The sequence below is a fragment of the Callithrix jacchus genome, chromosome 1, assembly GCF_049354715.1.
Source record: "Callithrix jacchus isolate 240 chromosome 1, calJac240_pri, whole genome shotgun sequence".
Taxonomy (NCBI): domain Eukaryota; kingdom Metazoa; phylum Chordata; class Mammalia; order Primates; family Cebidae; genus Callithrix; species Callithrix jacchus.
In genome coordinates, this window is record NC_133502.1 from 164,166,514 (window position 1) to 164,410,306 (window position 243,793).

Here is a 243,793-nt window from a genome sequence, read left to right on the forward strand (position 1 = left end):
CCTGGCAATACTAGACAAATCAAAGAGACAGAATATTACAAATATCCAGAACTTGAACTCAGATCTGGACCACGAAAACCTAATAGACATCTACAGAACTCTCGGCCCAAAAACCACAGAATATACATTCTTCTCAGCACCACATCACACTTATTCTAAAATTGACTACATAATTGGAAGTTAATCACTCCTCAGCAAATGCAAAAGAATGGAAATCATAACAGTCTATGAGACCACAGTGTAATCAAATTATAACTCAGGATTAAGAAACTCACTCAAAATCACACAACTAAATGGAAACTACACAATCTACTCCTGAATGACTACTGGATAAATAATAAAGTGAAGGCAGAAATAAAGATGTTCTTCAAAACCAATGAGAAGAAAGACACAACGTACCAGAAACACTGGAACACATTTAAAGGAGTGTCTAGAGGGAAATTTATAGCATGAAATGCTCAGAAACAAAGAAAGATATAAAATCGACACCCTAACATCACGATTAAAAGAACTAAAGAAGAAAGATCAAACAAACTCAAAAGCCAGCAGGAGGCAAGAAATAACTGAGATCAAAATCAAAGCAGAACTGAAGGAGATAGAGACACAAACAACCAAAACAAAAAAGCAAAGATGTTCCTCCAGGAAAAAGTCAATGAATCCAGGAGCAGGTTTGAAAAGATCTGCAAACTGGACAGACCACTAGCCAGACTAATAAAAAAGAAAAGAGAGAAGATTCAAACAGATAGAATAAAAATGATAAGGGGGCTATCACCACTGATTGCATGGAAATACAAACTACCATCAGAGATTATACAAACACCTCTATGCACATAAACCAGTAAATCGAGAAGAAATGGATAAATTCATGGACACTGACACCCTCCTAAGTTTAAACCAGAAAGAAGTTGAATCCCTGAATAGACCAATAACAAGATCTGAAGTCGAGGCAGCAATTAATAGCCTACTAACCAAAGAAAGTCCAGGACCAGATGGGGTTACAGCCGAATTCTACCAGAGGTACAAAGAGGAGCTGGTACCATTCATTCTGAAACTATCCCAAACAATATAAAAGAGTGAATCCTCCCTAATTCACTTTATGAGACCTACATCATCCTGATACCAAAACCTGGCAGAGACACAACTAAAAAAGAAAATTACAGTCCAATATCCATGATGAACATTAATGCAAAAATCTTCAATAAAATACTGGCAAACCAAATCCAACAGCACATCAAAAAACTTATCCATCATGATCAAGTCAGCTTCATCCAAGGTTGCAAGGCTGGTTCAACATACACAAATCTATAAATGTAATCCATCACTTAAACAGAACCAAAGACATAAATGTAATCCATCACTTAAACAGAACCAAAGACAAAAACCACAGGATTATCTGAATAGATGCAAAGAAGGCCTTCAACAAAATTCAATAGCCCTTTATGCTAAAAACTCTCAATAAACTAGATATCGATGGATAGTAACTCAAAATCATAAGAGCTATTTACAACAAACCCACAGCCAATATCATACTGAATGAGCAAATACTGGAAGGATTCCCTTTGAAAACTGGCACAAGACAAGGATGCCCTCGCTCACCACTTCTATTCAACATGCCATTGAAAGTTCTTGCTAGGGGCCATCAGGCAAGAGAAAGAAATAAAGCCTATTCAAATAGGAAGAGAGGATGTCAAATTGTCCCTGTTTGTGGATGACATGATTGTATATTTAGAAGACTCCACTGTCTCAGCCCAAAATCTCCTTAAGCTTGTAAGCAACTTCAGCAAAGTCTCAGGATACAAAATTAATGTGCAAAAATCACAAGCATTTCTATACATCAATAATAGACAAATAGAGAACCAAATCATGAGTGAACTCCCATTCACAATTGCTACAGAGAGAATAAAATACCTAGGTATACAACTAACAAGGGATGTGAAAGAGCTCTTCAAGGAGAGCTACAAACCACTGCTCAAGGAAATAAGAGAAGACGCAAACAGATGGAAAAACATTCCATGCTCATGGTTAGGAAGAATCAATTTTGTAAAAATGGCCATACTGCCCAAAGTAATTTATAGATTCAATACTATCCCCATAAAGCTACCAATGACCTTCTTCACAGAAATGGAAAAAAACCACCTTAAACTTCATATGGAACCATAGAAGAGCCCACATAGCCAATACAATCCTAAGCAAAAAATAATAATAATAATAAAACAAAGCTGGAGGCATCAGGCTACCTGACTTCAAACCATATTACGAGGCTGCAGTATTCAAAACTGCATGATACTGGTACCAAAACAGAAATATAGACCAATGGAACTGAACAGAGGCATCGGAAAGAACACCACACTACAACCGTCTGATCTTTGACAAACCTGACAAAAACAAGCAATGGGGAAAGGATTCCCAATTTAATAAATGGTGTTGGGAAAACTGGCTAGCCATATGCAGAAAGCTGATACTAGATCCCTTTCTTATGCCTTATACAAAAGATAACTCCAGATGGATTAAAGATTTAAACATTAGGCCTAACACCATAAAAAATCTAGAACAAAACAAAGGCAATGGCATTCAGGACATAGGCACAGGCAAGGACTTCATGACTAAAACACCAAAAGCAATAGTAACGAAAGCCAAAATAGACAAATGGGATCTAATTAAACTTAAGAGCTTCTGCACAGCAAATGAAACCCTCAATACAGTGAAATGGCAACCAACAGAATGGGGAAAAAAATGTTTGGAATCTACCCATCTGACAAAAGATTAATACCCAGAATCTACAGAAAACTTAAACAAATTTACAAGAAATAAAACAACCCCATCAAAAAGTGGGCAAAGGATATGAACAGACACTTCTCAAAAGAAGACATTTATGCAGCCAACAGACATATAAAAAAAAACGCTCATCATCACTGGTCATTAGAGAAATGCAAGTCAAAACCACATTGAGATACAACCTCATGCCAGTTAGAATGGTGATCATTACAAAATCAGGATACAACAGATGCTGGAGAGGATGTGGAGAAAAAGGAATGCCTTTACACTGTTGGTGGGAGTGTAAATTAATTCAACCATTGTGGAAGACAGTGTTTTGATTCCTCAAGGATCTAGAAATAGAAATACCATTTGACCCAGCAATCTCATTACTGGGTATATACCCAAAGGATTATATAAATCATTCTATTAGAAAGACATGCAAATGTATGTTTATTGCAGCACTGTTCACAATAGCAAAGACATGGAACCAACCCAAATGCCCATCAATAATAGAATGGATAAAAAAAGAAAAGTGACTTATATACACCATGGAATACTATGCAGCCATAAAAAAGGATAAGTTCATGTCTTTTATAGGGACATGGATGAAACTGGAAACCATCATTCTCAGCAACCTGACACAAGAACATAAAACCAAACACCATATGTTCTCACTCATAAGTGGCTGTTGAACAATGAAAACACATGGACACAGGGAGGGGAACATCACACACTCAGGCCTGAGGGATGGGGGCTAGGGGAGGAATAGCAGGGGGTAGGGGGACTAGGGAGGGATAGCATTAGGAGAAATACCTAATGTAGATAATGGAGTGATGGATGCAGCAAACCAGCACCCTGGCATGTGCATACCTATGTAACAGACCTGCATGATATGCACATGTACCTTAGAACTTAAAGTGTAATAAATAAATAAAACATATTTCACATGTCATAGAGTTAGAAAAAGACACATATGTTAACTGAATCCAGATTTGTCTTATGCCAAAACCAGTACTCTTTCTACTGCTGATTGCATTGCTTCTAAGAAACTAAAGGAAAATAAGTGGCAGACTAGGTATAAGACTATAGAGTAAAATGAGGACTCAAGATGGCGCTGTGAGAACAACCCAGGATTGGAGCTCTCGTTGAATCCACAAATGGTAAGTTGGACCTGCATTTCCAGACTGATCTTTGTTGCCCACAAAACGGGGAAACTCCCAAGTATAAAAAAGACATGGGACGCCAGGCAGTAGGTCTGCCTGGCAAAGCTAGCAGCCGGGGCGGCGGCGGCCGGCCCTACCCAGCAATCCCCACAGGGCGCACTTGTCCGGGTGCCCTGTTGAACCGGCAACCTGAGACTTGAGAGGGCTGGACTTGAGAGGGCTGGACTTGAGACTGAACGAGACGTGGACAGTAGGCCAGCCCAGGGGATTGCAGGGACAGATCGTTTGGGACAACCAGTGGGACGAACAAAACCGCGATTTCAAACTATCCCGAGCAGACGGACCGAGACGCTCTGTGGGGGAGGGGCGTCCACCACTACCGAGGCAACCCGCTCCTACTGAGATACACGCCCACTGCTGACGCAGCCTGCCGTTGCTGAGGCAACACGCTACAACGAAGAGACTCCACAGCAGGGTGTGGCGGAGACCACAGCAGAGCCTGCAGGAACAGGGCGAATCACACAACAGCAGGGCGGAGACTTGGCAGCCAAACAGTGGCTAGTCTGCCTTCTAGCTGGGCAGGACACCTCATCAGACATCGAAAAATAAAGCCCGAACCCCCCAACACAGAGCATTTGAGAAAATAAGGGTTTTTTTTAATGAGCTCTGTTGCAGCAGAATCAAACATAGCAGCCTAACAGCCCTGAATGAACAACAGAGCTCACAGCTCAGCAATTGAGCTCCAAAATAGTACAGACTGTCTCCTCAAGCAGCTCCCTGACCCCTCTATATCCAAAAGACTGACATTTGGCAGGCATCATCCTGGGACAAAGACAGCAGAAAACGAAATGGGTAGCATCCCTCACTGTGCCACAGCTGCTAGAGGTGCACCCCAGACAAGCAGGGCCTGGAGTGGACCTCAGCAGTTGTACAGCGAAGGGGCTAGGCTGGTAGAAGGAAAACCAAGTAACAGAAATACTTCATCATCAACAATCTGGGTGTCCACTCAGAGACCCAATCGAAAAGTCAGCAACTACGCAGACGACAAGCGGATAAACCCACAAAGATGGGAAGAAACCAGCGGAAAAAGGAGGAAAACACCCGAAACCAGAACACCTCGCCTCCTAGAAAGGACCAAAACTCCTCACCAGCAAGGGAACAAACCTGGACGAAGAATCACTGTGACGAAATGACGGAATTAGACTTCAGAAGGTGGATAATGAGAAACTTTGGTGAGCTAAAAGAACATGTATTAATCAATGCAAAGAAACTAAGGAACTTAAAAAAAGATATGAGGAAATGATAACAAGAATGGATAACTTAGAGAGGAATATGAATGAATTAAAGGAGCTGAAAAACACAATACGAGAACTTCGTGAAGCATGCACAAGTTTCAATAGCCGAATTGACCAAGCAGAAGAAAGAATATCTGAAGTCGAAGACCAACTCAATGAAATTAAACGAGAAACCAAGATTAGAGAAAAAAGCACAAAAAGGAATGAACAAAGTCTCCAAGAAATGTGGGACTATGTGAAAAGACCTAATCTACGTTTGATAGGTGTACCAGAAGGGGACAAAGAGAATGAATCCAAGCTGGAAAATACTCTTCAGGACATCATCCAGGAAAACTTCCCCCACCTAGCAAGACAGGCCAACACTCAAATGCAGGAAATACAGAGAACACCACAAAGATATTCTGCAAGAAGAGCAACCCCAAGGCACATAATCGTCAGATTCAACAAGGTTGAAATAAACGAGAAAATACTAAGGGCAGCCAGAGAGAAAGGTCGAGTTACCCACAAAGGGAAGCCCATCAGACTCACAGCAGATCTCTCGGCAGAAACACTACAAGCCAGAAGAGAGTGGGGGCCAATATTCAACATTCTTAAAGAAAAGAACTTTCAACCCAGAATTTCATATCCAGCCAAACTGAGTTTCAGAAGTGAAGGAAAAATAAAATCCTTTGCGAACAAGCAAGTACTCAGAGATTTTGTCACCACCAGGCCAGCTTTACAAGAGCTCCTAAAAGAGGCACTACACATAGAAAGGAAAAACCAGTACCAGCCATTCCAAAATCACATTAAAAGTTAAAGAGCATCATCAACATAATGAAGATTCTACAACTAACAGGCAAAACAGCCACTTAGCATCAAAATGGCAGTATCAAATTCACACATAACAATATTAACCCTAAATGTAAATGGACTAAATGCACCAATCAAAAGACACAGGCTGGCAAATTGGATAGAAATCCAAAACCCATCAGTGTGCTGTATCCAGGAAACCCATCTCACATGCAAGGATACACAAAGGCTCAAAATAAAGGGATGGAGGAAGATTTACCAAGCAAATGAAGAGCAAAAAAAAGCAGGAGTTGCAATTCTCATCTCTGATAAAATAGACTTTAAAGCAACAAAGATCAAAAGAGACAAAGAAGGCCATTACATACTGGTAAAAGGATCGATAAAACAAGAAGAGCTAACGATCCTAAACATATATGGACCCAATGCAGGAGCACCCAGATACATAAGGCAAGTTCTTAATGACTTCCAAAGAGACTTAGACTCCCAGACAATAATAGTGGGAGGCTTTAACACTCCACTGTCAATATTAGACAGATCAACCAGACAGAAAATCAACAAGGATATCCAGGGCTTGAACTCAGACCTGGAGCAAGCAAACCTGATAGACATTTACAGAACTCTCCACCCCAAATCCACAGAATATACATTCTTCTCAGCAACACATCACATGTACTCTAAAATTTACCACATAATTGGAAGTAAAGCACTGCTCAACAAATGCAAAACAACTGAAATCATAACAAACAGCCTCTCAGACCATAGTGCAATCAAGTTAGAACTCAGAATACAGAAACCAACCCAGAACTGCACAGCCTCATGGAAACTGAACAACTGGCTCTTGAATGTTGACTGGGTAAACAATGAAATGAAGTCAGAAATAAAGAAGTTCTTCGAAACCAATGAGAACGAAGACACAACATGCCACAACCTCTGGGACACTTTTAAAGCAGTCTCTAGAGGAAAGTATATAGCAATAAGTGCCCATATGAGGAGAATGGAGAGATCCAAAATTGACACCCTATCATCAAAATTGAAAGAGCTAGAGGAGCAAGATCAAAAAAACTCAAAACCTAGCAGAAGACAAGAAATAACTAAGATCAGAGCTGAACTGAAGGAGATTGAGACACGAAAAACCCTTCAAAAAATCAATAAATCAAAGAGCTGGTTTTTTTGAAAAGATAAACAAAAGAGACAGACCACTAGCCAGATTGATTAAAAAGAAAAGAGAAAACAACCAAATAGATGCAATAAAAAACGATAAAGGGGAAATCACCACAGATTCCACAGAAATTCAAACCATCATCAGAGAATATTACAAACAACTCTATGCACATCAACTAGTAAACCTGGAAGAAATGGATAAATTCCTGGACTCCTGTGTCCTCCCAAGCCTAAACCAGGAGGAAGCTGAAACTATGAATAGACCAATAACAAGGTCAGAAGTCGAGGCAGCAATTAAGAGCCTACCACACAAAAAAAGCCCAGGTCCAGACGGGTTCACAGCTGAATTCTACCAGACACACAAAGAGGAGCTGGTACCATTCCTTCTAAAACTATTTCAAACAATCCAAAAAGAGGGAATCCTTCCCAAATCATTTTACGAGACCAACATCATCCTGATACCAAAACCCAGCAGAGACCCAACAAGAAAAGAAAACTTCAGGCAATATCCATGATGAACATAGATGCAAAAATCTTCAATAAAATATTGTCAAGCCGAATGCAACAGCAAATCAAAAAACTTATTCACCATGATCAAGTAGGATTCATCCCGGGGATGCAAGGCTGGTTCAACATACGCAAGTCTATAAACGTAATTCACCACATAAACAGAACCAAAAACAAAAAACACATGATTATCTCAATTGACGCAGAGAAGGCATTTGACAAAATTCAACAGCCCTTTATGCAAAAAACCCTCAATAAAGTCGGTATCGATGGAATGTATATCAAAGTAATAAAAGCTATTTATGACAAACCAACAGCCAATATCATACTGAATGGGCAAAAACTGGAAGCATTCCCTTTGAAATCTGGCACTAGACAAGGATGCCCTCTTTCACCACTCCTATTCAATATAGTTCTGGAAGTTCTAGCCAGAGCAATCAGGCAAGAAAAAGAAATAAAGGGTATTCAAATAGGAAAGGTGGAAGCCAAATTGTCTCCATTTGCAGACGACATGATAGTATACCTAGAAGACCCCATCACCTCAGCCCAAAAACTCCTGAAACTGATAAGCAACTTCAGCAAAGTCTCAGGATATAAAATCAATGTTCAAAAATCACAAGCATTCGTCTACACCAATAACAGACTTAAAGAAAGCCAAATCAAGAACGAACTGCCATTCACAATTGCTGCAAAAAGAATAAAATACCTTGGAATACAACTCACAAGGAAAGTAAGGGACCTCTTCAAGGAGAACTACAAACCACTGCTCAACGAAATCAGAGAGGACACAAACAGATGGAGAAACATTCCATGTTCATGGTTAGGAAGAATTAATATCGTGAAAATGGCTATACTGCCCAAAGTAATTTACAGAATCAACGCTATCCCCATCAAGCTACCATTGACTTTCTTCACAGAACTGGAAAAAAAACACCATGAACTTCATATGGAACCAAAAGAGAGCCCGCATAGCCAAGTCAATTCTAAGCAAAAAGAACACAGCGGGGGGCATCACACTACCGGATTTCAAACTATACTACAAGGCTACAGTAATCAAAACAGCATGGTACTGGTACCAAAACAGAGATATCGACCAATGGAACAAAACAGAGGCACCGGAGGCAACACAACATATCTACAACTATACAATCTTTGATAAACCTGACAAAAACAAGCAAGGGGGAAAGGATTCCCTGTTTAACAAATGGTGTTGGGAAAACTGGCTAGCCATGTGCAGAAAGCAGAAACTGGACCCCTTCCTGACACCTTACACTAAAATTAACTCCAGATGGATAAAAGACTTAAACATAAGACCTGGCAACATAAAAACACTAGAAGGAAATCTAGGCAAAACTATCCAGGACATAGGAGTAGGCAAGGACTTTATGAACAAAACACCAAAAGCATTTGCAACAAAAGCCAAAATAGACAAATGAGACCTAATGAAACTCCACAGCTTCTGCACGGCAAAAGAAACAGTCACTAGAGTGGATTGGCAACCAACAGAATGGGAAAAAATTTTCGCAGTCTACCCATCTGACAAAGGGCTGATATCCAGAATTTACAAAGAACTCAAACGGATTTACAGGAAAAAAAACAAACAAGCCCATTCAAAAGTGGGCAAAGGATATGAACAGACACTTTACCAAAGAAGACATATATGAGGCCAACAATCATATGAAAAAATGCTCATCGTCACTGGTCATCAGAGAGATGCAAATCAAAACCACATTGAGATACCATCTCACGCCAGTTAGAATGGCGATCATTAAAAAATCTGGAGACAACAGATGCTGGAGAGGATGTGGAGAAAAAGGAACACTTTTACACTGTTGGTGGGAGTGTAAATTAGTTCAACCATTGTGGAAGACAGTGTGGCGATTCCTCAAGGCCTTAGAAATAGAAATTCCATTTGACCCAGCAATCCCATTACTAGGTATATATCCAAAAGACTATAAATCGTTCTACTATAAGGACACATGTACACGAATGTTCCTTGCAGCACTGTTTACAATAGTAAAGACCTGGAATCAACCAAAATGCCCATTGATAATAGACTGGATTGGAAAAATGTGGCACATATACACCATGGAATATTATGCAGTAATCAGAAATGATGAATTTGTGTCGTTTGTAGGGACATGGATGAATCTGGAGAACGTCATCCTCAGCAAACTGACACAAGAACAGAAAATGAAACACCGCATATTCTCACTCATAAGTGGGTGATGAAAAATGAGAACACATGGACACAGAAAGGGGAGTACTAAACACTGGGGTCTATTGGGGGGAAAAGGGGAGGGCCAGTGGGAGGGGGCGGTGGGGAGGGATAGCCTGGGGAGAAATGCCAAATGTGGGTGAAGGGGAGAAGGAAAGAAAAGCACACTGCCATGTGTATTCCTACGCAACTGTCTTACATGCTCTGCTCATGTACCCCAAAACCTAAAATCCAATAAAAAATTAAAAAAAAAGACTATAGAGTATAATTGACTTTCCACTTTAATTCATTGATACTTCTCTATAATCTTATTTCTGCTTAACATGGAATGATACATTGTTTTTAACATCCAGACTTTGAAATTTTCCCTATTTTTTTCTTTCCCTGGGCAATGTAGGAAGCCATGTTATAGTAGAGAAGTACCTTCCAAGAATATACACTTGGTAAAAAAAAAAAAATTATTGTGAACTCATTATAAAATAATGGATGGCAATTTTTGTCCAAGTGGCATATAGAGGGCAACAACTCAGTTCAATTTAAGAAACATTTATTGGTTGGGCGCCATAGTTCACACCTGTAATTCAAGCATTTTGGGAAGCCAAGGAAGAAGGACTGCTTAAGCCCAGGAATTCAAAATCAGCCTTAGCAATTTTCCCAGACCTTGTGAGCTGTGTTCATGCCACTGCACTCCAGCCTGGGGTACAGAGTGAGACCCTGTCTTAAGAAAAGATTATGGAGCACCTATTACAAGAAAGGCACTATGAGTCTTTCAGGACACAAAGAAAAAATAGAGTTATCTCTGATCTCCAAAAAAATACACTAAAACAGATCACAGTTATATATACCCGTGCCAAATTAATGTTGCACCCCAGGAGCTTGGCCAGCATAGCAGAGGGGAGTCTAGAAGTGCAAGGTGAAAATAAAGAGGTGGCCAGGGGGAGTCTGGAGAAGACGGTTGATGTTGATACATTGATAACAAGAAAGAGTCAACTGGATGGAGAAAAAGAAAGTTCTTAGAGAAAGTACTGTGAGCAGAGGCCTAGGGGCAAGAAACATGTGGAGAATTTAGAAAATGGTGATTAGATTAGTTCACCTTGAGCTTAGAGGTCTTGTCGAAGTCTAGTGAGAAATGATAAGTGGAGGTTTTTCCTGTAAGGCCCTTTAAGTGAGATTGAAGAACATGTGATGAATTCTCTGGACTGAGGATGGGATCATTGCAATTGGATTGCAAGTGGGAGCTACGGATCAGCAGTGTTCTCCTTTCTCTATTGTACATAAGAGAAATCTGCATCTCAGAGAGAGAAAGTGACTTTCTCCAAGTCCCACCTCCAGTCAGTTGGCAGTCATTTATTCAGCCATTCAATAAATACAATAGTTATTAAGTGCGGACAATGATAAGGATATTGCAAGACCCACAATGTGTTACCTTATAGATTTACCTACTACTGAGCATTTTAAAATAACTATCATTTATTGAGCTTTTACAATATACCAGAAATAGTGATGAGCTATTTAAGTAAATTATCTTAATTTTAATAGAATTATTTTAATACATAATTCTTTAATAGAATTATCTTAATACGTATTTTTTTAATAGAATTATCTTAATTTTAATATGATAATTAGCTCACATTTTCTACTTCCCACTAGATTCTAAACTTGTAAGAATCGGTGCCCTGTTTTATTTCATTTCATTGATATATTTTCAGAGCCTAGAACTGCTCCTGGCATGTAGTAAGAGCTCAATAAATATTTCCATTAAAAAAGGCCTCTTTATTAATTGTCCACTTTTGTTAAACCCATTTTTTCATTAAGATTAATAATCCTGCTGACTCCCAGGCCAGGGTTCTTGGCTCTGAGCAAATCTTTCCTCTCCCCAGTACCCATCCTATCTCTCTTCACTCTCTGGCAAGCCAGATGAACAACTGCAAATATAATCTCATTTTCAAAGAACTTGATCTTTCCTCCCAAGGCCCTGACCTAATCCCCCAGATGTGCAGGAAGCCAGGTGTGTTTCCCAGAAGCCCCTTCTAAGCAGGAGGCAATAGTCCCATGGTATGGCTGTGCAGGTGGTACATATTCTAATCAGGGAGACAGAACTTTGAGGGAATGTTTCAGCTTGGGACAGGATGGTAGAACTCTGTGAGAGAAGAGTCCCAGGGAACTCTGGAAGAAACACTGCATAGAAATCTGAGGGTGGTTACAAGGTCCCACCTCCAGAGGCTGTGGACCTGATGTAGAGATTGAGATGTCATCAACCCTACCGGGGTGCATGTTGTGTGACTGTAACTTTGTGCACATGCTACTCTTTCAGCCCTCTGTGAGATTCATCTGTGACCCACTGCTGCTTACAGAATTCCAACTCACAATTGGTACCACTTGACCCCCATAACCCCATTCTTCACTGCATTCCACATACCCCCAGCCCACCCTGACAATCCTCTCCACCAATCCTTTGACTTTTCCTTGAATACTATGTTTAAAATATTAAAAGTGCATTTGGAATCTATGTAGTTATATGATCTCAAAGTTGGAAAGAAGCAAAAAGGTTGCTGAGTCCAATGTCCCGTTTATGCAGGAAAAAAAACAAGCCCTTCGAAGTGGCTTAAACCTTGGCTGGTTAAAATGTTATGAACGAAAGCAATGTTTATTAAGGAAATGTTTGGTTTTTTCTCCTGATACATGGAATAAGCACACCTCAGAAACAAGATGAAAAAAGAGGGAAGTTTTGGTGAACAAAGACTGACTGAAACAGCAAAGGTTTTTCTTTTAATTTGACTGCACATTAAGCTGGTGGTTGAGTGAATAATTTACAAAGTAATGCACATGACTCCATAAGTGAATGGAATACTTTATATAAATAAAATTATAATGTTTCTTGACCTCTTTCAACACACACAAAAAACCCCAGAGAAGTTCATTGAAATAACTGAAATATACAGGACTAAAGACAATTATAATTTATTGAGTTATCAATAGAATACATTAGATTTTTAATTTTTGTCAAGCTGTTAGACGTAAAGTGGTCTGTCACTGTTGTTATGTTTGTTTCTGTTTTGGATTGTTCATTTTTACTTTTCCCTTATTACTGGTAAGGTAAAGCATATTTTTATATTTTTTAGGCCATTATAAGCCATTATGTTTTCTCTTCTGTCAAGTGGCTATATATAACCTTGGGTCATTTAAATTGACATTTTTATTGATTTTTAAGGTTCTTTATGTATTATGGATACCAATCTTTTATCTGTCTTTTCCTTCACCAAAAAATATTTTTAAAAGACTTACCTTAACAAGCCCATTAAAGTATTTATTTTCCCCAAGAGACATATTAATTGTTACTATTTTTGTCATTAAAGATGATGATGAGCAATAAGTAGCAACTTTATTACATAGGGTCACATCCTTGCAATCTAGATTCATGGATGAGTCTGCATACACCCAATTTTTTCATGGAAGGAAGAGCCCCAGTCACTGGTTCTAGAGATCTCCTTTGTCTTACGATTTTCTTTCTTTGAGGAGTACAGGTTGCTTCTGAATCCCCTAGCACTGAGCCTTTGGGAAGAGAAGTAAGAGAAATAAACCAGAGACTATATTAAATTCCACATATTTTTTAAATATAATTGTTTTATTTTTGTTTAATTGCAATCAATAAATATTACTCAGTATATATTTAAGATGCACAATGTGATAATTTGATAAATGTGTACATTGTGAAATGATATCAACATCAAGCTAATTTATATATCTGTCACCTTCTTTTATGTGTGCGTATGGTGGGGGACACTTAAGATCTACTACCTTAGCACATTTCAAGTATACAATACAGCCTTGTTAACTATAGTCACCAACATCATTATGCTATGTTTGAGATCCTCAGAAGTTGCTCATCTTATAGCCGAAAATGTGTACATTTTGACCATCTCCCTATTTCCCCCACCTCCTACCCTCTGGCAATCACCTTTCTACCCTCTGCTTCTGTGAGTTTGACATTTTTACATTCCACATGTAAGCTAGATCATGCAGTATTTGTCCTTCTGTATCTGGTTTATTTCACTTAGACTACTTTTCTTCATGTTCATCCCTGCTGTAGAAAGACAGGATTTCCTTCTTTTTCCTTCTTCTATCAATTAATCCATTGACAGACACTTTGGTTGTTTCCATAACTTGGCTATTGTGAATAATACTGCAACAAACATGGGTGTGCAGATATTTCTTTGACATTTTAATTGCATTTACTTTGCAATGGAATTAATAGCCGTAAGTGGGATTTATGGAGCATACAGTGGTTCTACTCTTCATAAGAACTTCCAAGTTGTTCACCTTAATGGCCATGCCAATTACACTCTTACTAATAGTGCACAAGGGTTCCCTTTTCTCCACATCCCACCAGCATTTGCTATCTCTTATCTTTTTGATAATAGCCATCCTAACAGGTGTGACGTAATATCCCAATGTGATTTTTATTTGCACTTCCCTGATTATTAGTGCTGTTGAGCACTTTTTAACATACCCATTGGTCACTCATATGTCTATTTGTGAGAAATATCTATGCAAATCTTTTGCCTATTTTTAATTGGCTTGTATGTAGTTATTTGGTTTTGTTTTCTTCTTAGAATTTTGCTAAGTTGTGTGGATTTTTAATTTTTTAATATAAATTCCTTATCAAATGTATAGTTTTCAATATTTTCTCATATTCTGCTGGTTGTCTTTTCATTTTGTCAATGGTTTTCTTTGCTGTGAAGAAATGTTTTAGTTTGATATAGTCCCATTTGTTTGTTTTTGGTGTCTGATTTTCATGTCATATTTTTAAAAATCATTGCCAAAACCAAAGAGATTTTCCCCTATGTCAAAGAGCTTTTCCCTTATGTCTTAGTCTAGACATTTTACAATTTCAGTCCTTACATTCTTTCATTTCTAGCTAAGTTTTGCCTGTGATATAAGAGTTCAGTTATATTCTTTTACATGTGGATTTCCAGTTTCCCAACACCATTTATTGAAAGACTGTACTTTCATCATTGGATATTTTTGGAACTTTTGTCAAAGATATAACCTTATAGGCATGGGTTTGTTTCTGGGTCCTATATTCTGGGCCATTAGTCCATATCTCTGTTTTTGTTTAATGCCAATGCCATATTTTTGAAATTACCACTGGTTTGTAATATAGTTTGAAATCACGATGTATGATTCCTCCAGCTCTGTTCTTGCTCAAGATTGTTTGGGCTATTCAGGGTCTTTTGTGGTTTCAGGTGAAGTTTAGGACTGTTTTATCTATTTTCATGAAAAAATGCCATTAAATTTTTTATATGGATTGCATTGAATCTTCAGCTCGCTTTGGGTTGTATGAATATTTTAACAATATTAATTATTCCAGTCCATGCACATAAGACATCTTTCCATTTAGTTGTACCCTTTTCAGCTTCTTTAATCAATATCTTATAGTTTTCACTGAACAGGTCTTTGATTTCCATGGTTAAATTTTTTTCTCTAAGTATTTTTTTATGCTATTGGTAAATGAGAATATTTTCTTAATTTTTTTTCAAGTAGTTTAATAGTATATACAATTGCAACTGATTTTTGTCAGCATCTCTTAATGAGGACACTGAGGAAGAAACAGAAGAACTAATATGTAAGTAATAATTGCAGTAAGAACACAAATATTCTACACAAACTGAGATTTAGAATTTGCAAAGCACTTTGTATTATTAGATCTTATCTCATTGGATCTTCCTAGAAATAGCCTTAGTATTTTCTATATTTCACAGAGAGGGAAATCAGTTTGGGGGAGTGTCTGACAAAGTTCATACAGCCAACAATTAGCAAGGCAGGGGTTCAAACTTATCATCTTCTAGGCCTAGATCCTTTCATCTGTTATTTGAGGGCAGATACATTTTGATGAATTGGCATATAAGCTTACTCTGCTAGAGCTTCAGTTCACTAACAGAATCACAAAATACATTTTATATGTAAATTGCTTGTTCTGTTAAAATTGCAATTACTTTCCCAACTTTTAAAAAGTAAAATGATGAGAGCAAAAGCCAGTAAATTATAAGTAAAATTATCTTCAAGCCGACCTAATAGATGAGAGTCCAGATTTTCATCAACGATTATTGAAGTCCATTTGCACAAGAATTTCCTTGCTCCACACAAGCAGCCACATTAATTGTTATTGTAATGATAATGATTATAATAAAACTTGCTTTATTCATTCTTCACTAACCAGCCTTGATACATAAACCATACAGAATGGTTTGCTTCCCTCAAATACACATTTTGACATATGTATTTTTTTTCTTAAGAGTTGCATGAGTCCTTGAACTTGTCCGGAAGAGACTTCTAGGATAATGACAGGCAACACAAGCTAAATTTTGCATTGTTATGTTCTCACAAACTGTCACCAAATGCCTGGCTCTGTGAGGCCTTTGCTGATCTTTGGGTCCACTCATAATGCTGCCCTTCAGAACCTGAATAAACTCAGATGCTCAGCCACGGCTTCCAGAATCCATTTCTCTTAAGTCTCATTGTCCCGTGGTAAATATCTTTTTTTTAATGTCCCCTTTTCATTTTATTTTTGCTTATTGAAATACCATGTTAAGATTTGGCTAAAATAAAAAGTTAAGGCCTTTTTCCAATACTGTTCCTTCCCTTTTGCATGTGAAAATGTCACTCTGTAACTCATTGTCATCAGCACACTACACTAGCTGCTTGGGAATGCCTTACCTGCCCTAGGAGCCTGCAAGCTCCTTGAGGGAAGGGACCGATAGGTCACAGACAGTCTTTTGTAAGCCTGGACTATGTTCATATTAATGCTCTTGCTCTTTGTTAAGGGCCAGAGTAACAGATATGCTGCAGAGGATGTACTGTGGTTTCCTGCATCAGTACAGATGCAGCTTCTCTTCAGACTCTGAGTAGCAAGTGATGACCATACAGGCATTTTACCATGCCATTCTCATCACCTCAGCAATCGGAAACACTGATCCCAAAGGAAAGATAATCATAGAGCACTCAGGGTAAAGAGACAGACTGCTCACTCATTCAACAAATATCTATTGGGCATCTTCCATGTGCCAGATACTATCCCAAGGGCTTGGGGATAGGAGGGTGGATGAGGGCCTGAGACTCACAGTGCTTACAAAGAGAGGATAGGTACAGATCATCCATCAAATAAATAAATGAAACAAGTCACATGTTTAATGGGAGAAATGGTATATAAAAAAATCAAATAAGGTGACTATAGTTAACATTAATTGCTTGTACATTTCAAAATAGCTAGAAGAGAATAAGTTGAATGTTTCCAGCATAATGAAAAGCTAAATAGTTAGGGTGATAGATATCCTAATTTCCCTGATTAAAATTATATGAATGTATAACCCTAATTACCCTGGTTTGATTATATGAATGTATAAAGTTATTGCATGTACTCTCAAAATATGTACATCAAATAGGTATAATATAAATAAATAAATAATAGGCTGGGTGCAGTGGCTCACACCTGTAATCCCAGCACTATGGGAGGCTGAGGCGGGTGGATCATGAGATCAGGAGTTTGAGACCAGCCTGGCAACACAGTAAAACCCCATCTCTACTAAAAGTACAAAAATCAGCCAGGCGTGGTGGCAGGTGCTTGTAGTCCCAGCTACTCAGGAGGCTGAGGTAAGAGAATCACTTGAACCCAGGGGGCAGAGGTTGCAGTGAGCCAAGATTGTGCCACTGCACTCCAGCCTGGGCAACAGAGTGAGACTCCATCTCAATAAATAAATACATAAGCAGGAAAAGGAGACAAGAGTTTAGTGGTAATATTATATAAGGTGGTCAGAAGGGGCTTTCTTGAGAAGATGTCTTTGGAGCAATGACCTGAAGAGGTGATGAAGTGATCCAGACACATATTTAGAGTAACTTACATCTAGTCAGAGGAATGGCAACTGCAGAGGCCCAAGGAGGTAGCAAGCATTGCATGTTGGAGGAGGGGTAAAGAGTCTAAGATAACTGGTATGGAGACAGAAAGGAAAAGGTTATTGGCATCATGGGGAGCCAGATAAGAGAGGGATTTCTAGGCCATTTTAAGGACAGGCTTCTACACTGAGCAAGTCGCAAAATTTAAGACTGTTTTAAGCTAAGGAGAGATGTCATCTGATTTGTGTTCTAAAACAGTTGCTCAGTCTTCTGCCTCGAAAGTAGGGGGACGGGATAGCCCCAAGGACATTATTAGTTGGGAGGACCCTGCACTGATCTAGCAAAATACAATGGCATCTTGCTGTGGAAGGGGGTAAGTGGATTGATTCCATATTCATTAATGGATTGGAGATGGTAGGGGAATGTTGAGAAAAAGAGGTCAAAGATTACTCTAGCATCAGCAGGTTAGAATGGGCGCTTTATGAAGTGGGAAAACTACTAGAGAGCAAGTTTGTATATTTGCTGTACGTGGGGAAGATTAAGGGTTGGGTTGTAGTCATGCTAAGTTTGAGATGCTGATTAGACATATGCAAAGAGCTACTGATCAGGCAGTTCATTTAATAAACCAATCTGAAAGTCCAAGAAACAGTTCTGGGCTTAAAAAAAATACATTTGTTATTTATCCACAATAGGAATGCTTTTTCACAAAAAAAAATATTAACCCTTGATGAGAAAATGTCCGAAGATGGAGACCCGGGCATTTCAATATCAAGAATTCCAAAAAAGACTAAGGTGTGAGCAGAAAGAACAAGAAAAACAAGGAGAGTTTCATGTTCCAGAAATAAGTGAACATAATACTTTTAAAGGAAAGCCATTATAAGATGGCTACAGCTTCTCTTGAAAACGTGATTGGTTGCTTGGTCCTTCAAGGCTGCTGCATCTCAAAACAGCCGGACAAAGGTAGTATAGAAAAATGAAAAAAATAAAAGTATCTATCAGCATCCTTCTCTGTTCCTGTGTTCCATTGACAAAAGTCTTCCTGGTGAGTAGATTCCTGGTTTGACTCTACCAAGTATCAGCCAGATGATTTTCAAAAGAGTTTTACCACCCAGCCTGTGTATGCAGCCAGAGGCTCCGTGGATCCCAGCAAGGCTGGAGCTTCTCAGGCTCTAACTGCAGTGGGCCTGATGGAAACTATGACCTAAACTAGGTCCTCACCCAGGAAAAGGTGAAAGCTGGGCTTTGTAACCATCAGGATAGTCTGAACCACCTGTGGTGCTATTCTGGCTAGGAGGCAAATGCATAAGCTTCAGGAAGCATTTAACAACAAGTAGTTATGGAAATGTGCTTAAACTTGGTCCATTTCTTCTGTGAAGAAATGAGAAGTCTTTTGTTGCATTGCTCTTTCTCAATTCCACCAAAAAACCTACTTGTCTTTCTTGCTTAGTCATATATCATCTCTTTCATAAAGCCTTTCTAAACAGTATCAGCCATTCTTCCTCTTTTCTGTCTCAGTGCCTGAACTGCTCAATTAAGGATATGATTTTGAATTTAAGAATTCTGGGATTCCAGGTTTGATTTTACCAACTATCAGCCAAGTGAATCTGAGTAGACCATTCTTCCTTTCTTAGTATCGTTTCAATTTATTACTTCGTGTAAGCTAGAGAAAATTATATTTGCTTGCGGTATCACTTAAGAAGATCATTAGGTTACCACATGTGACAATACTTCGATAAACCATAACATTGTGCACATCATCGTCATCATCATCATCATCATTCTATCTTTGTTTCCTGTGATTGAGACTTTGAGGCCAAGAATGACGCATCTCCTTTTATCTGTCCCCCAAATTTCCAGTGCAATGATAAGCCACTTAATGACAACTGTTGGCCTAACCAAACTTGGGAGAGAAAAAAAATTACAAATCCTTTGCTTCAAATTCTTTGTGGAACTCGGTTAGCCATAAATAAATAAATAAGCATATGAAAATAAATTACAAATCCAACTGCGTGCCTTGCCCTGAACTGTTTGACGTTAGAAACCAAGCCTCCCTCTTTCAAAATTGAAATATAAAACATTATGTGTGATTATTTTTTCCCTTTTAAATACAGATCTGTGGTTGCAGAAATAATTTAATATACTGCACTGCACTTCCCCTGCAAGTGTGCCAATTCTGACTACATGTTTCCAGATGCCCTTGTTTGTTGTGGTTCTTTGACCAGTACCTGGCCAAGGAGCTGAATGGCTTGTCTCTGTAGGTAGCTCTGGCCAGCAACACTCTGCCAATAGGTGCTCTAGGTACAAACAGCACCCACAGGATCACTCACCTGAGGTCAGCCTTCTGGAGTCCCTCTGGACCCCCAAGCTCAGCACCTGTGCCTTATGTTTAAGAGCCAAGAAATTAAGGAAGAAGTTGAACAGGCTAAGATAGTCCAGCAGGCAACAAGCCTAAAACAGATTTAATAAAAGATTTCATTCCTTTTCACTATGTTTTTGTGAGATATTTCATGGGAATTGCCACTTAGGAGGTACATGCAGCCAACCTGGGGTATGGACAACCACAAGCTTAAGGCTTTCAAAGGCTGACTCCTGGTCTATATGCAGAAAATCTCAAGGAGTAGAGACTGCACCCAAAAATCTCCAGCCCATGAGCTTTTAGCAACAGTGTGAGAGTGGGCACTAGAAAGTCTATTGTTTGAGTACAGAGATTTAAACTGTAGTTGAAATGCAACAATTTATTCACTATTGCCTTGGACAAGTATGTTTCTCTCTGCAGGCCTCAGTATTTCCATCTCTAAACTGAGAGTCCTCAGGTGTAAGGCATTTTTTAGTTATACTCTTGTTATGTGCTCTGCAGAGGCAAACAACTGTTGTATGGCGAAAAAACAGCACTCAATTTTGAGCCACACATCCTGGGTTCCCATCAGCTGTGGTATTTACTACCTTTTGGCTGCATAATTTTACCCAAGTTTTCCCCTTCCTGGTGTTCAATTCCCACAAAGAAAGAACTGAGCAAACACGCCAAGCTCCATTTTGGCTCTCTGACATCCTAGTTCACTGTACTCCTTTGTTTTATATGGGACAGCAAGGCTGTGTCCTACACCCCATCAGCTGACACATCTAGAGAAAAAGAACCCTATAAAAACTTCCAAGGAGCAATCAGAGTGCTCTCTTTAAACCCTCTCACCTTAGAAAGACTCCAAAACTTCTCTCCCATATCCCTTTGCTCAGGAGAAAAGATTAAGGCATAGTCATAGCTATAAGGACACAGGAAAATGAGCTGCCTTGAGGTGAATCAAAATCTTCACCTTTTACTTTTAGTTTTACACTTACCTGTGTGTATTGGGGAGTAGTGATAGGGTTAAGACTCAACATTTACCTCCTGAGTCTTCCAGTTGCTCAGTGCTGTCAGCTTTACACATGCATTCAGTGTCCCAATTACATCTTGGGTTCCAGCCCAAACACTTTTGCTCTGGTTGCTCCCATCGACTTGAAAATCTGTGTGTCTTCTCCAGCCCAGTGCTCTGCAATAGCAGATAATCATAATCATACTGTTACTGCCAACAATAATAATAACACAGCTATAGCTTATTAATTTGTCATTATGGGCATAGTAGTGCAATGTGATTTGCATACATATCTCATCTATGTATCTCTTAAAGTTGGACTCCATGTAAAGATTTTTTGGTATTTCTCACCTTAGGACAAGAAGAATGATAGGCACTCAAGAAATGATAGATTAATTATCTCATTTAACCATCACATTGGATTGGAGGAAAATATGTCAAGAGATGCTCAGAATCCTCTCAAGGTCACACAGCTAATGTAAATATCAGAGCTAAGATTCAAACAAAAGTCTACAAGATGATAAATTTCTTCAGGATCTGTATTGCAACAAATTACTTGCACAAACTTCAAGTTTTAAGAAAAAACTCTCAGGGAAAAAGGCATCAGGTTTTAATGAGAGCTGGATAAACTGGGAGTAGCTAGTAAAAGCAGCCTGGAAGTAGAAATTTCTACATGTGTGTTTTGTTGGAGAAATTGAAGGGGGCAGTGTACATGATAGTAGAAGAATTGCTGGTCGAATACCCTTTTCTCTTCTGCTTGAAAGGCCTCTCCCTTTTAAGTACATATTGATTAGAGTCCAAATATCTCAATTCTATTCTTAGCCCAGCACTTAATTACAACGGATTCTCAGTTAAGCCTGATGGTTCAGTTCCCCACCATCCTCCACCTCTACCCCCTTTTAACACAGAGATCAGAATAATGCATCAGAATGGCTTTCTTTTTCAAAGAAATGATGATCTACAAGAAAAATATATTAACAACATTGTGTTCATGTTAAACATTTTAACCTTAATGACCTAGAGTCATTTTTCTTGGCAGACAAAATTTCAATAACTAACTTAAAAAATAGAGTTATATGACATTTATGGTTATATAATAATATTAATAACAATTGCAACAACAATAATAATAATCAATTTTAAGCACTTGCTATGTGCCATGCACTATGCTAAAACAATTACATGCATTATTTTATTAAATCCAATCCACATCCTATAAAGTTGTTACCAATATTATTCCTACTTTGTAGAACTTGGCCTAAGAAAGGTGAAGAAATATGCCCAAGGTCACGGAAGCTAGTGAGTGAAAGAATTTGGAATTTTTCTGGCCCTAGAGTCTGAGTTCTTAATTGCTAACACAAACTGATTCTACTGGGAGAAACAGGATGACGCTTCAAGAGCTGTAAGATATACGTCTGGGACTCAGAGGGGTTAACTACCAAAGGAAACACGTAATATGAGTAGAACAAGAAAATGCACATGTGAATGACTTTGATTTTTTTTTAATAAATTAGGAAAATTTAAGCCACTGCTCTGCATGTCACAGAATTTTACATTGGGAGGAGGAGACCTCAGTGACCACCAGCAGCAGATGTTAAAGCCTCTTTCACTTGAATATCAATTCATAGTTATCTGGCAAAGCTTATTCCACAATATAGTTACATAGTTTCTTGTGAAGTACTTAGACTTGGACACTGTAGTACAGAATGCTTAAGTGTCTGGCTTCAGATCACAAAGTTAATACATGGAAGTGCCATGTGTCAAATCTTTGTCATTCTGTTCCAGTTACAGGATTCTTTCTTATAGATAAAAAAGAGATTGATGAATTTTAAGCATCTTGACAAAAGTTACAGTTATTTGGTAGCATTGTCAACATGGTTTTTAGAGACAGTGGGAAAAAAATCAGAGAGAGCAAAAATGTGTTTTGGATAATTCATCAGAAATATTGTAACAACATTTAGGTCTTTCAGAGGGAACTGCACACTATTAAATGTACCAAACCATGACCAGCAAATACATAGGTTTTTGGCTTTCAAGGACTGAAATTATGTAGCGTCTCCTGGACATAGGGGAAAGGATCCAGAATTTTCCTTCTTCACACATAGAAATAAAATCACAGAAGATATGGAGGTCAAGAACTTCAATTAAAATCTTGCACAGTTTTCTCTACGACATTGTGAGATCCATCAGTAAATCCTTTTAGGATACTAAGGCTGAGTTATGAGTATGAATTCAAGCACTGGGAACCACCCTGTGTGTGTATCTATCAAAATATTCAATCCAAATGGAATCCAGATCATAGGGGAGGAATAAGTCTGAGAGGCAGCATTGTTACTTATATCACAAATCATTAATTTTCTTTCCATTTAATAAATTCCACTCCAGGTGAAACACTCAAGTTGTGGAAACATACAAGATCAGTTTCTGTTAGTGACTATCATGGACATGCAAGATGAGGACTGGCCTTGAGCTTTCTTATGGAAGCTCATTTGGGGCGTCAGTTCCGGGCTTGTATGTAACTTAGATTTTGTGTGTGTGTGTATGTTTTTTACTCTACCCTAGTGATGTTTTCCAGACTGAATCCACTATTGTGGTTTCTACAGAAAAAGGGGAAAGCTAGACTAATAATACTCCATGGTGTCTATAGTTTCCTGCTCCATGTGTGGACTTAGGAAGTGAAGAGGAATGAATGTCACATCGTGTGGGCTCCTCCAGCAAAGCAAGGGTTTGGGGAAGGGCTTAGGAATGGCTTTGGGAGGGTAGGCCCTGAATTGTGTGTTGGTGAAGAGGCTAGGATAGTCAAAGCATCACACTTTGATTACTTTCTCTGCTTGTCTCAAGGTCTGACTCCCTGCTGTTCCTCAAATATGACAGGTACCCTCCTGCCTCAGGATCCTTGCACTAGCTGTTATCTCTACTCACAATACTCTTCTTCAAACTGACTCCCATAACACCTCATTCAAATGCTATTCTTTTTCAGTGAGGCTCACTCTGATCACCCTATTTCAAACTGCAATTTGCATCCTCCCTAAATCCTCATTTTCTCCACACTTATTACTTTCTAATAAACTTGTTTATTTATTTAAAAATTTTTAGGTCCCTCTGAGAAGGTATGCTCTGAAAAAGAGAGGATTTTTATCTACTTTGTTTATGGATAAATCCCAAGCACACAGAACAGGGCTGGCAAAGGATACTGGCACTCAAATATTTTTTAAATAAGTGGGTTTTTTTCCATATTGTTTCCTTTAATTACTTTATTATATTAGGATGTAAAACCTGTCAATATACGTCCTTTAAAAGTTATTTTTTTCTGCTGGTATGGTGGCTCATGTCTGTAATCCCAGCACTTTGGGAGACTGAGGTGGGCCTATCACTTGGAGTTCAGGAGTTCAAGACCAACCTAATCAACATAGCGAAACCCTGCCTCTACAGAAAAAAAAAATTAGCCAGGCTTGGTGGTGCATGCCTGTAATTCTAGCTATTTGGGTGGCTTAGGCAGGAGGATTGCTTGAACCTGGAAGGCAGAGGTTGCAGTGAGCCAAGATCATGCCACTGCATTCCAACCTGGACTACAGAGTGAAACCCTGTCTCAAAATAAAATAAAGTTATTTTTTTCCAAAGGTACCAATTCAGTAAACATGCTCAAAGGATACAACTATACCTACCCACAAGTCATTTTAGTTTTACAAATATATAATTAGTCAAACCAAAAAAGGCATGTTGGACGGATGAATGAATGTTAAGCCAATGTTAAGTAACCTTTAAGGAGAAAGGGTAAGGAGTCAGAGGTGCTTGTATATATCATCCTCCAGGAGCCAGGCATTGGGAAACACCACTTTACAAATAAAAACCTGAGATTCTGAAAACTTAAGTGACTTACGTAGGTTATACAGCTAATAAAAAGAAGTGGTACGATATAGGTTCATTATTCTTGACTCCAAAGCCTATGATTTACTGCAACATAGTGTACTATCTTCAAACTGCAAATTCTTCAGAAATGGTTATTGTAGATAATTTACATGTTGGACACAGAGGTGAGCATCCTTTCTTCAGGACTAAGGGACTCCTTTTCCCAGATGTTGGGATTCCTGTACACTAACAGCTCTTTAGCTACCAACTGCCCTCTACTGAAGGGAGCCTCCTCACCACAGGTCACACCCCTTCCCAGGGTCAGCCCATATCCAATACTTGTCAATGTGGGGTACAAAGACATGGCCTCCATGCTTCATGTGGAATAACTCTGAAGGCCATCCCAGCTCCAGTGCTTCCCATGGGACTGATAAAAGCCTCTGTTGTGACTGCATCAGACCCAACTCCTCCCTTTGCCCAGTCCCAGTGCCTTCACACTCCCACAGGTGCATCTCCCAAAAGCACCGCTTGATGAACTTCTGACACACAAATCTCAGCCTTGGAGTCTTTTACAGGGAGCCTGATCAATGTCAATACATTAGGTGGTGGTGTTGAGTTCAGAGATTAGTGAACTCAACAATACCAGCAGCATATTCCTTAGATAAGGTCCCAGACCATGTGCAGTGTTGGGAACTCCTAGTTTCACTAAGTTTGAGGCAGTCTCTCCTAACTTCCAGAAAAGCACTTCGGTAAAAACAACTATGATACGTAATTTCACGCTTGTGAGATCACCTGTTGACTACCTTGGTAGTACATTACCAATTTGACATTTGTATTGGTCCATTCTCACATTGTGATAAAAAAATACCTGAGATTGGGTAATTTATAAAGAAAAGAGAACCAATGGCTCATGGTTCCGCAGGCTGTAGAGGAATCATAGCAGCTTCTGCTTTAGGGGAGGTCTCAGGAAGCTTACAGTCATGGCAGAAGACAAAGGGGTATCTTACATGGCAGGCATGGGAGCATGACAGCAAAGGGGGAGATGCACACTTTTAAACAACCAGAACTCATAAGAACTCACTCACTACCATGAGAACAGCACCAAGGGAATGGTGCTAACCCATTCATAAGAAATCTATCCCCGAGATCCAATCGCCTCCCACCAGGTCCCACCTCCAACATTGAGGATGACTACTCAACAGGAGATTTGGTGGGGGGCAGGTGGAGAGGTGGGCACAGATCCAAACCACATCAACAGTAATCACAGCCAGCAAGTAACTTACCCTGAAACTCCTATATTCAATAAATAAGACCAACATTGAGCTGGGAATTATGCTTCATTACAAGGAAGTCAAAGATACATAAACCTAGTTCTAGCCTCAAGTAGTTCTTGGTTTAGAAAATGATTCTCTAACTTTTGTTCACCAGAACCACCCAACAAGCTTGTTAAAAACTCTCATGCTTGGTCTTGGAATTGGAACTAAGAATGATTTCTTCTGAGTTCTAATATTAATATTGTGACACAACTGATGTATGAACCACTTGTGAGAAGTTCAAATCCCAAAGATGATATAAAACATACATTGCTAGGTCTAACCTTACTAAGCACCAGAAACTGTGCTAGAATCTGTGAAAATTTTTACACTATAGTCCATGGATGTGGAATGCAGTCAACATCCATGGACTATAGTCCAAAGTATATAAAGACATATAATCTGCTAGAAGTGATAATATTCCAATAAATCTATATATGTTTAATAAAAAACCGGAGGGGACTCAAGATGGCGCTGTGAGAACAACCCAGGATTGGAGCCCGCGTTGAATTCGCAAACGGTGAGTCAGTGCTGCATTTCCAGACTGATCTTTGTTGCCCACAGAACGGGGAAACTCCCAAGTATAAAAAGACACGGGACGCCAGGCAGTAGGTCTGCCTGGCGAAGCCGGCAGCCGGGGCGGCGGCGGCCGGCCCTACCCAGCAATCCCCACAGGGCACGCTTGTCCGGGTGCCTTGTTGAACCGGCAACCTGAGACTTGAGAGGGCTGGACTTGAGACTGAACGAGACTCGCACAGTAGCCCAGCCCAGGGGATTGCAGGGACAGATCGCTTGGGATACCCAGTGGGACGAACAAAACCACAATTTCAAACTATCCCGGGCAGACGGTCCGAGACGCTCTGTGGGGGAGGGGCGTCCAACACTACGGAGGCAACCTGCCCCAACTGAGATACACGCCCACTGCTGACGCAGCCAACCGTTGCCGAGGCAACCCGCCCCAACTGAGATACACGCCCACTGCTGACGCAGCCAGCCGTTGCCGAGGCAACCCGTCCCTACTGAGATACACGCCCACTGCTGACGCAGCCTGCCGTTGCTGAGGCAACACGCTACAACGAAGAGACTCCGCCGCAGGGCGTGGCGGAGACCACAGCAGAGCCGGCAGGAACAGCGCGAATCACACAACAGCAGGGCGGAGCCTCGGCAGCCAAACAGTGGCTAGTCTGCCTTTGAGCTGGGCAGGACACCTGATCGGACATCCAAAAATAAAGCCCAAACCCCTCAACACAGAGCATTTGAGAAAAAAAAAAAAGGGTTGTTTAATGAGCTGTGTTGCAGCAGAATCAAACATAGCAGCCTAACAGCCCTGAATGAACAACAGAGTGCACAGCTCAGAAATTAAACCCCTATAAAGTACAAACTGTCTCCTCAAGCAGCTCCCTGACCCCTATATATCCAAAAGACTGTCATTAGGCAGGCATCATCCTGGGACAAAGAGAGCAGAAAAAGAAACTGGTAGCATCCCTCGCTGTGCCACGGCTACTAGAGGTGCACCCCAGACAAGCAGGGTCTGGAGCGGACCTCAACAGTCGTACAGCGAAGGGGCTAGACTGGTAGAAGGAAAACCAAGCAACAGAAATACTTCATCATCAACATTCTGGGTGTCCACTCAGAGACCCAAACGAAAAGTCAGCAACTACGCAGACGACCAGCGGACAAATCCACAAAGATGGGAAGAAACCAGCGCAAAAAGGAGGAAAACACCCGAAACCAGAACACATCGCCTCCTAGAAAGGACCAAAACTCCTCACCAGCAAGGGAACAAAGCTGGACGGAGAATGACTGTGACGAAATGACGGAATTAGACTTCAGAAGATGGATAATGAGAAACTTTTGTGAGCTAAAAGATCATGTATTAAATCAATGCAAAGAAACTAAGAACCTTGAAAAAAGATTTTAAAAAAGATTCGAGGAAATGATAACAAGAATGGATACCTTAGAGAGGAATATGAATGAATTAAAGGAGCTGAAAAACACAATACGAGAACTTCGTGAAGCAAACGCAAGTTTCAATAGCCGAATTGACCAAGCAGAAGAAAGAATATCTGAAGTCGAAGACCAACTCAATGAAATAAAACGAGAAACCAAGATCAGAGAAAAAAGCGCAAAAAGGAATGAACAAAGTCTCCAAGAAATGTGGGACTATGTGAAAAGACCTAACCTACGTTTGATAGGTGTACCAGAATGTGACGAAGAGAATGAATCCCAGATGGAAAATACTCTTCAGGACATCATCCAGGAAAATTTCCCCCACCTAGCAAGACAAGCCAACACTCAATTGCAGGAAATACAGAGAACACCACAAAGATATTCCACAAGAAGAGCAACCCCAAGGCACATAATCGTCAGATTCAACAGGGTTGAAATAAAGGAGAGAATACTAAGGGCAGCCAGAGAGAAAGGTCGGGTCACCCACAAAGGGAAGCCCATCAGACTCACAGCAGATCTCTCGGCAGAAACACTACAAGCCAGAAGAGAGTGGGGGCCAATATTCAACATTCTTAAAGAAAAGAACTTTCAACCCAGAATTTCATATCCAGCCAAACTGAGCTTCAGAAGTGAAGGAAGAATAAAATCCTTTGCGAACAAGCAAGTACTCAGAGATTTTGTCACCACCAGGCCTGCTTTACAAGAGCTCCTAAAAGAGGCACTACACATAGAAAAGATCAATCAGTACCAGCCATTCCAAAATCACACTGAATGCTAAAGAGCTTCAACATAATGAAGAATCTACAACAACTAACAGGCAAAACAGCCACTTAGAATCAAAATGGCAGTATCAAATTCACACATAACAATATTAACCCTAAATGTAAATGGACTAAATGCACCAATCAAAAGACACAGACTGGCAAATTGGATAAAAATCCAAAACCCATCAGTGTGCTGTATCCAGGAAACCCATCTCACATGCAAGGATACACAAAGGCTCAAAATAAAGGGATGGAGGAAGATTTACCAAGCTAATGGAAAGCAAAAAAAAGCAGGAGTTGCAATTCTCATCTCTGATAAAATAGACTTTAAAGCAACAAAGATCAAAAGAGACAAAGAAGGCCATTACATAATGGTAAAAGGATCGATACAACAAGAAGAGCTAACGATCCTAAACATATATGGACCCAACACAGGAGCACCCAGATACATAAGGCAAGTTCTTAATGACTTACAGAAGGACTTAGACTCCCACACAATAATAGTGGGAGACTTTAACACTCCACTGTCAATACTAGACAGATCAACCAGACAGAAAATCAACAAGGATACCCAGGGCTTGAACTCAGACCTGGAGCAAGCAAACCTGGTGGACATTTACAGAACTCTCCACCCCAAATCCACAGAATACACATTCTTCTCAGCACCACATCACACCTACTCTAAAATTGACCACATAATTGGAAGTAAAGCACTGCTCAACAAATGCAAAACAACTGAAATCATAACAAACAGCCTCTCAGACCATAGTGCAATCAAGTTAGAACTCAGAATTCAGAAACTGACCCAGAACCGCACAGCTTCATGGAAACTGAACAACTGGCTCTTGAATGTTGACTGGGTAAACAACGAAATGAAGGCAGAAATAAAGAAGTTCTTCGAAACCAATGAGAATGAAGACACAACGTGCCAGAACCTCTGGGACACATTTAAATCAGTCTCTAGAGGAAAGTATATAGCAATAAGTGCCCATATGAGGAGAATGGAGAGATCCAAAATTGACACCCTATCGTCAAAATTGAAAGAGCTAGAGGAGCAAGATCAAAAAAACTCAAAACCCAGCAGAAGACAAGAAATTACTAAGATCAGAGCTGAGCTGAAGGAGATTGAGACACGAAAAACCCTTCAAAAAATCAATAAATCCAAGAGCTGGTTTTTTGAAAAGATCAACAAAATAGACAGACCACTAGCCAGATTGATTAAAAAGAAAAGAGAGAACAACCAAATAGATGCAATAAAAAATGATAAAGGGGAAATCACCACAGATTCCACAGAAATTCAAACCATCATCAGAGAATATTACAAACAACTCTATGCACATAAACTAGTAAACCTGGAAGAAATGGATAAATTCCTGGACTCCTGTGTCCTCCCAAGCCTAAACCAGGAGGAAGCTGAAACTATGAATAGACCAATAACAAGGTCTGAAGTTGAGGCAGCAATTAAGAGCCTACCACACAAAAAAAGCCCAGGTCCAGATGGGTTCACAGCCGAATTCTACCAGACACACAAGGAGGAGCTGGTACCATTCCTTCTAAAACTATTTCAAACAATCCAAAAAGAGGGAATCCTTCCCAAATCATTTTATGAGACCAACATCATCCTGATACCAAAACCCGGCAGAGACCCAACGAGAAAAGAAAACTTCAGGCCAATATCCATGATGAACATAGATGCAAAAATCTTCAATAAAATATTGGCAAGCCGATTGCAACAGCAAATCAAAAAACTTATTCATCATGATCAAGTAGGATTCATCCCAGGGATGCAAGGCTGGTTCAACATACGCAAGTCTATCAACGTAATTCACCACATAAACAGAACCAAAAACAAAAACCACATGATTATCTCAATTGACGCAGAGAAGGCATTTGACAAAATTCAACAGCCCTTTATGCTAAAAACCCTCAATAAACTCGGTATCGATGGAACGTATCTCAAAGTAATAAAAGCTATTTATGACAAACCAACAGCCAATATCATAATGAATGGGCAAAAACTGGAAGCATTCCCTTTGAAATCTGGTACTAGACAAGGATGCCCTCTCTCACCACTCCTATTCAATATAGTACTGGAAGTTCTAGCCAGAGCAATCAGGCAAGAAAAAGAAATAAAGGGTATTCAAATAGGAAAGGTGGAAGCCAAATTGTCTCTATTTGCAGACGACATGATAGTATACCTAGAAGACCCCATCGCCTCAGCCCAAAAACTCCTGAAACTGATAAACAACTTCAGCAAAGTCTCAGGATATAAAATCAATGTGCAAAAATCACAAGCATTCGTCTACACCAATAACAGACTTAAAGAAAGCCAAATCAAGAGCGAACTGCCATTCGCAATTGCTACAAAAAGAATAAAATACCTTGGAATACAACTCACAAGGAATGTAAGGGACCTCTTCAAGGAGAACTACAAACCACTGCTCAACGAAATCAGAGAGGACACAAACAGATGGAGAAACATTCCATGTTCATGGTTAGGAAGAATTAATATCGTGAAAATGGCTATACTGCCCAAAGTAATTTACAGAATCAACGCTATCCCCATCAAGCTACCATTGACTTTCTTCACAGAACTGGAAAAAACCACCATGAACTTCATATGGAACCAAAAGAGAGCCCGCATAGCCAAGTCAATTCTAAGCAAAAAGAACACAGCGGGGGGCATCACACTACCGGATTTCAAACTATACTACAAGGCTACAGTAATCAAAACAGCATGGTACTGGTACCAAAACAGAGATATAGACCAATGGAACAAAACAGAGGCACCGGAGGCAACACAACATACATACAACTATACAATCTTTGATAAACCTGACAAAAACAAGCAATGGGGCAAGGATTCCATGTTTAACAAATGGTGTTGGGAAAACTGGCTAGCCATGTGCAGAAAGCAGAAACTGGACCCCTTCCTGACACCTTACACTAAAATTAACTCCAGATGGATTAAAGACTTAAACATAAGACCTGGCACCATAAAAACCCTAGAAGGAAATCTAGGCAAAACTATCCAGGACATAGGAGTAGGCAAGGACTTCATGAACAAAACACCAAGAGCATTGGCAACAAAAGCCAAAATAGACAAATGGGACCTAATGAAACTCCACAGCTTCTGCACGGCAAAAGAAACAGTCACTAGAGTGGATCGGCAACCAACAGAATGGGAAAAAATTTTCGCAGTCTACCCATCTGACAAAGGGCTGATATCCAGAATTTACAAACAACTCAAGCAGATTTACAGGAAAAAAACAAACAAGCCCATTCAAAAGTGGGCAAAGGATATGAACAGATACTTTACGAAAGAAGACATATATGAGGCCAACAATCATATGAAAAAATGCTCATCGTCACTGGTCATCAGAGAGATGCAAATCAAAACCACATTGAGATACCATCTCACGCCAGTTAGAATGGCGATCATTAAAAAATCTGGAGACAACAGATGCTGGAGAGGATGTGGAGAAAAAGGAACACTTTTACACTGTTGGTGGGAGTGTAAATTAGTTCAACCATTGTGGAAGACAGTGTGGCAATTCCTCAAGGCCTTAGAAATAGAAATTCCATTTGACCCAGCAATCCCATTACTGGGTATATATCCAAAAGACTATAAATCGTTCTACTATAAGGACACATGTACACGAATGTTCATTGCAGCACTGTTTACAATAGCAAAGACCTGGAATCAACCCAAATGCCCATTGATAATAGACTGGATTGGAAAAATGTGGCACATATACACCATGGAATATTATGCAGCAATCAGAAATGATGAGTTCGTGTCGTTTGTAGGGACATGGATGCATCTGGAAAACATCATCCTCAGCAAACTGACACAAGAACAGAAAATGAAACACCGCATATTCTCACTCATAGGTGGGTGATGAAAAATGAGAACACATGGACACAGAAAGGGGAGTACTAAACACTGGGGTCTATTGGGGGGAAAAGGGGAGGGCCAGTGGGAGGGGGAGGTGGGGAGGGATAGCCTGGGGAGAAATGCCAAATGTGGGTGAAGGGGAGAAGAAAAGCAAAGCACACTGCCATGTGTGTACCTACGCAACTGTCTTGCATGCTCTGCTCATGTACCCCAAAACCTATAATCCAATAAAAAATTTAAAAAAAAAATAAATAAAAAAAAAAAATAATAATAATAATAATAAAAAACCATTACATATTAGATAATATGCTAGCCTCCAAGGTAGCACAAAGATGAATATACATGGTTCTTCTCTAATGAAACTTTTTGTTTCATTAGAGCTAGATAAGAATAATGTCTGCCTCACTTATTTACATATTTGTTGCATTAATTAATTCATTGCTTTATGCATTCAAGAAGTATTTACAAAATAGCTAAGTGAAATGTGCTATCATCATGGCAGAAAAACACGTGGTGAGTACCTACAAAAAAGTAGCAATATCGTACTATGGGAGGGTTGACATCTTAGCTTCCACACATTTTTCAGTATCTAAGTCTTGAATAATTAAAATGCTTCCTATGGCAATCAAATGCAGTCAACTTAAGGTAGTAATCACTATTAACATGTGTAATTGGATAAACCTAATGCACTTTCATTCAAAAATCTGTGGGTAGGGGTCGGTGGAAAGAGTTTTCTTTGGTTTGGCTGATTCAAATGAACTATTTTTGAATTTGGAGAATTTCATAATCACTAGCCTGACTGGCCCGCACTAGCAAATTTCTGGATTTCTAGGAAATTCTCTGGTATGCGTCATAGTGAAGAAATGTTCCAACAAAGAAAGGGGGTAAATGAAGAATCATAATCATTTAGAAAGAATTCACTGAGAACTAGATTTCCGTGTGGTGTGAGAATTGCACAATGTGATTGCAGAACACATGAGATGCATGACAGGTGGGGCTGCCTGCCCTTCCCCTCATCCTCCAGAGCATCAGGGTGAATCAATCCTAGTTCTCGTTTCCATAGGGCACAGTTGGATCACAGACTGAAAACAGACTCCAGACAGCCACTACCAGTTAATTAGAATTGGCATAGAAAATGTTATCTAGTTTTCGTTCCTCCTGCTGCCATTTGGATTTAAGAGTGTGGAGATTGCCCAGGTGTGGTGGCTCACACCTGTAATCCTAGCACTTTGGGAGGCTGAGGCAGGTGGATCACCTGAGGTCAGGTGTTCAAGACCAGCCTGACCAACATGGTGAAACCCTATCTCTACTAAATTCAAAAAAAAAAAAAAATAGCTGGGCATGGTGCACATACCTGTAAGCCCAGCTACTTGGGAGGCTGAGGCAGGAGAACTGCTTGAATCCAGAAGAGGGAGTTTGCAGTGAGCTGAGATCATGCCACTGCACTCCAGCCTGGGCAAGAAGAGTGAAACTATAGAAAGAGAAAGGAAGAAAGAAGGAAGGAAGGAAAAGAAAAGAGAGAGAGGGAGGGAGGGAGGGAGGGAGGGAGGGAGGGAGGGGAGAGAGAGGAGGAAGGAAGGAAGGAAGGAAGGAAGGAAGGAAGGAAGGAAGGAAGAAAGGAAGGAAGGAAGAAAAGAAAGAAGGGAAAAGGAAAGGAAGGAAACAAAGGAAAGAGTGTGGAGATTATGAAATTAGGTCCAGTTCTACCAACCGGAGATTTTCAACTGACTTAATTTCTCTTGATATCGGTTCATTAGTCTTTCTAGCAGATTATCTACCTAACTAATGCCTCTGTGTGTTTATAAAGATCTGGGCAGAAAATATGTGACTCAGCACTGAGAAAAGAAAGTGGGCAAAGGCTAACCTGATCATGGGTAATGGCTTTGTTTGACACGATCCCTGATCCCTCACTTCTGTGCCTCCTCGCCACTAAATACCCCACCTACCTGCAATCTACCTTTTGGCCATTTTGAACTTCTATCATTTTCCTGAACTATTATTTTCCTTTCACTTTATCACTTGTATGCTATAATAAATGCTGTTTTCTCTGTCTGAATAAACATCTCCCTATTCTCACCTCTTTCTTCACCCTTGCCAAATTCGGGACTGCTTATCACTTGAGTACGCCATGTATTCAAATTTGTTCTTTAGCTTTCAGGGCACATCCTCTGTGAGGTTCTTGTTTGTGGCATCGGTCTGGGTTGTACCACATTCTTCCACCACTCCCTGTCATACCCCTATCTCGGCAAGAGCCTTTGGCTGCACCTTTTTTATAATATACATTTTATGTAATGAAGTTACCTGTTATACTTGATAAAGCACAGAATAATTTAAGAGAAACTCATAAAAACAATGAAGCTTTGGTTATACGTTTACCCCATTACCATCTACTAAGTAACTTCTATACGCCATAAAATGAATAAATTAAGAAGAAAATAGCACCACCTGTTCCGTCAAAGTGTTCACCGTCTATCAATAAAGATAGACTCAAAATATTTGACTTTAAAATAATGCAGAATTGGGTACTAATCATTTGTTCATATTAATGGAATACCTACTGACTTCATCTTTTCAGGCTGCTATGACAAAATATTAATAGTTTAAACTGGATAATAAATAATCAACAGATTTTACTGCTTATATTTGTGGAGGCAGGGAAGTCCAAGGTCAAGGCACTAGCAGATTCAGCATCTGAGGGCCTGTTCCTCTTAGATGGCACTTTCTGTAGCCTCACATGGTGGAAGGGGCAATACCTTTCTTCAACCTTTTTTATAAGGGCACTAATCCCATTCATGAGGGCAGAGCCCTAATGACTTAGTAACTTCCCAGAAGTCCTCACCTCTTAATGCGATTATATCATGTTGGATACTAGGTTCCATCATACAAATTTTGCATTGGGGGGGAGGCACAAACATTCAGATCATAGCTACTGCTATATTCCAGGCACTGTTCTAGGCAATGGGGTGTACAGGTGGGCAAAGCCAAGCCTCACACTCAGTGAGCTTCTGTTACAGAGCTTGAAGTGAGGGAAATCTGAAAAGCCATGAAGTTTACAGGAGAAAGAGCCCATTTTGCCTAGGGTGGGAGTTTAGATCTGGCTTTTATGAGAAGATGATATGTTTGCTGGGCCCAGTGGAGCAAATGGAATACTAACTTTTAAGGGTGAAGGAATGCTCATTTAACTATGGAGCAGCTGATGCATGATCGATGTGTTTGTAGGAGGAGATTTCCTGGCTTGAAGTAGGTACTTGATAAATGAATTATATTTGGATGAATAGCCCAAATCCAAAAATGAGTACTCATTAGAGAGTCACTTCCCTCAAGGATCATACAATCTAGTGGAGAAGTTCATTCACTCTCATTCACTCCTAACAATATAGTGAATGAGAGGAGAAGCCAAGAGTGGACAGAATGGAAACTCTAAAACTCATACATTCCTTTCCTATCACTATCCTCCCAAACATCCACTAGTCCCTCTGTTTCCCCCTCTGAAAACATACTCTTCTTGGGAGTTCTGAGTATCTGTTTCTTTTGCTGGGTGCTTCACCTTGGCTTCTTCCCAAATGCCTCCAGCAAATGTTTATTTTTATAAATGTTGTATACACAGGGCAGAAGATGGAGAAAGGGGTGAGCCAGAGTCATTTACGAAAGCACTTTGGCACTCTGCTCTGGAAATCATTTCCGCAGGAGGCTGCCCTGGACAGAGTGCACTTACTCTCAGACCTCCCATCCCCACTTCCAAGCAGAAGTCATTGCAATTTTTATTTACAGTCAGAAGCTCCATGAAATTCTGAGCCAAAGGCTTCTTTCCTGAAAAGCTGGTAGTGGCCTCCAACATTCTGCTATCACCTTTAACAGGAACTCTTTGCTGTTTGTTCCCAACAAATAACCAGGCACCTGGGTCAGAAGCAGAATTAAGAACCTAATTCATCCCCATCCAATGACATTTAACGGGCAGCTACTTTTGCAAATCCTATCACAGCCACTGAGAACACAAGACAAAGGATCCTAAAAGAGCAGGAAGAATGTATCTTTTGTTGATGACATTTTATATACATACATAAATAAGATACATACATACATAAAAAAGATATTATCATCCCACTTTACAGACTGGGAAATGGAAGGAAGGGAAGGGAAAGGAGGGAACAGGGACAGGGAGAGGGAGAAGTGTAGGGAGGGAGGATTTGAGGTTCTGTAACTTGTACAAAACCCACAGCTGGTTAATAAGCTTTCTACTCATTTTCTCTGTCACTCTTCAATCACACTTTCACCTCCACTTCTCCACCAAAATTGTTGTTTTCAAGGTTATTATATATAAAGCAAATTATTATAATAATGACTGACACCCCCATTGCTAAACACAAAAGTCAAGCATCAGTCCTCATCTTGGTTCACTGATTAGCAACATATAATAGAGTTGACTGCCTCCTTGTCCTTGAAACTCTTTCTTTGCTTGGCATCTGAGACATCTTACATGATCTCTTGGTTTTCCTGGTGCTTCACTGCCAGCACTTTCTCAGTCTCCTTAGCTGGCTTCTGCTTGTCGACATCATCTTCTGCTACTGAAGTATCTCAGAACTCAGCCCTTGGACACTCTCTTTGCTTTGTATACATTCACTCTTTTGGTGATCTCATTCCATCTTATGCTTCAAATCCCACCGGCATACCAATGGCTCTGATTTCCTCTATTCTGTTCCACTCCTCTAAACTTTACCTTGGTATAAGCAACAGCATCCTTGCTATCTCCCCTTGGATGTCTCAAACGTATCATTTTCAAAATTAAAGTCCCCATTTTTCCCCAAAACTCCTACTCCTCTGATGGACTCCCCAGTCTCAGTTCATGGCAACTTCATATTTCCCATTGCTCAGAAGAAAAAGCCTCTTTTAGTTACACCCCACATCCAATCTGATGTCAAACTGGTTTGTGTTACCCCCAAAATACATACTGGATCCCGTAGTTCCTCGCCATCTGGCCTGTGACCAGCCTGCTGCAAGTCTCCATCTTCTCTCATCCAGAGTACTTCTTGGAGTCTCTTCCTTTGCCTTTGCCCCATACAGCCTGGTCTTAACTCAGTCACAATGTGATCTAATAAACGTGTTAGACTTGTGGTTCCTGAACTAACAGCTCTCCAAAGTCTTCTTGTTTTATTCAGAGTAAAATCCAAAGACCTTAAAACAACTGACAGGACCTTACTCTGTGTTCTCTTCCTGAACTCATCACTTATACCCCAACCCCCCATCCCTGCCACTCTGCTCTGGTCACATTAGCCTTCCTGCTGTCCCCTCTGTCTAAAATTATGTCCCCCAGACACCTACACAGCTGATTTCCCTATCTCCTTAAGGTCTTCACTCAAATGATACTTTCTCAGCAAGACATATTGACCATTTTTCTTTAAATTAAAATCTTACCCCAAGATTTATTAAAATCCTACTCCAAGATTTATTTATTTCTCCCTCTCTTGTTTTATTTTTCTCTATAGCATTTCTATATATTCTATATATCTTACTCTCTTCTTCCCACACTAGAAAGTAAGCTCCTAAGGGCAACACTGGTTCTCTCTCTGATATATTGTACCTAATCTAATAATATATAAGTAATAAATATTAATTGAAAGTGAATAATTGTGAGACATAGCACTCATATCACTTTAAAGAAGTACATGTCATTTATGGGACCTTCAATTAATATTTATTAAATAAATCCAAAAAAGGAAGGAAAAGGGAGGCATCACTGAGGCTTGGAATAAGCAAGGAAGGCTTTGTGGAGAAGAAAATAAAAATATTCCTTGAGTACTTATTGTGTGCCAGGTACTATGCTAAGTGTCCTATAGCTATTATCTCATTAAACCCTCTTAATGACTTTGTGAAATAAGTTTATAAAATTACTGTGTCCGCTTTACAGATTAGAAAACTGTTTTGTCAAAAGGCTGACTCACTTTCTCAAAATCAGTGCAACAATTTGTGTAAGATCCCAGGAGCCAGATCTTTCTCTCTCTGGTTGCCAACCATGGGGTACCATTTTAGAAATCTCTCTTAGAAATAAAACTATTCTACTTGAATTAAAAAGACAAAAAGAACCAAAGAGAGTTACATTTGAAAAGAACAACTGTTTATTAGTATATTTCTTTATTTATTCAATAACTATTATTATTAGTTCCTTCTAACAATTCTATTATACTGTGCGCTATACCCATAGAATGGAAAAATGAATGAAACATCCCCTGCTGTCGATGAGTTTACAACCTAGCACAGCCTAGTTACTGTAATTATCACTACTAGTATAACTAGTTATCACTACTAGTTAGTGCAATTATCAGTGTTTAACAGCTTTGTGCTTTAAGAGCACAGAGGAGGGAGCAATTGATTTCCTTAGGGATGGATCATACAAGGAAGATCTCAAAGATAGACGCTCTCTACACATAAGCCTACATAATGGATTAAACCGTTGCTAAGTGCAGAAAGTGGCTTTCAGGCAGAGACTGCAGCAAGAGTATGGGATCTGTTCAAGAAAAAAAGCTTAGCAGGTAAAATAAGGAGATGAAGATAACAAGGGTGGTAAGAAGCCATTGCCAGGTTTAATCTGGGTTGTGGGCTGGTCAGATCTGTGTTTCATTGAGGTGACTCTGACAGCCATCAGGGAAGATGAATGTCAAGGAATTAAAACAAGGACAGGATGCTGGGTTAGGGGCCTTGAGACATCTGCGAGAAAATGGCGAAACCACGGTTGACATGGTTAGGCTTTGTGTCCCCACTCAAGTCTCACCTTGAATTGTAATCTCCATAATCCCCATCTGTCAAGGGAGAGACCAGGTGGAGTTAACTGAATGACGAGAGCAGTTCTTGTGATAGTGAGTGAGTTCTCACAAGATATGATGGTTTTATAAGTGTCTGGTAGTTCTTCCTGCATTCATTCTCCTTCCTGCCATGTTGTGAGAAAGGTGCCTTGCTTCCCCTTTGCCTTCCATCAGCCATGACTTTAAGTTTCCTGAGGCCTCCCCAGCCATGCAGAACTGTGAGTCAATTAAACCTCTTTCCTTTATAAATTGCCCAGTCTCAGGCAGTTCTTTATAGCAGTGTGAAAATGGGCTGATACACGTGCTAAGGCAGAGGAAGTAAGAATGATGACTCAAGTATCCAAACTTAATCAGTTATTCTCAAATTTGGATGTCCACTGAATGACCCAGGCAGCTTTAAACAACTTTGGGACCCTGCACACAGCCTAAACTAATTACATCAAAAATTTGGGGCATGGGGCAGAGTATCAATAGCTTGTAAGGCTCCACAGGTAATTCTAATGTGTAGCTGATTTTGAGAATTACCTGGTTTATGAATTGCCAGGTCTGGATGACTAGTTGGATATGACCAGGGAGGAAGAAGGAGGACATAAAGATAGATTTTCTAGCCTATATAACCTTGGGAAAGGCTATTGGTTCAAGGTCTTATCTCCCAAATGAGTGGCTGTAACAGGTGCTTCATGATAGATAGCCTTGGGCAAATGACATACTTCTCACCTAGAAATACTGGTAAACTTACCTGACAGAATTACTGTGAGGATTAAATGAGATAATGCATATAAAACACACAGCATGGTGCCAGAATCAAGAGTGCTCAAAGTGTTTGTTGTATTAATTATTTAATTACATTAGGCAAGAACAAGTCTACAAGAAAAAAATGTTTTTCAGATGAGGGATATTAAGTTTGATTCTCATCATGTTGATTTTACAGTGTCTGTGGGATATCTAGTAGTTGTTTGGAAATAAGGGTGTTCAAAAGGGACTTCAGTGCTGTGGGTACAAAGTTGATATGGTTGAGTGGTTTTGTTAAAAATAGCATAAATGTATCATTCAGGGAAAGGGTATAGTGAGACGAAAGGGTAAAAGACTAGTTTATCAGTTAGTTCCAATTATTCTAAGCCTCAGGTGTCTTTTCTGTAAAGTGAAGATAATAGCATCATGTTTTACAGCATTTGTGGGGTAATTAAATGTGATGATACAGGTAAAAACCATTAAAAATATGAGGCATCCAGAGTGCAAGAAGCCAGATGAGAAGAAAGGGAAAGAATTTTCAGAGAAGTAGTCGTCAAGGAATAAAAGAATTTGAGACTTGGGGAAATTATTATTCATGTTAAATATACAAAATAAATAATTTGGGGGCTTGGTGTTCCTATTGGTTTAACAAGCCCTTGAATTAAAGGGTATTTAGATAAGTATTAATTTATAATCCTACTTCAAACATGAGCTTCCTAGCACAGAAAACAAAGAGGGAAATGCAATTAGTTACACGATTGAAGTATTACATCCCAAGAGGAAACAGTTATTTGCCTGTTTTAAAGCTGGAAATCAGTTTTGTTCCTAGGTCCTAATTGAAGGGAAAATGTGCAATATAATGGCGTGTACCAAATTCAATATCCTTAAAAAGCTTTTAAAACTGAGTTTTATGAGGCTGTTTCTCATAAAGTCTCTGTTTAATGCCACCCTATAAATGCATATTTACTAGGGACCAAATGATAATACTGTTTAATAATACCATAATAATGAAATAAGCTACCGTTTAGTGAGCATTTATTATGTGTCAAGCATTGTGCAAAATATCTTATTTACATTGTTCTTCTGCATCACCAGTAGTGAGAGGGCAAGTGTTATCCATGTTTTTCCACGTGGAAAATCTGAGGTTCCATGACAGTAAATGACTGCTCAGGATTAAACCACCAGTAATTAGTATGGCCAAGATTTAAAACCCAGTTTAGACTGGACACGGTGGCTCATGCCTGTAATCCCAGCACTTTGGGAGACAGAGGTGGGTGGATCATCTGCAGTTGGGAGTTTAAGACCAACCTGACCAACATGGAGAAACCCCATCTCTACTAAATTAATAATAATAATAATACAAAATTAGCCAGCCATGGTGGCAAATGCCTATAATCCCTAGGGAATTACAAATGCCTATAATCTACTAGGGAAGCTGAGGCAGGAGGATCGCTTGAACCTGGGAGGTTGAGGTTGTAGTGAGCTGCGACAGCGCCATTGCACTCCAGCCTGGGCAACAAGAGTGAAACTCGGTCTCAAAAAAAACAAAACAAAACAAAACAAAGGAACCAAGTCTACTCACCTTCAAGGTCTGTGCTTTTGATACTTCTCTGCTCTAGCATTTAACCTACTGTTTTATAAACATGTTTTTTTTCTTTTAACTTTTTATTAAAATGCTTAGGATACAGATTGACTTTCTTTTGTAAATGACGGTTTTACTTTTCCTGAAATAGGACATATATGCTCTCTGATAAAACAGAATGAGAAGTTGTAATTCATGGGAATCCCTGTACAAGGTGTTGATCCTGTGTCTGGAGTCGAGCTCCCCACAGCATCTTCTTTCTGCTGGCTTATAGGGATAGTGTTTCGTGGGGCAAGAAATACACTGGTTCTGATGTTCAATCCCCTTTCTCCAGTGGAATAAACCACTTTCTCAAAGAGCTGCCCTATGTATAACCCACAGATTTCTAGCTTGCAACAAAGTGACAAGGGACAAATAAGGGGGAAAAAATTAAAACTAACACTGAAGGACTCATACTTCTCATGTCTCTGAGCAGAAAAGTATGGGGAACCTTTAACCAAAGGAAATTAAAAATATACATGTTAACTACCTACTTCATTCACTGTTAGCTAGATTTGTTCACTTAAGGCTTTAACCCCTTTCCAAACCAACAATTTTGTCTTAATCCAGCTATGCTTGCTAATAAATGAAATGCATGCACTTAATGAGAATGGTTAAGGCACAAATCTACTGATTTTATTGATAAGGATAAAGAGGCTCTGAGAGGTCGGAAACTCTAGAGTCCCACGAGTTTTTTGACAGCAGGTACCACACACTGAGCCCCTTCCAGCTGTCAGTTTATTACATTCTGCCCTGTCAAATATAATGTTGATTGATATGAACACAGAACATAGGTTCTTACATTCCAGCTCTCTTATGAACAGAGGATATTTTCAGAAAAGTATAGTAAAGTCAAGCAGATGATTTAGTCATAACTCCTGACCCCTATGCTATCAAAAAAAGATACTACTTTCTAGTTATTCTTTCTGGACAAAGTAGCCATTTTACCTTTTGTTTGTTTTTGTTTTTGAGACGGAGTCTTGCTCTGTTGCCAGGCTGGAGTGCAGTGGCGTGATCTTGGCTAACTGCAACTTCTGCCTCCCAGGTTAAAGCAATTTTTCTCCCTCAGTTTCCCAAGTACTTGGGATTACAGACACACACCACCATAGCCAGCTAATTTTTGTATTTTTAGCAGAGGCGGAGTTTCACCATGTTGGCTAGAATGGTCTCGATCTCCTGACCTCATAATTCTCCCTCCTCAGCCTCCCAAAGTGCTGGGATTACAGACATGAGCCACTGAGCCCAGCACTGTTTTACTTTTAAGATAAGTCAGTGGCCAGTGGGAGAAGACTTTGAGTGGAGGAGTCTCCACCCAGCCCATCTGGCTCAGCAACACACAATAAGGGCACTTTCTCCCAGGCAAGAACACCAGCCATTTCTGTCTTGAATTAGCTCTCACAATTTGTATTCTCTGTCTCTCTTCAGCTACAAAGAAAATACCCCTGCACTTTAAACAGCAGAGCTTTGCCAGATACTCCACCCTCATCAATCTTCATTTAAATGGCAGCAAAATGATCCTATGAATAAAGGTGGTAAGTTAATAAATCAGCATCTTTTTAAAGAATTTTCTTTTAACTAGCACAAGGAATTGGATGACCAACTTAGAGGAAGAGAAAGTGATAAAATGTACCAGATTGTTTAGACCTGAGGACAACCCAGCTTCAAATCAGGGCCCTGCTCTTTACCAGCCCTGTGACCTGGAGGAAGTCCCTTACTGGATGAGTCTTGGGGTTCTGTTTTTGTTTTCTTCTTTGTAATAAGGGAAAATTAATTGCACTGTTTCCTATGGTAATTGAGAGTCCTGTTGCCAGCAGGGGTGAGGGGGCTGTGTTTTTATGTGAAAGATGCCTGTAATTAAACACTTCTAGGTCTCCTCAACCTCTCATGTACCTTATTGGAACACAGACCTCTATTCATAGCTCAGCACCATTCCTTTCCTCCTTGGAGTCTTTCTGTCTTCACAGAACCTATGCCTGGTTGTACCCTCTGCCATGCAATGAACTGGACAGTAAAGGCCCTGGCCATGCCAGAGAGACCTGCGGAGGTTCATGATTGCCGTGACCAGGTGGGTGCATCTGACTAATTCCGGAAGTCCACTGCACATTTCACATAGCTCTTTCAGTAATAAAGTCAACATTTGGCTTTCTATCCACTCAACTCATTTGTGTAACTTGATTATACAAATTCAGAACTTGAGACGCTCCCTAAAATCCCAGGAAGTTTTAAATAAAATAGTGTAGATCAAGGGATTAATACAATGCTTCTGGTGCTGTTTGAAGGCATACTTTCAGATGCTCTTCCTTCTAATGTAGGTTTTATGTGTCATTCTAATTGATGCACCAGCTTCCCGTTATTAATAGTTAATGACTAATTATTAAGGTTTTGTTTGCGACAAGGTCCTACATATCAGACTGTGTACAATGTAGAAGTCAAAAAATAATAAAAATTAAAACAACAACAACAACAAAAAGAGTCAATCTCACCTTCTAGGATTTACCAGGCTAGAGATAAGAAAAAGAAAAATGCATGCATGTTTGTACAAAGAGGTCAGAAAGAAATACAACACAGGAAATATTCAAATGAATTGCTATGAAGGTTAGCACATAGTAGGTACAATTGTTTTTATTCCATGAAGAAGCAATTTTTGTTTGTTTGTTTGTTTTTATCATGAAATTGATATGAATAAGCTCCAACCCTTTCTTGGGCCTCTGATTCTGCATCTGGAAATAGAGGAGGGCTATTGAATGACATGATCTATTAAGGTCTTTCCTGGGCTGACATGCTCTGCTGCATTCTCTTCTATATCTCAGGGTATTGTAAAGAGAGAAATCAGAAACACAGGTTTAAGCTTCCTTGTTCTGTTGGGACTAGGAGGCAGGGTAAGAAAGATCCCTGACTCCCAGGGCCTACCCTACCTCCGCAGAATTTCATCTTCCTGCAAGGCATCACCCAAAGAGATTCATGGCCTTCCTGAAGACCTGCCACCACTCCCATCCTCCTGTGTACTGCCTGCACTTTGTCTTTAGCAAAAACTGAAACCAGCTTCAAAGGTAACAAGACGTGTCCCTGATCTTGCCTACGTAATCCATAATGGAGCAATACCAAATTTTAGCTCCATTTTTCTACAAGCAAAGGCTTCCCAAAAGCCCCAGAGGAAGTCCCACTTGGGGTGAGGTTGGCAGTTCCATATCCTCAATGGGACAGGGGGAAATTATGGGATGAGGGGAGCGAAAACTGGATTCAAAAGAGAGGAACTCTTTAGTTCAGAATCATAAGAGCTCAATGCTAAGACTTTAAGGAATCCAGCCAATCCCTTTTCCCAGTTAAATACAAAATAGCAATAAATGACCCTCACTTTCATTCCCACCCCTCATATCAGAGACCACATTAATGTAAGAGAAATAAAAAATACTATGATGACAATAACTATTATTTATCGAATAGACTCTCTGTGCTAGGTACTGGGCTAAGTGCTTTACATATTGTTCCATTGAGTCCTTGTACTATTATGAGGTAGTTCTATTATTGTCATAATTTTATACATGAGGAAACTGAGACACACAGCATTGTAGTAACTTACCCAAGGTCACCGAGCTGGGATGGAATAGTTGTCAGTCTCCAAAATCTCTGCTATGGCATCCCTTTAACAAGATCCATGTATAACAGGAAAATTTTACTCATGTTTCCTTCTTTTCTATCTGCCTTCTTATCACCATCATGCTGACATTGCTTGGGTCCAGGGCATCACCACTTTCAACTCACTTATGTCTGTCCCTTATCTCTACTTCCTTGACATCACCCTGGTTCAAGGCATTTTCACCTCTCATCTGAACTGGACATTGAGGCTGTCTCTCACCAAAGCATCTTCCATTACGCAGCATATGGGATCTTTCCCAAACCAACATGAACCATAGGTCTGACCCTTACTTTAACTCTTCAGTGGCTCTATTAGGATTGGTCCCTATAATATATAAAACAAGGCTTTCACATTCCAGTTTGTGTACCCCTTCAGTCTCACTTCTTGCTAGTCTGTTTCTGTGTCTGTGTTTTACACTTTATTCTTCACTCACAATAAGCTTCTGTTGCCTCTGTTATGTGTCATAATTTTCTCTTAACTCTTTAATTGAGGATATGCGAGTCCCAATTCCACCCACCTCTGGCAATTCTTTTATATCTATCAGCTGTGAATTAGTGTTCATGGAGGGCATCACTGTGTGCTCCACATCCAGGTTAGATGCCCTTTCCATGTGCTTCCATTTCATGCCACACAGAACCTTGTCATGCTGTCTCTCCTGCATCCATATTTACATATTTTTATGTGCTTCACCCCATTGTCTGCTCCCTTAGAGGAAGGACCATCTCTTTTTTATCACTGTGCCCCTATTGCTGCCTTCATTATATTTGATGAATAAGCAAAGTAATAAACAAAGGAACAGATGAGAGACAGTTGAGATGGAAATTGTGAAAATTAAAACCCTGTATCATTTTTTCCTTTGTGTTCTTGGCAATTCAAAATACAAAAGTGGCAAGCACACAGAGGGGATTACAACTTGCCTTGAAGTCAATAATATTATTAGTGCTTCTCCTTATTAGACACTTGCTTCCTGAAGACGGTGAAGCTGGATGAATTAATACTTCATCAGTAGCCCCACCATAAAACACCATAAGTAGTTAGATTATAGAAAAGAAGGCCTTTTTCCCTTGAATGAACTTTGATGTTCACTGAGTGGTAAGAATCTCTCAAAAGCAAGGGGAAAAATAATCCTCAAAGTTTCTTATAGCAAAGAGATTGAAATCTGCAAACCACTTCATTAAAAATACTGTAAAGTTTCAAGTCCTCTGACCACTCTCAATAAATATTAATTAAACTGAATGTGAATTGAATTAAGCAGAACACCTATGAATGACTCATTTTTTCCTCAGAAAAGTTCAAGGAGCTCTAACAGCTACTTATTGACCTACGATAATAGAAATTTCTAGACATCAGCCTTGGAGAGAAGGGGAAAGAGGTGAGAGGGGAAAGATAGATTACAATCAAACAGAGCTCAGTTCAAATCCAACTGTACTATTACATAGCTGTGCATCCTCGGGTAACTTACTCAAATGAGCCTTGATTTGCTTATCTTAAAACTGGAAATATTGATACTTGGATTTGGAGATTACAAGTTTATTGTGAGAGTAAAACATACGTGTGTTTTAATTCTAAGTTAGAATATACTATAAAGAAATTTCTCATCGATCCATGCAAGTCATGCAACATATTACCATGTCAACATATTCGGACTCACTAGTGTCCGGAATTGCCTTATGAGTGGTGTGGAAACTCTCTACTCTCTCTGTCACTGTCACTCATTCTCTCTCTCTCTTACTGTCACTCATTCTCTCTCATACACTAATTCTCTCTCTCTGTGTGTGTGTGTGTGTGTGTATGTATGTATGTATATAAATCCCTGCCTGATGAGGAGGGGAATCAGCATGGATTTGAAACACCAGAAGACTGAGCTTCAATTCTGGTTTCCCTGATTTGCTGTGTGACCTCAGGAAAATCATTCACTTTCTCAAAGCCTTAGTGTTATGGGAATTTAATATATAATGTATTCCAATGGGTTTTGTGAAATACTACCTGAAAGCCTTGGTTCATATTATTTAAAGCAGTGGTTCTCAACTGGGGGCAATTTTACACATACACCTCCTAGGAATATTCGGCAATGTCTAGAGGCATGTTTTTGCACTGCAGGAAAGGAGAGTGCTACTGGAACTTAGGAGGTAGAGGCCAGGATTGCTGCTCAACATCCTGCATTGCACAGGGCCGTCTCTTTTTCACTCCACCACAAAGAATAATCTTGCCCAAAATTTCAGTAGTATGGAGTTGAGAAACCCTGATTTAGAAGTGAAAATTCAAAGGTGGTCTCTTAATAACAACATTCAAGAACATTTGTTTTCCTTAAATGACTAATTAATGATAGCCAGCAGTGATCAAATTCATCTCATGGCATATTTTTCCTTCTCTAGCTTTATTTGAGTATCATTGACAAATATAAGTAATATGTATTTTAGGTGTTCAGCATTCTTTTGATATACTCATATATTATGAAATTATTAACATCATTCATGTGATTTGGCTGTGCCCCAACCCAAATCTCATCTTGAACTGTAGTTCCCATAATCCCCCACATACCATAGGAAGGACCCAGGGGGTAGGGGGAAGGTAATTTAATTGTGGAGGAAGTTACCCTCACGCTATTCTCATGATAGTGAGTGAGTTATCATGAGATCTCATGGTTTTATAAGAGACTTTTCCCCTTTTTGCTCACCACTACTCCTTACTGCTGCCATGTGAAGAAGCACATGTTTGCTTCCCCTTCTGTCATGATTGTAAGTTTCCTGAAGCCTCTCCAGCCATAATGAACTGTGAGTCAATTAAACCTCCTTCCTTTATAAATTACCCAGTCTCAGGTATGTCTTTATTAGCAATGTAAGAATGAACTAATACAATTATCAAACTAATTAAAATTTCCATCAACTCACATAGTTACCTTGTGAGTGTGTTAGGAACATTTAAGATCTACTCTCAGCAAATGTTGAGTATATAATACAGTAATTTAACAACAGTCACCATACTGTACGTTAGATCTCTAGAACGTATTCATTCTGAGTAACTGAAAGTTTGCACTCTTTGACCAACATCTTCCCATTTTTTCCACCACTACTCTCCACTCTTGGCAACCACCATTCTACTCTTTGCTTCTCTGAGTTTGATATTTTTAGATTAAAAAATACACAACAATGAAATGATAGTCTCTCAGTAAATAGTAATGGGAAAACTGGATATCCACATGTTGAAAGAAATTAGAATTTTATCTCAGATTATATGCAAACATTAACTCAATAGGGATTAGACTTAAATATAAGATTTGAAACTATGAAAATTGCTGTAGAAAAATATAGGAAAAATTGTTTTCATATTAGCCTGTGCAATGACAAGACCCCCAAAACATTGGCAACAAAAGCAAAAATAGACAAATGGAATTTCATTAAACTAAAAAGCTTCTGCACAGCAAAGAAAATAATCAAAAGAGTGAAAATATATCCTATGGTATGAGAGAAAATATTTTCAAACTGTACATCATGCAAAGGGTTAATATCCAAAATGCATAAGGAACCTAAACAACTCAATAGAAAGAAGACAAATAACCCAATTTAAAAATGGGCAAAAGACCTAACTAGACACTTACCAAAGAGGACATACAAATGGTCTTCAGGCATATTTAAAAATTCTATACATCACTAATTATCAGATAAATGCAAATTGAAACTACAGTGAGATATCACTTCATACCCATTAGAATGCTATTATTTAAAAAAACAAAACCAAAGCACTGGTGAGAATATCCAGAAGAGAGGTCCTCTGCACATTGTTGGTGGGAAAGTAAATTGGTATAACCATGATGGAAAACAGTATGCATGTTCCTCAAAACATTAAAGCTAAAACTCCCATATGATCCAGCAATCCTACTCCTGGGTATATATCTAGAAGAAATAAAATAAACATGCTGAGATATCAGCAGTCCTATGTTCATTACAGCATTATCTGCAATTGACAAGATATTGAATCAACCTAAATATCCATGTATAAATGAACAGATAAAGAAAATGTGGTATCTATATACAATAGAATATCATTCAGCCTTTAAAAAAGAAATCCTGCCATTTATGACAGAATGGATGGTCCTGTTTTTTTTTTTTTTTTTCAGATTCACCCATATAATGGGAGATGATATTGCGATTCTTTGATCTAATGAACTTTCAAAAGAATGTATTTCTGTGTGAAAACACACATGTGTATGTGTGTTCAACATGTCCTTTGAGTGCTTTCAGCTTTTACCTATACAACAGAGCATCCCTGTAAGGTAAACAGAGCAGAGAGTATTACACCCACTTAACAAGTAAGACAATCAGTATCTAGAGGCCACATGACTTGACTGAAGTCACAAAGCTATTACATAGTGAACGATTTTTTTGAGTGTCCAGACATTTTAATTTAATAGCTATATAGAAGCTGATACAGAGGGGCATTCATGCTAAGATTTAGTATTCGTTTTGATTCAATATTTCAGTTTTAATCAGTAAGAATTGGTTAGTTATTGCCACTAAGCTTGTCATACCTAAATGACACAATTCCTGCCATCAAATTTTCAGAAACTAGGATACATTTCTAATCTAAATATTGCATGAATATAATGATGTTAGGGAAAAGTTGTTGATTTCTAAATTACTAGAGTGAACAGGTGTTCAAATAAATGTTCTAAGAAAACAGTGTAATCACATGAAATTTAATTAAAAAGTTAATATAAATAATGAACTCTTTCCAACATAACATATGTTATGTACTCCAACATGCATATGTACAAATATGTGTTATATTCCCAACTGGATTTTAAGTCCCTTGAAAACAGTAACTCTTTCTCATACCATGGTGAAGATGGTACTTGGCATATATTAGGTTCCTAGTTTAAAGAAAACGCTTGGGGAGGGAGGAGGGCAAAGAATAAATACATTTAAAATATTGTCTAGAAAATCAAGGAAGGATTACATTGATGGAGTAATAATTATATTTGAAATGTGTGGTGAATTATTATTTTAAAGGGTTTTCTGTTATTAATAACATCCCTCCAAATAAGTAGGACTCCCTTCACTGAATCAAATGCATGCATTGCCATATATAAATTAAATGATCTGTCAGCATAGAATGGAGAAAAGTGAAACAAATCAAACTGAATTTCAACCTTCTACTGTACTTCATAGAGTTGTCCCTAAACCTCTTGGAACGTTATTCAAATAGCCCCTAGCTCATTGAGGTGGATTCTGTTTTTTCACTTCACTTGGAGACAGGATTGCTGTGAAATTCAAATAAAAATCCCTCTGTGAAAGCTGAACCATGAGGTAACTAGCATCCCAAACCTGCCTAACCTGCACACAGGCACCTACCAGTCACAGTTCTCCAAGAACTGATTAGCTCATCATCAAGAACATAACCAGCTGGGCAGAAAAGGAATCTTAAATGAGCAGTTGCTTAAAAAGAAGAAATAGAAGAAGATAATGGAAAGGAGGAAGGGATATCAAAAACAGCTTAGAGACAAGAGAAAAAAATACCTTCAATCATTTCACCCCTCTTATTTCTTCCTATCAGTCATGCCCAGACTTCACTTTCTTCCCACAGCTTAGATCCTAGGTGCCCACTTTAAGGAATTCCTTTATCAATAGAGTATTTTCATTTACTCTACTATTCACTGATTTCCTTTATTAATGTTGCAATCTGAACACTGCTGCTGAGAACTGGGAGAATTTTTTAAAATGTCCGACCCTGTAAATGGGGGCTACACCAAATTGATAGCTTCAAACCTTACTTGAGCTCTCAACACTCTATGGATTGGGGTGTTCAACACAGAGCAATCATTTGTATTTCCCCTACATACTCCTCTCAAGCTACCTCCCTGGCCACTGTTTCACTGACCCCAAGTAGTCTGGAATCTCTACCAATTCTTGGGAGAAAGCTTGAGAGGAGTGAAATAGTGGCCAGGGAGGCCACAGATAAAACCTCTTTTTATGAATAATAGAATCCAAGACAGGAAATTTCTTCAGTGTTCTCCCACAAGTCTCCAAGATAAGCTTCATTTCCATTCATTTTCCTCTCTTCCTCCCACCACAATATATGAGACTGTGTCACTTGTTATCTAAGGACAATCCCTCCATCTGTGCTCTGGTGAACTTCTTCAGAACTTGTTCCTTCGAGCTATCCCCATTGCCAATGTGTGTCATCAACCCCATCCCTCTTTCTCCCATGAATTCTTTCCATCTACACAGACAATTTGTTCACCCATGTTAAGACATTGAAGTTTCTCCCAGATTAACAAACCACAAACCAAACTGAGTATGTGTCCTCTTCCAGTTACTAACATTTTTGTTTTCAACCCTTTGCAACACAACTTCTATAACAAATGTGCATACTTGTAGTCTGTCATTTCTCATCCCCGATTTTCAAATCAACCCATTATCATCTGGCATTTTCCCCTTCATTCATTTCCTATCCCAATGGCACATGCCACTGTGCAATATGTAATTCATAAATATTTGGTGAATGAATCAAACTTGTTTTCCCCACCTCTCCACTCTCTTTAGCCAAGTTTAACAAAGACCTCACTGTTGCTATATCCAATAAACGTTTCTCATTTCTTATCAAATGGGCTTATCCATAGCATATGACACTGCTGTCATCATGTCTCCTGAATTCCTTTTTTTCTTCCTGTAACAGCTCTATTGAGATAGAATTCACATGCCTTAAAAATCACCTTTTTGAAGTGCACGATTGAGTGATTTGTAGTATATTCACAGAGTTGTGTAATCTTAACCACTATCTAATTCCAGAACATTTATATCACTCCAAAGAAACCCCATACCCTATAGCAATCACTCCCAATTCTCTTCTTCCACCCATTCCCTGGCAACCACTAATCTACTTTCCATCTCTATGGATTTGACTATTCAGGACATTTTATGTAAGTGAAGTCATTTAAAATGTGGTCTTTTGTGACTGGCTTATTTCACTTAGCATAACGTTTTCAAGACTTTTCATGTTGTAGCATGTATCAGTATGTCATTTTTAAATGGCTGAATAATATTCCATTGCATAAACCTATCATGTTTTGTTTATTCACCTGTTGATGAACAATTGGGTTGCTTCCAATTTGTTACTATGAATAATGCTGTTATGGAAATATGTGTACCAGTTTTTGTATGGAAGTACATTTTTTATTTTTCTTAGTTATATACCTAAGACTGGAATTGCTAGGTCATATGGTAACTCTATGCTGAACATTTTGAAGAACTGTCAAGTTTATTTCCAAAGAAAGTGCACTATTTAACATTTCTTCCGGTAATATAAGAGGGTATCATTTTCTCCACCATTTTCATCTTTGTCAAACTTGTTACTGTCTTTTTAAATTTTAGCCATCCTTGTCAGTGCGAAGTAGTGTCTCATTTTAGTTTTCTTTTGAATTTTCTTTGTGTCATGTTATGTTGAACGTCTTTTCATGAGCTTATTGGCCATTTCTATATCTTTGTTTCAAGAGGAATATCTACTCAGATATATGCCCATTTTTAAATTGCATTATTTGTCTTTATTGTTGTGTTGTGATCATTTCTTATATATTCTGGATGCAAGTCTCATGAAATACATGGTTTGCAAACATTTTTTCCCATTATTTGGGTTGCGTTTTCACTTTCTTGGTGGTGACCTTTGAAGCAAAAAGTTTTTAAACTTGATCTTATCCAGTTTACCTACTTATTCCGTCGTCACTTATGCTTCTGATGTCATAGCTAAGAAACTTTTGCCTAATCCAAAGTCATGAATATATACTACTATATTTACTTATAAGAGTTTTGGGCTGGGCGCGGTGGCTCACTCCTGTAATCCCAGCACTTGGGGATGCCAAGATGGATGGATCATGAGGTCAGGAGTTTGAGACCAGCCTGGCCAACATGGTGAAACTCTGTCTCTACTAAAAATACAAAAATTGGCCTGGCATGGTGGTGTGAACCTATAATCTCAGCTACTCAGGAGGCTGAGACAGGAGAATCCCTTGAACCCGGGAGGCAGAGGTTGCAGTGAGCTGAGATCACGCCATTGCACTCTAGCCTGGGCGACAGAGCAAGACTCCAACTCAAAAAAAAAAAAGTTTTTTTACTTTTATCTCTGATATTTAGATCTAGGATCCATTTTGTGTTAGTTTTTCTATACAGTGTGAGGAAGCGCTCACCTTCATTTTTTTCCAGGTAGATAGCCAGTTGTTTCAGCACCAATTGTTGAAAAGACTATTATTTACATATTGATCTGTCTAGGCAAGCTTGTCAAAAATCAATTAATTATATAGTACATATTTATTTCTGAATTTTCATTTCCACTGAATTAGTTTATAGCCTGTGAGTACTACATGTTCTTAAATACCATACTTTTGTTATAAGTTATAAAATTAAAAAACTCACTGTTGCTATATCCAATAAATGTTTGAAAACCCTTTTGGGAGGAGGACTCAAGATGGCGCTGTGAGAACAACCCAGGATTGGAGCTCTTCTCGTTGAATCTGCAAACGGTGAGTCAAAGCGGCATTTCCAGACTGATCTTTGTTGCCCACAGAACGGGGAAACTCCCAAGTATAAAAAAGGCACGGGACACCAGGCAGTAGGTCTGCCTGGCAAAGCCGGCAGCCGGGGCGGTGGCGGCCGGCCCTACCCAGCAATCCCCACAGGGCGCGCTTGTCCGGGTGCCCTGTTGAACAGACAACCTGAGACTTGAGAGGGCTGGACTTGAGACTGAACGAGACTTGGACAATAGGCCAGCCCAGGGGATTGCAGGGATTGGGATACCCAGTGGGACGAACAAAACCGCGATTTCAAACTATCCCGAGCAGACGGTCCGAGACGCTCTGTGGGGGAGGGGCGTCCACCACTACCGAGGCAACCCGCCCCAACTGAGATACACGCCCACTGCTGACGCAGCCAGCCGTTGCCGAGGCAACCCGCCGCAACTGAGATACACGCCCACTGCTGACGCAGCCAGCCGTTGCCGAGGCAACCCGTCCCTACTGAGATACACGCCCACTGCTGACGCAGCCTGCCGTTGCTGAGGCAACACGCTACAATGAAGAGACTCCGCCGCAGGGCGTGGCGGAGACCACAGCAGAGCCGGCAGGAACAGCGCGAATCACACAACAGCAGGGCGGAGCCTCGGCAGCCAAACAGTGGCTAGTCTGCCTTCTAGCTGGGCAGGACACCTGATCGGACATCCAAAAATAAAGCCCAAACCCCTCAACACAGACCATTTGAAAAAAAAAAAAAAAAAAGGGTTTTTTAATGAGCTCTGTTGCAGCAGAATCAAACATAGCAGCCTAACAGCCCTGAATGAACAACAGAGTGCACAGCTCAGCAATTAAACCCCTATAAAGTACAAACTGTCTCCTCAAGCAGCTCCCTGACCCCTCTATATCCAAAAGACTGACATTAGGCAGGCATCATCCTGGGACAAAGACAGCAGAAAAAGAAACCGGTAGCATCCCTCGCTGTGCTACAGCTACTAGAGGTACACCCCAGACAAGCAGGGTCTGGAGCGGACCTCAGCAGTCGTACAGCGAAGGGGCTACACTGGTAGAAGGAAAACCAAGCAACAGAAATACTTCATCATCAACATTCTGGGTGTCCACTCAGAGACCCAAACGAAAAGTCAGCAACTACGCAGACGACCAGCGGACAAATCCACAAAGATGGGAAGAAACCAGCGCAAAAAGGAGGAAAACACCCAAAACCAGAACACCTCGCCTCCTAGAAAGGACCAAAACTCCTCACCAGCAAGGGAGCAAAGCTGGACGGAGAATGACTGTGACAAAATGACAGAATTAGACTTCAGAAGATGGATAATGAGAAACTTTTGTGAGCTAAAAGATCATGTATTAAATCAATGCAAAGACACTAAGAACCTTGAAAAAAGATTTGAAAAAAGATTTGAGGAAATGATAACAAGAATGGATACCTTAGAGAGGAATATGAATGAATTAAAGGAGCTGAAAAACACAATACGAGAACTTCGCGAAGCAAACACAAGTTTCAATAGCCGAATTGACCAAGCAGAAGAAAGAATATCTGAAGTCGAAGACCAACTCAATGAAATAAAACGAGAAACCAAGATCAGAGAAAAAAGCGCAAAAAGGAATGAACAAAGTCTCCAAGAAATGTGGGACTATGTGAAAAGACCTAACCTACGTTTGATAGGTGTACCAGAAGGGGACGAAGAGAATGAATCCAAGCTGGAAAATACTCTTCAGGACATCATCCAGGAAAATTTCCCCCACCTAGCAAGACAAGCCAACACTCAATTGCAGGAAATACAGAGAACACCACAAAGATATTCCGCAAGAAGAGCAACCCCAAGGCACATAATCGTCAGATTCAACAGGGTTGAAATAAAGGAGAGAATACTAAGGGCAGCCAGAGAGAAAGGTCGGGTCACCCACAAAGGGAAGCCCATCAGACTCACAGCAGATCTCTCGGCAGAAACACTACAAGCCAGAAGAGAGTGGGGGCCAATATTCAACATTCTTAAAGAAAAGAACTTTCAACCCAGAATTTCATATCCAGCCAAACTGAGCTTCAGAAGTGAAGGAAGAATAAAATCCTTTGTGAACAAGCAAGTACTCAGAGATTTTGTCACCACCAGGCCTGCTTTACAAGAGCTCCTAAAAGAGGCACTACACATAGAAAGGATCAATCAGTACCAGCCATTCCAAAATCACACTGAATGCTAAAGAGCTTCAACATAATGAAGAATCTACAACAACTAACAGGCAAAACAGCCACTTAGCATCAAAATGGCAGTATCAAATTCACACATAACAATATTAACCCTAAATGTAAATGGACTAAATGCACCAATCAAAAGACACAGACTGGCAAATTGGATAAAAATCCAAAACCCATCAGTGTGCTGTATCCAGGAAACCCATCTCACATGCAAGGATACACAAAGGCTCAAAATAAAGGGATGGAGGAAGATTTACCAAGCAAATGAAGAGCAAAAAAAAGCAGGAGTTGCAATTCTCATCTCTGATAAAATAGACTTTAAAGCAACAAAGATCAAAAGAGACAAAGAAGGCCATTACATAATGGTAAAAGGATCGAGACAACAAGAAGAGCTAACGATCCTAAACATATATGGACCCAACACAGGAGCACCCAGATACATAAGGCAAGTTCTTAATGACTTAGAAAAGGACTGAGACTCCCACACAATAATAGTGGGAGACTTTAACACTCCACTGTCAATACTAGACAGATCAACCAGACAGAAAATCAACAAGGATATCCAGGGCTTGAACTCAGACCTGGAGCAAGCAAACCTGGTGGACATTTACAGAACTCTCCACCCCAAATCCACAGAATACACATTCTTCTCAGCACCACATCACACCTACTCTAAAATTGACCACATAATTGGAAGTAAAGCACTGCTCAACAAATGCAAAACAACTGAAATCATAACAAACAGCCTCTCAGACCATAGTGCAATCAAGTTAGAACTCAATTCAGAAACCGACCCAGAACCGCACAGCTTCATGGAAACTGAACAACTGGCTCTTGAATGTTGACTGGGTAAACAACAAAATGAAGGCAGAAATAAAGAAGTTCTTCGAAACCAATGAGAACGAAGACACAACGTGCCAGAACCACTGGGACACATTTAAAGCAGTCTCTAGAGGAAAGTATATAGCAATAAGTGCCCATATGAGGAGAATGGAGAGATCCAAAATTGACACCCTATCGTCAAAATTGAAAGAACTAGAGGAGCAAGATCAAAAAAACTCAAAACCCAGCAGAAGACAAGAAATTACTAAGATCAGAGCTGAGCTGAAGGAGATTGAGACATGAAAAACCCTTCAAAAAAATCAATAAATCCAAGAGCTGGTTTTTTGAAAAGATCAACAAAATAGACAGACCACTAGCCAGATTGATTTAAAAAAAGAGAGAGAACAACCAAATAGATGCAATAAAAAATGATAAAGGGGAAATCACCACAGATTCCACAGAAATTCAAACCATCATCAGAGAATATTACAAACAACTATATGTGCATAAACTAGTAAACCTGGAAGAAATGGATAAATTCCTGGACTCCTGTGTCCTCCCAAGCCTAAACCAGGAGGAAGCTGAAACTATGAATAGACCAATAACAAGGTCTGAAGTCGAGGCAGCAATTAAGAGCCTACCACACAAAAAAAGCCCAGGTCCAGACGGGTTCACAGCCGAATTCTACCAGACACACAAGGAGGAGCTGGTACCATTCCTTCTAAAACTATTTCAAACAATCCAAAAAGAGGGAATCCTTCCCAAATCATTTTATGAGACCAATATCATCCTGATACCAAAACCCGGCAGAGACCCAACGAGAAAAGAAAACTTCAGGCCAATATCCATGATGAACATAGATGCAAAAATCTTCAATAAAATATTGGCAAGCCGATTGCAACAGCAAATCAAAAAACTTATTCATCATGATCAAGTAGGATTCATCCTGGGGATGCAAGGCTGGTTCAACATATGCAAGTCTATCAACGTAATTCACCACATAAACAGAACCAAAAACAAAAACCACATGATTATCTCAATTGACGCAGAGAAGGCGACAAAATTCAACAGCCCTTTATGCTAAAAACCCTCAATAAACTCGGTATCGATGGAACGTATCTCAAAGTAATAAAAGCTATTTATGACAAACCAACAGCCAATATCATACTGAATGGGCAAAAACTGGAAGCATTCCCTTTGAAATCTGGTACTAGACAAGGATGCCCTCTCTCACCACTCCTATTTAATATAGTACTGGAAGTTCTAGCCAGAGCAATCAGGCATGAAAAAGAAATAAAGGGTATTCAAATAGGAAAGGTGGAAGCCAAATTGTCTCTATTTGCAGACGACATGATAGTATACCTACAAGACCCCATTGCCTCTGCCCAAAAACTCCTGAAACTGGTAAACAACTTCAGCAAAGTCTCAGGATATAAAATCAATGTGCAAAAATCACAAGCATTCGTCTACACCAATAACAGACTTAAAGAAAGCCAAATCAAGAGCGAACTGCCATTCGCAATTGCTACAAAAAGAATAAAATACCTTGGAATACAACTCACAAGGAACGTAAGGGATCTCTTCAAGTAGAACTACAAACCACTGCTCAACGAAATCAGAGAGGACACAAACAGATGGAGAAACATTCCATGTTCATGGTTAGGAAGAATTAATGTCGTGAAAATGGCTATACTGCCCAAAGTAATTTACAGAATCAACGCTATCCCCATCAAGCTACCATTGACTTTCTTCACAGAACTGGAAAAAAACACCATGAACTTCATATGGAACCAAAAGAGAGCCCGCATAGCCAAGTCAATTCTAAGCAAAAAGAACACAGCGGGGGGCATCACACTACCGGATTTCAAACTATACTACAAGGCTACAGTAATCAAAACAGCATGGTACTGGTACCAAAACAGAGATATAGACCAATGGAACAAAACAGAGGCACCGGAGGCAACACAACATACATACAACTATACAATCTTTGATAAACCTGACAAAAACAAGCAATGGGGCAAGGATTCCATGTTTAACAAATGGTGTTGGGAAAACTGGCTAGCCATGTTCAGAAAGCAGAAACTGGACCCCTTCCTGACACCTTACACTAAAATTAACTCCAGATGGATTAAAGACTTAAACATAAGACCTGGCACCATAAAAACCCTAGAAGGAAATCTAGGCAAAACTATCCAGGACATAGGAGTAGGCAAGGACTTCATGAACAAAACACCAAGAGCATTGGCAACAAAAGCCAAAATAGACAAATGGGACCTAATGAAACTCCACAGCTTCTGCACGGCAAAAGAAACAGTCACTAGAGTGGATCGGCAACCAACAGAATGGGAAAAAATTTTCGCAGTCTACCCATCTGACAAAGGGCTGATATCCAGAATTTACAAACAACTCAAGCAGATTTACAGGAAAAAAACAAACAAGCCCATTCAAAAGTGGGCAAAGGATATGAACAGATACTTTACGAAAGAAGACATATATGAGGCCAACAATCATATGAAAAAATGCTCATCGTCACTGGTCATCAGAGAGATGCAAATCAAAACCACATTGAGATACCATCTCACGCCAGTTAGAATGGCGATCATTAAAAAATCTGGAGACAACAGATGCTGGAGAGGATGTGGAGAAAAAGGAACACTTTTACACTGTTGGTGGGAGTGTAAATTAGTTCAACCATTGTGGAAGACAGTGTGGCGATTCCTCAAGGCCTTAGAAATAGAAATTCCATTTGACCCAGCAATCCCATTACTGGGTATATATCCAAAAGACTATAAATCGTTCTACTATAAGGACACATGTACACGAATGTTCATTGCAGCACTGTTTACAATAGCAAAGACCTGGAATCAACCCAAATGCCCATTGATAATAGACTGGATTGGAAAAATGTGGCACATATACACCATGGAATATTATGCAGCAATCAGAAATGATGAGTTCGTGTCGTTTGTAGGGACATGGATGAATCTGGAGAACATCATCCTCAGCAAACTGACACAAGAACAGAAAATGAAACACCGCATATTCTCACTCATAGGTGGGTGATGAAAAATGAGAACACATGGACACAGAAAGGGGAGTACTAAACACTGGGGTCTATTGGGGGGAAAAGGGGAGGGCCAGTGGGAGGGGGAGGTGGGGAGGGATAGCCTGGGGAGAAATGCCAAATGTGGGTGAAGGGGAGAAGAAAAGCAAAGCACACTGCCATGTGTGTACCTACGCAACTGTCTTACATGCTCTGCTCATGTACCCCAAAACCTATAATCAAATAAAAAATTAAAAAAAAAAAAAAAAAGAAAACCCTTTTGGTCCTTCTTGGTCCCTTGCATTTTCCTGTAAGTTTGAAAATCAGTTTGTCAATTTCTGCAAAAAGAGGCACTAGAATTTTGATAGGAACTGCATTGAATTTATAGTTCAATTTGGGAAGTACTTCTATCTTAATATTAAATTTTTCAATCTATAAGCGTGGTTTAAGTTCAATTTATTTAGGTCTTCTTTAATTTCCTTTAGCAATTTCTTGTAGTTCCAGTGTACATGTCTTGCATTTCTAAGCCTTGTGGGCTATATATTTTAAAAAATAATTAATAAACTTTGGTACAGCCGAATTTAAAGTGTCTAATAATTATAAGTTACCCAAATATACTCCCAATGAAGAATCTTTCCATGTTTTTATTTTATTTCGTTAAAATAGGAAAATCTTTTAATGCATGTATGGTATTATTTAGATTAGTGTTTGGGCCATCCCTTCTTGTTTTGTAGTGTGTTTCACAGTTTTGTGTTAAAAACTGGCCATTTTTCATAATCTAATGTGGCAGCTCTGGAAATAAGATTCCTCTTTTCCCAGAGTTTCCTATTGTTACTGTTTGTTGTTGCTGCTGTTTGAAGTTTGTTTGTTTAGTGACTTTCCTCAGCTTATTATATAAAGTCTGCACTCTGTTGTGTGTGGTCACTGAAGCCTCTGCTGAGTTAGCTTAGTGGTCAGTGAATGATTGAATAAAAAATTCCGTGAATGACTTGAACCCATAGGTCTCTCACACTTTGCCATGGAGCTCTGAGTGAATGTGTTGGGGCACTGTTTATGCAGACAGTGTCAGCCAGCATAAGAGATTAGGATCTTCTCAAGTCATTCCTGGCCATTTTCATAGCCCTGCACATGTACGTGGTTTTCTAGATGCCCTAAAATATGTTGGAGTCTTTTAAAGCCCCTATAAATGTTTCATTTTTCAGCTTTAAGATTCTTAGCCTCTTATTTACTCTAAGTGATGCAACTGGTATTACTGCCTCAGGCAGCTTCAATTTAAATGATGGACACCGTTCATTTTTCACAAACACGCTGGGGATACAGCATTTCCCCACTGAATGAGCTCTGAGTCAGTAAAAATAAAGCCAGTCCCTGTGAATGGGGCTTTCCAGGGAGTTGTCCAGCAGGTCAAACAGTGACAGGTCCCTGGGAATGGACTTTTGGGAGATTTCTAAAGACTTTCTGTTCCCTCCAGTAGCTGTAAGACTGCTGGTTTTTCACAACTACCATGCTTGTGAGGCTGTTGGATTTCACTGCTACTGTGCGGGAAAACGGAAATAGTAATAGTGTGTGCTAAAATGCTACAAAGCTCTTTGCTGTTCTTAGAGATTCAGCTATTTTTCTTTAAAATGTTCTCCAGATTGTTACAACCTTTTGATTAAGTTTTACAGCTCTGAAAAAGGTTTTTGTCAAATTTTTAATGTTCTTTTTTGCTTTTATGAAGTAGATTTTCAGAAGTCTTTACTCCAGCTTTCAGAAAGTGTTCGTTCTCCTGATTATCTCTATCTCTCTGGCTACTCTTGGGAGGTTTAAAGGCTTTTCTTTTTAATATGTATGGCAAATAGCTGGTTTTGTTCTTGCTGTTGTTGTTTTAGAGTTCCTTCCCTTCTCTCTCACCTTTTATCAAGTCCTTGGATGTCCTGATTCACTGCTATGGCTTCTGTTAGCATCTTTGTGATGGAGACTTCTCATCTGTAACTCCAGCACATGTGCTTCTCCTGAACTCCACACTCTTTTATCGGAGTGTCTATAAACATCTCTTGAAGGACCCATAGGCATCTCAAATCAATCTGTTCAAACCTAATGAATCATTGACTTTTTCCTCCTACCCCATATCTGCCATTTTGATGTCTCTTATCACATTTAATGGTACTACTATATACATAGTCAAAAAAACAACCAACAATAACCCTTCATACTTCCTTTCTCTATCCCATAAAGCAGCTCAAATGGTTGTTGTATCTGATCATCAAATTTTCCTGCATTTTGATAACATTACTTTCCATTTATTGGCCATTTGCTACATTTAGAAGGGAATTAAAGTGCTTTAATGAAATCTACAAAGAACTTTAAGATTTGGATTCTGTCATGCTCTCCAGGATCATGTTTTTATACTCTGCCAGCCACCTTGAATTTTCATTTTTATATTTACCTTATCTTTAGTACTTGCTGTCCCAAGAGAAATCTCTGTGTGCTTGTACAAGTGCTCATATATTTTTGCTTCTGCTTCCTTGAATTGGATTCTGCTACTTGCAGCCAAAGAATCCTAAATAACAAAGTAAGCTTCACAGTATAACTACAGCATTAGTTATCTTGCTTTACCCATTATTCTAATTTTTCTCACTAATATATCTACCCTTAGCTGAGCTGATGAAGCTATTTTCATATCCAGTGTGATCCAGAATCTTCCAGTCTATTTTCCTGTTATGTTCTTAACAGATCTCATCAGCAAACTCTCTCCTCACAACTCGTATTATGCCAAGAGATCAGCCCTACCTATCAATTTAGTCTGTGAATAGAGTTGCTATCTCTCTCTCATTTTTTCTTTCTCTTCTCAAACAAAATCCTCCTTCTATGGGGAAGAAAAAAACATGGTGTGTTTACCAGCTAAAATTTACAACTAGTATATGATCTGTTATTGCCCTAGCAGCAAAACCCTGTTGGACATTTTTCTCTTTTCTGTATCCAGTATATGTAGATTATGTAACCCCTTTGCAAAGTATAAAATGTCACACAATGGTTATTATGTATTCTAACTGCAGGGAGGCAGATTTCGGTTCTGGGACTGTTATTTGTCTAAATTCATGTTTATTGATTATAGGGCAATTTAAGATACAAGTTGGTCTTTGGCTCTGACAAGCATGTGTTGCAAACCTGTTTCCTCTTACTGGCTAGTTCCTGACTTTGAGATAGTGTTTTCAACACTCCATCTCACTTTGTTTCTTTCCTTTCTAAATTTATAAAATCTGATAAAGTCCATCAAAACTTGAGGATTGTTAGAAGAATTAACTATATGAATGGACATAAAAAGCCTAATATGGGATCTTGTCAGTGATAGCCATTCAATAGATGACAGGTTAGTTTATTGTCATCAGCATCATCATTCACCATGCAACCTCTGCTTTTAACAGATTTCAGCCGATAATCTTTTGTTTCTCCTTTCTAATCCTGCACTTCCTCTGACTGTTCCATTTTGGTTCTGAGCAAGGAGGCTGCTTGTGTCTGAATCTGGCAGATCCTGAAATCTCTGCTTGGTTTTGTCAGACAAGTTCAGGCATGTACAGACATGTCCATGAATTTCTCAGAAGGTTGACTCTGCCAAAGCCAGAACAGCACTCCCCCCCTTTCCACTGGGTCTTGTGCTCCAAGCTGTTGGACATAAGTTTGTGCTTTCAAAACTTCAGTATTTACATGGAGTCTATGACTCTGATTTACCCTGCGTCCAGCTGCTGATACTTATCTTGAAATTTCTAAGTGCAAGGCTGCAATCAAAGCATCAGGGCACAGAAATGAACAAATAAAGATGTTTGGGGACTGCCTGCTTTTCTCATGTGATTTGCACATTTTTCTTGGCTTGTGTAATCTGAGGAGGCTGGGACCATGGGCCCCTTCATTCCCTGGCCCAGTGGCAGCACATGGCAATGTTACAAATACAGGAGCTGGACATTCAGCAGGGGCCTCACCCCTGCTAGGAAAGCATCCACCTCTGTGCCTCCCAGACAGCGTTGACGCATTCAGACAAGCTGGACAAAGAACGTACAGTCTGCATTCCCTGGCCTTTGAAGGGAAGATGTTGCAATGTACAAGCAGTTGAAGTGTTTTGCCTAATTCATCAAAACATTCACATTTGCTAGTAATACAATGCATCTATGACGAGAAGGACTCAGGGGAAAGCACTGTGGATTAAGGGTAAAATGGCTCATGTCTCCTAATTTCTACCATTCGGCTAAGCTTTGAAGCTGCCTCCCTTCATTCTTGAAAGTGTTGCAGGGTTGTTAAAAATGCATGAGCTTTGGTACCAGATGGCTCTGTGGTTCAGACCTGGTAGCTGTGGGATCTTGGGTAACATACCCTTTCTAAAGCCTCTGCTCTCATCTGGAAAGTAAGGGCAGTAAAACTAAATTCTTAGAGCTTTTACAAGGATTCTTTGAGATGGTGTATATTGCTTAGCAGGATAACAGACACAGTAAATGCTATAAATGAACTTTTACCATTCACCTACTTTTTAAGTGCCTACCATGTGCCAGGCACTCAGCCACACACTTAGCCCTTCCTTGCACCTCCATTTGGTTGGACATTGCAATGGGAGTTGGGAGACAAGGAGAAGCATATTCTGAAAGAGGCAAAGAAGAAATTGACTTTAGTTCCAGTATCACATAAAACTAATCCTTATGGCCTTGAGCAAGAGATGTCTCTCTAGACCTCAGTTACTTCAGCTGAAAAGCAGCGTGATCATTTCTGCCCTAAGAGTCAATGGGAAGGCATAATAATTATTATTACAATTATAATAGATGGCATTAATCTAGAGCTGATTTGCTTCTCAGCACTTTCTAAGCATTTTACATTTACTGATTTATTTACTCTTCTCAGGTACCCTTGGATAATTATTACACATATTCAACTAACAAAGGGATTAAGGGACAAAGAAGTTGAATGATTTGTTCATAGATAGTAACCAGAAATCAGCTAGTCTGGCTCCAGAATCTTTTCCCTCAATCATCATACTTTGTACTTGGTGGACAGTAAAACCTTGTATAAATATGAAGATTTTTACTATGCTGGAAAATTCTACCTAAAAAACTAGTATTTTGATCTAATCGTTGTATGCTCCAATGTGGGTTATTTATTTTTTTTATTGCATTTTAGGTTTGGGGGTACATGTGCAGAACATGCAAGACAGTTGCATAGGTACACACGTGGCGGTGTGTTTTGCTGCCTCCCTCCCCTTCACCCACATTTGGCATTTCTCCCCAGGCTATCCCTCCCCAGCTCCCCCCACCACTGTCCCTCCCCTATTCCCCCCAATAGACCCCAGTGTTTAGTACTCCCTTCCCTGTGTCCATGTGTTCTCATTTTTCATCACCCGCCTATGAGTGAGAATAGGCGGTGTTTCATTTTCTGTTCTTGCATCAGTTTGCTAAGAATGATGTTCTCCAGATTCATCCCTACAAATGACACAAACTCATCATTTCTGATTGCTGCATAATATTCCATGGTGTATATGTGCCACATTTTCCCAATCCAGTTTATCATCGATGGGCATTTGGGTTGGTTCCAGGTCTTTGCTATTGTAAACAGTGCTACAATGAATATTCGTGTGTATGTGTCCTTATAGTAGAACAATTTATAGTCCTTTGGATATATACCCAGTAATGGGATTGCTGGGTCAAATTGAATTAATATTTCTAAGGCCTTGAGGAATCGCCGCACTGTCTTCCACAATGGTTGAACTAATTTACACTCCCACCAACAGTGTAAAAGTGTTCCTATTTCTCCACATCCTCTCCATCATCTGTTGTCTCCAGATTTTTTAATGATCACCATTCTAACTGGCATGAGATGGTATCTCAATGTGGTTTTGATTTGCATCTCTCTAATGACCAGTGATGATGAGCATTTTTTCAAATGTTTGTTGGCCTCATGTATGTCTTCTTTTGTAAAGTGTCTGTTCATATCCTTTGCCCATTTTTGAATGGGCTCGTTTGTTTTTTTTCCTGTAAATCTGTTTTAGTTCTTTGTAAATTCTGGATATCAGCCCTTTGTCAGATGAGTGAACTGCAAAAAGTTTTTCCCATTCTGTTGGTTGCCGATTCACCCTAGTGACTGTTTCTTTTGACGTGCAGAAGCTGTGGAGTTTGATTAGGTCCCATTTGTCTATTTTGGCTTTTGTTGCCAATGCTTTTGGCGTTTTGTTCATGAAGTCCTTGCCTACTCCTATGTCCTGAATGGTTATGTGGTTATTTTTTAAGAGAACTGAAATAATTTCTCTATGATGCATTTTTTTTCAGGATTTTAATATAAAAAATTTCAACCAAGCAGTATAGTTTAAGTATTTTTATAGTAAACATACATAAAGTCAACATACATACCACTCAGGTTCTTTAATTAACATCTTACTATTAAAATAATTGTGTTATCACATATCTCTCTCTAGATCTCTCTCCATCTCTCTCCATCAATCCATCTTATTTGTGACACATTTAAAACTAAGTTGGCAGGCACCACAATGTTTCACCCAATTCTCCAGTATGAATATCATTAATTAGAATTAATTAGAATTTAATCTACTTTATGATCCATTTTGTCCTTTGCCAAAATGAATTTTAGGTTTCATATCTGGAATGAAGATTCATGAATCTCAGGAAATACTTTAACAACAAACCATGGGAGAGTCTACTTTTAATATTGTCACTTCATTAATATTGCCATTATCATTACTATTGTAGCTGATGTTCACACCTGATTTCTCAAGCCTAACAGCCAGTCTGCTATTCAGCTGCTATTTTTCCTGTTCAGACCTTTCATTTCATCCCAGACATAATGACTCCTGCTCAATTTTTCCCACTTCCACCCTCACCCTCTTGTGCCCAAATTCAACCACAGTCTGCTCTCTGCCAGACCTCCATATATCCAGTGGGATTCCAATTCTGCCACAGAATTCTACATGATACCAAGTATCTGACTGACCCAGCCAATTATTACAATAGCACCTTATATTTAGTTGGTGCTGGACCATTATTTCATTCAGTAAGTATTTATCAAGAGCCTATTTAACCAGGTGACCAGGAAGGAGCAAAGAGTGAGCTGGGAACACTGAGTGAAGAAAGAATTAGATCAACTAACTCACATGTATTACATAACTTCTATGTACACAACATTGCCATCAAGGAGTTTATAGTCAGTCAGGGGGGAAGAAAACAAATGCAGATGAAATAATTGGAGACCAGCTATATAGAGAGAAACAACCACAATTTCTACGTGGTCATGTAGAATGGTTTATGTGCATGTCTGCCAAAGAGATGTACAGTAAAAATGCTTGTAAGATTCTACTTCTGGAGAGAAATGAGACTGTAAATTAATATTGGTTAGATCTAAGGGCATGTCCTAATACAGGCAATAAAAGTAGAATTATTCAATAAAATGTTTTTGTGAAAAAAAATTTTGTTGGGCAATTGATAAAATGTCTTAGAATATGTGAAGAGGCCAGGTGCCATGGCTCACCCCTGTAATCCCAGCAATTTGGGAGGCCAAAGCAGGCAGAACACCTGAGGTCAGGAGTTCGAGACCAGCCTTGCCAACATGGTGAAATCCTGCCATCTCTACTAAAAATACAAACATTAGTCAAGCATGGAAGTGCACGCCTCTGATCCCAGCTACTCAGGAGGCTGAGGCAGGAGAACCACTTGAACTCGGGAGGTGGAGGTTGCAGTGAGCTGAGATCATGCATTGAACTCCAGCCTGGGTAAGAGTAAGACTCTGTCATGAAAAAAAAGGGAAAAAAGAAAAAAGGCTGGGCGCGGTGGCTCAAGCCTGTAATCCCAGCACTTTGGGAGGCCGAGGCGGGTGGATCATGAGGTCGACAGATCGAGACCATCCTGGTCAACATGGTGAAACCCCGTCTCTACTAAAAATTACAGAAAATTAGCTGGGCACGGTGGCGCGTGCCTGTAATCCCAGCTACTCAGGAGGCTGACGCAGGAGAATTGCCTGAACCCAGGGGGCGGAGGTTGCGGTGAGCCGAGATTGCGCCGTTGCACTCCAGCCTGGGTAACAAGAGCGAAACTCCGTCTCAAAAAAAAAAGAAAAAACAAACAAAAAAAAGAAAAGAAAAAAAGAAGACGTGAAGAGATTGAGTGAATGAGTCAGAAACTTGAAAGCTGGAGCCAGATGCCACAAGGATGAATTTGATAAAATTAGAAAGATGGTTGTGATTCAGAGATAATACCTTTTCTAATATTGTTAGAGCTGAAAGTGTCTGGCAGCATATTGCAGGCCCTAATCAGACAGAGATGAGTGGTAACATTCTGCTTAATTGATGAAGGATCAGTAAACAGAGATTGGAACCCAGTGAAGTGACTAAAGAGGGATCCAACGAAAATAAGCCAATGATTATAAAGACTGAAAGAACTGTCAGTAGCAAATTCAAGAAGTCATACGGAATGAACACAAGTTGGTGTCCGGATTCCACTGCCATCTAGGTCCAAGTACTCCAGTTGTATGAGCTCCAGCTTTCTAAGTTATGAAGTAGAATAAAATTTGCTCTTAAAGGATTTTGTATGGGTTGAATGAGATGCTAAACAAAATAAGTCTAGCTTAGGACCTGTAATCCCAGCAATTTGGGTTCAGTTTGTTTTCTGCAGTTGGGTCCTTTCTGCAGTTCCTCTTTAGGTCCTTTCAGCCTAAAGAGTATAGAATTGTGCGAATTTCCACTGAACGTCATGAACATTTGTTGTGGCCAGAGTTAACGGATCTGGCCCGTGTTCTACATTGCCCTTGAGCATGTGTGGTGACTTTGAGTGAAATTTTTTTTTTTTTTTTTTTGAGGCAGAGTCTCACTCTGTTGCCCAGACCAGAGTGCAGTGGTGCGAACATGGCTCACTGCAACCTCCGCCTCCTGGGTTCAAGTGATGAGTGAATAATTTTTAAAAATAAATAAAAAGCCACATTTTTGGGGCATATTAGTTGTTTAAATTTCTTCCTCAGATAAAAATAATTATAAAAATAAAGCCATCATTTCACAAAGCCTGGGCACATAGGTTGGTGAATACAGCACAGATTGGGTTTAAGACCCCACTCATCCTCTCAGCCATGACAGCCATCTCTGTCCATGGCTTCAAGCAACATTATTGGGAGAAGACAGAAATAAGACTATTGGATACACCAAAAAGGGAGTTAGTAGGTACCATCAAAAGTGCCATTTAGAAATGAAGAACTATCTGTTTGGGTGACTGGAGTTTACTGAAGGCATTAGAGAACTTCCAGCATCTTCTCTTCTCTAGGATTCGAGAGCTAAGACTCTATATTCTATGGTAGCCTCAACCCCACCACATGATACAACCCTTTGTATATAAATAGGGTTACATTAGAGATGATAATCTATATTTTATTTTTTATAACAAAGGATTTTAACTTCAAACCTCAACTTGTTAACTCTTTGAAGACTATAAATGCCATATGTAGGCTCACATGAAGCTCATTCACTCCAGGTACGTTATGGTATCTACTGTGTTTTACAGTTACTTCCCCATTTCCCCCTCTTTCATGTTAGACGATGAATCCATTTGGAGAGGAACTCTCAGCACTTTCAAGGACACTACCTTGTCAGGATGCTCCCAGAACTGGTACTTCCAGATGTTCTGCACTCCAGGCATCCTCAAAATGCCAGTTTGACTGTGTGCTCCCCCACATTGAGAAGGAGGTTATTTGCATCCACTCAGTGCCATGCTTCTCTTCCTGAATGCCAAAGATGCTGTCTTTGTTCTTCCATGCCCCACAGAAACCCTGTTTAATTACCTATAACCTCAGTCTCCGGGCTATGACAGGCATGTCATAGGCACACAGTTGTTCTCACCATTCCACTTTCCTCCTTCCCTGAAACCTTCCCCATTCCACCACCTCCAACCATAACAAAACCATGCATATAAATAAACATGTAGCCAGCCAGTTTTCAAACAGGTGTGAATCTCAGTGTAAGCCACAATTTGGGCTCATATTACTACACAGTAAATCTATCAGGGTATTTGTGAAGTCCTTCACAGGATGCCCAACTGAACTGTGTTTTGGGGATACATTTTAAATGGAAAATCAGTGATCCTGCTGTGCAGAGTGCAGTCAAATAAAGATAGGTTTACTTTTTAAATGAAAGTGACTTTTTTAACAGAATAAAAAACAGAGTCATTTCAAACTTTTTTAAAAATTGTACTTTAGATGTATACTATATCCGCATTTCTCTTAAAATTTTAGATAAACAAAATAAAAGAAGTAAAGAGCAAAAGAAAGAGAGAGAAAGGGAAGGAAGGAAGGGAGGAAGGAAGGAGGAAGGAAGGTAGGAAGGAAGGAAAGAAAGGGAGGAAGGAAGGAAGGAAGGAAGGAAGGAAGGAAGGAAGGAAGGAAGGAAAGAAAGAAACTGTGGAAAAACTCACAATCCAGACAAGACATCTGCTCAATTTTGAATTGTATCATTCCGGAATTATCCACAACACACTTAACTAGCTTCTAATTCTTAAAGTAAAACGTTTCCAATATTTTGCTATTTAAAAAGACATACATTCTTATATCTTGCAGAAGATTCATGATTACCAACCTAGAATAAATTTTTAGAAGTGAAATTAGTGCCATACAACCCCACAGCCAATCATTTAGCAATTTTTGCCACCTTCATTCAAAAAGTGTATCCCAAATCCCAGTACTGCCCATTATTTCTCCTTCCACTATCCCATTACCTCTCCCCATACTCCATCTCCCAAGTTCATTATCCTAGCACACTCCTCCCAATCCACTCCTCTCCCTAGTGCACCATCTTTCTCTGTCTGGTCCACTTTCTTAAGTCCATTTCACCTTATCTGTCACCTGAGTCCATCATCCTAATCCATGTCTCCTATCCACCTTTCCTTAGTCCATTTTCACCTCATTCATCACCCTAGTCCCTAACCCTGTTCTATTTTCCCCTAGTCTACCTCCCCCAGACTATCACCCTAGTTCACCTCCCCCTAGTGAGTCCATTTCCCCTTTATCCATCACTCTTGTCCCTCACTCCATTTCACTTCCTCCTATCACCAACATTACTTGTTTCCCTGCCTCTCGATGGGTCCTTTAGTTTGTTTTCCACTTAATGGAATGAGAAATATGTAAAAAAGGAAAGTCAGATCATATCAATCTCTTAGAACACTTGGAATCAAATCCCCATCATGGGCTCACAGACCTTCAAAAAACTGTCTAATATCTACTCCCATTTACCAAGAACTAAAGGGGATAGTTTCAACTTGACCTGCCCATGTTATTTTTATGTTTATTTTCTTAACATCATCACAAAATAATGATCTTAAAAGTCCATTGACTACATTTTCATCTGGCTATGAGTTTTCCCAGAAAATGACTCAAAATAAATGTGATGTAAACTTCAACATAAGCATATGTTTCTCCATAAGTGAACTTCCCTTTTTTTATATATTACTATTCAAAAATAATGTGTGTAAAGGAAGAAATGAAAATATTTTTTTAAAAAGCCCAAAAAAGTAAAACTTAAGAGACTATTCGGTATAATCAAAAAAGCTTAATCGGCCAGGCGCGGTGGCTCAAGCCTGTAATCCCAGCACTTTGGGAAGCCGAGGCGGGTAGATCATGAGGTCAAGAGATTGAGACCATCCTGGTAAACATGGTGAAACCCCGTGTCTACTAAAAATACAAAAAATTAGCTGGGCATGGTGGCGCGTGCCTGTAATCCCAGCTATTCAGGAGGCTGAGGCAGGAGAATTGCCTGAGCCCAGGAGACTGAGGTTGTGGTGAGCTGAGATCGTGCCATTGTACTCCAGCCTGGGTAACAAGAGCAAAACTCTGTCTCAAAAAAAAAAAAAAAAAAGCTCAATCTCTGGAATCAGACCCATTTGAATTGAAATTCTAGAATCATCATTTACTCATTGAGTAACCAGGTACATTTTTAACAGCTAATTGAGATTTAGTACCCTCATTTCTAATACAAAAATAATTATCACTTCTCTTTTTGTGTCCTAATTAGGACTAAATAAAATACCAGCCATAAAAGCCATCTCGAACTTTATCTGATACGGTCAATAAAAAAAGACTGGTTTTATCTAAATTCTCATCATATTCGTGACTACAGCTCTTCATTCTAAACCTTGCAGAGAAAGGACATAGTGGAATAAAGAGCTGTCCTCCAATATGTGAGGCCTCATTTATTGAGCATCCAAGGGGATGCTCTTGGGACAGAACTAAAGTTACTGTTTAACAGATCCTGACCATGAAGAAGCTTGGTTCTGCCAGGTAGCACTACCCAGCAAATAATGGGACTCCCCATAAAGGAGTTTAAAACTGAAGTCCTCAAGAAGAGGCAGCAAGGACAGTCATAGGTAAAATTAGATCCTAGATAATGTCACCCCTGAACTGTTACTAATCCTTAAATTTCCTTTATCGGTGCACCTCTATTTTGCTTGATAATGGCAGATATTTGAAGAAAAAATTTTCCCATAGTCTCTCAAGCCATATCTCTCAAACAATCTTCTCCACTGAGATAGAAACTTGGTGTTCATGTGCAATTATGAAAGTTGATAAACTCCAACATTCATTTTTAATATCTCAGCAGTTTGCCAGGAGTATAAAATGCCAATATTCTGAGAAAATTATTGTTTACAAATATAATTTGGAGCTCCTAAGTCCTTTGGTTATCAGCAGATTATAGGAAGAATAACATCACTTCTTCTGTTCTGGTACTCCCTATGTAAGCCCAGTTTCTTCTGCTTTTAACACCTTTGCATCTTCAGTAGTAAAGTCACTACGCTAAGCTGTTCATTAGCTAGAGACGAAAGGGAAGGAGAGGACTTGCTGATGTCTGCCCAGTAAATTGTGCAGTTTTGCATGTTTTCTGCAACAGCCGGTACATATCTATAGTCTGAGTCCCATAGTAAGACATCATCAGAATTTAACCTTCTTGGTCAAAACATGCGGTGTAAGAGAAAGAGATGGCTCCAGCCCCTGAGAAACTCTTGCTCACTATGTGACCTTGAACAGTTTGCTCTGTTTCGATCTCTGTGCATCCTGGTTACAAATATAGGCTTTGAATTAGGATGAATGACTAATGCATGCAGGGCTTAAAACCTATATGACAGGTTGATAGGTGCAGCAAACCACCATGGCTGGTGTTTATCTATATAACAAAATTGATAAGTGTGTATCTATATAACAAACCTGCATGTTCTACACATGTATCCCAGAATATAAAGTAAAATAAAATATTTTTTAAAAAAGAATATAAGCTTTGAATCACACTCATCTGTATCCAAAACCTGGCTCTGCTACTCACTAACTTGGTGACATTGGCTGAGTTTCCTAATCTTTCAGAGGCTGTTTTCTCGTTTCTAAAATGGCGACTATAGCAATCATTCATTCCCCACAGAGGTATTCCTCTATGACAACTGTGGTCATAACTCATAACTGTTAATTGCAATACTGTATATACAGTGCTTAATCAAATGCCTAGTATACTGTAAGTGCTCAGTAAATGTTCCATCATTACAATAATTAGATAAACATATTCTAATTCTAGAGAAGCTCTATGTGTATCAGCTAGTGTCCTCAATTCTGTGTCATTAGTTGGATGTCTGGCTGAGACATTGCTATTTTCCCAGTCACTCAAGCTAGAAATGTTTATTTACTTAACAATGGGTTATTTCGGCTCCTATCATGAGTCAGGTACTTTGTAAATTGTTGGATGCTCACCATAATAGAGCGTCTGACGTCAGGACAGTGGTATTTTTTCCTCCCATAGTTCTTATCACTTGCAGAGTTGTCCCACAGTTACCAAAATCAATTGATTTTAATGCCTAAATGTCTTTCAATTCCACCTTTTGCTGTTACTCCATCTCACTCTCACTAGCTCCTCAGTTCTAGCTCCTCAGCTCTTCTGGATGATCACAGCAGCCTTTTCACTATTTTTCCTTGATTCCAGCCTCACACTTCTCCAGTCACTTTTCCCAATCAGTCACAAGCAGTGCTTTACTAAAATACAGGCCTCATGCTTCCCAGAACAAAACTCAATATACAGTCCTTTATAATCTGCTTCTATTGACCTCCAGCTTGATTTTTGACCCCTTACCTACATGGGCAGGCTCATGTCACACGATGCAACTGAAAATTACGTAGTGTGCACTTGCTTTTTCACATCTCATGCTTCCATGTCATTGGAGATGCAGCTTCGTCTCCTCAGAATACCTCTCTCCCTTACCTCCTGGGAAAACTCATCTTTTAATATTTATTACAAATGTCACCTCTACTGTGACTCAGAGTTGGTCTCTTCATCTTTTGATCTATCTTTGTTCCTTGAACCTACCTCCAGAGTAAAATTTACTACTTTTGGTGTGTTTTTTTTTTAATTATTTAATAGCTATCAGCTCAAATGTCACCTCCTTTGGGAAGATTTCACTGACCATTCCATACCCCAAAGAACCCCAAAGCCATAAATTTATTTCCACACTATATTGTTTTTCATATGACTCCCTGGTATTTACAAATATAGCTTAATGAATCTTGTAAACAATCTTTTGCAAAATAACCATATATTTATATAACTATAAAGTAATTAGCAAATTTTATCATAGTAAAAATTAAGAAACAGTGTGCATCTCATTACTTATGTAGAATCAAAACAAAGACATTGACATCTCAAGTAAATACTTTATTAAAAACATGCTGACTATTAAACCTTAAAATTCTCCATATTTTATCCCTACATTAAGCCAGATCAGCAGAGAGTGGTATCCATGAACCATCTTCTTTGAGGTCCATAAAGAATTGTCTCTATGGAATTATGATTTAGCAGTAATATTTCAGTGTTCATCCAGACTAATGGTATATGTAACAAACAGAGATATTTGCCGAATATTTTTTGGAGTCTTGGTTAAGGTGCTACTGAGAACATCTTCCAATGCATTCCTCAGTATCCTTTGTGACAAGTTTGTTTTAGAAGTGGAATCCAGGATAACATATGTATCTATCTACACTTTCTTCTACTAGATGCCAAAAGATAGATACCCATTATGTGTCTCTCCTTGCCTAGGGTTACAGGAAGCTCAGTGCTAATTTTGGCACTCAGTTGTTATAACCCTACTCCACCAAGATATTTAAAGATATGCTCTTATCTTTACTAGCTTCCTTGCTTCTTTTCTAGCTCTTAATATATGGCTTTTCTCACCTACTGATTAAAGGATTTGTGGCAATAAAAGAATAAAGAATGTGGTAGTAGAAGCAACATGCATTTTGTTTCTGTTTTTTTCCTTTTGTTGTTTATTTTATTTCAAAATAATTTCAAACCTACAGAAATATTGCAAGAATATTATGAAGAATTCCCATATACTTTCATCCTGATTCACCAGTCATTAATATTGTGCCACATCCGGCTCTCTCTTTGTCTCTCTGTATATGTTTTTGTGTCTGTTTCTGTCTCTCAGTATGTCTACAATGAACTCACTCACAAACATTCACACACACACACACACTCACACTCTTTTCTCCTGATTGATAGTTAAGAATAATCTGGGTGTCTATACTAAAAAGAAGGATATTCTCTTACATTACTAGTTATACTGTCAAGTTCAGCTGCATATCTTTGGTTTATCATGTAATATACAGTTTATAGTCAAATTCTGCTAATTACCCCAAAATGAAGAAACATGGTTTTATGTACTTTGTTTCTGAGACAGAATCTCCCTCTGTCACCCTTACCAAAGTGCAGTGACAAGATTTTGGCTCACTGCAACATCCACCTCCCAAGTTCAAGCAATTCTCCCACCTCAGCCTCCTAAGTAGCTGGGATTAGAGGTCTCATCACCACGACCAGCTAATTTTTTATTTTTAGTAGAGACAGCATTTCGCCATGTTGTCCAGGCTAGTCCCAAATTCCTGACCTCAACTGATCCGCCTGCCTTGGCCTCCTAAAGTGCTGGGATTCCAGACATGAGCCACTGCACCCAGCCAGAAGCATGCATTTTGGAGTCACGCAATATGAAGTTTCAAGGTCATCTCTGTCAGTTGCTAGTTGTATAACCTACTTTAAGTTATTTCACACAAAATCATGATAATAACATTCTCTATGTGTGATTTTAAGCAGTCTCTAGGAGAAAATATATAGTAATAAGTGCCCACATGAGAAGCAAGGAGAGATCCAAAATTAACACCCCATCATCAAAACTGAAAGAGCTACAGGAGCATGATCAAAAAAACTCAAAACCTAGCAGAAGACAAGAAATAACTAAGATCAGAGCCGAACTAAAGGAGATGGAGACACAAAAAACCCTTCAAAAAATCAATAAATCCAGGAGCTGGTTTTCTGAAAAAATCAACAAAATAGACCACTAGCCAGATTAATAAAAAAGAAAAGAAAGAATAACCAAATAGATACAATAAAAAATGATAGAGGGGATATCACCACAGATTCCACAGAAATTCACACCATCATCAGAGAATATTACAAACAACTCTATGCACAGAAACTAGTAAACCTGGAAGAAATGGATAAATTCCTGGACACTTGCCTCCTCCCAAGCCTGAACCAGGAAGAAGTCAAAACCCTGAATAGACCAATAACAAGATCTGAAGTTGAAGCAGTAATTAAGAGCCTACAACACAAAAAAAGCCCAGGTGCAGATGGGCTCACAGCCGAATTCTACCAGACATACAAAGAGGAGCTGGTACCATTCCTTCTGAAACTATTCCAAATAATCCAAAAAGAGGGAATCCTTCCCAAATCATTTTATGAGACCAACATCATCCTGATACAAAAACCCGGCAGAGACTCAACAAGAAAAGAAAACTTCGGGACAATATCCATGATGATTTAATCTTCAATAAAATACTGGCAAGCCGATTGCAACAGCACATCAAAAAGCTTATCCACCATGATCAAGCAGGATTCATCCCGGGGATGCAAGGCTGGTTCAACATATGCAAGTCGATAAACGTAATTCACCACATAAACCAAACCAAAAACAAAAACCACATGATTATCTCAATTGATGCCTTTGACAAAATTCAACAGCCGTTTATGCTAAAAACCCTCAATAAACTCGTTATTGATGGAATGTATCTCAAAATAATAAAAGCTATTTACGACAAACAAACAGCCAATATCATATTGAATGGGCAAAAACTGGAAGCATTCCCTCTGAAATCTGGCACTAGACAAGGATGCCCTCTCTCACCACTCCTATTCAATATAGTACTGGAAGTTCTAGCCAGAGCAATCAAGCAAGAAAAAGAAATAAAGGATATTCATATAGGAAAGGAGGAAGCCAAATTGTCTCTATTTGTAGACGACATGATAGTATACCTAGAAGACCCCATCGTCTCAGCCCAAAATCTCCTGAAACTGATAAGCAAATTCAGCAAAGTCTCAGGATACAAAATCAATGTGCAAAAATCACAAGCATTTCTATACACCAATAACAGATGTAAAGAGAGCCAAATCAAGAATGAACTGCCATTCACAATTGCTACAAAGAGAGTTAAATACCTAGGAATACAACTAACAAGAAACATAAAAACTCTTCAAGGAGAACTACAAACCACTGCTCAACAAAATAAAAGAGGACATAAACAGATGGAGAAACATTCCATGTTCATGTTTAGGAAGAATCAATATGGTGAAAATGGCCATACTGCACAAAGTAATTTATAGATTCAACGCTATCCCCATCAAGCTACCAATGACCTTCTTCACAGAACTGGAAAAAACCACCATGAACTTCATATGGAACCAAAAAAGAGCCCGCATAGAAAAGTCAATTCTAAGCAAAAAGAACACAACAGGAGGCATCACACTACCGAACTTCAAACTATACTACAAGGCTACAGTAACCAAAACAGCATGGTACTGGTACCAAAACAGAGATATAGAGCAATGGAACAGAACAGAGGCCTTGGAGGCAATACAACATATCTACAACCATCTGATCTTTGACAAACCTGACAAAGAAAAGCAATGGGGAAAGGATTACCTGTTTAATAAATGGTGTTGGCAAAACTGGCTATCCATGTGCAGAAAGCAGAAACTGGACTCCTTCCTGACTTACACTAAAATTAACTCCAGATGGATTAAAGACTCAAAAATAAGACCGAACACTATAAAACCCTAGAAACAATCTAGGCAAAACCATTCAGGACATAGGCGTAGGCAAGGACTTCATGACCAAAACACCAAAAGCATTGGCAATAAAAGCAAAAATAGACAAATGAGACCTAATCAAACTCCACAGCTTCTGCACAGCAAAAGAAACAGTCATTAGAGTGAATCGGCAACCAACAGAATGGGAAAAAATTTTGCAGTTTACCCATCTGACAAAGGGCTGATATCCAGAATTTACAAAGAACTAAAACAGATTTACAAGAACAAAATAAACAAGCCCATTCAAAAATGGGCAAAGGATAGGAACAGACACTTTACAAAAGAAGACATACATGAGGCCAACAAACATATGAAAAAATGCTCATCATCACTGGTTATTAGAGAAATGCAAATCAAAACTACATTGAGATACCATCTCATGCCAGTTAGAATGGCAAACATTAAAAATTCTGGAGACAACAGATGCTGGAGAGGATGTGGAGAAATAGGAACACTTTTACACTGTTGGTGGGAGTGTAAATTAGTTCAACCATTGTGGAAGATAGTGTGGCGATTCCTCAAGGACCTAGAAATAGAAATTCCATTTGACCCAGCAATCCCATTACTGGGTATATATCCAAAGGATTATTAATTATTTTACTATAAGGACATATGCACATGAATGTTCATTGCAGCACTGTTTACAATAGCAAAGAGCTGGAACCAACCCAAATGCCCATCGATGATAGACTGGCCTGGGAAAATGTGGCACATATACACCATGGAATATTATGCAGCCATCAAAATTATGAGTTCATGTCCTTTGTAGGGACATGGATGAACCTGGAGACCATCATTCTCAGCAAACTGACACAAGAACAGAAAATGAAATACTGCATATTCTCACTCATAGGTGGGTGTTGAACAATGAGAACACATGGACACAGGGAGGGGAGCACTACACACTGGGGTCTGTTGGGGGGAGTAGGGGAGGGATGGCAGGGGGTGGGCAGTTGCAGAGAGAGAGCAAGGGGAGAAATGCCAAATATAGGTGAAGGGGAGGAAGGCAGCAAATCACACTGCCACATGTATACCTATGCAACTATCTTGCATGTTCTTCGCACATACCCCAAAACCTAAAATAACAATTTAAAAAAGAAAAAAGAAGAAAAAGAAAGATTATGTGTGAAAAAATATGCACAGAAGCATATTTATAACGTTGTTTAAAATTTAACAGGAAATAATTTTAAATTATACATAAGCCTCCTGAAATCTTTTGGAAAGTGGGCAACAAATGCACAAATGGGCAAGTGATAAAAGTGTGAAATAATATGAACACGATAAGATTGTTCATGATCAAGTGTGTAACAAATGATAAAAGAAAATTGACTGTGATGACTTAGAATGGCTTCACGGAAAAAATAACATGCTGGATTTTAAAGAATGTATAGGATAGAGATTGAAATTTTCTAAAGAATAGCCAGGCATGGTGGTACACTCCTGTAATCCCAGCACTTTAGGAGGCCCAGGCAGGTGGATCACTTGAAGTCAGGAGTTAGGAGTTTGAGACCAGCCTGGCAAATATGGTGAAAACCCACCTCTACTAAAACTACAAAAATTAGCAGGGCATGGTGGCGGCAGGTGCCTGTAATCCCAGCTACTGAGGAGGCTGAGGCAGGAGAATTGCTTGAAACTGGAAGGTTGGAGGTTGTGGTAAGCCGAAATCAGGCCACTGCATTCCAGCCTATGTGACAAAATGACACTTCATCTCAAAAGAAAAATCTGTGAAGAATAGAAAGATGATATTCTGGATGGTGAGACTCAACAGGAAAGAGTGAAGTGAGGAGACCCAAAGCAGGCAGACCTCACTGAAAGTTTATCAACAAAGCTACCCCCACGAGTATTGTAATAATTTAAAAAATCATGTTTCTTCATTTTGGGGTAATTAGCAGAATTTGAGTATGAACTGTATATTACATGATAAACCAATGCTGCATGGCTAAACTGACAATATAACTAGTAATATAAAAATTCCAGAAACTCCTGCTCATACAATTGAGAGTCACTGCACACAAAATAAAAAGTTAATTTCCTAGATTATAAACTGGGAAAAGAAGAATGATATCTGATACATTTTTTCCCGTTTTCAGATTTCAAGTCATTTAAAATATAAAATATGCATCCAGGCATAGCTCTGAGAAACACCAGGATTATCTATTCACCCTTCTGAAGCTGAGAAGCAAATTTATGGAATCAGAACAGGGACTTGACTGGGTGCTTAGCACCAATTAGGGCTGCATATCTGAAGAAGGGAAGAGAAAGATCCAAAATCTCACAAGATAGGAGATTGCAGATCGGAACCCACCACCTTCTCTGACTCCAAATGCAATGCCCTTGGCTTGTCTGCACACCAATTCTTCCTCATCTCCAAGTCACTGCATTTAATTCTATCCCACCTGAGTATGTGAAATAGAAGCCTGTTTGGAAAAATCTTTTTATCTGCCACATCCTGAATCTTAATTCATCTTAGTGCCAAAATGTATAGTAATCCACAAGGCTGAACAAGGCTGTACTTGGGACTTGTTCCCTGCTCATTTGGGTGGGTGGATCAGAAAGAACAGAAGAAAGAGAGCCTGCCTCTTGTGAGTTTGCCAACTGAGTATTTGGATTCAGATGGATCACACGCAACACGTCAAATTGTTTTTAGCTCCGTGTCCAAACTTGACTTCTTTTTATCTAGACTAATTCCAAATTTTATAAAGTTGTTGAAAGTCACTTGTGGATAAGTTCATCCATACTCTAAAAAGATGCAACCGAAATACATTTCTACTTGTTGAGTGGTACTGGAACAAAGAAAAATGTGTGGGTAGAATCAGGATAAATACTTCTTCCTTGGCAACAGATTTAAAAACAAAATTAGGCACAATGTAAGTGATGATCTGTTATGAAGATGAACAATAGATTTTAGCAGGCAGCTATTCTCTATGGAAAATGTTACTATCCTGAAGCTATAGTCCTGCAAAGCATGAGAGAGGGTCTCCATAGATTGATGATGTCTGTCGTGAGCATAGGAGGTATCAGTGGCACACACAGATTAGGTGTAAACCATCTCTGATCTGACCTAATGAAATACTTTCCTAATGACAGACTGGGACAGTGGCTAGACAAACTCTGTACTTAGGCACAGAGCCTAGATTCCCTGACTTCACTGTTTTTCATCATTCTAGTGTAACTTAAAACCTGGTATCTTCCAGTTTGACAAAGATAAGACTCACCACATGTCAAGCCGTTTCTTCAAGTGTTTTGTTCCTTGAAATACAACCAAAACAATCAATGAAATAAAGTTTCCTCCTATTCCTGAAAAAAAAGTCCCAGACAGGCTCGTAGGCATCAATGTGGCCTTGTCACAACATCTCAACTCTTAGTCACACTCACAAGAAGAACTTGTAGATTGCTCATAGATGTTCTCAAGTTAAAAGGCAAAACACAACCCTTCTGACTTTTTCTAATTGATGTTTGTTTGCAGAAAGCATAAACAAGGCCCAGATTTTTATTCATCTGTGGGGATGTGGGTAGCTAATTTTTCTTTGAGCCTGCCAGGTTCTACATTATATAAAGGAGACTTTTAGAAAGAGGAGCACTGCATTAATTTAGAGAGAAACCACCCAGGCCAAACATGCTTGTAACATATGGGAAGAGGCACAGAAGCGCAGAGGAGGGAGAGTGGAGGAGCTAGAATTCTCTCCATTTTCTGGTCCCTCCTGCTGATCTCACCCAAACAAACACTTCTTAGAACTGCAGAGCCACAACTGGACAGAAAGCCACCCATTCTCTCTGCTTCCCACGGTCTCACTCTCTTTTTCTTTCATTCTTTTTTTTTTTTTCATTTGAGAGGATCTGAGCCAAATGGTTCTACACTTCCCCTGCACTAATTCAGAGCATATTCAAGTCTTCTAGGGGAAAAATAAATATGTAATTCTAAAACACAAAAATCTGGGATTTGACCATAATTTTTAGGATCTACTGTGTTTTCCAGGAGGGGATAATGGCACAACCTGGGGCTTAATATAAATAAGCCCTAAAAGTACAATTTATAAAACTAAAATGGTAGAGGTCCAGGACAGTGTTCATGCCTGTAATCCCAGCACTGTGGGAGGCCGAGGTGGGTTCCTCACCTGAGCTCAGGAGTTCAAGATTAGATCAGCCTGGGCAACATGGTGAAAAACACCTTAAAAAATAAATAAATAAAATTTAAATGGGGGGTAGTGAGCAGCCCAGGGATCCGCCACCTAGATTGGACTTGACCTGGAAGATACGAACAGTAATTCTGTCTCTAACACAAAATAGCTGTATGTTCTTGAGTGAGTTATTGCCTCTTCTGGGGCTAATTTCTTACTCTATAAATTCTTTCTGCCATCCAACTTTTGTTGCTCTCCGTCTCCTGCAGAACACCATATTCACTTCCATTGTCCCATTGTTTCTGCTGGGGACAATGGAATGATTATGTGCTTGGTTTGCATTTTAAGGTTGAGAGAATCTGGGTCTTAGAGGCAGATTCGGATTGGATTGCTGACACCAGCCCCCAAGTGTATAATCTTGAGCAAGCCATTTAAGCCATGCCTAATTTATATAAAGAGGAGAAAACACAATGGTATAATGTCTCCAAGTTTATTTTAAAGGTTAAAACTAAGAGCAAGTATAAAAATGCCTAACTATGCATGATCTTAAGATTCATAAATCTTAGCTCCCCTCATATTTCCTTACTATCTAGCATAAGTTAAACATATGGTGAGTATTCCACAAATCCTGTTAGAGAGAATGGAAGAGAAGGGAAAAAAAGCAAAGAAGGGGAAGAAAGAGGCAGACGTGGAAGAAAAGAGGAAATGGTATTAATCATGCTCCCCTCATTAGCCTGTCAGTTTCTAAGATGCAGTTATGGCATACACATACCTTCATCTTCAATTTCTAGTAGCAACATTAATATTTGTATCTGATCAATTAATACTTTAAACCAGAATTTAAAATCATTCTATTATAAAGACACAGGCACATGTATGTTCACTGAGGCATTGTTTACAATATCAAAGACCTGGAACCGATGCAAATGCCCATCAACGATACACTGGACAAAGAAAATGTGGCACATACACATGTTAAATACTATGCAGCCATAAAAAATGATGAGTTCGTGTCCTTTGTAGGGACATGGATGAATCTGGAAACCATCAGTCTCAGCAAACTGACACAAGAACAGAAAACCAAACACCACATGTTCTCACTCATAGGCAGATGTTGAACAATAGAACACATGGGCACAGGGAGGGGAACATTACACACGGTGGTCTGTTGGGGGGTGAGGGACTAGGGGTGGGACAGCGGGGAGCGGGGAGGTTGGGGAGGGATAACACTGAGAGAAATGGCTGAGGTGATGAGGGGGTGTGGAATGGAGACAGCAAACCACCATGGCATTTGTGTACCCTATGCAACAATCTTGCAAGATCTGCACATGTACCCCAGAACTTAAAGTACAATTAAAAAAAAGAGGAAATGATATATGCTGTGTCTTACCATACAGGGGTTCTAAGAGGATCTAATGAAATGTTAATTGTGAAAGTGCTTTGTAAACAGTGAGAATCCTGATGACTGAGTCAAGGTCTAGCATGTAGTTATTAGGCCACACTCTTTGCCTCCAGTCCCTGTTTGCCTCGTCTAATAAATTTAGAACTGAGGAACCTATTTGAAACAGGTAGCACTCACAAATACAGAAAAATGTACAGACAAATGTCATAGAACTTTGTGGAAGGGATGCACAGAGAAGAGAGTTAAAAACTGGATTATAAAGAAGGATTAGACCATGGGTTGGCTAAGTAAAAATTATATATCATACTATATAAAGAAGAATTTTAGAAAGAAGGACGCTGCATTAATTTAGGGAGAAACCATACAGACCAAATATCCTTGTAACATATGGGAAGAGGCACAGCCGGGAAGAGTCATTCTGGAAAGATGAGCAGAGAAGGGAGGGTGGAGGAGCAGAATTCTCCCTCCATTTTCTGATGCTTCTGGCTGATCTTACCCAAACAAACTCTTCTTAGAACTTCAGAGCCACAACTGGATGGAAAGCTCATAAAAGAAGCTCAGAACATGGGGACACAATGAGAAAAAGGATGAGGAGAGTAGAAAACATTGTCTAACTAAGCTCTGTATCACTCAGGGACCCAAACAAACAGCCCTGCTCTGCAGCTTCCCCCGATGAGAGAAGATACAATCTCCTTCATTTGCAGGAAGATGATAAGCTACCACATAGGATTGGGGGAGATGAATACCAGAATAAGGAAGTGTAGATCTGGGCCTGGTATGAAGAAACGTCCAAAGAAGCTGCCTGTGTGGACAACTTAGTGCCAAATCCTCAATGCAGAGGTGAGAGACAAAGCTTTATCAAGGGGTTTAGTAGTAGACCCTAGAGGTTCAGGGCAGGTAGACTGCACTGATTAATAAATATGTAAGACAACTCTGAAAGCCAAAAATTACTGGAGCTCAGAATTAGGGTAGAAGTTTGACCAAAAGAGCTAATCCTCTCCCAGTAGACAATCCTACCTTACTAAAGGATTCCTTCCTTTCAATTCACTGAAATTTCTGAGCTCTTAATATTGATGAGGCATTGTGAAGGTTATAAAGATTATTGAGGCTTTCCCACTTTTTAATCACTAGAGCTCAAAATTCATGAGATGAAAAGACACATTAACAAAAATTCTGTGAGACAGAGCAAAGAGTAATTGCACTCAATAATGTTAAGAACAATTTTGGTCATTTAAAAAAAAAAAGAATTATTTTACCTGACTGGGGAGTTAGAATAGACTTTATGAAGCAGGGAGATTTTGACAGCACTGGAAGAAAGCATGGAGTTTGGTTAAACACAGATATGAGTGGAGAAGGAAGGAGATTTTTTGTTTGAGGAAGCAGAAAGTGCAAAGATGCATAGATTAGCTAATATATTATCAGAGAACTTAGAAATGAGGCTGAAAATGTAGGCTAGGGTGCAGGTTTTAGGATTTTCTTAATTCTATAAGCAATGGAGGAACATGACACATCTTTCTTGAGTGGACTATAAATTATCTGAAGATGGAATATTTGAGTATTTCAACATCGTAATATAATGATTGGCAAACAGCACTCCATAATTGTTTGAGTAAATGGTGGATAGTGGGTGGGTAAATGAAAATATGGATGGATGGATAGATGAATAAATGAATGAAATAATCCTTATAGACGATATACACTCAGCTGTCTTATACTCATCTGCTTGCTAATTTATTCGTAACATTTAGTAAACATTAAATGTTAACTGTTCACAAACTCTGCTATACATTATTTGTGTTTGAACTTGGAATAAATTCTCTCTTTACCACAGTAAGCCCAGGAAAGACTATCTTGCCCACCCTTTGGAGAGATTCATTTTCTATGTACTGTACTCTACCTATTGGAAGTCAGGAATTTTTTTTTCATAGTCATTTTTGTTGAATCATTGTCTTTATTTTGATAAGAAGGAGCACAGTTCTTTAAAAATTTGGACCCCCAAAGCCAATTTTTATGTTTCCCCAAGCACTGCAATTGAGGCCATTCTGCCTGGCTATTAATACTCTAATGGAACGCTGTGCCCTCTTACAGAGGGGAAATCAGACATTGTGCTGAGCTGATTAGAAGTGACGGCATGGAGTTTCTTCCTGAGAACGGAAGTCTTGTAACCTCAAATACCAAGGACTATAAATCTCAGCAATATATAATGGTAATTGGTTTGAAAGGCCTAATCGACACAGAGAACGGAAGCCAAGTGCAGAATACTCAGAACTGGAAGCTCCAAGCCTCTGCCTCCTTCCAGAAGGAGATGTGTCATTTTCCCCCTCAGTGCTGGAAACAGCAGTAAGGGATTTCAAAAGTTGAGCCTTGCTAAATGTCCAGGCTAGAAGCCGTGGGTGGTGGTCAATAGGGACCTGGTAAAAACACAGATTCCTAATTATCATGTTTGACATGCTGAATCAGAATCTGTAAATTAGAGCCCAGTAATTAGTGGGAATTTTAACAAGTTTCCAGCTGATTCTTATGCACAATGATGCCTGAGGATCATACTGGCAATCATCAATCCCCATATACTCCATGAGATCTTTCTAAGTACCCTACTAATGAAAATATCTTTGATCTTGAATTTAGCCAACCCATGCTCAAATTTCACATCGGCCACCTACTTAATGAGCAGGCTTAAGGAAAGCTCTGCTTTCTTTAATCATATTTTCTTCATTTATGAAATGAAGAAATTAATGTTTAGCAGACTAGATTCTCATAAGGACCTAAAATGCTTCGATAGTATATGAAAATGCTGAGACATGGAAGAGATTCAGTAATAGTAATCATGAGCTTGAAAACCATGTATAAATTCAAAGGGCATAAAAGACAGATTTGGCTATGCACCCCTGAATTTGAAACTAACGAAGTCAAATCTTTTTTGAATACAGACACAATACAACTGAGATACAAAAAGTTGGAAAGAACTGGAATTGATTTCCAGTTTCATTGCTTATTAGCTACAGAGACTTAGGCAAGTCACTTTCTTTCAGACTCTAATTTGTCATCTGTAAAATAGGCATATACCACCTGTTTTTCATACCGTGAGAATTAAGGATATTTATGTAATATAGTTGGCAAGTATATTAGTTTGTTCTCATACCGTTATTAAAAAAATACCTGGTATTGGGTAATTTATAAAGAAAGAGGTTAAGTTGGCTCACAGTTTCACAGCTTGTACAGGAAGCATGGTGGCATCTGTTTTGTGGGAGGCTTCAGGGAGTTTTTACTCATTTGGGAAGGTAAAGCAGGAGCAGGCATCTGACTTGAAAGGGACAGGACTGAGAGAGGAGAGAGGTGCTACACACTTTTAAACAACCAGATCTGGGCCAGCTGCAGTGGCTCATGCCTATTGTCCAGCATTGTAGGAGGCCAAGGTGGGTGGATCACCTGAGGTCGGGAGTTCGAGACCAGCCTGACCAAAATGGAGAAACCCTGTCTCTACTAAAAGTACAAAAAATTAGCTGGGTGTGGTGGTGCATGCCTATAATCTCAGCTTCTCGGGAGGCTGAGGCAGGAGAATCACTTGAACCCGGCAGGCAGAGGTTGCAGTGAGCAGAGATTGTGCCATTGCACTCCAGCCTGGGCAAGAAGAGCAAAACCCATCACCTCCCACCAGCACCCACCTACAACACTGGGGATTAAAATTTGACATGAGATTTGGTGGGGAACACAGATCCAAACCATATCATTCCACCCCTGGCTTTTCCAAATCCTGTATCCTTCTCACATTGCAAAATATAGTCATGCCTTTCCAATAGTCCCCCCAAGTCTTAACTCATTCCAGCATTAGCTCAAAAGTCCAAAGTTCAAAGTCTAATCTGAGACTAGGCTAGTTCTTTCTGTCTGTGAGCCTGGAAAATCAAAACTAAGTTAGTTACTTTTAAGCTACAACAGAAGTATAGGCATTGGGTAAATACACCTTTTCCAAAGGGAGAGAGAGGCCAAAGGAAAGGGGCTACAGGCCCCATGCAAGTCTGAAACCCAGCAAGGCAGTCATTAAATTTTAAAGGTCCAAAATAATCTCTTTTGACTCCATGTCTCACATCCAGGGCACATGGGTGCAAGGTGTGGGCTCCCAAGGATTTGGGCACAGTTGCTCTCATAGGCTGGCATTGAGTGCCTGCAGCTCTTCCAGGCATGCAGTGCAAGCTGTCAGTGAATCTACCATGCTAGGGGCTAGAGGATCATGGCCCTTTTCTCACAGCTCTACTAGGCAATGCCCCAGTGGGGATTCTATGTCGGGGCTCCAACCCCACATTTCTACTTTATACTGCCCTCGTAGAGGTTCTCCATGAAGGTTCCAGCTCTGCAACAGGCTTCTGCCTAGACATCCAGGCTTTTCCATACATTCTCTGAAATCTAGGCAGGTGTTCCCAAGCCTCAACTCTTGCACTCTGTGCACCCACATGCTTAACACCACATGGAAGGTGCCAAAGCTTATGGCTTACACCCTCTGAAGTAGTGGTCTGAGCTATACCTGTAACCCTTTTAGCCACAGCTGGAGCTGGAATGATTGATTGGGATGCAGGGAGCAGTGTCCAGAGGCTGTGCAGGGCTGTGGGGCCCTGGGCCTGGCCCAAGAAACCATTTTTACCTCCTGAGCCTCTGGGTCTGTGATGGGAGAGCCTAAAAGGCTTTGAGGCCTTTTTTTCCATTGTCTTGGCTATTAACACTTGGTTCCTTTTTACTTATGCAAATTTCTACAGCCTGCTTGAATTCCTCCCCTGAAAACGGGCTCCTTTTTTTCTTACCACATAGCCAGACTACACATTTTCCAAACTTTCGTACTCTGCTTCACGTTTCAATATAAATTCCAGTTTCAGATCACTTCTTTGCTCATCTATATGAGATAAGTTGTTAGAAGCAGCCAGTTTACCTCTTGAATGCTTTACTGCTTAGAACATTTTTCCACCAAGTACCCTAAATAATCATTCTCAAATTCAAAGTTCCACAGATCCTTAGGGCAGGGGCACAATGACTCTAAGTCCTTTGCTAAAGCATAACAAAAGTGACCCTTAGTCCAGTTCCCCAAAAGTTCTTCATTTCCATTTGAAACCTTCTCTGCCTGGAGACACTGTCCATATCACTATCAACATTTTGATCACAACCATTCAACAAGTCTCTAGAAACTCTCAAATTTTCCCTCATCTTTCTATCTTCTTCTGAGTCTTCCTTACTCTTCCAATCTCTGACCATTACCCAGTTCCAAAGTTGCTTCCACATTTTTAGGTATCTTTATAGCAATGTTCCATTCCTCAGTACCAATTTTCTGTATTAGTCCATTCTTACACTACTATAAATAAATACCTGAGACTGGGTAGATTGTTTTTAAAAAGAAGGAGGGGAACATCATGCACCAGGGCCTACTGGTGGGTAGGGGGACTAGGGGAGGGATAGCAGAGGGTGGGAGGACTGGGGAGAGATAACATTAGGAGAAGTAGCTAATATAGATGACGGGGGGATGGATGCAGCAAACCACCATGCATGTGGATACCTATATAACAATCTGGCATGATCTGCACATGTACCCCAGAACTTAAAGTATGATTAAAAAATAAAAATAAGAGGTTTAATTGGCTTATGACTCTCAAGGCTGTACAGAAAGCATGGTGGCATCTGCTTCTTGGGAGGCCTCAGGGAGCTTTTACTCATGGTGGAATGCAAAACAGAAGCAGGCATCCTATATGCAGGAGTAGGACCGAGAGAGAGAGAGAGAGGTGCTACATGCTTTTAAACAACCAGATCTCACAATCACTCACTATCACAAGAACAGCACAAAGGGGATGGTCCTAACCCGTTCATGAAAACTCCAGCCTCCTGATCCAATCACCTCCTACCAGGCCCCACTTAATACCTCTTGGGATTACAATTCAACGTGAGATTTGTGGGAACACAGATTCAAATCATATCAGTATCTATGAATTCTAACACACAAAACCAGTGATGATGCCACAAGCTGGCTTGAGGTGGGAATACTGTAGCTTCACATCATCTTCTTTAGCCACAATCCAATTCTTTGCTGTTGAACAACTGAAGTTTTCTCAGTTAATACAATATTTCATGCAACCTAAGTTTTAGGTTCCCAAGCTACCCTTTTCCAAATAGATAGCTGCATAAATTCCTCCCTACACACACCCTGGTAATGAAACTATGGAATCACTACAAATTGTACCTATCTATTATTTACTACCTATGTATATTAGTCCAGTCTTGGCATTGCTACAGAGAAATACCTGGGGCTATGTAATTTATAAAGGAAATATTTAATTTTCTCATGACTCTGCAAGTTGGACAAGAAGCATGGCACCAGCATCTGCTTCTAGTGAGGGCCTCTTGGAGCTCACAATCATGGCAGAAGGTGAAGGGAGAGCAGGCCGTTGCGTGGTAAGGGTGGTAGCAAGACAGAGAAGTTGGGGAAGTGCCAGTCTCTTTTAAACAGCCAGATGTCACATGAACTAACTGAGCACTCACTCTTCACCAAGGGGACGATTCAAAGCCATTCATGAGGAATCCACCCCCACAATCCAATCACCTCCCACTATCACACCCACCCAACACTGGGAATCATATTTTGACATGAGATTTGGTGGAAACAAATATCTGGACCATATCACTATGTTCACTTGAAAAGGTAGTTAACCTCTCTAAGCTTCACTTTCCTCCACTGTAAAATGGCTACATTTATTGTACCTTTATTATGTACCTATATTAGCTAGGATAAGTAATGTTCAATGTTGTAATAGATAAACCTTGAAATTCTGATAGCACTCTTATCACAGTAGAAGATTATTTTTCTGATGATTTCTGATTAGTAGCTATAAAAAAGTCACTTAATCTCAATTCCTTTGTTAGTCAAATAATAGTTGGCTGTGTTTAGGAGTTCTTTGTCCATGCCATCTTTCAATGACCTGGGCTCCTTCCACGTTGTTGTCTCTCTCTTCAACACATTGTCTCAGAGTTCACTGTAGAAAGACAAGGGAGAACATGAATATGGAATGCCAGAGACTCAGGTGCCTGGACCCAGCAGTGACACGCATCCCGTCTGCTCATGTTTCGTTGAACAGAGCCAGCCATTCACATTGCCCACCTATATACATGGGGGGCTAGAATAAGATCCTGGCAAGTAAGCTGCTTGCCAGCAACAAATTTCCATTATGAAAAGAGAGCACAAGTCTCTGTCTCAGCCAACATCACTATCTCATAAGGTTGTTGTGAAGATTAAATGAGAAAACACAAATCGAGTGCTTAGCACAGAGCCTGGAACATAGAAGATAATAATTCTTCATCGAAGCCATCATCTTAAAACTGCAAGTTTAATTTCATTCTTTGAGAACACTGGTGGAATCCTTTAGATACTAATTTATTTGCTTTTTGTTATTTTTATTATTATTATTTTGAGACAGAGTCTCCTCTGTTGCTCAGGCCAGAGTGCAGTGGCACGATGTGGGTTCACTGAAACCTCTACCTCCTCGGTTCAAGCAACTTTCCTGCCTCAGTCTCCTGAGTAGCTTGGGTTACAGGTGTGCACTACCATGCTCAGCTAATGTTTTTAATTTTTAGTAGACAAGTGTTCCCCATGTTGGCCAGGCTGGTCTTGAACTCCTGACCTCAGGCAATCCACCTGCCTCTGCCTCTCAAAGTGCTGGGATTACAGGCGTGAGCAACTGTGTCCAGCCAGATATTAATTTAAATACCAGATTGGCTCTCATGACGATCTGTTTGATTTTTGTTTAATTTTTATTAATTTGTTTAAAACATGTTTATTGAGTGAACCAGACATTCCCTATGACCACCCATTATGTTGAATGTGGAGAAAATGAGCATGAACATGCAGACAATTACATACGTGGTTAAGTTACCATTGTGATGCTACATGAAATGGAAGTACAGAATATTTTTTTAAAAAGTTTCTATGTAGAGAACTTATTTAGGATGTGGAATTCAATAGTCTTCTCTGCGACCTGAAGAACAAATGGAAATTAGCCAAGTGAAGTGTGGTACAGGTTTTAGGCAGAAAGAATGAATGTGAGTCTTCACTTCTTACTAACTCTATCATAAGCATCATTCAGTTTGGACAGCAGACCTGATGGAATATTCCAAAGCATCATCAGCTTAAAAATATAAATACATTTTAAAATTCTGGTAAATGTCTACACAGAAAATTTACAACTTACAAAGAACACATAACATCCAAACATTTCAGTAGCCCCAAGGAACTTGAAAATGTTTTCATCCCATTACAAACATTCTTTTTCTATTCTTTGGAATTGTCGACCAGTTTTTCTGTATATAACTTTTCACAGCCTGGTTCAAACCTCTGAGTGTGTTTGAAACAGAAAAGTTTCTGTGATTTATACTGCCCTTGGATGAATATCCAGTCCCCGCCAGTTCTGTCATAGCTCTCAAAATGCAAAAATAATGTGTGCTTGTAGATTTCTAGCCACATACACAACCACACACATGCATTATATTAGTCTGTTTTCACACTACTAAACAGAACTGCCAGCGACTGGCTAATTTATAAGGGAAAGAGGCTTAATTGCCTCTCAGTTCAGCATGACTGCAGAGGCTTCAGAAAACAAAATCATGGAGGAAGGGGAAAGAAAGCACCTTCTTCACAAGGTGGCAGGTAGGAGAATGAATGCAGGGGGAACTACCAAATATTTACAAAACCATCAGATCTCGTGAGAACTCACTCTCATGAGAACAGCATGGGGAAAACTATTCCCATGATTCAACTGCCTCCACCTGGTCTATTCCTTCACATGTGGAGAATATGAGGATTATGGGAAATTGCAATTCAAGATGACATTTTGTGTGGGGAAACAACCAAACCATAACATGCATGCAGACAGAGTAGGAAAGTGTCACTGGGAATGGTAGAGAGAACCAAGTAGACTGAAGGAATTCAGACCCTGGCTCTGCCACTTACTGGTTATGGGGTCCAAACTTCTTAGCATGGCATTCAAAGCCATTCATGATTTGGAACGTATTTGACAGCTGAGCTCCTTCAACCATTCTCCCCCATGAGTGCCCTTGGTTACAGACAGAGCAAGCCTCTGCAGGTCCTTGGCATTTTCTTTATGCATTTTTTAATACATGCTGTGGACATCCACTACTTGAGATGCTCTGTATAAGCACAGGCTTCTGTCTTCACCACTGCCACACACACTTCCACTCAACTCCCACTCAGTCTTAAGATAAATCTCAGCCTCTTTTGTTAATTATTTTACAGCCTCCATTTGCCTCATATGCACTGCACCAAGTAAATTAGTTACCCATTCTCTGTAGCCCTATCCCTGTACCTTACCACACTAGTGCTATTTTCTAACCACTTATGTGTCTTCCTGTCTCTGGGCTCTATACAAATACCATGGCATGGGCAGATTGTGTGTGTGTGTGTGTGTGTGTATATACCTATAGTTAATATCGGAACCTAGCATGGGGTCTTATATATAGTGGGCATGTAACACATGGTTGTTATTCAAATACCTATTCTAGTCATTTGTCCAATCTAAACTTCAGTTTTCTCATCTGCTGAAATGAAGAATCATACTTTCCCTATGTAGTTATTCTATCCTCATGCTAAATGAAAAAAGTGCATGCAAAGCTCTCAGCAAAGATTCCGTCACATGGTAAAGATAAGGGAGTGATTGAGTCAGCAAACATTTGAATGCTTGCTATGCCCTAGATCATGAATGTAAAAATATTTTGCCAGTGATAAGCACTCATAAATAGAATCATACATTTCATAACCACATTGTGATTGTTACACTATTAAGTCAAACAGGTACATATGTTTTTTGCCTGTTTAATTATAATGGTACTAATAATAGGAATAATCCTGGTCAAGTTCACGAAGAACAATGAGAAGAGTAAGAAATGTAGAGTTTGCCAACATTGGAGTTCTGAACAAGACGATAGTGCTCAACGCATTACCAGTTATGAATTCCAGGGTTAGTGAATTTAATACATTTTATATCATTGCAAATGTTTGCTCTACTCCCGGGGAAGATTAAAAATAAAAAATTCCTGTGTTTGGCTCAGGAGCTTCCTTCTCTCCTGGCAGTATGCATCAGACTAAATGTCACAAGAATATTTCAGCATATGTGGGTAAATATTTACACTCATTTTAAGCAGATATTCCAAATTCCTTGTTGTTTTTCAGCAGAGGCCTAAACCTGGTGGTAAAAGTCATGAATAGAACTTTTTCATTCTCACTAAGCGAGAAGAGGATTTTCAAGCATTCTTGCCTCCAGGGTGCTCTATTTTTCTCTTTCCATTCTCTTTGGGTTGAACTATTGGAAGGGAGAACTGGCCCTCCGCCATGGATCTCTCTACTAAGCCACTTCGAATTATTGCTCCATGGTCCCTGGGAGCTACTGCAAGCTCAAAAAAAAAAATTGTATATATATATATGCAAAATACAGTGTTTTTGGCCTTGGATTACAAAATATGAACAATGACTAAGTTTCTGATTTTATGAGTAATGAGAAATAATGGCTGGAGCCAATTAAAGATTGTACTTGTTCTAATGTGGAGAGCAGAAGAGCATAACAATGGGAGAACATTGCCGGGATGACAGGTTGATACTACACAAAGCTTGGGTGATAGACATTTTTGTGTTTATGGTACATTGAAATGCCTGTCTTTGTGTGTATGTGCATGTGTGTGTATGTGTATTTTCCTGGAAATTTCCCTTACTTTCCAAAATCTCCCAATAGTAAAAGCCCTCCTTTGTGGAAAAAGCATAAAGAACTTTGTTAATAGAGCAAAGGAAGGCAATAGACAAAGCTTCATCTTGTCCAATAGGCCAGGTGAATCTTCACTGGTGCCATAGAGTTGACTCATCATAAGGCAAGAGGAGTCAGTTTTATGCCCTTGTATTAGTCAATTATTACCTGCAGGGTCCCCAAGAAGTTTGAGAGTGAGGCCTATCAGCAGTATAACTCCTTCAAAACTAGGTAGCCTACCCATCTGACAAAGGGCTGATATCCAGAATCTACAAAGAACTAAAACAGATTTACAAGAAAAAAACAAACAAGCCCATTCAAAAGTGGGCAAAGGAGATGAACAGACACTTTACAAAAGAAGACATACTTGTTCTACTAAAAGGACACGTGCACAGGAATGTTCATTGCAGCACAGTTTACAATAGCAAAGACCAGGAACCAACCCAAACTCCCATTGATGATAGACTGGACAGGGAAAATGTGACATATATACACCATGGAATATTATGCAGCCATCAAAAACGATGAGTTCGTGTCCTTTGTAGCAACATGGATTCACCTGGAAACCATCATTCTCAGCGAACTGACACAAGAACAGAAAATCAAACACCGCATATTCTCACTCATAGGCAGGTGTTGAACAATGAGAACACGTGGACACAGGAAGGGGAGCATCACACACTGGGGTCTGTGGGGGGGAAATAGGGGAGGGACAGTGGGGGGTGGGGAGTTGGGGAGAGATAACATGAGGAGAAATGCCAGATATCGGTGATGGGGAGGAAGGCAGTAAATCACACTGCCATGTGTGTACCTATGCAACAATCTTGCATGTTCTTCACATGTACCCCAAAACCTAAAATGCAATAAATACAATAAAATAAAATAAAACTAGGTAGAGATAAGGATTTGAGACTTGATTCTCAAAACAATTGGTAACCATGAATGGATTCCGAGTAGTAAAAATTCGTCACCACTGCTGTCCAGTGGGAAAGTAAATCAGCAGTGCATACTGCATACACTGAAGCAGGATAAACTCCAAGAGAATAAGCTACTTTATAATTCTGCAGACATCTGGGCAACATTCAGGTTACCTGTCATGGGTTTGTTAAAGTAGCACACTGTAACAAAAAGAATGAACCCTAATGTGAACTATGTATTTTAGTTAGCAACAATATATCAATATGTGTTCATCAGTTGCAACAAATGTACCCCACAATTGCAAGATGTTTATAATAGGGGATACTGGAGGTATGGAGAAGGTGAAGGTAGTATATGAGACTTTTTATTATTATACTTTAGGTTCTGGGGTACATGTGCAGATCATGCAGGATTGTTGCATAGGTACACATATGGCAATGTGGTTTTGCTGCCTCCATCCCCCCGTCACCTATATCTGGCATTTCTCCCCATGTTATCCCTCCCCAACCTCCCACCCTTCCCACTGTCCCTCCCTTGCCCCCCTCAAAAGACCCCAGTGTGTGATGCTCCCCTCTCTATGTCCATATGTTCTCATTGTTCAACACTCACATATGAGTGAGAACATGCGGTGTTTGATTTTCTGTTCTTGTGTCAGTTTGCTGAGAATTATGGTTTCCAGATTCATCCATGTCCCTACAAAGGACACAAACTCATCATTTTATGGCTGCATAGTATTCCATGGTGTATATGTGCCACATTATGCTCAATTTTTCTATAATCTAAAACTGCTCTTTAAAAAGAAATTAAAGAAGTCCAAGGCCAGACCTGGTGGTTCACACCTATAAACCCAGGAGTTCATGACTATCCTAGTCAACATTGTGAGACTCTATCTCTATAAAAAAATTTTAAAAAGAAATTAGCCATTCATGGTGGTACACACCTGTAGTCCCAGCTGCTTGAGAAGCTGACTTGGGAGGATCACTTGAGCGTGGGTGCAATGAGCCATGATTGTGCCAGTGGACTCCAGTCTGGGTGACAGAGCGAGATTTTGTCTCAAAAATTAATTAATTAATTAATTTTTAAAAATTTAAAATATGCTTTAACCAATCCACTTCACCTGGCCAATTCCTACTCATTCTTTAGAAAGTCAGTTTATATTTGGAGCATATCTCTCTGTCCTTCTAACGGTCTAGATCTTGTCTACATTATTTTACCATCCTGAATTTATCATTGCATGTTCTTATTACAAATTAATTTACCACAGCTATAGGATAAATGTTTCAGGATGTTGGTGTCGAAAAAAGACAGCCCTTAGTTAAAGTACTAATTATTTCTTTTGCTTTTACTTTGTGATACTGACCCATTCATTTTCTATTTTGAAACCTTCCTTCTCCTGTGTAAATTGAGAATAAAAATAGTTCCTGTACCATAAGGTTAGTGTGAGAAGTAGATATAATATTGTATGGTCTCAGTCCAGGTTCTCCAGAAAACAAACTTGTTGCAAGAAGCAGGTGAAAATGCTGAACTTTGGCAGATACAATCCCAGGGTAGCAAGAATGTAGGAAAAAGAAAGTGAGACATGGAAAGGTGGACAGAAATTCAACCTAACACATTGCTATGCTGTTCACCATTTCCTGATGAACTGTAGAGAGACACAGCTATACCATGAGAGGTGTACCCGCATGGCCATATGGGCCATCTCTAGGCAGTAGCATAAAGAATCCACATCTCAGAGCATTCCATGGGACAGTATTTATTCTTTTGGCTTCTGTTGTTCATAATTATTACTCCATATTTCTGGACTGCTGTATCTATCCCATTGGACAGTTGCTCAGAAAACTCAATTTCTCACCCCAACCCATACTCCATGCTGTGCAGTTCATCCATATCGAAAAATGGAAAGAAAAACCTGAAATTCGGGGAATGTAGTTGGTGAGTTTGGCTTTGCAAGGAAATTCAAGGGGTAAAGGACTGATCCTCCTGGGGAAGCTGCTGGTCAGCTCCAAGAGGAGTCAGACTGATACAATGGCCAACCAGATCTTGTTGGCCATTGTATTAGTAAGGGTTTATAGAGAAGAGAAACATAACAACATAACCAATAGGCTATAAATATAGATGACATAGATATAAATATAGATACATAAATATGGATACAGGTATAATGTTTACTATGGAAATTGGATTATGTTATTATGAAAGCCAATAAATCCTACCACCTGCCATCTGCTAGCTGGGGAACCAGGAAAGCCAGCAGTGTAATTCAGTCTGAGTCCAAAGGCCTGAAAACAATGGGTAGGGTTCTCCCAGTGTGTATAGCTCCCAATCTAACTATAAGGGCTGGAGAATCTGTTGTGAGTTGCGATAGGGGGCCCCACTAGTATAAGTCCTGGAGTCTAAGGGCCCAAGAACCAGAGGAATTATGCCCAAGGGCATGAGAAAATGGATGCTCTAGTGAAAGAAAAAAAGAAGAAAATCACTCTTTCTCCACGTTTTTGTTACATCAGGCTCTCAACCTATGAATGATGCCCACCTACATTGGTCAGGATGATCTTCCATACTCAGTCCACAAATCCAAATGCAACATTCTCAATGACACACCCAGAAATAATGTCTTAACAGCTACCTGTGCAATCCTTAGCCCAGTCAAGTTGACACATAAAATTAACCATTATGGCCATAGAGGCAAGCTTGTGAATAACCCTTAAAGAACAATGTGATTTGCTGTGATTGCTGAGGTGCTACCAGCATTTGAAGCCTAGGAGGGATTAGCACTAAGGAAACCCAATATGGCACAGAAGATATGTCCAACGCAGCCTGCCAAGAATTGAACACAGTGTCTGACACATAAAAGGCACCCAATTTAATAAATATTAGTATTATTTTCTCTTTATGCAGTTAAGAACTTTGTTTAAAATTATTGTCTTTATGCCAAAAAGCACAGACTGAAGAGAGTAAGACTTTTAGCAAACTTTGAAACAGAAGATAAAAGTATTTTTTAATCATAAATTGTATTGTTATGAGGACTTTCTGAGTTAATCTATGTACACTGCTGAATATAGTGTGTGGTACACACTATGGACTAAATAAATATTGAATTTTTATTAAAGTTCTTCTTGAATAAATGGGTACGTGAACAATGAATGTCAATCTTGGTTAGTCTGAATTGCAGAGCATTAGAGCTAGAAGAGTTCTTACAGATAGGCTATTCAAAATTCCTCTTTTTGTGACAACATTGAGACTCATGGAGGCAGAACTACTCTTCTTAGGTCCAATAGTTAGCTAATGGAAACACATTCAAGGATAATTGATAATATTTTAATGTCTTCCTCAAATTATCTATTGATAATACTCTGGTAACACAAAGAAATCTGATAATTATAATAATAATAGCTATCATTTCTCTAGTACTCAGAATGTGTCAACCACATTACACCTGTATGTGGTGTTTATTACCCCCATTTCACACGTAGGGAAAATGTAATTTCAGTAATGAAGTACCTTGCTCAGCTTTCAAAAGAAAACTCAGAAATCAAACATAAATTTTGCGGTGTCTAATTCTCTCATGCTTTATCTCTGGGCTACACAGATGTGGTGTTTGATGATCAATATTTCATCTTGTCATCCTTGCAACATTCATTTAAAAGGAGGAGATGTCATATGACAAGAAACGGGCATAGAAAGAAAGCAAGAGAAGTGAGCCATGGACAGCCAGGAAATTTCAAACCAAGATTCCTCTCCCCTCCATCTGCTGAATTTGCCATTTGTGCAACAACAACAACAAACAACAACAACAACAAAATCCCTTCTGGGAAAGACTCACTCAACTCCAAATACTTTTCCAAGACATTCTTGGAGCTGAGACTAGCATATCCAATTTGGCAGCGTGAAGTGTGATTTTAATTAGGCCATTTCCCTCTGGGGGCCGGGGGCTGTGCTGGCTGAACTTTATAAAGGAGTCTGTGGGTGGCAGTACACAAGTTGCTCAGAGGTGAGGAGCATTCAGAACAAGACTCCCAAAGGGGCCTGGCTGTCGTTTTGCAAAATTTCCTCTATTTCTTCCTCCCCTTAAAGTAATTGGAAATTGCTATACCTGGGGAGAAATGTGGCTTCCCCTGAATAGGAAAGGGCTTTAGCACTTTTGAATAAGAGCCAACTAATATCCAAGGCATTTGTTTTCTAGCCACAGGACCCCTGTATGGATCAATCACTGAATTCAGACAGATGTCTACCTTTCTTGCTCCATGCAATCCCTTCTAGGTCAAGAGAGGCTGCTTATGCCACTAGCCCAAGTAAAAAGTTCATGTTTCTTCTATCCATGAAATAATGTCATCCCAACATTCTCTTCTCCAACATGTCTAATGATTTAAGCGTTTTGATTTCTACGAAGGAGAAACATACAGAGATATATTGTTGACGTCTGACTATGCCTCTTCCATGCTACAAACCCCGCTGCACAAGCCAAGGTTTGTGGGTGGGCCTGGTCACTCAAAAGGGACTGACTAAAAGCTGCCTGGAGGATAAAAACCAAGTCGTGCTCAGCAAACCTGCAGCTTTGGAGAGAACCCAGGGACACCTCTTATAAATCTTCCATTGTTCATTATCATTCTTTTGAAAACCGTAATTCACCTTTCATTTTGAGAGATGTGAGGAAACTTCTAAAATGCAAACCCAATCACATCGATTTTCTGCTTTAAAAGACTAGAATAGGTCCTTAGAATACTCATATTAAGAACCTTGCTATTGCACCAAGTTTTCTTTTTCTTTTTTTATTGATAAAATATATTTGTATATTTATATACGGTACATGTGTACTTTGTTACATGCGTAGAACGTATAATGATGGAGCCAGAGTCTTCTGGGTATCCATCATCCTGAGTATTTAGAATTTCTATTTGTTGGGAACATTTCAAGTTCTCTTCTATTTCACAATAGCACCAAGCTTTCTTTTTGCTGTAGCCTTCACATTGCTCTCTCCAGCTTCATTTGCTCTTCTTCCACCCCACTTTTTATGGTTCCCCAAACCAAATTACACCCTTGATATTTTTATACATGATTTTCCCAGTTACTGAAATACTCTTTGAGCCCCCTCACTTTCTGTCAGTGGGCTCCCCTTCCCCTTCGTCCTCATCTCTAGTCCTGTACTTGCTTGACTAAACTTGCTCAGCTAACTTCTCATTCTTCATATCTCAGATTAAATGTTACCTTCTCTGAAAAACCTTGCCTAAATACTCTTCTCCCACTCATTGAAAAAATTGGAACACTCAACCATGCTCTCTTGCATTGATCTGTCTTAACATCTATATTAGCACTTAACATGCTATATTGTAAATGACTGTTTAATTTGCTCTCCTCCATTAAATTGTAAGCTCTTATGAAACAAAGACCAGGCCTGTGTGTGTGTGTGTTTAATAATTATACATTACATCCTTAGTTCAGTATCAGGCATATTGTAGGCATGCGATACATATCTGCTAAATTAATGAATGAGACCCCAGAGGGTATCATGTAAAACCTTTAATCATCTTTGTCATTTCCTGGGGATTAAATACTTCTCTTAAAAATATGCAGAATTGGCCAGGCATGGTGGCTTACACCTGTAATCCAGCACTTTGGGAGGCTGAAGCAGGCAGATCACTTGAAGTCAGGAATTCGAGACCAGCCTGGCCAAAATGGTGAAACTCCATCTCTACTAAAAAAATAAAAAATATTAGCTGGGCAAGGTGGCAGGCGCCTGTAATCCCAGCTACTCGGGAGGCTGAGGTGGAGAATTGCTTGAACCCAAGAGGTGGAGGTTCCAGTGAGCTGAGATCACACCACTGCACTCCATCCTGGGTGACAGAGTGAGTGTCTCAAAAAAAGAAAAAAAGAAACGTAGAATTTGGAGGGTTGGTGGAACTTTTTTTTTTCTTTTTTGAGACAGTGTTTCGCTTTTGTTACCCAGGCTGGAGTGCAATGGCCTGATCTCGGCTCACTGCAACCTCTGCCTCCTGGGTTCAGGCAATTCTCCTGCCTCAGCCTCCTGAGTAGCTGGGATTACAGGCACGCGCCAGTGCAACTTTTTTTTCAACTTCTATTTTAAGTTCAGGGGTACATGTCCAGACTTGTTGTATAGGTAAACTCATGACTTGGGTGTTTGGTGTACAGATTATTTCATCACTCGGGTATTAAGCCTAGTACTTGTTATTTTTTATGATCCACTCCTTCGTCCCACCCTCCAATAAGCCCCAGTGTCTGATGTTCTTCTCTGTTTCTGTGTGTTCTCATCATCTAGCTCCCACTTATAAGTGAGAACATGCAGTATTCAATTTTCTGTTCCTGCATTAGGTTATCCATGTTCCTGCAAAAGACATGATCTTGTTCGTTTTTATGGCTGCATAATATTCCATGATATATATATATATTACATTTCCTTTATCCCATCTACCATTGATGAACATTTAGGTTGATAACTTATAAGTAGACAGTAAGGGCCATTGGCAGTAAACAGAGAGATTTTGGAAAATTTTTGGTAAACATTGAATTTTGGTAATATTTTTAAATATTGACATAAAGCATGGCAAGTACAAGTGTGAGCATGTTATATTTGGCCTAGAATCCTATTTATGTGGTTGCCCAAAGAATATGCATAAGCCCATTAATCTGATTGGATATCTTTGTATTCACCAATACAGAACTAAGTACCTAGGACACAGGAATTTCGGTAGAGATGAACCTAGGTATGTCCAAGAGGTCACGAGCCTTAGCTAAGGTGAGAGATGCTGCCCTTCTGTGTTTCTCCAAACAGGATGGTGCTGAGCTGAGTCTAGAAAATTATTCAGCAAATTTAAGAATGAAGGAATGGCCAAAAAGAGAATCTGTCTAGAGGAGAGCTTATATGTAGTTGAATCAAGATAATAAGAATAGCTGGGATACAGGAATTGTTCAGAATTAAATTTTATAAATGTTGCCTCAGTCTGCATAGCATCCTAACTTTATGGAGCATAGACAGACTCCTAAAAATCCTAGGTAACTTCAAAGCTGGTTCATAGCCATATCTTCATCAGCATTAACCACGTGAATGATAGGATGCCCCATAATCTTATGGAGATGGTTATAGAAACAAAGACTTCACGTAAGAAGAAATATCTAAGCACTAGGCAAAGCACTGACATTTGAATCCTGTCTTAGTATGAGTTCTTCAAAGAGAAACAACTGATAGAATAGATAGATAGATGGATAGATAGATAGATGATTGATAGTTGATTGATTGATTAATTGATAGACAGACGTGTATATACAGACAGGAAGAGAGAGAAAGGAAAAGGAATTTATGAGCTAAATATGCTCACTCCACTATGAAAACTGATAAGCCCTGCAATAGGCTGCCTGCAGGCCAGAGAAACAAGGAGACATCCATCTAGTGTGGCTCAATCCAAATCCAAATGCCTCAGAACAGGGACGCTGTTAGTGTCACTCAGTCCAAATCTGAAAGCTATAGAACCAAGGGTGATGGTGTGATGGTGGGGTGACTCTCAGTCCAAGACTGAAGGCCTGAGAGCCCAGGGGGCCACTTATGTGAGTTCTTGGGTCCAAAGGCCAAATAACCTGGTGTTCTGATGTCCAACCGCAGGAAAAAGAAAGCGAAATGTCACACTTTCTCCATCATGTTTTCCATTTAAGCCTCTAGTTGATTGGCTTATCTGACTGCCCACATTGAAGGCAGCTCATTCCTGCTCAGTCTGCCAACTCAAACATCAATCATCTTCAGAAACACCTTCACAGACACACCTAAGGCAACACAATTATTCTAATCAAATGCCAAAATACCTGGGTTTCCCTTTTAGCAGAAAAGGGACCAGCTTAGTGCCTAGTGAAGCACTGAGAATAATTAATTATTTACCAGCTATCTGGGTGTTCTTTAGTCCAGTCCAGTTTACACCCAAACTCAATCATCGCAACTTCCAAGTTCAAGTAACCACCATGACCCACCATTGATAGATTGCTAAACCTCAAAGCCAAACTCCTAATTTTGAGAATACAAAACCACTTGGTCTCAAACTCCTGACCTCAAGTGATCCACCCACCTCAGCTTCCCAAAGTGCTGGGATTACAGGCATGAGCCACCACACAGAGCCAAGAATTGGAAATATGTTGACATTTTCTACCAAAGTGAGACATACTCAAATATTTGATTTGTTTTCATTTTCTTTCATTTCAATCACCCTGATTGCATTCACAGTGACATCAATTATATGTATATTTTATCTCCTTTGTCTGTCTTTCAAAAACATTTCCTTTTCTAATGTTTTTAAACTGCTTTGTATTTCTTTGGGTCACTTTTCTTAATTCTGCCTAGCTCCAATCTTATTTCCACCAATAAATATGGTGTTTTTTTTAGAATTATACTATAGGTTCTGGGGTACATGTGCAGATCATGTAAGATTGTTGCATAGGTACATACATGGCAAGGTGGTTTGCTTCCTCCTTCCCCCAGTCACCTATATCTGGCATTTCTCCCCCTGTTATCTCGCCCCAACTTCCCCATCCCCTGCTGACCCTCCCTTAGCCCCCTCCAAACAGACCCCAGTGTATGATGCTCCCCTCCCTGTGTTCATATGCTCTCATTGTTCAACACCTGCCTATGAGCGAGAACATGCAGTATTTGGTTTTCTGTTCCTGTGTCAGTTTGCTAAGAATTATGGTTTCCAGATTCATCCATGTCCCTATAAAGAACATGAACTCATCATTTTTTATGGTTGTGTAGTATTCCATGGTGTATATGTGCCACATTTTCTTTATCCAGTCTATCATCGATGGACATTTGGGTTGGTTCCAGGTCTTTGCTATTGTAAACAGTGCCACAATGAACATATGTGTGTATGTGTCTTTATAATAGAAGAATTTATAATCCTTTGGATTTATACTCAGTAATGGGATTGCCAGGTCAAATGGAATTTCTATTTCTAGATCCTTGAGGAATGGCCACGCTATCTTCCACAATGGTTGAACTAATTTACACTCCCACCAATGGTGTAAAAGTGTTCCTTTTTCTCCACATCCTCTCCAGCATGTTATCTCCTGATTTTTTAATGATTGCCATTCTAACTGGTGTGAGATGCTATCTCAATGTGGTTTTGATTTTCATTTCTCTGATGACAAGTGATGATGAGCTTTTTTTCATATGCTTCTTGGCCTCAAAAGTGTCTTCTTTTGAACAGTGTTCATATCTTTCACCCACTTTTGAATGGGTTTGTTTGTTTTTTCTTGTAAATCTGTTTTAGTTCTTTGTAGATTCTGGATATTAGGTCTTTGTCAGATACGTAGATTGCAAAAATTTTTCCCGTTCTTTGGTTGCCAGCCTACTCTAATGATTGTTTCTTTTGCTGTGCAGAAATTCTTAGGTTTAATTAGATCCCATTTGTCTATTTTGGCTTTTGTTGCCATTGCTTTTGGGGTTTTAGTCATGAAGTCCTTGTCTGTGCCTATGTCCTGAATGGTTTTGCCTAGGTTTTCTTCTAGGATTTTTATGGTGTTAGGTTCAATGTTTAAATATTTAATTCATCTGGAGTTAATTTTACTGTAGGGCATAAGGAAGGGGCCCAGTTTCAGCTTTCTGCAGATGGCTAGCCAGTTTTCCTAACACCATTTATTAAATAGAGAATCCTTTCCCCATTGCTTATTTTTGTCAGGTTTGTCAAAGATCAGATGGTTGTATATGTGTGATGTTTATTCTGAGGCCTCTGTTCTGTTCCATTAGTTATTGAAGATTTTTGCATTGATGTTATGGATATTGGCCTGAAGTTTTCTTTTTTAGTTGAGTCTCTGCTGGTTTTTGGTATCAGGATGATGCTGGTCTCATAAAATGAGTTAGGGTGGATGCCCTCTTTTTGTATTGTTTGGAATAATTTCAGAAGCAATGGTACCAACTCCTCTTTGTACACCTGGTAGAATTCAGCTGTGAACCCATCTGGACCTCGACGTTTTTTGGTTGGTAGGGTATTAATTGCTGCCTCAACTTCAGATCTTGTTATTGGTCTATTCAGGGATTCAACTTTTTACTGGCTTAGTCTTGGAAGGTTGTCTGGGAATTTATCCATTTCTTCCAGATTTGCTGGTTTGTGTGAATAGAGTTGTTTGTAGTAATCTCTGATGGTGTTTTGTATTTCTGTGGCTTTGGTGGTGATATCGTCTTTATCATTTTTTATTGCAACTATTCGATTCTCCTCTCTTTTCTTTTTTATTAGTCTGGCTAGTGGACTGTCTATTTTGTTGATTTTTTCAAAAAAACAGCTCTTGATTTTATTGATTTTTTTAGGAGTTTTTTGTCTCTATTTCCTTCAGTTCTGCTCTGATCTTAGTTATTTCTCATCTTCTGCTGGCTCTTGAGTGTTTTTGATCTTGCTCCTCTAGCACTTTCAATTTTGATGATAGGGTGTTGATTTTAGATCTTTCCTCTCCTCTGATGTGGGCATTTATTGCTATAAATTTCCCTCTCAACATTGCTTTAAATGTGTCCCAGAGATTCTAGTATGTTGTGTCTTCATTTCCATTGGTTTCAAAAAAACCTCTTTATTTCTGCCTTCATTTCATTGTTTATCCAGTTGACATTCAGGAGCAAGTTGTTCAGTTTCCACGTAATTGTGCAGTTTTGAGTGAGTTTCTTAATCCTGAGTTCTAATTTGATTGCACTGTGGTCTGATAGACTGTAATGGTTTCTGTTCTTTTGCATTTGCTGAGGAGTGATTTACTTCCAATTATGTGGTCAATTTTAGAGTAACTGTGATGTGGTGCTGAAAACAATGTATATTTTGTGAATTTCGGGTGGAGAGTTCTGTAGATGTCTATTAGGTCTGCTTGGTCCAGATCTGAGTTCAAGTCCTGGATATCCTCGTTGATTTTCTGTCTCATTGGTCTGTCTAATATTGACAGCAGAGTGTTAAAATCTCCCACTATTACTGTGTGAGAGTCTAAGTCTCTTTGTAAGTCATTAAGAATTTGCTTTATGAACCTGGGTGCTCCTGTATTGGGTGCATATGTATTTAGGATCCTTAGCCCTTCCTGATGCATTGATCCTTTTACCATTATCGAATGCCCTTCTTTGTCTCTTTTAATCTTTGTTGGTTTGAAGTCTGTTTTATCAGAAACTAGGATTGCAACCCCTGCTTTTTTATGCTCTCCATGTGCTTGGTAAATCTTCTTCCACCCCTTTATTTTTGAGCCTACATATGTCTTTGCACATGAGATGGGTTTCCTGAAAATAGCAAAACAATAGGTCTTACCTTTTTATCCAGTTTGTCAGTCTCTGTCTTTTGATTGGGGCATTTAGGCCATTTACATTTAAAGTTAATATTGTTATGTGTGAATTTGATCCTGCTATTTGTTACTGGCTGGTTTATTTGCCCATTAATTGATGTTGTTTCTTCATTGCATTGTTGGTCTTCACCATTTGGTACATTTTTGTAGTGGTTTGTACTGGTTGTTCCTTTTCATGTTTAGTGCTTCCTTCAGAAGCTCTTGTAAGGCAGGTCTGTTGATGACAAAATTTCTCAGTAGTGGCTTGTCTGTAAAGAATTTTATTTCTCCTTCCCTTATGAAGCTGAGTTTGGCTGGATATGAGATTCTGGGTTGAAAGTTTTTTCTTTAAGGATTTTGAATATTGGTCCCAACTATCTTCTGGCTTGTAGGGTTTCTGCTGAGAGCCACTGTGAGTCTGATAGGCTTCCCTTTGTGGGTGACCCGACCTTTCTTTCTGGCTGCCTTTAGCATTTTTTCCTTCATTTCAACCATGGTGAATCTGACAATTATGTGCCACGGGGTTGCCTCTCATGGGAAATATCTTTGTGATGTTCTTTGTACTTCTTGTATTTGAATGTTTGCCTGCCTTCCTAGGTTGGGGAAGTTTTCCTGTATAATATCTTAGAGTGTTTTCAAGCTTGGATTCATTTTCTCTGTCATATTCAGCTACACCGTTCAAGTGTTGATTAGGTCTTTTCACATAATCCCATATTTCTTGGAGGCTTTGTTCATTTCTTTTTACTCTTTTTTCTCTAGTCTTACCTTCTTGTTTTGTTTCATTGAGTTGATCTTCAATCTCCGATATTCTTTCTTCTGCTTGATTGATTTGGCTATTGAAACTTTTGTATGCTTCGCTAAGTTCTTGTGCTGTTTTTCAGCTCCATCAAGTCATTTATGTTCTTCTCTAAGCTTGTTATTCTCATTAGCATTTTGTCTAACCATTTTCAACGTTTTTAATTTATTTGCATTGCATTAGAACATGTTTCTTTAGCTCAGAGAAGCTTGTTATTACCCACCTTCTGAAGCTAGCTTTTGTCAGTTTGTCAACTTCATTCTCCATCTTTTTTTTTTCCCCTTGCTGGTGAGGAGTTGTGATCCCTTGGAGGAGGAGAGGCATTCTGATCTTTGATGGTTTCATCCTTTCTGTGCTGGTTTCTTCCCATCTTTGTGGATTTATCTAGCATTGATCTCAGGGAGCCACTTGAGACTGCAGACTGTCCCTTGTCTGCCTGTAGAGGTGTTACTGGGCTGCCACAGTCTCAGTCCAGCTGCTGTGTAGGATTCCTGTGTCTTTTATTTACACTGGGAGATTAGACCCGCCTCTGTAATGGCAGAGGCCCTTCCCCTCACTGAGCTTGATCCTTCCGGGTTGAGCTCTACTGATGTACTGGCTGGGACGCCCTCAAGTGAGAGGGCTTCAGCCTGCTGGGCTTTGTTAGAGGGGACCCACCTAGCCTATCACCTGTCTCCCTGCTTTTAGCACCCCCTTTCTCCCGGAAGCTAGTAGCTCTGTCCTGTGGGCTCTCCTGGATATGTATCTGCCTAGATCAGTGGCAACAATCCATGGCAATGGCCAGGGCTGTTATTCAGCTCTGCACAGGTAATTCAGGCACTTTGTAGCCCAGCAAAGATCTCCTGCTCTGTGGTTTGCAGAGGCTATGGGAGAAGGGCAGTATCTGGGCTGGTGTGCTGGAGAGGGAAGTCCCTGATCCTCTGGTTAGCTGCACTTCCTGGGTGAAGCAGTGCCTCGCCCCACCTCAGTTTGCTCTCTTTGGGTTATGCCCATTGTTCAACTAGACCCATTGGAATAAACCTGGTACGTCATTTTGAGATGCAGAGATAATTCACTTTCTGCATCTCTCTCACTGGGAGCTGCGCCCTGGAGCTGTTTCTATTCAGTCATCTTGGTGGACTCCTCCCCGAAATGGTGCTTTTAATGCAAGTTTAAATAACTGTTACATTTTTCACTTTTAATTTATTACTGAGCTTGCTTGCTGCCTTGATGTATTTATCTGTTTGTTTGTTTATATCTTTGTTCTTCGTTATATCTGCAAAAGTTTTTGATCCTTTATATCATAAAGAAAAAAAATTGTTCACATTGTATAAATTCAGCCAAATATTTGGTAACAAATATAATTTTATCTGACAAGATTGTGAAAGATATTCTTCAATTCCCTTCCCTTTGTAAATTTTGTTTTACCTTTTCTTTTTGTGGGAATTAATCTAAATTCTATGCCATCTCCCCCTGTATTATAATCTTCATTAAAAAAGATTAGTTTTATGTTTATAGACTTGCATATGTTGAATCAGCCTTACATCCCCGGGATGAATCCTACTTGATCATGATGGATAAGTTTTTTGATGTGCTGTTACAATCGACTTGCCAGTATTTTATTGAAGATGTTGGCATCTATGTTCATCATGGATATTGGCCTGAAGTTTTCTTTTCTTGTTGAGTCTCTGCCGGGTTTTGGTATCAGGATAATGTTGGTCTCATAAAATGATTTGGGAAGGATTCCTTCTTTTTGAATTATTTGGAATAGTTTCAGGAGGAATGGTACCAGCTCCTCTTTGTGTGTGTGGTAGAATTTGGCTGTGAACCCATCTGGACCTAGGCTTTTTTTGTGTGTGGTAGGCCCTTAATTGCTGCCTCAACTTGAGATCTTGCTATTGGTCTATTCATAGTTTGGACTTCTTCCTTGTCTAGGCTTGGGAGGACACAAGTGTCCAGGAATTTATCCATTTCTTCCAGGTTTAATAATTTATGTGCATAGAGTTGTTTGTAATACTCTCTGATGATGGTTTGAATTTCTGTGGAATCTGTGGTGATTTCCCCTTTATCATTTTTATTGCATCTATTTGGTTATTCTTTCTTTTCTTTTTTATTAATATGGCTAGTGGTCTGTCTATTTTGTTGATCTTTTCAAAAAACCAGCTCTTAGATTTATTGATTTTTTGAAGGGATTATTGTGTCTCCATCTCCTTTAGTTCGGCTCTGATTTTAGTTATTTCTTGTCCTCTGCTAGGTTTTGAGTTTTTTTGATCTTGCTCCCCTAGCTCTTTCAATTTTGATGATAGGGTGTCAAGTTTGGATCTCTCCACTCTTCTCATGTGGGCACTTATTGCTATATATTTTCCTCTAGAGACTGCTTTAAATGTGTCCCAAGATTCTGGTATGTTGCGTTTTCGTTCCTGTTGGTTTCAAAAAACTTCTTTATTTCTGCCTTCATTTCATTGTTTACCCAGTGAACATTCAAAAGCCAGTTGCTCAGTTTCCATGAAGCTGTGCGGTTCTGAGTTAGTTTCTGAATTCTGAGTTCTAACTTGATTGCACTGTGATCTGAGAGATTGTTTCTTATGATTTCCATTCTTTTGCACTTGCTGAGGAGTGATTTACTTCCAATTATGTAGTGAGTTGTCGAGTAGGTGTGATGTGGTGCTGAGGAGAATGTATATTCTGTGGATTTGGGGTGAAGAGTTCTGTAAATGTCTATCAGGTTTGCTTGTTCCAGGTCTGAGTTCAAGTCCTGGATATCCTTGTTAATTTTCTGTCTGGTTGATCTGTCTAATATTGACAGTGGAGTGTTAAAGTCTCCCACTATTATTGTGTGGGAGTCTAAGTCTCTTTGTAAGTCAATAAGAACTTGCCTTATGTATCTGGGTGCTCCTGAATTGGGTCCATATAGATTTAGGATCGTTAGCTCTTCTTGTTATATCAATCCTTTTACCATTATGTAATGACCTTCTTTGTCTCTTTTGATCTTTGTTGCTTTAAAGTCTATTTTACCAGAGATGAGAATTGCAACTCCTGCTTTTTTTTGCTCTCCATTTGCTTGGTAAATCTTCCTCCATCCCTTTATTTTGAGCCTTTGTGTATCCTTGCATGTGAGATGGGTTTCCTGGATACAGCACACCGATGGGTTTTGGCTTTTATCCAATTTGCCAGTCTCTGTCTTTTGATTGGGACATTTAGCCCATTTACATTAGGGTTAATATTGTTATGTGTGAATTTGATACTGCCATTTTTATTCTAGCTGGCTGTTTTGCTCATTAGTTGATGCAGATTCTTCATTTTGTTGATGCTCTTTAGCATTTGGTATGTTTTTGGAATGGCTGGTACTGGTTGTTCCTTTCTATGTGTAGTGTCTCTTTCAGGAACTCTTGTAAAGCAGGCCTGGTGGTGACAAAATCTCTGAGTACTTGCTTATTTTCAAAGGATTTTATTTTTCCTTCACTTACAAAAAGCACATGATTATCTCAATTGATGCAGAGAAGGCCTTTGACAAAATTCAACAGCCCTTTTGCTAAAAACCCTCAATAAACTTGGCATTGATGGAATGTATCTCAAAATAATAAAAGCCATTTACAACAAACCAACAGCCAATATCATACTGAATGAGCAAAAACTGGAAGCATTCCCTTTGAAATCTGGCACTAGACAAGGATGCCCTCTCTCACCACTTTGATTCAATATAGTACTGGAAGTTCTAGCCAGAGCAGTCAGGTAAGAAAAAGAAATAAAGGGTATTCAAATCAGAAAGGAGGAAGTCAAATTGTCTCTATTTGCAAACAACATGATATTAAATTTAGAAGACCCCATCATCTCAGCCCAATATCTCCTGAAACTGATAAGCAAAGTCTCAGGATACAAAATCAATGTGCAAAAATCACAAGCATTTCTATACACCAATAACAGACTTAAAGAGAGCCAAATCAAGAACAAACGGCCATTCACAATTGCTACGAACTACAAGCCACTGCTCAATAAAATAAGAGAGGACACAAACAGATGGAGAAACATTCCATGTTTATGTTTAGGAAGAATCAATATCGTGAAAATGGCCATACTGCCCAAAGTATTTTACAGATTTAACACTATCCCTATCAAGCTACCAATGACCTTCTTCACAGAACTAGAAAAAAACACCTTAAACTTCATATGGAACCAAGAAAAGCCTGCATAGCCAAGTCAGTTCTAAGCAAAAAGAACACAGCAGGCGGCATCACACTACCGAACTTCAAACTATATTACAAGGCTACAGTAATCAAAACAGCATGGTACTGGTACCAAAACAGAGATATAGACCAATGGAACAGAACAGAGGCATCGGAGTCAACACAACATATCTACAACCATACAATCTTTGATAAACCAGACAAAAACAAGCAATGGGGACAGATTCCCTGTTTAATAAATGGTGTTGGGAAAACTGGCTAGCCATGTGCAGAAAGCAAAAACTGGACCCCTTCCTGACACCTTACACTAAAATTAACTCCAGATGGATTAAAGTCTTAAACATAAGACCTGGCACCATAAAACCCTAGAAGAAAATCTAGGCAAAACCATTAAGGACATAGGAGTAGGCAAGGACTTCATTACCAAAACACCAAAAGCATTGGCAACAAAAGCCAAAATAGACAAGTGGGACCTAATCAAACTCTATAGCTTCTGCACAGCAATAGAAACAGTCATTAGAGTGAATCGGCAACCACCAGAATGGGAAAAAATTTTTGCAGTTTACCCATCTGACAAAGGGCTGATATCCAGAATTTACAAAGAACTAAAACAGATTTACAAGAAAAAAACAAACAAGACCATTCAAAAATGGGCAAAGGACATGAACAGACACTTCACAAAAGAAGACATACATGAGGCCAACAAACATATGAAAAAATGCTCATCATCACTGGTCATTAGAGAGATGCAAATCAAAACTATATTGAGATACCATCTCACGCCAATTAGAATGGTGATCATTAAAAAATCTGGAGACAGCAGATGCTGGAGACGATGTGGAGAAATAGGAACACTTTTACACTGTTGGTGGGAGTGTAAATTAGTTCAACCATTGTGGAAGACAGTGTGGCGATTCCTCAAGGACCTAGAAATAGAAATTCCATTTGACCCAGCAATCCCATTACTGGGTATATATCCAAAGGACTATAAATTGTTCTCCTATAAAGACACATGCCCACGAATGTTCATTGCAGCACTGTTTACAATAGCAAAGAGCTGGAACCAACCCAAATGCCCATCGATGATAGACTGGACTGGGAAAATGTGGCACATATACATCATGGAAATATTATGCAGCAATCAAAATGATGAGTTCATGTCCTTTGTAGGGACATGGATGAACCTGGAGAACATCATTCTCAGCAAACTGACACAAGAACAGAAAATTAAACATCGCATATTCTCACTCATAGGTGGGTGATGAACAATGAGAACACATGGACATGGGAGGGGAGCTCTACACACTGGGGTCTATTGGGGGGAATGGGGAGGGACAGCAGGGGGGTGTTGGGGAGGGATAGCATGGGGAGAAATGCCAGATGTGGGGGAAGGGGACGAAGGCAGCAAATCATACTGCCACGTGTGTACCTATGCAACTATCTTGCATGTTCTGCACATGTACCCCAAAACATAAAATGCAATAAAAAAAAGAAAAAGATTAGTTTTTTTATCAGTTTTGTAAAAACATTAGTGGTGGTGCGAGAAAATTCCTAGGAGTAGTAGGAGAACTTATCAACTCACAGTCTAATCCCTTCTATTATGGAACAGTATGTGTATGTATGTACAAGAAGGGAAAATATAAATGAGAGACAGAAGCATAAGGTTCATGTTTCTCCTATTTGTTTTCACTAAATGAAACCAGAGATACATTTTCTTTTCCATCTTAAAGCTCACATATGCTTGGGAGGCTGAGGCAGGAGAATTTCTTAAACCCAGGAGGCAGAGGTTGCAGTGAGCGGAGGTCTTGCCATTGCATTCCAGCCTGGCTCCCAGCGACTGAGCGAGACTCTGTCTCAAAAAAAAAAAAAAAAAACCTCACATATGCAACCAAAGTATTTCAAAGGATCATTCTACCTACACTGAACAGGTTGAAAGTAAGATGGGAAAGGAAGCTGTAACAAAAGTATAGATTAAAAATGATGGTTGCTGCATTGGAAATAGAATGAAGGGAATGAAGGTGACAAAACCTGATGGTTGCTCCAGGCTCTACGCCAATAGCCCATGATGTTTTCAAGGGTGAAAGCTATGTGTATCCATATATATACATATATACACATATATGTCTATGTATATATATATGTATATATATATAATTTCCAAGTATTTAAACCAGTCACTAAGTAAATGATAATAAATTTTAATGAAAACCAGACAAGAATTCATATTTTAATTCCCATTAATTAAAATATTGCCCTGAATTAAATATTATCTATTTATTTTCAGAAACAACTCAGGTCACAGCAAAGAGAATTTGTGTTAGACCATTTTCTTGGGGATTGCTGTGAGACATTTTATGTCTGCTTTCCTAAAAGTACTTTAATGCTTTGGAAATAACCATTGTGGATAAGTCATTTCACTCTAAATGTCTGTTTGCACTTTTTAAAAATGGGGAAAAAAAGTAATAGTATTAATTTGATAGGTTTTACTTGGAAACAATAAGTAAATATTCAATGTGCCTCCCACAGTCCTTACTCGGTCTAGACACTTCTCAAGGGAGTTCTCACTTGCTCTTTCTTCCTTCTTTCTCAGAGTCTATCAGGCCTGTTTAGACTCTCATCTTGGACATTTCACTATAATTTTTGCTTTCCTTTATCATCGTCTTTCTCACAGAGCTATGCAATTATGTGCTTGTACCTCCATTAGGTCAGAGATTGTGCCATTTCGATCTCATCTCTACCAATATCTAAACATAGTAAGTCTGTAACACATTTTAAATGATTAAAAATTGATTCTCAGTTGCAAGTTTTAGTTATCATAGGTGGAGATGCAAACACGCTCCTTACCCCCTTTCCTAGAAACCTGAGTAAAAGCAAGGCCACCCATGGCCTTTGATCCTTAAGATGAACAGTGAGCCTCATCAGTAACAGAAGGAAAAAAACTATGCCCATATTAGGGAAAGCATGCCTCTCAGACATAAGGGTTTCTATGAGCAAGAGTCACAAGCTATCGTGTTTTGATGAGTCATAAATATATTCAGTATCAACCACTTCCAGAAGAGAAGAAAAAAAATGGCTTTAATTCATGAAAGAATACATTCCATCAGAGAAGAGACATATTTCTGAAGCAGAATACAGCATCTTAGAAAAACACAGACTCTTTAAAGTTATAAAATAAAGCAAAATTGCAGTATCTACTAGCAAGATTTTTTTTTTTTTGGCTCCTTTGAAAGTATAATTTGTCACTTAGTAAGCCCTTTATTTTTATTTTGGAAATTAAATAGTTGTAACTAACCCAATGGAATTGTGTTTTGTAAATGTTGGCCTCTTATAAATCAATTTTACTTCCTTCTCTCTAGTGGTGCCATAGCTCATCCTAGCAAGACAGTCAGTTGGCAATTGTTTTCTGAACTCCTGTAGGGTTCTCAGCAGCCCATTAAGTGATGGATGGCTAGAAAGTTGATGACTGAGAATGGGGAGGAGGTGTGTCTAAAGTTAGTCTAGTCACCAATTTACTGAAGCTGGCAGAAGAATGATTGCATTTCTCGGACTCTAGAAATTATTTTATGAAACAATATTCATAAGATAATTTATTCTTATAATGAAACTAAATCATATTAACTAAATTTTACCCCTTGTTTTTTATATAAGTAGATTAGCTGTGTTTTGTGAAGACTTACTATGCACTGGATTCAATTAATTAATGTGGATACAATTTAATTATTTTTTTAAAAAAGATTGTGGGGGTGAGTTGCCCAAATTCAGCCTGGTCCAGGGAAAGTCAGAGTTGTCTCATTTGATTGATAGATCTATTCCATTTTTCTTTAAACAATTTTTTTAAATAATGAAAGTACCACATTTATTTTTAAAAGACCAAAACATTTTAAAAAGAAGCAAGAATCCCCTTTTGTTCCTTGGATTATCAGTTTTGGATTGGCACTTTTTAGCTCTCTTACCTTTTCTTAGAAAATATATAATTTATTTCATTGTTGTTACATTTTCTTTTGAGTTCTTACAAAACACACAGATTTAAACTGTTGGTGGGAGGGAGATCCAAGATGACCCTTTAGGAGCAGTTCAGGATTGCAGCTCCCAGTGAAAGCACAGAGGGTGAGTGGATGCCACATTTCCAGATGGATCTTTACTGCCCACAGACCAGGAGATTCCCAGGCAGAGGAGGCGGAGGAGCCCCACGGGTCGCCAGCGTGGCTGTTTTAGCCAGTGTGGCTGTTTCGGCTGCTGCAGCTATTTAGCTGACACCCCAGTGCAGTGGTTCTCCATACAAAATACACTGGTCTGGTTGCCCTTTTAAGCTGGCAACTGGAGCTCCGAGAAGGCAGATTTGCCCATTCATCTGATTAAACAGGGGTCTGAAACAGGGAGTCAGGCCAGGAGAGTCCCAGGCAGCGCCGTTGTTTCAGCTGGTGCAGTGGGTCGCCGCATGGGAAATCACACAGATCCTGGTGCCCTTTCAGCAGGCGAATGGAACACCTGGGAGAGAGTCAACCGTTCAACTTAAAAAAAAAAGCCTCTGAGGCAGGGAGCCAGGTGATCAGGCTCGGTAGGTCCCACCCCCACAAAAACAGAAATTGGAAAGGCTCAGGGTTGAGAGTTTCATGGCAAGCACAGCCAAACCCGGGACTGCACAGCTCTGTGAAGAAGGGGCGTCCGCCATTACCAAGGCAATCCACCCCTATGGAGCTAGCCCGCCATTGCTGAGGCAGCCTGCCGTTGCTGAGGCAACCCACCATAACAGAGAGAGTCCGCCATTACAGAGTTGGGCCACCATTGCTGAGGCAGTTCTAACCACACCCATATAAACAGGACTGCAGGGAAGTTCACACAGCAGCAGGGCAGAGCCCACAGCAGCTCAGCAAAGCCTCTGCAGGCAGACAGTGACTAGGCTGCCCCCTTGCTGGGCCGGGCAGACCTGAAAAAAAAGGGAGCAGCACAATGGATACTCATAAATAATGCCCTAATGCCCTGGGACAGAGCACCTGGGGAAAAAAGGGGGGGGGTTATGAGCTCTGCTGTAGCAGACTTACACGTACCTGCCTAGCAGCTCTGAATGAACAATGGAGCTCATAGCTCAGCACCTGAGCTCCTATAAAAGACAGAATGTCTCCTCAAGCAGCTCCCTGACCCTGTATATCGAAAGAGTCACCTCACAAAGGACTGATCAGACTGACATTGGGCGGGCATCATTCTGGGACAAAGATAGCAGAAGAAGAAACTGGTAGCAACACCTACTGTTCTGCAGCTGCTGCAGGTGATCCCCAGGCAAGCAGGGCCTGGAGTGGACCTCAGCAGTTCTACAGCAGAGTGGCCAGACTGTTAGAAGGAAAACTAAGAAACAGAAATAACTTCATTATAAACAATCTGGACATCCACTCAGAGACCCAATCTGAAAATCAGCAACTACACAGATGATGAAACCAGTGCAAAAAGGAGGAAAACACCCAAAACCAGAACACCTCTCCTCCTACAAGGGATCACAACTCCTCACCAACAAGGGAACAAAGCTGGATGGAGAATGAGTGTGATGAAATGACAGAATCAGACTTCAAAAGGTGGGTAATGAGAAATTTCTGTGAGCTAAAAGAACATGTTCTAAATCAATGCAAAGAAACTAAGAACGTTGAAAAAAATTTGATGAAATGATAACAAGAATGGACAACTTAGAGAGAAATATGAGTGAAATGATGGAGCTAAAAAACATAACACAAGAACTTCACAAAGCATGCACAAGTTTCAACAGCCAAATTGACCAAGCAGAATAAAGGATATCAGAGGTGAAAGATCAACTCAATGAAATAAAAAGAGAAGGCAAGATTAGAGAGAAAAGTGCAAAAAGGAATGAACAAAGTCTCCAAGAAATGTGGGACTATGTGAAGAGACCTAAACTACATTTGATAGGTATACCTGAATGTGATGAAGAGAATGAATCCAAACAGGAAAATACTCTTCAGGATATTATCCAGGAAAACTTCCCCAACCTAGCAAGGCAGGCCAACATTTAAGCCCAGAAAATACAGAGAACACCACAAAGATATTCCTCAAGAACAGCAACCACATGGCACATAATCATCAGATTCACCAGTGTTGAAATGAAGGAGAAAATGCTAAGGGCAGCCAGAGAGAAAGGTCGGGTTACTCACAAAGAGAAGCCCATCAGACTCACAGCAGATCTCTCAGCAGAAACCCTACAAGCCAAAAGAGAGTGGGGGCCAATATTTGACATCTTTAAAGAAAAGAACTATCAACCCAGAATTTCATATCCAGCCAAATTAAGCTCCATAAGGGAAGGCAAAATAAAATCCTTTGCCAAAAGCAAGTACTCAGAGATTTTGTGACCACCAGGCCTGCTTTACAAGAGCTCCTGAAAGAGGCACTACACATAGAAAGGAGCAACCAGTCCCAGCCACTCCAAAAACAAACCAAATGCTAAAGAGCATCAACAAATGAAGAATCTGCATCAACTAATGGGCAAAACAGACAGCTAACATTAAAATGGCAGGATAGAATTCACACAAAACAATATTAACCCTAAATGTAAATGGGCTAAATGCCCCAATCAAAAGACACAGACTGGCAAATTGGATAAAAAGCCAAAACCCATTGCTGTGCTGTATCCAGGAAACCCATCTCACATGCAAGGATACACAAAGGCTCAAAATAAAGGGATGGAGGAAGATTTACCAAGCAAATGGAGAGCAAAAAAAAGCAGGAGTTGCAATTCTCATCTCTGATAAAATAGACTTTAAAGCAACAAAGATCAAAAGAGACAAAGAAGGTCATTACATAATGGTAAAAGGATCAATACAAGAAGCAGAGCTAACGAACCTAAATATATATGGACCCAATACAGGAGCAACCAGATACATAAGGCAAGTTCTTATTGACTTACAAAAAGACTCAGACTATCACACAATAATAGTGGGAGACTTTAACACTCCACTGTCAATATTAGACAGATCAACCAGACAGAAAATTAACAAGGATATCCAGGACTTGAACTCAGACCTGGAACAAGCAAACCTGATAGACATTTACAGAACTCTCCACCCCAAATCCACAGAATATACATTCTCCTCAGCACCACATCACACCTACTCGAAAACTGACCACATAATTGGAAGTAAATCACTCCTCAGCAAATGCAAAAAAATGGAAATTATAACAAACAATCTCTCAGATCACAGTGCAATCAAGTTAGAACTCAGAATTCAGAAACTAACTCAGAAATGCACAGCTTCATGAAAACTGAACAACTGGCTTTTAAATGTTGACTGGATAAACAATGAAATAAAGGCAAAAATATAGCAGTTCTTCGAAACCAACAAGAATGAAGACACAACATACCAGAATCTCTGGGACACATTTAAAGCAGTCTCTAGAGGAAAATATATAGCAATAAGTGCCCACACGAGAAGAGTGGAGAGATCCAAACTTGACACCCTATCATCAAAATTGAAAGAGCTAGGGGAGCAAGATCAAAAAAACTCAAAACCTAGCAGAAGACAAGAAATAATAAGATCAGAGCAGAACTGAAGGAGATTGAGACACAAAAAACCCTTCACAAAATCAATAAATTGAGGAGGTGGTTTCTCAAAAACATTAACAAAATAAACAGACCACTACCCAGCTTAATAAAAAAGAAAAAAGAGAATAACCAAGAAGATGCAATAAAAAAACAATAAAGGGGAAATCACCAAAGATCCCACAGAAATGCACACCATCATCAGAGAATATTACAAACAACTCTATGCACATAAACTAGTAAATCTGGAAGAAATGGATAAATTCCTGGACATTCATGTCCTCCCAAGCCTAAACTAGGAGGAAGTCAAAACCATGAATAGACTGATAACAAGATTTGAATTTGAGGCAGCAATTAAGAGCCTACCATGCAAAAAAAAAAAAAAAAAAGCCCAGGTCCAGGTGGGTTCACAGCCGAATTCTAACAGACACACAAAGAGGAACTGTTACCATTCCTCCTGAAATTATTCCAAATAATCCAAAAAGAGGGAGTCCTTCCCAAATTATTTTATGAGACCAACATCATCCTAATACCAAAACCCGGCAGAGACTCAACAAGAGAAGAAAACTTCAGGCCAATATCCGTGATGAACATAGACGCCAAAATCTTCAATAAAATACTGGCAAACCGATTGCAATGGCACATCAAAAAGCTTATCCAACATGATCAAGTAGGATTCATCCCGGGGATGCAAGGCTGATTCAACATATGCAAGTCTATAAATGTAATTCACCACATAAACAGAACCAAAAACAAAAATCACATGATTATCTCAATTGATGCAGAGAAGACCTTTGAGAAAATTCAACAGCCCTTTATGCTAAAAACCCTCGATAAACTTGATATTGATGGAACGTATTTCAAAATAATAAAAGCTATTTATGACAAACCAACAGCCAATATCATACTGAATGGGCAAAAATTGGAAGCATTCCTTTTGAAATCTGGCACTAGACAAGGATGCCCTCTCTCAGCACTCCTATTCAACATAGTACTGGAAGTTCCAGCCAGAACAATCAGGCAATAAAAAGAAATAAAGGGTATTCAAACAGGAAAGGAGGAAGCCAAATTGTCTCTATTTGCAGACGACATGATTGTATATCTAAAAGACCCCATTGTCTCAGCCCAAAATCTCCTGAAACTGATAAGCAAATTCAGCAAAGTCTCAGGATACAAAATCAATGTGCAAAAATCACAAGCATTTCTATATGCCAATAACAGATGTAAAAAGAGCCAAATCAAGAATAAACTGCCATTCACAATTGCTACAAAGAGAATAAAATACCTAGGAATACAACTTACAAGAAACATAAAGGACCTCTTCAAGGAAAACTACAAACCACTGCTTAGCGAAATAAGAGAGGACACAAACAGATGGAGAAACATTCCATGTTCATGGTTAGGAAGAATCAATATTGTGAAAATGGCCATTCTGCCCAAAGTAATTTACAGACTCAACGCTATCCCCATCAAGCTACCAATGACCTTCTTCACAGAACTAGAAAAAAAAAAAACACCTTAAACTTCATATGGAACCAAAAAAAAACCTGCATAGCGAAGTCAACTCTAAGTAAAAAGAACACAGTGGGAGGCATCACACTACCAGACTTCAAACTATACTACAAGGCTACAGTAATCAGAACAGTATGGTACTGGTATAAAAACAGGATTTAGACCAATGGAATAGAACAGAGGACTCGGAGGCAACACAACATATCTACAACCATACAATCTTTGATAAACCTGACAAAAGCAGTGGGAAAGGATTCCCTGTTTAATAAATCATGCTGGGAAAACTGGCTAGCTATGTGCAGAAAGCAGAAACTGGACCCCTTCCTGACACCTTACACTAAAATTAACTCCAGATGGATTAAAGACTTAAACATAAGACCTAACACCATAAAAACCCTAGAAGAAAATCTAGGCAAAACCATTAAGGACATAGGCATAGGCAAGGACTTCATGACCAAAACACCAAAAGCATTGGCAACAAAAGCAAAAATAGACAAATGGGAACTAATCAAACTCCACAGCTTCTGCACAGCAAAGGAAACAGTCATTAGAGTGAATTGGCAACCAACAGAATGGGAAAAAATTTTCTGCAGTTTACCCATCTGACAAAGGGCTGATATCCACAATTTACAAAGAACTAAAAGAGATTTACAAGAAAAAAAAACAAACAAGACCATTCAAAAATGGGCAAAGGATATGAACAGACACTTTGCAAAAGAAGACATACATGAGGCCAACAAACATATGAAAAGATGCTCATCATCACTGGTCATTAGAGAAATGCAAATCAAAACTACATTGAGATACCATCTCACACCAGTTAGAATGGTGATTATTAAAAAATCTGGAGACAACAGATGCTGGAGATGATGTGGAGAAATAGGAACACTTTTACACTGCTGGTGGGAGTGTAAATTAGTTCAACCATTGTGGAAGACAGTGTGGCGATTCCTCAAGGACCTAGAAATAAAAATTCCATTTGACCCAGCAATCCCATTACTGGGTATATATCCAAAGGACTATAAATTGTTCTACTATAAGGACACATGCACATGAATGTTCATTGCAGCACTGTTTACAATAGCAAAGAGCTGGAACTAACCCAAATGCCCATCGATGATAGACTGAACTGGGAAAATGTGGCACATATACACCATAGAATATTATGCAGCAATCAAAAATGATGAGTTCATGTCCTTTGTAGGGACATGGATGAACCTGGAGAACATCATTCTCAGCAAACTGACACAAGAACAGAAAATCAAACACTGCATGTTCTCACTCATAGGCTGGTGTTGAACAATGAGAACACATGGATACAGGGAGGGGAGCACTACACACTGGGGTCTGTTGGAGGGAATAGGGGAGGGACAGTGAGGGGTGGGGAGTTGGGGAGAGATAGCATGGAGAGAAATGCCAGATATAGGTGAAGGGGAGGAAGGCAGCAAATCGCACTGCCACGTGTGTACCTATGCAACCATCTTACATGTTCTGTACATGTACCCCAAAACCTAAAATGCAATTTAAAAAAAAACACGGATTTATATTTTTTACAAACACACCCATCATCTTTCAATCATGATCTTATAAGTTTAATTATATCACAATTTCTGGTTTAATTAATTAAACCACTCTAATGGGTCTAGGATATACCCAGATTAAATCATTCGAGAAATGCAAATCAAAAACCACAATGAGGTATCATCTTATGCCAGTCAAAATGACGATTACTATAAAGTCAGAAAACAACAGATGCTGGTGAGGTTGTGGAGAAAAGAGAAGGCTTATGCACTGCTTGTCGGAATATAAATTAGTTCAACCACTGTGGAAAGCAATCTGGTGATTTCTCAAAGAACTTAAAACAAAACTACCATTTGGTAATTTCTCAAAGAACTTAAAACAAAACTACCGTTTGACTCAACAATCCCATTATTGGACATATACCCAAAGGAATATAAATCATTCTACCATAAAGACACATTCATGCGTATGTGCATCACAGCACTTTTTGCAACAGCAAAGACATGAAATCAACCTAAATGTTCATCAATGGTAGACTGGATAAGGAAAATGTAATACACACCATAGAAAACGGTGCAGCTGTAAGAAAGAACAAGATGTGTTGGAACTGGAAGCCATTATCCTAAGCAAACTAATACAAGAAGAGAAAACAAAACACCACATATTCTCACTTATAAGTGGGGGCTAAACCTTGAGTAGTTATGGACACAAAGAAGGGAACAAGACATGGGGGCCTATTTGAGGGTGGAGGATGGGAACACTGCTTATCAGATACTATGCTTATTACCTAGATGACAAAATAATATATATGCCAAACTCCCACAGCATGCAATTTACCTATATAACAAACATGCACAGGTACTCTTGAACCTAAAATAAAAGTTAAAGAAAATAGAACTATGAGAAGTAAAGTTCTGTTTATTATAAATACCCAGTCTCAGGTGTTTTGTTACAGCAGTATAAATGGACTAAGACACTAAACCACCAGTTTTTGCTCTGTGATCACATTTCTGTTTCGGTATACTTTTTATTTATTTGTTTGTTTCTTTGGTTTTTTTTTTTTTTTTTTTTAATTGGGGTTAATGATTTCATTGAGAACAGCAAGGGGGATGTTTGTCTCCATGATTCAATCACCTCCCACCAGGACCCTCTTCCAACACTGGGAATTGCAATTTGACATGTGATTTGGATGAGGATGCAGAGCCAAATCATATCACATCCTCACAAACACACCTACAAATGTTTTACCAGCTATCTGGGCATAACTCAGGCCAGTCATGTTGACACATAAAATTAAACATCACACCTTTATTTTCAGTGGAACCCCTTTTAATAATGCTTTTTCCATTTAAAAATGTGTGGTCAAAACCAGAAGTTACTTAATCAGTTATAATATCTTCAAACTTGAATATATCTCTTCCAGCATCTTCTTTCTGTCTTCTGGATTCTACCTGGATTAGATGTTCCCTAAGCCTTTTAATCATTTGTTATCCTGAGATTTTTCATCTTCACAGCCCTAGAGATTTATATTTCCTCTTTTCTCCTACATTGGAACTAATATTTCTTGAGTTCTTGTTTTCCTTTTTCTTGGTTTATTGTCTCTTTTTTGGAAGCATATCTTCCAAAGTATTTTTGGAAAACATAAGAATAAAAGGTAAATTCTTCAAGATCGTAAATGTCTAAACCTGTTTTCATTTAAAAGCTAACATGTAGAGATAACTCTTATTTAGAAATTAAAGTTGCACATTTTTTCCTTTAGAAGTTTTAACATATCACATGCATTACATGCATAGGAAAATCCTAATAATATTCATTTTTCCTATACTTATCTATGACCTATTACACTTTCCTGTAACTTTTGGTTTTTCCTTTATATTTCTAGGATTCTGAAAGTTTGTGGTGATGTTCCTTCTTGTGTATATCTTTTGATCTATTGCAGAAGTTAGCAAAGCTTTCTTGGAAGGACCCAGAGAATAAATATTGTAAGCTTTGCAGGACATAAATCCTCTATCTCAATTACTCAACTCTGCCACTGTAGTGTCAAAGTAATTGCAGGCATTATTAAACAAGTGAGCATGACAGTGTTTCAATAAAATTTTATTTAGAAGAATAAGTGGCTGTCCGAATTTAATCTATGCACCATAATTTGCTGCCTCTGATCTATTGTGTGGTACATCTAGTGGACCCTTTCAACATAATTCTTAATTACATTAGAGATTTATCATTTTTCTCTGATTCTTTTTCTTTCTTTTCATCTGTCTTCCATTTCTGGAACTATAATTAAACAGATTATGGTGTAAAAAGTTTGATTTTATGTATATTCCCTCCTATTTTCCATATTTTTATATTGTTATTCTTTTGTATCTCCAAATTTACTTAATTAGGGATTTCCAAAGAAAGAGAATCAATAGGATGAGAGTGTGTCTATCTATCTATCTATCTATCTATCTATCTATCTATCTATCTATCTACCTACCTATCCACCTATCAATCTATCCTTCTATCTATCTTCCAAATCTACAATGTGGAAAAGCATGCTTGAGACTTAAAAGGATTTATAATCCAGTTTGAGTCCAAAGGTAGCAGGCAGAGTTCCAGGAAGAGCTGATGTTTCAGATGAAGTTTGAAAGCAGTCTCCTGAAGAATTTTTTTTTTCTCAAGGGAGGCTCAGTAATTTTTTGTGTGTGCTAATCAGGCCTTCAATAGATTAGTTGAGACTCACTCCTGTTATGGAGGGCATCCTGCTTAATCTACTTATTAAAATGTCAATCTCATTCAAAAACACCCTGTCAAAAACATCCAGAAAAATGTCTGACCAAATATCTGGGTAATGTATAGTCCAGTTAAATTACTGTATAAAATTAACTAACACATGTTTCTTCTATTTCATCTTTTTAAATTTTTATTCTGCTATTACATATTTAATTTTCAAAAGCTTGTTCTTATTTTCTGAGTACTCTTCTTTCATAAGATCCTATCTTTTTGTTTTTATTTGAATGCAGTTTATTATCTTGTTTCTATAAGAACATTATATTTGTTTAGCTTTCTCTTTCTTTAGTTTTTTTTTTCTGGTCTTTACATAATTTCTATTTTTTGAGCTCCCATTTTCAGTTTGTTTTATTTTCTGCCTTTCATGTTAGAGGATTTACTCAAATATCTGCCAGTCCTTGAGTATTCATTCATCAATGAGATTTAAGATAGTGAAAAATTAATTTGAATTTCAGATTGTATGACTGGGACTTTCTGATTAATGGGCCTCATTGAATGATGCTAAAACAGATATCTGATCATATTATTGGAGATTCCCTCAAATGCCAATATCTGTACAGTTTTAGTCTGGTCAAATTTCTTAGAGAGAAAAGCCTTTCACTCTTCTTGACTTTGGGCATATAAACCAGCTTCCATTTTGAAGGAAGTCAAGTTGTAGAAAAGGGAGTTCAGCAATCTTACCATTCAGGTAATAGACTTTTGCTTTAGTTTCCTATTTTTAATACATGTCTTTTCCCAACCTCAGCTTTGTCCTGGGTATCCACATCAAGAGCAATGTTAGTTTCAATTGTCCAAAGAGTAAGTTACCCACATTCTTTGGCCTAGTTTGGGGAAGAGCAACACCTGGCATTCTAGCCAGAAGAAGATAGCTGAAATTGTAAAATGTTAAAAAAATTGACTTTTGATGAATCCTCATCTTCCTCTCTTCAACTGTCTTCTCATTACTACCTTATGAGATACCAGGTGACTTTCCTGAGCCTTTTCTCAGTTTTGTAACATGAGTCATCTTGTTTCTTCTGATCTTCTTCATGCTCCTTCAGTCATTTGGGTTTTGCTTCCACCCCACTGATGATGTGGTTTGCATTAATCCATTTGCTTTCCATCTTCTTAAATTTTGTTGACGTGCCTCGTCTGCTTACTTACACCTTACTTTTTTTCCCCACTGGATACTTTGGGGTTTATATCATATTTATTCCTTTACAGGCATGATAATGGCACTTCAGAAGATCCAAAGAAAAATGTATGCTGTAAATGCATAATGTTTAAATGAAAAACAGTAGCAAATTGTTATTGTTTTCCTGCTACATTCCAGATACTTTTATATACATAGAGGAAGAAACAAATGACATATGGTCTCTGCCCTCTCAAATCTTTATTGTAGTAGAGGGAGATAATCAACAAATAATGAAATAAATGTACAAGATAGTTTTTGGTACTCATAAGTATTATTTTTAAAAGATAAAGCAAGTAAAGGGTAACTGGGTAACTGATGGAGGGAATCTATTAAGACAGGGAATCAAAAAGTCTTTCTCTGAAGAGGTGATATTTAAACAAAAACCCATATTAGTTAAGGACATGAGGCAAGTTAGAAACTGGGAGTAAATATTTACAAATAGTGGGGTCAGCAAAGACCTCACGGCAAGAAAAAACTGGACACTCAAAACACCAAAAAGACAAGTGTGTCTGGGAGGAAATGAGCATGAAGAAACACAGTACAAAACCACAAAGGTGAGGAAAGACCAGATCATTTAGGACTTTCTGGGTCTTGGTAAGAAGCTTGAGATTTGTTAAGAATGAGATGGAAATGTTAAAATCTGATTTTCTTTTTTTTTAAAGAAATTTCTTTTTGCCATTCTACAAAGACTAGACTCTTGAGAACATAGAGGGAAAGCAGAAAGACCTGCTGAATACTATTGAACTAATCCAGAGGAATGAATTTTACATCTTGAACCCAACTGGCAATGGAGGATTAAGGTAATGAGGTGATATCAATAAGGCATAAATGGTAAAGCTACTTACATTGCTCGTAAGAAAAACTGGAAAGTAACTGCTTGAGGAATAGATCAATAAAAGTCAAAAGTTTCCTTTTAATACATATTACTTTTGAGAGATGACAAGCAGCAGCTTAACTACCTCAATCTAAAATTTAGGATAGTCAGTAATGATATCTAAAGTTGTGGGACAAGACGAGATTATGTAGAACAGAGAATTACAAACTATAACCCTGAGTCCAAATATTACCATTGGTTGTTTTTCTTAAAACATAAAAACATTTCTTTTTATATGTTATATATGGCAATTTTTGCACTACAATGGCAGAGTTAAGTAGTTGTAATAGAAACTATATTGCCTAAAGGTTAAAATATTTACTATCTGGTCTTTTTTGGAAAAAAGTTTTCTGACTTTTGATCTTGTTGAAGACAAATAAGAAAAGAAAGTCAAGGATCAAGTTCTGGGGTTCACCAATATTTAAAGATTGGAATGATGAAGGTGACCCAGTGAAAGACACTGAGAAGAAATTGCCAGTGAAGAAAGAAAAACCAGGTGAGTGTGATGTCCTAGGAAGCAAGTAAAGCCTTAGGAGAAAGAAGAGTATTTATGACAGATGTTGCTGAGAGGCAATCTAACATGAGGATTATGAAACTTGACAAGATATATTTGTGGTGACCTTGACAAGTACATTTTCTATGGAGCAGCAGCAACAAAGTCTACTTGCTGTGTGTTACAAGAGAGTGGAAGGCAAGAATGTGAAAAAAATGTGTATAAAAATTCTTTTCAGTTTTGCTGTAAACACAAGTAGAAAAATCAGATTGTAACTGAAAGGAGAAAAGGAGTGAAAAAAGAAAGCACAGGTTGGTTTGCCATGAAGACTTTAAGATGAAGATCAGAGTACAGAAAGGTTGTGTTTGCAGAATCAACATCTGTGGAAGGGAAGGAAAGATTGGGTAAAGAAACAACCAATAGGTCGAACAAGAAATCACAAGGGAAATGTTACAATATCTTGAGACAAATGTAATGAAAATACAGCATAACATAACCTGTGGGATGAAACAAAAGTAGTTCTAAGAGGGAAGTGTATAGCAAAAAATGTCTACATTAAAAACAAGAAAGAGGGGCCAGGTATGGTGGCTCACACTAGTAATCCCAGCACTCTGAAAGGCTGAGCAGGTGAATAACTTGAGCCCAGGAGTTCAAGATTAGCCCTGGCACCATGGTGAAACCTCATCTCTACAAAAACTACAAATGTCAGCTGGCCATGTTGATGCATGCCTATAGTCCCAGCTACTCAGGAAGCTAAGATGAGAGAATTTCTTGAGCCCCAGAAGTGGAGGTTTCAGTGAGACAAGACTGTGCCACTACACTTCAGCATGGGCAACAGAGTGAGATCCTGTCTCAAAACAAAACAAGAAGAAGAAAGATTCAAAGTAAATAACCTAACATTACACCTCAAGGGACTGGAAAAAAAGGAACAAACTAAATTCAAAGTTCACAGAAGAAAGGAAATAGTAAAGATCAAAAAAGAAATAAATCAAATAGAAATACCATAGAAAAACAAAACTAAGAGTTTGTTTTGAACAAAAAAAATCAACAATCCCTTACCTAGACTAAAAATAATTAAAAAACAAAATCACCAATGAAAGTAGATACATTAAAATAGTTGTCTCAAAAATTAAAAAGGATCATAAAGGATGATTATGAACAATTATATATAAGGAAATTAAACTGCCTGGAAGAAATGGATAAATTCCTAGAAAAATACAACCTACCAAGATTGAATCAGGAAGAAGTAGAAAGACTGAACAGAACAATAACAAATAAAGAGATTAAAGAAGTATAAAACACCTCTCAACAAAGAAAAGCCAAGAAGCAAATGGCTTCATAGCTAAATTTAACCAAATATTCAAAGAAGAATTAATACTAATACTCCTGAAACTCTTCCACAAAACAAAACTAGAGGGACTACTTCCAAACACATTTTTTTAATTGCATTTTAGGTTTTGGGGTACATGTGCAGAACCTGCAAGACATTTGCATAGGTACACACATGGCAGTGTGTTTTGCTGCCTTCCTCCCCTTCACCCACATTTGGCATTTCTCCCCAGGCTATCCCTCCCCAGCTCCCCCCGCCCCGATGTCCCTCCCCTATTCCCCCCAATAGACCCCTGTGTTTGGTACTCCCTTCCCTGTCCATGTGTTCTCATTTTTCATCACCCACCTATGAGTGAGAATATGCGATGTTTGATTTTCTGTTCTTGTGTCAGTTTGCTGAGAATGATGTTCTCCAGGTTCAACCATGTCCCTACAAAGGACACGAACTCATCATTTTTGATTGCTGCATAATATTCCATGTTGTATATGTGCCACATTTTTCCTGTCCAGTCTAACATCGATGGGCATTTGGGTTGGTTCCAGGTCTTTGCTATTGTAAACAGTGCTGCAATGAACATTCCTGTGCATGTGTCCTTATAGTAGAATGATTTATAGTCCTTTGGATATATACCCAGTAATGGGACTGCTGGGTCAAATCGAATTTCTATTTCTAAGGCCTTGAGGAATCGCCACACTGTCTTCCACAATGGTTGAACTAATTTACACTCCCACCAACAGTGTAAAAATGTTCCTATTTCTCCACATCGTCTCCAGCATCTGTTGTCTCCAGATTTTTTAATGATCACCATTCTAACTGGCATGAGACAGTATCTCAATGTCGTTTTGATTTGCCTCTTTCTAATGACCAGTGATGATGAGCATCTTTTCATATGTTTGTTGGCCTCATGTATGTCTTCTTTTGTAAAGTGTCTGTTCATATCCTTTGCCCATTTTTGAATGGTCTTGTTTGTTTTTTCTTGTAAATCTGTTTGAGTTCTTTGTAAATTCTGGATATCAGCCCTTTGTCAGATGGGTAAACTGCAAAAATTTTTTCCCATTCTGTTGGTTGCCGATTCACTCTAGTGACTGTTTCTTTTGCCATGCAGAAGCTGTGGAGTTTGATTAGGTCCCATTTGTCTATTTTTGCTTTTGTTGCCAATGCTTTTGGTGTTTTGGTCATGAAGTCCTTGCCTATGCCTATGTCCTTAATGGTTTTGCCTAGATTTTCTTCTAGGGTTTTTATGGTGCCAGGTCTTATGTTTAAGTGTTTGATCCATCTGGAGTTAATTTTAATCTAAGGTGTCAGGAAGGGGTCCAGTTTCTGCTTTCTGCACATGGCTAGCCAGTTTTCCCCACACCATTTATTAAACAGGGAATTCATTCCCCATTGCTTGTTTTTGTCAGGTTTATCAAAGATTGTATGGTTGTGGATATGGTGTGTTGCCTCCGATGCCTCTGTTCTGTTCCATTGGTCTCTATCTCTGTTTTGGTACCAGTACCATGCTGTTTTGATTACTGTAGCCTTGTAGTATAGTTTGAAATCCGGTAGTGTGATGCCCCCTGCTGTGTTCTTTTTGCTTAGAACTGACTTCGCTATGCGGGCTCTCTTTTGGTTTCATATGAAGTTCATGGTGTTTTTTTCCCGTTCTGTGATGAAAGTCAATGGTAGATTGATGGGGATAGCATTAATTCTGTAAATTACTTTGGGCAGTATAGCCATTTTCACGATATTAATTCTTCCTAATCATGAACATGGAATGTTTCTCCATCTTTTTGTGTCCTCTCTTATTACATTGAGCAGTGGTTTGTAATTTTCCTTGAAGAGGTCCCTTACGTTCCTTGTGAGTTGTATTCCCAGGTATTTTATTCTTTTTGTAGCAATTGTGAATGGCAGTTTTTTCTTGATTTGGCTCTCTTTAAGTCTGTTATTGGTGTATAGAAATGCTTGTGATTTTTGCACATTGATTTTATATCCTGAGAGTTTGCTGAAGTTGCTAATCAGTTTCAGGAGTTTTTGGGCTGAGGCTATGGGGTCTTCTAGGTATACTATCATGACATCTGCAAATAGTGACAATTTGGCTTCCACTTTTCCTATTTGAATACCCTTTATTTCTTTTTCTTGCCTGATTGCTCTGGCTAGAACTTCCAGTACTATATTGAATAGGAGTGGTGAGAGAGGGCATCCTTGTCTAGTGCCGAATTTCAAAAAGAATGCTTCCAGTTTTTGCCCATTCAGTATGATATTGGCTGTTGGTTTGTCGTAAATAAATTTTATTACTTTGAGATACTTTCCACCAATACTGAGTTTATTAAGGGTTTTTAGCATAAAGGGCTGTTGTATTTTGTCAAATGCCTTCTCTGCATCAATTGAGATAATCATGTGGTTTTGTCTTTGGTTCTGTTTATGTGGTGAATTACGTTTATAGACTTGCATATGTTGAACCAGCCTTGCATCCCCGGGATGAATCCTACTTGATCATGAGGAATAAGTTTGTTGATGTGCTGTTGCAATAGGCTTGCCAGTATTTTATTGAAGATTTTTGCATCTATGTTCATCATGGATATTGCCTGAAGTTTTCTTTTCTTGTTGGGTCTCTGCTGGGTTTTGGTATCAGAATGATGTTGGTCTCATAAAATGATTTAGGAAGGATTCTCTCTTTTTGGTTTATTTGGAATAGTTTCAGAAGAAATGGTACCAGCTCCTCTTTGTGTGTCTGGTAGAATTCGGCTGTGAACCCATCTTGACCTGAACTTTTTTTGTGTGGTAGGCTCTTAACTGCTGCCTTGACTTCAGACCTTGTTATTGGTCTATTCATAGTTTCGGCTTCCTCCTGGTTTAAGCTTGGGAGGACACAGGTGTCCAGGAATTTATCCATTTCTCCCAGGTTTACTAGTTTCTGTGCATAGAGTTGTTTGTAATATTCTCTGATGATGGTGTGAATTTCTGTGGAATCTGTGGTGATTTCCCCTTTATCATTTTTTATTGCATCTATTTGGTTGTTCTCTCTTTTCTTTTTTATCAATCTGGCTAGTGGTGTGTCTATTTTGTTGATCTTTTCAAAAAACCAGCTCTTGGATTTATTGATTTTTTGAAGAGTTTTTATGTCTCTATCTCCTTCAGTTCTGCTCTGATCTTAGTTATTTCTTGTCTTCTGCTAGGTTTTGAGTTTTTTTATCTTGCTCCTCTAGCTCTTTCAATTTTGACGATAGGGTGTCAATTTTGGATCTCTCCACTCTTCTCATTTGGGCACTTATTGCTATATATTTTCCTCTAGAGAATGCTTTAAATGTGTCCCAGAGATTCTGGTATGTTGTGTCTTTGTTCTCGCTGGTTTCGAAAAACTTCTTTATTTCTGCCTTCATTTCATTGTTTATCCAGTCAACATTCAAGAGCCAGTTGTTCAGTTTCCATGAAGCTGTGCAATTCTGGGTTAGTTTCTGAATTCTGAGTTCTAACTTGATTGCATTATGGTCTGAGAGACTGTTTGTTATGATTTCAGTTGTTTTGCATTTGCTGAGGAGTGCTTTACTTCCAATTATACGGTCAATTTTAGAGTAGGTGTGGTGTGGTGCTGAGAAAAATGTATATTCTGTAGATTTAGGGTGGTGAGTTCTGTAAATGTCTATCAGATTTGCTTGCTCCAGGTCTGAGTTCAAGCCCTGGATATCCTTGTTTATTTTCTGTCTGGTTGATCTGTCTAATATTAACAGCGGAGTGTTAAAATCTCCCACTATTATTGTGTGGGAGTCTAAGTCTTTTTGTAAGTCATTAAGAAGTTGCCTTATGTATCTGGGTGCTCCTGTATTGGGTCCATATAGATTTAGGTTCGTTAGCTCTTCTTGTTGTATCAATCCTTTTACCATTATGTAATGACCTTTTTTGTCTCTTTTTATCTTTGTTGCTTCAAAGTCTATTTTATCAGAGATGAGAATTGCAACTCCTGCTTTTTTTTTTTTTTTGCTCTCCATTTGCTTGGTAAATCTTCCTCCATCCCTTTATATTGAGCCTTTGTGTATCCTTGCATGTGAGATGGGTTTCCTGGATACAGCACAGCAATGGGTTTTGGCTTTTTATCCAATTTGCCAGTCTGTGTCTTTTGATTGGGGCATTTAGCCCATTTACATTTAGGGTTAATTTTGTTATGTGTGAATTTGATACTGCCATTTTGATGCTAGCTGGCTGTTTTGCTCATTAGTTGATGCAGATTATTCATTCTGTTGATGCTCTTTAGCATTTAATGTGATTTTGGAATGGCTGGTACTGGTTGTTCTTTTCTATGTGTAGTGCCTCTTTTAGGAGCTCTTGTAAAGCAGGCCTGGTGGTCACAAAATCTCTGAGTAGTTGCTTGTTCACAACGGATTTTATTTTTCCTTCACTTATGAAGCTCAGTTTGGCTGGATATGAAATTCTGGGTTGAAAGTTCTTTTCTTTAAGGATGTTGAATATTGGCCCCCACTCTCTTCTTGCTTGTAGAGTTTCTGCCAAGAGATCTGCTGTGAGTCTGATGGGCTTCCCTTTGTGGGTGACCCGACCTTTCTCTCTGGCTGCCCTTAGTATTTTCTCCTTCATTTCAACCCTGGTGAATCTGACGATTATGTGCCTTGGGGTTGCTCTTCTTGAGGAGTATCTTTGTGGTGTTTTCTGTATTTCCTGGATTTGAGTGTTGGCCTGCCTTGCTAGGTTGGGAAAATTTTCCTGGATAATATCCTGAAGAGTATTTTCCAGTTTGAATTCTTTCTCTTCTTCCCCTTCTGGTATGCCTGTCAAATGTAAGTTAGGTCTCTTCACAAAGTCCCACATTTCTTGGAGACTTTCTTCATTCCTTTTTGTGTTTTTTTCTCTTATCTTGGTTTCTCATTTTATTTCATTGAGTTGATCTTCGACTTCTGATATTCTTTCTTCTGCTTGGTCAATTCGGCTGTTGAAACTTGTGCATGCTTCACGAAGTTCTCATATTGTGTTTTTCAGCTCCTTCAATTCATTCATATTCCTTTCTAAGTTATCCATTCTTGTTATCATTTCCTCGAATCTTTTTTCAAGGTTCTTAGTTTCTTTGCATTGATTTAGAACATGTTCTTTTAGCTCACAGAAGTTTCTCATTACTCACCTTCTGAAGTCTAATTTCATCATTTCGTCACAGTCATTCTCCGTCCAGCTTTGTTCCCTTGCTGGTGAGGAGTTTTGGTCCTTTGTAGGAGGTGAAGTGTTCTGGTTTCGGGTGTTTTCCTTCTTTTTGCACTGGTTTCTTCCCATCTTTGTGGATTTATCCACCTGTCGTCTGAGTAGTTGCTGACTTTTTGATTGGGTCTCTGAGTGGACGCCCAGATTGTTGATGATGAGGTATTTCTGTTATTTGGTTTTCCTTCTACCAGTCTAGCCCCTCTGCTGTATGACTGCTGAGGTCCACTCCAGGACCTGCTTGTCTGGGGTACACCTGTAGCAGCTGCAGAACAGTGAGGGATGCTACCAGTTTCTTCTTCTGCTATCTTTGTCCTAGAATGATGCCCGCCTGATGTCAGTCTGATCAGTTCTTTTTGAGGTGATTCTGGATATACAGGGGTCAGGGAGCTGCTTGAGGAGATGGTCTGTACTTTATAGAAGCTCAAGTGCTGAGCTGTAAGCTCCATTGTTCATTCAGGGCTGTTAAGCTGCTATATTTATGTCTGCTGCAGCAGAACTCTTAAAACCCCTTTTTTTCCTCAGATGCTCTGTCTCGGAGAGTTGGGGCTTTCTTTATGAGTGTCTGTTGCACTATCCTGCCCAGCTAGGAGGCAGTGTAGTCACTATTTGCCTGCCAAGGCTCCGCCCTGCTGATGCAGGGTTCACCCTGTTGCTGCAGGCTCTGCCCTGCTGCCACGGGCTCTGACCTGCAGCGGAGTCTCTCTGTTATGGCGGACTGCCTTGGCAATGGCAGGCTGCATCAGCAATGGGAGTGTATCTCAGTAGGGGCAGATTGCCTCAGTAATGGCGGATGCCCCTCCCCCACCGAGCTGCACCATCCTGGCTTTAGCTGTGCCCACAGTGAAACTCTCCACCTGGAGCATTTCGAATTGCCATTTTGTTTGTCCCTGTGGGGGCAAAACCCATTGAACTTGGTTGCCTGGCTCCCTGCCTCAGAGCGCCTTTCTTTGTTTTTGTTTTTTTAAATTGAACAGATGGCTCTCTCCCAGGTGTTTCGGTTGCCTGCTGTTAGGGCACCAGGATCTGTGTGATTTCCCGTGCAGCAAGTCACTGCGCTGGCTCAAACGCCACTTCCCAGGAATCTCCTGGTCTGGCTCACTGTCCAAGTCCCATTTAATCAGATGGATATGCTAATCTGCCCTGCCAAATCTCAGATTGCTGGTTTAACAGGGCACCCGGGCCAGTGTGTTTTGTGCGGATTGTTGTGGAGTGCTGCTGCACTGCGGCACTGGCCAAAGTGGCCGCAACAGCCAAAATGGCTGTGCTTGCATCCCGTGTCTTTCCTACACCTGGGAATTTCCCCGTTATGTGGCAACAAAGATCCATCTGGAAATGTGGCTTTGACTCACCCTCTGAGTGTTCACTGAGAGCTGCGATCCTGAGTTATTCTTACTGCACCATCTTGAATCTTAAACCTCCAAACACATTTTACGAGAAAAGTATCACCCTAATATCTAAGCCAGACAGATACGTCACAATAAAAGAAAATTACAGGCCATTTTCTCTGAGAATCATTGATGCAGAAATCCTCAAAAAAATATTAACAAATTTATCTACATATCAAAAAAATCATATATCATGATTAAGTGGAATTTATCCTCAGCATGCAAGTTTGGTTTAACATATGCAAATCAATAAATGTGATACATCATATTAACAGAATGAAAGCTAAAAAATCACATAATTATCTCACTTTACACAGAAAAAGCATTCGACAAAGTTCAACATTCTGTTTTGATAAAAGTCATCAACAGTTTAGGTAAAAGGAAAGTTTCTCAACATAATAAAGATCATTTTTAAAAAAAAAACTCACAACTAACGTTATGATAAATGGAGAAAAACTGAAAGGATATTTACTAAGATCCTACACAAGGGAAGGATGTTAACTTTTGCAATTTTTATTCAACACGGTACTGGAAGTACTAGCAAGAGTAATCAGACAAGAAAAAAATAAAACAAAAGGCACCCAAATTCGAAAAAAAGAAGTAAAATTACTTCTTTTTGCAGATGAAATGATCTTATATGTAGAAAACCCTAGAGTACACACACACACACACACACACACAAATTGTTAGAACTAATAAATGAATTAAGTAAACTTGCAGGATACAAAATCAACATGCAAAAAACTAGTAGCATTTTTATACATAAATAACAACCTAGCTGAAAAATATGCCAATAAAACAATCACATTTATGATGGCATATAAATACCTAATAATAGATGTAACTAGGCAAAAAGAAGATATATACAATAAAAACTCTAAGACAAGTTGAATAAGACAGAAATAAATGAAAAGATATCCTATGCTCATGAGTTCAAAGGATGAATATTGTTAAAATGTTTATGCTGTTTAAAGCTACATACAGATTCAATCCCTGTATAAATAGCAATGACATTTTTTTTGTTGTTGAGATGGAGTCTTGCTCTGTTGCCAGGCTGGAGCACAGTGGTGCAGTCTCGGCTCACTGAAACCTCTGCCTCCCAGGTTCAAGCAATTCTTCTGCCTCAGCCTCCCGAGTAGCTGGGACTACAGGCACGTGCCATCACACCTGGATAATTTTTGTATTTTTAGTAGAGACAGGGTTTCACCATGGTGGCCAGGATGGTCTCGATCTCTTGACCTGGTGATCTGCCCACTTCAGCCTCCCAAAATGCTGGGATTACAGGTGTGAGCCACTGTGCCCAGTCAGCAATGACATTTTTTACAGAAACAGGAAAAAATATTTCTAGAATTTCTTAGGAAGTAAAAAAATTGCCAAAGTAATTCTAAGAAAGGAAAACAAAATTGGGGCATTATAATTACTGATTTCAAATTATTTCATTAAAAAAGCAGTAATTGAAACCGTATTGGTACTGTCATTAAAACAGACATATTGACCAGAGGAATAGAATAGAGAGCCCAGAAATCAATTCGAACATATAGGGTCAACTAATTTTTGACAAGGGCACCAAGAGAACACAATTGGAAAATAACAGTTTCTTTAATAAATGGCATTAGGAAAACTTTATTTCTATAAGCAAAAGAGTAAAACTGAATTTTTCTACCATATGCAAAAATCAACTGAAAACAGATAAAAGAGTTAAACATAAGACCTGAGACCATAAAATTGCTTGAAAAGAACAGAGGGGAGAAAGTTCCTTGACATTGGCCTTGGCAATGATATTTGGATATTATACCAAAATCTTGGGCTATATAACAATAAATAAACAAATATTACTACATCAAACCGAAAGCTTCTGCATAGTAAAGGAAACAATAAACAAAATGAAACAGCAGCCTATGGATTGGGAAAAAAATATTTACAAACCAGTTAGTATCCAAATTTTATAAAGCACTCATACAACTCAGCAGTAGAAAAACAAGTAACTCAATTAAAAATTGGACAAAGGACCAGATTCAAGAAGAAGGCATAAAAATGGACCACAGGTATATGAAAAGATGCTCAACATTATTAGTCATTAAGAAAATGCAAATCAAATCCACTATGAGTTATCACCTCACATTCCTTAGGATGGCTATTATCAAAAAGTCAAGAAATAACAAAAGTTGGCAAAAAATGTTTGTGTGGAGAAAAGAGAACCCTTGTACACTGTTGGCAGAGATGTAGATTGGTGTAGCCATAATGGAAACAGTGTGGGGCTTCCAGAAGAAATTAAAAATAAAACTATCAGATTTCCTTTGGGCAGATACCAAAAGGAAATGAAATAATCACCCCATAAAGATATCTGGACTCTCATGATCATTGCAACATTATTCACAAATAGCCAAGATATGGAAACAACCTAAGTGTGCTTTGACAAATGTATGGATAAAAAATTGTGTGTGTGTGTGTGTGTCCTCAATATTAATTCAATTTTGTCATTCAATTGTGTATTGATTATCTGCCTTATACACACACATGCACAATGAAATATTCAGCCTTAAAAAGGAAGATTTCACAATTTGTCCCAACATAGATGGATGTGGATGATATTATGCTAAGTGAAATAAGGCAGACAGAGAGAAACATTGCATAATCTCATTTATGTGTGGAATCTTTAAAGAAGAGTAAAAATATACAGAGATGGAGAATGAAAGAGTGGTCATGAGGAGCTGGGCATGGGAAGGAAACAGGGAGAAGTAGGTTACAGGTTACAAAGCGGCAGATATGTAGGATTAACAAGTCCAGTGATATATTGTATAACATGAGAACAATAGTTAATAAAATTGTCAGCAGATACAAGGTGGCCAAATAGGAACAGCTCTGTGGTGCAGTTCCCAGCAAGAACAATGCAGAGGGTGAGTGAGTGATCAACACATTTCCAAACCTGTCATTACTGCCCACAGACCAAGAGATTGCTGGGATGAAAAGCACCATGAGTTTTCAGCACAGCTGTTTCAGCTGGCACAGCAGGTCTCCACACAAAAACTCAAACAAATCTGGGTGGCCATTTCAACTGGTGCCTGGAACACCAGGGAGACAGAGCCGTCCATTCAACTAAATAAAAGGGGGCTGAAACAGGGAGCCAGGTGATCCGGCTCAGTGGGTCCCATGCCCACAAGGACCAACAATGTGAAATGCTCTGAATTGTGAGTTTCACAGCAAGTGAAGCTGGACACAGGATGGTCCAGCGCTGTGAAGGAAAGGGCATCTGCCATTACTGAGGCAGTCCACCACTACTGAGGCAGTCGCCATTATTGAGGCAGTCCACCATTATCAAAGCAGTCCACCATTACTGAGGCAGTCCCCCATTACAGAGGCAGTTCACCATTACTGAGGCAGTCCCCCATTACAGAGGCAGTTCACCATTACTGAGGTAGTCTGCCATTACTGAGGCAGTTCTAACTACACCTCTGTAAACAAAATCACAAGGAAGTTCACACAGAAGCTGGGCAGAGCCCATGGCAGCTCAGCAACACCTCTGCTGGCGGACTGTGACTAGGCTACCTCCTTGCTGGGCAGGTCATCTCTGAAAAAAGGCAGCAGCCTGTCAGGAACTGAAAAATAAAGCCCCACCTTCCCAGGACAGAGCACCCAGGAAAAAAAGGTGGTTATGAGTTCTGCTGTAGCAGACTTAAATGCATCTGCCCAGCAGCTCTGAATGGAGCTCATAGCTCAGCACTTGAGCTCCTATAAGGGACAGACTATCTCCTTAAGCAGCTCCCCGACCCCTATATATCCAAAGAGACACCTCATAAAGGACAGCCCAGGTTGACATCTGGCAGGTATCCTTCTGGGACAAAGATAACAGAAGAAGAAACTGGCAGCAACCCTTACTGTTCTGCAGCTGCTGCAGGTGATCCCCAGACAAGCAGGGTTTGGAGCTGACATCCAGCAGTCCTTCAGCACAGGGGCCTGACTGTTGCAAGGAAAACTCAAAAAACACAAAGAAATTGCCTCAACATCAACAAAAAGGACATCCACTCAAAGACCAAATCCAAAAGTCACCAACTACAAAGACCACAGGTAGAAAAATCCACTAAGATGGGAAGAAACCAGCGCAAAAAGGGTGAAAACACCCAAAACCAGAATGCCTCTCCTCCTCCAAGGGACCACAAATCCTCCCCAGCAGGGGAACAAAGCCGGATGGAGAATGAGTTTGATGAATTGACAGAAACAGGCTTCAGAAGGTGGGTAATAACAAACTTATCTGAGCTAAGAGAACATGTTCTAACCCAATGCAAAGAAACTAAGAACCCCGAAAAAAGTTTTGACAAAATGCTAACAAGAATAAATAGCTTAGAGAAGAATATAAATGACTTAATGGAGCTGAAATACACAATACAAGAACTTCATGGAGCATACACAAGTTTCAATAACCAAATCGACCAAGCAGAAGAAAGGATATCAGAGATTAAAGACCAACTCAATGAAATAAAATGAGAAGGCAAGATTAGAGAAAAAAAGGTGAAAAGGAATGAACAAAGCCTCCAAGAAATAGGGGATTATGTGAAAAGACCTAATCTATGTTTGATAGGTGTACCTACCTGAATGTGATGGAGAGAATGAATCCAAGCTGGAAAGCACTCTCCAGGATATTATCCAGGAGAACTTCCCCAACTTAGCAAGGCAGGCCAATATTCATGTCCAGGAAATACAGAGAACACCACGAAGTTACTCCTCAACAAAAGCAACCCCAAGGCACATAATCATCAGATTCTTCAGGGTGGAAATGAAGGAAAAAATGCTAAAGGCAGCCAGAGAGAAAGGTCAGGTTACCCACAAAGGGAAGCCCATCAAACCCACAGAAGATCTCTTGGCAGAAACCATACAAGCCAGAAGAGAGTGGGGGCCAATATTCAACATCCGTAAGGAAAAGAACTTTCAACCTAGAATTTTATATCCAGCCAAACTAAGCTTCATAAGTGAAGGAGAAATAAAATCTTTATGAAGAAGCAATTGCTGAGAGATTTCATTACCAGCAGGCTGCCTTATAAGAGCTCCTAAAAGAGAAACTAAACATAGAAAGGAACAACCAGTACCAGCCACTCCAAAAACATATCAAATGGTAAAGAGCATCAACACAATGAAGAAACTGCATCAACTAATGGGCAAAACAACCAGCTACCATCAAAATAGCAGGATCAAATTCACACATAACAATATTACCCTTAGATGTAAATGGGCTAAATGCCCCAATCAGAAGACACAGACTGGAAAATTGGATAAAAAGTCAAAACTGATTGGTGTGCTGTATCCAGGAAACCTATCTCACGTGCAAGGATACACATAGGGTCAAAATAAAGGAATGGAGAACGATTTACCAAACAAATAGAGACTCTGATAAAATAGACTTTAAACCAATAAAGGTCAAAAGAGACAAAGAAGGGCATTACATAATGGTAAAAGGATCAATGCAACAAGAAGAGTTAACAATCCTAAATATATATGCACCCAATCCAGGAGCACCCAGATACATAAAGCAAGTTCTTAATGACTTATAAGGAGACTTAAACTCCACACAATAATAGTGGGAGACTTTAACACTCCACTGTCAATATTAGACAGATGAACAAGACAGAAAATTAACAAGGATATTCAGGAATGAACTGAGACCTGGACCAAGAAAACCTAATAGACATCTACAGAACTCTCTACCCCAAATCCACAGAATATATATTCTTCTCAGCACCACACGACAACTACTCTAAAACTGACCACATAATTAGAAGTAAGTCACTCCTCAGCAAATGCAAAAGAACGGAAATCATAACAGTCTCTCAGACCACAGGGCAATCAAATTAGAACTCAGGATTAAGAAACTCACTCAGAACTGCACAACTTCATGGAAACTGAACAGCTGGCTCTTGAATGTTGACTGGATAAACAATGAAATGAAGGCAAAAGTAAAGATGTTCTTTGAAACCAATAAGAGCAAAAACACAACATACCAGAATCTCTGGGACACATTTAAAGTAGTGTCTAAAGGAAAATTTATAGCAATAAATGCCCAAATGAGAAGCAAGGAAAGATCCAAAACTTATATCCTATCATCAAACTTGAAAGAGCTAGAGGAGCAAGATCAAAAACACTCAAAAGGTAGCAGAAGACAAAAAATAACTAAGATCAGAGCAGAACTGAGGAGATAGAGACATAAGAAACCTTTCAAAAAATCAATAAATCAAGGAGCTGGTTTTTTTTTTGAAAAGATGAACAAAATAGAGACTATTAAAAAGGAAAAGAGAGAAGGATCAAATAGATGCAATAACTATATAGGGGATATCACCACTGATTCCACAGAAATACAAACTATCATCAGAGATTACTACAAACAACTCTATGCACATAAACAAGTAAATCTGGAAGAAATTGATAAATTCCTGGACACTTTCACTCTCCCAAGCCTAAACCAGAAAGAAGTTGAAACCTTGAACAGACCAGTAACAAGGGCTGAAGTTGAGGCAGCAATTAATAGCCTACTAACCAAAAAAAGCCCAGGTCCAGATGGGTTCACAGCCGAATTCTATCAGACACACAAAGAGGAGCTGGTACCACTCCTTCTGAAACTATTCCAAACAATACAAAAAGAGATTTTATGAGACCAACATCATCCTGATACCAAAACCCTGCAGGGACTCAACAAAAAAAGCAAACTTCAGGCCAATATCCATGATGAACACAGATGCAAAAATCTTCAATAAAATCCTGGCAAATCGATTGCAACAGCACATTAAAAAGCTTATCCACCATGGCCAAGTAGGATTCATCCTGGGTATGCAAGTCTGGTTCAATATATGCAAGTCTACAAATGTAATCCACCACATAAACAGAACCAAAGACAAAAACCACATGATTATCTCAATAGATGCAGAGAAGGGTACATGTGCAGACCTTGTAGGATTGCTGCATGGGTACACACAGGCCATGGTGGTTTGCTGTCTCCATGCCCCCTCAAATTGCCATGGTAGTAAACTTTTAGAGGAGATTGATATTACCTTGATTGTAGTCATGATTTCACATGTATATGCATATATCCAAAGTCATTCAATTGTATACATAAATAAGTCCCATGAAGTAGGATTGGTTGTACACCCATTTGATAGATGAGGAGATGAAGACACAGTAGTTTTCTTTGGATCACACAGCTGGCCAGTAGCAAAACCAAGATTTAAACGCAAGCAATCTGGCCTTACATTTGGGCACTTAATGACTGAGATTTTCATTTTCTTGGTAGGAAACAGCTCCTGCTTTAATACATCCTTGGTAGAGGATCTAAAATATTAAAGAAAGTACTTTATAAGTGAATGAATATAACATTATAAACTGTGATAAGTTATGGGAAAGGAAATTAAATAGCATTAGGGGAGAGGTGAGAGGATCAGATTTCCCTGGAGAAGAGATGTTCGAGCTGAGACCTGATGAAGGAGCAACATTTCACCAGGTTAAAAGAGATAAGGGAAATTTTAGGCAAAGGAAACAGCAGGTACAAGGCCTTGTGATGGGATCGGATCACTTTTCTCCCTTCCTCATACCCAGAGTCCAGCTGATTGCTGAGTGCTACTAAATTTGTTTTCTAAATATTTGTCATTTCCCTACAGGTCCATTGTCACTTCTAGATTACTATAATAACCTTCTAATTGCTCTCTGTGCATCTACACCTGACTCTCCAATCAGAATGCCATACAGCAGCAATAGTTATAATTTACATGCAAGTTTTAATGGGTCTTTTTTCTGTTGAAAACTTTTCAGTATGTTTCCCCTTCCATTCAGCATGGAATCCTAACTATGTGTCATGATGCTGTGAACATCTGAGATTTCAAGGCGTCTAGTGTCTTTTCCTCAGCTCTGATAATAGCAATCCATACCCTCTAACTTTGCCTTTGGAGAACGGTTCTTTTCCAAATACTTCAGGAAATCATGGCTGCTCTATAGTTTCAGGATTTTCTCTCCAGACTGCAAGGGTAAGCCCATGAGCAAGAACTGTTTATTCAATGCACTCCATCTCCTCAGGCACAGTGATTGGTCTAAAACAAAGGTTTTAAAACTTAAGTATGCACTAGATTCACCTGGATGGCTTGTAAAAACACAGATTGCTGACCTTGCCTCAGTGTTTCTGACTCAGTAGGTATAGGGTGGGCCTGAGAATTTGCATTCATCACAGGTTCCCAGGTGTTGCTGCTCTGCTTGATGTTGATGTTGAAGATCAAATTTAGTCCAGAAGCAAGATGCAGAGGTTTATTTGTACTCAATAGAGAAAAGAAAGGTCTCTTCTTCCTTTGGAATCTACAGCTAGAAAGATGCCTGGGTCCATATGTAGCCAAAATTTCTCAACCCTTCACACCCAGAGGGAGTCCATCCACAGGATGAGATAATGTGGCTGAAATCAAGATGGAAACAGACATGACAGTTAAGGAGAGTCCAGGCAGCATGATTTGAGTTCCTGGATCTGATTATTACCAAGGCTAGTGTTACTCCCATTTTTTTTTCAATGTGAACAAATATATTCCTTGGTGTCATCCCCCACCCAACACACACACATACACACACACATACCCCTCGCCCCTTTCCCATGAATACTTTCTTATTCACATGAAAGTTTGGTTCTTTTTGTTTTCAGTAACTTGCAACAGGCTGGCCATGACTATAAAGGCATGGCCTTCAGCACCCTGTCTGATCTATTCTGGGTCTATTTCACTCTGTTGCATCCAAATTTGGCAGCCTTTTCTGGTCCCTTCACCTTCCTCAGGGGCTTCACTGATTCATGTGTTTATCCTGGAAACCTGTCTCCAACACTCCTCTCATCCCTGCCTAACTAACTCCTGTATAAAAGACCTTCAGCTCCTCCATTGCTCTTCTCTCACCAAATAGGTAAGGTAAACTTGGTCAGTGCATTCATAGCTTTAATTACTACATAAATAAATATTTGTGTAGTTAATTTTTAAATCTATGTCTCTTACAACAGAATGCATAAATTCCACACAGTCACAGCCCTGACACCTTATTTAAAACTCAATCAGAAAATAAAATAGATAAATTGGACTTAAACAAAATTAGAAACGTTCATGCATCAAAAGACAGTGTCAACAGCTAAAATCAATCATAGAAAGAGAGAAAATACTGGCAAATCACACATCTGATAAGGGATTAGTGTTTACAATATATAAAAAACTCCCACAACTCAACAACAAAAAACCAAACAACCTAGTTTTAAAAAAAATGGACAAAACATCAATAATAGACTGAACAAAAAAAATGTAGTACATATACACCATGGAACACTATGAAGCCATAAAAAGGAGAAAGATTATGTCTCTTGCAGGGACATGCACAGAGCTAGATGCCATTATCCTTCACAAACTAATGTAGAAACAGAAAACCAAATACTGCATGTTCTCACTCAAAAGTGGGAACTAAACAAAGAGAACACATGGACACACTGGGGCCTGTAGGTGGGGTGGAAAAGTGGGGGAAGGGAGAGCATCAGGATATCAGGATAAATAGCTAATCCATGTGGATCTTAGTACCTAAATGATAAGTTGATGGGTGCAGCAAACCACCATGGCACATATTTATCTATGTAACAAACCTACACATCCTGGACATGTGTCCTGGAATGTAAAATAAAACAAATTTTTTAAAAAATTTCGGGGGAGGGGACTCAAGATGGCACTGTGAGAACAAGCCAGGATTGGAGCCTGCGTTGAATTCGCAAACGGTGAGTCTGTGCTGCATTTTCAGACTGATCTTTGTTGCCCACAGAACGGGGAAACTCCCAAGTATAAAAAGACACGGGACGCCAGGCAGTAGGTCTGCCTGGTGAAGCCGGCAGCCGGGGCGGCGACGGCCGGCCCTACCCAGCAATCCCCACAGGGCGCGCTTGTCCGGGTGCCTTGTTGAACCGGCAACCTGAGACTTGAGAGGGCTGGACTTGAGACTGAACGAGACTTGCACAGTAGCCCAGCCCAGGGGATTGCAGGGACAGATCTTTTGGGATACCCAGTGGGACGAACAAAACCGCGATTTCAAACTATCCCGGGCAGACGGTCCGGGACGCTCTGTGGGGGAGGGGCGTCCACCACTACGGAGGCAACCTGCCCCAACTGATATACACGCCCACTGCTGAGGCAGCCAGCCGTTGCCGAGGCAACCCGCCCCAACTGATATACACGCCCACTGCTGACGCAGCCAGCCGTTGCCAAGGCAACCCGTCCCTACTGAGATACACGCCCACTGCTGACGCAGCCTGCCGTTGCTGAGGCAACACGCTACAACGAAGAGACTCCGCCGCAGGGCGTGGCGGAGACCACAGCAGAGCCGGCAGGAACAGCGCGAATCACACAACAGCAGGGCGGAGCCTCGGCAGCCAAACAGTGGCTAGTCTGCCTTTGAGCTGGGCAGGACACCTGATCAGACATCCAAAAATAAAGCCCAAACCCCTCAACACAGAGCATTTGAGAAAAAAAAAAGGGTTGTTTAATGAGCTGTGTTGCAGCAGAATCAAACATAGCAGCCTAACAGCCCTGAATGAACAACAGAGTGCACAGCTCAGCAATTAAACCCCTATAAAGTACAAACTGTCTCCTCAAGCAGCTCCCTGACCCCTCTATATCCAAAAGACTGTCATTAGGCAGGCATCATCCTGGGACAAAGAGAGCAGAAAAAGAAACTGGTAGCATCCCTCGCTGTGCCACGGCTACTAGAGGTGCACCCCAGACAAGCAGGGTCTGGAGCGGACCTCAACAGTCGTACAGCGAAGGGGCTAGACTGGTAGAAGGAAAACCAAGCAACAGAAATACTTCATCATCAACATTCTGGGTGTCCACTCAGAGACCCAAACGAAAAGTCAGCAACTACGCAGACGACCAGCGGACAAATCCACAAAGATGGGAAGAAACCAGCGCAAAAAGGAGGAAAACACCCGAAACCAGAACACATCGCCTGCTAGAAAGGACCAAGACTCCTCACCAGCAAGGGAACAAAGCTGGACGGAGAATGACTGTGACAAAATGACGGAACTAGACTTCAGAAGATGGATAATGAGAAACTTTTGTGAGCTAAAAGATCATGTATTAAATCAATGCAAAGAAACTAAGAACCTTGAAAAAAGATTTGAAAAAAGATTCGAGGAAATGATAACAAGAATGGATACCTTAGAGAGGAATATGAATGAATTAAAGGAGCTGAAAAACACAATACGAGAACTTCGTGAAGCAAACGCAAGTTTCAATAGCCGAATTGACCAAGCAGAAGAAAGAATATCTGAAGTCGAAGACCAACTCAATGAAATAAAACGAGAAACCAAGATCAGAGAAAAAAGCGCAAAAAGGAATGAACAAAGTCTCCAAGAAATGTGGGACTATGTGAAAAGACCTAACCTACGTTTGATAGGTGTACCAGAAGGGGACGAAGAGAATGAATCCCAGCTGGAAAATACTCTTCAGGACATCATCCGGGAAAATTTTCCCCACCTAGCAAGACAAGCCAACACTCAATTGCAGGAAATACAGAGAACACCACAAAGATATTTCGCAAGAAGAGCAACCCCAAGGCACATAATCGTCAGATTCAACAGGGTTGAAATAAAGGAGAGAATACTAAGGGCAGCCAGAGAGAAAGGTCGGGTCACCCACAAAGGGAAGCCCATCAGACTCACAGCAGATCTCTCGGCAGAAACACTACAAGCCAGAAGAGAGTGGGGGCCAATATTCAACATTCTTAAAGAAAAGAACTTTCAACCCAGAATTTCATATCCAGCCAAACTGAGCTTCAGAAGTGAAGGAAGAATAAAATCCTTTGCGAACAAGCAAGTACTCAGAGATTTTGTCACCACCAGGCCTGCTTTACAAGAGCTCCTAAAAGAGGCACTACACATAGAAAGGATCAATCAGTACCAGCCATTCCAAAATCACACTGAATGCTAAAGAGCTTCAACATAATGAAGAATCTACAACAACTAACAGGCAAAACAGCCACTTAGAATCAAAATGGCAGTATCAAATTCACACATAACAATATTAACCCTAAATGTAAATGGACTAAATGCACCAATCAAAAGACACAGACTGGCAAATTGGATAAAAAGCCAAAACCCATCAGTGTGCTGTATCCAGGAAACCCATCTCACATGCAAGGATACACAAAGGCTCAAAATAAAGGGATGGAGGAAGATTTACCAAGCTAATGGAAAGCAAAAAAAAGCAGGAGTTGCAATTCTCATCTCTGATAAAATAGACTTTAAAGCAACAAAGATCAAAAGAGACAAAGAAGGCCATTACATAATGGTAAAAGGATCGATACAACAAGAAGAGCTAACGATCCTAAACATATATGGACCCAACACAGGAGCACCCAGATACATAAGGCAAGTTCTTAATGACTTACAGAAGGACTTAGACTCCCACACAATAATAGTGGGAGACTTTAACACTCCACTGTCAATACTAGACAGATCAACCAGACAGAAAATCAACAAGGATATCCAGGGCTTGAACTCAGACCTGGAGCAAGCAAACCTGGTGGACATTTACAGAACTCTCCACCCCAAATCCACAGAATACACATTCTTCTCAGCACCACATCACACCTACTCTAAAATTGACCACATAATTGGAAGTAAAGCACTGCTCAACAAATGCAAAACAACTGAAATCATAACAAACAGCCTCTCAGACCATAGTGCCATCAAGTTAGAACTCAGAATTCAGAAACCGACCCAGAACCGCACAGCTTCATGGAAACTGAACAACTGGCTCTTGAATGTTGACTGGGTAAACAACGAAATGAAGGCAGAAATAAAGAAGTTCTTCGAAACCAATGAGAATGAAGACACAACGTGCCAGAACCTCTGGGACACATTTAAAGCAGTCTCTAGAGGAAAGTATATAGCAATAAGTGCCCATATGAGGAGAATGGAGAGATCCAAAATTGACACCCTATCGTCAAAATTGAAAGAGCTAGAGGAGCAAGATCAAAAAAACTCAAAACCCAGCAGAAGACAAGAAATTACTAAGATCAGAGCTGAGCTGAAGGAGATTGAGACACGAAAAACCCTTCAAAAAATCAATAAATCCAAGAGCTGGTTTTTTGAAAAGATCAACAAAATAGACAGACCACTAGCAAGATTGATTAAAAATAATAGAGAGAACAACCAAATAGATGCAATAAAAAATGATAAAGGGGAAATCACCACAGATTCCACAGAAATTCAAACCATCATCAGAGAATATTACAAACAACTCTATGCACATAAACTAGTAAACCTGGAAGAAATGGATAAATTCCTGGACTCCTGTGTCCTCCCAAGCCTAAACCAGGAGGAAGCCGAAACTATGAATAGACCAATAACAAGGTCTGAAGTTGAGGCAGCAATTAAGAGCCTACCTCACAAAAAAAGCCCAGGTCCAGATGGGTTCACAGCCGAATTCTACCAGACACACAAGGAGGAGCTGGTACCATTCCTTCTAAAACTATTTCAAACAATCCAAAAAGAGGGAATCCTTCCCAAATCATTTTATGAGACCAACATCATCCTGATACCAAAACCCGGCAGAGACCCAACGAGAAAAGAAAACTTCAGGCCAATATCCATGATGAACATAGATGCAAAAATCTTCAATAAAATATTGGCAAGCCGATTGCAACAGCAAATCAAAAAACTTATTCATCATGATCAAGTAGGATTCATCCCAGGGATGCAAGGCTGGTTTAACATACGCAAGTCTATCAACGTAATTCACCACATAAACAGAACCAAAAACAAAAACCACATGATTATCTCAATTGACGCAGAGAAGGCATTTGACAAATTTCAACAGCCCTTTATGCTAAAAACCCTCAATAAACTCGGTATCGATGGAACGTATCTCAAAGTAATAAAAGCTATTTATGACAAACCAACAGCCAATATCATACTGAATGGGCAAAAACTGGAAGCATTCCCTTTGAAATCTGGTACTAGACAAGGATGCCCTCTCTCACCACTCCTATTCAATATAGTAATGGAAGTTCTAGCCAGAGCAATCAGGCAAGAAAAAGAAATAAAGGGTATTCAAATAGGAAAGGAGGAAGCCAAATTGTCTCTATTTGCAGACGACATGATAGTATACCTAGAAGACCCCATCGCCTCAGCCCAAAAACTCCTGAAACTGATAAACAACTTCAGCAAAGTCTCAGGATATAAAATCAATGTGCAAAAATCACAAGCATTCGTCTACACCAATAACAGACCTAAAGAAAGCCAAATCAAGAGCGAACTGCCATTCGCAATTGCTACAAAAAGAATAAAATACCTTGGAATACAACTCACAAGGAACGTAAGGGACCTCTTCAAGGAGAACTACAAACCACTGCTCAACGAAATCAGAGAGGACACAAACAGATGGAGAAACATTCCATGTTCATGGTTAGGAAGAATTAATATCGTGAAAATGGCTATACTGCCCAAAGTAATTTACAGAATCAACGCTATCCCCATCAAGCTACCATTGACTTTCTTCACAGAACTGGAAAAAACCACCATGAACTTCATATGGAACCAAAAGAGAGCCCGCATAGCCAAGTCAATTCTAAGCAAAAAGAACACAGCGGGGGGCATCACACTACCGGATTTCAAACTATACTACAAGGCTACAGTAATCAAAACAGCATGGTACTGGTACCAAAACAGAGATATAGACCAATGGAACAAAACAGAGGCACCGGAGGCAACACAACATACATACAACTATACAATCTTTGATAAACCTGACAAAAACAAGCAATGGGGCAAGGATTCCATGTTTAACAAATGGTGTTGGGAAAACTGGCTAGCCATGTGCAGAAAGCAGAAACTGGACCCCTTCCTGACACCTTACACTAAAATTAACTCCAGATGGATTAAAGACTTAAACATAAGACCTGGCACCATAAAAACCCTAGAAGGAAATCTAGGCAAAACTATCCAGGACATAGGAGTAGGCAAGGACTTCATGAACAAAACACCAAGAGCATTGGCAACAAAAGCCAAAATAGACAAATGGGACCTAATGAAACTCCACAGCTTCTGCACGGCAAAAGAAACAGTCACTAGAGTGGATCGGCAACCAACAGAATGGGAAAAAATTTTCGCAGTCTACCCATCTGACAAAGGGCTGATATCCAGAATTTACAAACAACTCAAGCAGATTTACAGGAAAAAAACAAACAGGCCCATTCAAAAGTGGGCAAAGGATATGAACAGATACTTTACGAAAGAAGACATATATGAGGCCAACAATCATATGAAAAAATGCTCATCGTCACTGGTCATCAGAGAGATGCAAATCAAAACCACATTGAGATACCATCTCACGCCAGTTAGAATGGCGATCATTAAAAGATCTGGAGACAACAGATGCTGGAGAGGATGTGGAGAAAAAGGAACACTTTTACACTGTTGGTGGGAGTGTAAATTAGTTCAACCATTGTGGAAGACAGTGTGGCGATTCCTCAAGGCCTTAGAAATAGAAATTCCATTTGACCCAGCAATCCCATTACTGGGTATATATCCAAAAGACTATAAATCGTTCTACTATAAGGACACATGTACACGAATGTTCATTGCAGCACTGTTTACAATAGTAAAGACCTGGAATCAACCCAAATGCCCATTGATAATAGACTGGATTGGAAAAATGTGGCACATATACACCATGGAATATTATGCAGCAATCAGAAATGATGAGTTTGTGTCGTTTGTAGGGACATGGATGAATCTGGAGAACATCATCCTCAGCAAACTGACACAAGAACAGAAAATGAAACACCGCATATTCTCACTCATAGGTGGGTGATGAAAAATGAGAACACATGGACACAGAAAGGGGAGTACTAAACACTGGGGTCTATTGGGGGGAAAAGGGGAGGGCCAGTGGGAGGGGGAGGTGGGGAGGGATAGCCTGGGGAGAAATGCCAAATGTGGGTGAAGGGGAGAAGAAAAGCAAAGCACACTGCCATGTGTGTACCTACGCAACTGTCTTGCATGCTCTGCTCATGTACCCCAAAACCTATAATCCAATAAAAAATTAAAAAAAAAAAAATTTCTAAAAAAAATGGTCAAAAGACTTGAATAGACATTTCTCCAAGGAGAGGATACAAGTGACCAATAAGCACATGGAAAAACCCTCAACATCTCTAATTCCCAGGGAAATGCAAGAAAAAAATCACAAGAAAACACCACTTCACACTTGATAGCTATATGGCTATTATATTCTGATGGTTACATAGCTATTATTTTTATTTAAAAAAAGCAGAAAACAAGTGTTAGTGAGGAAGTTGATATATTGGAACTCTAACACGTTGTAGTTGAGAATGTGAAATGACAAAAAAGCAATATGGCAGTTTCTCCAAAATGTGAAAGTAGAATTACCGTTTTGTCCAGCAATTCTATTCCTGGGTATATATCCAAAAGAACTAAAGCAGACACTGAAGCAGATGTCTGTACACCAATGTCCACAACAGCATTGCTCACAATAGCCAGACTATGAAAGCAAACCAAATATCCATCAGCAAATAAGCAAAATATGGTATGTAAATATAATGGAATATTATTCATCCTTAAAAAGGAAAGAACTTTTGACACATTCTACCACATGAATGAACCTTGGAGACATTATGCTAAGTAAAATAAGTCATACTTGAAAGAACAAATATTGTAGTATTTTATTTATATGAGGTACCCAGGAGTAGTAAAATTCATAGAGACAGAAAGATCAATGTTATTTGCTAGGGACTGGGAGTAGGGAGAATGGGGAGATATATTTAATGGGTACAGACTTTCAACTGGGGAAGATGAAAAAGTTCTGGCTATGAAAGGTGATAATAGTTACATAATGTAAATGTACATAATATTCGTAAATTATTGTACACCTAAAAATTATTACAATAAACATTTTATGTTATGTATACTTTACTACCCCACTGTGACATAGAAGAAAATGTGCAACCTACTTTAAAGCCAAAAATAGGACAAAGACATATATATATATATATATGCCTATTTTCCTAAAGGAAAAGAAAACACTGCAGTAAGATATATACCCAGAAAAAAAAATCTAAGATCCATCCATTAATTGTGGTTATTTCTGGGTTGAAACGGTGGGTGACAGACCTTCAGTTTCTACTTTATACACTTTGTTACTACTTAAATGCCTTAAAATAAGTATACATTGCTTCTTGTGTTAAGAAGCGATCAATATCTCAGACATTTCTTTAGAGTAATAAAAAAATACCAAAAAAAGAAGCAATCAATAAACATATTTTCATTTTGAAAAGTAAGAGCCAGGCCTGAAATGAAGTACAGAACTTTCTGTGTGGGCTGGCCAGAGCAGGTTGAAGACGGCTATCACTTGCCAAGTTTGGGATGCTGTGCTTCTAATTTAAGATGAATATATCATATGCCAGGTCCTCAACAAGGTGTTTTCTGGCTTCATGTTAATTCTGGAAAGGTAATTACTCCCACAACCTGGCAACCTACCCTCTGGAGATTTTTCTGGACAGGGCATGTTTTTCAATACAAAAGCAAAAATGATGGGGAGGTTGGAACTTCAGGAGACTAAGCTTAGAAGTAACCTTTTGTGGCTGGGCTATTTCAACCCTTCTTCATTCATCCCACACATTGCACACCGCAAGTTTGTCTAACCAGGAAACCAGACCCAAGAAAATCAGGCCACAGGTGGAAAGTGAGAGGTGGCATTCGACTGGGAGAAAGGATGTTATTGTTGGTGAATCACATCCGGTGGCAGCTTAAGGGTTAGCTAGGGCCCTTCCTTAGTCTTGATTTTGTCACTGATGGAACATAAAGGTCACACTGAAGTCAAGGATGAGAATCTGCAAGACTGTGTTGAGGAAAATAACTACGTATGCAGAAAACGAAAAATATTCTTTAATGATGCCATGGCTTTTAGTGAATGGGAAAAGGACTATGAAGAGTAGGGTCAGGTGTGGGATTGGAGAGAATATGGGGAAGAAGATAAAAATGGGTCCTTATTTGTAAGTCAGACACAACCTAATACTAGTTTTAGATCTGCCTTGATTAGATCTGGGGTTATGTCCAAATCATTTAATATCCTTGAATTCCATTTTCCTCTGTGAAATGAGGAAGTACCTGGTGACTTTCAAGGTGTATCTTAATATAGCGGCAACAGCTTAATTGGGCTTCAGCTCTCAGCTGTGCTTCTTACTACCTGCATGTCCAGCTTATCCTCCTGCATAGCAAGGTAGACCAAGTCTGGAGCCTGGTTCACTGCACGTGAGGTGCTCACAACCAGTGCCATTCACACCACCGTGAACGTAAGTGTGCCCTACCCATCATGTTGCTTTCGTAGTGTCAGTAATAATTATGTTTGTTTATATATATAGTCTACCCAAATTATGATTATTCATGATTATGTGGACCTACCTGAGTGTGCACAAGGCTTTAGAGGTCATTCTTATTCCTCAGCTAATTGAGGCACAGAAAAGTTAATTAACTTGTCCAAAGTTACACAGCCACTAAATATAGGAGCTGGGATTTGAACTCAGATTGTGTATTGTCAGATTCTTTGCTCCTGACTATTGTGCTACACTGCTGCTTTTGAATTAAAATGTCTCAAGAGCACCTCATCCATTTTTTTTCTGTGCGAAACAAATCAAAGGTAATATAACACAAGAAAACACTTTTTGGCTGCCTTGAAATTTGTGCTACTCCAGACCTTTCTGCAAAGTGTTCAAACCCCTGCCATGTTCGAATCATTCTAGCTGGAAGTTTGCATTTAAGAAGCACCTACTTGATCTACAGCACACATTTGATATGCATTTTTGAAAATGTGGGAGTTCTCAAAACATTCTAAATTCCCTACCTAAGGAAAAAAGACCAGAGAAAATGGACGAGGCATGCTGATTAATATTTGAACATAAACAATTATAAGGAAAACCTACAGTGAATGTGGGCTTAGAGAATTCCTTGCCCCATACAATGTGTTTCTAAGCCATCAGGGTTTGCCTTCCTCCGTATTTCCTGTGTGCCCTTCTCATGGCTTTCCTGCTGCTCCAACCAAAAATCTAGATTAGCTCTCATCACAGCAACTTTATGATTGGCTTCCCCCTCACGTACTAGACCAAAGCTGGTCACTGTTGATTCCTTGTTGTTTCCACTTCTTTGCTCCAGAGCCATCCATGATTCCTCTTTCTCTGCTGATATTTAAGTTTGGCACTCAAGGTTTCTGTGATCTAGTTCTAAGCCACAGTCTCTATATGATGCCCCACCTATGTTTCTCCTTTACCTATTCTTTATTTCAGCAAATCTTGCCCATCCTGTGTTCATTGAACATGTTCTCTATCTTTTATGCTTTTGCATATACTATCCTTTTTTCCTGGGATGTCCCTCTCTTCATCCTACATTCTCAATTTCCACTTTTTTTCCAAATCTTACACCAGTATTGTCTCTTAGGTGGCGCCTTACACATAGACTGATTCTGATTCTATCACTGATTGCATCTCTCAATCTCTGAACCCCAGTCCTCAAGACTGGTTTCTCTGTTACAGCTCTTTCCATTTTGTTCAGTCCCCAAAGTAGAAAATTTAGGCATATGAGTGCCTCACTTGCTCCATCAGCACTGCCCTCTTACTTATCCAAGACAGAAACAGAATGCTGAGTGTCTGGGTGAACTGAATATAGGACCCAGAAATTTTGATGTTCCTATTTCTGCATCAGGAATATGTATTCACCATTCATTCCACGCATATTTATTGAGTACCAAGAGGTGTGCCAGAACTTGGAGATTCATTCAGAATGAAAGCCAAAGCCTTACAATAGCTTACAAAGCCCTATGCAACCTTTTATTTTGCTCTGATCCATCCAGCCACACTGGCGGCCTTATGGTGTCTTGAACATGCATGATGTAGTCCCACCTCTGTGTTTTGTAACTGACCAACCCTCCTGCCCATGATTATCTTTCTCTAGTACCAGCCACCTCATCCTTCACCTACTTCAAGGTTCTGCTTACAGGCCCCTTCTGTAATGAGGTGGGTATATCACAATTTGGGTAGAGTTCCTCTTGCCATACAAGGTAAAATTGCAATCACCCCTGGTCCCGACATTTCCTGTCTTCACTTTGATTTACCTTCCTCCCTGATGCCTATTGTCTTCTGAGTTACTCTATGTTTTGTCTATTTATTTACGGATTCTGCTGCTAGAACATTAGCTGAGGCCCTTAGGCTTACACAAATACCTTACACATAATAGGAGTCCTATAAATATTTGTTGAATAAATTAATGATTACAAAGTCAGAAAAGACATGATCAGTCTTCACATCCTCTTCTTCCTCATGGACCACTGAGAGGATGTGGTCGATTCAACACCCAATAGTAGAAGTGTTTGTGTAGGGAAATAGGGGCAGCCAATATAGACTAGGACAGTCACAGAAAAATAAGCAAATCATCATCCCTGCCTTAAGGAGTCATAATTTTCTAGGTGCACAAATGATAATTAATAACTAAATAGTGGCCAGGCATAGTGGCTCACGCCTGTAATCCCAGCACTTTGAGAGGCCAAGGCGGGCGGATCACCTGAGGTCAGGAGTTCAAGACCAGCCTGGCCAACATGGCAAAACCCTGTCTCTACTAAAAAAAAAAAAAATACAAAAATTAGCCAGGTGTGGTGGCGGGCACCTCTAATTTCAGCTACTAGGGAGGCTGAGGTGGGAGAATCGCTTGAACCCAGGAGGCGGAGAGTGCAGTGAGCCGAAATCATGCCATTGCACTTGAACCTGGATGACAGAGCGAGACTCCATCTCAAAAAAATATAAATAAATAAATAAATAGCAAGCGATGTGAAAATGACCTTGTCCAAGGATAAAATAAACTCTCTCTTTAGGTACATCTTATCCTTCCCACTTGTCTATAAACTCCTTGAGGACTTGGTTCACAACGAATGCATCATTTTGTCTCCTTGTGCTCCCTTCTCATCTCCTAGTTACAATGCCTGGAGGGAGGGAGCATGAAAGAAGATGCTTGATGGATGAATGAATGGATTCTAAAACAATATGCAAGCACGTTATCCTGCTCCCCCTTAAGCATGATAAATACCCGTGGTGATTTGGCTGTGAGATGACTATATTTTTCTGTTTATCCATTTGGCTGTCATAGTAAGAAGGGATATCACAGTCATTCACTCACTGATATATGGTGTGATAAAAGCAGGCGTCTGCCTGTGAGCAGCAGTTCTCCATAAAGCTATTCTGAGAAAAACAGGTCCAGTAAGCTGAGCTCACACCCATTACTGGAGATGTCTCCAAATTTATTACTGGAAGTAGTATTAGGGGGAGAATTGACACAGCCTTATCCTGGTCCATTTCATCAATGATTTGGAAGACATGAGATTATCTAAGCCATGGAAACTGTGTTGCCTTTATTCACCCACTGGAAGACTTGATGTGGCCTCCTGGATGGTGAGGGGATATTGCTTCTTTTAGAATGACATTCTTGTTTTAGAGAAATAGGTGATAAAACTGGGGCTCAGAGAGAAGAAGTGATTTGTCTTCAGTTACAGAGCTGCAGCAAGATTGAGCCTGAATTAGATCCCCACCTGCATTCTGAAGAGTCCAGGATTTTATTTTACTAATCTGCATCTAGTTGCAAGCTTTTTCAAAATAGTTTTGTGCCCAAAGCAAACTCAAGACACACACTTGGTAATATTTTATCTGGTTGTCTCATTTAAAATGAAACATGGCTTCTTCACAAAAATTTTTCAGTTACATAATGCTTGGGGTAAATGTCCCCATAAAGATAAAAATGGTGATGATCTTAGACGTATCAGAAAGGACGCTGTGCTCTCCATTCACACACACACACACACACACACACACACACACACACACACAGTCTAATAATGCTATCTTAAATCAAACTGGAGACAGAAGTCAGGCCATTACAAAGAACACAGACTATCATCCTCACAAGAGACGAAAGTCAAGGACATTTAGTCTAAATCACCATCTGATACGTACTTGTCATTGTTGCATATCGCAATGACAGAAACTAATACCCCCAGAAGCTTTCAGTTCTAATGGATATTACTAGTACAGCTATTTTTTAATATTTAGTTCTTCTCTAACAAGAAGCCAGAACAAAAATAATAATAAAAGTCCAGAAAAAACAATTAAGTTGGGAGAAAACTTAGCGGCAGCATGATATACAAATCAACTTATTTTTCTATCCAGCACATATAACGTATCTGCCAGTGAGTGACCTGTCCCGAGTGCTAGGGGTGCCAAGGTGAGTAAGACCTTGTCTCTGCCCCTATCTGCCAAGGTGATTTGGAATTGTGGTTCTCAGAGTACTAGTAGCCAAAGAAAATAAGGAAGTTTGACTCACACACTTACAGTGTCTATAGGGCATGAAGAATTGTGAGGAGGAAGGGACCATGATTCAGGGCAAGAGAGACACCCAAGAGTCATGGCTTGGTCCTCAGATGCCTGGTCTGGACACCTAATTTTAAACTCCCACAAAACATTTTTGAGATTATTTGGCTAGCCAAGATCAGGACCTAGGGTATAAGTTCCCCCAATCAAGGATTATTCCTGATTCATTCTTGTCTCTCCAATAATTAGCTAGAACTTGACACTTAGATGCTACTGAGCACATGTATCCTGAATTATCGAAAGTGGTGATGGAATAATTACACAGAGAATTAGGAGTTAATAATATGTGGTTTAGACTCCAAGTGCCAATAAACTTCAGACTCAAGAAATTAGTGATGGATGGAATATCAAGAGAGATGCCTTGGGAGGAGCATGATTTCTGCTGGTTGTTGATTCATGATAAATCCTTCTCGTATGTTTGGTTAATTTATAAGGCATTTCTGTATTCACAATTTCAGTCTAGCTCACACACAGTCTAATAATGTGACATAGTTTATTCACACACAATAAACTATGAAGTTGGCAGAGCTTATTTATTTCCCCCACTGTAATGGGGGAAACCTACTCTTGAAAAAATTCACTCACAGATGTGTCTCACTACAGTATTATTCATGCTTTACATAGGCATTTGGTCATGATTGCATTCTTCATGTGTTTTAAATGTGAGACAAAATTAGACAATAAGGTAAATTGCTTGTCAAGATGGTCACAATAATTCCACTGTCCTTGTATGTCCACTCTTTTCAATATGTCTTTGCCACTCTTCCTGTTAAAAAGTAGAGGTTTTTTTCCCTCCACTTTGATTTTGGGCTTGGCCAAATTGAATTGCTTTGGTCAACAAAACACTAGCAAGTATGACAATGGCAGAGACTTGAAAAGTATTTATGCATCACACTTTGGCACTCTTTCCTCTGTTGAAATCTTGACACCATAACTTGCAGAAGCTCAGGTTTACCTGATTGAGAGGCATCCCAGATAACAGTCTGCCAACTGCCAGTCCTGAAGGTGAAGCCAACTGTGATCGTCCAGCTCTAATCAAATTGCCAGCTAACCTCAGTCATTGTAAGTGACCCAAAATGAACCCAGCAGAAGAAACACCCAACAAAAATTGCTGACTCGTAGAATTGTAAACAAATGAAATAGTGTTCAAAGCCTCTAAATTTTAGAGTGGGTTTTAGAAAATGATAGATAACTGATGCCCAGGATATCAGTAAAATATTAAACAATTAAAAATAGACCCTTCTTGGACTCCCTATGCCATTAAAAATGGAGAAATGTTTTCTAATGAAACTAAGCAGTTTGCAACTATTACATCTCTCTCTTTACAGACAGATTAAGATGGTTAATTAATCTGGAAAAGAACCCATTTCTGATATTAGGAAGCCCTCAAAGAAATAATTTATTTAGAACCATTGTGCCCGGCATCCTCTGAGATATTTATTCCAAAGATCCTGTTCAACCATGAAGTCTCCAAATACAAGTGACTATTGGAATGGGGTGAGAGGATAGTCTCTAGAATTGATTTTAGGGAAACATCTTTCATTACATTCATGATTGTGCTAGTAGAGGGACCGTAAGAAGGTTTTGCCTTAAAATACAATGTATGAGGCTGGGCAAGGTGGCTCACACCTGTCATCTCAGCACTTTGGGAGGCCAAGGTGGGTTGATCATGAGCTCAGGAGTTCGAGACCAGCCTGGCCAACATAGTGAAACCCCATTTCTACTAAAAATACAAAAATTAACCAGGTGTGGTGACACATGCCTGTACTCCCAGCTACTTGGGAGGCTGAGGCAAGAGAAGGAGGTGGATTTTGCAGTGAGCCAAGACCACACCATTGCACTTCAGCCTGGATGACAGAGTGAGATGCTGTCTCGAAAAAGAAAAAAAGAAGATACAACTTATGCTTGGTCAAAGAGATCAAGGAAAAGTAAAAGGGGCTTTATAAGAAATAATCACATAATTCATAGTGCTCACTGGGACACTTCTGAGCACAAAAAAAGCACTTAAACTATTATTCAATTTTTCAAATATTTAGATGTTGCCTGACAGACTGGTTTTATTATACTGTTAGACCTACAGAATCATTCTTTGGAAAAGCTGTTTCCAAAAATTAAATAACTTTTTAAAATAAGTTCACATACACTTATAGAAAACATTTTTTAAATTGGTTTTGATTATTTGAGAAGAAATAACTTTTCTCAGTGGATATTTAGCTAGTATAATGACTCTCTTAGCCATATTTATATCTAATTTACTATCACTGATTTTATTTTTTTAATGCTTTTTGCTCTCATTATGGTCCTTCTCATTTTGATATTTCCACTAAATTGCTTGCAGTTTTTCTCAGAGATCTGCATTATGTCAGGAAATTTAAAATCGTTGATACCCTCAATTGACTTTACTTAGTAAACCTTAATATTGAGAAAATACACTCTACAGATGCCAAGACACCTGTAAATCTCAGAGCAATTTATGCTAAGTAGGAGAAATTATCAACTCTACTTTTTCACATTAAAATGTGTAAATATTTCAGCCCAAATATGTTTTACAAGTACTCTTTTCTCTCGATTTAACCAGATGGCTCTTTTAACAAATATTTTTACAAGACAAAGACTTGTAAAATAAGTATCTCTAGTTGTGATGCTAAATTTAGGTGCTATAAAATTGTACATCTTCTGAATTTCATTCTAATTCAGCACAAAATATAAATTTATCTAATTAACAATAGGAGCTCCTTTAAAAGATTGTAGCTACACATCTTGATGCCCCCAAATGGCATTCGACTGTACCTTCTACTACTGGCCATATTCAAGCACGGTCATCTAGTCGTTTTCTCAAAATCACCTTTACAAATCTCTTGAAATGGTTTCAAGAATCAGTCTTTAATTTCTGTTTTATTAAGGATGCACTTTTATTATCTGATTTTATTAATACTGGAAGGCTTTATCTCAAAATTAAAAACCATTGCCAAACAATAAAAGCAACATATAATGATAGATTTACATCAAACAATAAATGATTTTTTAAAAAGACTGCAGCAAGGGCATTTCAGAACACTTTCTGTGAAAAGACTACTCAGCCTTTATTTCCCATCCATATTTCATGCACACATCCCTTATTTATTTCTCACTTGACCTGCCTGGCCATTTACTCCATTTCCTGGGCTGTGACAGGGGCCACGGAATTAATGCATGGTACATCGGTGGCCAGCAGGGGCAGTATTGTTGAATTATTTTTTCAACACCTCCAGATAGAGGAAGGGTAGGTTTCTCTAGCCAGTCCTGCTTATGTACTGACTCTGAAAGGAAAATGTTGGTTATTTTGTGTGAAAGGGTCTGAAAACAACAACAACAAAATGGACTAAGGATGATTGTTATTCAGATGTAACTGTAAAAGGAAGTCTGTGTTAAGGGAAGTTGTCTGTGTAGGATGTATCTCATACACTATAAACTTTGACGCCATGGTAAAGTCTGAATACAACGTGGAGCCCTTCCACACCCTCCCTTGTTCAAACTGAACTTTTAACAATGATACTTTACTAAAAAGAAAAAAATATTGAACACATTGTAAATCGGGTGGGACGATGGGACGATTTGACCAGTGTGAATTAAGATATTTGGTCACCTAAATTTAAGGTGTTTCCCTTTTGTAAGACATATTCAAATATACAGTATCTGACTTAAAAATATCAGCTGAAAATATTCTTATTTTATCAGACTGAGTAAATAAGGGAAAATAATTAGTACAAATATTGAGAACCATAAAATGTTTGCCTTCATAACCAAAATCAGACCATTTTAATGAGCATTCTGCCTATGTTAAAAATGTGTTCAGAAAAGAATGACTTCCCTCTTCTTCATAAAAGCACCATACTGAGGCAGGCTGAAAGACAGATCATACCCTCCTTCTAATGTTTTTGCTGTTGCTGTCGTTTTTATTTACTGTTTCATTGGATTTTGTTGCTATTGTTTTAAGATGTTTAAAACCCTTCAACGGATGCTCCATAGTTGCTAGCAAGGTCAGTGTTCAAAAGCCTCAATTTTTTACTCAAGGTCCACCATGATCCAGCCCCCATCTATCACTCTAAGCTTCTCTTTTATGGGCCTCTCTCCTTTATGTTCTTTCTTCTAGCTATGCATGATTATTTTCATTTATTATAACTATGTGACTATGTGACTTTCTTATAACTATGTGACTTTGCATATGCTGGTTCTGTCTAAAATATACTTTAGCTCATGCCTTTTATTTATTTTGCAAGTATTATTATTTACGATGCATTAGACTATGTGCTAGACATCCTAATTCATTTCTATATTCCTAGTGCCTAGTACAGGGCCTGAAGCATAGTGTGTTAATATGTTCATAATGGGTAGGTAAACAGGCACTAAGTGAATTAGGCATTTTTATTAATTTGAAGAATGCACAGGAAGTACACTGGGGTGAATCACATTTTTTCCAGGTTAAAGGAATCACATGAGAAAATAGCCTAGAGATAGACTCAGGGATTTCCTTTTTTTCCCCTCTTACTCTTTGGCATTCTGTCATTTTGGTCTATCACCGGTGAGAAGGGCAAAAACAATAGGAAGTGATCCTGACCTCACACCATGTAATCATTCTTAAATTCCAGCTTTACATAAGGCATTTTAATATAAAATTAAAAAGCAAATTATAAGGTGGTTAAAAATGACAGCATCACTGGTAGAAATATGACCCATCTTCAAGGACAAGTTTAAATGCCACTTCCTCCAAGAAGCTTTCCTTTATGTGTAAACACACTCCAAAAGGTGGGTTTTTCTTCCTTTTTGATCTCCATAACCCTTTATATGTATCTTTATTTATTTTAATCTTGTATGTATAGTGATTAATGGCTTCTTCTTGTGTCTTTCCATTCTTTAGCACACTGTGAGCTATCTGAGGACAAATATCACGACTCTTTCATTTTGGCAGCTGCTGGCAACCTGTCCTCAATATTTGGTAATTTGATTGGAAAATTTAATCTATTATTTGGATGCACTTTAATATCAGCATTCTCACTCAACAGCCTGCAAAATGTAGGACTATTATATCTTATATGTGGGTAATGCTTTCTACCTCTTTGTCAATGACGTTCAGCCACATCAGTCTGTATTTGGTTCCTGAAATACACCAAACTTTCTTTTTTACTTAATATATTCCACACACATTGGTTCTTCCTCTCGGACCATCTGTCTTTTCCCCTGATGTGTGCATGTGTACACATACACATCCCACACATACCTCCTTCATGGCTGCCTCTTTCTCAACTTTTAAGCCTTAATTTCACTGTTAGCTGCTCAGAGAGGCATTCCTGGACCACTCTACACAGATTCCCATTTCCTAATATCGTGATAGCCCAACCCCTTCAGAGCATTTTTCAGTTTGTAACTATATACTTATTGTTTGCCTACCTGTATAGCATCTGTCTACCCAACTATAATAAAAGCTGCTTATTGGCATGTAGACCTGTTTTATTCACAACTGCATAACTGGTGCTAAACGCAGTATTTGATGTATATTGGGTGCTCAATACATACTTGTAGAATGTATGAGCTTCAAAGAGCTTTTACAAAACTTGGTACCTCTTCCAAGCCTTCCTGCAATCCTGGAAATTAGAAATGGGAGATGAAGCCATTCCCGTTTTACACAGAAGGATCAGAGCCATAGAGGAATTACTAACATCCCCGCAATAAATCTGTGGAGAAGCTGTTCCAATCTCCTGGCTTGTAGCCCATTACATACAATTCCAGGTCAGGTCTCCCACTCCTTCTCCAGTTTGTTTCCAGTTTGAAAACAAAGTTAACAAGTGACTTTAGCATGACTTTGACCAAGGACTTCTCATGAGACACTTTGGGGGATCTCAAATGCCCTCCTGGGCAAGCAGCCTTCAGTCAGAAGCAGGCACGTGTTGCAGGCTATGAAAGGGGAAACCTTCTCTGTGTTGCAGCTGAAAGCGCTACTCTGGATATTTAAAGCAAGCCCTCTTTTAAAAAATTAATGACCTGAAAGGGGAGAGAAGAAGCGGCCTATGTAATGTGGAAAGAGGAGCTGAATGACCACAGCCCTGGGCTTTCTCCAGATAGCATCAGCCTAGATAATAAATTTGTAACAATGTGGCTGAAAGAAAGGAAACATAATTTCAGAATAAGTCAAAGAAGCTGGTAGCCATAGAACCAAAAGTAAGGATTTGTTTTGAATCTGGTAGGCACACATCTTCTATCCCCTGGGTAGTTAGATTATCCAGAGAGTAGAGCAGAAACCAGTCATTTCTGAGTCTTAGAGCCTAATTGTTCCCAGCTCATCAGAACAGGCAGAGTGGCATGTGGACCTGTCTCCTTCATGTGTTTGCTAAACATGCCCTTTTAGTTTAAGAAAGGAGAAATGAGAGAATGCTTAAGTTATAAAAAATCAGTCACTCACTCAACATGAACTATTGCCTAGGGATTCTCATAGATCCTCATAATTATAAATGTGTAATAAGTTTAAAAAATGAATGCGTATGTTTGAGCATTGTAATTAATGATGATGTGATTAATTGTGAAGCACAGATTACTACCTCTTTCATATCAACCCCAATATTCTGTGGTGATTCCCCCACCCCACAGATAGACTGGCAGCAAGTGGGTACATATATTTATGACTTTGTCATTTTAGCTAAGCACAGTCAAAGGCCATACTGGCAAAGCCACTTTTTTCTGTTACCTCTTTCTCCAAACCACTTATCTCCCAGTCTACTATAGTAATCCTGTGATGGTTTTCCTACCAACATACTTCCTCCCCTCCAATACAGTTTTAATAGTCGTGTTTTAAAATAATTGGTGTTTTAAAATATTAGTTGGGGAGGTGGGGCATGATGGAGCGTGCCTGTAGTCCTCGTATTCAGGAGGCTGAGGTGGAAAGATTTCTTGAGCCCAGTAGTTCCAGATCAGTCTGGGGAATATAGTGAGTCCCCATATCCTCCCTCTGAATAAAAATGCATCTATACGTTCATTTTTGTTAACTTCCTTGCCTAAACACATAAATGGTTGCCCACTACTTTTTGAATAAAGACCAAGCTCCTTCTATGGGTGCCCTGTGTCTTCCGATCCATTTACCTCTCCCATCTCTCCTTAAATTTCTTGAAATTTAAAAGATGATGTGGCTAAACTGAACAAGGAAGTCATGTGTCTTTAAGAAAGACATATTTCTATGGTCTTTTATATCTCAGTCACATTTACTGCTCCTTTCATGTGGAATATTCACTTCCTTACTCAAACCTGGTTAATACTAATACATGCTTCACCTATACACACACACACACACACACACACAAACACACACACACACACCCCTTTTCTTACAATAACTTGGCATCCCCCTGTCACTTGGTCATCCACTTGCTATTTACAACTGTATGCTAGTTTCTATGATTAATTGTTTAATTGCATGTAAGGTGGGGGTAGAAGGGCAATGCTCATTTTATGTACACTGCTTCCTCCCAGAGATTACACAACAGGGTGGTCAGTAAATGTTTGCTAAATGGCTAAAAGAAAATTTACCCCATTTTTTTCTGACCCTGGGAAGTCAAAGACATGAGTTCAATTCTGAGGAGGCTCAGCACATCACACTACCCCATAACAAAGATGATAATGATGATGAAAATTATGATCACCGACCCTTTATTAAGCCCCTTATACCTAATTCTAGGTATTAGGCACCAAGATAAGGATTTTCTCTATTTTTCTCACCTCCTTCAAAAGTGCTAAGAAAACAGAGGCTCAGAGAGATTAAGTACTTGTTCAAGATCATATAGCTAGAAAATGCCAGAACTTTGATTTAAAACCAGGACTGCTCAACTTCGTAATCTGTTTCTTTTACAGTTCACCACAGGATGAACTTTACTTCTACATTAAAAGTAGTTTCCCTGCAGGCTGGGAATAAACAGCTCAGGGCACACAGCCATGGATGTATGGCAGAGGTGTGATCCTTGTGGACAAAGGAGAGAAAGGCACGAAGGAGAAGGGTTTTGTAGAAGAAAGAGTGCACTATGTGATGGTGCGCACGTGAGAAGTAAACAGGATCTCACTGATATTCTCTTGACAGTAGAAACTGTGTTATGATGCTGTATTAATTTTAGAAATAGTAGAACATAGGGTGTAAGTTGTAAGAAAGAGATTGATATCTGTCTTTTGAGAATCTTGCCAGATGACTGGTGGAGAAAAGTTTAACAGAAATCAAATGGTGGAGAGTTCCCTACATTTGCAAACTGCTTCTTAGCTACCCCCACTCTAGCCTCAGTAAAGTTCTACCTGTAGAAATTACTAAAATTGGTGGAAAACAAATATTTTCAAATGAATCAATAGGCTTTTAAAATCTGTTTCTATTCTTCTAAAGTAGCTTAATAAAAATAACTTTATGAATTTTTCTTAATATTTTAAACCTTAGAAAATGAACATAAAATATTCAGTGAAGACAAGTAAATGAATGAAGTTTACCATTTCATTATTTTGAGAAAAAAAGGATTTGCTTATCAAATAATTAGACAATTTTGGTACCACTGGAAAGAATGTTTAAACATTATGAGAACGAGCTATTCTCAAGCACTTCACGTATCAACTACTGATAAGCTTATTACAAATCACTCCTTTTAATCGACTAAGATATGTCGCTAGAGACACCTACTTGGCAATTTGTTTGAATTAACATATGTTTTTAGAAGACAATCTACATTTATTTTTAAACTTTTTGTAATTCAAAGCATTACAGATTTATGTCAATAGCTCTGGATTAGTCAAAATTAGGAAGGCTTCAGAATGTTTACATAATGCCTTCCATTTGGAAGTCTAACAAGGGCCACAGAATCTAAAGGCTCTCCTTCCTTCCTTTCTTTTCTCCTTCCTTCCTTCATTCTTCCCACCCTCCCTCCCTTCCTGTTCTTTCTTCCCCTCTCTTTTCCCTCTTTTACTCTTTTTTCTCTTTCTTTCTGCATCAATATAGCCTTTTAAAATCTGTTTTTGTTTTCTAAAATAGCTTAAAAATAAAAATAACTTTATAAATTTTTAATATTTTAAATCTTAGAAAAGTGCAAGCAAAATATCTAGTGAAGACATGTAAATGAAGTTATGTTGCATATGAATTAACATATGTTAATTCAAACTAACTGCCAAGTAGGTGTCTCTAGGGACATATCTTACTCAATTAAAAGGAGTGATTTGTAATAAGTTTTTCAGTAGTTGCCATGTAAAGTGCTTGAAAATAGCCGGTTCTCTTATAGTGTTTAAACATTAATTCCAATGAATGAATGTTAGGATTCTTTCAAAATTCATGTATTGTTGGAGTTGGAAAGCCCTTAGAGGAGATTCCATTTCAGACCCCACTTGCTACATGAAGTTTAGACACAGTTTGACCCAAACAGAGCTTCTGACTTCCAAGACTACTCTTTCTGCTATGATTTTCTGGTTTTGACTTTATACAGTTCTGAAAATCTTTCTTTTTATATCTGCCAAAGGAGTCTAAATGGTGATATTTAATTTGGCAGAAAACCAATTACATCTTTGTTATTATCTCAGGATGCATGAGACAGAATGCTGATTGCATAGCGATCACCTTCACAAAAGAAACTTACTGGTGATAGATATAAAGTATCATTTTATGTAATACATAGTCATATAGGATTAAATTACTTATCCTCAATTGTAAAGCTGGGTGATATGTACTTGAGACTTTAGGGTTTATTGTGTTATTTTATATGCAATTTTACATGTTTAAAATGTTCCATAATAAAAACTTGACAAAAAAAATTAAAAAAAACACTTGTTTATTGCAAATATTACCATTTTAAGGACATCTTCCCTTTCCCTCCATTCTTCCATCTGTTTTCCCCCTCACTAGACATGAGGCTGTTACTAAATATTTATTGCATTAAATTGCCTTTAAAAAGAAACTCTGCTTCTATTAGATGACTTCTGTAAGAATCTAACCCTAGAATTGGCTGAGGAAGTTTCAGGATAATATACCTTCCCCAAACAAAATTTGTTATTCAAAATACAGTAATTGAGAGAGCATCACGCATTCTCAAATCAAAAGGAACAATTTTGAGAGGAAAACTCTGACCTAGTATTGAGCAACGTACAGTGCCTTTCATCCCTGAATTCTAACAGCAACCCTTTAGGTTGGTCTGGTTATTCACAGGGTGGCAGAAGCTCAATATTCTGACAAAGCAAGGCCAAGTTTACATATTGGAAAGAGCTCAAGAACTCATATCCGGGTCTCCCAGGCTGTGAAGACCAACCTAACTTTCCTTTAACCATCTCTAAAGACATCACAGGAGGAAGGTGAAAGCATAAGCAAAGGAGGGATGAAAATGCCCATGATATTTCCTTTCTCAAGTTCAGTTTCCTTTGCACCAATGTCAAAAGCATTTGCCAAAATAAATAATATTTTGTTTACTTTTTACATTAGATTAATCAGCATTTCTAAGCTAAGAACATCTAGAAAAGATTAGAATAAGATTGATATACTGAATCACCCTTTCCCCCAATCAATACTAGACAAAAATATTGAAGATTTTCATTTTAAAACCTAACACACAAAAATAAAGGTTCAAAACAAAATCAGCAGACTAAAATGTTACTTTCATCAAAAGCCTTTGAATCATCTTTTTCCCCATGATAAACCTATCCAATAGAGCCTTCCTAAATGTAGTTTGAGTTATCGCTTTCCTCATCGATAAAATTTCTACATCACAATGCTGCTGTGAGGTTTAGAGGAGATAAAAGTATTTGAGCACAGTACACTTGGCCTGGTTCACGAAAAGCATTCAGCCAACATTCGTTCCTGTGCCTTTGTTCTATTTTTTTTTTCTGTTCACGTCCATATTCAGACCAATAGTGAAATTTCAGGGATAGTATAATAGCAACAGATAAGGCTGATGATATTGCAATGGGTCCACATGAAAAGGTATTCAACATGATTATGCTTTGTGACCTGTAAATTTTCCACGATTATTCACGTTCATCTAAAGGGAATGTTAAAGGCTTCCTGATCCAAAAGCCACACATTACAGGTTCAGAGATTGGAGATGACTTTCCTAAGGTCATCAGTGTTTAAGTGGTAAAAGTCAGAAAATTCTATTTTGAAGAAGTCAGGAGTGTCAGACATTCTTGATAATTCATTTTCAGTAGAGCTCAAGTGACAAAAAAAAATTTATTCCAAATTAGGATCTGGGATTCATTACATAACTCAGCCATCTTAAAAAACTCCACTTTGCCCCTTGGATTCCTGTTCTCAATTCTGTGCTGCCTAAGCCTGAACATAGTCAACCAGCAAAAGGCAACCCAGCTTCCTAAGTTCCACTATATATTGTTCAGAGTATTGAGTTTTTATGAATGCAGATCTGTTTGAGGCACTAGTAATAAAAGACTAAATGGAACCATTGAGTTCTAGCCATGCATTCAGAAAGATTTATCGGTTCCTAAAACACAATGAAATAAATTGCCATTCTCCCTGACAATTAAGAAAGTTGCTAGAAGGAGCCTGATAGAGTACTTTCCCAACACAGTTGTGGTGTAGATGGGAGAACAGAGGTCCAACCAAAGAAGAAGTATAAGTTGTTCAAGGTCACCCAGTGAATCGTGACAAAGCAAGAACTAGAATTCACAACTCTTGGGTCTCTAGTAACTAAATAGGCAAAAATACATGCATGCATATATTCATAAACATTCCCTTAAAAAAAGCATTCTTAGGGCACTTATAATTCATTTTGACTTCTTCTTTGCACAAATCCTATTGTATAGCTATGACCTGAACAGGAAGAGTGACATCACTTCTAGAACATCTGCCTCCAGTGGATAGCTTCAAAGACCCTAGCCAAGGACACCTCAGATCTCCTTGGACATGCTGGTTCAGCTACTTGCTTGGCTGCCACCAGCCTGACTCACAGCTTCAGAAATGGCAAGATGTGCACAGTAAGGAATGAAACAAACTCATGCCCAAAGCTGAGTCGAGTTTGCCAAAATCATCCCTAAACCCCTTTAGCTAATTGGATATTGCTGGAGGGGACCTCCATTCTGCAGCTGAGCAACAAAAATGCCTCCAATGAAGACTTAACCTCCCAGAAGTGAGCTGAGATCATTTCTGGCAATGTAGTACTCCTTGTTTATTTTTAGATCAATAAAACAGAACTCATTGACTGACTGCTGGGCCCACACAAATTATTTGGAAGCTACAGCTCTAAAAAGATGTTTTCACAATAAGTGTTAATTAATTTGTCCCTGTCTACATTATTAAGAAAAGAGGTTAATTAAGGTATTCACTGAGCACTGCTTTATTATTTTGTTCACCAAATAGTTATTGAATTAACTTCAATATGCTAGACACTATGTTAGATGCTAGAAAATATAAGTTAAGATCGCTCTTCTAGGTGTCTATGGAGATGGACTTTTGAAAATGTAACTAACCATTTTTCTATGGTTCTAGAAAGAAAGTGTTATGTCAGCAAAATGAAAGTACACACAGTAGGGTTACCTAACCATTCCAGGAAGTGGTGGAGAAGGTTTTGTCAAGGAAGCAACATTCAGGATGAAACCTCAAGGGGAAGTTCGATAGAAAGTGAGGAGAAGAATTTTCAGTCAGCAGGAAAGATATCAAAAAGATCCAAAGATGAGAGAAGACTTCGCAAATGTGAGAATTGAAGGGAATTATTATGTATAAAGCAATGAGATGAGACTGGGAAAACAAGCAGAACCAAAATTACAAGGAGCCTTGAAGGCCACACTAGGAAATTTTGACTTAATCCCAATAACCAATAAAAGCAAAGAATGGTTGGGAGCAAGAGTGGCCTAATCTTGTGTTCATTATACACAAGTCAGTTAGGCTGCAAGGGAAGAGTTACTTAGAATTGTATTGGCAAGGGAACCAGTTAAAGGTTGCCTCAGTAATCCAGGAGAGAAATGATGTTGTGCCAAGACCCAAGACCAGCATGCACAGGGACAAGTAAAACAATCTGAGTTCCTTCAGAACCACTCAGGAAGGAAGAAATAGAGGGCTTTCAAGGAAAAGATAATGGCCAAAGTGAATAGTGACTGTAGAAGCCTTCTGGAAGAGTGATACATTTGGGTGTCATGAACAAAGGCAAGAACCAAGAGAACTGGAAAAAGCATTATAAGTGGAGGAATGGGGGCACGAAATCCCACATTGTGTTTAAGGAGCAGTGAGTAGTTATGTTTTAAGAAAGGTTCTTAAGTGACAGGCCTAGGAAATTAAAGCATAGCTTGTAGGTGGTAAGTGGGTCATTTAACAATAAAGAAATAATGAATAGTTTATGTTTCTTGTTTCTTGTTCATTTGCTGAGTGTGTGAGGTGTGTGTGTGTGTGTGTGTGTGTGTGTGTGTGTGAGATCAGCAAATGCTTTTGTACAAAATTTATTTTTGGCCTCTTTGAGTCTCCTTTATTCAGGAGTAACTCTTGTTAACTATATATTAATAAACTTTCTTCTCTTTAAAAACTCAACTTTGTAGTACTTTAACTTTTAAAAAGGACTTATCTAAGCTATATCCCTGCCATATTTTTGTTTCTATAGTTCTCTTAACTTTCTATGTTTGCTCATGCTTATCTGTTCTCTAATACAAAATGAAAATGTAGACTAGGAAATATGAACACTTATTTAACATTATTGAAGTAACCTAACTTACACTAACAACCAATATCACTTTCTTTTTTTTTTTTTTAATTTTTTATTGGATTATAGGTTTTGGGGTACATGAGCAGAGCTTGCAAGACAGTTGCATAGGTACACACATGGCAGTGTGCTTTCTATTCTTCTCCCCTTCACCCACATTTGGCATTTCTCCCCAGGCTATCCCTCCCCACCTCCCCCTCCCACTGGCCCTCCCCTTTTCCCCCCAATAGACCCCAGTGTTTAGTACTCCCCTTTCTGTGTCCATGTGTTCTCATTTTTCATCACCCACCTATGAGTGAGAATATGCGGTGTTTCATTTTCTGTTCTTGTGTCAGTTTGCTGAGGATGATGTTCTCCAGATTCATCCATGTCCCTACAAACGACACAAACTCATCATTTCTGATTGCTGCATAATATTCTGACAAAGGGCTGATATCCAGAATTTACAAAGAACTCAAACAGATTTACAGGAAAAAAACAAACAAGCCCATTCAAAAGTGGGCAAAGGATATGAACAGATACTTTACGAAAGAAGACATATATGAGGCCAACAATCATATGAAAAAATGCTCATCGTCACTGATCATCAGAGATGCAAATCAAAACCACATTGAGATACCATCTCACGCCAGTTAGAATGGCGATCATTAAAAAATCTGGAGACAACAGATGCTGGAGAGGATGTGGAGAAAAAGGAACACTTTTACACTGTTGGTGGGAGTGTAAATTAGTTCAACCATTGTGGAAGACGGTGTGGCGATTGCTCAAGGCCTTAGAAATAGAAATTCCATTTGACCCAGCAATCCCATTACTGGGTATATATCCAAAAGACTATAAATCGTTCTACTATAAGGACACATGTACACATATACACCATGCAATATCACTTTCATACTGCAACTTTAATAGAATAATTTCCCTTAAAATTTCACAGTACATACAGATGTCCATTATCATCACTGTCATTAACACTGTAACATTAACGCTGCCTCAGCCATTGCTATGTGAAAAGAAGATATAGAACATGTAACTATTAATCAAGAGAATAAAAATATTTTTATACATTATATAATTGTTCACTTCTAAAATCAAATTATTAAAACATTTAAAACTACCACAATATATTAGTAAATCCCCCCAAGTACACAAAACTCAATTTGATAAGCAAGCTATTAGGAAAAAAAATGAAACAAAGCTAGATTCTTGCCTAATTTCAGAGTATAATAAAATTTCATTTGGATTTAAGATTTAACTAAAAAATTAAGAAAAGTAAAGGAAGGAAGGGAGGGAAGGAAAAAAGGGAAGAAAGCATTGGAATGAACGAAACCACAAGGAAATAGAGATTAATATCTTTTACAATCTTGAAATTCCAAGACATTTTTCTATATGATGTCAATGGTAGAAATCACAAGGAAAAAGAGTGATATACATTATTATATCAATTTTAGCATTAACATGCTTAAAACACAAGTAACAAAGAGTTATTACCAATTCAAATTTAACAATAAGTCTCAACAATGATATTATTGCATTCTTACAAGAAAAATGCATGTATTTCAAACATTCTGAAAGATTTTCAACCAAACATGAAAGAATTTTATCTTTGAGTTGTAATCTAGTAAGTAACTGAAAAGAAATTTAAGATTTCTGCCTTAGTCCAATTGGGTTGCTGTAACAAAATACCATAGACTGGGAAATGTAAAAACAGCGTAAGTTTATTGCTCACAGTTCAGGAATCTGGGAAGTTAGGGCTCAAAGTTAGGATACCAGTAGATTTGGTGTCTGGTGAGGGCCCATTCCTCATAAATGATGCCTTCTATGTGTCTTCACATGGCAGAAGGTATGAACAAACTCTCTAGGCTTTCTTTCATGAGGGCACTAATTCCATGCATGAGGGCAGAGCCCTAGTGAACTAGTCACCCTCCAGAGGTCCCACCTTAAAATACTGTCATATTAGCAATTAAGTTTCAACATGTGAATTTGTTGGGGGGGCACAAACATTCACATCACATCATATCCTTACCTGCATTTTCCTTTTTTCTAAAATAAACATTCATCATGTGAACATGCATGTGTGTGACTCTATGCATTTACATGATGTGTAGAATAGAGATCAGCCCATAGAAGATACTCAGTAATTATCACTTGTCTTTCATTTATTTGTACGTTCATTAAGAGATACATAATAAATGATTATCTTATGGTATTTCATTATATGATGTTATGAGCCGTTGGCTAAAATATGATAAAAGAAACAACAGAATAATTTCTAACATTAATCAAAGAAGTTTCTACTAAATCCCCACTCAATGGCATTGTATTAAATGCTCAGGACATAATGGTGAATAATATAAATTCCCAGCAGTGGAAGAGGACATAATTTGGTGACAGAAGTCGCTGTACAAAGGGGGAAAAAAAACAATAAATGTGGTAAGTGATAGGATAGAGGCTGCACAAAGTGTTAGTGAGCAGAGACAAACGAGCAATTAACTCTGCTCAAGAAATTCAGGAAAGGTTTCCTGGAGCAGATAACAACGGGTCTGGGTCTTTCCATGGTTGGGAGGAACAAAAAGATAACAAAAGAGCTTTTCAGGTATAGGGAAAAACCTACCCTTCTTTCTGTGGAGCACTGAAACTTCCTGGGGAGAAAAAGGCTGAGAAAGCCCCTGAAGATACCCTCCCTGACTCATGGCCAAAAAGAGAGCTTCTGTGTTTCCTGCACTCTCCATCTGGGCATTTCACACCAGTCCAAAAATTACTTCTGTTGGAGAGGGAGGGAAGAAGAAGCAGAAAAGAAGGTATCCATGTGGGTTTGGAAGGTACTTTTCTTGTGAATCACTGCTCTACAACACCCAAACAGAACCCCAAGCAGAGGCAGAATGAGATTTCCCTAGCACCAGCCAAAATAAAGGTTTGTTCAAAACTAAGGTTGAGAAGAGAAAAATGAGGACTTTGTCAGTCTGATGCTGGTATAATCAACCTCATCTTTTTCAATTCAGTAGTATTGTTAGTATATAGATTCCAAAGGACTTAGAGCAGAAACATAGTTGGGGTGGGGGTTAATCTGGAGCTGGATTTCACAATCAAAGAAACTGTGGGCCAAGCGCTAGAGTATTTTAGAGATCTCTGTTCTATTATCAGTTCTACTACTGTCTGGTTTGGGAAAAATCCTTCCTTAGCACACACTTTTTTCCTATTAAAATATGGCAGTTGGATTACACTTCTTTGTGTGATTCTTAAAGCTAGGATTCTAAGAGTGTTTGGCTGCATTGCGGCCTAAGAGATCTCTATAGATTTGAATCATTTACTGGAAGACCCAACCATGTTGGCCAGACCATGATGAGACCTGAGCTTGCAGGAGACAGGTCAGCTCACATCTTCACAGGCACAGATACCCTTTGGTGATAGACTGTATTATTTGTGCATTTCTTCCTTCGCACCCTGATCTTGACATTCTTCTTGTAGATCAGAGTGCTTACCTTGGTTCCAATGACGTGAGCTGAATCTTATCACTGACTTGGATCAATAGAATGCGGGCAGAAGTAACTTAAGGATAATGTGTGTCAGCTTTAGCCAATTATCCTTAAGAGATATGGCAAATGTATGTTAGCCTTTTGGAGCTTCTTTTCTCCACCAGGAGAATAGTATGCCCCATGTAGTTATTGCTACTTCAGCTTGGGTCATGGAGTAAAGACACGTGGAGATGACCTGAACCCACTCCTAAGTCAAGAGCCCAGTATAGCCCAGTCAAGCCCAGCAAAGCTCAGCCATATGATGATATACAAATTCACATATATACCACAACTGAATTTCAGCAACCTGTGAGGCTGAAATATATTTTTATTATTGTAAACCACAGATTTAAGGGTGTCATGCAGCAGCATTATTTTAGCCAAAAGGTGACTAATGCAGTAACCCTTTTTGGATTAGACTCCATAGATTGTCCTATAGTACCCTAAAATGGGGCACCGCATTAATTTTTTATTGCTGTTATAACAAATTAGCACAGATGTAGTGGCTTAAGCAACACACATTTATTTAGAGTTCTGGAGGTCAGAAGTTTGAAATAGGTCTCACTGGACTAAATTAAGGTACTGTCAGGGATGCATTCCTTCAGAAAGCTCTAAGAGAGAATCCATATCCTTGTCTTTTCCAGCTTCTAAAGATGACCAGCATTCCTTGGCTCTTGGGCCTTCCTCCCATCTCCAAGGCCAGCAATGTTCTTTTTATGCTGCCATCTCTCTTATTCTTTTCTTCTGCTTCAGTATTCTAACTATAAGGACACTTGTGATGACACTTAACCTGCACAGATAATCCAGAATAACCCTCCCATCCCAAGGCCAACAGATCAGCAACCTTAATTTTATCTTCAGCATTAATTTTCCTTTGATCTGTAACCTAACATATTCACAAGTTCCATAAATTAGTAGGAGGCCACATTGGGAATGGGGTGGGGGGACATTATTCTGCTTAACACAGGAACCATGGCAAATCCTGTACTCATAGAAGACTGTAGTGGAAGCAGTATTTATTTACAGGGCTCTTGCTGATTGCTCCAGACTCCAGCCTAGAAAGCTAATCAAACCAAAGACTAGGTATACAGATGCTTTTGGTACCCCACATTTTATACACTCAGCCTGTCTTACCTTAGTGCAGCTATGAACAATTCAAAATGCAATAAAGATGCAACTTCGGTGGTACACCACAATATCACTCCATATTTCTCCCTTGTGGCCTTCTCTAGAACCTTACTCAGCTCTTATGCAAGTACAGCCTTGACCAGTTGGGTGGAAGCTGATGAAAAAGGCCCCAGTCTTCTGGGAACACATGGGCCACGGCTCAATTTTTAAGGTTCCTCCAAGGGTGCCAGTAGAACCACAATAATCATAAATTCAGCAGCCCACGGTTGATTGGCCTGTCCTCATTTCCTGCTTCTCTCTCCCCATTCTCATTCCTACTTCCTTAGATTATCTCCCAACTAAACTCCATGATATCCAGTCCTCAGACTCTGCCTTGAGAGGAGACTAAGCTTAAACACAGAACGATTGATATTGATGAAATTGACTGAGCAGCCATGTCTTAAGGTTGAAAGAACTAAAGGACATCTAGTCCAGCTTGTTTGAATATATCTATATTGTTGATATCTATAACATCTCTTATTGTGAATTGTCCATTCTCTGTTGATGTACCTCAAGGGATGGGAAAACCACTTTCGTGAGGCAAATCTTTCTAATGTAAGACAGCTCTCAATGAAAATTTGCTTCCTTGAGAAAGGTTCTAATTTTCCCTAGTTTATTTTTTTAAATCCATTAATAATGTCATATATTCTTCCTTATGAAAATGCTCTGAGATTTTAGAGACAAAAAATGATGCAACATAAAACTTTTCTATTTTTATGTTAATGTCCCATGACTTTTGACCATACCACACATAATCAGATATTCTTACTATTGATGGAATCTTATGAAAATACTCTGAGACTTTAGAGACAAAAAATGATGCGACATAAAACTTTTCTTTTTTTATGTTAATGTCCCATAGCTTTTGATCATACCACATGTAATCAGATATTCGTACTATTGATGGAATCTTCTTTATGAATTATGAACCTTTTATACTAAAAGTTTTTAACTCAACTGTTTCATGAGCAAACATGGAATTTTTGCTTATGTAAAACAGTGTGAATTTTTTTCTTAAAAAGGATGATGTCCTCACGCCAGTTAGAATGGCAATCATTAAAAAATCTGGAGACAACAGATGCTGGAGAGGATGTGGAGAAAAAGGAACACTTCTATACTGTTGGTGGGAGTGTAAATTAGTTCAACCACTGTGGAAGACAGTGTGGCGATTCCTCAAGGCCTTAGAAATAGAAATTCCATTTGACCCAGCAATCCCATTACTGGGTATATATCCAAAAGACTATAAATCGTTCTACTATAAGGACACATGTACATGAATGTTCATTGCAGCCCTGTTTATAATAGCAAAGACCTGGAATCAACCCAAATGCCCATTGATAATAGACTGGATTGGAAAAATGTGGCACATATACACCATGGAATATTATGCAGCAATCAGAAATGATGAGTTTGTGTCGTTTGTAGGGACATGGATGAATCTGGAGAACATCATCCTCAGCAAACTGACACAAGAACAGAAAATGAAACACCGCATATTCTCACTCATAGGCAGGTGATGAAAAATGAGAACACATGGACACAGAAAGGGGAGTACTAAACACTGGGGTCTATTGGGGGAAAAGGGGAGGGCCAGTGGGAGGGGGAGGTGGGGAGGGATAGCCTGGGGAGAAATGCCAAATGTGGGTGAAGGGGAGAAGGAAAGAAAAGCACACTGCCATGTGTGTTCCTACGCAACTGTCTTGCATGCTCTGCTCATGTACCCCAAAACCTAAAATCCAATAAAAAATTAAAAAAAAAAAGGATGATGTCAAAGGCTATCTATGTCACTTGCTAGCTCTGTCTCCTGGGGAAAGCGTTTCACTCACCAATTATCAGTTTCTTTAGCTGTAAAATTAGGATAATGATACTCAGTCAGAAAGTTGTCACGAGAAGAAAAATCTGTTTTCTAACCACTATACACCAATGCAAGAAAAATCTGTTTTCTAATGAACTACCTGGAAAATCCTCTGAAATGCTTTACTCAAATAGATGATTCAACTTTAGTTCAAACCTCTAACCAAGAAATGGAATATTTTTAAAAGGGACTCGAACAAGATTTACAACACATTATGTCTTCACTTTGAAATGACTAAGACATTTCATGTTGAAATGACAAAGGCCATGGCTAATTATAGTGCTAAATGTTTAATGTGCTTTTTAGTTTGATCTGGCTATTGATAATATGAATCAATCCTATTGTATGGGACCAAAATATTGTTCCATGTGCTAATATATTTGCAGTCTGCCTATCCCGGCTTTTGCCACACTTGTCCATTTAGCACTCCCTTATATAATAAAAGTATAGCAGATTTCCTTTTTGATCATTATATAAAAGGGGAAAACCGAGGGTCAGAGAGGGGAAAGTACTTATTGATTCCATGAACTGCTAGCAAAAAGCCAGTTGAGGACATGAGGCAGAGCAGTACTGACCAATCATACAGCCAGTGTAAAGGTCCTGAGGCCAACCTTGGCCTATTCTGAGTAGCACAAACACTGATATGTCATTACAGAAATGAGTAAGGGGAATAGTGGTAACAGATGACGTCAGAGAGACCAGCAGGGGTCCAATTATACTGAACTTTTTAGGATACGGGGAAAAGTTTACAGTTTATTTTTAGTAGGATGAGAAATCTCAAGGAAGTGTTTGAAGGGGGGGAGTAGCAAAATCTGATTTATGTTTTTTAGATTACACAATGTTGTTAATTGACTGTGGAGAGTGAGCGTGTCCCAGGGAGACTGGTTAGAAGGTGATCACAGTAGTCTATGTGAAAGATGATGATGGCTTGGAATAAGCACATTAAGGGTAAAACAAAGTCAGGTTCAAGACATATTTTAAAGGTAATGCGGTTAAAACATGAAGTTGAATTGGATGTAGAGTATTAGGGAATGTAAGGAATCAAGGATGACTCCTGCATTTTTTACATACAGAATACAGAAAATAATGGTACCATTCACTGAAAGTGGGAAACTATGTAGAAATCATGAGGAAGTCCCATTTTGGAAAAATTACATGTAAAAAGTTTATTAAATATGTATGTATGTAACATATTTATATATTTACATATATATGTCACTTATGTAACTGAAAGTATGAATCTGAAGATAATTGCTGAGGCCATACTAAGAGGAAAAGATATGTTGCTGTCATCAGCATATACATGGTATTTAAAGCCCGTAAACAAGGTGGGTGTAGTGGTTTACACCTGTAATCCCAGCACTCTGGGAAGTCGAGGAAGGCAGATCACCTGAGGTCAGGAGTTTGAGACCAGCCTGGCCAACATGGTAAATCCCCGTCTCTACTAAAACATACCAAAAAAAAAAAAATTAGCTGGGTGTGGTGGTAGGCACCTATGGTCCCAGCTACTTGAGAGGCTGAGGCAGTCTTGTTTGAATATATCTATTCAACTTGAACTCTGGAGGCAGAGGTTGCAGTGAGCGAGATTGTACAACTGCACTCTAGCCTCAGCCATAGAGCGAGACTCAGTCTCAAAATAAAAAAATAAATAGCCCATAAACCAAGATGACCACTCAATGCTCATGTGTGCTAAAGTAGGAGAGGAGCTAAGACTGAGGCTCAGTCTCTCCAGGTTGTGGAAGAGGACTTCAAAGCCAGTGGAGGATGCAGAGAAACAGAGGCCAATGAAGTAGGAGGAAACCAAGGAGGGCAGCAACTTGGGAGTTAACTAGATAATTTATTTCAAGGAGGGTGTAGGTGACAGTGTCCAATGATGCTGAGGTAAAAAACAGCGGGATTGAGAGTAAGCATAATGCATATCTAGCCTTTCAGTGTGCTCTGCAGGAAAAAGACCTCTTTCATTTTATGAAATCCATTTCTCAAACTTATTTGTCCTAACAGCACTTTTCTTTTTAATATCAATGACTATGCCTCTTCGTAGTCAGTTTGTAAAATGTTGGTCTAGGTATAAGGAAAGGAGAAGGACTGAACTCCCATAACAGCTATTCTACCTCACTCTTCCATTTCTCTTAAGAAAGCCCCATGAAAATTGTCAAGAAAGACAAGACGGCACGCATTCTTGCAAATGTGTGTGGCCGTTCTGTCTGATTTCGATTGGGCAAGGCCTGGTTTCTTGGGCATAAGAAGACCTCACATATGAAAATTAAGCCACAAGCAAAATCCAAACCACAGCATTCAGAGGTTCCCTTGTCAAAAGCCAGGTCTGAAGTTTGGCAAGGGTGCCCGAGAGAACCTTATGAAGGGTGGGCAATACTTTGCCTGGCCTCAGCACTACCCTCCCTTCCCAGAGTCCAAAGTTCTACTGTTACTTAGAGAAGCGTCAGGAAAAAAAAATCTTTCCAGATCATTGGCAAATGTTTGCTCAGACCTATTTTTGGGTCATTAGCTCAAAACTGCTGTCTGTTCTTCTCAAAGAATTAGAAGAGTTTCAAAAACACATTTATTTGCATCCTTTCTTGTTATTCCTCTGTTGCTCCCTATTTACTTTTATCACTTTTCTCTGTCCTTTATGTCTTTACCTGCTTGGATTCAAGATGGATGTGTCTGTCATGGCATGGAAAAGGCCTGCTGTAGCCAGAGCAAAGAGGAGTTTCTTTGCTATAGCACTGATCCTTGGCTTTCTTTGCAACCATTGCAAACAGCTAGGAAATTGTATACAACCTGCATAAAAACAACTATGCAGCTGCAACCGAGGTAGAAACTTCCACCAATCAAGTCAGAGCCACATATCCTTGCTCAAAGTTATGCTCATGCTCACTAATGACACAGTGTATGTGAGACAGGATCTTTGCTAAAAAAGCAAATGGCTGGGGATATACAAGTCATGAAAATATGAGGTGCAAGTTTCCATGCATTGAATCATTATAATCACTCCTTAAGGTGCAATGTAGACATCAGTATCTGCATTTTACAGTTAAGGACACTGAGGCATATTGAAGTAATAGGACTTGCTCATGTCAATCACAACTGGGTCATCAGCTCAGGCCTTCCTTTGTCTCTGGCTCAGGGTTTTCACTTATGTTGACTTGAGGAAGGGTAGAGAGAGAAAAAAGAAAATGATATGTGTCTTTTAAGACCTTATGGTCTAGAATGGGAATTTACTTATGAGCACAAATTGATATAATAGCTATAACATTTTGGTAAAAATAGACTTCAAGCACATCTCCCATCTGGTCGCTGGTGTATTTGTTTGTATGTGGTTCATATCTACTGCACACCATGCTGGGCACTTTTCATGATCCTTGAAAGCAAAACAACCTTGCCATGTGTCCTTTTATGTAAGGAGAATATGCATACTCTTCTCTTTACCTTCTTCTTTTTGTCAAAAGTCCCCTTAAGTGTCCTGTTCAGCAATGAAGAATATTTCTATTGTCATTCTGGTCATAGACAAACATACCACAGAAGAGTAATCAACATTTACTACTAAATTATTTTTCCCAGATTGGAAAAGCACTGTTTCAATTCAACAACTTAAAAAAAACACATAAAAGTAATATTAAAAAGTGTATCACTGAGAGTGGCATAAATAGAACCTCTCTCATCATCTTAAAAATCTTCTCAACTAATATTTTTTATTTCTGGGCCAAAAGGTCTCCCTAATTTGACACCACAAATTGGGCAATGGTGGAAGAAGCAGCTTTGATTTACCATAGCAAAATATAATCTACCTTGTTTTGAATCACCTTCAAAAAACTAGACATTTGGTCCTATGAAATAATGTTTCAACTGCAAAATGTGGGGACATTGATGTCTTGGTGAACTACAGTAAATATTAGATTCTTTTGGCTGGCTTGCTTGTCAGCTCCCACCAGCAGCCTCAGTACTGAGCCAGGCTATATTTTAAGTGAGGCTGTTAGCCACTGTTTCCTGATTCTTCATTGAGTCTATGCAGAGAGGGGTGAAGGTAGCTTTTTTCTACCCTCCCTATCTCATAAAGGAGGATGACCTTGGTGAATGTATGGTTCTCCGGTATTTTTTGCATCCCCTCCTGACTTTAGAAATAAGGCAAAGGGATCAGATATGACCATGGATGAATGTGAAGTGGACAAAGAAAAAAAGAGAAAAATAAGAAAAGAAAGGAAGGAAGGAGAGAGTGAGGTAGGGAGGGAAGGAGAAAGGGAGGGAGGGAGGAGAGAGGGAAGGAAGGAAGAAGGGAGGGAGGGAGGAAGGAAGGAAAGAAAGAAAGAAAGAAAGAGTCCAAATATCTGATAAACTGTTTATAGCATGGCCATTTATCAAGATATCCATTGTGTATACAGCTAGAGAGGAATGAAACTCGTGGGCTTACTCCTTTAGGAGGTCAACTAATCCTTCTTTAAAGGCTGGTACAAGGATTTGTTTCTCTCCCATCAGTTTTAGGCTCTAAAGAGCACTCATGTGTTCCACTGAATTATACCAGATATATTAAATGAATTCTATTAACCAACTTAATCTCTAAATCTTTAACCAGGCTTTAATGCATATGCATTTACTAGTATAAATGACTTCAAGCAATTTTAGAGATTGCTCATTGGCACGGTAGTTACATTGAAAAGTGAGCCAGTCTCTGACCTTACTGCATTCCACAATGTTAAGTAATCAGCTAAATAATTGCAGCCCTTTTTTAAAAGAGGGTACAGCATTCTCTTCTTACCCACTCCCACTCCCTTTCTAGTTTGGAATTTACCTTCAAACCAATTGCAGGACCTATGAACTCCAACCAGCAAAAGCAAGAGATGTAAGAGGCAAGGCCTCAACTGAAGACTGAATATAAAGAAATGCAAGATGTGCTGTTTCTAAATCTCCCAATTCTCTGGCTGCTGCCCTGTTCATCTCTCCCACACCTGTTATATGCTTTCATCTTGTCCTCTAGGAAGCTTTCCTTGCCCACACATCAACCTCAGTTAGGTGATTGTTTATTTTCTTACAGCATCTCTTGCTTACTTCTTTTTTTTTGAGACGGAGTTTCGCTCTTGTTACCCAGGCTGGAGTGCAATGGCGCGATCTCCGCTCACTGCAACTTCCGCCTCCTGGGTTCAGGCAATCCTTCTGCCTTAGCCTCCTGAGTAGCTGGGATTACAGGCACGCGCCACTATGCCCAGCTAATTTTTTGTATTTTTAGTAGAGACAGGGTTTCACCATGTTGACCAGGATGGTCTTGATCTCTTGACCTCATGATCCACCCGCCTCAGCCTCCCAAAGTGCTGGGATTACAGGCGTGAGCCACCACCCATCTCTTGCTTACTTCTATCAAAAATAACCACAGCACTAATAGTCATCGCTACTCTTGATGTAGCGATGTGCCAGATACTTATCTAAGTGCCAGATACTTATCTTACTATGTGCCAGATACTTATCTAAGTGCTTTATTAATATTAACTTACTTAATCTTTGTAATGATCCTCTGAGGGAGGTATTACTATTTTCCCAGTTTACATGTGAGAAAACAGAGTGATTTAATAACTTGCTCAAGAACACAAAGTCATTAGGTGGTCGAGCTAGTACTAGACCCAGGCAGGTGGTCTGATTTAATCATAATAATTAATATTCTTGAGTGACTCTAGGTGCAAATACTAAGTTGTTTATGTGCTTTATTCCATATCATTCTGCTAGCAGTCCTGCACTGTAGGGATTACACTCATTTTATAGATGTGGAAGTAAAGTGATCTGCTTTAGTTTATATACTGAATAATCTTGAAGCCTGGATTCCAAAGTCCCAACTCTTAATCACTCTGCCTTAAGATACAGTTTTATAATGGCTTATTTATTTTTTCCACGATATTTCCATGTGTATGATTCATCTTTCTGTGCTGATTCCCCTGCACAATACCTGTGATATGCCACGTTTATAAATACTGGCTATACTCACCTGAAGTGAATATATTTTGAATGTTAGCCCTGTAAATTGGTCTCATCAGGGGAAAGAGAACTTCAAAGAACAGGAGTTTGTTTGTCTTAGCTTTTTCTATGTATTTTCTGTTTGTCTTACCTTTCTGAAAATAAGTGGACTTATAGAAACCTCCCTCCCTTCCATTCCTATGACAACATATAAGCTGTGTGTACTGATGCTCCATCCTTTTAGACAGGACTATGGTGATCTGAGGTGACACAATTCCCTGTGTGTCATGGCAAAACTACACCAAGCAATCTCAGGAAATTTTGATTTTTTTTTACACAGAATTCTTCTCTGTAACCAGGCTGGAGGGCAGTGGTAGCATAACACCTCACTGCAGCATCCACCTCCATAGCTCAAGCCATCCTCCCACCTCAGCCTCTAGAATAGCTAGGACCACAGGTGTATGCCACCATGCCTGGCTAATTAAAAAAAAAATATTTTTTGGCAGAGATGGTGGTATCACTATGTTGCCCAGGCTGGTCTTGAACTTCTGGCTTCAAGCTATCCTCCCTCCTTGGCCTCGCAAAGTGCTAAGATTACAGGCATGAGCCACTGTGCCTGACCTTGTTCTTGGCTTCAGAAGAGCAAATGTAGAATCAGAACATCTCACATTTGAGTCTATTTTCTGGATGTCTTTTTCTGGGTAAATTACTTAACTTCTTTGTGCTTTGATTGCCTTGTACAAAAAATGAGACTAGTATTTACCTTGTAATATTTCATAGTGATTAAATGAGATAATATTCATAAGGTGCTCGACACAGTGTCAACAAGAGATTGCAACTATCATGATTATGCACAGCTAAGCAATCTTTGCTTTTCTCCCATTCACCTCCTGAAGACTTTCTTTGCTGCCGTGTGCCCAGATTCATTAGGTGTGTTGTTACACATACAGAATGTTTTACTGGTGAGAAGCAAGAAACCACTTCAATCATAGCCTTATATGTATTGAGTCCTTGCTGTGTGCCAGGCACTGTGCTAAGTTCTTTAGATAAACACACTTAATCCTCACTACATCCTATGAAATTGGCACAGCCATTATTATTCTTTATTTTACAAGTGAGAAAACAAAGGATGAGACAGGCTAGGCAACTTGTCCAAGGTCATGCAATTAATAAGTAGCAGGAATGAGATTCCAACTAAGGCAGTCAAACTCCACAGCCCGATCCCTTAACCAACCTGTCACGCTACACTTTCTTTCACGTAATCTTGGTTGATTCTCTTGTTTTTAAAATGGGCGATAAAGAAGAACAAACACGTGGAAGGTCAAATTTGCCCAGCTGTAAGTAACATTTGGGACTTGGCTTGCCAACGTGGAAATCTGTTTGTTTGTAAGCTTTTATGAGTTCGTTGCTGTGCTCTCTTCACTGGCTGTCTTGTGTATATTCTTTACACATGCTCTTCAGTGGACTTTTGGGTTCTGGGAAGCAGCTGGATGTTTCACACAACTGCCTGTGCACTTCTCTGGCACAGATGTTAAATGTTCTTAAATTTGACAGAGATGAAATCTAGTGACTATTGATTGGATTCTCAACACAGCACTTTCAGGTTTCCTTTCCATCATATTTTACTACATTTCACAAGTGATGTTGATGACCTTCTAGGCCTTCTTTGAAATCTTATTGATCATGTAATTAAAAGGTCTCCCAATGTGTGTCAGAAATCCACTTTCTGTAAAACTCCTGCTGACTAGTTTAACATAATTTCAATTCACAATTCTGCATAGATGCCCCTCTCAGGTTATGCAACCATTATGTTTAAAATATGTAGAGGGTTTGAAAGGCTAATTTTAGCATGGGTCACAGCCTACATTACAGAAAACATTGCCAGCATTCACCTTCTCATATGTTTCTCTCACTTACAGGAAAGTGGTATTCTGATTGTCAAATAGTTCCACATTCAGGAGGCAATTCAACTAAAACCAGGAACACGTGTTCCAAAGGGGGGCTTGCAACATCTAAGAGGCATTATACTCTGTACATGGCAAAGTGACTCAGTGAAGGACCAAAAGGACTCATGGGGAAGCCACAATTTGAAAGATGGTGAATGTACATTGTCCTCCCCTTGCTTAATCAAATGTGTTACAGGTTGCTGAGATCTGGGCCACATTTAGGAGATGGTATGGTGAATCCATCAACTACTCAGTATTTAGAGTGATACCAAAAACTTTCATATATGAGATATGACAAAGTAGGGAAAAAAAACGGAGATTCAGAAAATATGGATTATAGTCTTTCATAACTCATACTATCAGTTTCTTAGCTCAGGCTGCTATAACAAAATGTAATACATTGAATGGTTTAAACAACAGACATTTATTTCTTACAGTTCTGGAGGCTGCAGAGTCCAAGATCAGGATGCTGACAGATGCACTGTCTGGTGAGGACTTGCTTCCAGGTTTTCAGACGGCCACCTTCTTATTGTATCCTCACACAGTGATGAGAAAGAGGCCTGTGGTTTCTTTCTCTTTTCATAAGGATACTAATTTCATCACGAGAACCCCCGCTTCATTACCACGTTTAAACCTAATTATACCACGTTAGAGTCCTAGCTTCAACAAATATGTTCAGAGTGGTGGGGGGGACCCAATTCTGTTCACAGCACTCAGCAGATCCTGACCCTGTCTGTGTCTCAACCTGACAATCTGAATTGATAGCATGAGTCTGAAGATCCCCTCTGTATTTACAGGTTACTCCTTCTGTGTAAAGCCTGTATGAAGCAATGTGTACTCCCACTCTCAGCGCAGTTCTCAGCAACATCGGAAGTTTGAAATCACTAAGAGCGCAAAAGAACGGAATGACTTTCAGCTGTTTTCAAGGAGAATAACCTCACCACTCATTGACCCAAGGGGGCGGCCAATGTTTCCAGAAGTCTGGTGTTAACTGATCTCAAATCTGAACCCTAGTGAGTTATAAGGCCAATTTCCAATCAATTCTGGCTGAAATTCAGAACACTTGTTGATATTTAGGAGCCAGTGAGCAGACTAAGCAGCAGAATTGCCAACGTTAATTCCTATTACCATGTTCTGGACCCAGAGCAAGTCCTACTAAAAAAAAAAAAAAGTTTTAAAAGTCTGGCAGTATTGCAGAGTAAAAGTAATAGTAATTCAATCTGGATGTAAGGAATGCATTCACGCCCATTTCCAAATCAGCAACAGCCAGGCAGAGTTCAATCTTTGATGTATTTTTAACATCTTTTAAAAAACTGGTGCATTTAGTGTTTTATTCTTTAAAGGAGGGGATACACAGTGAGAAGCAATGGCAAAGTTTTCCTTCACTATGGAAATGAGTTACAGACGGCTTTCTAATGTTGGTCCACCCAACCAGTAGTTGGAGGCTTTATATTTTATTGCTGCTATTTAAGGTTGATGTGTAGGAATTAGAACTCCCCAATGTCATGTCAGTGTAGGGTGATTCAGTAGCTCTAAGTGTCAATTCAGAATTCCCAACCCCCTCGTAATGATTACCAATAGTTGAGCACCTACTGTTTACGTGGAATAATGATGGTCATTTCACATGGAGCTCCAACTCCTTGAGACACCATGAGAAACTGTTATTATCCTGGTTGATAAAGAGAAAACTAAGACTCTGCGTAGCTAAGTAATTTGTCCAGGGGCTTACAGCTTTGGGATTTGAACTCAATTGTGTCTGATTCTGGAACAGGAAACAGGACACAAGTGCACTCTGGATCAAGCACTATAGGGTTACCCATGACTCGTTTTCTGTGACTATGAATTTGACACCCTGTAGTATTTGAAACATCGCTCATGAAGCTTGCCTTTTCACCCAGTCATGGTGCAGAAATAAAATAGCTGGCCAATTAATTAATTAATTAAGGTAGATTTGAGCATTAAAAGTTTTATCTTATTTAGACAACTTAAAATTTAATGTGGAAATAATGTTTTTCTAGTTACAAAAGCGATATGTGTTCATTTTTAAACTTTTAGAAAATCAGAAAGATGAGAGTAAAAGTTATCTTACAACTTACAACTATGAAAAACATGGCTTACATTTCTTTTTCTGAATTACATAATGGTTAGATGTTCAAATTATGGAGTCAGATAGGCTTAGGCTCAAATTCCAACTCAGGCAATTAATTGCTACATGAATTTGCACAGAGATGATTCATTTTCTGTGTTACAAATTACTTTAAAAATTAAAAATAATAGCCAACACGTCTATAATATTTACTGTGTGCCAGATAATCTTCTGACACTTCATATATGTAAGCTTATTTAATTTTTACAAAAATTCTATAATGTGGAAACAAATGTGGCCCCTATTTTGCCAGTGAGGAAACTAAAACAAAGAAAAGTAATTTCCAAAATCACGTAGCAAAAAAAGTTGAAGGGCTGGAATTTGAATCCAAGGTTTCTGACTTCACAGCCTATGTTCTCAAACATTAATGCCACTAGTACTGGTATTGTTTAATATTATTTCTTTATGATTTTTATTTTAGAAAATTAGAAACATTCTGATCATATTGTTTAGTTATCTGCTTTCTTCGTTTAACAATAAGCCTTGAACGTGTTTCCAAGTCATTAAATACTTTTAGGGAATGTAATTTTTTGATGTCTGTGTGGTATTCAGTGAATGTCTAAAATGTAATTAACTTGGCCAAATCTCTATTGTTAAGCATTACAGATGTTTCTGATTTTTCACTGTAATAAACAATGCTGAGATGAACATCATTGTGCATGCATTCTCCGGTTATTTCTTTTGGACAAATTCCTAGAAATAGAATTGCTCAGTCAAAAGGATACAACATGTTTTATATGGATATTGGTACTTTCTGTGGTTGTTGAGAAATTGTGGGTCCCTCTCTGCAACCTTACCACATCAGGCATACTGCTGTGACGAAGGAACTATTAAAAAGTCACATAACTAGAGTTAAGAAACACATTACACAGAATCCAGTATTTATTACATACAAACCCATGGTTCATGAGACCAAACTTCTTGCTAAGTCGTGGCTGGGAAAATGTAATAACTACTTAACCCTATATGTTGAAACAACCCTACTTCAGGATCTGGAGGCAATGATCCATTGAATCCATTGCATCCGTTGTTCAATTTCCCATTGTATAAGGTTCACAGCCTGCTGAAGGAACTAGTGCTTTCTTGAGCGATACTATGTGTCAGGCACTGAAATAAGACCTGTAGTGGGGCTGCATTTGGCAGTGGAAAATATGCTTCACAGACAGGAAACTGAGCAGTCATTTGACTTGCTCAATGCCATAAAGATAGGGAGAGGCAGTTAGAGTGAGACCCACACCAGCCTGTCCCCTACTTTGCTCCTTCTATATGCCACCAGACCACCCTAAAAGTTTAACTTCTTGGAGGAAGAGCCACTGTGATCCTTCCCCTGCTTCTAATCTTAGTCTACTTATTCTGGACTCTCATCCAATAACTTTCACCTGAGATCTCACCTAACATAAAAACCTCACTGCATCAATTTCTCCATGTTATCACTATCAATATCAAGAATACTGGGCGTGTATATGACAATGACTTCATCCTCATTTGCCCATTTGGTTTTTGCACTGAAAGTCTTATTTCAGAATTTCTTGGTCCCAGAGAAACGAGGAAAACTGGTCACTCCAGTTTTCCTGTAGAACTAAGCAGTAAAACCTGGGTCAAATATTCACAGATACGTTTCTGTATGAATTAACAATTTTTTTTCACATTTATTCACTGTATCCTTCATTCACACCTGTTCACCAGGTAGCCATTTCATGCTTAACTTTGTACTCCAACTGGGATTCAGACAGCAGTAAAACTTTACTTTCTTTTTCCCCTGGATTAACAGTTTCCAAGCAGAAAGTATCAGGAAAGCATAATTAAACTGTGGGATAAATGCTACAATACAATATGGAACAGACACTAAAGGAGTACTGGAAGGCATCAGCACTTGGGAAGATCAGAGACGGCTTCCCATAGAAGGGGATATTTGTGCTGAGTCTACTGGGTTCTATGAAATGTATCCAGTGGAAAGGATGAGGTAACAATGGAGGACAGGGTGGTCCAGGCAGAGGGAACAACAAGAATAAAGGCTAGGAGAGAAAGGAATGGTACCTGTAGGAAACTGTAAGTGGTTAAGTATTGCTGGGATATAAGTGAAGTACTTTAATAATAGGACCCTGGTAATTCAGAGAAGGGAAGCAGAGGTAGAATGTGGTGAGCAAATTGCTGCTCACTACAGAAAAGGATAAGATTAGGAGAAGAAAGAGTGATGGAAGCCTATATTAGGATATTATGCAGAAAACAAATGGAATTGGGGCTTGCTCTTTGGGGATTTCATTCATAGGGCAATAGTTATCCATTTGTTCATTTATTCTCCCATTCGTTCATAAAATGGATATCTTTGGGCATCAACTATAATGCCAATAATATTCTAGGTTCTGGCAATACAAAAATGAATAGGAAAGAGCCAACAGTCCCCCTATTATGAAACTAACATTCTAATAGAGATCTGACAAAGAACAGGAAAAAAATACAAGTAAAGTTTATTTTAGAGAGAAATAAATAGAGCATAAAAATAAAAAGAGTGATGTGACAGATAGTGGCTGGATAGCAAGTTCAGATTGGGTTGTCAGAGTAAGCTTCTCTGAAGAAAGGCCATTTGCACAGTAACAGGAAAATTGAGGAAAGCTAGCTATGCTAAAGGAGTAGAAGATTGTTTCAGACACGGAAAACAGCAAGAGCAAGACAAAACCTAGTTCAGCATGTTGGAGGGACAGATACAAAACTAGTGACACTGGAATATGGAAAAGAAAAAGGAGAAGGGGCGGGGATAAAGTTGGAGAGATCAACAAAGGCTAGCTGGAATAAGGTCTGTGCAATGGAAAGTTATTGGAAGTTTATGAATGAAGGAGTGAGGTCCTTCAAGCTGGGGCTTTCTACACATACAGACACACAGAGTCACACAGACCCATGTTGACCACCATTCAATTTCCCATTGTATAATTTTTCAATTTCATGACTGTAAGGAATTCATTTAACATACCTACTATGTGCCAGGTGTACTACTAGTTCTGCAGACATAGTGATGAGGAAAACAGGCACACTCCAATCTCCATGAGGTCTTGTCTTTCTGAAGCTGAGGTTGCTGATACAAAATTGTGGTGATGATAGCTCTCATGTTGTAAAGATGGTATGATGATCAAATGGACAAGAAAAATTATGTCAAACGTCTAGCTCAGTGCCTGATACTTAGAAAATGTCCAGCAAATGTTGAGCACTTTCCACTTCCATTATGAACTCATCTTTCATAAGGCCAGCTCAAGGCTTTTTCCTATTTTTAGCTAATGCTATCTTAGTTCAGCGCAGTTAAATTTTTCAATCATGGATTACCCGTTTGGTGAAATGATACATCCACACTTTTGTACTCCCATTACTCCCTCAGAGTTCCAAGGGCTACTGATTCATTTCAAACCCCAGTCCTGATTATTCTAATTCTTTTTCTAAAGAATTTGTTATAAAGTTATAAATATAGTGAGAATGATCAGAAGTCAGCATGTCACTAAATGTTCTGTGTAGCAATGATCAAGAGCAGTAAAACACGTATGTTCAGGGTAGAAGTTGAAGCGGAGGCAGATGCCATTGGGAGAATCTCTCAGGCTCCTAATTTCTATTTATCGATTTATTTTGTTATTTATTTATTTATTGGAGATTGCATTTCTTTACATTTTTAAACTATATTTTCTTTGAAACATACAAAAAACACCTACTTACTTCACTTCCTGGAACTAGTATTTTGCAAGGTCACACACTATCTACTAGCTATTGGAGTTTACTAATTACCAGCTCGGTACATGAACAGGGTCATAACATTTTTGAAGGGAGCCATCTCTGAAGTTATTTTCCATGCTTATTTTCTGATATTAGAGCATTCTTAGAATAGTGAAGGTTTGCTGCGAATTTTCAGAATTTCTTCCAACTTGCGTCAACTCCAAGGGCATTGGCAAGTTCCTCCTGCCATGTAGGTTCTCCGATTCGGAAATCTAGCATTTTCAAGCAGCTACTCCTCAAATTCTACTACGTGCCAGATGCCAGATGCCAAGAAGTCATTCGCAAAGATGACATGAACTAGAATTCTGCCCTCAAGTCATGTGTATTCCAGTAAACATGACTTCCCACGGCTTTCAAGCTAAAGTCCAAACTCTAAGCAAGGCCCCGGAAGTCTTTGGCAGACGGCTTCTGCTCCACTTTCATTACTCCTTCTTCTCTGTGCAAATAAGAGCTCTTCTTCCTTGGACATTTTTTAAAAAAATTTTAAATAATTTTTTAAAATTTTTGTGGGTATATAGTAGGTGTAGATATTTAGGGGGTACATGAGATGTTTTAATACAGATATGCAATGTGAAATTAGCACATCATGGAGAATGGGGTATCCATCCCCTCAAGTGTTTATCCTCTGAGTTACAAATGATCCAATTACATTCCTTATTTTAAAATATACAATTAAGTTATTATTGACTACAATCACCCTATCATGAGATCAAATATTAGGTTTTTCAATCACTGCAATCTTGCCTCTCTTTGAATTTGCCTTACATGATTTCCCAGAAACAATTTCATGCAATGAAAAGAACAAAAACATCAAATTTACACCCTGCAACTCATTTGTTGTGTGTTCTTCAGCAGCTCAATTTCCCTTACTCAATCTCCCTTGCTGTTAAATGATTTGGTGGGGCTATGTCATCTCTAATTTTACTTCCATCTAGGATTATAGTGTTAAAAATAGAATGAACAGGACATATGAAAAAATGTTACTAGAAGTCTTCTCAGACAAAGGAAAATGAACTTTCTTCTGCTGATTCAATCCCATTTTCCCAGAATGATGAAGATGAGATCAAGAAAGATGGCTCAGAACTCTATGCATCCTACTTTTCTCCTTCTGTTTCCTAGTAGGCATCTAATAACACTGACTGAATATTTGCTCAGTGTCATGCATCAGCTCCCACATCCTCACAACAATATGGCGATGTGTGGATTATTATTTCCAAGCTACATGTGGCTAAAGCTCTCCTGCCTGGAAGCTCAGGCAGGAGACTTCACTGAAATATCATAGTAAAGTCATGGACTCAGGATTCAAACAGGAGCTCAGGCTCCCTCCAGGGCAGCACAAAATTTCCCCTATTCAGTCCATATATTGTCTTTGATCCTTATGCCCGAGCCTCCATGCAGATGTGACTGCCTAAGGAGACCACACAGTAAGAATCTCAGTGACTAAGTGCTGTGCCAGTGCACATTTACAGTGCCTGGCTCCCTTTTTATGGTAGGTGGGGGAGAGATCTAGCTCTGTATGTGATAAAGGGAACCCACAACAAGGGAATCCTTAGAACTACAAAGCCAAATTAAATCATGGGTTCTGGCTGGGGATTTAAACATCTTAGCTGCTCTAATTTCTCTAGAGAAACTGGGAAACCAAGCCAATTCCCAACATGCACTCACTTCTCAGGAGTGTTTTGTCCTAGGTTTTCAATCTGGTTTAACTGTGCCATTTGGGAAGGTGAAAACTTCCCAGGATGGAAGGAATTAGTTTTCTGAGCTTGAGGAGGACTTTCATCTCTCAGTCTGCTCTGCTAACCATGCTGGAAAACTAGGACACTGGTGGGGTAAGTGAATAAGGTGGATGGCTCCTGTTGTCTGAGCATAGGCCAGTCTCTGATAGCTTTACATCTATTAATTTTCACAGCAATGCCATCATGCCATCAGGTAAGAATCTTCATCTCCAATTTAAAATAAGGGAACTGAAGCTTACAGAAAGAAAGTAACTAATCTGAGATCATGCTGCTAGCAGAGATGAAGCCATGATTCTAACTCTGGATTGTCCAACATAAACATCTTTCCTTTAAAATCACATGACTATCTCACCTGTGCCTCATATCTTAGAATGATATGTGGATCCCTGAGTAGAAATGAGTAATAACAGCCTAACCTGCCTCAAAGGAGATGTTTAGTTTTACAGATACTTGGACTTGAGGAGCATAGGGACATGCAGATGAGCACTTAAGACAAATTTTCAGAATAGCATTAACACTCATACAGATAAAAAACTCCCACCACAAATCATTTGGTTGGAGGAAGTGCACAACCAAACAGAATTTAAGGAGAAAAAAAGGGGATAATGATAGAGGTAACGTATACATTTTGTAATTGATAAGAGGTTATATACCATAGTAATTAAGCATGCAGGTCCTGTATCAAGATTGGAATCTCAGCCCCTCCCTTACTCAAATAGCCTTGAACAAATTATCTGTTCTCTTATTCCTTGTCTTTATTTTTAAAGAGAAAATAAAAACATTGCAACCTAACAGGATTAGGTTAACAGTGAAGATTAAATGAATTCCTATCTATAGAGAACTTAGAAGAGTATCTGGCACATCATCAATGATATACATGTCTGCTAGTATTATTTTGAACAACTGTATTGACAAGTAATTTATATATCATATAATTCACCTATTTAAAGTGTAAAATTAAATGGGGTTTAGCATATTCATAGAGTTGCTCAATCATCATCTGAATCAATTTTAGAACATTCCACCACTCTAAAAAGAAATGCTTTGTCTATCAACAGTCACTGCTTATCTCTTCTAAACACCCTTGTCCTAGACAATCACTAATTTACTATCTCTGCAGATTGGCCTATTCTAGATGTTTCACATAAATTAAATAAATACATTTTTTTGTGACTGGCTTTATCATTTAGCATAATGTTTTCAAGGTTCATACATGTTATGGTATGTATCACTACTTTACTCTTTATTGTGACTGCATAATATTCCACTGTGTGGCTATAACACATTTTATTTATTCGTTTTTTAGCTGATGGACGTATGAGTGTTTCTACTTTTATGGCTGCTATAAACAATGCTGCTTTGAATAATCTTGTTTTATTTTTATTTTTTTCCCATGTATAACCAGGAAGGATATTGTAGGAAATCACAGAAACTTTAACTTCCTCAGGAGCTGCTAGACTATTTTCCCAAGTCAGTGAAATATTTTTGTATTCCTGCCAGCAATGGATGTAGGCTCCAATTTCTGCACACCCATGTTAAGACTCGTTATTGCCTGCCTCTTTTATTTTAGCCATCTCAGGTGACAGCATGGGTGACTGTGGTGGTAACTAATTACGTTTCTGATTTGCATTTCCCCAATGGCTAGTAATATTGTATATAGTCGCTGTATATCTTCTTTGAAGGAATGTCTATTGAGATCCTTGACCCATTTTTTATTTTTTTTTAATGATTGCTGCATACTTACAGTACTTTATTTTTACAAAATACTACTAAACAGCAGAAACAAGTTACATGTAATCTGGTAAAATAGCTCAAATATTTCTTTTAAGGTGGTAGAATTATGAATTATTTTTAGTTTTGCCTTTCATATAGCTTTTTGCTTTTTAATATTTTTCGTTTTTTTTAATTGTATTTTAGGTTTTGGGGTACGTGTGCAGAACATGCAAGATAGTTGCATAGGTACACATGTGACAGTGTGATTTGCTACCTTCCTCCCCTTCACCCACATCTGGCATTTCTCCCCAGGCTATCCCTCCCCAGCTCCCCACTCCCGCTGTCCCTCCCCTATCCCCTCAATAGACCCCGGTGTGTAGTGCTCCCCTTCTTGTGTCCATGTGTTCTCATTGTTCATCACCCACCTATGAGTGAGAACATGTGGTATTTCATTTTCTGTTCTTGTGTCCGTTTGCTGAGAATGATGTTCTCCAGATTCATCCATGTCCCTACAAAGGACATGAACTCATCATTTTTGATTGCTGCATAATATTCCATGGTGTATATGCACCACATTTTCCCAGTCCAGTCTATCATCTATGGGCATTTGGGTTGGTTCTAGGTCTTTGCTATTGTAAACAGTGCTGCAATGAACATTCGTGTGCATGTGTCCTTATAGTAGAACGATTTATAGTCCTTTGGATATATACCCAGTAATGGATTGCTGGGTCAAATGGAATTTCTATTTCTAGGTCCTGAGGAATTGCCACACTGTCTTCCACAATGGTTGAAATAATTTACAATCCCCCCAGCAGTGTTAAAGTTTTCCTGTTTCTCCACATCCTCTCCAGCATCTGCTGTCTCCAGATTTTTTAATGATTGCCATTCTAACTGGCGTGAGATGGTATCTCAATGTGGTTTTGATTTGCATTTCTCTAATGACCAGTGATGATGAACATTTTTTCATGTTTCTTGGCCTCATGTATGTCTTCTTTTGTAAAGTGTCTGTTCATATCCTTTGCCTATTTTTGAATGGGCTTGTTTTTTTCTTGTAAATCTGTTTTGGTTCTTTGTAAATTCTGGATATCAGCCCTTTGTCAGATGGGTAACTGCAAAAATTTTTTCCCATTCTGTTGGTTGCCGATTCACTCTAGTGATTGTTTCTTTTGCCGTGTAGAAGCTGTGGAGTTTGATTAGATCTCATTTGTCTATTTTGGCTTTTGTTGCCAATGCTTTTGGTGTTTTAGTCATAAAGTCCTTGCCTACACGTATGTCCTAAATGGTTTTGCCTAGATTTTCTTCTGGGGTTTTTATGGTGCCAGGTCTTATGTTTAAGTCTTTAATCCATCTGGAGTTAATTTTAGTGTAAGGTGTAAGGAAGGAGTCCAGTTTCTGCTTTCTGCACATGGACAGTCAGTCTTCCAACACCATTTATTAAACAGGGAATCCTTTCCCCATTGCGTACTTTTGTCAGGTTTACAAAGATTGTATGGTTGTAGATATGTTGTGTTGCCTCTGATGCCTCTGTTCTGTTCCATTGGTCTCTATTTCTGTTTTGGTACCAGTACCATGCTGTTTTGATTACTGTAGCCTTGTAGTGTAGTTTGAAGTCCAGTAGTGTGATGCCTCCTGCTGTGTTCTTTTTGCTTAGAATTGACTTGGCTATGCAGGCTCTCTTTTGGTTCCATATGAAGTTTAAGGTGGTTATTTCCAGTTCTGTGAAGAAGGTCATTGGTAGCTTGATGGGGATAGCATTGAGTTTATAAGTTACTTTGGGCAGTATGGCCATTTTCACGATATTGATTCTTCCTAACCATGAACATCGAATGTTTCTCCATCTGTTCGTGTCCTCTCTTATTTCGTTGAGCAGTGTTTTGTAGTTCTCCTTGAAGAGGTCCTTTACGTTCCTTGTTAGTTGTATTCCTAGGTATTTTATTCTCTTTGTAGCAATTGTGAATGGCAGTTCGTTCTTGATTTGGCTCTCTTTAAGTCTGTTATTGGTGTATAGGAATGCTTGTGATTTTTGACACTGATTTTATATCCTGAGACTTTGTTGAAGTTGCTTACCAGGTTCAGGAGTTTTGGGGCTGAGATGATGCGGTCTTTAGATATACTATCATGTCATCTGCAAATAGAGACAATTTGACTTCCTCCTTTCCTATTTGAATACCCTTTATTTCTTTTTCTTGCCTGATTGCTCTGGCTAGAACTTCCAGTACTATATTGAAAAGAAGTGGTGAGAGAGGGCATCCTTGTCTAGTGCCAGATTTCAAAGGGAATGCTTCCAGTTTTTGCCCATTCAGTATGATATTGGTTGTTGGTCAGAAATTCAAACCATCATCAGAGAATATTACAAACAACTCTATGCACATAAACTAGTAAACCTAGAAGAATTGGATAAATTCCTGGACACTTGTGTCCTTCCAAGCCTAAACCAGGAGGAAGCCGAAACTATGAATAGACCAATAACAAGGTCTGAAGATGAGGCAGCAATTAAGAGCCTACCACACAAAAAAAGCCCAGATCCAGATGGGTTCACAGCCGAATTCTAACAGACACACAAAGAGGAACTGTTACTATTCCTTCTGAAACTATTCCAAATAATTCAAAAAGAGGGAATCCTTCCCAAATCATTTTACAAGACCAACATCATCCTGATACCAAAACCCGGCAGAGACTCAACAAGAAAAAAAAAACGTCAGGCCAATATCCATGATGAACATAGATGCAAAAATCTTCAATATACACCATGGAATATTATGTAGCAATCAAAAATGATGAGTTTGTGTTGTTTGTAGGGACATGAATGAATCTGGAGAACATCATTCTCAGCAAACTGACACAAGAACAGAAAATGAAATACCACATATTCTCACTCATAGGCAGGTGATGAAAAATGAGAACACATGGACACAGGGAAGGGACTACTAAACACTGGGGTCTATTGGGGGGAGTAGGGGAGGGACAGCAGGAGGGGGGAGCTAGGGAGGGATAGCCTGGGGAGAAATGCCAGATGTGGGTGAAGGGGAGGAAGGCAGCAAAACACACTGCCATGTGTGTACCTATGCAACTGTCTTGGATGTTCTTCACATGTACCCCAAAACCTAAAATGCCATAAAATAAAAATACTGGCAAGCCGATTGCAACAGCACATCAAAAAGCTTATCCACCATGATCAAGTAGGATTCATCTGGGGATGCAAGGCTGGTTCAACATATGCAAGTCTATAAATGTAATTCACCACATAAACAGAACCAAAAACAAAAACCACATGATTATCTCAATTGATGCAGAGAAGGTCTTTGACAAAATTCAACTGCCCTTTATGCTAAAAACCCTCAATAAACTCGATATTGATGGAATGTATCTCAAAATAATAAAAGCTATTTATGACAGACCCATTTTTAAAATTAGATTATTTATTCTTTTACTATTGAGTTGTAAGAGCTCTTTATATATTATAGACACAAATCTTATTAGACATGTGATTTGCAAATACTTTATCTCATTTTTTGACATGTGTTTTCAATTTATGGTGTCCTTTGAAATACTATATTGACTTAATTTTGATTTATCTATATATTTTTTTGTCACGGGTGCTTTTGGTGTCGCAGCTATGAAGATGTTGCCTAACCCAAGACAATGAAGTTTTATTCCTAAATTTTATTCTAAGAGTTGTATAGCCTTAGCACTGTCATTTAGGACTCCAATGCATTTTAAGTTAAGTTTTGTGTCAGGTGTGAGGAAGGGAGTCTTAACTTCGTTCTTACCCATGCAGATACTCAGATTTCCTAGTATCATCATTGAAAATAGTATTCTTTTCTCCACCAAATTGCCTGACACCTCTGTCAAAATTCATATAACCATAGATACAAGGGTTTTTCTTTGGGACTTTAAATTCTGTTTCACTGGGCTATATACACATCTGTGCTTGTGCCAGTAACACATTGTCTTGAATCTTTGATTACTGTAGCTTTGAAATATGTTCTGATATCAAGAAGTATGAGTTCTCCAACTTTTCTTTTTGAAGGTTGTTTTGGCTTTTCTGATTTTCCGTAATTTCACATGAATTTTAGTATCAGCATGTTATTTTCTAAAAAAAAAGGGGGTGGCTACCAGAGATTTTGATAAGAATCATGTGTTTAATCTATAGATCAAATTTGGTGAGTATTGCCATCTTAACAATGGTGTCTTTTTATTCATCAATATGTGATATCTTTACATTTATTTAAGTCAACTTTAATTTTTTCAATACTGTTTTATAGTTTCTAGAGTATAACCTTTCTATTTCTTCCATCAAATGTATTCATAATTGTATTATTTTTTGATGGTTTTTTTTTTTTTTTTGAGACGGAGTTTCGCTCTTGTTACCCAGGCTGGAGTGCAATGGTGCGATATTGGCTCACCACAACCTCCGCCTCCTGGGTTCAGGCAATTCTCCTGCCTCAGCCTCCTGAGTAGCTGGGATTACAGGCACGCACCACCATACCCAGCTAATTTTTTGTATCTTTAGTAGAGACCGGGTTTCACCATGTTGACCAGGATGGTCTCGATATCTTGACCTCGTGATCCACCCGCCTCGGCCTCCCAAAGTGCTGGGATTACATGATGGTATTATAAATTAAATTTTTTCCATTTTATTTTGAATTATTTATCTAATGGTTATAAAGATATAACCACACTCCCTTTAATGATTTTTAAAGTACTGCTAATAAAAAGAAATACATATACTAAAAAAGTTATATTATGCACATATGATATTAGCTTGGAGCATATAAAATGGCTGATATTTTGATCTTTTCTGGTATTCTATTGTTTTCGATCTTTAAAAATAGACGTTTTGTATGGTCAGTTAAATGAGTAGTGTTTTGGAAATTTATTCCAGACGCTATGTCGATAGTTAATTGCTTTATTTTATTTATTTAACAAAATAAACCTGTGAGATGTATTAGATTTGACTCCCTGTTTAGGCTTTCTTATCTCTGAGGTTCAGAGATGCTGCATAACTAGTCCAGACATAGACAACAGGTAAATTCAGAGTTGGAACTCAAAATCAGTATGCCCACCTTCAAATTCATATATTTGGAGTTTGTCTATATGATAGAATATTATGCATATTACTTAAGATCATGAACTGCTAAAAGAAAGAGGTTATGCTTATTACTTTGGAACATGAGCTTTGGAATTAGTTCTGAATTTGAATGTCCAATATAATCATTTAGTAGGCGTTTGACTTTGATGACTTAACTTTTCCTCTGTAAAGTGAGACTACTAATTCTGAAGTCTCAGATTGTGAAGATTAAAGCTGATTATATGCACTGCACATGACACAGTAGCAAGCACATAGGAGGCATAGAGCAACTAGAATCTGTTATTACTGTATGGTTTATCAGAACATTCAAAACATTTTTGTAAAAATTCACTCTTATTTTTAAGAAAATTAGGATGCCTAATAAAACATTAATAATCACAGTGGTTTTATAAGTGAAGTCACTAGTTTGGGGACATTAAGCTATAAATCAAAAAAGATAGTGATTACATGATAAATACAAAATCCAAACTCCTATCCTCTGACTTGAAGTTGAATGCTATATTCAAAAGACTAGCTGTAATGCACAATGGTTTGTGCATGGCCAGAAGATAAAACCCTCTAGGAATTAAAGTACTGGTCTAAATAGACAGGTTGCAAGCAAGTAAATTAACATATAATTTATCAATCAATCAAATTATTTCCAGCCACAACAACATCTCCTACCTCAAATATGGTCTTGCAATGTGGCCTTGTCATTCTGTCATCAATAGGTAATGCTTTTTCCCCTTTATTTAAAGCTGAGTTGGTCATTTAATTTGATTTAATCAATAGAATGACTCAGAATTGATGTTGAGTAACTTTCAAAGATAAGTTTTAAAATATATGCCGCTTCCCCTTCATATTTTGAAATGCTTCCTCTAAAAAAACCCCACCATGTTGTGAAGAAGCCTCAAGAAACCAAATATATAGTAATCCACATGAAGGAGAACCATGATCCTTGGCTGACAGCCCCAGATGAACTTCTAACCAGTAATCAACACCAACTGTTCCCCATTTGAGTAACACCATTTTAGACTAAGTTCAGTCACTATCAATTGCAGCAAAATAAAATATCAGCCAAACCAAACCCAAAACATTGACCCACTGAATCATGATCAATAAAATATTTGTTGTTTTAAGCCACTATGCTTCAGGGTAACTTATTATGCAATAATAGATTGCCAAACAGCCTGAAATTCTCAGCTAAGAAAACAATGTCAGAATAGTATTTATTTCTAATGCGACACTGCTAAAAACATATATGTTTTCTACTTATCAACCCTATTCATTCAACCATGACTCCTTGCATACATCTATGCTTCCCACAAATATGTTATGTCTGCCTGCTAAGTTTTAGAAACTGTGTTAGACCCTATGAATATGGAAATGAATGGGAGACATATTTTCCTGCTCTTGTATATCTATATGACTAAGAAGAAGGAAAAGATGTTGAAAAATAACTACAAGCTAATAAACTGAAATCAGATCACTTATAATAGAGTGCTAGGTTTTCTACAAGTCAGGGCTGACCCTCCCATCAGGGGCCACTGGCTTGGAAGGATGAGCAGGTGGCTACTTACATTTAAATTATTATTATTGGATAATAACAACCTCCTCCATCCCCTTTTCCCAACAAAACAATGGCATAAAACAAAAAAATCCTATTATAGTAATGAATTCTGTGGGACAAGAGAATAGAGAAGATAATGTGTCTTTACTCTATGATGCCTGGGGCATTTGCTGAGCAGACTTGTAAACAAGCAATGACTTGACAGCTGGGAGCTGGAAAAATCTGGAGACATCTTCACTTATATGGCTTGCATTTAATGCTGGTAATCAGTCAGGATCTTGAATGGACTCCTCAATCTCAGCCCCTATATGGCTGTCTGTGTGGTATCTCCACATGGGCTAATTCAGGTTTCCTCATGACATGGTATCTAAATGCCAAGAGTGAATATCTCAAGAGAATGAGGTAGAAGCTAGGGAATATGCCTCTTACGACCAGCTTCAGCAGTTAGCAATGTCACTTCCATCACAGTGATAATCCACTACTATACACTTGATCTTAGCCAAAAGGCCGAGAAGCAATTACATAGACTGCTATATAAGGGGAGAGAACACAGACCTGCCACTTGATCAGAGAAATATCAAAGTTTCATTGTGAGAGAAACTTATGGAATGGGAGAAATTGTAGCAATCATCTTTGGAAAATATAATCTGTTTAAACATATATTAAAACACTATATATGAGAAAAATAAATTTATAGTTCTTAATTCTGAAATGTAAAAGCCACTCACATGCTAAGCTGCATGAAAGTTTAAGAGCTTCTATATCTCTTAGACCCAGAGTGCCATCAAGCACAAGTCTTATCATTATTATAACTGCTTCTTAAGGAAAGAATCAGGGGTCTGTCTCTTTATTCATGATGTGATGATGGAAAGATATAGATTCTTCTAACTGACTATAGCTTCTGTAAGCAAGCAACCCCTAAAATTACAAGAGAGGATCCAGGAGAACATATATTTGAAGAAACCACAAATTTTTATTAGATCAGAAGGCCCAAAGGAGTTACCATGGGTATCAATGCCTCAATACATTCATCAAGTACATTCATCCAGGACATCTTCTTTGCTTGAGTTATATGACTCTCTTTCATGTTCCCCTCGAATCCTAGAATTGCTTACCTCCACCCTGGCCTTTACTCGATGTATTATGGCTGCTTAGTTTTTGCTTATTTCATTAGACTGTGAGCTCTCTGAAAATAGGGCCTAGTTCTTATAAACTAGTAGATTTTTTCAACATCTAATTATCGTATTGTTTAGAACACAGTACTTTTCAATAAACATTTGCTTCACGAGTGCATGAGATTTTCAAGATTAAGCAATTGAAATTATAATGATGTGCATTATCTCTTGCTAACTGCTTCTAACTAGCTATTGGGTCCCAGATCTGCTACCCATGACAACTATATACCCTGTGAGAACTTCCTCATTAGGATTACCTGAGTCATAACAAAATTTCAAGGAAAGAGTTTGCTGATTCTAGGACTAGAAATAAAACATAAAAGATGAGCCTGGAACATTCTGTAGTGCCAAAAATGAAAGAACTCAGACAAGCAAGAAAATAGGCAAGCAAATCTCACAATGATGAGGTATATCAAAAAGACACAAAAGCTAACTGAAAGAGTTCTCAATGGCCAAAACTGTAATACTTTGAGAAACCAAATAAGTAAAATGGTATTGGAATAGAACTTTAAACATAAGGTAAATATCCATGACTCTGATGCAAATAAATGATTGAATAAGTAAATTGGGGGAGAAAAGACAAATGCCAAGATGAATTTCAAATAATTTCTGTAGTTACTCTGCCCTCAAGGAAGTGGAGCATATTCCACTTCCCAAATGCGGACTGTGTATTGTGACTTCTTCCAAAGAGTGTGGTATGGAAAAGGGGAAAATAAAGAGTAATTTTTTTCATGAAGAAACCCGACAAATGATACCTTAGCCAGATGTTCAACGTTAACTGACATCCATAGTCATAAATCATGTTGATGGTATATATAATATGTGCTATGGTTTGAATATGTCCTCTTCTCTAAAATGTATCTGTTAAAAATTTAATTTCCAATACAACAGTGTTGGGAGGTACTGAATTTTGAGAGATGTTTAGGTCATGAAGTTTCTACCCTGATAAATGGATTAACATTGCTATGAAAAGGGCTTATGGAAGTGGGTTCTTTCTCTTTTGCTCTTCTTCCATGTGAGGGCGCAGAGTTCATCCTATCTTGCCCTTCTTCTTTGTGCCATGTGAGGTGAGAACATGGCTAGAAGGCCCTCACCAGATACTGAATCCTTGATCCTGAACTTGCCTGCCTCCAGAACTGTGAGAAATAAATTTATGTTCTTTATAAATTTCCCAGTCTATGATATTCTGTTATAGCAGCACAAACATACTAAGACAGTACGCTGACATGATGAAAAGATCCTTTATTTCTGTGATTTTCCTTCTCAAAATACATAAGCCCACTCTAATCATGAGAAAAAAAAAAAACTTAAGACAATGACATTCTACAGAATACCTGAGCAGCTGTCAGGTCATCGAAACCAACAAAAGTCTGGAAAACAGTGAAGACAAGCCTAAGAAAACGTGAGGGCTAAATGCAACGCATTACCCTGGATGGGGTCCTGAGACAGAAAAGTGACATTAGGTAAAAACTAAGGAGGTCTGAATAAAGTATAGACTTTAGTTAATAATAGTACATCAATATTGGTTCAGTAATCATGATAAATTTATCGTATCAATGTAAGGAGTTTCAATAGGGGAAACTATCGTATCAATGGGGAAACTGGATGTGAGGTATATGGTAACTCTACTATCTTAACAATTTTTCTGTTTTCACCCGTTACAAAGGAAAGGTTTATATTCTTTTAAAAATCCCAAGGAAACACATGTTTTAAAATGCAGGGTTTTCTAGGTGAAAACAGAACCAATGTAAGCCATCAACCCAGCAAAACCAATAAGTGGAGGACTCTTAATCTTTCAATATGATGAAACACTAGCAGACTTCATGTTCTGATTGTCCTCTTGGTCACTGAATGCTGAATGAATTGCAACAGGGGAGGATGGGAGGAGGGCATAAAATGATCTAAAAACTTCTGTCTTAAGATCTGGTACAAAAGATTGTCTGAAGTCTAGAGTCAAACTAGTTTCAATCTATGTAAATATCAGGAAATTAAATTCCATATGTTGCATGCCAGATGCTCTTAGCTGCTGCAGCTGTGCACAAACAGTGAGCAGACAGTTCGGATTTCTCAAGCAAGAGAAGTGTCGTTCTTTGCAAAGGAAAAGGCAATGGCTTTCAGTTGGAGGTTAAGGGGTAACGTGTATGAGTGACTAGATTCCAGCACTCTGACAAGTTAAATCACTGGACAGTTGGGAATTCCATGTGAGGCTTAAAATTGGAAGAACCTATTAAGGGTGTCATAGTCTTTGGAACCAGGAGTTGATTTGAAACATGTTGCTTATTTTAGAAATTATATTTAAAATGCACATGTATAACAAGGACAAAGATGGGAGGGAGATTTCCATTATAATTCAATATGGATGATCAGCATGAAAAAATAAGATTCATCAAAATGTAAAAAGAAAAGGCTAATAAAATGTGCTTATTGTGGCTAAAATTGATTTATATGGGACAGCTTTTAAACTTTCAACATGTGCCCCAGTTCTCTCCAATGCCTGTCCACTTGATTTAAATGCTTTGCAAAATCTGAAGATAGCACAACCCCCGGAAGTGCTAAATGAAATAAATAGTAGAGTAGTAATATTTAGGGATTAGATATAAAAGGTGACATATAAAAACTAAAGTTCTTACCATCTCCTGGAAGCATGAGCAGCTTGGAGATGTAGGAAAGGGACTGATTTTTCAGGAGAATTTCTCAGAATAGACATGACATCAACTTTCCTTTCAGGTCTTCCTCTAAACAGATTGGGCATAAAATAGAGCTTAGACATTGACCCTAAATTTCTGAGTTTGAATCCCAGTTCGACATCTTGTTAGCTTTATGAAACTTGACAAGTAACTTGGTCACTCAGTACCTCAGTCTCTTCATCTATAAAATGGGCACCACACTTTTCTCATTGATTGTGTAGAAAATTCAATTAGCAAATGCCTTTAAAGAGCTTACCCCAATGTTTGGCACTTACTCAATAAACACCACCTGCTATTTTCTTTTCTAATACCGAAACGACATTCAGAGTGACCTTTACAGGCTAGAATGCTAATCTGAAACCAACAAAGAAGGATTTTAAAAGAGTTATTATGAGATCCTGAATTTAATCTCAAACAAATCAATTGCACAAGATTGGAATGGTTTTGTGGATTTGGGTAAGGATTTGTGGAATAAGAAGCCTACGTCAAAGTCATATTTCCAAAGACAATGCAACCTGGTTAGACTAGTAGGTAGTCCAATAATTTATGGAATCAAAACATATTCAGAGCATTGACTTTAATGTGAACATCATATTTTAGAAGGATATTGACAATCCAGAGTCCTTGAAAAAGACTAAGAAAGATCATAAAATTCTGAAAATCATGTTGCATGGAAGAGTTGCCTGAGAAGTTAGTAACCAAGGAGAACAGATACTTCTTAGAGAACACAATTACCTTCTCCAAATACTTGGAAAGTATCTATACACCTAATTGTCAGAACCATTGAAGGGAACTTTGGATGACAGGATTGGAGTTATTTAAAAAAAAAAACAAAAAAAAAAACCCTCCCTTTCTGAGTTTGCCCTTGCTTCTGAAATCTCCAACTTCTTTCTCCATCTTCATTCTCAGCTGATGCTCCTTCTCACTATTTCACTAAGAAACTGAAATAAATCAGGAGATATTTTCCACAACCCCTCACCTACCTCCCCATATATATAAGAATAATCTACATTCTAACCTATGATGTATTAGCTATCCAAGACCAAGGTTTCCACCTCATCAGTAGACCCTATCCTCTCTCTCATCTAGTCAAAGACATTTCTTAGGCAATTCTCCCCTCTTTTCTAATGAATCATTAATTCTCTCTCTTCAGGATTTCTCCATTGAGCATGCAAAATTGTTATTTCACTCAGTAACAACAACAACAAAAGACTGACATTATTTTTTCTGGTATCCCTGCATATTTTTTTCTTTGTCTTTATGGAAAAAACTTGACTTAACCAATTTCTCCTCTCCCCTTCTCTTTTAAACTCACTTAGTGGAACTTTCACCAGTACTAACCATTCTAAACAAAGTAATCAATAATTGCCATGTTGCTAACTTCAGTGGTCAATTCTCAGTACTCACTTTGCTTTGCTCATCAGCACGGCTTAATAGCACTTAGCACTCCCCTCTTTGAAGCACTTTCTTCATTATTTGCCAGGACACTCTATCCACCTAGTTTTCTTTCTTCTTCTCTGGACACTCATTAGTCTCCTTTCAAGATTCTTCCTAATCTTTTTTTCTTTTTTTATTTAATTGCATTTTAGGTTTTGGGGTACATGTGCAGAACATGCAAGATAGTTGCATAGGTACACAAGTGGCAGTGTGATTTGCTGCCTTCCTCCCCTTCACCCACATCTGGTCTTTTTTCCCTTTTTAAACATTGAATGTCTAAGACTCAGTTCTGGGATAGTTTATCCTTATCCATACTTACTAGTTAAGCTCATCCCATTTCAGGCCTTTAACATGCCCTCTTTGCCAGGCATTGTGGCTCACACCTATAACCCAGCCACTTTGGGAGGCTGAGGCGAAGAGATCACCTGAGGTCAGGAGTTCGAGATCAGCCTGGACAACATGGTAAAACCCCATCTCTACTAAAACTACAAAAATTAGCTGGGCATGCTGGCATATACCTGTAATCCCAGCTACTTGGGAGGCTGAGGCAGGAGAATCGCTTAAACCTGGGAGGCAGAGGTTGCACTGAGCCGAGATCATGCCACTGCACTCCAACCTGGTGACAGAGCAAGACTCAGACTCAAAAAAATTAATTAATTAATTAAAATAAAATGCCATCTTTATGATGACTCCTAGATTTTACCTATACCCTGGCAATATTGCACCTGAACATCAGCAATTGTTTTGTAACAATTGCCAACACAACAACTGCATAGAGATGTCTCATTTTGCATTTAAAAATAACTTTTGAGAACTGAACTAATAATATTTCCCCACTGCCCTTTCACTAAAAGTGCCCTATCCATAATTTTCCACATTGTAGCCAATGAAAACTCCATCCTTTTGTTTCCTAAAGCCAAAAAGCATGTAATCTTGTGATCATTCCTTCTCTCTTTCTCTCCCAATCCATCAATCTTCTTGGCTGAACCTTTACAATATATCTAGAATAATATCACTTCTCACCACTTCCATGTCTGTCTCCTTATTCCAAGCTGCCATGTCCTCTCACCTGAACTATTAATGATCTGTTTAACCTGACTCCTTGCCTGTTCCCTTTATCATCTTCTCAACAAAGCAGCCAGCACAGTACCTTTCTGGACTTTTTAACTGACAAATAAAAACTGTATATATTTATTGTATAAAACATATTTTGATTTACGTATACATTGTGGAATGGCTGAACTGAGGTAATTAACATACCTCACACGTCCTTATTTTTTGTGTGGTAAAAACACTTGAAATCTATTCTTGTAGCAATTTTCAAAAATATATTTATTAACCATAGTCTGCATGTTGTACAGTAAACTCTTGAATTTATTTATCCTTTCTAACTAAATTTTATGTTATTTAACTAACATCTCTGCAATCATCCACCTCCATCCTCTGTAACAACCATTCTACACAGTTTTTATGTGTTCAACCCTTTTTCATGCCACATGTGAGATCACGTCGTATTTGTCTTTGTGTGTCTGCCTTATTTTACTTAGCATTGTCCCCCAGATTTATCTATGTTGCAACAAATGACAGGATTTCCTTTTTTCAAGCAAAATAATATTTCATTTTGTATGTATGCCACATTTTCTTAATCCATTCATTCATCGATGAACGCTTACTTAGGTTGATTCCATATGTTGGCTATTGTGAATAATGCTGTCATTAATGTGGGAATGTCAAGTAGTCTTTTTCAATATGAGTTAAATTGTGTCACTTCTAACTCAGAACATTCCAGGGGTGATCCCTCTTACTCAGAGTGCAAACCCATGTCCACACCATGGCCTGCAGGGCTCTGCATCGTTTCCTGACCCACATCATCTCTTTGACCCTGTATCCAAATACAATCTCCATTTTCTCTCTCTCTCCACTTCAATGATGTATTACCCTCTTCAACACAAGGGTCATTGTCTCACTTTTGAGTCTTTATATTCATTGTTATAACAATTTTGAGCTTCCCGTAAATAGCTTCATAGCTTTATTTCTGGTATTAACACAATGGTATCACCTCAATTTTACTTCTACCTTTGTTTTCAGATGACAACATTTTATATGTAAGAAACCCTTAAGACTCCCCCAAAAGCTATTAGAACTCAATAAGCAAATTTAGTAAAATTGCAGGATACCAAAGTCAACACACATAGTCAGTTTTGTTTCTACACAATAACAATGGCTTATCTAAAAAGGAAATTGAAACACAATTCCATGTACAATCATGTCAAAAAATATGAGACTTAGAAATAAATTTAATCAAGGATGTGAGAGACTGATACATTGAAAGCTGCAAAATATTGACCAAAGACATTAATCAATATAAGGAAATCTTGTTTTCGTAAGTTAAGGAAATCAATATCATTACAATGCCCATCCTTCCCAAAGCAATCTATAGATTCAATTTAATCTCTATCGAAATATCAATGGCTTTTTTTTTTACAGAAACAGGAAAAACAATTCTAAAATGAATTTAAAACCACAAAAGACCCCAATTAGCAAAGAAATTTTGAGAAAGAAAAAAAAAACATGGAGTATCACACTCCCTTATTTTAAAACATTTTTTAAAGTAATTTCAACTTTTATTTTAGATTCCAGGTGTACACATGCAGGTTTGTTGTGTGGGTATATTGTGTATATTGCTTGATGTTGATGCTTGGGGTACAAATATTCCTATTACCCCGCTAGAAAGCATAGTACCCAATAGGTTGGTTTTCAGTTCTTGGTGCCCTCCCATCTACTTCTCTCTAGTAGTCTCCAGCGTCTCTTGTGTATCCAATATTTAGCTCCCACTAAGCATCTCCAGCTCCCACGTGTTCCCAATATTTAGCTCCCACTTATAAACGAGAACAAGTGGTATTTGGTTTTCTGTTCTTGCATCAATTCACTTAGGATTATGGCCTCCAGCTGCATCCATGTTGCTGCAATGACATGATTTTGTTCTTTATGGCTGCGTAGTGTTCCATGGTGTATATGTACTATGTTTTCTTTATCCAGTACATCACAGATAGGCATCTAGGTTGATTCCATGCCTTTGCTATTGTGAATAGTGCTGCAATAAACATATAAGTGCATGTATCTTTTTGCTAGAAGCATCTCCTACCAGTCAGAAATGGCTATTACACAAAGTAAAAAAATGAACAGATGCTGATGAGGCTACAGAGAAAAGGGAATGCTTCCACACTGTGGGTGGAAATGTAAATTAGTTTGGCCATTGAGGAAAGTGGTTTAGAGATTTCTCAAATACTATAAAACAGAGCTACTACTCAAAACATTTTACAAAGCTATAGTAATCAAAACGCTATGATACTGGCATTCAAGCAAACATATAGATCAATAGAACAGAATAAAAAGCCTAAAATTAGACGTGGAAATATAAGGTCAACTGATCTTTGACAAGGGTAACAAGAGTACAGTGAAAAAAAAAGAGTTTCTTTTATAAAGAGCATTAAGGAAAACTGGATACACATATTCAAAAGAATGAAATTGAACCCTTATCTTACAGCAGATACAAAAATCCACTCAAAATGGATTGAAGACTTAAGCATAAAACATGAAACAACAATACGTATTAAAAAAGAGAGAAAAACAAACCTTTTAGACATTAAACGAGGCAATGATTTCTTAGATATGACAGCAAAAGAACAAGCAAGGTTTCATATATTAGATATGAAAGCAAAAATAGGCAAGTGGAATGGCCTCAGATAGAAAGGCTTCTGCATAGCAAAGGGAACAACCGACAAAACAAAAACTCAATCTGTGGAACAAGAGAAAATGTCTGCAGAACATATATCTGGTAAGGAGCTAACATATAGAATATATAAGGAACTCCTACAACTCAACAGTAAAAATCCAAATAACCCAATTTTTAAAATCTAAAAAGGACCTAAACAGTCATTTCTCAAAAGAATACACACAAATAGCCCACAGATATATGAAAAGGTGTTTAACATCAGTAAACATCAAGGAAATGCAAATTAAAACCACAGCTATGTATCGACTCACACCTGTTAGGCTCATGATTATCAAAAGAACAAAGTATAACCTGCTAGAATTACTATTACCAAAAAGACAAAAGATATGTGTTGGCAAGGATGTAGAGAAAAGGGAACCCTTGTATACTGTTGGTGGGAATATAAATAGGTGCAGCACCTGTGGAATAAAATATGGCAATTCCTTAGAAAAATAAGAACAGAATTACCATTTGTTTCAGCAATTTCCACTTCTGGGTATATGTCTGAAGGAATTGAAATCTAGACCTTAAAGAGATATGTGCACTCAGATTTATTACAGCATTATTCAGAGTAGTCAAGATATGAAAACAACCTAAACACATTGATGATAAAACACATTGATGGCAAACAGTAAATAAAATATAGTGTATACATACAATGGAATACCATTCGGCCTTAAAAATTAAGGAAAATTTACCATTTGTGAAAACAGGGCAGGACTTGGAGGACATTATACTAAGTGAAATAAGCCAGACACAGAAAGAGAAATACTGCATTATCTCACTAATGTGTGGGATCTTAAAGTAGTCAAACTCATGGAAGCAGAGAGTAGAATGGTGGTGGCAATGGGCTGAGAAGATGTTGAAATAGGGAGGTATTGGTCAAAAAGCACAAAGATCCAGTTACGCAAAATAAATATATTCTGGAGACCTGTTGCACAACATAGGGTTTATGATTAACAATACTATATTGTATCCTTAAAATGTTTTCAAGTACATAGATCTCATGTTAAGTGTTTAACCACAAAAAAAGCAAGTGGGAAGTGATTTTTGGAGGTGAAGGATAAGCTTTTGACATTGGTAGTGTTGAGGATTTCTGGGATATATCCTTATCTATTTAAAGTATCAAATTGTATACACTAAATATCTACAGCTTTGTGAATGTTTATCATACCTTCTGTTAATAAAAAGAAGTATGATATATTGTTCACATTGTAAAATAATCAAGAAATCATAAGTCATCCATTTTATGGATGAACCACTTGTGATCCAGAGGTTGAAAGTAATGTGTTCCATGTCACATGGTTAGCAAGTGACAGCAAAGGGAACTAATGGAAATTGCTCTTTCCATTAAACCACCCTTAATCCTGGCACAAAATTTGTATTTGTGTAACATCTTGCCAGAAATAATTACTTTCTTTACTATTCTCCCATAGTTGGACTTTAAGTAAAAGAAGGTTCACTTCATTGTGTTTCTAAGGATGTGCACTAGGCACATGTACCTTTTTAACCTATGCAAAATTTATGGATTTTTTACTACAGTGTTTCTGAAGAAAGAGAAAACATGAATCATGCTTTATTTATTGTGTGTGTGCATATATATATGTAAACATATATATATAATCATATATATAATCATAGCTATATATGTGCATGAGTAGACAAGAGCACTTAAAAAACACTCTGCTTTACTGTCATTAGCTGAATTGTAGAAATGAAGTCTTATACAGTTCCATTTACCAAGAGTTATATATTTCATAACAGGAATGAAGGAAATGCACTGATTACAAAACCTTGGGACTCTTCAGCTGTTTTTGTGTAATGCAAATTCCTCTTAGCCTTTCTCCAGTTATCTTTATCTTGTTGGATGTGGGTGATCTGTATGATATATTTCCCATTTCCTCTTACCTCCCTTCATTAACAAAATTCCTAAAACTATTTGCTTTTTGTACTTACTCCTTACATGCCATATTGAATCTGTGAGATTCTTTAATTGCTTTTTAGTATTTAACATTTTTTAATTCATTTCTTTCCTTCAATCAGATTTTATGGTTGTTTTATTTCCAGATTTTTTAAGAGCAATTGAGGTAGTGTGGGAGGTGTAGTTAATTTCTCTTGAAATGAAAATAAAAGCACATCTCCAGCTACTGAAGGAGTTCCCAGAGGATATCAAACGATCAACTATAGAGGGTATCTAACAACCAACTATAGAGGATATCTAACAACCAACTATAGAGGATACCTAACAACCAACTATAGAGGATACCTAACAACCAACTATAGAGGATACCTAACAACCAACTATAGAGGATACCTAACAACCAACTATAGAGGATATCTAACAACCAACTATAGAGGATATCTAACAACCAACATCAGGGACAGTCACATCCTAGACATTGCATCCAAAGTCTTCAGAGAATTCAGCCTAGCCACCTGGCCTCCACATCATCCCTCACTAACACCCCATGATAATTTTTAAACCTCCTTTCAACCTGCATTCTCCAAGATGAGACACTGCATGACTACATTCGGCCCTACTTCTTTACTTTTACTTTTTTTCCAACACAAATAGAAAATTCTCTCCAAAAAGAAATATTATGGGCCTCTGATGTCATTATGGACAGTGCCTGTGTATCAGAGTGATGTGGATGGTGATGCATTTGCTTACAAAGTTGGGATGACAAGGGGTGTGTATGCCAGTTAGTCAACACAAGGTGAAAAAGCTGGTGGAAAAACCCAGCCACCTGATGACTAAAATTTCTTTAAATATAGTATCCATGACCCATGTTTCCGGGGAATTTAAAACAGTGGTTTCCATTGACCGCACAATTCAAATTTCAAAGAATCACATACTTAAGTGTGCTTTTACAGACTTGATATGAGAAGAGGGACAGAGGGAAGGGACTACCACAGTTCAGAATGATATATAAATAGCCCAGGCACATGGTGTGTATGTGTGTGTGTGTGTGTGTGTGTGCTTGCGCATGCACACATGCATGCACTCTAAAACTTCTTGGCCTCAAGGAGAAGATAAAATATTTAGGGCCTGCCAAGGTATATGGTTTCTTTTACACTACTTTATTATGTTGGGAAATCTCTCTGCCTCTCCCAGCATTCAAGATACAAAGGGTTCAAAATTCAAATTTGCCAGGAAAAACTGCAATTTCCAATCTCACTCCTGTGGGGCCAGATCAACACTACTTGTCCAAGTAGCTTCCCATACCCATTGCTCACCAAATATCCTTTGCTTCTGCAACATGTATAGATCACAGTTTTGGAAGCCAACATTTTCTCACTGTGACTTTCCATTGACTCTGGAGGGGAAAAGGGAAACACAAGCATAGGTTTTCTGAATGATTCTGAAGTTTTCGTCTATACTGGTTAAAAACCTTGGGACTCCTGAGCTGTTTCTGTTTGCAGTGCAAATTCCTCTTAGTCTTTCTCCAGTTATCTTTATCTTGTTGGATGTGGGTGATCTGTATGATATATTTCCCATTTCCTCTTAGTTCCGTTCATTGAAGAATATCTGAAAACGATTTGCTTTTGTGCTTACTCCTCGTACATATTGAATTTGTGAGATTTTTCTTATGACTGCTTTGTATTCAACATTTTAGAATATATTTCTTTCATTCAATTAGATTTTATGATTGTTTTATTTCAAAAGTTTTTTTTTGTTTTTGTTTTTGAGACGGGAGTTTCGCTCTTGTTACCCAGCTGGAGTGCAATGGCGCGATCTCGGCTCACTGCAATCCCCGCCTCCTGGGTTCAGGCAATTCTCCTGCCTCAGCCTCCTGAGTAGCTGAGATTACAGGCACATGCCACCATGCCCAGCTAATTTCTTGTATCTTTAGTAGAGACGGGGTTTCACCATGTTGACCAGGATGGTCTCAATCTCTTGACCTCGTGATCCACCCGCCTCGGCCTCCCAAAGTGCTGGGATTACAGGCTTGAGCCACCATGCCCAGCCCTATTTCCAGAGTTTTTAAGAGCAATTGAGGTAGTGTGGGAGGTGCAGTTGATCTCTCTGAAAAATAAAGTCAGACTGTCCTGGTCGATAAATTTCCATTCTCCAACCTTTTTTCTGTTTTGGTCAATTCTTTTCAGGAAGTTGATCCTTGATATTTTTACCCTGACTTTAACCATAATTAAAATAAATATGTAAAGTTAATGGATTCATTCATTTATAGAGTCCAATTGTGAGTTTAATTGTTATTTTCTCCTCCCCAACATTCTGCTTTGAAAAATTTTATCTCTGAAACCTACTACATCTAAAAAATAAAAATTATTTTTATGCAGCTAGCCCACATCACTACAATTCATTTATATGATTCTATTCTAGATACACAAACATTACATTTTGCTTAGTCTTTATGACATGCTAGGAATGAATGCCTTATTCCACAGGGCATTTTAGTGCAACAAACGTAGTTGGTAACTCCAATATAACTTTCAGTGATGTCCCAAGAGGTTCAGAGATAACCTATTGTAACATTCAGTTACATCACAAAAAAAGTTTTGAATATCTGAAGCCAAATTAACTTTAATGAGCCATTGAATGATTTTCACATTTAAATTTCTCACCCTGTTCTTTTTCATGAGTTCCATAAAAACATATTCCACTGCTTATTAGACAGTTCTTAGATTCCCACCAGAATCTCTAACTTGGCGTGTCTGAAACTGAGCTCATTTTATTTCCCTACTAGTCCCTATCTCAATGAATTATCTAATCATCCATGAACTACTTCATCAGAATCCAGGAAGTTATTCTCAACATACCTTTGTCCCTTTGCCCTCATGCCCTGTCATTTCCAGAATCCTAGGAAGACTACATCTCCAATCTTCCTCATATATGACATGCCCATTCCACTCTGCCTAAGTTAGGCCTTTTGCACCACTCATCTCAATTGCAATGACCTTTAACTCCTCTCTGTATTTACAATTCTGCCTCTTCCGCTCTACATAGTAACCAGCATATTTCTTCATCACTGAATTTACGCTAACATTTTCCAGCTTCAAACTCTTCACTGAGAAATTCCTCGTTGCTCTCAAGTGAATTTCAAGCAATTTTTTTTATTAGATTCAGGCCCATCTATCTTTGGCCTCACTGCCTCCCATAAGCACCCTCTGCTACAAACATACTATAAACCTCTTTTAATTCTTCATACCAGGCCTACTCTCTCACTCAAAGTTATCCAACCCTTTATATACACTGCTTCTTTTGCCTTGGGCACTCTCCTGGTACACAAAATTTGTTACCTACGGCCTCTATGCATTTATTAAATAATGATTAAGTCCTTTCTCCTCCGTGTCAAGCACTGTGCTAGGAAGTTGGGATAAAGAATCAGACACCAGCTGTATTAGTCCATTCTCAAACTGCTATAAAGACATACCCAAGACTGGGTAATTTATAAAGAAAGGAAGTTTATGGGCTCACAGTTCCACATGGCTGGGGAGCCCTCAGGTAACTTACAATTAAGGTGTAAGGCAAGAAAGAAGAAAAGGCACATTTTATATGGTGGCAGGCATGAGGGAGTGAATGAGCAAAAGGGGAAGAACCCCTTATAATACCATCAGATCTCATGAAAATGCACTCACTATTACAAGAACAGCATAGGGGAACTGTCCCCATGATCCAGTCACCTCCCACCAGGTCCCACCCTTGACACGTGGGGATTATGGGGATTACAATTCCAGATGAGATTTACTTGGGGATACAGAGCCAAACCACATAACCACGCTTTGGCTTCAAGTGTCAGAGTATAGAAAAGAAATGAGAGCAAAGTATAAATAACTATGACAGACACTAAGCAGGAACAAAGAAAATAACACAAAGGAAAACTGTATGGTGGACAAAGAAATTTGGCTTTATAAATAAACAAAGCTAAGCGACACGGAGACAGGAACTGGGTGTCAAAGGTTTTACAAGTCTGAATAAACATTGCTCTTACCTACCAAAGATTAGTGCATCCTTGCTTAGGTGACAACTGGGAAAGTTGGTTCATAATCACAGTATAAGCAGTTGTAGCAAATTCTGTTAAGGGTTTCTTTCTTACTTTTCTTACTCTTTTCTTTCTTTCCTTATCCTTTTCTTTCTTTCTTCTTTTTCTCTCTCCCCCTCCCCCATCCCTCCCTCTCTCCCTCCTCCCTCCCTCCCTCCCTCCCTCCCTCCCTCCCTCCCTCCCTCCCTCCCTTCCTTCCTTCCTTCCTTCCTTCCTTCCTTCCCTCCTTCCCTCCACAATTACAATAATAGTTAATCTTGGAATTAGACCAATAACTTGAGGTTATTCTATTTTTTAACAGGTTCTTTCATCTTAATGAAAGTCTCAACATGTGGTCTTCCAATCTCTGCTTGAATATCTCCTATGATAAGGATCTCCTTCAACTTTGAAGAAACAAAGAATGCTGAGTTTAGAATTAGATAATATGAGTCCAAATCCTGGTTTAGTCACGGATTGATCTACAGAATGCAGCCACTTCAATTTAGCTTTCAAATTACTCTTCATCTATATTTTAGAAATGAACCCTAGATTGCAGGACTACTGTTGAAAAGTAGAGAGATAAAGTAAATAAAAATTCTCAGCACCATAATTGAGCATAGTAGGTCCACAACAAACAGTAGTTCCTTGAACTTTATTTTGCTCTCCTCTTTTGCAAAATACCTGCTAAGATTTTACCCTTGCATGATATTTCTACTTTCACGCATAGCTAGTAGCTATAAAGTTTGCCATCTTGCTCATTAAATCTAACGCACGCGCAAACACACACACACACATACACACACGCACACCCTAGAGATTCATAAATGCATGATTTTGGTGTGTGAAATAAAATACAGCAAATGTTATTGTTAGGATCATTCAGCTGCCAGAATGTTTTATAATGGCACTCAGATGATAAGTGACAGAGGAAGCTCTGAGGTAAACAAAATGAGATTTTGCAAACTTGTAAATGATTCATTTAGCCTTATTCTTTAGAGAGAGAAGAAACCTTCACTTTCCTCCCTATTTGAAGAATGAATGTTAATACTCCACAAACTTTTACATTCGGCAACTCAGGAAGTGTTTTATTGTTTTTATGTTTTACTTTTTAACATATATGATATATATAAAGTATACTATATTGTTCATTATATATAATATATAATTATATTTTACATATCATTAATATATTATATATAATATAATATTATGTATATTTTATATAATATACATTATATAATGTATATTATATTATTTTATTTATATATACATATTCTAGCCCCTGGATACATCAGAGAGATAGAATAAAAATTATTTGAGCAATTGTATTGTCTTTTACAAGCCTTTACTCTTAAACTTGAAAGTTTTATGAAGATGAGAACTTTATGTGTATTCTTCAATGTGGTATCAGCAGCAACCTGAACAGTGCTCTGCCTAGAGTAGTTACTTGAGAAATATTTACAAAAATATTTCTTGTAAAATAGGCTGATATTCAAAAATTCTTTTTTTATTGTACTTTAGGTACAGATCATGCAGGATTGTTGCATAGGTACATAGATGGCAAGGTGGTTTACTGCCTCCATCCCCCCATCACCTATATCTGGTATTTCTCCCCACAATATCCTTCCCCACCCTCCCCACCCCTGCTGTCCCTTGTCACCCCCTGCTGTCCCTCCCCTAGCCCCCCCAGCTGACCCCAGGGTGTGATGTTCCCCTCCCTGTGTCCACGTGTTCTCATTGTTCAATACCCGCCTACGAGTGAGAACATGCGGTGTTTCATTTTCTGTTCTTGTGTCAGTTTGCTGAGAATTATAGTTTTCAAATTCATCCATGACCCTACGAAGGACATGAACTCATCATTTTTTATGGCTGCATACTATTCCACAGTGTATATGTGCCACATTTTCCCTGTCCAGTCTATCATTGATGGGCATTTGGGTTGGTTCCAGGTCTTTGCTATTGTAAACAGTGCTGCAATGAACATTCGTGTGCACGTGTTTTATAATAGAACAATTTATAATCCTTTGGGTATATACCTAGTAATGGGATTGCTGGGTCAAATGATATTTCTAGGTCTAGATCCTTGAGGAATCGCCACACTGTCTTCCACAATGGTTGAATTAATTTACACTCCCACCAACAGTGTAAAAGCATTCCTATTTCTCCACATCCTCTCCAGCATCTGTTGTCTCCAGATTTTTTAATGATCACCATTCTAACTGGCGTGAGATGGTATCTCAATGTGGTTTTGATTTGCATTTCTCTAATGACCAAAGATTATGAGCATTTTTTCATATGTTTGTTGGCCTCATATATGTCAAAACATTCTTACAATGACGTCTACCCTGTTAAAGTAAGATGCCAAAAATTAGTGCATCCTTGCTTAGGTGATGTACTTTAACAAGACAGCCTTCAGTCTAAGAATGTTTTGTATACGGTTGTGGCTTGAAACAGTACAAGAATTGTAGTGTTCAGACATACATGTATGTGGCTTGCATCACAGTATATTGTAATATATATATATATATATATATATATATATATATATATTCAAAATAAGACCACATGAAATAATGTGGAAAATACATTTTTGATTGTGGAAGGTGTTAATATAATGACATGTTACATTTTTTGTCTTGAGATAAAGGATTTTGGATAGTTTTATTTCCTTCCCTTTGATTTTCCTATGTTTATAGAGATCGTTGTTTTTAAAAAGTATTCTTTTTTACATTATGTCAATTAGAGAAGTCTTTCTCATCAGAGGAAAAATGTTCTGTCTTTTCAATTTGTCATAAGTGTATTTGCAATTGGCATTGCCCCACTTCAATTTCCCCCAAAACATTTTATTGACATGTACCTTTGCTAAAATAGTTAACTTGGCCCCAGCTATCCTAGTACCTTCTGAATATTTAGCTTTATATATTCATTTTTATTGGGTGTGTGTAATATAGTTGTCCTTGGAAAACTTGATTTAAGCACATGTTAAGAAATGGTCTTGCATTGCCCTATATAAACAATAAAATTATCTAATTCTTTCTTGCACCCAAGCCACCCCTATTATTTAGAGTAGTGTTGAAATAAAATCCACATTGCTTCTAGGAAGAAAAAATGGGGATGAGGGGGTGGAGTATCAAATATTTCTTATTAGAAAAAAAAATACTACAAAAATATCTTAAATCGTGTTTTCATTTTCCATAGATACAAAAACAATTCCAGTTGTAATAATAAAATGTGATGTTTGTTGTTGATTATGTTAATTAAAAAATCAATTCAACAAACATTGAATGCCAGTGTTTGTAAGCATATTGAGACAAATATATCATTATTCTCATTTTTTCCATAGTCTTCAAATAGCATACTAAAGACAGAGATAAAGACAAGCTTCATCTGGCACAAAATTTAGTGTAGTAAGACCAAAAGCATAAATACACAAGAGGCTGAGGAAGGAGGCTTGCCATCAGCTAAGAGCAATTCCGGGATGGTTTTAAACAAAATGGTAGTTGCAGTGAATCTTGAAGGTTGAGTTTGTTTTAGAAATACAAAACTAGTGAGGGATATATATGAGCTGAAATAACAGGAGTGCCGATATGACTGAAGAAATGGTCTGGACTTGTTTGAGATTACGAGGGAGTTGTTTTCAGTGGGTATAAAGTTTTAGTTATCCTAGATAACTGAATTCTGGAGATTTTCTGTAAAATATTGTTCCTATAGTTAACAATACTGTGTTGTACATTTCAAAACTTACTAAGAGAGTAAATCTCACGGTAAGTGTTCTTACCACCAAAGCAATAACTACAAAGACAAAAACAAAGGGATACAAGGAAACTTTTTAAGGTCTTGGACATATCTATTGCTTTGATTTTGGTAATGGTATCACAGGTGTTTGCATATGTCCAAACGCATCAAGCTACACATATTATATATGTGAAGTTCTTTGTATATCAATTATACTTCAATAAAGCTCTTAGAAACAGGACCTTCATAGAATCTAGCATGGCATGTGGAGGACAGAGGAATATAGTGTGGAATGAAGCTGAAGGCACAGGTTCAAATGGGACTCGGGAGTCTCTACACTCTTGGTAAACTTTGGACTTGATCATGTAGACAATAATGCACTTTGAAAGAAGTACATGCCGGAGATTTCAGAAGAGAGTTCAGAGGTAGGGCAGCCATCTAGCAGGAAATTTCAACAGTGCACACGGGATGATGAAAATTTGGACTGCAGCACATTCAATGAAGGTGGGAGGAGATCATGCAAAATGAGAACTATGGAGTGGAGGCATCAGGGAAACAGCAGGACTCAACCGCATATTACCTCGTGTTGTGGGTTGAATTGTTTCCCCCAAAAAAGATACATTGAAATTTTAACTTTTGGTAAATCAGAATGTGGTCTTTTTTAAGAGTCCTTGCAGACATGATCAAATTAAAATTAGATCATTAGAGTAACCTAAATCCAGTAACCAATATCCTTTTAAGGGACAGATAAGGATATTGTGTTTTTTACAGATAAGACATAGAGACACACAAAGAGGAAGTCCACATAAAGATGGATGCAGATACTGGAGTGATGCATCTACAAGGCAAGGAACACCAAGGAGCGCCAGCAGCTACCAGAAGCTAGGAGAGAAGCATGGAATAGACTATGTCTCAGAGCCTCCAGAGTGAAGCAACTCTGCTGACGCTTTGATTTTGGAGTTCTGGATTCTACTATAAGAGAGTAAACTGCTGTTGTCAAAGCCACCTAGTTCATCATACAGCAGCACTACCAAATTAATACAAACAAATATACCTTGATATAAATTTTTTATCTTTATGCTTTATCATTTGGGTTTTTTAATTTTCTACTCAGAGCCAGACTTCCATACTTCCCTCATACCACAAAAGGAATAAAGACAGAGTATAGTATGTAGTTAGGTTATCTAATACCTTATAATACTTGCAGTCAAAGCCCCATTGGCTCCCCGCCCAGCACAAGTCTGATTCAAGCCTGTGAATGGTGTCTTCCTGTCGCACAAGGATGCTCAGATCCCTTTTCAGAACTAAAGGACTTTTTTTCAAACTGTTAGAAATGCTGCTGGTTGACAACCTAAACTGTCAACTTCCTTCAAGAATTGCTCTTAGATGAAGAGGGTTGCAAAGCAAACTTTCAAGGGAGTCCCCCTTCCTAGCCTGCATCCAGTTATTGGTCTATGTAAGAGCATAAACACTCAGCCTTCAGCCACAGCTCAGGACAATTCTAAAGGTCCATCCCAGCTTCAAGCTATCTGTGGGGTCAGCTGAGGCCTTGTCATGACAGCATAATTGCCCAACTTCTCTCCCTTCCCAATTCGGTTTTCTTCTCTTATCCTACTTGTATTGATCCCAAGAAACTCCCTAATAGATTTGCAGCACACTAGTCTTCATCTTAGCGCCAGCCTTCTGGAAACCACATCTGCAATAGAACGTGTGTTATACATAAAGCTCAAAGGGTCAGTATGCAATGATGAAATGTTTTGAAAGTATGGACATTCTCAAGATATTTTGATTCAGCCACAGAGAATCAGCATGTTCTCTCTGATGAATCTTCATAATCATGCTTTTAGTCAATGAATGTTAACTGAGTGATTTTTTTGTGGTTGATCACATGTAGGCCCCTGGTACTTTTGGTGTAATTAAGAAGGGGTCTTTGCCATGCAATGGACCTCTGTTCAGTTCGTTGATCACTCTTTTCTTTGAGAACTGTCCATCTAGCCCACAATGTTGAAAGTTCCACTGAGGGATGCTGTTTCCTGGCCATAGCTGAATGTGCTAGGCACTTCACCTACGTTGGACCAATCAGATTTTCCTTTGCCAGTATTTGGAATTTTGAATTAAATTGCACAGAGACTGTAAGGTTTGATTGATTACATTTTGCCAGGATCATTTTATTTACCCAGGACCACAAAGTATCATTATAATCTTCAGGCTTCACTTTAATTTCCTTTGTACTCTTGGATATATCAAATGTTTTCTCCATACCAGTTTACAAAGGGACAAAGGACTTATTCAGAATATTCATAAAATGAACTAAAGTGTCCTAACTGGTAAGATTTTAGAAATGACTTAGTCCAAGAAATTTCCTTTCTTGTTTTGTTTGGCTGTAAAGTTTCTCTTGCCACATCTCTATCAGGCCCACTCCCTATCAACATGCATGCACACACACACACACACACACACACACACACACACACACACATATAGAATTTACCCGGACCTTCATCTCTATAATACATAATAATGAATAAGGGGTCAAGCCCAGAGTTCTTCAGAAACCTCCTATCTCCTAATGGACACCTCTGTAAAAGCTTTTTGGAATATACTTTGAAAAGTGAGAATATCGTACATTCTCTCACTTTTGCAAATAAGGACAAAACTTTCCAGGAATAAATGATGTCACAATACTTTAGTGCTGAAGGCCAGACTAGAACCTAGTCTCCTCATTCATCATACCAAAATTCATTTTCCTTTTATCCTTTATTAGGCTATTCCCAGATGTAATAAAACAAAGCTTATTGTGTCCTTCATATAGGTCAGAGATAACCGTTACACAAATTTAAAACATTAATAAAATTCAAAGTCTATTTAACCTTTAATAAAGGTTGCAAATAGGTCTGTGTTTCTTCCTTTTGTAGAATATTCAATAAATCTGCTAGTGTGAAACTCAACCAGCAGAAGAGGAAAAGCAAACATATTTTAAACCAAAAAAAAAAAAAAAATTGGAAAATTGCCAACTGTTTCCTCTCCAAAAATAAAATAGAAAAATCCTATAACCTAGAGTAATCCTAAGTATATAGGAATATGCATGTGTTGCATTATGAAAAAGCATGGAAAGAAGATGATGCTGGTAACAATAATGAAAATGGCGGTGATGACAATGATGACAATGATTATAGTGGCGTTTTTCAAAAGGGTGACTGAAGTGAAAATCAAGCTTGTGTTGCCAAAGTGTTATTTGGGCTCTTACCTTCTTAGCTTATGTTTCAATCACTAGCATCTGGTCTCTGGCACATATAATGAGATTACCTGTGCTACTGGAAAGGCTTTAAAACAATAACTAAGTACCACCTCTGTTTAGTGTGTAGCCCAGCTATATGACTGTAGTAACTATTTTTTGAGGCAGCTTGAAATGAGGTAGCTATATCAAAGTACCAGAATTTTATAAACAAGATGTGTTGGGGTGTAGGGGAGCTTGAGGAGCATCTTTTCCCAGGATGAAAAGTATGCTAAATTCATTACTAGGGTACAATAAAAAATTGTTGTGAAAGATAACATTTTTCAAGGAAAGGCTGAGAATTGAGGAGTATGTGAGATAGGACAAGGACATGAGGTTTAGAGAATTAACCTAAGTTCAATTTCTGCTTAATAGCTGAATGACCACCCCTTTTCCTGCCTTCTTTTCTCTCTCTGTCTCTTCATTTGCAAATACGATATTTACTGCACAAGAGGGTCTTTAGAGTTAAGCTAAAAGTATCACTTTTAGGTTGATCCAACAGAAGCTAGGAGGTCTCTTATAGATAGGGCAACCACCCATCCAAAGCTTGCTGACACACTTCCAGTTTGTCGTTATACTGATTTAATTATTAACAGTTTCTCTTTTGCTGTCAAAAGCTTCCCAGTTTGGATGATAAGTTATATTTTCATCCTATTTATAGGGCACGTTGAAGAAGGGATTTATAGGTAATGAGACAAGTAATGTTATGAAACTAGAATTTCAGATGCGTTGGATAAGGAAAGCCAGGGAAGAATGGTCTTTGCAAGAAAAGCAGTTAAGGAAAAAAGGAGATTGTATAACCTGGGATCTTCACAGCAGGAAGCAGCATGGGTCAAAATCATTGGGCAGAACAGAAAGAAGACATAGAAAGGACTGCTGCAGGATAATGATGTGGGTTAGAAGGAAAGAGGAAAGAGACATGTATTGGAAAAAACTAACTGCTCTGTGATATGGAGACAAAGATAGGTTGGGAATTTTTGTTGTTTGTTCTGTGAAATAATTTCTCTTTTATAGGTTCAACAACCCAATCAAGAGAATGATCAACTCTCCTCTGCAAAGGTTTTGGAGACAGAATTTTCCTTTAGATGCAATGAAATTCTTAGACTTTCCCCAAAATTGTCCATTGTATTCAGATGATTTAGGCCTCAGAAAGAGAAATGGAACAGAGGGCTTTTTGTCAGTGCTGGGACTCACAGAAAAGGTCTAGTGATTTATAATCATGGAGAATTGAGCTGTCTCTAGAATTCCATTTGGGATTTGGCATTTCTCCTATGTCCTAGCAGATGAAGCAAAGGCAAATCATGTATTTGAAGTGGTTCAAAACAAGGCAGATTTTACCTGAACAGGAAAACCTTAAAGGGTAAAGGTTAAAAAGGCAGCTAACATTTTATAAACCTGTCATATGCAGGATACTATTTTAAGAAGCTTTATGTACATGCATAGGGAGTACATGTACTCCTCCCAATAGCCTTATGATATTAGGATCTAGATGCCATTACTAATTCTATTTTATAAGTGAGGATAAGAAAACAGGCCAGAGAAGAGGAATAATTTGCCAAAGTTTATATGGTTAATAAAGTTAAGTCGGTATTGGATTTCAGGGATTCTGGCTCAAAACACCAGCTTCTGTCTCATTGTTGTATTTCCTTTTGATAGAGTCTACACCAGAAATGACTTCAAGAATCAGGACTACCTAGACTGAATAAGAGAAGATTCAGGACAGACATAAGCCTTGTCTTTCAACCTCAGAATTGCCATGGGAAGAAAGAACTACTCAGGACAAAGACAAACAGAAAGATATAGAAGCATTGCTATTCAATATGGGAAGCTCTTCCAGCTATTGAAGCTGTGGGAAGAGTCATGCGGGGAGTCTCCACAGGCCAACACTGAATGCCAATCATTGCTTGTCAAGGATGCAGAGACAAGCATTTTTCACTGAAAGAAAGAATGTACATTTTCCGCCCCCAAACTTGCAACTTTTAAAAAAATCCCGGAATGCTATGATTTCTATAGATTCCTATGATGTCTTCAGTAGGGAAAACAAAACAAAACAAAACAAAAAACGAAGAAACAAATTGGCGTATAGTAAACAAAATATCTAATCGGCCAGTCAAATGCAGCATCAACACTGAATCTGACTGCACAGAATGGTTCATTTTGTGATTTGCCCCGATTTTGGTTTCTGTCACCTTCTGGCACAATGTATTCTAACCCTAGATTCTTGCAGGAACTAAAATGAAGTCATTACAGGAAGAGAGCTCTATATGTTTAGTTCATAATCTCTTTGGAGAAAAAACTTACAAATTTCCACAGATTCCTTTGGCAACACAATTTGGAATTGTGTACCCTTTAGAGTAACGTTACTTAATGTGTGACTGGATTTGAGCAAACTCACTCTGTGTGCTAGGATTGCCCATCTTCTATGTGCTGAAATTGGGAGTAGAGATATTAATGCGGGGAGTTTCCTTAAGGAGCTCACAGTCTCCTGAGGAAGAAGGGCAAGTTAACAGACCCCCAAAACACATGTAATAAAGGTTGAAAAACAGTAAATACAAAGGCCTGTAAAATATCACCTCAGAGGCCTAACAGGAACATGCGGCTATTACTATGGTGAGAAAAAAAAATGTGTTATAAAGATCAAGATGCTGTAATGAAGAATCTAAACCTGAGTTCCAAGGACCACATCACAAAGAGGCAGGCAGTGACTCAACCTTGGCTAACAACATAGGGTCAAACAGGCTCTAGTCCTGTCCTGCTCCTTATTAGTGGGTGATTGGACAGAGTATTGGCTTGAAAGAACTTGCTGTTCTTTCAGTTTCGGGAAGAAATGGAGTGTCTTTCTGCCCAACACCTCAAAACAGATGCAAACAGCATCCACACCAAGCAAATAACTGTATGGAACCTTTCCAGAATATTTGTTTCCTCCCTTACTTACAGTGGTGACGTGGAATTCACACCACATTGTGATAACAGTGAAATAATAATAATAACTAACTCCTGGATTTGATCCCAGGTCTGTCTTTACTGGGTGATTGACAGTAAGCACGACAATGAAACACCATAAGCCTCTATTTCCACACCTAGAAAATGGGAATTATTATCTGACCCACATTTCTCAGGGTTGTTGGTAGGATTTAGTGAGCTGCTATCCATAAAACTACTTTCTAAACTTGGAAATATTACCCCAGCAGTGATTCGGTAGAGTTGATACAAAACTAAACTGTTGGCTTTGTTCAAAGAAAAAGTCTGGTTTGAGATTGCAGTTAATTGCTGTCAATGAGGATCATATTCATAACAACTTAAAAATTTTTTTATTATTATACTTTAAGTTCTGGGGTACATGTGCAGATCTTGCAGGACTATTGCATAGGTACACATATGCCATGATGGTTTGCTGCCTTCATGCTTCCATCATCTACATTAGATATTTCTCCCAATGTTATTCCTCCCCAATCTCCCCAACCCCCACTATTCCTCCCCTAGTTCCCCATCCTCCAACAGGCCCCAGTGTGTAATGTTCTCCTCCCTGTGTCCATGTGTTCTCATTGTTCAGCACCCACCTATGAGTGAGAACATGCAGTTTTTGGTTTTCTGTTTTTGTGTCAGTTTGCTGAGAATGATGATTTCTAGATTCATCCATGTCCCTGCAAAGGACATGAACTCATCATTTTTTGTGGCTGCACACTATTACCTGGTGTATATGTGCCACATTTTCTTTATCTAGTCTATCATTGATGGGCATTTGGGTTGGTTCCAAGTCTTTGCTATTGTCAACAGTGCTGCAATGAACATACATGTGCATGTGTCCTTATAATAGAATGATTTATAATCCTTTGGATATATACCCCAGTAATGGGATTGCTGGGTCAAATGGAATTTCTATTTCTAGGTCCTTGAGGAATTGCCACACTGTCTTCCACAATGGTTGAACTAATTTACACTCCCACCAACAGTGTAAAACCGTTCCTATTTCTCCACATCCTCTCCAGCATCTGTTGTCTCCAGATTTTTTAATGATCACCAGTCTAACTGGCGTGAGATGGTATCTCAATGTAGTTCTGATTTGCATTTCTCTAATGACCAATGATGATGAGCATTTTTTCATGTCTGTTGTCACATAAATGTCTTCTTTTGAAAAGTGTCTGTTCATATCCTTTGCCCACTTTTTGATGGGGTGGTTTTTCTCTTGTAAATTTGTTTTAGTTCTTTGGAGATTCTGGATATTAGTTCTTTGCCAGATGGGTAGATTGCAAAAATTTTTTCTCATTCTGTTGGTTGCTGGTTCACTCTAATCATTGTTTCTTTGCTGTACAGAAGCTCTGGAGTTTAATTAGATCCCATTTGTCTATTTTGCCTTTTGTTGCCAATGCTTTTTAACAGAATCAAATTAGTCACCAATCTCAAGATGTCCCCTTTGGCACACCCTATCACATCAGTCCTTGATTTCTGTGGTCACGCTTTTTACTACTTGATGTTTCTTGTTTATTATTTTGCCATGTTTATTTGCCTGCATTAGAGCATGACTGCCTTGTAAATGCTGACCTTATCATAGTCAGTGCTCCATTCCCAGTGCCTGCAATAGTCGTGGTCATGGAGGAGGTACCTCATGTGTGATTACAGAGTAAATGTGTAGGTGCATTCATAAGCAGATCGGATAGGAAAGTCATTTGGAATTAGTCACTTTCACATGTTAGGGTCTGATTTTCCTTTTCAAGAAAATGAGATCATTGGACTCAATGCTTTTTAAGAACCCTTTAAATTAGGTTAATAACACACTTAAAAGTCAGATAAGCAAAATAAAATTGGATTTTGTCTCTAGAAAGAGCATATCAAAAAGTCCAAAATAAGCCCATATTTTAACTAAGAAACTAAAACAATACCAGAGGCCTCTTACATTTCATTCTTTGTCCTCCCATTTACCTCTTCCACTTCTGCCCAGGTCTTTACTGACCCAGTGACTGGATTCTAACAAGATTTAGAGTAGAGGCTGCATATGGAACAAGCCTCACTGGAACCAGGACCTGTAATGAGCTTTTTTTCTTCATGATAGCTCTTATGAGCCATCTCATTTCCTTCTCCATTCTTAGTTATCTGCTGAATTCCCAAGATGTGGAGAAGAAAGCATTATCACTGGCTTGAAAGATCTCAGGGTCTAGGATGGAAGACAAGAATGGAAGAGATAAATACAACAAAAGACATACATGTGGCACCAAGGAGGAACAGAGAAGGGTCAGGAGGAATCCAACAAGGCTCTCCAATAGAGATGACCCCTGAAAATAGGAACTACATGAGCAAAGGCACAAAAGCTTGAAGCGGCATGGTGGATTTCACAGCCTGATGAATTCAAGCAGGTGCCTATGAAAAGAGGACCCAGTCAGAGGTGGGACGTGGTAAGACAGAAAAAAGGGATAGAGTAATCACCTCTACCCCACCATTTGTAATCACCTCTACCCCACCATTTGAAATCACCTCTACCCCACCATTTGAGATGTTCTGACAACTTTCACTATCTGATCCAGTTCTGAGTATTTTGCTTTGCCAGTTCTACCCATTCTACTGTATTTATGAACTTGCTATATGACCACAGATTCTCCTCAATTCAATTTACAGTCCAGTTCCCTACACCATTAATGAAGGAACTAAGTAATTGTTGTCAGAACAGAAAACCGACTTGAATTAGCCTAGGCAAAAAGAGAAAGTCGTTTGTTTTTATCTTACACAACTGAGGATAGGAGTTGAACTGGGATAACTGTAAAAACTGTTTTTTCATGAAGCCACTATCAGCTTTCAGTATTAAATCTTGCCTGATTTAACACCAAGGAAAGAAAAGAGAATTTCTTTTCCTCCCAGTTTCAGGTTTGTTTGTTTGTTTGTTTGTTTTTAAGGCACAGTCAAGAGTCCTGGTTGGTTCAGCTTAAGTTACATACTCACCCTCTAAACCAAATGCTTGCTGAGTGAGATTCTGGTTTTAGTCCAAATTGTTTTGGGTACCCAACTTTGGAGGATTCGCTGTGTTCCATAACATTTCCCCTAGACGGAGGGGAGGGGAGGGGAGGGGAGGGGAGGGGAGGGGAGGGGAGGGGGAGGGGAGGGGAGGGGAGGGGAGGGGAGGGGAGGGGAGGGGAGGGGAGGGGAGGGGAGGGGAGGGGAGGGGAGGGGAGGGGAGGGGAGGGGAGGGGAGGGGAGGGGAGGGGAGGGGAGGGGAGGGGAGGGGAGGGGAGGGGAGGGGAGGGGAGGGGAGGGGAGGGGAGAGTTGAAGCAGAGGAGAAATGGTTGAATGCTGCTTAAAGAAGAAAGGAGAACAGCAGACGTGGACACTGTTACAGTTGACCTGACCTAGGAAACCATCCTATCCTGTGTCACTACACTGTCCCTTCCAATTCTCATTAACAGTTATCATTTCTCTTTACTTTTTTTTTTGAGACGGAGTTTCGCTCTTGTTACCCAGGCTGGAGTGCAATGGCGCGATCTCAGCTCACCGCAATGTCCGCCTCCTGGGTTCAGGCAATTTTCCTGCCTCAGCCTCCCGAGCAGCTGGGATTACAGGCACGCACCACCGTGCCCAGCTAATTTTTTGTAATTTTAGTAGAGACGGGGTTTCACCATGTTGACCAAGATGGTCTCTATCTGTTGACCAAGATGGTCTCTATCTGTTGACCTCGTGATCCATCCGCCTCGGCCTCCCAAAGTGCTGGGTTCTCTTTACTTTTCTTATAGTGTGATCTGTGCCTCACAGACTTTAAACCCTGGACATCATCAACATTTACAATCATGAATATTTACCTTGAAACGGAGTCTAAATATAGCTACTAATCTGGAATTCTAGAAGAAAAAAGACTTTAGAATGTGCAAAAGGGATGTCAGAAGCCCATGCAAATGTTAATATCGTGGGTCCTCACAGAACCTGTTGCTGAGGCTCAGAAACTTTACTAAGTCTAATTAGCATATATCAGTGACTGTGCCCCACAATGAATGAAGAGAAGACAACCACAACTGTGGATGGGGAAGCACAAAGGGACATTCCTTGGAGGCAGGCACAGACATAGAAAGAGAGGAAGAAACCACTTGCAAAAGTAGAAGCATCTGATCCCTTTAGTGGAAAAGTAAATAAACCTAGACCCTCCAGGAAGGCTCTTAGAGTATCACTATGGGTCCAGGACACTGCTACTCTCACTGCAAGACTGAACACTCAGAGAAATTAGGCTCTTGGATCCAGAAGAAGCACCTGGAGCATCTCTTTTTCCAGATCATAGCATCTGTGGTGGCTCTGATGATACTCCCCCATACATAGCAGAGAATGTATGTCAGGGAAGCCTTCTCTATAGGGCAACACAGGGTCAGACTGGCTTATACTTGAGTTCAGATCAGGTTTTTGTAGTCAGGTGGGTGTGTGTAGATATTTTTAAGCTACAAGACTCAGTGTCACCAAAAAAGCCAAACAGCTAGCCTTTCTTCTAGCTTCCAGAAGACACGTCAGTGTACAGGTTTGAGTGAGGAGTATGTTCCCTTGGCCATCATCCCGGGCCCCTCTATGGCTCTGCCAGGGTTGGGATGCGTGGGAGGACACAGCTCATTGTGGCAAACCTCAGCTCCCGGCATGTCTGGCTCTGGCAACCACCAAAGGTTAAAATAATTTTAATAAAGTCTTAATGAACAGCTCAAAGCCTCAGAGTTATTCCTGGGTCAATGGAGTTTAAGGCAAAATTCTGGCATCATTCCATTTTGTTAGAACCATTTGCCATCATGGTTCATGCTATCCACTCATCTATGAAATATTTGCAGAGCACTAAAATGAGTATTTATAGTAAGTATACCAAGGCTCACCATGTACTAAGAACTGTGCTAAGCACTTTGCTGACATTATTTCATTTAGTCTTCCAAATAAAGCTATGAGGGGGCTATTATTATTACTTCTATTTTACAGATGAACAAACTGAGGCTTAGTAAAGTGAAGTAATTCTTCAACAGTTATCTGAAGAATAAATGCCAGCGAAGAGATTAAAATCCAAATCTAAACAACTCCTTTTCAGGGAAAGGGCTTAGGAAATACAAATAAAATAATAATAAGAAGAAAATCTAGCCAACTCTAAGTCTGTGTGTTGTTACTGCTATGTATGTAATACAAAGTCCTCACATGTGAGTCAGGTCCCATGTAAATTATGGGAACATAGAGATAAATAAAATAATATTTCTATCCTCAGCCTTCTTATAGTCTAATAACATAAACAAATAAGTAAATAATTACAATACAGTAGCATATGAACAATGTCCTATGCAAACCTTGGGAGGCTATGAAAATACCGAGGAAAGGCGATTAATCTGGTTTACAAGATCAGAGAAGATTTCCTGCCAGGGGTGATTCAGAATGGGGTTTAGAAGAATGGGTAGGATTTAGTCATTTGGACAAAGCAAGAACGGAGTGATCAAGACATGAAGAATCAAGAATTTGATATAGTTAGGAGACTTCTGAGTAGCGCAGTAATGCTCAGATTTACATTAAGCAACAGGAAACCAGCAAAGGGGAGATCTGATAGCTGCATATTCAAAAGCTCACTCTAGAAGCACCTTGGGCCTTGGGTTGGCAGTGGAGATTCAAGGGCTGGAACCCCAGTGAAGAGCTGGGCAGGCATGTGGACTGTCTCTTTTGGCATTGATGGGCACATTGTCTGAGAACTGGCGCACATGGCCATTTGTTTTTTATCTGTTCCTTTGGCACCTTAGAGGTCCTAACTAGTCTCCTGTAGGTCCCTTCAAAGCTATTCAGGCATGGAAACTGAAAAAAATATCCTAAACTTTGTGATTTTTTTGTGGTTGCAGCTGATTAAAACCACATTTGACAAAGCGTAAGGAAGAAAATACCCTGTACTTGACAGCAGCAGTCAGAAGGGACATGAACGATTAGGTGCGGTCCTCCGCATTACAATATCCAGTACTGATCCAGAAACTGGCCTGCTGGAATTCCTTCTGATGCTGGACTATAAGGAAAGATCATCATGAGTCACAGAAAGCCTCTACCTCAACCCCTTCCCATTCTGTTGGGATGGTTAAGCAGTCCATATGTTTTGGTGAGCCGATGTCTTTCTTCTCCCATAACTGGTATGAGTGCGGCAAAGTTTCACATCCTGCTTTGTCTCCAATAGGGGAAGAAATATAGTAAATCACTCTGTAGATTTAAAAAGGGCTGTTGTGATTGATTTAAAGGAAAAGAAAATTTAAGGAACAGTGCAGTTCATAGTTGGTCAAAGAAAACAACAAGAAAGTTTGCAGATTTGGGTAACAGACCTAGGGCGATATTGAGGAAAGTGGTACAGATGATAGGCGATAGTATTCACAAAGAAAATAATGAGAGAAACTAAGAGGTACTGCCTGTCTGTAGATGAGGATTACATTGATTTTCTTATTCCTCATAGTAGTACTGTGAGGGAAATATCATTAAACTCCTTTATGGGGAGAAACACTAAGAGGCATTGAATTGTTAGTTCGAAAAACATGTAGCTGTTAAATAATGCAAGTCGGATTTGAACTCAGGTCTGTTAGACTCCTGACCCCTTGTTTCTGAACCTACCACATAAGTGAATGAAGTATATTTTTGTGGTTGATTAATCAGAAGTAGACCCTACAAGTTGATTAGTCTGATTTTAATACTTTAGTACTGTTCTAATTGTGGAAGGAGAATTTTAGACCTTACTCTGTAGCTCAACTACGTAAAAAAGAAATATCATTAGGAGATTCACTCAACAAGGAAGTCAAATCATACTTCCAAAGACACTTTACTCAAAAACCATAAAAAACAGCCTAAGTATGATCCATCTCATCTTTTGAAAAAGTGTGATAAAGATAAAAAATGTCATATTGTCCTGAGTTTAAATTCTATCTCTTTCATTTTCAAGCTGAGTGATCTTGATCATGTTACATTTTGTTTTCCCACTTAACTCAGTTATTTTATCTATAAAATTAAGATATTTTATACTTTGCAAGTCAGTCATCAGAATTAAGTGGTATAATCGTATTACAATGAAATGCCTAGCATAGGGTCTGGCATACAGTAGGTAGTCAATAAATTCCTTGTGACTTTAAAGGTTGTTAACAGGATTAAATGATGATTATGTTATTGCAATTCTATTTACACTATTTCCACTGCTACTATAATTATTTCTGTGTCTAAAGTCATTTTCCTCAAATAAAGAAATTCTGTTACTTACTTCTAATGAAAATTGAATATCTAACTCTTTCTTTGATTCTTCCCTCCCCCCACACTCCTTTGGCATTTTTCCATGGAAACAGAAGGAGACTGCTGAAAAAGCAACACACACACACGCGTGCACACGCGCGCACACACACACACACACACACATGCTTCACAGCCAAAATGGTGGAATGCATCTGCCAAAAATCCACAACTTTATGCCAGGGGCAAACATATGACTTTATTTTTCCCCACCAGAATGGACTTGTGCTGTCACAGCAAAAATTGATCTTCTGTTTGTGGGAAATTATACACAGTTTATTCTTGTCTGTGCTGGGGGAAAATTCAAGTCCAAATCCTTGCTTGAAAATTTTGGCAAATGCTTCCTTCTTTATATTTGGGGACTTTTTTGCCCACAAATGTTTATTGAACAACTACTGTATGTCAGTCATGGGTCTAATCATCAGACATATAAATGAGGAGAAGCATACCTAACCCTTATCTTTGCAAAGCTTATGGCTCAGGGAGATTGGTGGGGGGATAAATACGAATCAAATACTCATTTAAATACATGATTAGAATGAGAAGCACAAGTAGGACTTAAATAGATGAAGAGAGAGGGAAGAATGTCTTCATCATAGTAACGAAAGCTAATCTATTCTCTTTCCTACTGAGAAGAAATGCTATAAATTATAGAGAATAAAAGGTTGACAAACTAAGGAGAAGTAATATGAGTTAGAAAGGGAGTGGAGCTCTGATGTATGACCTGGGAGCCCATCCCAACATAGTCATTTATAGCTTAATACAATCTCTCTGAACTTCTGTTTTCCAATCTCTGAAATAAAAATCATCCCGAGTCCCCAAATCACTTATACGTACGTATATAAATCTTCTCATTCTATCTACACAGCTCTCCGCATCTCTGCTGCTTTGTTAACTCCTATACAACAGTAAGGTTTTCTTCTAAATGCCTCTTCCTCCAGAAAGTTTTCTTGGACCTTCCCAGACTAAGGTAGATCCTTCTGCTATATACCCTGATAGCACCATGAACTTTTCCTTCTTGTACTTACTACACCGATAATAAAACATTTTTTCATGTATGTAATTGTTTAATGTCTGTCTTTCCCACTAAGCATTATGAAGACAAGGATCTTGGCTGCCTTGTTCATCAGTGTACTCCCAGTTTCAGGCATAAGTTTGGGCCTCAATAAATATGTCTGGAGTGAACACTGAGTAAAGCCCTTAACACATGCCTGGCACAGGAAAGACCAGTAAATGGATCTTCCCGCTATTGTTACATTGCTTGACATCAGTAGTACAGAATCATTTAGCATAATAAAAATCTCTGTCAATAATAATAAAGGCTAAACTATGACTTATGTTCACGATGATGGCTTCCTTTTCTCTTGACACTCTCAACTTTTCTACCTTAATCAGGCTCTCAGGTGCAAACAGTACCTGAACTTCTGCCTTTTTTTGAAGAGGCAGGGTGGGCAGGGATGGAGTTCACTCTGTTGCCCAGGCTGGAGTGCAAAAGTGAGATCTCGGGTAACTGCACACTCCGCCTCCCCAGTCCAAGTGTTTCTCCTGTCTCAGCCTCCCAAGTAGCTGGGATTACAGGTGTCAACCACCATGCCCGGCTAATTTTTGTATTTTTAGTACAGAAAGGGTTTCATCATTTTGGCCTTCCAAAGTGCTGGGATTACAGGCATGAGCCACTGCCTGCCTGGCCACTTCAGCCTTTTTTACTCTATTATCTTGTCTCTCTTTACTGCCCAATCCTTCTTCCCTCTGAGTAGAACTTGAATTTCCTGGAGGCAGAAACGACCCTATTTGTTCCAATACTCCAAGTGCTTGGCTCAGTAAACTTGTGACAGGGAGTGTGAGTTACCCAAACTCACCAGTAATTATAAACTACTATGCCTCTGCACTTGCCTAACATGTTACAGCTTCCAAACGCTCACTTAATCCTCACATTATGACCATTTTGTTGATAAAGGAACTGAGGTCCACTGATGAAAGTAAAGTGCCCAAATCAAGTCTCACTGCAAATGATTTAAACCAGGAATCTTTAACCTAAATGCCCTGGAGGACCAGGCAGGTACTCGGGTGAATGCAGTGTTCTGGATGATGCTGTGGAGGTGGGAGGGAAGATGGAATCAGAGGACCCACATTCGAAGACAACTGGTTGCTGTCAGTCGCTGGCAGGCCATGTTGCCAGATACTCATTTTTTTAAAATGAGAAATCTTGATTTTTATGTGAATCTTACCACTTTCCAATGTTGGCGTCTGACAGAAATTCTTTTAAAGTACATTGCAGTGTCCAAACAAAACAGCCACGGTCTGAACTCAGCCCCTGGGCCACCAGTTTACAAGCTCCTACTTAAATTTTAGAATCTTCAAAAATAGTTCATATTGCCTTTCACAGTGGGGAGAATCTCGGAGCTGGGTGACCCTGAGACTCAGTGGTCACTCCTAGGTGTAGGCCCCTGACTAGCAAAATGATAGAGAATATAGTAGACATTTAAATGTGCTGACCTGCCAAAATTGGAAGCATGTTGCACCCACTCTTAATTTTTAAAAATTGTTCAAGTCCATGAAATGCAGATGTCTGGAAACCAGTGGTTTAGCACAAACCCCTGGTTTTATGTGAAAAAAGACAAGATCCAAGGATGTTCATAGGAGGAACCAAGCATCAAGTCCAGGAGCACTCACCTCCTGTGTGAGGCATCTTGTCTTTCACAGATCTCAGCATCTTCAAGAATATTTACCTTCTGGGCCAGGCACAGTGGCTCATGCCCATGGTCCCAGCACATTGGGAGCCCAAGGTAGAAAGACCACTTGAGCTCAGAGACAAGCCCAGGAAGCATAGAAAAACCCCATTCCTACTAAAAATATAAAATTAGCCAGGTGTGATGGCACACACCTGTATTCCCAGCTACCCGGGACGGTGGGATGGGAGATTCACTTGACCCTGGAAGATTGAGAATGCAGTGAACCAAGCCTGTGCCACTACACTCCAGCCTGGGTGACAGAGTGAGATGCTATCTCTGAAACAAAAATGGTTATTTATCTCCTGTATGTCATCTCCTTCAGGGAAGGCGCCTTTGCCAGTTGACATCACTTGAGCAGGTGTGGCAGAGGCTTTACAGCACTTGTATCCTGGGCTCCTTCTTCATCCCCTCCTGTGAAGCCCTGCTTGGATGCTCAAAACTGTACTATGTTAAATTAAATCAAGTGTAGGCTTCAGGATATCTCTGTATTTTAGTCCTTGTGTGCAAAATGTTGACTAGCTGAAAGCCTGACATAGGAGCAGCTGATTTAAGAGTAGCTGAAAACCTGATTTAGGAGTAGCTGACTTAGGAGGTGCTCTAAGTCTGACCCAGGAGTAGCTGATTTAGAAGTAACCAAAAGCTCCTACTGACTTAGGAGTAGCTGAAAGAGTGACTTAGGAGTAGCTGACTTAGGAGTAGCTCAAAGCCTGACTTGTCACAAGTGGCTGAGTCTCGGTCAATCCCAGAAGCCAAGCCCTAGTCAATGGCAAGTGGTCAACTGATTCAAACAAGGCAAAATGCCAAGTGGTCACCAATTCAGCTGTCTCTGTACCTCACTTCCATTGAACATCTATAGTGATCTATCCTGCAGCCCCCTAATTTTTTTGAACTTGTTGCCTGAACACTACCTGAACTGAACACATGCCTGGCACGTGCCTGTTTCTAGAATTGTGACTAAAAGCCAATTAAAATCTTTAAACAAAACTTGTTTTAATTTTGTTTTTGGCAACTGGTAGCCCACATCTTTTACAAGACCTCCTCAAATCCCCTAAGTTAAAATGATGTTGGCTTTGTTTTGTTTTGTGTTTTGTTTTTTGAGACGGAGTTTCGCTCTTGTTGCCCAGGCTGGAGTGCGATGGCGGGATCTCGGCTCATGGCAACCTCTGCCTCCCAGCAACTCTTCTGCCTCAGCCTCCGGAGTAGATGAGATGACAAGCATGTGCCATCATGCCCAGCTAATTTTGTATTTTTGGTAGAGACGGGGTTTCTCCATGTTGGTCAGGCTGGTCTGAAACTCCCGAACTCAGGTGATCTGCCCGCCTCTGCCTCCCAAAGTGCTGGGATTAAAGCATGAGCCGCCCTTCCCGGTGACAACTTTTTTTCTTTTGCTGTACTCCTACAAGGTATATCTGCCCCTCTGTTATAACTTGAGCCTTGTGGTAGTTATTTTTTACTAACCTGTTTCCACAGAAAGATTGTGAGCCAGTGGTGGGCACAGCCCATGTGCTCTTTAACTCTGCCTTCCTTCCACAGGCATGAGCTCAGCACCTTTAAGTTACTTTAAAATACCTACAGAAGCACCTGCTTTTTAAGGGCCTTATTTAGAACTGGCACATAGTGTGTGCTTAATAATGTCTTTTGATTGCTGCTCCCTTTCAAAATCTAACACAATTCCCTGAATGTATTAGGCACTCACTAGAATTTTCTGAATGAATGAATGGGAAAACACAGCCACTGTCAGGCTAAACACAGAACGCTTTTTTAAGAAACTCCAGGGAACTTCGAGAGAGTTATAATCTCAGTCCAAATGCCCTTATCATAAAGTTTGAATGGGTGTTTGGTGCCAAGTGGCCTCTTGACAGTCGTCGGAGGGTAGAGCAGGGACTAAGGAGAGGTGGCCTCAGAAGGTCTTCAGCCCCAGGTTGCAAGTCCCTGGCACAGCCCTTGTGGTCTTGAGAGGGCGCGCCTCACTTGCCCATGCCCCCATCCCAGCCTGTCTGAGGTTGGCTTGCTGCTGGCCCCTGTCTTTGTTTGTTAGGCAGCATAACAATACACCACTGACTAGGTGGCTTGAACACTGGAAATTTATTTTCTCACAAATCTGGGGGCTAAAAATCCAAGATCACAACATGTGAGACCTTGTCCCCCTTCTCTCTGTGTCCTCACATGGTCATTCCTCAGTTTTCTTTCTTTTTTCTTTTTTCTTTTTTTTTTAAGACAGAGTTTAGCTCTTGTTACCCAGGCTGGAGTGCAATGGCATGATCTCGGCTCACCGCAACCTCCACTTCCTGGGTTCAGGCAATTCTCCTGCCTCAGCCTCCTGAGTAGCTGGGATTGCAGGCACGTGCCACCATGCCCAGCTAATTTTTTTTTTTATTTTTAGTAGAGACGGGGTTTCACCATGTTGACAAGGATGGTCTCGATCTCTTGACCTCGTGATCCACCCACCTCGGCCTCCCAAAGTGCTGGGATTACAGGCTTGAGCCACCATGCCCGGCCATCCCTGAGTTTTCATTCCACATGTGCCCTCATCTCCTCTTCTTATAAAAACACCAGTCATGTAGAATTAGAAACCCCCAACAATTTAGCTTAGTGACCTCATTAAAGGCCATATTTCCAAATATATAGCCCATTCTGAAGTGTTGGGGTGGGGAGAATGTAGGTCTTCAATATATAAATTTGGGGGGGTCAAATTCAGCACATATCAGCCCTCCCACCCCAACAAGCACCATGGCTAACAACTTACTTTGATCTCTTTGAGATGGTTTCTACCTTGGGACATTTGCAATTGTAATAAAACCATTAAGAGTGTCCATAAAAAGCCAGTGAAAGTGAACTTTTATGCAACTCAATAGTCCTTGCCCCCACAAGAGATAACACAATCCCTCTTCTTGTCATCCACCTAGGACATGACCCTTTTGCACGTCATATCCTACCTAGAGCATCAGGCAAAGAAAATTTAGCATGGACTACACATCCTCTGGTTATGATATATGATTATTTGTAAGGCGAACAGACAAGAAAAGGGGAGAAAGACCCAGAATCATTTATGTTACCCATAAAACACAGTTACAGACAGTACCTAGGTTTAAGTGCCCATAAATTCCTGTAAAAATGACTTATATTATAACGATTCCGGAAGTAACTAACTAAAGGATGACCGAATATTTAATTCACTGGTGGAGGTTGTCTGTGGATTCTGGAAGGTTGGAAGAGAAAGAATTCTTTACTGAGATCCTCTTCAACTTAGATAACTACTAACTATGCTGAAAATCAAACAACAACAACAAAATCCTGCTTTTTTAAAAGTATAAGAACAGAATAGGGGACATTGTGAAGTTGAAGATGTATAGCTCTGTGCAGTTCAGAATATTCCAGAAACGTGCTGGCATGCTTTCTTAGGACATGCATTATAACTTGAGTTATTCAAGTAGTTCTTGGAATCTTCCCTGTCTTTCCTAACACTGGAATCACCGCCTCAGCTTTGGTGAGCCTGCCACATTTTGGCAGGAAAGACGGAATGAATTAGGAAGAGAGTAAGTGTAGTTTGAGACAAGAAGAATGGGAAAAAGCAGAACGTATTTGTTGGGTCAAGAAGATATGCCCTTGGAAGGATCAAATCATGCAGGCTGCTTTTCTTACAACTTTGTTTTGAAAATCTTTAAGTTTTTGAGCTACTCTGAGCAATTTTCTAAAATGTTTTTATTTTATGTTTTACCAGTTCTTTCTTGTGTTTAAAACTGCCTACTGACTTCATACATTTCAGCCTAAAAGTTAAATTTCAGACTTTATGTGCCCCTTTGAAAATTTATTTTGCTTTTATAGTATATTTTCATAATTGTTGTTATCTCTTTTTCTTTGAAAGTATAAATCTTTATAAGCATATATATGTACATGTGTATAAATATAATTGTATTATGTAATATAATATATATTAAATGTATAAGTTATAAATTTAAATGTATTTAATTTAAGCTGTCTTGTTATCTCATATGCTTGGGATTGTCACCTATTCTGTTTGCTGTCCTTTATAGCGGATTATTTCCACACATGACTTTTAATATTCTTATTGACCTCGTTCTATACAGAGGTTTTTTCTGTGTGTCCAGGCAGGGGGAAAATTCTAACAGTGGAGCTCAGAGTACAGGGGCCAAGCCTAGTTCTGCTCAAAATTTCCAGCAATGATTTAAAGAAGGATAATTCATAACATTTAACTGTTCTGAAATGAAGATTGAATAGCAGGCCTGGGGCATGAGGGTATTTCTGGAGGTGTGTGGGTATTTTTTAAGTTCTAAGATTTTATCTCGTTGCAAGAATGGGACCCAACCAAGGGGGAAGACAAGATGCCATCCTTGGAAATCGTACAGGGGACAGTTTTTCCAGGGCGGTCTGCTATTGGGGTATGAGTGGTTGGCTGCCATCTCCATGCCGGATAGCCACTGGTTTTTTAATTGGCATCTCCCTTGGTTCATCTCATTCTTCTTAGTTGAGTAGGTTTTAACTGGGTAACCCTTCTGCTAGGAGTCCCAATTATTTTCCACTAGGGGATGGGGGAGAGTTAACATTTCTGGTCCTACGGGCCCTTTCTGGCCAGGGAGGCGTTGCTGCAGGTGACCCTGGGATGCCCTTGCCACCCGTGGTCAGATTTTGTTTTATATCTGCAAATAAACAGTTGGTTTGGAAGGGAAAAAAAGAAGCCAACATAGTTAGTACATTGAACTAAAGTTAAGGTCCTAGAAGATTCAGTGTGTCAAGTATAATAAGACATGGGAAAACTAGATACCATGCTCCAGTGATGAAAAGCCACCTACCATTGACGGAACTGGCCAACTTCCCTTCCCTCTTTGGCATTTGGCAGATAGTTACCTTCCAGGTCTATCCTTCACTTTTTAAAAATAAATAGGTTAGACGGTACAAGAACGGATTTCCTACACGCATAAACTAAAGTTGGCCCTTCGCTTTAAAATCGTTAACTGCCGCTAGTTCTTCCGGTCTAATTATCAGTGTCATTTCTTGGGGACAGTCTTCCCTCTTCACTTTTCTCAAGACTGGAATGAATACCCTTCCTCTATGTCCCCATGGTATACTAGACTTTCCTCCATCATGAAGTTCATTACAGCACTGATGCTTTCTATCTCTCCCACAATTCAGTAAAATTCTTTTTTTTTTTTTTTTTTTGAGACGGAGTTTCGCTCTTGTTACCCAGGCTGGAGTGCAATGGAGCGATCAGCTCACCACAACCTCCGCCTCCTGGGTTCAGGCAATTCTCCCGCCTCAGCCTCCTGAGTAGCTGGGACTACAGGCACGCACCACCATGCCCAGCTAATTTTTTGTATTTTTAGTAGAGACGGGGTTTCACCATGTTGACCAGGATGGTCTTGATCTGTTGACCTCGTGAGCCACCCGCCTAGTCCTCTCAAAGTGCTGAGATTACAGGCATGAGCCACCATGCCCAACCAATTCAGTAAAATTCTTAAGGACAAAGATTACATTGTTTAAAATAATGATTTTTAAAATAGTCATAATATTGGACACTCACTATATGCCAGAAAGCTGCACTAAGTTTTTCACATATATTTTATCTTTCATAACCTACAACAAACTTACAAAGTCACACATTTTTATCTCTGCATTAAAAATGATGAAAAGATTCAGTTGATAACTAGCAGAGCTGGGATCCAAATCAAGATCTGTCTCCAAAACTTGTATTCTTAATAATGCATTATATTTATATTTATATATGTGCATGTGTTTCCAAATCATATCTATTCCAAATCATATTCACTAAATATTCATTTTATACCATGCTAGAGGCACTGGGGTGGTATAAAATGAATATTTAGTGAATCAAATCATGTGAGCTTTCAGGTGCTAAAATTTAAAAAAGAAAAAGGAATGGAAGGAGGAAATATGACGTTCTGATTACATATTGTCACATGTGAAACTACCCTAAGTCTTAAAAAACAGCACATCTATTATAGCTCATAATTTTGTAGGTCAAATATTTGAGCAGTTTAGCTGGGCAACTCCTCAACTCCATGTAGCACCACCTGGGGTCACCCAGTAGTATTCAGCTGATGGCTGGGCTGGTCAAGGAAGTTACCTTGGTGGGGAAGTCTGAAAGACTGAGTTCATTCAGATCCCTTTCTTTCTCTTTCCATTAAGTCTCAAGGCGCTTCTCTGTGGTCTCTCCTGCAGGCTAGTCATATTTTCTACATGGCAGTTCAGGACTCAAGGTGAAATCTATTGGGCTTCTTCAAGCCTAGGCTTGGAATGGGCACAGCATCACTTGATTCTAGGGGTGGAAGAATTTGTAGCCATCTTTATTTTACTACCTATGGTGAATTAAATGACAGAGGAGAGTTGTGCAGTAAGAAAAGGCCTTTGAATTGAGGGTCCTCAGTGCTTCTCTCTGGGCTATATCAGGTCCCTCATTGTATTTTCTCACAGCACTCTGATCTTTTCTTCAACTGTCTTCATCATAGGGTGTGTAATATGTTCCACTTGACGTTACTTGATTAGAGTCTGTTTTCGTCTCTGGACTGTTAGCTCCAAGAGGGCAGGGAATATTTCCGTTCTGTA

The 243,793-nt window shown here is 38.9% G+C and overlaps 1 long non-coding RNA gene across 2 annotated transcripts; it reads right to left on the reverse strand.

The window, feature by feature from the left end:
- Window positions 1-13,189: 13,189 nt before the first annotated feature.
- Window positions 13,190-242,721, reverse strand: LOC144579497 (uncharacterized). 2 transcript variants are annotated; one of them, XR_013527189.1, is made up of 3 exons: window positions 242,023-242,721; window positions 21,160-21,304; window positions 13,190-13,442 (listed from the first exon to the last, which is right to left on the reverse strand). It is a non-coding gene; the product is annotated as an uncharacterized LOC144579497 (long non-coding RNA). The 2 variants fall into 2 exon arrangements; XR_013527191.1 differs by lacking the exon at window positions 242,023-242,721 and adding an exon at window positions 26,260-26,424.
- Between the last annotated feature and the right edge of the window lie 1,072 nt (window positions 242,722-243,793).